Source organism: Pseudophryne corroboree, chromosome 3 (assembly GCF_028390025.1).
Source record: "Pseudophryne corroboree isolate aPseCor3 chromosome 3, aPseCor3.hap2, whole genome shotgun sequence".
NCBI classification, from domain to species: domain Eukaryota; kingdom Metazoa; phylum Chordata; class Amphibia; order Anura; family Myobatrachidae; genus Pseudophryne; species Pseudophryne corroboree.
Window position 1 is genome coordinate 221,629,383 of NC_086446.1, and position 288,358 is coordinate 221,917,740.

General features: G+C 45.2%; 4 protein-coding genes across 7 annotated transcripts; all 4 read left to right on the plus strand.

Moving 5' to 3' along the window:
* The first annotated feature begins 65,374 nt into the window (after positions 1–65,374).
* LOC135057623 (sperm-specific protein Don juan-like) lies at positions 65,375–72,247 on the plus strand. The gene is made up of 3 exons (XM_063963443.1): positions 65,375–65,682; positions 68,404–68,451; positions 72,056–72,247. The coding sequence occupies exons 1-3, from the start codon at positions 65,544–65,546 to the stop codon at positions 72,109–72,111; spliced, it is 243 nt and encodes an 80-aa protein (XP_063819513.1). The 5' UTR covers positions 65,375–65,543; the 3' UTR covers positions 72,112–72,247.
* Positions 72,248–75,514: 3,267 nt separating this feature from the next.
* Positions 75,515–192,958, plus strand: LOC135057624 (uncharacterized). 4 transcript variants are annotated; one of them, XM_063963444.1, is made up of 4 exons: positions 75,515–75,857; positions 189,682–189,771; positions 190,284–190,520; positions 192,440–192,958. In XM_063963444.1, exons 3-4 carry the CDS (start codon positions 190,397–190,399, stop codon positions 192,838–192,840), a joined length of 525 nt encoding a protein of 174 aa, XP_063819514.1. In that variant the 5' UTR covers positions 75,515–75,857; positions 189,682–189,771; positions 190,284–190,396; the 3' UTR covers positions 192,841–192,958. The 4 variants fall into 4 exon arrangements, with proteins under 4 accessions (XP_063819514.1, XP_063819516.1, XP_063819515.1 ...); XM_063963446.1 differs by having other exon boundaries at positions 190,367–190,520; XM_063963445.1 differs by having other exon boundaries at positions 189,682–189,767.
* Positions 192,959–236,641: 43,683 nt separating this feature from the next.
* Positions 236,642–239,099, plus strand: LOC135057625 (uncharacterized). Its single transcript, XM_063963448.1, has 2 exons — positions 236,642–236,814; positions 238,684–239,099. Exons 1-2 carry the CDS (start codon positions 236,694–236,696, stop codon positions 239,052–239,054), a joined length of 492 nt encoding a protein of 163 aa, XP_063819518.1. The 5' UTR covers positions 236,642–236,693; the 3' UTR covers positions 239,055–239,099.
* A 23,487-nt stretch (positions 239,100–262,586) lies between these two features.
* Positions 262,587–265,016, plus strand: LOC135057626 (uncharacterized). The gene is made up of 2 exons (XM_063963450.1): positions 262,587–262,753; positions 264,350–265,016. Exons 1-2 carry the CDS (start codon positions 262,744–262,746, stop codon positions 264,838–264,840), a joined length of 501 nt encoding a protein of 166 aa, XP_063819520.1. The 5' UTR covers positions 262,587–262,743; the 3' UTR covers positions 264,841–265,016.
* The last annotated feature ends 23,342 nt before the right edge of the window (positions 265,017–288,358 follow it).

A 288,358-nucleotide genomic window follows, 5' to 3' on the forward strand; every position in this document is an offset into this window, starting at 1 on the left:
TCTTATTTACCACACAGGACCCAAGCAGGAGATAGTCCCAACACAAAAAGCTTGTATGAGCTGGTATGAAGCTAACGAGGTGCACAGGTAAAGAAATGGAACAAACACCTGGGGAGAGTCTCTTACTGCTGATGAGCTGTGGCTGGCTATGGCTGAAGTCTGTAGCTGAATGATGGAAGTGCAGGAAGGTGAGATGAAACGATGAAAGGAATCACAGGGAACCTCTGGAGACAGGAACATGAGAACCAGGAGAGCTGGAGACACCAATGTGACTCGTTGTCCGAGGTGATGTGACTGAGCCACGGACTGGAACTTATACCTCTTGCTCTGCGGTGATTGGTGGTTCAACCTCTGGGGGCAAGCACAGCGTTGGATTGGTTGCCTGGGTCAGCTGAGTTCAGGTGTCATGGCGGCGCCCATGCAAGCCGGACGCCGGCACACAGCAAGGATCCGACGATCCGCGGCTCGGGGGTACACAGCGACACTGGAGATGATGCTCGTGGTCAGCACATCCACACAGCCGCGACTGGGGCCATGACCTCCGGAGGCACGCACACCAGCGTGCTGGTGAGACGCTGCTGAACGCAGATTCCTGACGAAAGCTAACCGTAATAGGAAGAAATTAATAGTAACATTGTATCTAAGGTTGAAAAAAGACAATTTGTCCATAGAGTTCAACCTATTTGTGGTCTCCTATGCAGGATTATTTGGTATAAAATTTTGACTGATGCTGATGTCTGCCGTTACGTTTTATCCCTCTTTTTTATAATAACTATAGTGCGTGACTATGCACCATAACCCTGGATGTCCTTATCCATTAGGAATTTATCTAATGTATTCTTAAAGGTGTTGACTGAGTCCGCCATCACAACTCCCTCATGCTGGGAATTCCAAACACGTATCGTCCTTACCGTGAAAAAGCCTTTACACCGTATTGTGCGGAATATCCTCTCCTCTTTGCTGAGCGAGTGTCCATGAGTTTTCTGTGTTGATCTAACCAAAAATAGGTCCTGCGCAAGATCTGTGTATTGTCCCCTTTTATATTTGTAGATGTTGATCTTGTCCCCTCTTAGTCTCCTCTTTTCCAATGTAAACATGCCTAGCCTTGCAAGCCTTTCCTCGTATTCCAGCGTCTCCATGCCCTTAATTAGTTTGGTCGCCCACCTCTGAACCTTTTCTAGCTCCAGGATATCCTTTTTGTAGTATGGTGCCCAGAATTGTACACAGTATTCAAGGTGTGGCCTCACTAGTGATTTATACAACTGGAGTATAACACTCTCGTCCCTAGCATCAATTCCCCATTTTATGCATGCTAATATCTTATTAGCCTTCTTTGCTGCAATCCTACTTTGGGTACTACTGCTTAGTTTGCTATCTATGAGGACACCTAAGTCCTTTTCCAGTACAGAATCCCCTAATTTTACTCATTTAGTATGTAGGTGTTATTTTTGTTCTTGTTACCACAGTGCATTACCTTACACTTGTCTGTATTGAAGCGCATTCTCCATTTCGCTGCCCATGCTACTAATTTAACTAAGTCATTCTGAAGCGACTCAGCATCCCCCTCCGTATTTATAACTTTACACAATTTGGTATCATCTGCAAAAATTGACACCATGCTCTCTAGGCCTTCTGTTAGGTTGTTAATGAAAATATTGAACAATAGCGGTCCTAATACTGAGCCTTGTGGCACACCACTTAACACTTCAGTCCAATTTGAAAAGGATCCATTAACCACAACGCGCTGCTCCCTATTATCTAATCAATTTTTGATCCAAGTGCATATTGTGCTTCCTAGCCCTATTTCTTGTAGCTTGTAGATAAGTCTCATGTGTGGAATAGTGTCGAAAGCTTTCGCAAAGTCTAAAAAGATTACATCCACCTCTTTACCCTGATCTAAGTTTGCACTTACTGTTTCACAGGATCTGTCCTTCACAAATCCATGTTGATTCCTTTTAATGACCTTATTGACTTCAAGGAACTTCTGAATACTATCTCTTAGAATACCTTCCAATACTTTCCCCACTACAGATGTAAGACTAACTGGTCTATAATCACCTGGTTCAGCTTTACTTCCCTTTTTGAATATAGGCACTACTTCTGCTATACGCCATAGAAAACATTCCTATTGGCTTTACTATAAAATATGCTGAATGTACCTTTTTAGAGTAGTCATTTTTGGCGAAATTTGAAATAAAATTGTGATTTTATTGAAAAAAATACATTACTAAGTGTGCGGGGAAGCTTTAGATCAGCCATTTTTTTTATGTATGTTGCACACGTTACCTCCCTTGCTACAGAGATCCTTTTTGGAAACACCAGTTGCTTCTAGTGGATTGACTGTACTGAACCATTAAAGTAATGCAACACCAAGAACAAGATCTTTGTGAATGCAGATAGGGACATGGGGGGGTCAATCCGACCTGATCACACACTAGCTATTTTTTGCAGCGCTGCGATCAGGTCAAAACTCAGCAAAAGTGCGCATGCACCACTATGCGCAGGCGCGTCGTACGGGTACAATGCAGATTGGTACTGGGCGATGGATTTTTTTTTCTTAAACACATTTTTATTGGGTGGATCACAGAGTTACAACAGAAAATAAGACATACCAAGCAAATTAGGTAGGCAGAGTACAGACATAACAGTAATGGAGTGTGACAACAAGTTGGATCCAATTTTCGAAATTTAAGGTAACTTAAAGGGTTACTCTCGGCAACGGAGTAGCCGTCCGTCAAAGAGAGCAGGTAGTTGAGATTAGAAGAAAGAATAGCAGTAGAAGAAAGAAAAGAAATAATCACGAAAACAGATGAGAAAGAACAAGTCAAGTCAGAGGAATAGGAAAGAGAGAGAGAGAAGAGGAGGGGTGGCCTCCAGATATGGAGGGGTATCAATGTAGGGTATCAGGTTACAAATAGGGAGGAAGCCTGTTGGGAGGTTAGCCAGGGAAACCATACTTTATCAAATTGTTTAGAGGAATTACGAATAACAGCACTCATGTATTCCATTTTGTGTACGTACCAAATTCGGGAGATTATCACCGTCATGGGGGAGGGGGTCGGGCTTTTCCAGTCCAATGCTATTTGGCACTTCATAGCCGAAACTATATGCCGGAACAACTTATTTTGGTGTCGATTAAGAATAGGGAGAGTCATGGGAAGCAGAAAGTATTGGGGGTCCGGAGTAACAGAGGTTTCGAATAGGTGCAAGAGCAGGACAATAAGCTCACTCCAGATTAAAAAAAATTTGGGCAGGTCCACCAGATATGCATAAACGAGCCTACATCTGCACAACCCCTCCAGCACCTATCCGAGGTTTCAGGGAACATAGTACGTAAGCGGGAAGGGAGTACCAGCGGTAGAGCAATTTATAAATATTTTCTTTGATTTTAACACAGATGGAACTGTAAGTTGCATTATCCCATATGTCAACCCATTCCTCATTGTCTATTGAAAATCCTAGACCCTTTTCCCATGCCAGTTCGTGAGGAGCCCAGGAAGGGGTAGCGTTGTCGCTAAGTAAAGCATAAATATCTGAAGTGAGGCCCTTAGTGTTGGTGCATTTCCAGCTAATGTGTTCGAAGGGGTAAAGTTTTCTATTGAGAAGAGTGGTGGTGATTGTGGAGTGGAAGTGTCTAATTTGCAGATAGCGAAAGAAGTCCAAAGCAGGAATTACTGTTCCATCACGAATATCTGCAAATTGAGGGAAGGAAGCATTAAGAGTAATATCATTAATATATAATGTTACCCAAGCGCCAGGTTGCGTAAGAGGATCTACACGTACCTGGGGAGAAGGCTGGATTATGGAACAGTGGAATCAGAGGAGATGGGTGTGGGGCCAAAGTAAACCTTCTATTTGCCAAGTCCCACGTATCTAGTGAACGGCATACTACAGGGTGTGAAAGAACCGCACAAGGACGCTGGCTCCTATGGAGCCACAGTAGGGAGGACAACGTGGCCAAACCCATCTCCTCCGTCTCGATCCTCACCCAGACCTTCCCCTTTTCATCCTCATTACACCAATGTGCACACTGAGAGAGCTGTGCAGCGTAGAAGTATTTTCTAAAGTCTGGGGTGTCACAACTGAGGGCCTAAGCTGACGGGAGGCAGCCTCAGTTGTAGGGGCTGAGATGTACCGAAACCTGGGAGGTTGTATCAGACCCCTGGACATGTAAGTAACATGAAGAATAACTGCCCGAAGGCGTGACCACGACAACTTGGATAAAAGTCAATGATGTTTATTATGACAACTCCGCAACACAGCAGCAGTAAAAGAAAACATAAAAGTCAGCAGAGGATAAATACAGTTCCTGGGTACTACAGGGTGGCAAGAGCCACAGGGCTCTGGTAGTGTGAGATAGTTCTTATAATCTTCTAGATGGAAAGTCCTTACCAGGCCCGACTGTAGCAATAGAGATAGCCCAGGATTGTACCAGCTGGTGTTCCAGGAAAAGCTGGGCTGCTGTAGATAAAACGGCTGCTGTGGATACTGGCTGGAACCAGACTGTTGTTGGCACGGAGTGGAAACTGGCTGGAACCAGTTAAATAATAAATGAACTTGAGAGCGATGAAATATGAGCTGAAGTTTGGAGTTTGAGAGCGGTGAAATTATAATACCGGTGGAGAGTGGTAAACTGTAGAAAGGACACCGGCCCTTTAAGAGAAGCTGTACTCTGCTGGAAGCTGGGCTGGAAGCAGGTAATGTTGTAGCTGGAAACAGATGAATCCACAATGGATCGGAGAGTCAGGCTACACCGCAGGTGGAATGCTGGTGCGGGTCTCTATGGTGGAAGTCTTGAGACAGGAGCTGGAACCTGGAAGACAATCACAGGAGAGAGACAAACAGGAACTAGGTTTGACAACCAAAGCACTGACGCCTTCCTTGCTCAGGCACAGTGTATTTATACCTGCAGCAAGGAAGGGATTGGCTAGGCAATTATGCAGATTATCAATACTGAGAACAGATTGGTGGAAATGATCAGCTGACAGAATCCAAGATGGCTGCGCCCATGCAGACACTTGGAGGGAAGTTTGGTTTGTAATCCATGTGGTAATGAAAACAGTAATGGCGGCGCCGGCCACCGGAGACAGGAAGCGCCAAGCTGACAGGTGCACATCCAACCACGCGGACACAGCGGAGGCCGCGGCTGACATAATCGCCACTCAGACACTCTGCATGCAGAAGCTCAGGGACGGCGGCAAAGGCCGCGGGAGACGCCATGCCAGGTGTAATATGGCGTTTACTGTGACAGCGTCTCAGAGTGACAGGAGAGGATACAGGAATGTAAACATCAGGATAACAGATGGGATCCGGTCCTGGAGCGCTGAGCCAGCCTTAGGAGGCATCTGATGGGTAAGAAATGGCGTCCAGATACCCGGATCGTGACAGCACCCCCCCCCCCCTTTAGGAGTGGCCCCAGGACACTTCTTTGGCTTTTGAGGAAACTTGGAATGGAATCTCCGGACCAAGGCAGGAGCATGGACATCAGAAGCATTGGTCCATGAACGTTCCTCAGGGCAATAACCCTTCCAGTCAATAAGATATTGTAGTTGACCGTAACGGTGACGTGAGTCCAGGATCTTGGCTACTTCATACTCAACGCCTCGTTGAGTTTGGACTTTCGGAGTTGGAGGAAGTGAGGAATGAAACCGATTCAAGATCAGCGGTTTCAACAGGGAAACATGGAATGTCCTGGGTATTTTTAAGAAGGGAGGCAACTGAAGTCTGTAAGCAACAGGATTGATGACTTGTTCAATCTTGAAAGGACCGATATAGCGAGGTGCAAACTTCATACTGGGAACTCTTAATCTCAAATTCTTCGTGGATAACCATACCCGATCACCCACCTTGAGAGCAGGAACTGCTCGACGCTTCTTATCCGCAAACTTCTTGTACCTGAACGATGCCTTGAGCAGAGCTGATCGTACGCTCTTCCAGATATTGGCAAACTGATGCAAGGTGATATCCACTGCGGGAACAGAAGTTGCTGGAAGCGGTTGGAACTCAGGGACTTTAGGGTGGAATCCAAAGTTAGTGAAGAATGGTGTTGAAGCAGATGAAGAATGATACTGGTTGTTATGACAGAACTCGGCCCAGGGAAGTAATTGAACCCAGTCATCTTGAGAGGAGGACACATAGATGCGGAGGAAGGCCTCCAAGTCCTGATTCACCCTCTCGGTTTGACCATTGGTCTGAGGATGGTAAGCCGTGGAAAACTTTAGCTTGACTTGGAGGACTTGACATAAACTTCGCCAGAATTTGGCTGTGAATTGAACTCCTCGATCTGAGATAATTTCTTCAGGAAGACCGTGGAGTCGGAAGATCTCTTGTATGAATACTTGAGCCAACTTGGAAGCTGACGGAAGACCGGTGAGAGGAATGAAGTGTGCCATCTTGGTGAACCGGTCAACTACCACCCAGATGGTATTGAACTTGTTGCACATGGGTAAATCTGTAATAAAATCCATCGACAAATGGGTCCAAGGTCGACGGGGAACAGATAGTGGAACCAGTTGCCCCGCAGGCGACTGGCGGGATACCTTATGTTGAGCACACTTTGGGCAAGATGCAATAAACTCCAAGATGTCCTTTTTCAGAGTTGGCCACCAATAGGACCTAGAGATAAACTCCAGGGTTTTTTGGATACCTGTATGTCCGGCAAAACGGGAAGCATGGGCCCAATGCATGAGCTTCTTCCTTAGCATCGGTTTCACAAAACTTTTCCCTGATGGGGGCGTAGAGTCCATCCCTACCGTGGAGAATGCCAACGGATTTATAATAGGATGCTTGTCTGAAGACTCTGACTCATTTTCTTGCTCCCATGAGCGGGAAAGGGCATCGGCCTTGCGATTCTGAGAGCCCGGACAGAACTGGAGTTTAAAGTCGAACCTGGAAAAGAAAAGTGCCCATCTGGCCTGACGAGGGTTGAGACATTGTGCGCCTTTCAGATATAAAAGGTTCTTGTGGTCTGTAAGTATGGTGATTGAATGAGAAGCTCCCTCCAACAGATACCTCCACTCTTCTAGAGCGAGCTTGATGGCTAGCAACTCCTGGTCGCCAATGGCATAGTTGCGCTCAGCTGGGGAGAACTTCCGGGAGAAGAAACTGCAAGGGTGTAAATGGCCATCTTTAGCCCTCTGAGATAACACCGCTCCTACTCCAACGGAGGAGGCATCCACCTCTAAGATGAAAGGAGAGTCGATGTCAGGCTGTTTCAGAACAGGCGCAGAGATGAACCTTTGTTTTAAAAGATGAAATGCTTGCATGGCTTCTTCAGACCACTTGGACGGGTTAGCACCCTTCTTAGTGAAAGCAGTAATAGGCGCCACAATGGTGGAAAAGTCTCGTATAAACTTTCGGTAATAGTTGGCGAACCCTAAGAACCTCTGGACCCCTTTGAGGGTTAAGGGTACCGGCCAATTTTGGATTGCTTGTAGTTTCTCAGGATCCATCTCTAGTCCGGAACCGGACACAATGTACCCTAGAAACGGAATGGACTTGACTTCAAAGACGCATTTCTCTAATTTGCAATAGAGATGATTGACACAGAGACGGGACAGAACCTCTTTAACCCAAAAACGATGTTCCTCTAAATCGTTGGCAAAAATGAGGATATCGTCTAGATAGACCACGACATGACGGTATAGAATGTCTCTGAAGATCTCATGGACAAAATGCTGGAAGACAGCTGGAGCATTGCTCAATCCGAAGGGCATGACGAGGTACTCATAATGTCCGTCACGGGTGTTAAAGGCGGTCTTCCACTCGTCACCCTTACGGATCCGGATGAGATTGTATGCACCTCTCAAGTCCAGCTTTGTAAAGATGGTAGCTCCGCTAACTCTGTCAAAGAGCTCAGTAATCAGGGGCAAAGGATAACGGTTCTTGATGGTAATGTCGTTCAAACCTCTGTAGTCGATGCACGGCCGCAGACCACCATCTTTCTTTTTTACAAAAAAGAAGCCTGCGCCGGCTGGGGAAGAAGAAGGTCGAATGAACCCCTTTGCTAGGTTCTCTTTAATGTATTCCTCCATAGAATGCGTCTCAGGCAGAGACAACGGATAAGTTCGGCCTCGAGGTGGAACCTTCCCTGGAACGAGATCAATCGGGCAGTCCCATTCTCTATGAGGAGGAAGGATATCAGCAGAAGCTTTACTGAACACATCCGTGAAATCTTGATATGGAGGAGGTGGAACATCAGACGACCTGGGGGAGGAAGAACAGACAGGCAATACTTTAAACAAACATGTCTCAGCACAGGAGGAACCCCATGCCAGGATTTGCGTAGTCGTCCAATCAATTGTAGGATTGTGAAGACGGAGCCATGGAAGGCCCAGGACCACAGGATGTGTGGCTCTTGGAATCACTAAAAAAGAAATAAGTTCGGAATGAAGAACTCCCACTCTCAGACGAACTGGTAGAGTCCTTAAAGAAATAACTGCATCAAAAATTTTGCTGCCATCCACGGCAGTTAAAGAAATGGACGAAGGAAGTCTCTCGGTGGGTAGGGACCACCGTTTAACATAGGCTTCGGTAATAAAGTTCCCAGCTGCTCCGGAATCAAGGAGGGCAATGACGTTCCGATAACGTTGAGCAACTTGAAGCGAGACTGGGAGATTACAATCTTGAGGAGATGGAGAGGAGATCATTACTCCTAGCCGGCCCTCTCCTTGGCGAGCTAGGATTTGGAGTTTCCCGGACGTTTGGGACAGGCATTAATGGTGTGAGACGGAGCTGCACAATAAAGACAGAGAGACTCGGAGAGACGTCTTCGGCGCTCAGCAGGAGTTAAACGGGAACGGCCAATTTGCATGGGCTCATCTTTAGTTGGTGACAGTTGGCGAGGAGGAGGAGCAGAAGATTTTGGAGCAGATGATCTTCCACGCTCAGTTGCTCTCTCTCTGAAACGTAAATCAACTTTCGTGCAGAGTGAGATTAGCTCATCTAACTTAGAGGGTAAGTCTCTGGTAGCTAACTCATCTTTAATACGCTCAGATAAGCCATGCCAGAATGCAGCATACAGGGCCTCGTCGTTCCATGCCAGTTCGGATGCCAGGATCTGGAACTGTATCAGATATTGTCCTACAGTACGTGACCCCTGGCGTAAACGGAGAATCTCGGATGAAGCTGAGGTTACCCGGCCTGGCTCGTCGAAGATGCGCCTGAATGTTGACACGAATGCAGTGTAAGAAGATAGCAGGGTGTCGGACCTCTCCCATAACGGTGATGCCCAATCAAGGGCTGAGCCACTGAGAAGAGAAATAATGTAGGCAATTTTTGTACGGTCACTGGGAAAATTGCCAGGTTGTAGCTCAAACTGAATCTCACACTGGTTGAGAAATCCCCTGCAGAATCTTGGAGATCCGTCAAATTTTGCTGGCGTTGGAAGATGAAGACGTGGAGCAGAAATGGGTAAGGTGGGTGGGGTTATAGCTGGAGTCACTGTGGTTGACGCACCAGACGCGCCTGATCCACGGAGAGTTGTCTGAATCCCATCCAGCCGAGTAGAGAGATCCTGGAGATAGCGGATGATGTGGCCCTGTGCAGCCTCCTGATGTTCTAGTCGGGCTGCCAGTTCTTGCATCGGCCTGGCCGCTTGATCCTGGTCTCCGGCTGGATTCATATGGTCAGTGCTTACTGTCACAACTGAGGGCCTAAGCTGACGGGAGGCAGCCTCAGTTGTAGGGGCTGAGATGTACCGAAACCTGGGAGGTTGTATCAGACCCCTGGACATGTAAGTAACATGAAGAATAACTGCCCGAAGGCGTGACCACGACAACTTGGATAAAAGTCAATGATGTTTATTATGACAACTCCGCAACACAGCAGCAGTAAAAGAAAACATAAAAGTTAGCAGAGGATAAATACAGTTCCTGGGTACTACAGGGTGGCAAGAGCCACAGGGCTCTGGTAGTGTGAGATAGTTCTTATAATCTTCTAGATGGAAAGTCCTTACCAGGCCCGACTGTAGCAATAGAGATAGCCCAGGATTGTACCAGCTGGTGTTCCAGGAAAAGCTGGGCTGCTGTAGATAAAACGGCTGCTGTGGATACTGGCTGGAACCAGACTGTTGTTGGCACGGAGTGGAAACTGGCTGGAACCAGTTAAATAATAAATGAACTTGAGAGCGATGAAATATGAGCTGAAGTTTGGAGTTTGAGAGCGGTGAAATTATAATACCGGTGGAGAGTGGTAAACTGTAGAAAGGACACCGGCCCTTTAAGAGAAGCTGTACTCTGCTGGAAGCTGGGCTGGAAGCAGGTAATGTTGTAGCTGGAAACAGATGAATCCACAATGGATCGGAGAGTCAGGCTACACCGCAGGTGGAATGCTGGTGCGGGTCTCTATGGTGGAAGTCTTGAGACAGGAGCTGGAACCTGGAAGACAATCACAGGAGAGAGACAAACAGGAACTAGGTTTGACAACCAAAGCACTGACGCCTTCCTTGCTCAGGCACAGTGTATTTATACCTGCAGCAAGGAAGGGATTGGCTAGGCAATTATGCAGATTATCAATACTGAGAACAGATTGGTGGAAATGATCAGCTGACAGAATCCAAGATGGCTGCGCCCATGCAGACACTTGGAGGGAAGTTTGGTTTGTAATCCATGTGGTAATGAAAACAGTAATGGCGGCGCCGGCCACCGGAGACAGGAAGCGCCAAGCTGACAGGTGCACATCCAACCACGCGGACACAGCGGAGGCCACGGCTGACGTAATCGCCACTCAGACACTCTGCATGCAGAAGCTCAGGGACGGCGGCGGAGGCCGCGGGAGACGCCATGCCAGGTGTAATATGGCGTTTACTGTGACAGTGTCTCAGAGTAACAGGAGAGGATACAGGAATGTAAACATCAGGATAACAGATGGGATCCGGTCCTGGAGCGCTGAGCCAGCCTTAGGAGGCATCTGATGGGTAAGAAATGGCGTCCAGATACCCGGATCGTGACATGGGGTACCCAGTCCACCCCATCTGGGGGGGGGGCGCGCTGGAGTAGTTTAAGTCTGATGCGAGGGCGTTTACAATTCCAGATAAATAAGTACGTTTGGCATTGCAAGGTTTTTTTAAAAAAAAGGGGGAATATAAATCAGGAGAATCTGAAACAAATATAAAAGTCGAGGGAGCACACTCATCTTGACAGAATTTATTCTGCCTATCCAGGAGATAAAGTAATTGGACCATTCCAATAAATCATCTTTGATTTTCTTCAATAAGCGGGGATAGTTTGCCTGGAACAGTTGGTGGTAATGGTGAGTCAAGTACGTACCGAGGTATTTGATTTTCTTTTTATGCCAGCTACAGGGCAGCATAGTTTCCAAATCATGTTTGAGCGCTGCCGGGATATGAAAATCAAGAACCTCCGTTTTGTCAACATTAATTTTATAACCGGAGATTTGAGAATACGAACGGATCTCAGATAAGAGAGAGGGAAGGGATTGGGCTGGATCCGTAAGAGAAATCAGGACATCATCAGAGTATAACGCAATCTTGTGCTCGGATAAGCCTGTAGACACCCTGTGAATAGCTGTGTTACTGCGTATCTTTGCCGCCAGGGGCTCCATGACTAGTGCAAATATGAGAGGAGAAAGTGGACAACCCTGCTTGGTGCCGTTAGCAATCCCAAAGCTAGCAGACAAAACACCGTTAACCATAACCTGGGCTGACAGGGAGCGGTAAAGTGCTTTGATCCCAACTAAAAATTTACCAGAGAATCCCATTTTACCAAGGACTACAAAGGCAAATGACCACAAAATGCGGTCAAAGGCCTTCTCCGCGTCGAGAGCCAGGATAAGGGAAGAAGACTTGCGCTTTTGGATGGAGTAAATTAGGTCTATGGTCCTCCTAGTGTTATCTGATGCCTGGCGTCCAGGGATAAACCCGACCTGATCTGGGTGGATCAGACCAGGCATTAGAGGAGCCAGTATTTTCACATATATCTTCAGATCTACGTTCAGTAGCGAAATTGGTCTATAATTAGAGCATCTAGTCAGGTCTTTATCAGGCTTTGGGATTACCACGATGTCAGTCCGGGTCGTCTCCGGCAGAAAGGAGGCTCCCTCAAGAATGTCATTGAATAAAGATGAGAGATGTGGGGCCAGTTCTTTCGCAAACAATTTATAGTATTGGACTGTGAAACCATCAGGTCCCAGGGCGGCAGACGTACGCATAGAGTGTATCGCAGCTATTGTCTCCTCATCCAAGATCCGACTATTAAGGGAGCTGGGCGATTGATTTAACGAAGAATCCATTCGCACAGCCGATTGCATGAAGATTGACAGGAAGAAGACGTTTATGAGTGTCAACTAACCGTTTTCAGGGAGTGGTTGGAAAAACGCAGGCTTGTCCAAGCGTTTGCAGGGCGGGTGTCTGACGTCAATTCCGGTACCGGACAGGCTGAAGTGATTGCAGCGGCTAAGTTCAGACCTACTCAGAAACTGCACAAACTGTTTTTGTAACGCTCGGCTGCACAAGCGTTCGTACACAATGCGAAAATACACTCCCCCATAGGAGGCGACTATCTGATCGCAGCGCTGCAAAAAATAGCTAGCGAGCGATCAACTCGGAATGACCCCCATGGTGACATCAAGTCTAGCAGGGCATACCTAACAATTAGCTCTTTACATACAACCTGACAGGCAGTTAGCTATACATATAAACTACTTGAATGTAAGCTAAAAATGTAATCCTCAATGCTAGACATACCTGATGTTGCCGCAGTAAGTTATAAGGGTATTTATCTATGAAACATTTTTTGTAGGGCAGCAAAATGCTCAGATATGTCGGACATCATACAAATATCATTAAAGGATTTTAAAAAGCCTAGAATTCAACAGATTGTGTGTCATCAAAATGCTTCAGAAGCTCCAATCATAGCCTTCCATACTATTATTTATCTAATGACTTCTTTGTGTTACTCACCCAAAACTATTGCATCCCTATTTTATCACATTATTTGACAGATGCTTTTACGAAACAACATTTCAGGCTATAAGTGGCATGAGCTGTATTCCAGGGAACACCCAAGTTTCAGGAAATAATTAAAAGGAACTAAATTTTTCATGATCTATGAATGTATGACTTGCAGATATATCTATAATAAAAGAAGCCTGTGATAAGAATCTCTACAAAACCATCAGGACTCTATTAATCTTGTTTTGATCCATAAAGTAGAGACCAAATAGCAAGTTACAACCATGTCTGGAGTTAAAGGAGGACACTGCCAACACAAGTCCCAAAGTAAGGATTACTGAGAGAAGCAGCCTGGTATCAGGTAGCACACCCCCATATATACCCATATTTTTTCTTGGGTTAATATTTTTGAATGGGAGGTATTTGTCGAATTGAACCTGTCCGGGAACATCCACGTTTTTGCTCTAAGAAGCAGCCTGTGTGCCAGGACCCTTGCCATAAGCAATGAAAAAAATATAATATAATAATTGATACTATTTTAATTTAACACACAAATTTCACAGTACAATCTCCATACAATACTTTCTTGAACAAAATAAAATCAAGTTAGTAATATGTGTAATATGTGGCTCTTACTATGATCACTATAATATTTACCAAAATACACACAATTATCTCACTAGAGACTCCATACAACACATGCTAGAACAATGTGGGATATTGAACAAAGTTAGTAAGGATATATATATATATATATATATATGTTTTAAATGCTGTATGCTCGGCACTCACACTGATGGGATGGTATATGCTGCGGTACCCTCCTGGAGGCGAAGACCTCTATGCATAGATAGTAGAAGAAGGCGGCACTCAAGCAGACGTATATTGCAGTGTAAAAATGGTCAGTTTAATCCGACATGTTTCGGGGTAATCACCCCGTCCTCAGGGTCATCATAGCCCAAACTGAACCAAACAACATACATAAATACACATGACAATTAACATCAAGTCTCTAATCCTACTCACCTGCTTCCCCACGCCGTTCTGAGCCGCCGGACACTCAGCCACGCTCCCGCGTCGCTCCTTGGTGACGTGATCGAGTCGCGCCTGGATCCGGTTGCTATGGAGACCACCAAGCCGGCTCTCGGTACACTCAGGATGCGAGTGCAGACTTCACGCCGCCAGTCCGTTACGGCATCAGACTGCGCTGGTGCAGGAAGATGTCTAAAGCAACAAAAACAAACTTTATTCAATCAAAAACATTAACACATACAGTGCCACTAAAACCAATAAAATCCCCACCCCCACCTGACCAGAGTCATATACCTTGCTAGTGACAATGATATAAACTAATGTGCAATAATATGCTGCACGATAATAGGATGCACAATAATATGGTGCTAACCTAATCGCTTGCTAACTAATACTGTTAATAGCTATGGAAGGTTTACATAAAGCAATGTAGCCCCAAGTTTTCATTAAGACCCCTAGGTGATAGAGTTCCCAACTTAAAGATCCATCTGGATTCTTTCTGCAGAAGAACTCTATCACGGTCCCCCCCTCTCAGACTCTTGGGGACATGGTCAATTAATATAGCCCTTATGCTAGGAACTCCATGTTTCAACAATAAACAATGTCGTGCAAAAGGTTGGTCACTACTACCCTTTTCAAGCGCCTTTTTTATGGCACTTCTATGTAGTGCCATGCGCTCACGAAACTGACGAACTGTTTTGCCCACATAGGCTAATCCACATGGGCAAGTCAGTAAATACACTACATGAGTGGATGTACAAGTTAATCGATGCCGGATGGGCAATTTCTTGCCCGTATGAGGATGGTTGAAAGTATTCCCTGTCATAAGAGTGTTACACGTGGCACACCCCAGGCATCTAAAGCACCCCAGTTTGGTACGTAAGAAATGGGTTTCTTGTGTGGCTGTCATGCTAGAGACATCTAATTTAACAATGTGATCACCAATATTACGTCCCCTAGTATGGCTGGGGAGAAGGGATGTATTAGCTAAAGATGATAATGCCCCTTCAGTCTGAATAATGGGCCATAATGCTTTTGCCCGACGTACCCTCCTGGTACTGGCTACATTATATCTGTTGACCCAAGGGAGTTTAGGGCCACTATTGGTGTGTCTACGGGTTAAAGGGTCAAGTGCCTCAGCTCTTGAGATACTGAGGGCCTTGGCCCTGGCCTGATGTAACGCACCTAGTGGATAGCCCCGTTCAGCAAATTTAGCCTGCATGGCATCCAACGCCACCTCAGTTTCCTTAGGGTCCGACGTTATGCGCCTAACCCTCATAAACTGGGAAAAGGGTAAGCCCCTTCACAGTGGGGCCGGATGAAAACTAGAGTGGTCAAGCAGCATATTCTTATCAGTGTTTTTGATATGTATAGAAGTGGACAATTGTCCCTCCAGAACAGTGATCTTAACATCCAAATAATTGATGGAAAAACTATCCAAAGAATAATGAACTGCACTGGGTGTTTGGTGGCATTGTGATCCTCCCACAAGGCTATCAGGTCATCTCGAGTTCCTGTCCACAGGACTAGTAAATCGTCTATATACCTTCTATAGTAAAGTACCCTTGGCATGATTGCAGGATCAAGGTAGAACATGTGCTTCTCTAACTGATACATGAAGGCGTTGGCATACGACGGGGCCACAGCGGACCCCATCGCACACCCCGCCAATTGGAGCATAAAGCAACCATTAAAAACAAAATAATTGCGAGTGAGCACTTTTTCCAATAGCCTCAAAAAAATCGAGATCTCAGGCCCTTGGTAGGAATCATTACCCTCAAGCAAGCATCTGACCGCTTCAATGCCTGCCACATGAGGAATACACGTGTACAAACTGGTGACATCAGAACTACACAGTAACGTGCCCACCGGTATATTACCTAAGAGTTGAAGCTGTTGTAGCAAGGAAGTGGTGTCCTTAAGGTAAGAGGGAAGGGATTGAATGCAAGGATTCAAGAAAGCGTCGAGGTACACTGACACTGGATGGTACAGTGACCCCCTGGCAGACACAATGGGCCTGCCAGGAGGGTCCACCAGTGTCTTGTGGACCTTAGGGACTGTATAAAATAGTGGGGCCCTAGGGTGTTCAATAGTAAGTGCTCGAACCACTTCACTGGATATAGTGCCTGCTGTATTAGCCTCTTGTAACATCTTATCAAGCTCGATCTTATATTCTTTGTTGGGGTCCCTAGTGAGTTTTTTTATAAACCTGAATATCATTTAACTGCCTTTCGCATTCTCTGACATAATCAGTTAAATTCAAAACCACAATGGCCCCACCCTTATCAGCCTTGCGTATGATAATATCAGTGCGAGCCGACAATGCTTTTAAAGTGGCTAATTCAACTTTAGATAAGTTAGGGTGTATACAGTCCGACCTGGCGATGTGATCTTCTGCCTCCAGCATGCGTAGAAAAGTCCATATGGATGGATTAAGGCTTGGGGGATCAAACTGGGACCGCGGGGCTATGCGCCGCAGCTGTGCAGAACCATCTGTGGTTGAACTGTCAAGCGTAGAGCTGTTAAAGTGTTCCTGCCGTCTTAATGATCGTCCCAAGCGGTGTACCTCAACTTTCCACTCCAAGGGGTCTGCCGGGACTGTGGGGACGAAAGAAAGGCCCCTCGCCAACAGTCGATACTCTTGATCCGTAAGGGGAACTGAAGACAGATTAAACACCAATTCTCTCAGGCTCTGGGCGGTTTTGGTGCGGGCAATTCTTTGGTTTTGCCGCGACCTCCGCGTCCTCTCCCTCGTCTTGCATGGGGGGTGCGGTTGGAGCGAGTGCGAACGCCCGATGGGCCTTGGCCTAAAGGGAAGTTACCATCTGATTGTGATAGAGACCCAGATACTCCTTCAGAATCACTTGCTGAGGTACTGGCCCCTGACTGAGGTTCTCGTCTTCTCCGGGATTTAGAACACCAATTGGGTTGTTGATGGTCCCTGGGTGTCCTTGTGCCTCCTAACCAGGGGTACACCTCACGTTGTTGATAGTCTCTTTGCACTGTGGCCAGTTTCTCTTTCTTAAACCGTACCAGGTCTTGGCGATATTGCTCAATCTGAGTGGTGAGCTTAGTTGCCCATTCATTCTGGGTATCCTGCTGTAACGTGGGTTTATGTATTGCCTCAAACTGTTGAATTTGCTCCCGCACCAAATTAAGCTCCCGTGTCGACTCCTCCACCACCAGAAGCAATAAGTCCATGGAGCATTTGTTGAGAATTGCTACCCAACGTCGACAGAAAGTGGTATTGAATCGACCTATAGTTGGCGAATTCCGAATCCTAAATCCCCTAGGGATTAGGTTAGTCCGCTAATTATCAGATAGAGAGATGCCATGGTAGAGGAAATCTACCTCCCTTTGTTTCATTCTCAACCACTTTCTGTAAAGTTCCTCATTGGAATTAACTATAGGATCGTCATCTAGTCGTTGTCCCACAAGTATGGCATTGGCTTCAAGATCAGAGAAACTGAGGCGTTCGCTGGCATCACGCTGGATCAGATCCAAGGTTACCTCACTGGCATTCATCGCTTCCATAGCAGAAAGACTCTAGAGCCTCATATAATGGGGCAAGGTAATCAAACTACCAGTCAAAGGTGGAGATGGGGCGTGCTCAAAACACCATATACATAAGGCTGACAGTAAGTGCAGCTGCCGCCCTTAGAATGAGTCCTTGGTGATGTAATAAACAGCCGGTGCCTTAGCGTGGAAAGACCGTGTAGTGCAGTGGTGCTAACTAGGAGCCACCGACTGACAGTCTGTCCAAGATACGTTTTAAATGCTGTATGCTCGGCACTCACACTGATGGGATGGTATATGCTGCGGTGCCCTCCTGGAGGCGAAGACCTCTATGCATAGATAGTAGAAGAAGGCGGCACTCAAGCAGATGTATATTGCAGTGTAAAAATGGTCAGTTTAATCCGACATGTTTCGGGGTAATCACCCCATCCTCAGGGTCATCATAGCCCAAACTGAACCAAACAACATACATAAATACACATGACAATTAACATCAAGTCTCTAATCCTACTCACCTGCTTCCCCACGCCGTTCTGAGCCGCCGGACACTCAGCCACGCTTCCGCGTCGCTCCTTGGTGACGTCATCGAGTCGCGCCTGGATCCGGTTGCTATGGAGACCACCAAGCCGGCTCTCGGTACACTCAGGATGCGAGTGCAGACTTCACGCTGCCAGTCCGTTACGGCATCAGACTGCGCTGGTGCAGGAAGATGTCTAAAGCAACAAAAACAAACTTTATTCAATCAAAAACATTAACACATACAGTGCCACTAAAACCAATAAAATCCTCACCCCCACCTGACCAGAGTCATATACCTTGCTAGTGACAATGATATAAACTAATGTGCAATAATATGCTGCACGATAATAATAATAATTGTCATGTGTATTTATGTTTGTTGTTTGGTTCAGTTTGGGCTATGATGACCCTGAGGACGGGGTGATTACCCAGAAACATGTCGGATTAAACTGACCATTTTTACACTGCAATATACATCTGATTGAGTGCCGCCTTCTTCTACTATCTATGCATAGAGGTCTTCGCCTCCAGGAGGGCACCGCAGCATATACCATCCCATCAGTGTGAGTGCCGAGCATACAGCATTTAAAACGTATCTTGGACAGACTGTCAGTCGGTGGCTCCTAGTTAGCACCACTGCACTACACGGTCTTTCCACGCTAAGGCACCGGCTGTTTATTACATCACCAAGGACTCATTCTAAGGGCGGCAGCTGCACTTACTGTCAGCCTTATGTATATGGTGTTTTGAGCACGCCCCATCTCCACCTTTGACTGGTAGTTTGATTACCTTGCCCCATTATATGAGGCTCTAGAGTCTTTCTGCTATGGAAGCGATGAATGCCAGTGAGGTAACCTTGGATATGATCCAGCGTGATGCCAGCGAACGCCTCAGTTTCTCTGATCTTGAAGCCAATGCCATACTTGTGGGACAACGACTAGATGACGATCCTATAGTTAATTCCAATGAGGAACTTTACAGAAAGTGGTTGAGAATGAAACAAAGGGAGGTAGATTTCCTCTACCATGGCATCTCTCTATCTGATTATTACCGGACTAACCTAATCCCTAGGGGATTTAGGATTCGGAATTCGCCAACTATAGGTCGATTCAATACCACTTTCTGTCGACGTTGGGTAGCAATTCTCAACAAATGCTCCATGGACCTATTGCTTCTGGTGGTGGAGGAGTCGACACGGGAGCTTAATTTGGTGCGGGAGCAAATTCAACAGTTTGAGGCAATACATAAACCCACGTTACGGCAGGATACCCAGAATGAATGGGCAACTAAGCTCACCACTCAGATTGAGCAATATCGCCAAGACCTGGTACGGTTTAAGAAAGAGAAACTGGCCACAGTGCAAAGAGACTATCAACAACGTGAGGTGTACCCCTGGTTAGGAGGCACAAGGACACCCAGGGACCATCAACAACCCAATTGGCGTTCTAAATCCCGGAGAAGACGAGAACCTCAGTCAGGGGCCAGTACCTCAGCAAGTGATTCTGAAGGAGTATCAGGGTCTCTATCACAATCAGATGGTAACTTCCCTTTAGGCCAAGGCCCATCGGGCATTCGCACTCGCTCCAACCGCACCCCCCATGCAAGACGAGGGAGAGGACGCGGAGGTCGCGGCAGAACCAAAGAATTGCCCGCACCAAAACCGCCCAGAGCCTGAGATAATTGGTGTATAATCTGTCTTCAGTTCCCCTTACGGATCAAGAGTATCGACTGTTGGCGAGGGGCCTTTCTTTCGTCCCCACAGTCCCGGCAGACCCCTTGGAGTGGAAAGTTGAGGTACACCGCTTGGGACGATCATTAAGACGGCAGGAACACTTTAACAGCTCTACGCTTGACAGTTCAACCACAGATGTTCCTGCACAGCTGCGGCGCATAGCCCCGCGGTCCCAGTTTGATCCCCCAAGCCTTAATCCATCCATACGGACTTTTCTACGCATGCTGGAGGCAGAAGATCACATCGCCAGGTCGGACTGTATACACCCTAACTTATCTAAAGTTGAATTAGCCACTTTAAAAGCATTGTCGGCTCGCACTGATATTATCATACGCAAGGCTGATAAGGGTGGGGCCATTGTGGTTTTGAATTTAACTGATTATGTCAGAGAATGCGAAAGGCAGTTAAATGATATTCAGGTTTATAAAAAAACTCACTAGGGACCCCACCAAAGAATATAAGATCGAGCTTGATAAGATGTTACAAGAGGCTAATACAGCAGGCACTATATCCAGTGAAGTGGTTCGAGCACTTACTATTGAACACCCTAGGGCCCCACTATTTTATACAGTCCCTAAGGTCCACAAGACACTGGTGGACCCTCCTGGCAGGCCCATTGTGTCTGCCAGGGGGTCACTGTACCATCCAGTGTCAGTGTACCTCGACGCTTTCTTGAATCCTTGCATTCAATCCCTTCCCTCTTACCTTAAGGACACCACTTCCTTGTTACAACAGCTTCAACTCTTAGGTAATATACCGGTGGGCACGTTACTGTGTAGTTCAGATGTCACCAGTTTGTACACGTGTATTCCTCATGTGGCAGGCATTGAAGCGGTCAGATGCTTGCTTGAGGGTAATGATTCCTACCAAGGGCCTGAGATCTTGATTTTTTTGAGGCTATTGGAAAAGGTGCTCACTCGCAATTATTTTGTTTTTAATGGTTGCTTTATGCTCCAATTGGCGGGGTGTGCGATGGGGTCCGCTGTGGCCCCGTCGTATGCCAACGCCTTCATGTATCAGTTAGAGAAGCACATGTTCTACCTTGATCCTGCAATCATGCCAAGGGTACTTTACTATAGAAGGTATATAGACGATTTACTAGTCCTGTGGACAGGAACTCGAAATGACCTGATAGCCTTGTGGGAGGATCACAATGCCACCCAACACCCAGTGCAGTTCACTTATTCTGTGGATAGTTTTTCCATCAATTATTTGGATGTTAAGATCACTGTTCTGGAGGGACAATTGTCCACTTCTATACATATCAAAAACACCGATAGGAATATGCTGCTTGACCACTCTAGTTTTCATCCGGCCCCACTGCGAAGGGGCTTACCCTTTTCCCAGTTTATGCGGGTTAGGCGCATAACGTCGGACCCTAAGGAAACTGAGGTGGCGTTGGATGCCATGCAGGCTAAATTTGCTGAACGGGGCTATCCACTAGGTGCGTTACATCAGGCCAGGGCCAAGGCCCTCAGTATCTCAAGAGCTGAGGCACTTGACCCTTTAACCCGTAGACACACCAATAGTGGCCCTAAACTCCCTTGGGTCAACAGATATAATGTAGCCAGTACCAGGAGGGTATGTCGGGCAAAAGCATTATGGCCCATTATTCAGACTGAGGGGGCATTATCATCTTTAGCTAATACATCCCTTCTCCCCAGCCATACTAGGGGACGTAATATTGGTGATCACATTGTTAAATTAGATGTCTCTAGCATGACAGCCACACAAGAAACCCATTTCTTACGTACCAAACTGGGGTGCTTTAGATGCCTGGGGTGTGCCACGTGTAACACTCTTATGACAGGGAATACTTTCAACCATCCTCATACGGGCAAGAAATTGCCCATCCGGCATCGATTAACTTGTACATCCACTCATGTAGTGTATTTACTGACTTGCCCATGTGGATTAGCCTATGTGGGCAAAACAGTTTGTCAGTTTCGTGAGCGCATGGCTCTACATAGAAGTGCCATAAAAAAGGCGCTTGAAAAGGGTAGTAGTGACCAACCTTTTGCACGACATTGTTTATTGTTGAAACATGGAGTTCCTAGCATAAGGGCTATATGAATTGACCATGTCCTCAAGAGTCTGAGAGGGGGGGACCGTGATAGAGTTCTTCTGCAGAAAGAATCCAGATGGATCTTTAAGTTGGGAACTCTATCACCTAGGGGTCTTAATGTAAACTTGGGGCTACATTGCTTTATGTAAACCTTCCATAGCTATTAACAGTATTAGTTAGCAAGCGATTAGGTTAGCACCATATTATTATGCATCCTATTATCGTGCAGCATATTATTGCACATTAGTTTATATCATTGTCACTAGCAAGGTATATGACTCTGGTCAGGTGGGGGTGGGGATTTTATTGGTTTTAGTGGCACTGTATGTGTTAATGTTTTTGATTGAATAAAGTTTGTTTTTGTTGCTTTAGACATCTTCCTGCACCAGCGCAGTCTGATGCCGTAACGGACTGGCGGCGTGAAGTCTGCACTCGCATCCTGAGTGTACCGAGAGCCGGCTTGGTGGTCTCCATAGCAACCGGATCCAGGCGCAACTCGATGACGTCACCAAGGAGCGACGCGGAAGCGTGGCTGAGTGTCCGGCGGCTCAGAACGGCGTGGGGAAGCAGGTGAGTAGGATTAGAGACTTGATGTTAATTGTCATGTGTATTTATGTATGTTGTTTGGTTCAGTTTGGGCTATGATGACCCTGAGGACGGGGTGATTACCCCGAAACATGTCGGATTAAACTGACCATTTTTACACTGCAATATACGTCTGCTTGAGTGCCGCCTTCTTCTACTATCTATCTATATATATATATATATATATATATAAAATAGATGCAGATATGACCGGCACTCCAACAACAAAAAAGGTACATGGGTGCCTTCCCGAGGCACTACAAGACCCAGCAAACAACAGCAGATGATGGGCGGCACTCCAAGGATTTAGAAAAAGACAGACAGCTCACCAAGCTTTGTAGATCATTATTGGTGCTCTTTATTGGCACCTTTCGTCAGGATGCCGCCCATCATCATCTGTGTGTATATATATATATATTAGTGATGTGCACCGGAAATGTTTCGCGTTTTGTGTTTTGGTTTTGGGTTCGGTTCCGCGGCCGTGTTTTGGATTCGGACGCGTTTTGGCAAAACCTCACCGAAAATTTTTTGTCGGATTCGGGTGTGTTTTGGATTCGGGTGTTTTTTTCAAAAAACCCTAAAAACAGCTTAAATCATAGAATTTGGGGGTCATTTTATTTTATTAGTATTATTAACCTCAATAACCATAATTTCCACTCATTTCCAGTCTATTCTGAACACCTCACATCTCACAATATTATTTTTAGTCCTAAAATTTGCACCGAGGTCGCTGGATGGCTAAGCTAAGCGACACAAGTGGCCGACACAAACACCTTGCCCATCTAGGAGTGGCACTGCAGTGTCAATCAAGACAGGATGGCCCTTCCAAAAAATTGTCCCCAAACAGCACATGATGCAAAGAAAAAAAGAGGCACACCAAGGTGGCTGTGTGACTAAGCTAAGCGACACAAGTGGCCGACACAAACACCTGGCCCATCTAGGAGTGGCACTGCAGTGTCAATCAAGACAGGATGGCCCTTCCAAAAAATTGTCCCCAAACAGCACATGATGCAAAGAAAAAAAGAGGCGCACCAAGGTGGCTGTGTGACTAAGCTAAGCGACACAAGTGGCCGACACAAACACCTGGCCCATCTAGGAGTGGCACTGCAGTGTCAATCAAGACAGGATGGCCCTTCCAAAAAATTGTCCCCAAACAGCACATGATGCAAAGAAAAAAAGAGGCGCACCAAGGTGGCTGTGTGACTAAGCTAAGCGACACAAGTGGCCGACACAAACACCTGGCCCATCTAGGAGTGGCACTGCAGTGTCAATCAAGACAGGATGGCCCTTCCAAAAAATTGTCCCCAAACAGCACATGATGCAAAGAAAAAAAGAGGCGCACCAAGGTGGCTGTGTGACTAAGCTAAGCGACACAAGTGGCCGACACAAACACCTGGCCCATCTAGGAGTGGCACTGCAGTGTCAGGCAGGATGGCCCTTCCAAAAAATTATCCCCAAACAGCACATGATGCAAAGAAAAATGAAAGAAAAAAGAGGTGCAAGATGGAATTGTCCTTGGGCCCTCCCACCCACCCTTATGTTGTATAAACAGGACATGCACACTTTAACGAACCCATCATTTCAGTGACAGGGTCTGCCACACGACTGTGACTGAAATGACTGGTTGGTATGGGCCCCCACCAAAAAAGAAGCAATCAATCTCTCCTTGCACAAACTGGCTCTACAGAGGCAAGATGTCCACCTCATCATCATCCTCCGATTCCTCACCCCTTTCACTGTGTACATCCCCCTCCTCACAGATTATTAATTCGTCCCCACTGGAATCCACCATCTCAGGTCCCCGTGTACTTTCTGGAGGCAATGCTGCTGGTGAATGTCTCCACGGAGGAATTGATTATAATTCATTTTAATGAACATCCTCTTCTCCACATTTTCTGGAAGTAACCTCGTACGCCGATTGCTGACAAGGTGAGCGGCTGCACTAAACACTCTTTCGGAGTACACACTGGAGGGAGGGCAACTTAGGTAGAATAAAGCCAGTTTCTGCAAGGGCCTCCAAATTGCCTCTTTTTCCTGCCAGTATATGTACGGACTGTCTGACGTGCCTACTTGGATGCGGTCACTCATATAATCCTCCACCATTCTTTCAATGGTGAGAGAATTATATGCAGTGACAGTAGACGACATGTCAGTAATCGTTGCCAGGTCCTTCAGTCCGGACCAGATGTCAGCACTCGCTCCAGACTGCCCTGCATCACCGCCAGCGGGTGGGCTCGGAATTCTTAGCCTTTTCCTCACACCCCCAGTTGCGGGAGAATGTGGAGGAGATGGTGACGGGTCACGTTCCGCTTGACTTGACAATTTTCTCAGCAGCAGGTCTTTGAACCTCTGCAGACTTGTGTCTGCCGGAAAGAGAGATACAACGTAGGTTTAAAATCTAGGATCGAGCACGGTGGCCAAAATGTAGTGCTCTGATTTCAACAGATTGACCACCCTGGTTAAGCTAATTAAGGGCTCCATCCACAAGTCCCAAATGCCTAGCGGAATTGCTCTGTTTTAGCTCCTCCTTCAATGTCTCCAGCTTCTTCTGCAAAAGCCTGATGAGGGGAATGACCTGACTCAGGCTGGCAGTGTCTGAACTGACTTCACGTGTGGCAAGTTCAAAGGGTTGCAGAACCTTGCACAACGTTGAAATCATTCTCCACTGCGCTTGAGTCAGGTGCATTCCACCTTCTTTGCCTATATCGTGGCCAGATGTATAGGCTTGAATGGCCTTTTGCTGCTCCTCCATCCTCTGAAGCATATATAGGGTTGAATTCCACCTCTTTACCACCTCTTGCTTCAGATGATGGCAGGGCAGGTTCAGGAATGTTTGGTGGTGCTCCAGTCTTCTGTACGCGGTGCCTGAATGCCGAAAGTGGCCCGCAATTCTTCGGGCCACCGACAGCATCTCTTGCACGCCCCTGTCGTTTTTTAAATAATTCTGCACCACCAAATTCAAGGTATGTGCAAAACATGGGACGTGCTGGAATTTGCCCAGATGTAATGCACGCACAATATTGCTGGCGTTGTCCGATGTCACAAATCCCCAGGAGACTCCAATTGGGGTAAGCCATTCTGCGATGATCTTCCTCAGTTGCCGTAAGAGGTTTTCAGCTGTGTGCCTATTCTGGAAAGCGGTGATACAAAGCGTAGCCTGCCTAGGAACGAGTTGGCGTTTGCGAGATGCTGCTATTGAAGCTGCCGCTGCTGTTCTTGCTGCGGGAGGCAATACATCTACCCAGTGGGCTGTCACAGTCATATAGTCCTGAGTCTGCCCTGCTCCACTTGTCCACATGTCCGTGGTTAAGTGGACATTGGGTACAACTGCATTTTTTAGGACACTGGTGAGTCTTTTTCTGAGGTCTGTGTACATTTTCGGTATCGCCTGCCTAGAGAAATGGAACCTAGATGGTATTTGGTACCGGGGACACAGTACCTCAATCAAGTCTCTAGTTGGCTCTGAATTAACGATGGATACCGGAACCACGTTTCTCACCGCCCAGGCTGCCAAGGCCTCAGTTATCCGCTTTGCAGCAGGATGACTGCTGTGATATTTCATCTTCCTCGCAAAGGACTGTTGGACAGTCAATTACTTACTGGAAGTAGTACAAGTGGTCTTCCGATTTCCCCTCTGGGATGACGATCGACTCCCAGCAGCAACAACAGCAGCGCCAGCAGCAGTAGGCGTTACACTCAAGGATGCATCGGAGGAATCCCAGACAGGAGAGGACTCGTCAGACTTGACAGTGACATGGCCTGCAGGACTATTGGCATTCCTGGGTAAGGAGGAAATTGACACTGAGAGAGTTGGTGGTGTGGTTTGCAGGAGCTTGGTTACAAGAGGAAGGGATTTAGTGGTCAGTGGACTGCTTCCGCTGTCACCCAAAGTTTTTGAACTTGTCACTGACTTATGATGAATGCGCTGCAGGTGACGTATAAGGGAGGATGTTCCGAGGTGGTTAACATCCTTACCCCTACTTATTACAGCTTGACAAAGGCAACACACGGCTTGACACCTGTTGTCCGCATTTGTGTGGAAATAATTCCACACCGAAGAGGTGATTTTTTTTGTATTTTCACCAGGCATGTCAAGGGCCATATTCCTCCCACGGACAACAGGTGTCTCCCCGGGTGCCTGACTTAAACAAACCACCTCACCATCAGAATCCTCCTTGTCAATTTCCTCTCCAGCGCCAGCAACACCCATATCCTCATCCTGGTGTACTTCAACAGTGACATCTTCAATTTGACTATCAGGAACTGGACTGCGGGTGCTCCTTCCAGCACTTGCAGGGGGCATGCAAATGGTAGAAGGTGCAAGCTCTTCCCGTCCAGTGTTGGGAAGGTCAGGCATCGCAACCGACACAATTGGACTCTCCTTGGGGATTTGTGATTTTGAAGAACACACAGTTCTTTGCTGTGCTTTTGCCAGCTTAAGTCTTTTCTTTTTTCTAGCGAGAGGATGAGTGCTTCCATCCTCATTTGAAGCTGAACCACTAGCCATGAACATAGGCCAGGGCCTCAGCCGTTCCTTACCACTCCGTGTCGTAAATGGCATATTGGCAAGTTTACGCTTCTCCTCAGACACTTTTAATTTTGATTTTTGGGTCATTTTACTGAACTTTTGTGTTTTGGATTTTACATGCTCTCTACTATGACATTGGGCATCAGCCTTGGCAGACGACGTTGATGGCATTTCATCGTCTCGGCCATGACTAGTGGCAGCAGCTTCAGCACGAGGTGGAAATGGATCTTGATCTTTCCCTTTAACTTCCACATTTTTGTTCTCCATTTTTTAATGTGTGGAATTATATGCCAGTATCAATAGCAATGGCCTACTACTATATTTACTGCGCAAAACTAAAATGCACCACAGGTATAGAATGTAGATGGATAGTATACTTAATGGATGACGAGTGATGACACAGAGGTAGGTACACAGCAGTGGCCTACCGTACTGCTATATATAGTATACTGGTGGACACTGTCAGCAAACTGCTAAACTAGTCTAAAATGCACCACAGGTATACAATGCAGATGGATAGTATACTTAATGGATGACGAGTGACGACACAGAGGTAGGTACACAGCAGTGGCCTACCGTACAGCTATATATAGTATACTGGTGGACACTGTCAGCAAACTGCAAAACTGTCTAAAATGCACCACAGGTATAGAATGTAGATGGATAGTATACTTAATGGATGACGAGTGACGACACAGAGGTAGGTACACAGCAGTGGCCTACCATACTGCTATATATAGTATACTGGTGGACTCTGTCAGCAAACTGCAAAACTGTCTAAAATGCACCACAGGTATAGAATGTAGATGGATAGTATACTTAATGGATGACGAGTGACGACACAGAGGTAGGTACACAGCAGTGGCCTACCGTACTGCTATATATAGTATACTGGTGGACACTGTCAGCAAACTGCAAAACTGTCTAAAATGCACCACAGGTATAGAATGTAGATGGATAGTATACTTAATGGATGACGAGTGACGACACAGAGGTAGGTACACAGCAGTGGCCTACCGTACTGCTATATATAGTATACTGGTGGACACTGTCAGCAAACTGCAAAACTGTCTAAAATGCACCACAGGTATAGAATGTAGATGGATAGTATACTTAATGGATGACGAGTGACGACACAGAGGTAGGTACACAGCAGTGGCCTACCGTACTGCTATATATAGTATACTGGTGGACACTGTCAGCAAACTGCAAAACTGTCTAAAATGCACCACAGGTATAGAATGTAGATGGATAGTATACTTAATGGATGACGAGTGATGACACAGAGGTAGGTACACAGCAGTGGCCTACCGTACTGCTATATATAGTATACTGGTGGACACTGTCAGCAAACTGCAAAACTGTCTAAAAATAAATGCACCACAGGTATAGAATGTAGATGGATAGTATACTTAATTGATGACGAGTGACGACACAGAGGTAGGTACAGCAGTGCACTCTGCACTGTACTACTCCTGTATAATATTAATTATACTGGTGGTCCCCAGTCCCCACAATAAAGCAGCACACTGTGAGCACAGATATGGAGTGTTTTTCAGGCAGACAACGTATACTGGTGGTCACTGTCAGCAAAACTCTGCACTGTACTCCTGCTATAGCTGCTCCCCAGTCCCCACAATTAAGCAGTGTGAGCACTCAGCACAGATATATCATGCAGCACACTGAGCACAGATATGGTATGGAGCGTTTTTTTCAGGCAGAGAACGGATAAAAACTGGTGGTCACTTATCAGCAAAACTCTGCACTGTACTCCTCCTAACAGCTGCTCCCCAATCCTCCCCACAAATAAGAAATAAAGTAAACCAATCAACTTCTACAATAAACGGAGAGGACGCCAGCCACGTCCTCTCCCTATCATCTCCAATGCACGAGTGAAAATGGCGGCGACGCGCGGCTGCTTATACAGAATCCGAATCTCGCGAGAATCCGACAGCGGGATGATGACGTTCGGGCGCGCTCGGGTTAGCCGAGCAAGGCGGGCAGGTTCGAACCTGCCTTGGACCCGTGTGAAAAAGGTGAAGTTTGGGGGGGTTCGGTTTCGGAGAAACCGAACCCGCTCATCACTAATATATATATATAACACCGTTTTGGGTCTGGCACTCCTCGTTCCCACAGGGTATCAGCTCCGGTGCCCTCCTTAAGCAGCAATAGCTCAATGTACAGTCTATGGAAGGTAGCACTCGGAGACTTTCACAAATTCAGAAATGTGCTTTAATGTGCGTCAACGTTTTGGGAGTCGCACTCCCTTCCTCAGGACACAGCAAACAAGTGAAAATACAGTGCAAATACAACATTTAAATAGCTTACCTTCCCCTAGCCCGCCAACCTCCGTCGTAGCCAGCGGCGTCCCGTTCCACGGAGCCCGCACTTCCGGATTCGGCTGTTCCCGCCCCTCCGGGGTGACGTCATTCCGTAGCCGGGCGACGCGGCCGCAGGGAGGGTGCACACAGGAAGTGAACACATGTTGCTATGGGGATGTAGCGCTATGGAAACAAAACACAACAAATTGGTGTACATGTTACGACCACAGACGTGGAAAAAAGTGAGACAAATGATCAATTGCTAAAACCCATAGTGCACCGGACACACATTGCCTCCACAATGTGTGTAATATGCAATAAGATAAACCTATTCTGTGCAATAAAAAAGACAATTAAAAAACACATGTTAAAAACATTGCGTCACACATTGCTGTCTTCTGTGTTAAACATCTATAAACGACCCCCTTCTGGGCACTCACCTTTTGGACAGGTGCAAAAGCTATCTAGCCCACGTCGCTGGTCCCTACCCTGGCTTAGTATCTAGCTCTCAAGGATGCAGAAGACCCTGGACAGTGTGACCGGAGGCTCTACGTGAAATATACGCAATAAATGAACTCCCTTAAGGACACTGTTTTAATGGCCCTGGGACAATGGTGGTGTTCAGACTAGGGAAGTTGTTCCGTTAACTCAATCCTGATTAACCTACGGCACACCTAACTGCTAACTCATAAAAAGCTGCATAAACTCAAGTATTCATTTAAGCCCCGGGGGTGGATCGTGTCTAACTTGTGGATCCATCTCGCCTCTAGTTGCAGCAGTTTTTTTGCTCTATTGCCCCCTCGCAGTGAATTGGGAACTTGGTCCACTATTTTGTAGCGGACGGAGGCATGACTGTGGCGCATTTGTGCAAAATGTCGCGCCACCGGTTGCTCACTATTGCCAGATACCAATGCCGACCTGATCGCGGACCTATGTTGGGCCATCCTTTCTTTAAACAAACACTGAGTCTTGCCCACGCAATACAAACTGCAAGGGCAGATCAGTACGTATATCACAAAGGTTGAGCTACATGTTAGTGGTTTTAGGATCCTCATCTTTTTCCCAGTATGGGGATGTAAGATTGAGTCCCCTATCATCATGTAGCTACACGTAGTGCAGCCCAAGCACTTATAGCAACCTGCTCTACGTGTCAAAAAGTGTGCCGTAGGCTGTACCATTTTATACCCCGTGACATCATTTTTAACCACCAGATCTTTAATGTTTGCGCTACGGGTGTAGCATGGCATAATTCTACTGTTTTTTAAACTTTGTAAATTAGGATCAGTGGTTATCATGGGCCACATCTGTTTGACTTTTTTATTGGCCTTCTTCTGGTAGTATTAAATTGGTTTACCCAGGCAATCTTAGGGGATGAAGCCACAGGCTCCTTGATCTGTAGCAGCTCTTGTCTATTCTTGGATTTTGCCCTGGCGCATGCCTGTTTCAATAACCCTGGTGGATAACCCCTTTGTAAAAATTTCTTAGTCATGGCTTCTAGTTGGACCTCCAGGTCCTCAGGGGCACTGGTAATTCTACACACCCTGAGGAACTGGGAATATGGTAGACCATGTATTAAGGCTGAGAGGTGGAAGCTGACATATCTTCAGAGTGTGTTATGGTCCGTGGGTTTAGAGTAAACTGTTGTGAGTAACTCTCCTCCTCGCACCAAAATCTTGATGTCTAAAAAGCACATTTCAGACATATGCGTGGACAGGGTGAATTTAACTGGACTAGGAGACTTATTGTGTCCCTCTACTATCTTGACCAAGGATCCCTCGTCCCCGGTCCAAAATAGCAAAATATGATCTATATACCACGTATATAGTTTGATCGATTTAGCAATCTCTATATCCTCAAAGAACACTTGTCTCTCCACCTCCCACATGTACGCATTGGCTAGCGAAGGGGCCACCACTGACCCCATCGCACAGCCAGTCTTTTGTAAAAAGTACCTGCCATTAAACAAAAAATAGTTATGGCTTAAGGTATATTCCAACATGCTAATAAATAGATTCAAGTCGGGGCCCTCATACAAAGAATTGTTGGTAATGAGATGTCTCACAGCTGCTAGCCCCGCTCTATGTGGTATGCAGGTATATAAGCTAGCCACATCGAGCATTGCCAGAACCGTGCCTGTCTGCATTTTCCCACTATTGTGCAAACTGTCTCAACAGTGAGCTGGAATCTTTCAGATGTGAGAAAGTGGCCTGAATGCATGGTTGCAGGAAAAAATCCAAGTATATGGCAATAGGCTCACACAATGAACCTCTGGCTGAGATGATCGGCCGTTCAGGCGGATGCTGTGCATCCTTGTGGATCTTGGGAATTGAATAAAAGACAGGCACCACCGGATATGGGCCCACCAATTTGTGGTTAATTTCATTAGTGATAAACCCCTCTAATCTAGCCCGTCCTATTATGTGGTCAAGTTCCACCTTGAATTTAGCGGTTGCCATCTAACAAACCATACGTGTAGCTGTCAGATAGCAACCGATCGCACTCGGCTATATAGTCACCGGTATCCAATAAATGATAAATAAAATAATATATAAATTAAATAAATTTAATTTAATAGAACTTTGAAACTCAAAGAACACTTCAGTAAAGACTCTGAACAGGCCCAGAAGGGGGCGTCTTTTCCTCAAATAAAACGATTGACCTCTGGCTCGAATTTTGATCCGGTTTCGCAAAATGCGGCCATTAGAACAATCACACGGATGCTGGGATACCAGCAGGACGACACCCCCCCCCCCCTCATGTATACAGGAACATGTCCAAAGAGGAACACTGTGCCCTCAAGGATTTGAGTGCCAGGCAGGACATCATTATCAGGGGCGCTGATAAAGGGGGTGCCATCGTGATATTGGATACCGGTGACTATATAGCCGAGTGCGATCGGTTGCTATCTGACAGCCACACGTATGGTTTGTTAGATGGCAACCCGACCGCTAAATTCAAGGTGGAACTTGACCACATACTAGCACGGGCTAGATTAGAGGGGTTAATCACTAATGAAATTTACCACAAATTGGTGTGCCCATATCCGGTGGTGCCTGTCTTTTATTCAATTCCCAAGATCCACAAGGATGCGCAGCATCCGCCTGGACGGCCAATCATCTCAGCCAGAGGTTCATTGTGTGAGCCTATTGCCATATACTTGGATTTTTTCCTGCAACCATGCATTCAGGCCACTTTCTCACATCTGAAAGATTCCAGCTCGCTGTTGAGACAGTTTGCACAATTAGGGCCAATACAGACAGGCACGGTTCTGGCAACGCTCGATGTGGCTAGCTTATATACCTGCATACCACATAGAGCGGGGCTAGCAGCCGTGAGACAACTCATTACCAACAATTCTTTGTATGAGGGCCCCGACATGGATCTATTTATTAGCTTGTTGGAATATACCTTAAGCCATAACTATTTTTTGTTTAATGGCAGGTACTTTTTACAAAAGACCGGCTGTGCGATGGGGTCAGCGGTGGCCTCTTCGCACAGCCAATGCGTACATGTGGGAGGTGGAGAGACAAGTGTTCTTTGAGGATATAGAGATTGCTAAATCGATCAAACTATATACGCGGTATATAGATGATCTCCAGCTATTTTGGACTGGGGACGAGGGATCCTTGGTCAAGATAGTAGAGAGACACAATAAGTCTCCTAGTCCAGTTAAATTCACCCTGTCCACGCATATGTCTGAAATGTGCTTTTTAGACATCAAGATCTTGGTGCGAGGAGGAGAGTTACTCACAACAGTTTACTCTAAACCCACGGACCGTAACACACTCCTTAGATATGACAGCTTCCACCCCCCAGCCTTAATACATGGTCTACCATATTCCCAGTACCTCAGGGTGTGTAGAATTACCAGCGCCCCTGAGGACCTGGAGGTCCAACTAGAAGCCATGACTAAGAAATTTTTACAAAGGGGTTATCCACCAGGATTATTGAAACAGGCATCCGCCAGGGCAAAATCCAAGCATAGACAAGAGCTGCTACAGATCAAGGAGCCTGTGGCTTCATCCACTGAGATTGCCTGGGTAAACCAATTTAATACTACCAGTAGAAGGACCAATAAAAAAGTCAAACCGATGTGGCCCATGATTACCACTGATCCTAATTTACAAAGTTTAAAAATAGTAGAATTATGCCATGCTACACCCGTAGCGCAAACATTAAAGATCTGGTGGTTAAAAATGATGTCACGGGGTTTAAAATGGTACAGCCTACGGCACACTTTTTGACACGTAGAGCAGGTTGCTATAAGTGCTTGGGCTGCACTACGTGTAGCTACATGATGACAGGTGACTCCATCTCACATCCCCATACTGGGAAAAAGATGAGGATCCTAAAACCACTAACATGTAGCTCAACCTTTGTGATATACGTACTGATCTGCCCTTGCAGTTTGTACTACGTGGGCAAGACTCAGTGTTTGTTTTAAAGAAAGGATGGCCCAACATAGGTCCGCGATCAGGTCGGCATTGGTATCTGGCAATAGCGAGCAACCGGTGGTGCGACATTTTGCGCAAATGCGCCACAGTCTTGCCTCCGTCCGCTACAAAATAGTGGACCAAGTTCCTAATTCACTGCGAGGGGGCAATAGAGCAAAAAAACTGCTGCAACTAGAGGTGAGATGGATCCACAAGTTAGACACGATCCACCCCTGGGGCTTAAATGAATATTTGAGTTTAAGCAGCTTTTATGAGTCAGCAGTTAGGTGTGCCGTAGGTTAATCAGGATTGAGTTAACGGAACAACTTCCCTAGTCTGAACACCACCATTGTCCCAGGGCCATTAAAACAGTGTCCTTAAGGGAGTTCATTTATTGCGTATATTTCACGTAGAGCCTCCGGTCACACTGTCCAGGGTCTTCTGCATCCTTGAGAGCTAGATACTAAGCCAGGGTAGGGACCAGCGACGTGGGCTAGATAGCTTTTGCTCCTGTCCAAAAGGCGAGTGCCCAGGAGGGGGTCATTTATAGATGTTTAACACAGAAGACAGCAATGTGTGACGCAATGTTTTTAACATGTGTTTTTTGATTGTCTTTTTTATTGCACAGAATAGGTTTATCTTATTGCATATTACACACATTGTGGAGGCAATGTGTGTCCGGTGCACTATGGGTTTTAGCAATTCATCATTTGTCTCACTTTTTTCCACGTCTGTGGTCGTAACATGTACATCACGTACACCAGTTTGTTGTGTTTTGTTTCCATAGCGCTACATCCCCATAGCAACATGTGTTCACTTCCTGTGTGCACCCTCCCTGCGGCCGCGTCGCCCGGCTACGGAATGACATCACCCCGGACGGGCAAGTACAGCCGTATCCGGAAGTGCGGGCTCCGTGGAACGGGACGCCGCACAGGGTGCACCGCACCCCAAACCCAGGCCAATGCGCTACCCGCTCAGCAGAGAGATGCAAAGCAGGAAGGCGCCAGGCAGGAGGGATGCTCTCCCCACTCTGCATCCCTGCTGCACCACCACCCTGTTTCCCCTGCTGCTGCTGGCTGCTGCACCTGTCACATTTACAGGCAGCAGTGTCGGCAGCTTGCTGTACCAACAGTGCGCATGCTCACTCCTCCGTCCTGCTCACTGGGCATGCAAGAGATCTTGCTAATATTGCGAGATCTCACAAGGAGCCCGGAGCTGGCAGCTGCTGCAGGGGGCATTATGTATAAGCGGTGCCACTACTGGGGGCATCATGTATATTAGCAGCACTACTACTGAGGGCATTATGTGTATAAGCGGCACTACTACTGGGGCATTATGTGGATAAGCAGCACTAGTATGTGCAATGTAATGAGATTGTGCTACTATGTGACGTAATTTGTGTGTACTGTGTGGCCACGGCCCTTCCTTGAGAGCCCACACCATTTTTTCAGTGCACGCTGTCCCCTTGTAAAGTATGGGAGGGCGCAAATTTGTAGTTTGTAGGAGGGCGCCAAACACAATAGCACAGGCCCTGCCCAAACCCACCCCATAAATAATTACAAATATGTCTGGGTCAAATAGCCCAGTGTAAGGTCACATTATAATGGCTCCTACAGCATCCGAGAGCCAGCTCACCTGGAGACAACCCTAGTTTCTCCAATGGCACTCTGGAGTCAGCATTCCCTCCTAATGCTGACCCATCCATGCCTCTCTAAACTACAATGCACATTTATTGGCAAGATGCTCAATCAGGTTGTGATTTCACGCAGGTGCTAAAAGACAGATACTGAGTAAGAAAAAACATTTTGCTATCCCTAATACACACTACATGATGGCGGTGATTCCGAGTTGTTCGCTTGCTAGCAGATTTTAGCAGCATTGCACACGCTAGGCCGCCGCCCTCTGGGAGTGTATCTTAGCTTAGCAGAATTGCGAACGAAAGATTAGCAGAATTGTGAATAGAAAATTCTTAGCAGTTTCTGAGTAGCTCGAGACTTACTCCTACACTGTGATCAGCTCAGCCCGTTTCGTTCCTGGTTTGACGTCACAAACACGCCCTGCGTTCGGCCAGCCACTCTCCCATTTCTCCAGACATTCCCGCGTTTTATCCTGGCACGCCTGCGTTTTTCCGCACACTCCCAGAAAACGGACAGTTTCTTCCCAGAAACACCAACTTCTTGTCAATCACAGTCCGAACACTTCAATGATGAAAATTCTTTGTTCGGACGTGAGTAAATCTACTAAGTTTTTAGCTAAAATACTTAGCGCATGCGCCCTGCATACCATGTGCATGCACAGTTAGCGGCTAATCGCAGTATAGCGAAAATCGGCAACGAGCGAACAACTCGGAATGACCCCCAATATCAGATTATACAGAGAACTTGGTTGCATACATCTGCAGATATAGGGCCACCAGGCCAAACGACAAGGCGTCTCCGTCACTTTCTCAACATTTTCTGATAAAAAAGGTGAACTTAGCCTGTACTTACAAGCAAATTTATCTTTAAAGAACCCATATGTATACAAAGAGAAAACATTTTCGGTGGCATGGTGCATTAGGTGTGGTGGAATCTTACATATCAGCCCTATGTAGCCTCAAATGTGACTCTCTGTAATGGAATAAAGTTTAGAATGCCTTGAATATTGTTATTTGCCTTGTTAGAAAAACCTCTGTTGAAAACAATGGTTGATTATAGTGGATACTGAAGTATTGTTAATTATAAAATCAGACACGGACTTGGTGATATCACATTAGGTAATACATGACTTATGTGACATCTCCAATAATTAGCTGTATAAATCAACTCTGGGAATTAGCTGGAAATATGTGTACAAGCAGAGCCGGCCCTAACCAATATGATGCCCTAGGCAAGATTTTGGCTGGTGCCCCCTAGCACCGCCGCTAGTTCCACCTCTGACCCTGCACCTCTTTCCCAGCACCATCACCCCTCACCCATAACAGTCCTTATTTTGGTGTTTGCACCCCCTATATTTTAAATAGGAACAGTTCGCTTATTTGGCGCACAGCCCAAACAGGGGTGTGTTTTTGCTGGCAAGGGGCATGGCCACTCAATAGTAACCCCAATTCAAATTACGCCACACAGTACTGCAACTTTATTCACATTTGATCATGCGATAGTGTCCATAATTCACATTACATCCCACAGTAGTATTAACATTATTAATGCACTTATACACATAATGACACACATAGTGCCCCTTACACATATGCCGCACATTATTAATGCCCTTATACACATACACACATAGTGCCCCCTACACATTTTCTGCACATTATTAGTGTCCCTATACACATAATGACACACATACAGTAGTACCCTGTTACACATATGCCGCACATTATTAATGCCCTTATACACATAATGATACACATTGTGGCCCTTTACACATATGTTGCATATTATTAAATCATTTTTACATGACACACATAATGCTCCTTACACATATTCCAAACAATACTGCACAACCAACCCACTCACATGCACACAGCACTCACACTGCCAAATAACACTGTGACCTCTGCCTCTGCTTGGATACAGATGTATCCTCATAAATCTTGCCTCAATGCTAATGTCTGGCACCTTTTTTTATGAAAATGCAGCTTATTTGCATTGCTATGTGGCTAGGATGCACAAGCAGCTCCTGCTGATTAAAATGATATGCTGCATGCCTATATACTGCGTGAGACTGTGGCTGTATCTGCATATGAAATGCTACACACAGAATATAGGCATGCCGCATATCATTTTAATCAGCAGAAGCTGCTGATGCCCCTAGGCATATCAAATGCCCAAGGCAATTGCCTAGTTTGCCTATGCCTATGGCCGGCTCTGTGTACAAGTGTCACAGGATGGACATTATTTCTAATGTGTGAAACTGTAACATTAATATAGTACTGTGCAGTACATTACAGAATATGCTTGTATAATTAGAGGTAACAAAGTTTTTCATTTACACTTAGCATTAGTGTTCAGAGTAGATTAATGCAACACAGTCAGCCCCATGACTACTTATACTGGGAAGTGATGGTCAACTGGCACCTATTGCAGGTCATTCAGATCTGATCGCTGGGCAGTGTTTTTTGCTGTCCTGCATTTAGATTGTCGCTGACTTCAGTGGGAGTGTATTTTTGCAAGTGTGCAATGCGATGTGTACGCCGAGCTGCTAAAATTCACTTTGTGCAGTCTCTGCGCAACCCAGGACTTACTCTTCCAGTGCGATAGATTCAGGCTGATCGGGACCAGAGCTCACGTCAGACACCCTCCCTAAAAATGCTTGGGCACACCTGCGTTTTCCCGAACACTCCCAGCAAATGGTCAGTTACCATCCACAAACGGCTTGCTCCTGTCAATCACCTTGCGAACGCCCATGCAAACGGATTTTTTGCACCATCCCGTCGCTGACTGGCGATCCCCATTGTTGTTGTCCAATGTGCTTGTACATTGCGGTGCATACGCATGCGCTGTTATGACCTGATCACCCGCTGTGCAAAAACGCACAGCTGCGATCAGATCTGAATGACCCCCAGGGCCGGTGCAAGGTTTCTCGGCACCCTAGGCAAATCTTAAACCTACCCCCCCCCCCCTAATTCAGGTTATGTCACACAGTGCCCCTTATTCACAGTAGAGACCACTTACGCTAAACCACACAATAGAGCCCATTCACATTCTGGTAGAGCCCATTCATGTCTTGACAGTGCACACAGTAGGACTGCCCCTTATAACATTATATGTCGTACAGTAATGTCCTTATAACATTTTGCCACACAATAGTAATGCCCTTACACATTATGCCACATCAAAATTTGCTGCCGGTCCGTGAGCTCCGATTGGCCCGCGGATGACTCCAGATTCAAAATGAAGGAGTCACTGTCTCTCACATGGCTGAGAGGCCGTCTGCCAGCTGTAATAATCTCTACAGAAGTCCGCAATGGACAAACAGCAGTAGATCAGCACACCACCTCTTAGAGAAGTAGAAAAAAATAAGAATTTACTCACCGGTAATTCTATTTCTCGTAGTCTGTAGTGGATGCTGGGAACTCCGTAAGGACCATGGGGAATAGACGGGCTCCGCAGGAGACTGGGCACTCTAAAGAAAAGATTAGGTACTATCTGGTGTGCACTGGCTCCTCCCTCTATGCCCCTCCTCCAGACCTCAGTTAGGGAAACTGTGCCTGGAAGAGCTGACATTACAAGGAAAGGATTTTTGGAATCCAGGGTAAGACTCATACCAGCCACACCAATCACACCGTACAACTTGTGATAACCTTACCCAGTTAACAGTATGAACAACAACTGAGCCTCACTCAACAGATGGCAAAGACAAACCTAATGGCGGAGCTAACACAAAAATACACAAAAATCAAAAAACAAATAAAAATAGAGTGTCATAGACATAAAGGACATTGTTAATGTATTATATCTGAACATATATCCCGGCTGTATTTTGCAGTACCAACTCTTGATGCTGTAAACTAGTTCCTATATTAGGGATTATCTGAACCTTATATGATGACAAAAATACCCATATTATTTATGAAGAAGAGACCATAATAAGAGATCGAATTATATGTAGTATATACAGGGGGACTTTTATAAAAACTGTCATTTATAGGTCCATACCAATTGATCAAATATAAAATAACATAAAAAGTTGACATAATGATAATATCAGACACCATGTCAACATTATCCGAACATATATAAAAATATATCTTGTATAAAATTATATAAAAAATTCAAATAAAAACATATATTCTGCTAAAATCATATGGAATATTGAATTATCCATTATGAAATAGTATTTTTATATTACTATTAATAAACATATGTATTTTATATTTTCTTATTATCATTACTATTTATTCCTTGGCTGATATTGAACCTGTGATATTTTGGTATGTGATTCTCATGAGCGCCTCTATTTTCAATTTATAATCTGCCCAAGCAGAGCCCACTTTCCTTGTGGAATGGGCTTTTACTGATTTTAGATGCGGCAATCCAGCCGCAGAATGAGCCAGCTGAATCGTGCTACAGATCCAGCAAGCAATAGTTTGCTTTGAAGCAGGAGCACCCAGCTTGTTGGGTGCATGCAGGATAAACAGCGAGTCAGTCTTCCTGACTCCAGCCGTTCTGGAAACATATATTTTCAAAGCCCTGACTACGTCCAGCAACTTGGAGTCCTCCAAGTCCCGAGTAGCCGCAGGCACCACAATAGGTTGGTTCAAATGAAACGATGATACCACCTTTGGGAGAAATTGGGGATGAGTCCTCAATTCTGCCCTGTCCATATGGTAGATCAGATATGGGCTATTACATGACAAAGCCGCCAATTCCGACACACGCCTAGCCGATGCTAAGGCCAACAGCATGACCACTTTCCACGTGAGATACTTTAGTTCCACGGTCTTAAGTGGCTCAAACCAGTGGGATTTCAGGAAATCCAACACAACGTTAAGATCCCAGGGTGCCACTGGTGGCACAAAAGGGGGCTGAATATGCAGCACTCCCTTAACAAATGTCTGAACCTCAGGCAGTGAAGCCAGTTCTTTTTAAAAGAAAATGGATAGGGCCGAAATCTGGACCTTTATGGACCCCAATTTTAGGCCCATAGTCACCCCTGACTGTAGGAAGTGCAGGAATCGACCCAGCTGGAATTCCTCTGTAGGGGCCGTCCTGGCCTCACACCAAGCAACATATTATACGGTGATAATGCTTTGCTGTCACGTCCTTCCTAGCCTTTATCAGCGTAGGAATAACTTCATCCGGAATGCCTTTTTCCGCTAGGATCCGGCGTTCAACCGCCATGCCGTCAAACGCAGCCGCGGTAAGTCTTGGAACAGACAGGGCCCTTGTTGCAGCAGGTCCTGTCTGAGAGGCAGAGGCCATGGGTCCTCTGTGCGCATTTCTTGCAGTTCCGGGTACCAAGTCCTTCTTGGCCAATCCGGAACAATGAGTATTGTTCTTATTCCTCACTTTCTTACTATTCTCAGTACCTTGGGTATGAGAGGAAGAGGAGGAAACACATATACCGACTGGTACACCCACGGTGTCACTAGGGCATCCACAGCTATCGCCTGAGGGTCCCGTGACCTGGCGCAATATCTTTTTAGCTTTTTGTTGAGGCGGGACATCATGATGTCCACCTGTGGCAGTTCCCATCGCTTTGCAATCTGTGTGAAGACTTCTTGATGAAGTCCCCACTCTCCCGGGTGGAGGTCATGTCTGCTGAGGAAGTCTGCTTCCCAGTTGTCCACTCCCGGAATGAACACTGCTGACAGTGCTTGCACGTGATTCTCCGCCCACCGAAGAATCTTTGTGGCTTCCGCCATTGCCATCCTGCTTCTTGTGCCGCCCTGGCGGTTTACATGTGCGACCGCCTTGATGTTGTCTGACTGAATCAGCACTGGCCGGTTTCAAAGCAGGGGCTCTGCTTGACTCAGGGCATTGTAAATGGCCCTTAGTTCCAATATATTTATGTGTAGAGAAGTCTCCAGACTTGACCACAGCCCTTGGAAGTTTCTTCCCTGAGTGACTGCCCCCCATCCTCGGAGGCTTGCATCCATGGTCACCAGGACCCAGTCCTGTATGCCGAACCTGCGGCTCTCGAGAAGGTGAGCACTCTGCAGCCACCACAGAAGAGACACCCTGGCCCTTGGGGACAGGGTGATCAGCCGATGCATCTGGATATGCGATCCGGACCACTTGTCCAACAGATCCCACTGAAAGATCCTTGCATGGAACCTGCCGAAGGGAATGGCTTTGTATGAAGCCACCATCTTTCCCAGGACTCGCGTGCAGTGATGCACCGATACCTGTTTTGGTTTCAGGAGGTCCCTGACCAGAGATGCTAATTCCTGGGCCTTCTCCACCGGGGGAAACACCTTCTTCTGTTCTGTGTCCAGAATCATGCCCAGGAAAAGCAGACGCGTCGTAGGAATCAGCTGCGACTTTGGAACATTCAGAATCCAGCCGTGCTGTTGCAACACTTCCTGAGAGAGTGCTACGCTGATCAACAAATGCTCTCTGGACCTCGCCTTTATGAGGAGATCGTCCAAGTACGGGATAACTATAACTCCCTTCTTCCGAAGGAGTATCATCATTTCGGCCATTACCTTGGTAAATATCCTCGTTGCCGTGGACAGGCCAAACGGCAACGTCTGGAACTGGTAATGACAGTCCTGTACCACAAACCTGAGGTACTCCTGGTGAAGTGGGTAAATGGGGACATGCAAGTAAGCATCCTTGATGTCCAGCGACACCATAAAATCCCCCTCTTCCAGGCTTGCAATAACCGCTCTGAGCGATTCCATTTTGAACTTGAATTTCTTTATATAAGTGTTCAAGGATTTTAAATTCAGAATGGGTCTCACCGAACCGTTCGGTTTCGGTACCACAAACATTGTGGAATAGTAACCCCTTTCCTGTTGAAGGAGGGGGACCCTGATAATCACTTGCTGGAAGTACAGCTTGTAAATTGCCGCCAGTACTACCTCCCTTTCCATGGGGGAAGCTGGCAAGGCTGATTTGAGGTAACGGCGGGGGGGAGTCGCTTCGAATTCCAGCTTGTATCCCTGAGATACAATTTGTACAGCCCAGAGATCCACCTGTGAGCGAACCCACTGGTTGCTGAAGTTTCGGAGATGCGCCCCCACCGCACCTGGCTCCGCCTGTGGAGCCCCAACGTCATGCGGTGGACTTAGTGGAAGCAGGGGAGGACTTTTGTTCCTGGGAACTGGCTGCATGGTGCAGCTTCTTACCTCTACCCCTGCCTCTGGCAAGAAAGGATGCGCCCCTGACCCTCTTGCCTTTCTGAGAACGAAAGGACTGCATTTGATAATATGGTGCTTTCTTAGGCTGTGAGGAAACCTGAGGCAAGAAAGTCGACTTTCCAGCTGTCGCTGTGGACACGAGGTCCGATAGACCGTCCCCAAACAATTCCTCACCCTTATAAGGCAAAACCTCCATGTGTTTTTTAGAATCAGCATCTCCTGTCCATTGCCGAGTCCATAAGACTCTCCTGGCAGAAATGGACATAGCATTAATTCTAGAGCCCAGCAGGCAAATGTCCCTCTGAGCATCCCGCATATATAAGACGATGTCTTTTATATGGCCCAGGGTTAGCAAAACAGTATCCCTGTTGAGAGAATCTATGTCGTCTGACAGAGTATCTGTCCATGCTGCTACAGCACTACACATCCAGGCTGAAGCAATAGCAGGTCTCAGTAGAGTACCAGAGTGTGTATACACTGACTTCAGGATAGCTTCCTGCTTTCTATCCGCAGGCTCCTTTAGGGCGGCCGTATCCTGAGACGGCAGGGCCACCTTTTTAGATAAGCGTGTCAGCGCCTTGTCCACCCTAGGGGATGTTACCCAACGTAACCTGTCCGTTGGCGGGAAAGGGTACGCCATCAGTAACCTCTTAGAAATCACTAGTTTCTTATCAGGGGAACTCCAAGCTTCTTCACATAATTCATTTAATTCATCAGATGGGGGAAAAGTCACTGGCTGCTTTTTCTCCCCAAACATATAAACCCTCTTGGTATTAACAGGGTTAATCTCAGAAATGTGTAATACATCTTTCATTGCAATAATCATGTATCGGATGGCCTTGGTCATTTTAGACTGTAAATTAGAGATGAGCGCCGGAAATTTTTCGGGTTTTGTGTTTTGGTTTTGGGTTCGGTTCCGCGGCCGTGTTTTGTGTTCGACCGCGTTTTGGCAAAACCTAACCGAATTTTTTTTTTCGGATTTGGGTGTGTTTTGGATTCGGGTGTTTTTTTCCAAAAAACCTAAAAAACAGCTTAAATCATAGAATTTGGGGGTCATTTTGATCCCAAAGTATTATTAACCTCAAAAACCATCATTTCCACTCATTTTCAGTCTATTCTGAATACCTCACACCTCACAATATTATTTTTAGTCCTAAAATTTGCACCGAGGTCGCTGGATGACTAAGCTAAGCGACCCTAATGGCCGACACAAACACCTGGCCCATCTAGGAGTGGCACTGCAGTGTCACGCAGGATGTCCCTTCCAAAAAACCCTCCCCAAACAGCACATGACGCAAAGAAAAAAAGAGGCGCAATGAGGTAGCTGTGTGAGTAAGATAAGCGACCCTAGTGGCCGACACAAACACCTGGCCCATCTAGGAGTGGCACTGCAGTGTCACGCAGGATGTCCCTTCCAAAAAACCCTCCCCAAACAGCACATGACGCAAAGAAAAAAAGAGGCGCAATGAGGTAGCTGTGTGAGTAAGATAAGCGACCCTAGTGGCCGACACAAACACCGGGCCCATCTAGGAGTGGCACTGCAGTGTCACGCAGGATGTCCCTTCCAAAAAACCCTCCCCAAACAGCACATGACGCAAAGAAAAAAAGAGGCGCAATGAGGTAGCTGTGTGAGTAAGATAAGCGACCCTAGTGGCCGACACAAACACCGGGCCCATCTAGGAGTGGCACTGCAGTGTCACGCAGGATGTCCCTTCCAAAAAACCCTCCCCAAACAGCACATGACGCAAAGAAAAAAAGAGGCGCAATGAGGTAGCTGTGTGAGTAAGATAAGCGACCCTAGTGGCCGACACAAACACCGGGCCCATCTAGGAGTGGCACTGCAGTGTCACGCAGGATGGCCCTTCCAAAAAACCCTCCCCAAACAGCACATGACGCAAAGAAAAAAAGAGGCGCAATGAGGTAGCTGTGTGAGTAAGATATGCGACCCTAGTGGCCGACACATACACCGGGCCCATCTAGGAGTGGCACTGCAGTGTCACGCAGGATGGCCCTTCCAAAAAACCCTCCCCAAACAGCACATGACGCAAAGAAAAAAAGAGGCGCAATGAGGTAGCTGTGTGAGTAAGATAAGCGACCCTAGTGGCCGACACAAACACCGGGCCCATCTAGGAGTGTCACTGCAGTGTCACGCAGGATGTCCCTTCCAAAAAACCCTCCCCAAACAGCACATGACGCAAAGAAAAAAAGAGGCGCAATGAGGTAGCTGTGTGAGTAAGATAAGCGACCCTAGTGGCCGACACAAACACCGGGCCCATCTAGGAGTGTCACTGCAGTGTCACGCAGGATGGCCCTTCCAAAAAACCCTCCCCAAACAGCACATGACGCAAAGAAAAAAAGAGGCGCAATGAGGTAGCTGTGTGAGTAAGATAAGCGACCCTAGTGGCCGACACAAACACCGGGCCCATCTAGGAGTGGCACTGCAGTGTCACGCAGGATGGCCCTTCCAAAAAACCCTCCCCAAACAGCACATGACGCAAAGAAAAAAAGAGGCGCAATGAGGTAGCTGTGTGAGTAAGATAAGCGACCCTAGTGGCCGACACAAACACCGGGCCCATCTAGGAGTGGCACTGCAGTGTCACGCAGGATGGCCCTTCCAAAAAACCCTCCCCAAACAGCACATGACGCAAAGAAAAAAAGAGGCGCAATGAGGTAGCTGTGTGAGTAAGATAAGCGACCCTAGTGGCCGACACAAACACCGGGCCCATCTAGGAGTGTCACTGCAGTGTCACGCAGGATGTCCCTTCCAAAAAACCCTCCCCAAACAGCACATGACGCAAAGAAAAAAAGAGGCGCAATGAGGTAGCTGTGTGAGTAAGATAAGCGACCCTAGTGGCCGACACAAACACCGGGCCCATCTAGGAGTGGCACTGCAGTGTCACGCAGGATGGCCCTTCCAAAAAACCCTCCCCAAACAGCACATGACGCAAAGAAAAAAAGAGGCGCAATGAGGTAGCTGTGTGAGTAAGATAAGCGACCCTAGTGGCCGACACAAACACCGGGCCCATCTAGGAGTGTCACTGCAGTGTCACGCAGGATGGCCCTTCCAAAAAACCCTCCCCAAACAGCACATGACGCAAAGAAAAAAAGAGGCGCAATGAGGTAGCTGTGTGAGTAAGATAAGCGACCCTAGTGGCCGACACAAACACCGGGCCCATCTAGGAGTGGCACTGCAGTGTCACGCACGATGGCCCTTCCAAAAAACCCTCCCCAAACAGCACATGACGCAAAGAAAAAAAGAGGCGCAATGAGGTAGCTGTGTGAGTAAGATAAGCGACCCTAGTGGCCGACACAAACACCGGGCCCATCTAGGAGTGGCACTGCAGTGTCACGCAGGATGGCCCTTCCAAAAAACCCTCCCCAAACAGCACATGACGCAAAGAAAAATTAAAGAAAAAAGAGGTGCAAGATGGAATTGTCCTTGGGCCCTCCCACCCTTATGTTGTATAAACTGGACATGCACACTTTAACCAACCCATCATTTCAGTGACAGGGTCTGCCACACGACTGTGACTGATATGACGGGTTGGTTTGGACCCCCACCAAAAAAGAAGCAATTAATCTCTCCTTGCACAAACTGGCTCTACAGAGGCAAGATGTCCACCTCATCATCATCCTCCGATATATCACCGTGTACATCCCCCTCCTCACAGATTATCAATTCGTCCCCACTGGAATCCACCATCTCAGCTCCCTGTGTACTTTGTGGAGGCAATTGCTGCTGGTCAATGTCTCCGCGGAGGAATTGATTATAATTCATTTTAATGAACATCATCTTCTCCACATTTTCTGGATGTAACCTCGTACGCCGATTGCTGACAAGGTGAGCGGCGGCACTAAACACTCTTTCGGAGTACACACTTGTGGGAGGGCAACTTAGGTAGAATAAAGCCAGTTTGTGCAAGGGCCTCCAAATTGCCTCTTTTTCCTGCCAGTATAAGTACGGACTGTGTGACGTGCCTACTTGGATGCGGTCACTCATATAATCCTCCACCATTCTTTCAATGTTGAGAGAATCATATGCAGTGACAGTAGACGACATGTCCGTAATCGTTGTCAGGTCCTTCAGTCCGGACCAGATGTCAGCATCAGCAGTCGCTCCAGACTGCCCTGCATCACCGCCAGCGGGTGGGCTCGGAATTCTGAGCCTTTTCCTCGCACCCCCAGTTGCGGGAGAATGTGAAGGAGGAGATGTTGACAGGTCGCGTTCCGCTTGACTTGACAATTTTCTCACCAGCAGGTCTTTCAACCCCAGCAGACTTGTGTCTGCCGGAAAGAGAGATCCAAGGTAGGCTCTAAATCTAGGATCGAGCACGGTGGCCAAAATGTAGTGCTCTGATTTCAACAGATTGACCACCCGTGAATCCTTGTTAAGCGAATTAAGGGCTCCATCCACAAGTCCCACATGCCTAGCGGAATCGCTCCGTGTTAGCTCCTCCTTCAATGTCTCCAGCTTCTTCTGCAAAAGCCTGATGAGGGGAATGACCTGACTCAGGCTGGCAGTGTCTGAACTGACTTCACGTGTGGCAAGGTCAAAGGGCATCAGAACCTTGCACAACGTTGAAATCATTCTCCACTGCGCTTGAGACAGGTGCATTCCACCTCCTATATCGTGCTCAATTGTATAGGCTTGAATGGCCTTTTGCTGCTCCTCCAACCTCTGAAGCATATAGAGGGTTGAATTCCACCTCGTTACCACTTCTTGCTTCAGATGATGGCAGGGCAGGTTCAGTAGTTTTTGGTGGTGCTCCAGTCTTCTGTACGTGGTGCCTGTACGCCGAAAGTGTCCCACAATTCTTCTGGCCACCGACAGCATCTCTTGCACGCCCCTGTCGTTTTTTTAAAAATTCTGCACCACCAAATTCAAGGTATGTGCAAAACATGGGACGTGCTGGAATTTGCCCATATTTAATGCACACACAATATTGCTGGCGTTGTCCGATGCCACAAATCCACAGGAGAGTCCAATTGGGGTAAGCCATTCCGCGATGATCTTCCTCAGTTGCCGTAAGAGGTTTTCAGCTGTGTGCGTATTCTGGAAACCGGTGATACAAAGCGTAGCCTGCCTAGGAAAGAGTTGGCGTTTGCGAGATGCTGCTACTGGTGCCGCCGCTGCTGTTCTTGCGGCGGGAGTCCATACATCTACCCAGTGGGCTGTCACAGTCATATAGTCCTGACCCTGCCCTGCTCCACTTGTCCACATGTCCGTGGTTAAGTGGACATTGGGTACAACTGCATTTTTTAGGACACTGGTGAGTCTTTTTCTGACGTCCGTGTACATTCTCGGTATCGCCTGCCTAGAGAAGTGGAACCTAGATGGTATTTGGTAACGGGGGCACACTGCCTCAATAAATTGTCTAGTTCCCTGTGAACTAACGGCGGATACCGGACGCACGTCTAACACCAACATAGTTGTCAAGGCCTCAGTTATCCGCTTTGCAGCAGGATGACTGCTGTGATATTTCATCTTCCTCGCAAAGGACTGTTGAACAGTCAATTGCTTACTGGAAGTAGTACAAGTGGGCTTACGACTTCCCCTCTGGGATGACCATCGACTCCCAGCAGCAACAACAGCAGCGCCAGCAGCAGTAGGCGTTACACGCAAGGATGCATCGGAGGAATCCCAGGCAGGAGAGGAATCATCAGAATTGCCAGTGATATGGCCTGCAGGACTATTGGCATTCCTGGGGAAGGAGGAAATTGACACTGAGGGAGTTGGTGGGGTGGTTTGCGTGAGCTTGGTTACAAGAGGAAGGGATTTACTGGTCAGTGGACTGCTTCCGCTGTCGCCCAAAGTTTTTGAACTTGTCACTGACTTATTATGAATGCGCTGCAGGTGACGTATAAGGGAGGATGTTCCGAGGTGGTTAACGTCCTTACCCCTACTTATTACAGCTTGACAAAGGCAACACACGGCTTGACACCTGTTGTCCGCATTTCTGTTGAAATACTTCCACACCGAAGAGCTGATTTTTTTGGTATTTTCACCAGGCATGTCAGTGGCCATATTCCTCCCACGGACAACAGGTGTCTCCCCGGGTGCCTGACTTAAACAAACCACCTCACCATCAGAATCCTCCTGGTCAATTTCCTCCCCAGCGCCAGCAACACCCATATCCTCCTCATCCTGGTGTACTTCAACACTGACATCTTCAATCTGACTATCAGGAACTGGACTGCGGGTGCTCCTTCCAGCACTTGCAGGGGGCGTGCAAATGGTGGAAGGCGCATGCTCTTCACGTCCAGTTTTGGGAAGGTCAGGCATCGCAACCGACACAATTGGACTCTCCTTGTGGATTTGGGATTTCGAAGAACGCACAGTTCTTTGCGGTGCTACTGCTTTTGCCAGCTTGAGTCTTTTTATTTTTCTAGCGAGAGGCTGAGTGCTTCCATCCTCATGTGAAGCTGAACCACTAGCCATGAACATAGGCCAGGGCCTCAGCCGTTCCTTGCCACTCCGTGTGGTAAATGGCATATTGGCAAGTTTACGCTTCTCCTCCGACAATTTTATTTTAGGTTTTGGAGTCCTTTTTTTACTGATATTTGGTGTTTTGGATTTGACATGCTCTGTACTATGCCTTTGGGCATCGGCCTTGGCAGACGACGTTGCTGGCATTTCATCATCTCGGCCATGACTAGTGGCAGCAGCTTCAGCACGAGGTGGAAGTGGATCTTGATCTTTCCCTAATTTTGGAACCTCAACATTTTTGTTCTCCATATTTTAATAGGCACAACTAAAAGGCACCTCAGGTAAACAATGGAGATGGATGGATACTAGTATACAATTATGGATGGACTGCCGAGTGCCGACACAGAGGTAGCTACAGCCGTGGACTACCGTACTGTACTGTGTCTGCTGCTAATATAGACTGGATGATAATGAGATGTAGTATGTATAAAGAAGAAAGAAAAAAAAAACCACGGGTAGGTGGTATACAATTATGGATGGACTGCCGAGTGCCGACACAGAGGTAGCTACAGCCGTGGACTACCGTACTGTACTGTGTCTGCTGCTAATATAGACTGGATGATAATGAGATGTAGTATGTATAAAGAAGAAAGAAAAGAAAAACCACGGGTAGGTGGTATACAATTATGGATGGACTGCCGAGTGCCGACACAGAGGTAGCTACAGCCGTGGACTACCGTACTGTGTCTGCTGCTAATATAGACTGGATGATAATGAGATGTAGTATGTAATGTATAAAGAAGAAAGAAAAAAAAACCACGGGTAGGTGGTATACAATTATGGATGGACTGCCGAGTGCCGACACAGAGGTAGCTACAGCCGTGGACTACCGTACTGTGTCTGCTGCTAATATAGACTGGATGATAATGAGATGTAGTATGTATAAAGAAGAAAGAAAAAAAAAACCACGGGTAGGTGGTATACAATTATGGATGGACTGCCGAGTGCCGACACAGAGGTAGCTACAGCCGTGGACTACCGTACTGTACTGTGTCTGCTGCTAATATAGACTGGATGATAATGAGATGTAGTATGTATAAAGAAGAAAGAAAAAAAAAAACACGGGTAGGTGGTATACAATTATGGATGGACTGCCGAGTGCCGACACAGAGGTAGCTACAGCCGTGAACTACCGTACTGTGTCTGCTGCTAGTATAGACTGGATGATAAATAATGATATAAAAAATATATATATATATCACTACTGCAGCCGGACAGGTATATATTATATAATGACGGACCTGCTGGACACTGTCTGTCAGCAGAATGAGTTTTTTAATTTTTATAGAATAAAAAAACACCACACAAGTCACACGACGAGTGTACTTTTTCAGGCAGACAATCACAATATACTATACTGGTGGTCAGTGTGGTCAGGTCACTGGTCACAGTGGTCAGTGGTCAGTCACACTGGCAGTGGCACTCTGGCAGCAAAAGTGTGCACTGCTTAATATGTACTCCTGGCTCCTGCTATAACCTATAACTGCTCCCCAGTCTCCCCCACAATTAAGCTGTGTGAGCACAGTCAGATATTATACATAGATGATGCAGCACACTGGGCTGAGCACAGATATGGTATGTGAGTGTGACTGAGTCACTGTGTATCGTTTTTTTCAGGCAGAGAACAAGAACAGAACGGATTATTAAATAATAATAAATTATAAAACTGCACTGGTGGTCAGGTCACTGGTCATCAGTCACTAGTATAACTCCTCCTAAGCTCCAGTAAGTAAATGAAGTGTCTCACTCTCACTCTCCTATCTATTTTAATTTCTAAACGGAGAGGACGCCAGCCACGTCCTCTCCCTATCAATCTCAATGCACGTGTGAAAATGGCCGCGACGCGCGGCTCCTTATATAGAATCCGAGTCTCGCGATAGAATCCGAGCCTCGCGAGAATCCGACAGCGTGATGATGACGTTCGGGCGCGCTCGGGTTAACCGAGCAAGGCGGGAAGATCCGAGTCGCTCGGACCCGTGTAAAAAAACATGAAGTTCGGGCGGGTTCGGATTCAGAGAAACCGAACCCGCTCATCTCTACTGTAAATGTGCCTCATCATCGTCGACACTTGAGTCGGACTCCGTGTCGACATCTGTGTCAACCATCTGAGATAGAGGGCGTTTATGAGCCCCTGACGGTTTTTGAGTCGCCTGGGCAGGCACGGGCTGAGACCTAGGCTGTCCCAAGGCTGCAGCGTCATCAAACCTTTTATGTAAGGAGCTTACATTGTCGTTTAAGACCTTCCACATATCCATCCAATCAGGTGTCGGCCCCGACGGGGCGACACCACACTTATCTGCCCTTGCTCCACCTCCACGTAACCCTCCTCATCAAACATGTCGACACAGCCGTACCGACACACCGCACACACACAGGGAATGCTCAGACTGAGGAAAGGACCCCACAAAGTCCTTTGGGGAGACAGAGTATGCCAGCACACACCACAGCGCTATATAACGCAGGGATTTTCACTTATAATAAGTGATTACCCAATAGCTGCCTTATATGTTTTATTTGCGCCTAAATTTATGTGCCCCCCCTCTCTTTTTTACCCTTCTTGTACCTGGATACTGCAGGGGAGAGTCTGGGGAGCTGCTTCCAGCGGAGCTGTGAAGTGAAAATGGCGCTGGTGTGCTTCTGTCCCGCTTTCTGTGTAAAAAAATGGCGGGGTTTTTTACATATATACAGTGCCAGACTGTATATATGTATTTTTATTGCCAAAATGTACTTCAATTGCTGCCCAGGGCGCCCCCCAGCGCCCTGCACCCTACAGTGACCGGAGTGTGTAAGTGTGCTGGGAGCAATGGTGCTGTGCGCTGCGGTGCTGTGCGCTACCTTAAATGAAGACAGGAGTCTTCTGCCGCCGATTTCGTCGTCTTCCAGCTTCTGTTCTTCTGGCTCTGCGAGGGGGACGGCGGCGCGGCTCCGGGAACGCACGATCGAGGACAGGTGCCTGTGTTCGAACCCTCTGGAGCTAATGGTGTCCAGTAGCCTAAGAAGCACAAGCTAGCTGCAAGCAGGTAGGTTTGCTTCTCTCCCCTTAGTCCCACGTAGCTGTGAGTCTGTTGCCAGTAGAAGCTCACTGAAAATAAAAAACCTAATAAATACTTTCTTTACTAGTAAGCGCAGGAGAGCCCACTAGGAGCACCCAGCTCTGGCCGGGCACAGATTCTAACTGAGGTCTGGAGGAGGGGCATAGAGGGAGGAGCCAGTGCACACCAGATAGTACCTAATCTTTTCTTTAGAGTGCCCAGTCTCCTGCGGAGCCCGTCTATTCCCCATGGAGCCGAAATTCACATTGTAGCACACTGAATGAGCCGAAATTCACTTTGTAGCACACTGAAAGAGCTGAAATTGTGACAGCAGGGACAGCCAGAGTGACGACAGGGGGAGAGAGAGTGACGACAGGGAGAGAGAGTGATGACGGGGAGAGAGAGTGACGATGGGGAGAGAGAGTGACGATGGGGAGAGAGAGTGACGACGGGGACGACAGGGAGAGAGAGTGTGACGACAGGGACAGAGAGTGATGACAGGGACAAACAGTGACGACAGGGACAGACAGTGACGACAGGGAGAGAGAGTGACAACAGGGAGAGAGAGTGACGACAGGGACAGACAGTGACGACAGGGAGAGAGAGTGACGACAGGGAGAGAGAGTGACGACAGTGACGACAGGGAGAGAGAGTGACGACAGGGAGAGTGACGACAGGGAGAGTGACGACAGTGACGACTGAGAGAGAGTGACGACAGGGAGAGAGAGTGACGACAGTGACGACAGGGAGAGAGTGACGACAGGGAAAGTGCCGACAGGGAGAGAGAGGAGACGACAGTGACGACAGGGAGAGAGAGTGACGACAGGGAGAGAGAGTGACTAGAGAGAGAGAGTATTTTAGGTCAAGAGGTCAAGTTGCTTCCGGGAAAATTGTGTCCCAAAAGAGACTCCCCTCACAGTGCAGGGCTGCTTTTAAGGGTTAAAGTAGCTGGTATGTAAGGCTGTAAATCTCTTGGTGCAGCGCCTCATACCTTCCAATGTGATTAATGTTCTCTTCAGCAGTCTCCTATCCACACGTGTGCAGGCTCCCTCCCTCGTATTGTGCTATCATTCCGGAGGCCCGTCAGCTGTCCTGTGGTGATGAGATGCACTCCCTCACTGCAGCCTGTCTGGCTGAGCTATTGCCCGTGTAGCTGCAGAGGTGAATGGGGAGCCGCAGCTGTTTTTGTTTACTGCTGGCCCGGGCGGTTGTTTCCGGGAGCGGTCAGCAAGGGGGAGGGGAGGGGGCGCAGCAAACCCTTCACATAGGCTGCCCTGGCTGGGGGTGAAGATGACTGATAATGGTGGTTGCGGCTGGCCAGACCTGCGCCGCGACCACCGCTAGGCTAGCATAAATAAATGTTTTAAGTACATCTTATTCAGCAGGAGTGTACCGCCCTCTAGTGGCTGCCGCCCATAGGCAGCTGACTAAAGCTGCCTAATGGTAGCGCCGGCCCTGATGACCCCCTCTGTTTTAATGTGAGAGGAGCAATAGCTTTATCTGACATGTCTTTCATGTCATTTCTGAGCTTTGCACTCAAGTTAACAGCTGAAGCTGGGGCTTTGTCCATCTTACTTCCCTTTTATAAACCCAGCAACCAATACCCTATAACTGTAACTAATTCAAATTGATGTGTAGCAGTGTCCCCATGATGTGCACATCTTGAGCAGTTTCAATAAATAGAAACCCACATTCATTGTTCCTTGAAACCACACATGCTTTTGTAGTCACATAAAGTATCTGTTGAAATTACCTGTGAAAACCATCTCATCAACCCTCTCCTTACACATATACTGTACATTGCATTACAAATTCTAGTGTTACTAGATCAGACAATAAGAAACTCACACATATCACTGAACAATTGCCCGAGCTTTCAGAGCAAAAGTCCAAATTATACTAGTTGCTCTGTTTATTAAGAGTTACATTTTGCAAGAATTACTACTAAAACATTGGCAGCTGAACTCCCCAAGATCTGTTTACAAGCGTGAATATAAGCAATTGTACAGCACAACTCCAATTAAGAGGCATGCAAAAAATATAATTATTACTCCAAGAAGAAACAAGATAACCAGTCATAACTCCTTGTTTAAGTAGTGGTTGGTAAATACTGACCAATTGCCTGTTCAGGGTGTTGTCTGTCATTCAATACTCTTTCTGTCATAACTATTTCAGAGCTTGGTTCCTCCCACAGAGATTCTGAGTTAAAAAAAAATTCTACCACAGGGTTTCAGAATACTATGAAACTATGAAAACGTCTGTACGATCATATTATGGTTTGGTTAAGCTCATTTATGACTGTTTCCCTTTCCATTCTATGTGGGGGGGGGGGGGGAGTACAGAGCAATGGTTGTTCTAGACCATTGTGAGGCCACAAGATGCCCTGTGGGAATACCTCATATACAAGCAATTGTTCATCTACTGTACATGTCTTAGTACTGTATAAAATAAGGTTTTGGACTCCACCTAAGTAGCAGTTTTCTCTTCCATTACTCAGGAATAATAGTCAATGACCAGGACTTGTTTTTGTTCGGTATTCCGACCACCGAGATCCCGTCCGGCAGGATCTTGACCGCATCCCATTTTTGTTGTATCTCTCGAATCCAAAGCACACAGGTTCCACTTAATTGCTATTTGTATTCAGCCACCCAGGTATTTAGCGTCCACTGTCCATATGTCTCAGAGTGTTCTTGAATTAGTCCAGTTGGGGATGCCTAATTTTTCAGAACATGATGTAAAAGAGTTTATATCTGATGGTACTGTGCACAGTGTTGGTAAGGGCTTATTTGTTTCAGATGCTCTTATAGAGTTCTTCAGTCACCTTAGCTTCTGAATTGGATCTCTAGCTTAGTTGGATTTTTCAAAGACAGCCATACACTTGAATGAAATGGAGCCACAGCATACCAACTGTTACCCATACACAACTGTGGGTGAATTCTCTGATGATCACTGCATACTTATTTGTGTCCAGTGACTCATGGATCATAAGATAGTCCATTACTACCAACTCAAGGAGTTCTATGGTTACAATAGTGTAATGTATGAGGAAGAGAATTTCCAACTAACAGACAAGTGAGAAATGGTTTTCACAACTATCACCAGTATGGCGGCACTTAAAAGTAATAATATTAGTAAAAAATCTTTGACTTTTTAAGAAGCCTCCTTGTTTTTCATGGCATAAAGCAAAATAATCAGGTTAAGTTGTATTTGGTCCAGTGGAGTCTTGAGTCAGTGCTTTCTTTTATTTTTATATATGCTTACCATACTATCCCTTTAAACCTGGACAGTCATGGATTACACAAATTCTGTGGCTGATTAAAACCAACTGATATGCAGGCTTGAAGTCAGCCAGCCACAGAACATGTGGAATTCATGAATGTCCCGGTCTAAAGGGAAAGTATGGTAAACCTATTTTTAGAGCTTTTGGAAATACCTACTATTGTTGTAGATTAAGGTAACCATACCAATATTGCAATATGTATTTTACCTCATTACTGGCCATAAGAAGTCATCACGTATCCAGCGGCTGCTTTGGGCACTGCCTAGTGATACGGCACACCTTGCTGTTTTACCTGCATACTGGACTCTCTTCCTCTCTGCATATAGGGGGTCATTCCGAGTTGTTTGCTCGCTAGCTGCTTTTAGCAGCATTGCACACGCTAAGCCGCTGCCCTCTGGGAGTGTATCTTAGCATAGCAGAATTGCGAATAGAAATTTCTTAGCAGTTTCTGACTAGCTCCAGACCTACTCACAGATTGCGATCAGCTCAGGCCGTTTCGTTCCTGGTTTGACATCACACACACGCCCTGCGTTTGGCCAGCCACTCCCCCGTTTCTCCAGACACTCCCGCGTTTTTGCCTGACACGCCTGCGTTTTTCCACACACTCCCTGAAAACGGGCAGTTTACGCCCAGAAACACCCACTTCCTGTCAATCACACTCCGATCACTTCAACGATGAAAAGTCTTCGTTTGGACGTGAGTAAATCTACTAAGTTTTGTGCTAAAATACTTAGTGCATGCGCACTGCGTATCATGTGCATGCGCATTTTTGCCTTAATCGCTCCGTTGCGAAAATCGGCAACGAGCGATCAACTCGCAATGACCCCCATAATGTCTTTGCCAGCAATATTTTATTTCATTCGCAGTAACTGCTGCCATTCCTGCTGCATATTAATGTAAGATAGCACAGGACCCTGGGAGAATCGCAAAACTAATATATTGGGGTATATTTACTAAACTCCCGATTTTGACCAATTTGGTGTTTTTTCTTCAAAGTGTCATCTCGGTAATTTACTAAACTCAAATCTCGGCCGTGATGAGGGTATTCGTATTTTTGGGACGGCCCAAGTTCAGAAATACGAATGAATACACCATCGGTCAAACACAGCTGTTTAGGTATAGAACTCGTCATTTACTATTCATTCGTATTTGAAATTTCCACCGTGAAAGTGCATTTGCGGTCATAAAAATATAGAATTCGTAAAAAAACAGGAAAAAAAAGTAGACCTGCTTTTGAGAAGCGTGTTTACATGTGTTCCGACTTCATCATTAATCACACCTGCATTTTTGGCCCTTTAAAAGGTGGGCCAGCACATTTGTCAAATCAATCACTCTGAAATGGCTGCTGCCGTGTGTAGCAGTGAATTTGGTTTTGCTGTGGGATTCCTGAGACTGCTCCATGAGGCTACAAGAAACCAGGGCCAGGAAACTGAACATGGTCAGCAGGTTGTACAGGTGCCGCGGAGGCTGCGCAGGCCTCTTTTTTTAGGGGGCGTTTGAACTTAAACGCATTGGCCGATGACCAGGTCATACAGATGTTCTGGCTAAATAGGAGCAACATTTTCCGTCTGTATGACCTAGTCAAACTGGACCTAGACCCTGAGACAGCACGCTCTCGTTCTGTCTCAGGCCTGCACAAAGTCCTGGCTGTGTTGCACTTTATGGCTACTGGCAGCTTTCAGGCTGTGACAGGTGATGTAATAGGAATCTCACAGCCCACCTTTTCAAAATATTTAAATCAGGTGAGGCAAACCATACATACTCCTCTATGCCCCATTTTTGTATTGTGTAATGTGAATTTATACAGTATATTTAAACAAAGTGCTTAAGACACTCACCTTATATTTTTGAATGTACACTCAGGTTTTGGATGCCTTGGAACCCCACATAGATGCCTCTATCTGCTTCCCTACCCAGGAGTCTCAGTGGCATGCAGTCAGGGTAACTTTCTATGAGCTTGCTGGCATGCCAAATGTGCTGGGTGCCATAGATTGCACACACGTTGAGCTGAGACCACCTAGGGGCAGGCAATATATTTATATAAATAGACATCTTGGCCAATCAACTAATGTCCAGGTGGTTTGTGATACAAATCTCAAAATTATGAGTGTTGTTGCGGGTTACCCTGGTGGCTGCTATGACTCCTTCATCCTCAGTCAGTCATCCCTCTTTGATAAATTTGAGGCTGGAGAAATGCCGGATGGCTGGCTGCTGGGTATGAACCAAGTATTTGTGTTAAATTTTGTGTTTACCTCAGCCTGCACATTATGTTAGCACTGTGTTTGTGCATCAATATTTTTCAATGTTGTTAATCTCTGTTTTTAAGATGATGGGGGGTTATGGCTGCTATTCTTGGCTTCTGACTCCATTGTCCATCCCTGATTCCCCTGCTGAACACAATTACAATCATGCACATAAGTCTACGCGGAATGTGATAGAACGATGTTTTGGTGTACTGAAATCAAGGTTTCGGTGTCTGGATAAGTCTACCTAGCTTTTGTTGTATAGTCCCTTAAAGGTGACTAGGATTGTGTTCTGCTGCTGTTTTCTTCATAACATGTGTTTGCAGCAACATCTGCCACATGATGATGATGAAGCAAACAGTCAGCAAGCAGAGGAGTTCGAAACATCTGGCGACACTGTGAGTACAGATATAGGGAGGCAGGTAAGGCAAGACCTGATTTTGGCACATTTTAGCGGTAAGTAAATTTGCCTGTGTGCTTTGTATATGAACAATTAAGGCACACCAATGTATTTTCTGTAGTAATGTGGCTCTTGCTCCCTCTTGAGCTAGTCAGCTGAGTGTTGTTATTTTGCTTTATATGTGTTTATGTCTAACTGTTGGGTATCAGTTACTTAGCTATTTGTATATCGTTTTTTGTTAGTAATTATGTGTTTATAATGTAAAAAGTTTGTTTTTCCAATTCAAAGGTAATGTTTGCCACAATACTACATAATAATTTAGTATGCCCTAACAACCATTTTTGTTTAGCCTATTGTTTGTGTTTGTTGTGTGTAGACTTTCTTCTGAAGCTGTGTTTGAAATATGTAACCTCATTACCACAACATAATGGACATTGAGTAATGTGTGCCAATTAGCCAAACATACATTGCCTAACACCAACCTTACAAAATTGTTTACACATAATTATGGCTGTGATGTGGTAAACGTTCATGTTAGTAATGATGCTAGAATAGTCCCAACACATGTGAGTGATAACTCAAAGAATTATCCTGTTACACTGACCGTTTTTTTCACATAACACATTGCACATAAATCATTTTTCACATTTATTACTGTACAACATGTGTTTTCAGTTCAAATAACTGCTATTTTGCAGGCCTAGGATTGTGAACAATGTGTCTCCAGCTGCAGGGTTGGTTATTTCTTAGGCTGTTCTTTGGTGGCTGACGTGGGTTTGGTTTGGACAGTAGAGCGGGTTCAGCTTGATCTTCGAACTGGTGATGAAATTGGGGTCTGTGTAGGTGTGTTGGTCCCTGAGCTGGAACCTTGTTGGTGTTGTGCCAACAAATTAATATTTTGACTGAGGTTAGCCAGGGTTGCGGTAAGTTGTGTTGTGGCTGTTGTGTTGTTGTCTATGATGCGGGACATGGTTTCTGATATAATTTGATTATTTTGAATTAACTGAATGAAGGCTTGTTGATGGCGGTGTTGCTCATTCATTATGTGCTGAAAGGTAATAATAAGTTGGCTGTTATCTGCTCTCATCTGCTCCATATTGTTTGTGACTCTGCATAGCTGGACATTGATCCTGCTTGTGTTTCTACACAGTCTCGGTAGATGATGGGGCAGACTGGCTAGGTATTGGGTGTGTGTGCGTAGGCAGTCAATATTCTGTGCCTGTTGTTGGTTCCATGTTACCCAAAATGATGGGTCAGGTTGTTGCGGGGGGGTTGTTTGTCTCAATTGTGGGTGTGGTGACATTTGAGGTGGCGGGGTACTTTCCTGAGGCGTGGTAGGTTGGTTAACGTCTATTGCTTGCAGATGGAGGGTGTATGTTTCCTGTTGTTCAGATTCCTGCTGGGCTTCCGGGGGCATGATGTCTGGTTCTGTATGGGGTTTAAGGGGACAACATTTGAGATTCTTTTTTAATTATGTTGTTTTTCTTATTTAGTTCAACTTTCTAGACTTGTATGTCAAACATTTTTCTAAAGCTAATTAGGATGTTCACCAAGACTCGTATACACAATCCAAAAGGCCAATTATGTTGGTTTGTATGAAGAAAAAATTTACATCAAAACAAAAGTGGACACATTTTTGACAAAGACCACACTTACGAAACAAACACACAGAGGTACAAAGTTTACCCCATGAAAAAAAGTGATTTGTCACCCGCCATATCGTACTTGCATTAAAATATCAAACAGTAAATGACAATATGAATTCTATCACCATTGTGAAAGGGTGTGAATCTACCTGAAGCACAATTTTGTACTATTCCAATAAATAATGACAATACAATACTACTGTAAGGCGCAAGAGAACACTCTAAATTTGCGCAACTTTTATAGTGTAGATTGGGTCATTTTTATTTTGCAAGCCATGTGCTTGCTGCTGTGGATAAGTACTAGGATTTGTTCATTTTTTGGCTGATGTGTAATTTGTGTGCAAAAACAGTGTGTAAGTATGTTATTTGTAATTTTTGTTTTGTGTTTACTCACCAGACAGCTGAGGGGAATGTGGTTCCAGTGATTGAGTACTCTCCAAAATGTGTTCTGCTGGCTGAGGCAACACAGTTGAAATACGACGTGGGGGTGGGCTTAAGGCTGGTGTTGGTGCGACATCAGGACGACGTCTCTTGGTAGGCCAGCTCGTGTGGCTGTCAGACCTCTGTGAAGGACGTCTTTGTGGACTGTGATGCGATGTTGAAGTTCCTATGAATTAATGCAAACATTAGATTGTTTGTAAATTTTGTGGTGGGCACATTAACTGGTGTCAATTTTGCGTTAACTGTATCGCTAGCATCCACAGCTCTTAACAGTGTTGCTTGTGTTCTGGCAGTGGTGGCTTGCTTTCGTACTGTAAAAATGATAAGTTGGTGTTTATGACCTTTAATTACAGTGTGTACTTTTGTAAGCAGCACCATTTAGTGATGTGGCCATATGATTACCATTATGGGTACACTTTCTACCAATAAATTATTTAAAAATGGGTTGCTGCATTTTTTTTAAACAGGCTAATGAGGTACCATTTCCAAAGACAAAAACATAGCCAAGTAGTCTAATTTTCCATGGCCAACAGCTGAATATACACCCATGTATTACCATATATTTTTAATTATTACATTAATGTGAAAATATGACATTTAAATGTAAAATACCAAAAAAATTGCAAAGTGAATATAAAGTCAAAATACAATACTTAGCCATCTACACTAACATATTGCCCACAAAGACAAGTAAAATACAACAGACATTAAACAAATAAAAAAAAAAAAAAAATTACATTATAAACAACACGTGACTCACTCGTAACTAATGTCCCTTTACAAATGAAGCCATGTATGCAATAATTTACAACTTACAAATGGACCAAGCAAAATAATAATATACACAAAACCATTACTACCTAACACCTCCCTATACAAACACAAAATCATTAAAAAACAAACACAAATAGCTAATCAATTTATAACATAAAAATATATTAACAATACAATATCATTTTAGAAATACTAATTAGGCATAAACACATATGCAAATATAACATATTTAAAAAAAAATAACTCACCATCATGCCTAAGACGATCCGAATCCCGCACATTAGTCGCACCAACAACTTAATGCGGAATAAGGGTCCGCACAGGTTCCTCCCACTCCCGATAAGATGCTATAAAGGGATGGCCACCCCCTGTTTGCCTGGATGACTTAGCCTCCTTTGCCATCTTGGCCTTGACACGGCGCTTGATGTCGTAGAATCTCTTCCGACACGTGTCCTCGGTCCTCTTCATCACACCCTCACTGTTTACTGCCGCTACTACCTTCCCCCACAGAACAGTTTTCCTGCGCGAAGGCACCTTGGCCGCATCACGCCCAAACAGTTGGCGATGATGGCGCATCAACTCATGCACCAAAGCCATATTTTCCGCAAAGCTAAATTTAACTTTTCTGCCCGTCTTGGTAGTGGTGCGTGGCTGCGGAGCAACACCACCATCACTGTCACTATCACTCGAGGCCACAGCAGCAACCTCACCCTCCTCCACCTCACTCACCTCCTCCACCTCACTCACCTCCTCCCTCTCACTCACCTCTGACTGGGACATAATAATGACAAACAACAAATAGCACTAATAAAAATAAAAAAAACACACTCCTCCACTACCACTACACACAACACACCAACCACACACACACACACACACACACACACACACACACTCACAAACAATGACAATAGACTGAAACTAAAATGCACAATCACTAAAAATGACACAAGCTTTAAAGAGACTACACAACAATTACCACAAGACTACTTACACACACAATACAGCACTCAACAATCGCAAGAAACCTCCAAAACCGACCAACAAATCACCAACTCCAAAACACCAACTTTCTCTCACCTCTCCACTAGCTAAACCCACGAGGTGCGGCTGGTTGGGGGTGTTTTTATACTAATGAGCACAGACACTCCTCCGTGACAAACACAGCCAATCACGGACGAATGACGAAAACGAAAGTTAAAAAATAACGCGGCCGGGGAGGGACAAAAACACTGCCGTGGAAATGTAATTTACGAATCCGTAAAAATCCACCAAAATACGACCGCAAATACAAGATTCGGCCGCGTTCACATAAAAAAATATACGAATGACATCGACAACGGAAAATATGAAAACACAAAATATGAAAGCTTAGTAAATGAGTCGTAAAAAAAAAAAAGTTGCAAATTAACACTACCGATGTCAGTCGTGTTTAAACTTCAACCAAATTCAGAACATTACGAATCTTAGTAAATATACCCCATTCTGTGCAAGTGTTGCCATCTGATCAACACTACCAACAAACAGAGCACTCCAGCCACTCTTGCTTTTGCTCTGTCTCAGCCTTGGTTAATTGGCATGATTGCTGATAGAGCACAATCATTGCTGGTCACTCTAGGTAAAATTGAAATAGGCCACACAACCCATGCTCAAATAACCCCACAAACTATGCTGGTGCTAGATATTCAGCATACTATTCAATTATTGCCCATCATTGATTTTTGAGTGTTAAAAGACATAATAACCTCTCAGTCATCTTGCTTTTTTTTTTTACCCCATCCACATGGTGCTTTTTTTTTACCCCATCCACATGGGAAACCAATTTGTTTGGGATTCCTTCGCACATAAAATAAAACCAAGGAAAGTCCATCAGGTGCTCTACTATAATCAGTATACAATAAAAAATTTAGTTATACATAAATATAATATAAGCTGTAGTTCCAGTCTTATTGGATAAACCAGAGCAAACAGACAAATAAAAAAATTCAGACTGCGCTTCCTATTAATAAGAAAAGTGGAAACCAGCCAGAAAGATAATTAACTTTAATAGTATCTCATGCAGATAAATTGTTACATTTAATACATAAACATCATGAATTTCACCAATAAAATTTATTAATGGTGCACCAAAATAATAATACCTCTGCTCTATATTTAATTGGTGTCGCTGGTAAACAACTTAACTTATATAACTTATTTGAATTGTATAAGACCAAAAACAGTATAGACCCTAATTGTCCTCTTGTATGTAGAATAGTTACACAATGTCATAGTGTGGAATAACCTAATATAAGTTTATGTCTACACATAATTGTATTTAATGCCAATTTATGATACTTTTGCCTGTTCTTTGAAACAATATATTTGACTTCCTCTTTTATGTTCATCTGTAAGACAAATAAAAGTTAAGATTTCCAAGCGATGACGCATCTAGCCCTTAATCATTTACAAAAGAGTGAACTGTCCAAGGAGCTTTCAGTTCTTAGGTTAGGGCCCAATGGCCAGAACCCTGACACATACCGGTATTTTCAACCTACCCATAACCCTAACCCACCCCACAGCCTAATCCTAACCACCCCCACCCGCACCCTAACCCTAATAACCTCCCCCACAGCCTAAACCCAACTCACAATGTAGTGCCTAACTTCAACCCCTGTACTTACCTATGGTCATCGGTCTCCCTCTGTTGGTCTCCTGACTGCCGGGAATCACGACTGCCGGTATTTTGACTATATCCCATTTGCCAGTATTTTATGCTCAATGAGCAAAAGCTTCAAAAGAAAAAATAAATGTTTCTGGATTTTCTTGAATTTGATCCAGTGTTACATCTAGCCTTTGTTCTATTTCTGTATATAATAGACAGCAACCTATATGTGGCATAAGACAGGACTGGTGCAGACAATATTTTTTCTTCATTAATTAAAGCTTACTGATACAATCCCGATAAAAGTCCAGATCCACCTGCTGTTTTGGTGACGATAGCTGTAGGATATGGCTCTTTTTGGCAACCCCTGAATGAATTTTATTACTACCCCACAAGCCTTAGAAATGTATAAAGCTCTGTAACCATCTATGGGGTAGATATCCTAGCTTTAGGGGGAATATTTTCTAAAGTGCGGGTTTGCAAAACTTGAGATGTTGCCCATAGCAACCGATCAGATTTTACTTATTTATTTAGCATCTTCTAGACTATAATAGTTAGAATCTGATTGATAGCTATGGGCAACATCTCCACTTTTGTAAACCTGCACTTTAGTAAATATGCCAACTGGAATCTTGGAAGGGTCAGGGGCCACACCTGATGCATATATGACATAGACTGGAAATCTCACTATAGAGTGAGTGATATTGATTTGGGTTTTCATTAAATCCATACTGACCTAGATTCTGAATGACAAATTCCAGATTACATACAGTAGGTCTTGGCAATGAGGCTGTTATCATCTAGCTATATCAAGGTGGTTTAATGTACTGTAACTCTATTCAGGCATTTACTTACTTCCACCCAAATGGGGGCCAAATATTGTATAGTGGTGCTTTCTGGTCCTACTTTCATTTTCTTGTATAAGCTTCTTAAAATTGACTAAGATCACTTAGACTTATGGCCATGTATTTTGAACAACAATACATTTATTTCTTGTTGCACATTATTACCATAACAATCAATATAGCCTTCAGAGAATGGCTTTCCATAGTTTTGTCCAAATGTTCCTCTACTGTATACTTCTCCAGAGACAGGAGTAAGCATTAGCTTCTTTATCTGTTATTTTACAGAATAGTTTTTCAATATAAGGCACATCACAGTTTAAATTCCTCAAATAAATATGCTTGGACATAACGCTGATGTGAACGCATGTGTCCACTAACTAAATTGCCTTTTTTACATGCCAAAATCAGAAGCCATTACCCCATTTAAATCGGCTACTGCTCTCTGTAGACTACACCGCTTTCTCTTGTAGCCATTTAATCACTTTAATCTTAAACTATCTTTCAGAGCTTGATATAGTATAAATAAACTGATTCAAATTAGTCTTGCATGAAACAATCCTCTTCACCTAGTCCTTGTGTATCTTTCTGCTTCAATATAGCCATTATTTCTTGTAAGGCCAGGTTGTAATATTATAATGTTTCACCTTCCAGCTAGGTGTAGATAAAGAATTGTGTCATTGGGGGAGATTCGTCAACAGATAATGTACCAACCAATCAGCTACTTACTGTCATTTTTCAACACAGCCTGTAATATGACAGAAGCTGACTGGTTGGTAGTTTATCTACAGTATCTCCATGTTATCTCTTTCCAATGTGTGATACATATCCCTTTACTGAGGTAATGGTACCATACAATTCTCCTAGGAATGTCATATTATGGACTGTCGCTGAAGCATAATACAGATCACTTTGGGTGTCTACAAAATACTTCAGAAGTTCCACTCTAATATTAATCCTATTATTTATATTTTCTATGTTACTCATCTGAAAAAAATTGTATCCTTATTTAATAACACTAAATGACAGGTGCTTTCAAAGAAATTGGCCATAAAAGTGTAGTATTTTAATATATAAGTGTCATGAGTTGTTCTCTAGGAAACGCCTGACTTTGAGGAAATAATTAAAATGAAATAAATCATTCAGTCAGGAATATTTTGCTCTTTTGGTCTTGTAAAAACTGGATTGTTTTGTACATGCCCTAGGAATTTGTGACAAGCAGACCTGATGGTATAAAAGGAACTTCTGTTAAGTGTTTTTACAAACCATCAGGACTCTCACAATATTGGTTTGACCCATAAACCAGCGATCAAAACCGAATCATGTCTGGAGTTAAAGGACACTGCCAACAGAAGCCCCAATGCAAGGATCCCTGCCAGAAGCAGCCTGTGTGCCAGGACCCTTGCCAGAAGCAACCGGTGTGCCAGGACCCTTGCCAGAAGCAAAGTATCTGCAAAGACCGTAAGTACTATGTGAACACTGTAATAAGTGATACTGTTTTATTTTCACACACAAATTACACACTCCATGCAGTCTCCATGCAACACATTGTTGAGGAAGGTAATATAAAGTTAGTTAGAAAGTTTACGTATATATGACATAGCCTATGCACATGTTTAAAATGGATATTATTTTTTCTGTGTGCATAACATTTTCTACAATTATGCTAACTTCCCATATGAATAAAAAAAATACTACTCTTTTAACAGCAGCTGAAACTACAGTATGTAATCCCTGGATTAGATAGACAACAGGTCTTAGTAAATACCTACATGTGCTGCAGGATGATAGTCTTTGTGTAAAAGCAGCTCCGCATATCTGCATTAATGCTATATCTGCTTCTTCCTATAGCCAGAACCTCTATTCTAGTAATTGCAGCATCCACTGGGAAGCTCAATGATTATCTGCTACCCGGCAGAGTACAGCAATACACCCCTTAGTACTGTTCATTTATTCTTTAAAACTACTTTGCTAACCAAAAAATCTCTAAACGAAAATTGGTTTCAAATAAGAATTAATTGAAATAAAATTAATTTATCCCCAAGGTACTGAAAACTGTACAAAAATGCAGTAATAAGTGTGTTCTTTCCACATCATATCTAAGTGCATCCTCTTCATCTCCACTTCCCAAAACTGCCAGCATTTACATCCACTGCTCTCATGCCATAAACTCTCTCTCTCTGCGGCTTAGGTCTAAAACTGTGGTGGTGCAGACAGTGCTTAGCCCACAGAACATTTGCCTATCTGCATCCACCCCGATTGACCTACTACTGTATGTATGTGCCGCCACTGCTGCCAGCTGCAACACTCCCGCTACAATGTATAATAGTTGCGCTGTTAATATACATTACAGCAGGCATTGCTGGGCCATCTGAGTCTCTCCCCATTGTGCTCCGCCCCCTCTTCATCTCCTGCAGTGTCTGAGGAGGAGGGACTTCCATCGGGTAAAGGAGCACAGGAGCCGATCCCTGAGCAGCACAGACACACTGCTCAGTGACAGTTAAACCAGCTCAAACACACTGCTCTCTGACACTACACCCTGCAGGGGGAGGAATGATATAGATGGAGGAATGAGGAGGAGGAGGAGGAATGAGGTATTGGAGCTTTAAGGCATAATGTGCATAAGTAGCATTACCTGGCATAATGTGTATAAGGAGCTCTACCTGATATAATGTGTATAAGGAACTCTACCTGATATAATGTGTATAAGGAACTCTACTGTGGTGTAACATGTATAAGTGGCTCTACTTTGTGGCATAATGTGTATAATGTATCTCTGTGCAGCATAATGTGTATAAGGAGTACTACTGCGTGGTTTATTGTGACACTATGGACACTCTGTTTGGTGTAATGTAAATTGCTACTATTCTGTAGCAGTGCCACTTCCCCATGAAGCTCTGTCCCTAGATTTTTGGCACACATTGTCTCTATTTTAAATATGGAGGGGCACCATACCTCCCAACATGACCCTCTCCAGGAGGGACACAATGCTCTGCTCCTGGGCTATCATCTTAATTTGTGATTGCCAGCACCTGTGTTGAACACGTTAATGAGCAAGAAAGGTGTTTCAGCACAGGTGATGGCAATCATAAATTAAGAGAAAAGTCCAGGAGCAGAGCATTCTGTCCCTCCTGGAGAAGGTCATGTTGGGAGGTATGGGGCACCAATTATCTTTCTGGCACAGATCACCAAAATGTCTAGTTACAGCTCTGCTCTGGCTGCTTCATGTAAGATTTCTAACATGTCCTCACATCTATAATAAAATCCTGCTCTAGTAGTACAATAGTCTGCATAACCAGCTACAAACAAAAGGAGCTTGACATCATTTTATTTCAAGTGCAAAGCAAGTACATATACAAAAAGAGTTTAAGATTGAATTGAGAAAGCTCTACTCCAGTGATTCCCAAATGAGGTCCTCAAGGCACCCCAATAGTCAAGGTTTTAAGGCTATCCAAGTTTAGGTATAGGTGATTTAGTTATTACCTCAGTCAATTTGATTATACAATCTGTGCACAAGCAAGGAAATCCCTAAAACATGGACTATTGGGATGCCTTGAGGACCACATTTGAAAACCCCTGCTCTAATCGAAGAAACATAAACCATTATTGTATATGGTAGTTATGGAGTTTACAAAATCCAGTCCTCAGGGTCGGGACACAATCCCTAACAGTGCATGTTTTACAGATTTCTTCATTATCACATGTGAAATAATTAGCTCCACCTGTGGATCAATTAAACTGTGTCAGCCAGTAATGAATACACCTGTGCACCTGCTAGGAGATCTGTAAAAAATGCACGGTTAGGAGTTCCTGGGGACTGGAGATGGGGAACACTAGTGTATGAAGTTACTCACATTGCTACCTGAGCACTGTAAGCTGCTACATTGCTTGTGCCATTATTTCCTGCATGCCTAAAATGTGTTAAAAATAAACCCTATTTACTCGCCAAACATTCATTAAATGTGTGAACAACTCATACTAGGTACAAAGTGAAATAAATGAATATTGTTTCTTTCAGCTCTTACATCATTTCTCCATCATATTATTTTTTGTTAAATATATAATAATTTATACTGAATATATTATAAATCTCAGTATTGTGTTTTTGAATTTGTGAGTAACTCATATTACTGTATGTACTAATTAAAATACTATACATGCATTTCTTTTTTGTTTTTTCAGCTTGCAAGCCTGTGCAACATTGCCAGAGCTCTGGAGGACATCAGAAAGGTACATTTGTCTGAATAAAATAGGTCATGTGTTCACCTTATGAAAGATATACTACAGAGTGCCCCAAGTTAAAATTTTGCTAAAATGCTTTCAGATTGTAAATCAATTTAGCCATCATCATTTGTTCCTATTGAAAAGATTTCCATAGTTGACACTGTTTTTTGAAATATAAAATATAAATATAAAATATTGATTAAAAAATGGAATCAATGATTATATAAAATGAGTGGTCAGATAACTACTCACGTCACCTCCCAACATGACCCTCTCCAGGAGGGACACAATGCTCTTTTTCTGGATTTCCCTCTTAATTTATGATTGCCATCACCTGTGTAGAACTAGTTTATTGAGGAGAAAGATGTTTCAGCACAGGTGATGACAATCTTAAATTAAGGGGAAGTCCAGGAGCAGAGCATTCTGTCCCTCCTGGAGAGGGTCATGTTGGAAGGTATGGGTTTACAACTTTTTGTTGGCAGTATATCTCTGATTCCTGGTATATTCATATTAGCACTTAATAGCATAACTTAATTGTTGCCATTTGCAGCAGAAAGGTCCAGTGAGTCTGATTTTCAGCAAAATCTTATAAAGTGTGTGCTGAATGTGAAAATGTAGGTAAGACAGACCCTCCAACATGACCCGCCCCAGTAGGTACAAAATGCTCTGTTCCTGGACTTCCCTCTTAATTTATGATTTCCATCACCTGTGTTGAACTAGTTAAATGATAAGAAAGCTGTTTCTTCACAGGTGATGGCAATAATAAATTAAGAGGGAAGTCCAGAAACAGAGCATTTTGTACCTAGTGGGGCGGGTCATGTTGGAGGGTATGGGTAAGATACAAAGAGGTAAAAGCATTCCAGAAACAAAGTTTCTCTGTGTACATCTCGTTTAATGCACAATACTGTAAATACCACAGCTCACAGAAAAGGGGTTCACTACGATATGCCGGCGGTCGGGCTCCTGGTGACCAGCATACCAGCGCCGGGAGCCCGACCGCCGGCTTATCGACAGTGTGGCGAGCGCAAATGAGCCCCTTGTGGGCTCGCTGCACTCGCCACGCTACGGGCACGGTGGACCCCCACGAGGGAGAATAAGTGTCGGTATGCCGGCTTTCGGGCTCCCGGCGCCGGTATGCTGGTCGCCGGGAGCCCGACCGCCGGCATACTGAAGACCACCCCAGAAAAGGGGCCACAAACATTCTACATATTAAATAAATGATGTGACCTTGTGATATCATTGTACCAATGTTGTTAAATCTGGAGGGCGCTACTGTGCAGTCTCCATATTAGCTTCTGCTACTCTTCACAAGCATAATAGGGTTTATTAATAGCTGTCCTTTGCAATAATAGGGCATGTGTGTGCTGACGTGCACGCCGCGGGCGGGGATGGGGGGGTGTTGGGAGGAATCCCATTGGATCCCTCAATGGGGAAACACGATAGAAGCCCATATGCTTTTCTAGGGTAATGCGGCTTGCCATCTACAGATGCTATCAGATTGTAAATAAATTTAGCCATCATCATTTGATTCTATTGATGGCATTGCTGACTGCATGTAACGCATTCCGTGGCTTGGTGAATTGCGATAAGCGGCCAAGCCTCCCAAAATGGCATTTTTGGAGTTTTGGTCGCATTTTTAAACTTGGTGAATCCTGCCCTTAGGGAGGCTTCAATCCCTAACCAAGACAGCCACTGTCTGTACTTTTATCATGCACGGCACCATTTTGTCACTGCGTTATAATGCCACAGTGGCCCATGGACGTGTTCCACTTAGCTCCAGAGAGAAACTGCAATTACCACTTGTTGCACTATGCTGCTACCAATGGTCCTGCTTGCATACTGCACCACTACGCACATCACTGGTTGGTGATCTGCATGCCCTGCTCAAGGTCTGCTCCACGTTGAGAGTCTGTTTCACGCATAACTGTGAGTGTGGCTGTACATCATACTTGCTACTTTTGAAAAAGCATTTCAGGGAGCTTGTGAAAGTAACACCTATAAGTGCGGGTGCGTACTGCTACGTCGGAGAGACGTGTAATGAAAATGACTTACATCCAAATGTAAATGAGCCCAGCGGCATTTCTAGAGAGGAGGGGACCCGTGTGCAGACTCCGTGTGTGGGCCCCCTCCTCTCCTGTAGCCGTCACCGCTGCTGCTAGTGCTCTCAGCACTGAGACTCTCGCACAGTGCCAGAGTCTACAGCGCATGTGCAGGACTCCGAAAAATGGCCACCGCACCATTTTTCCAGAGTCCTGCACATGCGCTGTAGACTCTGGCACTGTGTCAGAGTCTCTAGCGCTCAGTGCGCTAGTAGTGGCGGTGACGGCTACGGGAGAGGAGGGGGCCCAGACACAGTCGCCGATGGACACCGGAAAGGTAAGTATAGAACAAATGGGTGCAGTGTGTGCGGTGTGGGCCCCCCTCTGGACCCAGGGGCCCATGTGCACCACACACACTGCACCCATTATAGATACGCCAGTGAATGAGCCCCAAAGTTAGTAAGATCTATTTGTTGAAGAAAAGACACTGACATTTTGCAGGACTTGTTTGTGTAGTGTGTTCCACAAGAGGTTCCATATACTGTAAGTGGCCACAAGAAACCTTATTTAAAATGCATGTAGCCATAGGGATCATTGTGCCTTTTAACCAATGCAGGGAAATGGCACTGACGTGCCCATTTGAATGTATGCATCTCTGATTTCTTTTTTCCCCCAAGAATGTAATAGCTACTACATAATGGGGGTCAGGTGCAATCAGGGAGATTGCTGGACTATTCAGGGAGTGAGGGAGATTGCTGCTATTTCAGGGAGTCTCCTGTAGAATGAGGGACGGTAGGCAACTATGCTGTACATCCAGAATTCTGCTAAATTAACCACTTCTATGGTTAAGTACTGGGCTGTTCACTGTCTTCAGGGCATCCGCTGGTGTGTACCATCACTCGCCATATCACTGCCAATAGTACACACATACTGTATTCCAAGGACAGCTACAGTTTAGAGTTAATGCCTAGTGTTACAATAAGGAAAACTGTTTAATGTACAAAGGGCTCCTACCTGTAACTATTCAAACATCCTGAAACATGGCAGTTAGGAGCTCATTGGTGGGTACTTTATCTCCATCCACTTTATCTCTCTCAAAGGCTTAGTAAGTAGACCCCTTAATGTTTAAAATGGAGCCAGTGATAAATTAACAGTATTTGTTTATAAAGTTAAGTTATGCAGTTCAAACATTAAAAAATTCAAAAATTAAACAGGCAAAAATAAAACCAATGTCAATCAATATTTCAAAAGATACCTAAAATTGTGTTAGAAATTGTATTACAATAGATGCGCCAAAAGTGTTCCAGAATAACAATGCTCTATTGTATAGTCTGATATTAATTTTTCACAATTTTGCAGAAAGCTATGATATTGCACCATCACTTGTTTACAAACGCATCCAGTAAATGTTGTGTTCTACAATGCAAACTAGCAACAGGGACAGGCCACTATGCTGCAAACAGACAGGGTTGTACTATGCAGCCCTGATCATCAGAAATTGGTTTATTATTCATGTTTCCATCCTGAATTATAACAAACATCACTGATAATTTAATTTTTTTCTTTGACAGATCCTTGTGACCCCTGTGCTCCTGACCCCTGCCAGGCCCAGGCAAAACATCACTGAAGGACAAAATGTATCTCTGAAGCTGACAGAGGGAGCAAAATTGGCTGTGATCCTAATTATATAACACAGACATCTTAACATATTGTATACATAGTTACAATACTGTATCTTAATGAATATTGTAGACTTAAATAAAAATGAGCAGATGAATATTTGTCTGTCATTTTATATACTCCAGACAGTCAACTTTAAGAAATGAGAACTGCTATGTCCTATACAGGATGTCGATGTCACACAAGTTATGTACCTACATGATTGCTAGCATCCTGTCCTCTGCGGATACGTTCTTTCTCAATTAGTGGTCTCCTTTCTGCTTATACGCTCACAGTTCAGCAATATATTTGTCCTTAGCGCTAATTTATGCCACTCCTCTTGTGTGTGAATCTCAGATAGTACAGGGCCCTAGAAAGGTTGAGCAACTAGGATATTTTGTACAGTCTGACCCATCTCCATCAAACAGCTATACCACTACCAGCCACTTCTGGTTCTTATCTGTCTCTCCCTTGAGGAAATCACAACAGATTCTACAGGCAGGGCAGTAGAGAGCCTGGCTGGGCCCAGATACTTTTCAGGGGGTGTGGCCATGCAGCCTTAGAAAAAAAATACAGGGGAAAATTGTATTTTAATCACCTCCCTGGCTACACTGCAGCCCAGCACACAGTAGCGCATGCTGGGTTGAAGAGAAAAACTGCAACTGCTGCTGCCAGGTAAGGAGCCCCGCCCCACACACTGGACCTGGGCCAGGGTACATCAGACCTGGGCTTGGGTAATTAGTACCACCCCCTTCCCCCTCTGCACCATTGTCTACAGGGCATCTACATTCAGTTCTGTTGACCCCTAGCTGGTACTTGATAGAAAGTTTGAAATGAGTCAGCCATCTCTATTTAAGGCAGGGGTGATGAACCTTTTTTCTACCAAGGGCCATTTGGATATTTATAAAATTCTTCGGGGGCCATACAATAATTATCAACTTAAAAATTACCCTGCCCCCCAATAGTTCTGCCCCTTAAAGGAACTGAGTGCGCGCACCAAAGGCGCACGTGAAAAAAAATGGATGCCTCCAATTAAAATGGGACATGATGCACATATGCCCCCAATAGTGCAGTGCCAGATACACATATGCCAGTGCAGTGCCAGATACACAAATGCCACCACAGTGCCAGATACACAAATGCCCCCACAGTGCCAAATATACAAATGCCCCCACAGTGCCAGCTATACAAATGCCCCCACAGTGCCAGATAGACAAATGCCCCCACAGCGCCAGATCCACAAATGCCCCCACAGTGCCAGATCCACAAATGCCCCCAAAGCGCCAGATCCACAAATGCCCCCACAGTGCCAGATATACAAATTCCCCCACAGCGCCAGAGTCACAAATGCCCCACAGTGGCCCCCCACCCCACTGTGCTGCTCACTGCTGCTGCTGCTGCTTCGTCCGGCGGCGTGTTTCAGCTGTCGGGTCAGGGCAGGGAGGAGAGCGCAGCTATGTCGGCCGGCGGAGTGTAGGATCTCAAACCAGCAGCCGGTTCACGAGCCAGCAGCGGCTGTTCCTGATTGGCTGCTGGTCCGCAAGCTCTGATTGGCTCATGGTTTGAGATCCTACCCGCCGCCGGACATGTAGCTGCGCTCTCCTCCCTGCCCTGACAACTGTCCAGCGGCGGCATATCTCGCTGACACAAATGGGTGGGCCGGAACAAACGGCTTTGCGGGCCTTATACGGCCCGTGGGCCGGAGGTTCCCCACCCTTGACTTAAAGGAATCCAGTTTGGAGGAATTCAAATAAACTTGGCAGCCATATACTCAAAACAGCACTTATCAAAGCCAGGAATTTGAATGCACTGTAATTATCATTCTTAAGCTTAATAAGTCAAAGATTCTGAAAAAGAACATTTTGTTTTCTTGTATTTGAATTAGTGTCACTCCTAGCCATGTATGATTTTGTATAGATAATATAGCTTTGCTTAACTTTTGTTCTGGTCTAGTAACCCACAAATAATGATATGATAGATTTATGATATATCCAAAATATGTGCTAATCCCAAACAACTATTGTAATTTAATGGTAATTCTAATAAACAAAGTTTAAAAATAGGAAATCCACTAATTACTCCTTTTCATGAGACATCAAATAATAAAGAGATTGTCCCAATATCTTAATTAAAGTGATAATAACTGAATGTCCACACCAACAAGTTGAAGTAGAAAAGGTTGACTTATAATATTCCTAAAACAAAATTAATATAATAGCATGCAAGCCACAGCATGGACAACGCGTTCCTAGAGATTCCAATTCAGAAATCTAACCTCTCCTATTACACTTTTGATATTTATTTATTCATTTCATACTAAGCTAATGCATATTCTTAGCACGTCACTTTACATTCAGAGAAAATAACAGATATCAGTCCTTAAACGAGCCAGCTTCATATGAACTCATTAAGTAAAACAGCCTTTCTGTGATTTTGTCTTTGACCAACTTTTTCTTAGAAACAATCCAGTCATCATCATCATCTTTAGCTCATCACATTATTTTGTAAAATGGTCCCCTGCCCTCAAACAGCAATCATGCTGCAGCTTGGGGAACAGCGTGCAATGATGCAGGCTCACCAACAATCGTAGTTGTACATAAATCATCAGGTTTTGCGTACCACTGTGAATCAGTCACATGAGGCACTACTCCTCAGATATTGCTGGAAATGTATACTAAACGGTTTAGCCAGGGCCATATTAATAATTGGGCGGATAGAGCTACAGCTCCAAGCCACAAATAGAAATAGGCCCATCACTATGCTAACATGATGATGATGATTACCTGCCCAGCTGGTCACATAGTTGCCATAAATAATAAAAAATGTATACTATATTTCTAATTTCCATATTTTGGGAGACGTTGGGGCTTATAGTGTAGCTCACTGGCCACATCCACACAGCATCAGGGTCGGCAACAGAAATCTTGGGGCCCCTATATAGTGATATCTCTGTGGCCTCCTCAGATGAGATATATATATATATATACATACAGTGTATACCATAATCCAACTGATAGCACTCATCGGACTTTGCAAAATAAATCACGTAAAGACCAGTTTCCTCTGCAAACTTTCGGGCTTTAATGCCCTTCATCAGGCAACGTTTGTAGATGTTGCCTGACGAAGGGCATTAAAGCCCGAAAGCTTGCAGAAGAAACTGGTCTTTACGTGATTTATTTTGCAAAGTCCGATGAGTGCTATTGTAATACCCCACTATGTGAGTAATCCTTTCTGAAATTGTTCCTCACGCTACAGCACATAAATTATATACAGTATGTAATTGTGGAGACTGATAGCAATTCCCAGCAGCCTCTGCAGCTGCTCAGAGGGTCAGATGTATATCACATGACCAGTGTCAGGTGGTACAGCAAGGGACAGTTGAAAAGTGAGTGGCAGTTGGGCAGAGGGGCCCTGAGGTAAACGCTGTGGGAGACTGACTTGCTGTGAGGGGACAGCTGGCAGGACAAGTGAGTGAGAGCAGAGTTTGAGCTGTGACCCTCTCAGGAGTCCTGGTGACGTCGGGCGTAAGGGGTCACTGATCCGCCCCAGAGGGCAAGTAGATGTAGAGCCCATCGACCGAGGACCAGTACAGAGGAATGGCCTGCTCCAATTTGATAGCTGCAGGCTGAGAAACTGAGAGAGGCAGATTGTGAGGCGGAGCCACTCGCCATATAAGGCTGCAGGAGGTCAGTTACTGCCCAGACAACTGGAGAGGTATATTGAAAGCAGCGTTAACGCTATACCGCAGTGTAAAAACACTATTTTCCCTAGCAAGTCACCTTCAAACACCAGAGTATAAATAAGTGCACTTATTATATTGACTGTAAATCAGCTACAGTTAACACTGCAGTGTATAAAATGCTATAGCAAACCTATCTCATATAACAGCGCAGGGAAAGCGCAGGGAAAAACAGGCAGACAGACTTCATAGTGAGCCTATGACATACTCTCAGTCTACAGCGTTCTGCATTTCTGTCAGGAACCATTTGCCTGTGATAATTCAGCTATAACAGCAGTGATTTGATAAATCAGTGTACTATGCCATAATCTCTTGGATAATTTATTTGGTACCAACAGTAGGCAAGAGAAAGGGAGAAGAGAGTCTGACATTAAGACTACCCATCTCAGTTAAAGTCAGCATTAGCAATACAGACTAACTTTGTCCCGTGGAAGCATCTTGGATAGCCACAGCCTCAGCGTACCATTATCTACATTTGTCAATCCTATCCTAGTCTGTCTGGAATAAGAAATTATCCTATTGTATATTACAATGACTTAAAAGGAAGGAACTGAAGTGTTAATAAGCAATACCTTAAACTGGATTTATTTGGAAAAGCCCCAACAGTTTCTTCATTTATCACACGGGTATTCTAAATGACACTGGCAAAGTAGTACCCAACCGAACTGTATTGTGTGGACAGTCTTGGGGTAATCGTAGACACTAATAGAATCGTATCGATGTAAAGTTAAAGTATATGCATAAAGTAATACTGTTTCATATATCCTCAAGGGGGTTACGTAAGATTGCATTTATGGTCACATATAGCCTACTGTATATGCTTAAATTCAGGTATTCGCTCATTGAGAATCTGGAAGCAGTTTAGTAAATGACCTTAGTGTGAAATACATTGTTACAATTTAAAAATTGATGTATGGTACTGTAACTGTTCTTTTACAAGTTAGTGTTTATTCAACTTTCACATAGTTCACTATTGCAATATGTATGCTAAATAAACTGGTATTTAGAGCTATATAAGTAGTTAATTATGTGGAAGCTCCTGTACTCACCTCTCAGTTAAGAATCAAGAACCGGAGAGTCCTAAGGGAAAAGAGATGTCATAAGCACTTACCTGAATACTTACCTAGTTATTACACTATCAGTTGGATTATGGTATTTATTTATGTGCACCATGGCTGTTGTTGATATAGAAGGAGGGTGCCAGCTACTTGGAATATATATATATATATATATATATATAAAAAATAAATACTCTCCCTCTGCGCTAATTAAATTAATTAATGAGGGTATAAATGAAAATTTAGAATAGGCTGCCTGATTCCACTAAGTTCCCTGTTAGGAGGGACTAAATGTAGGAAAATGTGTAACAACAGAAGAATTGGCGCCCTGGGGTCATATCAACCCCCAATGATCAATTGGACCCTTATAGGATTTCACAGATTTAACTGATCAAAACTTTAAGACATAAAAATCATAATAACATGTTCCTTAATAAATTTTATTATAAAAACATAATAACAGATTCAATGTCCGCAATTATACAAGAATAATGTGGTAACCTTCTCCCACAATTGACACAGATCAGTTGTTGTACAAAGGAAATGTAGATGTGTCTTTACAAACTCCTCCTTCTCCTTTTTAAAGACTCAGAGTTGGCGTTATAAACATAAATAACCCGTGTGACTCCATGCTGCATTCCCAGTTCCCCCAGCCCACCCCAAAGCCCTGTATCTCCTCACCAAGCCACTCTTACTCCGCGGAAAGACTCACCTGTGCTGCACTCCCCAGACCAGAACACCGCACAGCAGACCATACTAGAAGAGAACAGTTGTCCCCTTTGTACCCCCCTGTCGCCGGCCCTGCACAGCATTAGCCATATCTTCTCAACTTTTAACAATAGGCCCTTGATCGTTTTCAGATCCAGACCCATCTGGACCTTCATCTGGCACTGGGTGTAGCCGGGATCCAGTCAGGATCCCGGCTGTCAAAAGACTGGCGCCGGAATCTCGACACTGATCAAAATGCCGGCCCGACATCCTGAATTGGTTCACAATGCAGACACTGGCATCCCGACAGTGATTGCCGAGACATTGGAGAGGTTAGCCAAGGTGGTAATTAGGTTTAGGCGGCGGAGGGAGGGTTAGGATTAGGCTGCAGGAAGGGGGGTTAGGATTAGGCACTACCTGGGAGGGTGCGGGGGGGGGGGGGTTGGGTGGAGAGTTAGGGTTAGGCTGCAGTCAGTGAGGGTTAGGGGGTAAGGGGGTGAGAGGTAGCTTGCTTCCTGACCCCTGTCAGGAATCTAAACAGCGGTATGCCACGGTTGGTATTCTGACCGCTGGCATCCCGCCCGCCGATGTAGCCACTGCAAAATCAGCAAAGTGATTTGGTGTAGTCCATAGGTATTAATGTTCAAAATATGTAAAAAAGTAAATAAATATATTTTAAAATATTCTGTGCATGTAAGTTTTATAATAACACCTGCCCTGATGTTTAAAACAGGTGAACAAGAGTCACATGTTTGTACAAAGATCATAATTGGGGAGCAGAGGTGGATTTACACCTAGTGGGGCCTAAGCAAGACACCGATTTGGGGCCCTCCTTCCTCAAACAATCCTCAGTGTGCCCCCCCACCCATCAATTGTAGAAGACAGGTCCCCACTCATTATGCCACCCCCCCAGTCAGTGTATGCTCCCCAATCTGCCCCCAGTCAATTATAGCATGCGGATAGTAGTTGTACTAGTGTATTGATTATGTATTACCAGTTATTTATATAGCTCACACCAGTGCCGTAACTAGACATTTTAGCGCTGTGTGCAAGATAGGGCATTGGCGCCCCGCTCTATAGGGGTGAATTTTTTTTAGAGGTGTGGCTTCATGGGGAAGGGGTGTAAACAAAAAACAAAAAAATACCAATTCACATTACATTTCTCTAACGTCCTAGTGGGACCATGGGGATAGCGGCTCCGCAGGAGACAGGGCACAAAAGCAAGCTTTTAGGATCACATGGTGTGTACTGGCTCCTCCCCCTATGACCCTCCTCCAAGCCTCAGTTAGGTTTTTGTGCCCGGCCGAGAAGGGTGCAATCTAGGTGGCTCTCTTAAAGAGTTACTTAGAAAAAGTTTTTAGGTTCTTTATTTTCAGTGAGTCCTGCTGGCAACAGGCTCACTGCATCGAGGGACTTAGGGGAGAGATTTTCAACTCACCTGCGTGCAGGATGGATTGGATTCTTAGGCTACTGGACATAGCTCCAGAGGGAGTCGGAACACAGGGCTCGCCCTGGGGTTCGTCCCGGAACCGCGCCGCCGACCCCCCTTGCAGACGCTGAAGATGAAGAGGTCCGGAACCAGGCGGCAGAAGACTCTCAGTCTTCATCAGGTAGCGCACAGCACTGCAGCTGTGCGCCATTGTTGTCAGCACACTTCACACAGCGGTCACGGAGGGTGCAGGGCGCTGGGGGGGGGGCGCCCTGGGCAGCAATGTATAATACCTGTATGGCGAAAAATACATCACATATAGCCCTTGAGGCTATATGGATGTATTTAACCCCTGCCAGATATCTAAAACTCCGGAGAAGAAGCCCGCCGAAAAGGGGGCGGGGCCTATTCTCCTCAGCACACAGCGCCATTTTCCCTCACAGAAAGGCTGGTGGGAAGGCTCCCATGCTCTCCCCTGCACTGCACTACAGAAACAGGGTTAAAACAGAGAGGGGGGGCACTGATTTGGCGATATGTATATATATTAAAATGCTATAAGGGAGGAACACTTATATGAAGGTTGTCCCTGGATAATTATAGCGTTTTGGTGTGTGCTGGCAAACTCTCCCTCTGTCTCCCCAAAGGGCTAGTGGGTCCTGTCCTCTATCAGAGCATTCCCTATGTGTGTGCTGTATGTCGGTACGTGTGTGTCGACATGTATGAGGAAAATATTGGTGAGGAGGCGGAGCAAATTGCCTGTAATGGTGATGTCACTCTCTAGGGAGTCGACACCGGAATGGATGGCTTATTTATGGAAATTACGTGACAATGTCAACACGCTGCAAGCCGGTTGACGACATGAGAGGGCCGGCGAACAAATTAGTATCTGTCCAGGCGTCTCAAACACCGTCAGGGGCTGTAAAATGCCCATTTACCTCAGTCGGTCGACACAGACCCAGACACGGACACTGATTTCAGTGTCGACGGTGAAGAAACAAACGTATTTTCTTTTAGGGCCACACGTTAAGGGCAATGAAGGAGGTGTTACATATTTCTGATACTCCAAGTACCACAAAAAAGGGTATTATGTGTGAGGTGAAAAAACTACCTGTAGTTTTTCCTGAATCAGATAAATTAAATGAAGTGTGTGATGATGCGTGGGTTTCCCCCGATAGAAAATTATTGGCGGTATACCTTTTCCCGCCAGAAGTTAAGGCGCGGTGGGAAACACCCCTCAGGGTGGATAAGGCGCTCACACGCTTATCAGAACAAGTGGCGGTACCATCTACGGATAGGGCCGTACTTAAGGAGCCAGCTGATAGGAGGCTGAAAAATATCCTAAAAAGTATACACACACATGCTGGTGTTATACTGCGACCAGCGATCGCCTCAGCCTGGATGTGCAGAGCTGAGGTGGCTTGGTCGGATTCCCTGACTAAAAATATTGATACCTTTGACAGGGACAGTATTTTATTGACTATAGAGCATTTAAAGGATGCATTTCTATATATGCGAGATGCGCAGAGGGATATTTGCACTCTGGCATCAAGAGTAAATGCGATGTCCATATCTGCAAGAAGATGTTTATGGACACGACAGTGGTCAGGTGATGCAGATTCCAAACGGCACAAAGATGTATTGCCGTATAAAGGGGAGGAGTTATTTGGGGTCGGTCCATGGGACCTGGTGGCCAGGGCAACTGCTGGAAAATCCACAGTTTTTTACCCTAAGTCACATCTCTGCAGAAAAAGACACCGTCTTTTCAGCCTCAGTCCTTTCGTCCCTATAAGAGTCATATCTGCCCAGGGATAGAGGAAAGGGAAGAAGACTGCAGCAGGCAGCCCATTCCCAGGAACAGAAGCCCTCCACCGCTTCTACCAAGTTCTCAGCATGACGCTGGGACCGTACAGGACCCCTGGATCCTACAAGTAGTATCCAAGGGGTACAGATTGGAATGTCGAGAGGTTTCCCCCCTCGCAGGTTCCTGTAGTCTGCTGTACCAATGTCTCCCTCCGACAGGGAGGCAGTATTGAAAACAATTCACAAGCTGTATTCCCAGCAGGTGATAATAAATTTACCCCTCCGACAACAAGGAAAGGGGTATTACTCCACACTATATGGTGGTACTGAAGGCTAGGTGAGACCTATTCTAAATCTGAAAAATTTGAACACTTACAAGGGTTCAAATCCAGATGGAGTCACTCAGAGCAGTGATAGCAAAGAACAAGGGGACTATATGGTGTCCCGGGACATCAGGGATGCTTACCTCCATGTCCCAAAATTTTCCTTTTCTTACCAAGGGTACCTCAGGTTCGTGGTACAGAACTGTCACTATCAGTTTCAAGACGATGCCTTTGGATTGTCCAAGGCACCCCGGGTCCTTACCAAGGTAATGACCGAAAGGAGGATTCGTCTTCAAAGAAAATGGACGACCTCCTGATAAGAACAAGGTCCAGAGAACAGTTGGAGGTCGGAGTAGCACTATCTCAAGTAGTTCTACGACAGCACGGGTGGATTCTAAATATTCCAAAACCGCAGTTGTTCCGACGACACGTCTGCTGGTCCTAGGGATGATTCTGGACACAGTCCAGAAAAAGGTGTTTCTCCCAGAGGAGAAAGCCAGGGAGTTATCCGAGCTAATCGGGATCCTCCTAAAACCAGGAAAAGTGTCAGTGCATCATTGCACAAGAGTCCTGGTAAAAATGGTGGCTTATTACGAAGCGCTTCCATTCGGCAGATTTCACGCAAGAACTCTTCAGTGGGATCTGCTGGACAAATGGTCCGGATCGCATCTTCAGATGCATCAGCGGATAACCCTATATCCAAGTACAAGGGTGTCTCTCCTGTGGTGATTACAGAGTGCTCATCTTCTAGAGGGCCGCAGATTCGGCATTCAGGATTGGATGCTCGTGACCACGGAGGCCAGCCTGAGAGGCTGGGGAGCAGTCACACAAGGAGTGTGATCAAGTCTGGAGAATTCTCTCCACATAAATATACTGGAGCTAAGAGCAAATTTATAATGCTCTAAGCTTAGCAAGACCTCTGCTTCAAGGTCAGCCGGTATTGATCCAGTGGGATAACATCACGGCAGTCGCCCACGTAAACAGAAAGGGCGGCACAAGAAGCAGGAGGGCAGTGGCAAAACTGCAAGGATTTTTTGCTAGGCGGAAAATCATGTGATAGCACTGTCAGCAGTGTTCATTCCGGGAGTGGACGACTGGGAAGCAGACTTCCTCAGCAGGCACGACCTCCACCCGGGAGAGTGGGAACTTCATCGGGAAGTTTTCCGCATGATTGTGAACCGTTGGGAAAGACCAAAGGTGGACATGATGGCGTCCCGCCCGAACAAAAAAATGGGACAGGTATTGCGCCAGGTCACGAGACCTTCAGGCGATAGCTGTGGACGTCCTGGTAACACATTGGGTGTAACAGTCGGTGTATGTGTTCCCTTCTCTGCTTCTCATAACCAAGGTATTGAGAATTATAAGACATAGAGGAGTAAGAACTATACTCGTGGCTCCGGATTGGCCAAGAGGGACTTGGTAACCGGAACTTCAAGAGATGCTCACAGAGGACTAATGGCCTCGGGAGCTAAGAAGGGATTTGCTTTCAGCAAGTACCATGTCTGTTCCAAGAGGAACCGTGGCATCGGCCTTTAAGAAAGGACCTGCTCCAGCAGGGATCTTGTCTGTTCCAAGACTTACCGCGACTGCGTTTGACGGCATGGCGGTTTGAACGCCGGATCCAAAGGGAAAAGGCATTCCGGAAGAGGTCATACCTACCCTGGTCAAAGCCAGGAAGGAGGTGACCGCACAACGTTATCACCACATGTGGTAAAAATATGTTGCGTGGGTGAGGCCAGGAAGGCCCCACGAAAAAATTTCAACTAGGTCGATTTCTGCACTTCCTGCAAACAGGAGTGTCTATGAGCCTCAAATTGGGGTCCATTAAGGTTCAAGTTTCGGCCCTATAGATTTTCTTCCAGAAAGAATTGGCTTCAGTTCCTGAAGTCCAGACGTTTGTCAAGGGAGTATTGCATATACAGCCCTTGTGTGCCTCCAGTGGCACCGTGGGATCTCAACGTAGTGTTGGGATTCCTCAAATCATATTGGTTTGAACCACTCAAATCTGTGGATTTGAAATATCTCACATGGAAAGTGACCATGCTGTTGGCCCTGGCCTCGGCCAGGCGATTGTCAAAATTGGCGGCTTTGTCTTACAAAAGCCCATATTTGATTTTCCATTCAGACAGGGCAGAAATGCGGACTCGTCCCCAGTTTCTTCCTAAGGTGGTGTCAGCGTTTCACCTGAAACAACCTATTGTGGTGCCTGCGGCTACTAGGGACTTGGAGGACTCCAAGTTGCTAGACGTTGTCAGGGCCCTGAAAATATATATATATATATATAATTCCAGGACGGCTGGAGTCAGAAAGTCTGACTTGCTGTTTATATTGTAGGCACCCAAAAAGCTGGGTGCTCCTGCTTCTAAGCAGACTATTGCTCGTTGGATTTGTAGTACAATTCAGCTTGCACATTCTGTGGCAGGCCTGCCACAGCCAAAATCTGTAAATGCCCATTCCACAAGGAAGGTGGGCTCATCTTGGGCGGCTGCCCGAGGGGTCTCGGCTTTACAACTTTGCCGAGCAGCTACTTGGTCAGGGGCAAACACGTTTGCTAAATTCTACAAATTTGATACCCTGGCTGAGGAGGACCTGGAGTTCTCTCATTCGGTGCTGCAGAGTCATCCGCACTCTCCCGCCCGTTTGGGAGCTTTGGTATAATCCCCATGGTCCTGACGGAGTCCCCAGCATCCACTAGGACGTTAGAGAAAATAAGATTTTACTTACCGATAAATCTATTTCTCATAGTCCGTAGTGGATGCTGGGCGCCCATCCCAAGTGCGGATTGTCTGCATTACTTGTTCATAGTTATTGTTACAAAAAAATCGGGTTATTATTGTTGTGAGCCATCTTTTTTAGAGGCTACTTCATTGTTATCATACTGTTAACTGGGTTAAAATCACAAGTTGTACGGTGTGATTGGTGTGGCTGGTATGAGTCTTACCCGGGATTCAAGATCCTTCCTTATTGTGTACGCTCGTCCGGGCACAGTACCTAACCGAGGCTTGGAGGAGGGTCATAGGGGGAGGAGCCAGTACACACCATGTGATCCTAAAAGCTTGCTTTTGTGCCCTGTCTCCTGCGGAGCCGCTATCCCCATGGTCCTGACGGAGTCCCCAGCATCCACTACGGACTATGAGAAATAGATTTATCGGTAAGTAAAATCTTATTATTATAGTAGTCTCCATTATTCAAATCACGCCACACAGCAGCACCACTACACCAGGTACAGCCCCTCTTACACATTATGGCGGACAGATTTCCCTTTTACACATTACGGCAGACCGCACCCCCTTTTTAAACATTACGGCAGCCAGCGTCCCCTTTTACACATTACGGCAGCCAGTCCCCCTTTTACACATTACGGCAGACAGCTTCCCCTTTTTACACATTACGGCAGACAGCGTCCACTTTTTACACATTACGGCAGACTGCGTCCCCCTTTTTACACATTATGGCAGACTGCATCCCCTTATTACACATTATGGCAGATAGTCCCCCTTTTTACTCATTACGGCAGATAGTCCCACTTTTTACACATTATGGCAGATAGTCCCCCTTTTTACACATTACAGCAGACAGCATCCCCTTTTTACACATTACGGCAGACAGCGTCCCCTTTTCACACATTACGGCAGACTGCGTCCCCTTTTTACACATTATGGCAGATAGTCCCCCTTTTTACTCATTACGGCAGATAGTCCCCCTTTTTACACATTACGGCAGATAGTCCCCCTTTTTACACATTACGGCAGACAGCATCCCCTATTTACACATTACAGCAGCCAGTCCCCCTTTTTACACATTACGGCAGATAGTCCCCTTTTTACACATTATGGCAGACCGCGTCCCTTTTTTGGAACTTTGCAACCTAAATTTTTTAATGTTTTCTAAAATTCTCAATAAGAAACTTTTGGCCTAGGGGTGCCGTGAAAAAATTCTGATATTCTAGGGTGCCATGATTCAAAAAAGTTTGGGAACCACTGCTCTATTTTAAGTCCTACAGTATATGGGCGATGCCTTCTACAATCAGTGGGGCAGTGAAATATAGTCAATACAGCGATACTGACTGAGGGGTGCAGTATGGTATAGGTGCCTGCATTATATATCAGTGCCCCCCCCCCCCCACACACACACACACACACGCACTGATTGTACCACGTCACCCATCCCCTATTAGCAGGTCACCCATCCCTTATAATATTCATTATTGCACCCCTCAGTTAGTGACTGTATTGATTATATATCGGTGCTTTTAATGTTACCCGATTATACAAGGTCTGACAATTAAGTTAGCGAACTTGCAACCGTGCAGTACCGGATTTACCACAAGGCAACCAAAGCAGTTGCAAGGGTCTGGAAGCTCGCCGACAGAACATGGAGTCAGGAGGGCATTTCTGATTTCTGCCAAAAATGTCCGAATGCTGGCTGGCTAAATACTCCTGGCAGGCTGTCAGTGACTAGATAGCTGCCAGGTATGGTTATAAGGGCAGCATGGATGGTATAATGATTAGCATTACTGCTTCAAAGCACTCAGGTCATGGGTTCAATTCCCACCATGGCCCTAACTGCGTGGGGTTTGTATAGTCTCCTCGTACTTGCGTGGGTTTCCTCCAGGTACTTCGGATTCCTCCCACAATCCAAAAATATACTCATAGGTTAATTGGCTCCCAACAAAATTAAGTACATGTGGTAGGGGATATAGGTTGTAAGCACCACTGGGGAAGGGACTGATGTGAATGACCAAATATTCTCTATAAAGCGCTGCAGAATATGTGTGAGCCAGTGCCGTAACTACGCGTGTGCCAGGTGTGCCAGGCACACAGCGCAGTCGCACTGAGGGCGCAACGGCCAGCTGCTTGTAATGAGTCTATCTATCTATCTATCTATCTATCTATCTATCTATCTATCTATCTATCTATCTAATGGTCTGTCTACCTAATGTGAAAAAGGGGGACTCTGTCTGCTGTAATGTGTAAAAAAAGGGGACGCAGTCTGCCGTAACGTGTAAAAAGGGGGACAATCTGCTGTAATGTGTAAAAAAGGGGACACAGTCTGCCGTAATGTGTAAAAAGGGGACACAGTCTGCCGTAATGTGTAAAAAGGGGACGCAGTCTGCCGTAAAGTGTACAAAAGGGGACGCAGTCTGCCGTAACATGTAAAAAGAGGGACAATCTGCTGTAATGTGTAAAAAAGGGGACACAGTCTGCTGTAATGTGTAAAAGGGGACGCTGTCTGCCGTAATGTGTAAAAAAGGGGACGCTGTCTGCCGTAATGTGTAAAAAGGGGCACTATCTGCTGTAATGTGTAAAAAAGGGGATGCAGTCTGCCGTAATGTGTAAAAATGGGGTACACTGTCTGCCGTAATGTGTAAAAAAGGGGACGCTGTCTGCTGTAATGTGTAAAAAGGGGACGCTGTCTGCCGTAATGTGTAAAATGGAGAGATTCAATTCCCACCACCTCTGGAGAATAACCTGCACCAGTTGTAAGTTGATCTGAGTGGTTACACAGGTCTACTTACAACTATCAGCACATTACACACATCAGTAAGCACACAGAAAGGTTTCTACATGTGCCATGAGTGATACAGTTAATGCGGTTACCGTGCACTGATAATCAATTGCTACTAGTGTGTCTTACTATATAACACATGTCAGTATCCACAGAGCGCTGACAGCGTGTGGGTATCTCACACTGACAATCTGACATTCCTGAAGATATAATGCAGTACAATGCATGATAATATTCCTATAAGGTTTAACCTTGATTAATGTACGGCGCACATTAATGTTCCTGAGATATCAAGGGAACAGTAATAATTTCACTACATACGTAACCCTTTATGACTCACATCACCAGTGTACCAATATCATATGTACAGGACAGGTGATAAAGTGACTAAGGTGTATCACTTACAATTATGTTGGTGCATTATGAAACATCTTAATAAATGCACTGATGTGTGACTGACAATTTTTTTATTATATCAGTATAAGCTACAATAACGTTTGTGATCATATAATACACTCACACCAATTAATCCAGAACATATTAATTTCTATATTTCCTCGCTGATCCACTACCAAAATTATATATATATATATATATATATATATATGTATATATATATACAAACAGAGAACCCAGCACTCACCAAAGTAAACTCACTTATCCTCAACAATTCAATAAATAAATGATGGGGGTTTAGTTGGTGGATTGGCCAATGCACGGAAGCCCGCATACCGATTTTCAAGGTACCCCACCTTCATGCAGGTCCTACACTATCACAGAGTCTTAAAACCTGACTACCACACTGCTGCATCATCTGCCTGCTAGATGTAATGTGTACCTGCCACAGACTTTATGGCTTTTAAAGGCACACTAGTCACCTATTGCACTGGCTCAAAGATGATTGCTAAAAAACAGCTGAGACAGGTTCAGGATAATAAAGTCCACACAGGGGTGCATGAGAAAGCTAGTGGCCACGGTTAATAAGAGCTAACCATAGATTAACCCCTTCATATACATACAGAGGAAAAACCACAGCACTCACCGCACCAGATCTACCGTGGTAGTCAGGTTTTAAGACTCTGTGATAGTGTAGGACCTGCATGAAGGTGGGGTACCTTGAAAATCGGTATGCGGGCTTCCGTGCATTGGCCAATCCACCAACTAAACCCCCATCATTTATTTATTGAATTGTTGAGGATAAGTGAGTTTACTTTGGTGAGTGCTGGGTTCTCTGTTTGTATTTATTAGAGCGATGTGGCACCCCACATCGCTCTACCACCCCGCCCTGTGAGTGGTAAGTACAGCTGTGTACCCCGCTTCTGTGGTGGAGAGTGCAGTGTTACATGCACCCCACCCTGTGAGTGGTAAGTGCATAGCTGTGCCCCGCTTCTGGTGCGGTGAGTGCTGTGGTTTTTCCTCTGTATGTATATATATATATATATATATATATATATTATATACACATAGTGGAGTCAGAACAGGTAAATGTTCAGCACGGACACGGCACTCCAGGACTAAATATCAATGAATTTTTAATATCCAAGATAAATCAACAGCCTGCATACATACAGATCCTGGGTAAATACATCCACGGATACCAGTGATGCAGTGTAAATAGATCAAAGCACAAGCATGCTTAACAATGTGTTAAGCATGCTTGTGCCTTGATCTACTTACACTGCATCACTGGTATCTGTGGATGTATTTACCCAGGATCTGTATGTATGCAGGCTGTTGATTTATCTTGGATATTAAAAATTCATTGATATTTAGTCCTGGAGTGCCGTGTCCGTGCTGAACATTTACCTGTTCTGACTTCACTATGGGGGTAATTCCAAGTTGATCGCAGCAGGAAATTTTGTAGCAGTTGGGCAAAACCATGTGCACTGCAGGGGGGCAGATACAACATTTGCAGAGAGAGTTAGATTTGGGTGTGGTGAGTTCAATCTGCAGTCTAATTTGCAGTGTAAAAATAAAGCAGCCAGTATTTACCCTGCACAGAAACAAAATAACCCACCCATAACTAACTCTCTCTGCAAATGTTATATCTGCCCCCCCTGCAGTGCACATGGTTTTGCCCAACTGCTAAAAAATTTCCTGCTGCGATCAACTTGGAATTACCCTTTATGTGTATATTCTTGGACAAGGGTATACAAGCTGTTGGACATTATTAGGTGTGCCGGATTATCCAGATATTGTGTGTGTGTGTGTGTGTGTGTGTGTGTGTGTGTGTGTGTGTGTGTGTGTGTGTGTGTGTGTGTGTGTGTGTGTATATAAAAATAAATATATATATACATGTGCACTGTCTGATCTCAATGCGCAGCTGCACTGTTATTGGAATTATACCATATTCACTGTTGTAAATACCTGCCTTTGTCTGCCTTGCAGTGGCAGTAAAATCAGTGTCATTTTACATACATATATATACTAGCACCATCCATGTTTAACTTGTATGTATCCATCTTTAGTTGCCAAATAGTGGCAGTGTATCTATATTGTAGCATTTCAACATAGCTAGACAGACTGTCAGTGGCACTGTATTAGCATTGCAACATTTAGACACATGTGTTGCTAATACTGTGTATCATCACCTTAAGTACTGGATTGCAGCATCCTCTTACTGTGAGAAATCAGCTCTATTATTTCACAAATTCATCTGATCAATGGGGCAATTACAAATTAGATCTACTGAGTTAGTGCTGGTACAGCACTTTATTAAGCCTCATTTTTGGGGTTTATGAATGTGAGGAAAAGGAAGCAAATATCATAATCAAAGGAATGGACACACCTGCTAATAGTTTTTAATCTGTATTCACTATATTTGTCTTTTCATTCTTTCTCACATTTACCTGATTTTAATACTTCGCTCGTCAAACAATAAAGGACGGTTAAGTCCCTATATGACAAATAATACCTTTTTAAATTATACTACTAGGTGTATGTGGGCATTTAAGCTTTCATTGGATATCAATACAGGGGAGCTTCAATGAACGTATAAAGCATCATTTTAGTTATTAGTTGGGTTGTGTGCACCCCAGTTATAACTGGTCTCTCTCTCTTGTCCCCTCACTGTGGGGATTTGATAAAATAAGTAATCTATGTTTATGTGTCATCCTTAGTTTCTTTAGTGTGGTGTGGGACAAGCAGGGCTGCCACCAGAAATTGTGGGGCCTGGGACTGACAAAATAGGTAGCCTCCCCCCCCCACACACACACAACATCAATAAATAAATGATGAGGGTTTAGTTAGTGAATTGGCCAATGCACGGAAGCCTGCAAACCGCTCGCCAAGGTACCCCACCTTCATGCTATGGTGAGTGCTGAATTTTCTATTTGTATGTATTTGGGTAGGTGGCCATGGGCTGCATGCACCCCACCCTATGAGTGGTGAGTGCAGACACTGCACTCCGCTCCTGGGGTGGCGAGTGCTGTGGTTTTCTATATTTTTTTGTATATTTTGGGGTTAATCTTTGGTTAACTCTTATTAACCGTGGTCACAGGCCTTTTCATGCACCCCTGTGTAATCTCAATTGTTCTAAACCTGTGTCAGCTGCTCCTTAGTAATTTATCAGCCAGTGTCAGATGACTAGTAGACCTTTAAAAGCCATAAGATTTGTGGCAGGTATACATTAAACCTAGTGGGCATATTTGCAGTTATATTATGTGTGATACAGTTGCCAGGTTTTAATTTTTAAGGCATTGTGATAGTGTAGGACCTACATGAAGGTGGGGTACCTTGGCGAGCGGTTTGCAGGCTTCCGTGCATTGGCCAATTCACTAACTATCTTTTTAGTATTCTTTAAGTAAATTTTTATTAGTAGACAAAATATGAAAATTAAAAACATGTATTAAAAGGTTTATCATACAGATATGAACGTAGAAAATGTATTAACAATGGGGGTCATTCTGACACAATTGCACGCTGCATTTTTTCGCAGCCATGTGATCGGGTCGGAACTGCGCATGCGCTGTGGCCACAATGCACAGGTGCGTCATTGCCCAGCGTGTCGAGGCGTTTGGTGGGCAGATGACTGCTGTCAATTCTGGGACCTGAGACGCTGAAGTGATCGCACCAGGTAAGTCCAGACCTACTCCTTTTGTGCACAAAACTTTTTTTGCATAGCACAGCTGCACAAGCGATCGCAACCTTGCTATGCAAAAATCCACTCCCCCATAGGCAGCGTCTACCTGATCGCATGGGCAGCAAAAAGTTGCTGCGTGCGATCAGGTCAGAATGAGGGCAAATGGCAACTAAAATAGGAACAAAAAAAAAAAGAACATAAAATACTTTTGTTCCCGCCATGTTCTGGTGACTAATCACTGCTGCACATGTGTAGTGGCCATTTTCCCAGTGATTTGTGCCCCAGCTGTAATGGCAACGTGGGATTCCGAAAAGGTAAGTGATTAAACATGGGTCTAGTGCAGGGCCGGATTAAGGGGGCCATTCCGTCATGATCGCACACTGCGCTTCATCGCAGCAGTGCGATCAGGTCGGAACTGCGCATGCGCTGCGGCCACATTGCGCAGGAGCGTTGTTACCCGGCGTCGGCCATCGCCGGGCAGCGACACTGTTAGCAAAGAAAGCGGTCGCAGCGGCGACCGCAAGAAGATTGACAGGAGGAATACTCACCTAAGGAACGGAATAAATTAGCAGGCCTTTTATCCCATCGGTTAATTTCTATGGACATGGTATATTTACAAAGCACCTTCTATGGAAGATAATTCATATATTGGGGGGTATTCTGAGGTGGATACTATTTAGCAAAAATTACAAACGACCGTGTTTTGGCCATCTGCAGACTTTCACTATGCCTCTCTACATATGGATGGCTGAATTCTTGGTGTTAAATGATTTTGGTTGGTTATCACCCAATGGTCAGAAAATTTAGCCATTAATGATTTCGGGGGAACGTTGCTCATATTTCTACATCTAGCCTCTAGCTACTAAATGTGAGGCAGCATAAGTATGATTTTGCTCATACTTTTTAGCAATTCATAATTTAATGGAGAATAAGTTATAACTTTGTCTGCTGCAAGGTATACATTTTTCGAGACCCATTTCATCTAGAGACTTGAAAATCTGGGGCATAATGTATCCTTTCCTGAGATTCTTAGCTTAACTGAAGACAGGTTATAATATCTTGCTTATATTTAATAAACTGATATCTTGTTTGCTTTACCATAGCTGTTAAAGGAGCAGAACTATTTTAAAAGTTATTCTCTGTCAGTCAACCCATAAAGGAATTTGACATTGTCAAAGACCCTTCAGAACCTAGGGACAGATGTACTAAGCCTTGGTGAGTGATAAAGTGGAGAGAGTAAAACTGCAAACCAATCAGAACTTTACTAGGGCTGCCAAGAGAAATTATGGGCCCCGTTATAGCAACTTCCTGGGCCCCACTCATCCTCCCTGGAGGGGCTGCGACCTCAGCATGCTGGGGTCATGGCCACACCTCTTTCGGGGCATGTCTAGCACATCAGAAACACCCACTCTAAGGAACATGCCCTGGCTGGGCCCAGGTACTTTTCAGGGGGCAGAGCCTAATCACAGGAGGTCTGGCCAAGCACCCTTAGAAAAAAAAATACAGAAAAAAATTGTATTTTAAGTGCCTCCCTGGCCACACTGCTGGGCTCAGAAGAAAAGCTGCAGCTGCTGCTTCTAGGTAAGGAAGGGGGGGGGGGGAACCTGGGCCCCCACTGGGCCCCTTCATCAGACCTGGGCCCAGTTAATTTGTACCCCCTTCTCTCCTCTCGGCACCACTGCTCCTAACTGTCATTTTTGAAACACAGCCTGTTACATGGCAGTTAGGAGCTGATTGGCTGGTCCGTATTGCTCTCTATGTTATAATTATTCATAAAATTTAACCTTTATTAAGTATACATTAGAATATATTAAGTTTAGTCGACCCAAACTACAGTGAAACATAAGAGTTAAAATCAAACAAACATGTATGTGAATCCTAAAAGCTTGAGAATGTGAATAAAGAATTAAAAGGCGTGTCCGCATGTGTTTCTTGTGTATTAAGCATTTATAGGGTTACTGTATCTATCCCAGTGCTATCCAAAAGTAATCACTATTGATCTTCACAATTAGTTAGATATCATCTATCACTGTTGGTATAATAATTCACTGTTATCACTGTGGTTCCCTTAGATGTATAATCTTAAATAGAATCACCTGGGAAACACACTTCTATATAACACAAATATCTCGCATCCACTATCCATGTTGATACCCACAGTGGAAACTTTAATCATGCATGTGGGGAAAAATTATCCAGGGAACATATACATTCCAGTACTAATGTGGGACTTTAAAGGATATAGCAATCCTAATTTTATCTATCAGCCCACATATATTGGACCTTTTGTTGGTCCTATTGTAACAGTCTAAAGTATAGAGAATATAATTTCCCTTAGGGGTGTCGCAACCCCACTGGTAGTGTGGTATTCGTCTGTATAGATCAAAGTCACGTTCTAACTAGAATGCACACTTCAATATATCAGAACAGATTCATCTTACTGTCTGATGTTAAATTCATTAGAAAATATAAAGAGTTTGGGGGTATAGCGATCCCACTATAAGTGTAAATTGACCCCCATGCAACCTAATCTTTCAGGATATGAAATTACCACTGTGTAATTCAACAGATGGTATAGGTTGGTACTGTGCGTTAGTGTTAGAAGTATCTCATATATCTTCTATCATAATATATATGTGAATAAATTCACAGTGATATGTTGAATCCAACAGGCTATAGTGTCTGTGTCTCCCACCGATTAGTATCTTCTTTTACATCAGGAAGAATTAATATGTAATTCCCACACTATAAGTATTGCTATCTGTCCTGATCCCCATAGACATTGACAATAATAGCAATCTTTATGTCTGAATATATTCTTACAGATAAGGCTGTCTCTACATCCTATTGTGTCATGCAGCTGCTAATTTGCTCATTACTATTGCCACTTGATGCTGTAGTATGCTTTATTAGATGTTATTCCTGTCAAGGCTGTTTAGACTCTAAAGAAAATTACACTGTGTCAATATTATGTAGACATTGGGGTAAATTTACTAAGATTCGTAATTCTCCCGATTTGGTGGGAGAATAATCACGAATGACATCGAAAGTGTAAAACTGCAACTTTTTGAATTTGTTACGATGGATTTACTAAGCTGTCGTATTCGTATTTTTAGTGTTGACCGATGTCGATGTCATTCGTGGTTTTCTGGTGTATAATGCGGCCGATTTGGTTGCTTTGCGGCCGTGTTTCAAGGGTTTTTTTACGACTGCGTCACATGTCTGTTACGGCAGTGTTTTTTCTTTACTGCCGCGTTTTTTTCCTAAGTTTCGTTTTTGTCACTCGTCCGTGATTGGTTGTATTCGTGGTGGAGGAGTGTCTGTGCACATGACTATAAATACGCCCCAAACCGACCGCACCTCGTGGGTTTAGCTAGTGGTGAGGAGAGAGGAAGGTGTTGTTGGTGTTGGAGAGTTCTGTGGAGTTTGTAGAGGTTTGGAGGCGGAGTTTTGTGATTGGTGAGTGCTGTACTGTGTGTGTAAGTAGTCTTGTCATACTTGTTGTTCAGTTATTTAAAAGTCTGTCTATTTTTTTGTATTTTGTCTTTTAGTTACGTCTATAGTCCTTGTTTGTGAGTGAGTGTTTGTTTGTGTGTGTGTGGTGTGTAGTGGTAGTGGAGGAGTGTTTTATTTGTTTTTTTTTCTCTGTGTTTTTTGTGTTGTCTTAAGATTATGTCACAGTCAGAGGTGAGTGTGGTGGAGGAGGTGAGTGTGGTGGAGGAGGTGAGTGAGAGGGAGGAGGTGAGTGAGGTGGAGGAGGTGAGTGAGAGGGAGGACGTGAGTGAGGTGGAGGAGGTGAGTGAGAGGGAGGAGGTTAGTGAGGAGGAGGGTGAGGTTGCGGCTGCGTTTTCTAGTGATACTGATAGTGATGGTGTTGTGGCTCCGCAGCCACGCACCACTACAAGGACGGGCCGCAATGTGAAGTTTAGTTACGCAGAAAACACGGCTCTGGTGCGGGAGCTGATGAAGCATCAGCGCCAATTGTTTGGTTCTGATGCAGCAAAGGTGTCGACCCGCAGGAAGAGTGTCCTGTGGGGGAAGGTTATTGCTGCTGTGAACAGTGAGGGTGTGGTGAGGCGGACCGAGGACACCTGTAGGAAACGCTTCTATGACATCAAGCGCCGTGTGAAGGCCAAGATGGCTAAGGAGGCAAAATCTGCACGTCAAACCGGGGGAGGACACCCCTTCCGAGCGTCTTATAAAGATTGGGAGGAGCCAATACGTACGCTGATTCCGCCCGAGGTGGTTTCTGCACTTCATGTCCGTGATTCGGACCGGCCAAGTGCGGATGGTGAGTTTATATATTTTTTTATATTTTTACATCTGTGCTTTGTACTTTTTGTAATAAATTTTGCCTGTGTGTTGCTCCACAAATGGGTTGGTGATGTAGTGCAGGCTAGGCCACCCTGTGTTTTTCCAGCTGTTGTCCAACTACAATTCCCATCATGCCTGACCCAATTTTTGTACTTAGTGAATGTCAAACGTGTTGGTGGACATGCTGGGAAGTGTAGTTGCACTACATCTGGAGAGACACAGGTTGTGGTGGCTTGGTGTATTGTGTGTGTTAGTTATGTTTTTTTAGGCATTAGGTACAATTTTTTAATAATGTTCTGTTTGTAATTTTCAGTTGTGTGCTTTACCAGGTTAATGTTTTTTGGATTTTCGTCATGAAGTGTTTTTTTTTTGTTGTTGACATTATTAATGTTAATTTAATTATTTCCTTTTATTTTTTTTTATTTTTTATTTTTTGGGTTGTTTTGTTGTGTTTTTGCATGCATTAGTATGTTTAAATATTAATTTGATTAAACCAGCTATTTGTGTTTGTTATTCATTTTTATTAAAATTCTTCATTTTTAAATATCATGCAATATTGTGTCTTGGTAAAGCTACGACATATGTGTTTTAAGTAGTATAATTATGTTCATATCGCCATTCTTCTTCTTTGTACAGTACGCCCGAGAAGCAGCACATCCATGCCACAGCCAACCCTGCCTAGAGCTGATGATGGTGGGAATGATGGTAAGTTATTTCTGTAACCACATCTTATCCATTAACATTTAACACATGAAATGTAATGACAATACTATCACACAGGTTCTTCGTCTGCTCCGCGCACACAAAGGCGCCAATCACAGGCCAGCCTTACTGTGGCTACAAGGCCACCCAAGAGGCCCCGTGTACAGGCTCCTGCTGCTGCTGCTGCTCCTGCACCAGCATCACCCCCCCAAAGGCGCATCTTGGCAGTGGCTTCTGTGCCACCACTGGCACTTTTGGCAAGCCCCCAAAGTGTAGATCCACAATCCCCACAGGTGTCTGGTGAGTAATGTTTTTAATGATTTAATGTATTTTGCTAAAAACCAGGGGAAGGCATAAGGAAGTGACAAAACACTGTTATGTAGAAGATGATAAAGGCAGCAGTACAAAAATAAATTATAATTTGTGAAGCCACATTTTGGACATGCTTGCCTTGTGCCATTATCACCTTGCACATATCACTGCTTTCTCACTGACTTATGCCTTCTCCAGGTTTTGACATCGGCACCACTGTTAGTCTTGAAAAAACAGTAAAAAAAAGTAACACTCAAACTTGATTTAATAATCTACTGCAATCAGATGCTGTTAGCGTAATGTTATGATGTTATTTGCTAAATTACAGTGTCCAGATACACACATTTATATAAAAATAAATGCTCTACAACACTAAAAACATCCCTAAAAAGTAAACACTATAACAAATAACAATCTTGCCCATAAATTCCAAATCAATACATAGGGCACAATACAACATTAAATAACCTGGATAAGTTGTACATTTTAGGCCACAATCTTAGTGTACTTCTTTACTAAATCCACTGACTGACATGCCCAATGTGTGATTGTATTGTGGAAAACATTGATAGAATTTTGTGTGTTGGGCCAAAGGAACCTTCAGAATGGCAAACAAACTAACATTTTATAAATTTGTAAGAGTACATGGAGTGTATACAATAATTAAGAATCTGAAACCTACAATTGTCACAAGAAAATCACTAATGAGTATTATCCGTTTTGAGCCACATCAATTCACTAAGAGGTAACCAACATAGTTACGTTTAAGAAATAAACCATTTAACTATTAAATTTATATTATGAAGTAATGCATGTTGCCGAAAAAATATTGTAAGACCAATGCTACATATGTCTTAAATATTGCCTGTGTTCCACCCCATACAGATCCAGCCATCATGAGTGACGATGGCCAGCAGTCCCATGGCCAGGAGACGTATACACTACACCTGCAGCCCATCGACCCAACACAGGCAAACATGACTGAGGACATTCCAGTACAACCGCAAGCTTCTCAGACTCAACAAATGACCTCAACACCAGGGACAAGGCAAATTGAGCCAGAGTTTTGGTCAGGTTGGGCAGCACAACAGGCACACCACTCTGCGTGTCTCAACACCCAAACACAACACCTGTCTAGTCTGCCCCATCATTTGCCCAAAGTTAGTCGCAACTCTGCCAGACTCATCGTGCAGGTGGGGCGGATAGCAAACACAATGGAGCAGATGAGGGCAGACAATTCACAAATGCAGGCAACCCATCAGCGCATCATGGATGAGCAACAGCGCCAACACCAAACACTGATCCAGATTATACAGCATAATCAAGTTATAAATGACAATCTGTCTAGAACCATTGCCAACAATACTGCCGCTTATACACAGCTAACGGCCAGTTTAAATATTTTGAGCCAAAATTTTAGTGCAATGGCACAACAACATGTGCCCTCAAGCTCAAGCACAACAACCCCTAGCCAAACACCAGTACAATCACCAGTTCGACGATCAAGTCGAACCCGCACCCACGAGCACCCACAAGCCTCTGCACCCAGCACCCAAAAAAAGAAAAAATAATATGTAGTGCACATCATAAGGTGGCCAGTTCAAATTAAAACATATGTGTTATGAATACATTGTTCTGTAGTTTACAATAAATTTTCTACCCAAAATATGTGTATTGCTTAATTAGCAACAACCAAACCAAAAAAACATTAATGTATAGGGCAAGATGAATATTGAGACAGGGCGAGAGCGTGCTGTGTCAGGGTCTAGGGTCAGTTTGACCAAATCATACCGTGGAAAATCACGTAGAACATTTAGTGTGACCATCTGTATAACATGGTCATCATCAAGTTTTTTACAGTTTCAACGGACAATATAAACTAAAAAGCATGGCCAGCCTACTCGGAACATATACAACCTGCAGACCCTGTTGTTTTTCCTGCCTTGGTTTTATTGTAGCATCAGGAAGCAGTGACAAGTATCCCACAGCAAACAATACAGCAGTACGACACACAGTAGCAGCCATTTCAGATTGAGAGTGTGGAGAAATGTGTTGTCTCCCCTTTTAAATGTCCAAAACGTCAGGTGTGAGTAATGAACAATTGACAACACATGTAAACATGCTTCTCAAAAGCAGGTCTGTTTTTTTTTAGCACTTTTTTACGATTGGTAATTTTTCACGACCGCAAATGCATTTTCACGGCAGACATTACAATTACGATTGGTTAGTAAATGACCGAGATTCATACTTAAACAGGCGTATTTTGACCGATGGTGTATTCATTCGTATTTTTTTACAACTACTTCCAAAAAAATACGAATGCCCTCATCTCTGCCGTGATTTGAGTTTAGTAAATTACCGAGATGACACTTTGAAGAAAAAACGGCATCTCGGTCAAAATCGGGACCTTAGTAAATTTACCCCATTGTGAGCTAAAACCCCTTGTAACAATTTACCGAAGTAGCTACTTCAATACCCTGCTAGATCCTGCAGCTGCCCTTATGACTCATGGATGTTGACATTTTATCTGTTACAATGTAACTAAACTCACGCTGCTCCTATCTGAGCCACTTATTTTGCTATGAGAATCACAGTCTATCAATAGACATGGTGAAATAGAGACAGCCTTCTTGGTGGCTATGGTAGTTGATGCAATGTATCAAATTATGTGGATACAATTAAATTGCACAGCTCTATTTGTATCTATACCAATTGCTAAGATGTAACAATCTCGTGTAGGCACAATAACCCACACCCAGTGCTGTCAATATCTATGATAGTTCCCAGGGTCTAATTTTCAAATGGAGCTCTGGTTATAGTTGTTAATGTAAACTCAGACAGGCAGAAAATATATATATGCTTCAATTATATCATACAGGGTGATTCCCAGACACTAATGTAAATATCTCATTAGTAGTTATGTAAGTTGGATTCACTAAGACCCAGTGTGATATCTCTATCAATGGGAGCTGACAGTTATCGTCACACAATATTCTAAAATTTATATTTCTAAGCATTAAGCATTATCCATCAGATATGTGTGAATGATGTTCTGCGGCTTAAGATTTTTTGTCTCCCTCAAAAGGAACTAACAGCTGACATTAAGGTTGCTCCCTGACGAAGCTGCCATAGCGCAGTGAAACACGCGTGTAGGGCACAGCGTGTCCGCGTGTGTTTAGTATAATATTGTTATAATGCAAAGGCATTTACAATGTTTGTCAGCTGTTCCTTTTGAGGGAGACAAAAAATCTTAAGCCGCAGAACATCATTCAAACATATCTGATGGATAATGCTTAATGCTTAGAAATATAAATTTTAGAATATTGTGTAACGATAACTGTCAGCTCCCATTGATAGAGATATCACACTGGGTCTTAGTGAATCCAACTTACATAACTACTAATGAGATATTTACATTAGTGTCTGGGAATCACCCTGTATGATATAATTGAAGCATATATATATTTTCTGCCTGTCTGAGTTTACATTAACAACTATAACCAGAGCTCCATTTGAAAATTAGACCCTGGGGAACTATCATAGATATTGACAGCACTGGGTGTGGGTTATTGTGCCTACACGAGATTGTTACATCTTAGCAATTGGTATAGATACAAATAGAGCTGTGCAATTTAATTGTATCCACATAATTCGATACATTGCATCAACTACCATAGCCACCAAGAAGGCTGTCTCTATTTCACCATGTCTAGCATGTCTATTGATAGACTGTGATTCTCATAGCAAAATAAGTGGCTCAGATAGGAGCAGCGTGAGTTTAGTTACATTGTAACAGATAAAATGTCAACATCCATGAGTCATAAGGGCAGCTGCAGGATCTAGCAGGGTATTGAAGTAGCTACTTCGGTAAATTGTTACAAGGCGTTTTAGCTCACAATGTCTACATAATATTGACACAGTGTAATTTTCTTTAGAGTCTAAACAGCCTTGACAGGAATAACATCTAATAAAGCATACTACAGCATCAAGTGGCAATAGTAATGAGCAAATTAGCAGCTGCATGACACAATAGGATGTAGAGACAGCCTTATCTGTAAGAATATATTCAGACATAAAGATTGCTATTATTGTCAATGTCTATGGGGATCAGGACAGATAGCAATACTTATAGTGTGGGAATTACATATTAATTCTTCCTGATGTAAAAGAAGATACTAATCGGTGGGAGACACAGACACTATAGCCTGTTGGATTCAACATATCACTGTGAATTTATTCACATATATATTATGATAGAAGATATATGAGATACTTCTAACACTAACGCACAGCACCAACTTATACCATCTGTTGAATTACACAGTGGTAATTTCATATCCTGAAAGATTAGGTTGCATGGGGGTCAATTTACACTTATAGTGGGATCGCTATATCCCCAAACTCTTTATATTTTCTAATGAATTTAACATCAGACAGTAAGATGAATCTGTTCTGATATATTGAAGTGGGCATTCTAGTAAGAACGTGACTTTGATCTATACAGACGAATACCACACTACCAGTGGGGTTGCGACACCCCTAAGGGAAATTATATTCTCTATACTTTAGTCTGTTACAATAGGACCAACAAAAGGTCCAATATATGTGGGCTGATAGATAAAATTAGGATTGCTATATCCTTTAAAGTCCCACATTAGTACTGGAATGTATATGTTCCCTGGATAATTTTTCCCCACATGCATGATTAAAGTTTCCACTGTGGGTATCAACGTGGATAGTGGATGCGAGATATTTGTGTTATATAGAAGTGTGTTTCCCAGGTGATTCTATTTAAGATTATACATCTAAGGTAACCACGGTGATAACAGTGAATTATTATACCAACAGTGATAGCTGATATTTAACTAATTGTGAAGATCAATAGTGATTACTTTTGGATAGCACTGGGATAGATACAGTAACCCTATAAGTGCTTAATACACAAGAAACACACGCGGACACGCCTTTTAATTCTTTATTCACATTCTCAATCTTTTAGGATTCACATACATGTTAGTTTGTTTGATTTTAACTCTTATGTTTCACTGTAGTTTGGGTCGACTAAACTTAATATATTCTAATGTATACTTAATAAAGGTTACATTTTATGAATAATCAATTTTTCTTTAGAGCGTCAATTATACAGTTTCCTTCTCTCTTTTCCTCCCAACTTTGATGTACATATACTGTAATTGACAGACCCCCTAAATATAATTAGTATTGTCTGAGACATAAGATAGGGGACCACTCATGGGGTTGTAGGGTAATGATTCCCCTACACCCGCAGTATTAGAATATTACATACATTGAGTGTGCAGATATTCAACCCTTGTCTCTATGTTATCACTTTCCAGGGCTTAGTACATGTCCCTCAAATCTCTGATCTGCATCATTTACAGATGTGTCCTCATACAGCTATCCTTTTTGTGTCATATGGCCTAAGATACCTAGCGTGACTTATATGCTCCGCTATGGACACTGGGCTGTGATCCCCTGCTTCAGTACTTTTCTTGAATTTTGTATCATAATTTGCTAATAGTGTACTAAGGCCTAATTCATATTTGTACACTAATGCAAATGCAATTGCGATTTTCTAGGCTAAGGAACTGCTAACGTTAGCAATGAGATGCCCGCTGGAGCCATTGCAAACTCATTCGCAATTGCGTACACATTCGTGACCTATACACAAAAATAAGAAGCATTGGGGCTAAGGGTTGGTCTATGGCTACGCAGAATGGACACAGCAGTAGCAACTCAGAAGCCATGCTTTTGCATGTACGAGGTCGCAGCGGACAGCAGATACACGCCCCAAACGGCCATGACGCACCTGCATTTTTCCCACCACTCCCTATAAACTCCCCATTAACACCTCCAAATTGTCATTTGCTGTCAATCACTTCTTCATGAAATCCTCATTGCAAGCATGCTCATTGTGGCTGCAGCACATGCGCAGTCTGATGATAATCGGCCATTGCGTACAAACATAAATTACTCCCTAAGTACGGAACTTAGAACTAGTGCATACTTCTGTCTGTAAAAGTTAAGAAAGAGTTAAAAGAAAATGGCGCGGGGTCCCCCGCAAAAGCATAACCAGCCCCGGACTCTTGGACACCAGTCCTGATTCTAAAAATATGGGGGAGGGGGGGGGGGGGGGGGGACACGTAGCACAGCACTGTGCTCCACTAGCCGGGGAGATAATGCCACAGCCAGGGACACGTTTATATTGGACCCTTGCCCATAACATTAACACCCTGAACCATTGCCGTCTTAACAGCAGTGTAGGCCCTTGGGCACAGCAATACACTAGTCCCCCTACCCATCCTCCAGCGGTAGGGGTGGGGGGTGCTATCAGCAGCAGCTTTGATGTCCCGTAGGCGGAAGGGGGTGTTCTATCTTCCACTCAGCATGTAGGACCTGGAGGGAAGGAGAACACTAAAGTGTAGAAGAGGCATTGGATTTGAATGAAGGGGCCCCAGTACAGGACTTCCAGGGTGGTAGGGGGTGTGTTATACATAGGGAAGGGGTGGATAGTGGAGTGGGCTTAATATTCATCATTTTCCAGTGGGAGGGCAGCTTGCTTGACTGCAGATATCTCCAGTTCCTGGAAATAGATTTCTTAGCTTTGTATGTGATAAAAAAAAAACTAGATAGTCCCACCTTTCAGGAGGTACAGGGGACTTGTGGATCAGAGTTCAGGAGCCAGAGCAATCCACAGGCGAAAATATAATACTGCATACCAGGCATGTGGAGCTGGAGCAGGGACCAGCTGCTTGAAGGCTGAGATCTCAGGTTCTGTCCACTGAAAGGGGGGAGTCCCATCTTTTGAAGAATACCCTCATGAAAGCTCTAAGTCAGACAGAACCCGAGATATCTGGCTGGGAAGAGCAATTAACAGCCTTGGGTGGGAACCACTGCTTCAAAGTCAGTTATCTCCAGTTCCCCAGAGTCGATTTTCAAAAATCTGGAACCCCTGGAAAGAGGGGACCCTCAGCTATCAGCCTAGGCCCTTATAGCCCATATGAAAAGACGGCCCTGTCCTTAACTAGTCATCCCTGTCCGAGGTTAAATAAAGGGGTCCCCCACTCCAGGCATCCATGCCAGGGATGAAGCCTGGGGCTAACCTGGCACCCCTGGACTGTGGGTGCCAAGTTGATAGTCCATTAGGTAGTTTATATACTGTCTTTTACAGGAGGGACTAAATGTCCCAGCAAGCCTCCCTGCATGCTGGTTCTTGGAGAACCACAAGTACTAGCATGCAGGGCATTAAGGGCCCGCTGTTACTTTTAGTCCTGTCCCTCCCTAAAGCAAGACACACACATACAGTGAAAGCAAAACTTTAATAATCACTCATGCACACTCAAACACACAATCACATATACTCACCTACAATCCTTGTAGCCAATTGGTCCTCTTCACCAGTAGCATCCATAAAAGCTGTAAAAAAAATCCATACTTACCTATCCCTAGTGTAAATCAGGTCCTCCTCAGTCCATGTAGGCATTCAAGGGCATAAAAAATAAGCAACAAGTCTAAACACCAAACCACATGTACATGTGAAGGGGGTGTGACCACATACACTTCAGCGACTGAGCAGGACTTGGGTGACTTCTGTCATTAGAAGAGCCATCAGCCAATCATGTGGGGTTAATGTTACGGCCAGGGTACCAAGATAAGCATGTCCCCTGGCTGTGGCTAGAGGAACCTGGTGCTGGTTCTTAAAAAACAGGGGAACCCTACACATTTTTCCCCTGTATTTTTTTGAACCAGGACTGGCTCAAATATTATGATTTTGGGGGAGGACCCAACGTCATTTTTTTTTTTTTTTAACTCTTTCTTAATCTTACCAGACAGAAGCATGTACAGATCTCACTATTCTGTGCATGCTTTTGTCAGACTTGTCTTTCTGAACTTGGTCTATTTTTTGGGTGAAGGTTTTTTTGGTAAGGTTTTGGGTGTGAGTTTACAGTCGACATTGGCCAAGTTGTGTATTTTCCATAGAAAATCATCTGGATGGAAGTTTGCACTTTGTGAGTTTTGGTAAAAGCATAAACATGCGAGATTGCATGTTCCTGCACCCAGTGGCGTCATGAGGGGGGTGCGGACCGCACCCGGGTGTCACCCTTCAATGGGGTGACACCAAATAGAGCCGCGCACCCGCTTCCCATTCCCATCCACACATGTCTGCGGCGCCGTCCACTTCCACTTCTCACCGCTGTCACTGTCAGTCAGTACAGACCCAGTCGCGGCGGCGTGTTGCAGGCGGAGATGTGTAACTTTATCAGCAGGGGTACGATCTTAACTGCGGTGCTTGGATCCAGTCCCCGAGAGGCTCAGAGCTGGAGCGAAGCCGGGAAGCCCCGCCTCCTGTCCGCACAGCTCAGTCTCATTAATGTTGGATTCCTGACGCTGGGGCTGGGCACTACACTGTCTATTCTCCTCCCACCGGGCCGCGCCGCACCGCCAGCATGAGGCAGTGATCCCTGGCAGCCACCGCACAAACACCAGGCTGCCAGATCCCAGCACTGCCAGAGCAGAGGGACTGCTCAGCAGGCTGCTGTGTATTAGTGCAGTACTGCCGCCAGTGTGCGGGGTCAAGCTTTGACAGGAGCAGCAACCCAAGATCAGTGCTCCCTGCCCAGTGTCCTCCACAATTACTGTCCCTCGTTCCAGTGTCTCCCACCCTGCCCAGTGTCCCCCACTATTACTGCCCCTCATCCCAGTGTCTCCCACCCTGCCCAGTGTCCCCCACTATTTCTGCCCCCCCATCCCAGTGTCTCCTACCCTGCCCAGTGTCCCCCACTATTACTGCCCCTCATCCCAGTGTCTCCCACCCTGCCCAGTGTCCCCCACTATTACTGCCCCCCATCCCAGTGTCTCCTACCCTGCCCAGTGTCCCCCACCAGTACGGCCCCCAATCCCAGTGTCCCCCACCATTACTGACCCCCATCCCAGTATCTCTCACCCTGCCATGTCCCCCACCATTACTCCCCCCATCCCAGTGTCTCCCACCCTGCCCAGTGTCCCCCACCATTACTGCCCCCCATCCCAGTGTCTCCCACCTTGCCCAGTGTACCCCACCATTACTGCCCCCCATCCCAGTGTCTCCCACCCTGCCGGGTCAGTGTCTCCTCCTTTCCCTCCCCAACCAGCCCACTGAACTCCTCTCACTGCTTCTGCACCTAGAAAGTCCCCTGCCAGTATAGTCACAGTGTTCCCTTCTCATGCACATAAGTGTCCCCCCTCTCACCACCATCTCACTCCCCCTCCTTCCCATAGAGCCTAATTTCCCCCCTACCCTTCCCAACCTGCCAACTGCCCGTCTTAACTGCTTACCTGCTAGAACCCCCAGCCACTCCAATCACAGTGCCTCCCTCATTCAGCATAGTGTACCCCTGCCATCACCATTTCACTGCCCACCTTCCCATCCAGCCGTGTCCCCACATCGCACTGTCCACCAATCCAGCCAAGTGTCCCCACATCGCACTGTCCACCCATCCAGCCCAGTGTCCCCACATCGCACTGTCCACCCATCCAGCCCAGTGTCCCCACATCGCACTGTCCACCCATCCAGCCCAGTGTCCCCACATCACACTGTCCACCCATCCAGCCCAGTGTCCCCACATCGCATTGTCCACCCATCCAGCCCAGTGTCCCCACATCGCACTGTCCACCCATCCAGCCCAGTGTCCCCACATAGCACTGTCCACCTATCCAGCCCAGTGTCCCCACATTGCACTGTCCACCCATCCAGCCCAGTGTCCCCACATCGCACTGTCCACCCATCCAGCCCAGTGTCCCCACATAGCACTGTCCACCCATCCAGCCCAGTGTCCCCACATCGCACTGTCCACCCATCCAGCCCAGTGTCCCCACATCGCACTGCCTCTCCCCATCCAGCCCATTATCCACCTATATTGTATTGTATTGTATTCTCCCTGTCATATACAGTATATCAGTGTATGTATTGGGATTGGAGCTGATATGCCGGCGGTCAGGATCCCAGAAGTCATCACATCAACCCGAGATCCCGGCCACCAGAATGCCGGCAGGGGAGGGGGGACGAGTGCACTCACGGGCTTGGGGGCTCTCTGCGCTTGCCACAGGTTCTATTCCACTCTATTCCCACTCTATGGGTGTTGTGGACACCCACAAGTAGGAATAGGGCCTATTATCCAGCATTCTGGCTGGTGGCATTGTCAGCGGTCGGGATTCCAGCATCGGTATCCAGACCGCCGGGATCCTGACCACTGGCATATCAACTGCATCCTTATGTATTGCTGTGTTGTGTGGGCCTTCTCACTGCCGCCGCCCTCCTCTGCACCACCATTGCCCGGGGCCTTCTCTTCACCACCGCCGACTACAGCACCCTCTGCTGCTTAGTAGGTACTGTTACTCTGCTTCTCTATGTCGCTGTTGTTACTCTCCCTGTCCCTGCTGTCACTTTCCCTGTCCATATGTCCCTGCTGTCACTCTCATAGTCTCTATGTCCCTGCTGTCACTCTCCCTGTCCCTGCTGTCACTTTCTCTGTCACTCTCCCTGTCCCTGAATTTTGGCTCATACTGTGTGGCGTAATGTGAATTTTGGCTCATATTGTGTGGCATAATGTGAATTTTGGCTCATACTGTGTGGCGTAATGTGAATTTTGGCTCATACTGTGTGGTATAATGTGAATTTTGGCTCATACTGTGTGGGGTAATGTGAATTTTGACTCATACTGTGTGGCATAATGTGAATTTTGGCTCATTATGTGTGGGGTAATGTGAATTTTGACTCATACTGTGGGGCATAATGTGAATTTTGGCTCATTCTGCGGGAATTTTGGCATAATGTGTAAGGGGCACCAGTACCAGATAGTATAAGGGGTCCTACTATTGTGGTGCATAATATTTATAAGGGCTATATGATGTGGTACACTATACTTAAGGACACGCCACCTTTTGAGTGGCCACACCCTCTTTTCCGCATCGCGCAAGCCTTTGGCGCGTGCATAATTACAAGTTTTACTTCTCCAAACCCCCACTTCAAAATTTCCACTTTGACCACTGTGTATATATATATATATATTTCTCTAACGTCCTAGTGGATGCTGGGAACTCCGTAAGGACCATGGGGAATAGCGGGCTCCGAAGGAGGCTGGGCACTCTAGAAAGATCTTAGACTACCTGGTGTGCACTGGCTCCTCCCACTATGACCCTCCTCCAAGCCCCAGTTAGATTTCGTGCCCGGCCGAGGTTGGATGCACACTAGGGGCTCTCCTGAGCTCTTAGAAAGTTATAGTCTTAGAATTTGTTATTTTCAGTGAGACCTGCTGGCAACAGGCTCACTGCAGCGTGGGACTAAGGGGAGAAGAAGCGAACTCGCCTGCTTGCAGCCGGATTGGGCTTCTTAGGCTACTGGACACCATTAGCTCCAGAGGGATCGACCGCAGGCCCAGCCTTGATGTTCGGTCCCGGAGCCGCGCCGCCGTCCCCCTTACAGAGCCAGAAGCAAGAAGATGGTCCGGAAAATCGGCGGCATGAAGACTCTGTCTTCACCAAGGTAGCGCACAGCACTGCAGCTGTGCGCCATTGCTCCTCTCACACACTTCACACTCCGGTCACTGAGGGTGCAGGGCGCTGGGGGGGCGCCCTGAGGCAGCAATAAAAACACCTTGGCTGGCTAAAATACCTCAATATATGGCCCCAGGGGCTATATATGAGGTAAATACCCCTGCCAGAATTCCATAAAAAACGGGAGAATAGGCCGCAAAAAAGGGGCGGAGCCTATCTCCTCAGCACACTGGCGCCATTTTTCCCTCACAGCTTGGCTGGAGGGAAGCTCCCTGGCTCTTCCCTGCACAGTAAGAGGGAAAAGAGAGGGGGGGGCATTAAAATTGGCACTGTATACAGTATATTATATAAAAGCTATTAGGGACATAACTCAGTTAGTCCCTGTATATATATAGCGCTCTGGTGTGTGCTGGCATACTCTTACTCTGTCCCCCCAAAGGGCTTTTGTGGGTCCTGTCCTCGTTTAGAGCATTCCCTGTGTATCTGCGGTGTGTCGGTACGGCTGTGTCGACATGTTGAATGAGGAGGCTTATATGGTGACAGAACAGAGGCCGATATATGTGATGTCGCCCCCTGTGGGGCCGACACCAGAGTGGATGGATAGGTGAAAGGTATTAACCGACAGTGTCAACTCCTTACATAAAAGGGTGGATGACGTAACAGCTGTGGGACAGCCGGCTTCGCAGCCCGCGCCTGCCCAGGCGTCTCAAAGGCCATCAGGGGCTCAAAAACGCCCGCTCTCTCAGATGGCAGACACAGATGTCGACACGGAGTCTGACTCCAGTGTCGACAAGGTGGAGACATATACACAATCCACTAGGAACATCCGTGACGTGATCCCGGCAATAAAAAATGTGTTATACATTTCTGACTTTAACCCAAGCACCTCTAAAAATGGGTTTTAGGTTTGGGGAGAAAAAACAGGCAGTGTTTTGTTCCCCCATCAGATGAATAAATGAAGTGTGTGAAAGCGTGGATTCCCCCGTTAAGAAACTGGTAATTTATAAAAAGTTACTGATGGCGTACCCTTTCCCGCCAGGTGGATAAGTTACGCTGGGAGATATCCCCTAGGGTGGATAAGGCGCTCACACGTTTGTCAAAAAAGGTGGCACTGCCGTCTTAGGATACGGCCACTTTAATAGGTACCTGTTGATAAAAAACAGGAGGCTATCCTGAAGTCTGTATTTACACACTCAGGTACTAGACTGAGACCTGCAGATAGTGCTGCTGCAGCGTGGTCGGTGACCCTGTCAAACAGGGATACTAGTTGGCAAACATAAAAACATATTAAAGACGTCGTCTTATATATGGGGGATGCACAGAGGGATATTTTGCCGGCTGGCATCCAAAATAAATGTAATGTCCATTCTGTCAGGAGGGTATTAGAGACCTGTCACTGGACAGGTGATGCTGACTTAAAAAGCGCATAGAGAGCCTTATAAGGGTGAGGAATTATTTGGGGATGGTCTCTGGGACCTCGTATCCACAGCAACTGCTGGGAAGAAATAATTTTACCTCAGGTTTCCTCACAGACAAAGGTACAGTCCTTTCGGCTTCAGAAAAGCAAGCGGGTCAAATGGCGCTTCCTTTCTGTACAGAGACAAGGGTAGAGGAAAAAAAAAGCTGCACCAGTCAGCCTGTTCCCAGAATCAAGATTCTTCCCCCGCCTCCTGTGAGGCCACACCATGACGCGGGTGCTCCACAGGTGTAGCCAGGTACGGTGGGGGGCCGTCTCAAAAATTTCAGCAATTAGTGGGCTCGCTCACAGGTGGATCCCTGTTTCTTTCAAGTAGTATTTCAGGGGCACAAGCTGGAATTCGAGATGTCTCCCCCCAGCCGTTTCCTAAAATATGCCTTGCTGACAACTCCCTCAGGCAGGGAGGCTGTGCTAGAGGCAATTAATAAGCGGTATTCCCAGCAGGTAATACTCAAGGTGCCCCTACTTCAACAAGGACGGGGTTACTATTCCACACGGGTTGGGGTACCGAAACCGCATGGTTCGGTGTGACCCATTTTATATTTAAAATCCTTGAACACAAAAATTCAAGTTCAAGATGGAATCGCTCAGGGCGATTATTCCAAGCCTGGACGAGGGGGATTACATGGTATCCTGGGACATCAAGGATGCTTACCTGCATGTCCCCATTTACCATCCTCGCCAGGAGTACCTCAGATTTGTGGTACAGGATTACCATTACCAAGTCCAGACACTGCCGTTTGGACTGTACATGGCACCGAGGGTGTTTTATCAAGGTAATGGCCGAAATGTTGATACTCCTTCAAAAAAAGGGAGTTGTAATTATCCCGTACTTGGACAATCTCGTTATAAGGGCGAAGTCCAAGGAGCAGTTGGTAGTCGGGGTAGCACTTTTTTGGAAAGTGCTACAACAGCATGGTTGGATTCTAAACAGTCCAAAGTCACAGCTGGTTCCTATGACACGTCTACTGTTCCTGGGGATGGTTCTGGACATAAACCAGAAATAGTGTTTCTCCCGGAGGAGAAAGCCAAGGAGTTGTCATCTCTAGTCAGAGACCTCCTGAAGCCAAAATAGGTAGCGGTGCATCATTGCACGCGAGTCCTGGGAAAAATGGTAGCTTCCTACGAAGCAATCCCATTAGGCAGGTTCCATACAAGAACTTTTCAGAGGGACCTGTTGGACAAGTGGTCCGGATCGCATCTTCCGATGCATAGGCTGATAACCCTGTCTCCAAGGACCAGGGTATCTCTACTGTGGTGGCTGCAGAGTGCCCATCTTCAAGAGGGCCGCAGGTTCGGCATACAGGACTAGGTCCTAGTGACCATGGATTCCAGCCTTTGAGGCTGGGAGGCAGTCACACAGGGAAGAAATTTCCAGGGACTTTGGTCAAGTCAGGTTATTTCCCTACACATAAATATTCTGGACCTGAGGGCCATTTACAATGCCCTGAGGCCGGCAAGGCCTCTGCTTCAAAACCAGCCGGTACTGATCCAATCAGACAACATCACGGCAGTCGCCCATGTAAACCAACAGGGCGGCACAAGAAGCAGGATGGCGATGGCAGAAGCCACAAGGATTCTCCGATAGGCGGAAAATCATGTGTTAGCACTGTCAGCAGTGTTCATTCCCGGAGTGGACAACTGGGAAGCAGATCTTCTCAACAGACACGACCTCCACCCGGGAGAATGGGGACTTCCTCCAGAAGTCTTCCAATAGGATTGTACACCATTGGGAAAGGCCACAGGTGGACATGATGGCGTCCCGCCTCAACAAAAAGCTATAAAAGATATTGCACCGGGTCAAGGGACCCTCAGGCGATAGCTATGGACGCTCTGGTAACACCGTGGGTGTACCAGTCGGTTTATGTGTTCTCCCCTCTGCCTCTCATACCAAAGGTACTGAGAATAATAAGAAGGCGAGGAGTAAGAACGATACTCGTGGATGGCCAAGAAGAGCTTGGTACCCAGAACTTCAAGAATTTATATCAGAGGACCCATGGCCTCTGCCACTCAGACAGGACCTGCAGCAGCAGGGGCCCTGTCTGTTCCAAGACTTACCGCAGCTGCGTTTGTCGGCATGGCGGTTGAACGCCGGATCCTGAAGGAAAAGGGCATTCCGGAGGAAGTCATTCCTACGCTTACTAAAGCCAGGAAAGAGGTTACAGCAACTCATTATCACCGCATATGGCGAAAATATGTTGCATGGTGTGAGGCCGAAAGGGCCCCAACAGAGGAATTTCAACTAGGTCGATTTCTGCAGGAGTGACTATGGGCCTTAAATTGGGTTCCATTAAGGTACAGATCTCGGCTCTGTCGATTTTCTTTCAAAAAGAACTAGCTTCAGTACCTGAAGTTCAGACATTTATAAAAGGAGTGCTGCAGAGTCAGCCCCCGTTTGTGCCTCCTGTGGCACCTTGGGATCTCAACGTGGTGTTGAGTTTCTTAAAATCACATTGGTTTGAACCACTAAAAACCGTGGATCTGAAATATCTCACGTGGAAGGTGGTTATGTTATTGGCCTTGGCTTCTGCCAGGCGAGTATCAAAGTTGGCGGCTTTGTCTTGTAAAAGCCCTTATTTGATTTTCCATATGGATAGGGCAGAATTGAGGACTCGTCCCCAGTTTCTCCCAAAGGTGGTGTCAGCGTTTCACCTGAACCAGCCTATTGTGGTGCCTAGGCTACTAGGGACTTGGAGGACTCCAAGTTGCTAGACGTTGTCAGGGCACTGAAAATATATGTTTCCAGAACGGCTAGAGTCAGAAAATCTGACTCGCTGTTTATCCTATATGCACCTAACAAGCTGGGTGCTCCTGCTTCTAAGCAGACTATTGCTCGTTGGATTTGTAGTACAATTCAGCTTGCACATACTGTGGCAGGCCTGCCACAGCCAAAATCTGTCAATGCCCATTCCACAAGGAAGGTGGGCTCATCTTGGGCGGCTGCCCGAGAGGTCTCGGCTTTACAACTTTGCCGAGCAGCTACTTGGTCAGGGGCAAACACGTTTGCAAAAATTCTACAAATTTGATACCCTGGCTGAGGAGGACCTGGAGTTCTCTCATTCAGTGCTGCAGAGTCATCCGCACTCTCCCGCCCGTTTGGGAGCTTTGGTATAATCCCCATGGTCCTTACGGAGTTCCCAGCATCCACTAGGACGTTAGAGAAAATAAGAATTTACTCACCGGTAATTCTATTTCTCGTAGTCCGTAGTGGATGCTGGGCGCCCATCCCAAGTGCGGTTTATCTGCAATACTTGTACATAGTTATGGTTAACTAAATCGGGTTATTGTTGAGCCATCTGTTGAGAGGCTCTATTGTTTCATACTGTTAACTGTGTTTCATATCACGAGTTGTACGGTGTGATTGGTGTGGCTGGTATGAGTCTTACCCGGGATTCAAAAGCCTTCCTTATTGTGTACGCTCGTCCGGGCACAGTACCTAACTGAGGCTTGGAGGAGGGTCATAGTGGGAGGAGCCAGTGCACACCAGGTAGTCTAAGATCTTTCTAGAGTGCCCAGCCTCCTTCGGAGCCCGCTATTCCCCATGGTCCTTACGGAGTTCCCAGCATCCACTACGGACTACGAGAAATAGAATTACCGGTGAGTAAATTCTTATTATATATATATGCCAAGAAAATTGAAAAAAGCAGGGAGCGCCAATAGTGCATTAAAAGTGTAGACAATTTATTTAAAAAACATCCAAGACGGTGATCAAGTAAAACCCGTACCGTAAAAGGCGGTTAAACCACCGCTTGTATAACCAGCATGAAATTATCCCACAGTACAAATCAGCATTCGTGATTCAGTATCTGTACTACCCCTAGGTGGCGTCTACCTGATTGCACGGGCAGCAAAAAGTTGCTGCATGCCATCAGGTCAGAATGAGGGCCAATGGCAACTAAAATAGGAACAAAAAAAAAAGAACATAAAATACTTTGATTACTAAAAATGATGGGATTGTGTATCGCTGTAGACTCTGGCATTGTTCCCACCATGTTCTGGTGACTAATCACTGCTGCGCATGTGTAGTGGCCATTTTTCCAGTGATTTGTGCCCCAGCTGTAATGCCAACATGGGACTCCGGAAAAGTAAGTAATTAAACATGGGTCTAGTGCAAGGCCGGATTAAGGGGGACATTCTGACACAATCGCATGCTGCGCTTAGTCGCAGCCATGCAATTGGGTCGGAACTGCGCATGCACTGTGGCCACATTGCGCAGGTGCGTCGTTGCCTGGCAACGCCCGTCGTTGGGCAGCGACACTGCTAGCGAAGAAAGCGGTCCCAGCAGCGACCGCAAGAAGATTGACAGGAGGAAGGCGTTCCGGGGCATCAACTCACCGTTTTCTGGAAGTGGTGCGGTGAATGCAGGCATGTCCAGGCGTTTGGAGGGCGGATGTCTGATGTCAATTCCGGGACCATCAACGCACAGGGTAAGTAACTCATACCCTGGTCTTATTCTGCACAAAACTTTTTTTGCATAGCAGGGCTGCACAAGCGAGAGAGGGACAGAGAGAGAGTAAGGGAGAGAGAGAGAGAGAGAGGGGGATGAAGAGAGGGGGAGAGAGAGATGAGCAAGAGAGAAAGAGGGGGTGTCAGGGAGACAGAGAGAGGATTGAGAGAGATAGAGAGCATTACAAAGGAGAAAGACAGCGAGGGAGAGGGTAGAGCAAGAGAGAGAGAGAGAGTCAGGTGAACAAACCCCTTTGGCGAAACGTACATCCAGTCCCGCCCCTATTGACAGTCAGGCAGTGGCTTGGGAGGTTTGAAGCTGTTCCCTGGTCCGGACACTTAGCGCACCTCAACACTGACCATGATTGCGACATATAGGATCCATTAGCAGTGGGACAAGTGGCTAAAAACAGGTTGTTTTTAATAATAACAATCATGACACATAGGATTATGTCAGCGGCAGTATCCGTAGCTATGAGCAGCATGTACGTGCGGTGCGGTAAATTTCTCAGGAGGCACTGGCTAGTACCAGTGCCAGATTTATACACAACATATGAGCCAAAGGGTACTTCTGGGCATTATACACAGGTGCAGCAGTATAAACTCATGGAGATTTAGTGAGTTTTGATCAGAGATCTGCTGAAAAGATAGACAGAGGAGGCACTGCCTCACCTGCCATAGACTTTTTATTCCAGAGTTTTGACTATAAAAAGAATTAGAATAATACAAAGAAGATATTTCTAACATATTCTTTGTATTGTTCATCTACGTTATACAGTCAAACCTCTGGCACAAATGTTAGTATGACAGGAAAGGCTCTGCCTCACCCCACCACACGTCACTGATGAGCAGGTTGTGTCAGTTCATTTAACATCATAATTGGCTCCTTAATTGAACACAAGCTACTGTCTCTTATATAGAGTAACATTGTATTACATTCAAAACATTGTATCCTTTTAACAGGTATATACACAGTGTATATACACGGTGTTTATGATATGCAAAAGCTATTTTCATCTGAATGAATACTGTTTTAGCAACAGATACTTTGTATATTTTCATTGCACGCAATTTATCTAATACTATTAAACTCATGCTACAGTGACGTAAACAGCACATCAAAGGAGAATTTTGGCAGATGGCTGATGCAGTGATTAATCAAATTTAAATGTTCAGTACATGCCACAGTTATTATATATGTGAATACACTCAGTCTGTGATTATAAGTGAGTCCACTTAACTGGGAATATATACTGTATTTATCTGTCACTGTTCTTTTTCTGATACTCTCTCATTTGCTAAACACGTTGCTGGTTTCAGTAACAGGGATGACTAACTGCATGGTGCAAAAAGCAGAAGTCTCTTTCTAATCTTCCTTCATCCAGGATAATGCACTAACCACCCCCTCATCAGTGACTGCAATGCTCAGCAAAGCCTATGACAATAGAAGTGGTACTGAGCAATATTTATCTGGGTACTAATCCTCAATCTATTCCGTTCTTTGTGGCAATTTGATAATGTATCGCAAAATAGCTTTGAGACCAAGGGGGTCATTCAGATCTGATCGCTGCTGTGCGTTTTCGGACAGTGGGCAATCAGGTACTAAATGCTATGCACCGCAATGCACACGTGTGTCGGACAACAACAAAGGACATCGCCGGTCAGCAATGGGATGGTGCGAAAATTCCATTCGCATGGGCGTTTGCAAGGTGATTGACAGGAGGGAGCCATTTGTGGGTGGTAACTGACCGTTTACTGGGAGTGTTCGGAAAAATGAAGGCGCACCCAGTGGCATAACTATTCCATTTTTCTCCCCCAAGCCAAAAAATTATCTGCCCCCCCCCCCCATAATTGGCACTAGTGAAGCGATTAATCTGCGCGCGCTGCAAGAAAGGGGCATGGCCTTGCTGAAATGGGCATGGCTTTGCATAAAGGGGTGTGGCATTGCAGGAAAAGACTACCTTATACCCCAGTTTTGCTACCTGCACGCCCAGGCCACCACAGGAAAAAAAAATAATCCTGATTCATGCCCCTTACATTATTTGTCATTTTTCCTCCTTATAGTAATGCCCAGTATACATTATGCCACATACTGCAATGGCCCTTAGACATTATGCCACACACAATAATGCACATGACACAATATGCCACACATCATTATGCCCCCGACACATTATGCCACACACCGTAATATCTGTGACACATTATGACAGGAATCGCAATGCTCGTTATACATTATGCTACACACTGCAATGCCCCTGATACATTTTAGCACATACAATGCCTGTGACACATTATGCCACACACCGCAATGTCCGTGATACATTATGGCACACACTGCAATGTCCGTGATACATTATGCCACACACTGCAATGACCCTGAGACATTATATCACATACCACAATGCCCGTGATATAGTATACCACACACCGTAATGCCTGTGACACATACCGCAATGCCCATTATACCCTATTGCACACATCACAATGCCCGTTATACATTATGCCACACACTGTAATGCCCCTGAGACATTATACCACATACCACAATGTCTGTGAAATAGTATACCACGCACCGTAATGCCTGTGACACACACCGCAATGCCCGTTATATATTATGCCACAGACTGCAATGCAATGCCCATGGTATAGTATGCCACACACTGTTGTAATGCCTGTGACACATTATGACACACACCGCAATGTCCGTTATACATTATGCCACACCGCAATGCCCATTACACATTAAGTCCTACAGTAAGGCTTCTAATTACTTTTAAATTACCTGCTCATTGCCAGGGGTTTCATGCTCTTGGTTCCATGCACGGTGCCAGGGGTTTTCATGCTCAGGGTGTCATGCTCGTTGCCAGGGGTTTCATGCGGTAGGTGTTTTGCTAGTAGCCAGAGGTATCATGTGCTGGGTTTCAAGCTTGTTGCCCGGGGGTAATATTCGTTGCCAGGGGTTTCATGCACTGGGTGTCATGCTCGTTGCTAGGGGGTAATGCTTGTTGACAGGGATTTCATGAGCTGGGTGTTGTGCTTGTAACCAGGGGGTAATGCTTGTTGCTAGGGCTGTGCTCCCAGTGCCACATATGCCCCCAGTGCCAGATATTCCCCCCCAGTGCCAGGTACACATATGCCCCCAGTGCCAAATATGCCCCCCCAGTGCCAGGTACACATATACCCCCAGTGCCAAATATGCATCCCCCCAGTGCCAGGTACACATATACCCCCCAGTGCCAAATATGCCCCCACCAGTGCCAAATATACTCCCCCAGTGCCAAATATGCTCCCCCAGTGCCAAAAATGCCCCCACAAGTGCCAAATATGCTCCCCCAGTGCTAAATATGCTCACCCAGTGCTAAATATGCCCCCCCCCAGTGCCAAATATGCTCCCCCAGTGCCAAATATGCTCCCAGTGCCAAATATGCTCCCCCAGGGCCAAATATGCCCCTCCCAGTGACAAATATGCTCACCCAGTGCCAAATATGCTCCCCAGTGGCAAATATGCCCCCCAAGTGCCAAATATGCTCCCCCCAGTGCCAAATATGCCCCCTCCCAGTGCCAAATATGCTCCCCAGTGCCAAATATGCCCCCCGTGCCAAATATGCTCCTCCAGTGCCAAATATGCCCCCCCAGTGCCAAATATGCTCCCCCAGAGCCAGGTACCCCTTCCCCCCCGGCTCCCCCGCTGCTGTGCGTTTTTTGTGTCTGTTAAATGAAGTGCCTGTTCATCAGCTCACGAACGGGCACTTCATTTAACAGACACGCCGCTGCCGCCGAAGACCCAGGAGGGACACACAGGAGAGGCGCGCGCTGTGCCCTCCATGTCCTTCCCAGCAGAAATCAGTGGCGACGGCTAGGGCGCCCCGCAGCACTGCGTGACTCCAAGCGACCGCAATGGCTGCGGACCCCTAGTTACGCCACTGGGCGCACCCAAGCCTTTCCAGGGAGTGTGTCTGATGTCAGCTCCAGCCCCAATTAGCCTGATGTGATTGCACTGGAAGAGTAAGATCTGGGCTGCGCAGAGACTGCACAAAGTGGATTTTAGCAGCTCGGCGTACACATGCGATTGCACACTTGCACAGCGAATATACACTCCCCCGGTGGGCGGCGCTTATCTAAACGCAGGACAGTAAATTAGCAGCCCAGCGATCAGATCTGAGTGACCCACTAAATGTGGCATTATGAATACAGGTTATATACTACATTATATTATTGGAACTGCTGTACCATCAGCTGATTATAATTACTGTCAATACTTAACAGTTTCACTTACCAGTTACAGATGCATTTGTGCAATTACTAATAGAGAATTCATCGCTCCTACAAATTAAGGAGCATCCTTTCATTATTCAGAGTTTTTTGTGCCTGCCACAAATGTTGGTATTCTGACTATGGGGGTCATTCCGAGTTGATCGCTAGCTGCTTTCGGTCGCTGCGCAGCGATCAGGCAAAAAAAACAGCACTTCTGCGCATGCGTATGCGGCACAATGCGCACACGCGACGTACTTTAACAATGGCCGATGTAGTTTCACACAGGGTCTAGAGAAGCTTTTCAGTCGCACTGCTGATCGCAGAGTGATTGACGTGAAGGGGGCATTTGTGGGTGTCAACTGACCGTTTTCAGGGAGTGTTCATTAAAACGCAGGCGTGCCAGGAAAAATGCAGGCGTGGCTGGGCGAACGCAGCGCGTGTTTATGACGTCAAACCAGGAACTGAACAGTCTGAAGTGATCGCAAGCGCTGAGTAGGTCTGAAGCTACTCTGAAACTGCACAAATTTATTTTGTAGCTGCTCTGCGATCCTTTCGTTCGCACTTCTGCTAAGCTAAAATACACTCCCAGTGGGAGTCGGCATAGCGTTTGCACGGCTGCTAAAAGCTGCTAGCGAGTGAACAACTCGGAATAACCACCTATGTCGGCATTTTTTTTTTTCTTCAATAATGATTTTTATTATTAGTTTCCAAATATAGAGGGGGAAAAAACAGATAAATGTACACGAATATACATCATATAGAGAGTGCTACATTGAGCTAACATATAAAACCCGATCATAGACAACAAGTCTGAATTCAAAGTCTCGGTTCACTAATAGTGTACATAGTTCCTTTTAACTATCAATCATAACTATAACCATATAAGTAATAGGATGGAGAGCTCAGTATAGAGGAAAAGAGAGAAAGACATAACAAGACAGCGACACACGAGGGGAGGGAAAAAAAAAAACCCCATATATGTCAGGGAGATACCTTACTCAAATATTGTAGCATAGATATATGTAGATAAATAGAGAGATAGGGGGCATCTATTACGAATGGGTGTTATCAGATTGTGGAGAATTTAGAGTTGCCATATCAATGGGATCACTAAAAATTACGGAGTGACCCTGTCTCTCCCGGTATTCGCTCCATTCAAACCATCTCATATAGACAGAAGAAGGAGAGGCAGAGTACACACATCCCGCTGTTTCAAAAAGAAAGTGCTTATGGGTATTATTAATAACCGTCTGGATGTGTGGTATGGACTGTGATTTCCACAGTTGGCCTATCGCCGCCTTAGTTGATATTAGAATGTGACCTACAATATAATTGTCGCAGCTGAGAAGAGCGAGAGGAGAATAGTGGAATAAGGCAAGTAGTGGATCTAGTGGCACCGTCGTTCCCACCACTTCCCCCAAAAGAGAGAACACCTCCGTCCACAGAGGCCTCAAAACTGGGCAATCCCAGAAAATATGTAGGATGGTACCGACATCTCCACACTTTCGCCAACATAACCGGGAGGTCGAGGGCCATATACGGTGAAGCCTCTGCGGAGTGAAGTACGCCCTATTGCAAAGTTTATAGAACATTTCTGAGTGCTGCAAACATTTAGAGATCTTAAAGCACTGTGAGGAAATTGTATCCCACTTTTCTTCTTGAAGTACGATAGAAAGATCCCTCTCCCACCTAGTCTGCGCAGGGAGTTTACCAGTTTTATTCAGAAGAACAATATATTGATACCATCTGGATACCCCACCCCTATGACCTGCGGTAGACAGTCTAGAGAGCATATTAGCAGGTAGAGGAAGGGGAAAGGGGCCACCAGCCCTGTCAACATTAGTCTGAAGCCAATGGCGTAGTTGTAAGTATTTGAAAAAATCATGCTTTGATATCCCAAACTGAGTCTGAAGCTGAGAGAAGGGAATCAAACCATCATTCAAGAAAAGATCCTTCAATCTCACAACTCCAGCGTCAATCCAGGCATCTAATACAAGATCAGGGATAGTACAAGCAACGGTTCTGATAGAAAGACCCGCTGCCGGTAATGGAATAGATGGGTCAGATATTGCCACTGAGTGCCATGACTTCAAGGTACATCTAATCGCGTCCCCAGGGCCAGTCCATTTCGGAACGTTGTTTATCGGCAGTAGAAATAGATCTGTAATGTCAATCGACCCTAGAAAGGATTTCTCAATGACTACCCACGGTTTGGGGGAATGGGTGGCATACCAGTCGCGGGCCTGACTGAGGAGGCAGGCGGAGTGGTATGTATCTAAGTTGGAGTGGGCAACCCCGCCAAGGCCCTTGGGCAATGACAGAACCTGCCTAGAGATACGCGGTCTAGATCCCTTCCAAATGAAGTGTGATAGAATCTTATTAGCCCTAACGCTAAGCGGTTTAGGGAAGCTGCGGGGAATGGCTCGAAATAGGTAAAGGAGTTTAGGAAGCAGTACCATCTTAGTTGCAGAAATACGCCCTAGCCAAGAGATTTCATGTAAGGACCATTCTTTAATCAATTTTTCAAAGGCACTAAACAGAGGTGAGTAGTTACATTCATACAGATCTCTGTCAAGCGATAGATGTATACCTAAATATTTAATAGTTTTCGCTTGCCAAGCATACCTGTATTTATCCTTAAGCAAAGCCAGGATATGCGGTGGGATGTGGAGCGGTAGTGCCTCCGTTTTGGATGTATTCAGTTTGTAGTATGATATTTTAGAGTACCCATCTAATATGGCGTGGAGACCGATAAGGGAGGATCCAGGGTTGGTCAAACACAGTAGAATATCATCTGCGAAAAGGTTGACCTTATGGCTCAATCCTCCTATCTCGGGTCCCGAGACCTCTACATCAGACCTAATAGTCTTGGCCAGGGGTTCAATAGCCAGGGCAAAAATAAGGGGGGACAAAGGGCACCCCTGTCTGGTGCCGTTGAAAATATCAAAGCCCCTGGATAGACACCCATTTACATACACATTAGCAGAGGGGGCAGAATATAAAGCCAAAATGGAATCCAGAAACCTTCCCTGGAAGCCAAACTTACCCAGGACCGATCTCAGGTATCCCCAGTGTAGCCTATCAAACGCCTTCTCAGCGTCCAACGATAGGACGAGAAGGGGCGTTCTATTAGCATCACAATATTCCATGACATTGTAAACTCTCCGAGTGTTGTCCGGGGCCTGCCTGCCCGGGACAAAGCCAACCTGATCAGCAGCTATAAGGGAGGGTAATAGAGGGCAAAGTCGGTTAGCGATAATCTTAGCAAAGAGCTTTACGTCTGTGTTCAACAGAGCTATCGGCCGGTAGTTTTGAACGGACGTGGGAGTTTTACCCGGCTTAGGGATAGCAACTATCCGTGCTTCAAGCATCTCCTTCGGGAACCTCCCAGAGTCCGACGCCTCGTTGAAGACTGCTAATAACACTGGTGCCAAATCTGCTTTATAAGTTTTGTAGAAATTAGATGGAAATCCATCTGGCCCTGGTGCTTTATCACGAGGAAGGCTGTCAATAGCTGTCTCAAGTTCGGGAATAGTCCAGGGAGAGCTGAGGGACAGGCAGGCCTCGGAGTTCAGTGTCGGAAGGGACAGGTCTTTTAAAAAGGACTGAATTTCAGCTTCAATGGGTTGGGGAGTATTAGTATCTGCCTGTAGGTTGTAGAGTCGGGAGTAATACTCTGCAAAGGTGTCTGCTATACTATAAGGGTCAGAGATTCTAGAGCCCGTAGCGGAATAGACAAAGTGAAGTCTGGCCTTAGCTCGCTGACCTCGCAGTTTCCGTGCCAAGAGACGCCCTGCTTTATTTCCAAATACATAAAATCTCTGATTTAATCGGGCAAGATTGCGTTGTACTTCCCGAAGAGAAAAATCGTTCACTCTTTCCCTTGCGGCAAGCAAAAGCTTAAAGGCAGTTCTATTCTGCGGGTCAGCTTTATGAACTAATTCTAGTTTTGCAACTTCGCTTTCAGCCAAAAGACGCTCAGCATTTTGAGAATGTTTTAATCGTGAAGCGGCCTGAATGGCAGCCCCCCGCATTACAGCCTTACAAGAGCACCAATTATTAAAGACCGAAGTCTCCTCGGGTTTGTTAGTTTCTAGATATAACTTTAAGGTTTGCTGCATGGCAAGTGAAGCCTCCTGATGGCATAACAGGAAATTTCATAGTCTCCAGGGGCCCGGTGCGACTTTACGGTCCCCAAGTCTCCACACCACCTTCAGTGGAGAATGGTCAGACCATGTCATTGGTAATATATAAATTTTTGTGATGGCTGGTAGTGACATTCTGTCAGTCAAAACTAGATCAATTCTAGAATATGAGGAGTGGACATGTGAATAAAAGGAATAATCCCTACTTGTAGGATGTTTAGTTCTCCACGCATCGTAGAGATCGTACTCTCCTAGCAATTGGCGAAGCCCAAGGGTATAAACAGGGGAGGTTCTGGGTTTAGCTAAGGGGATTCTCGTGGGGAGAGATCTATCAACAGAAGGGTCTACAACTAAGTTGAAGTCCCCCAATAGCATGACGGCACCTTTAGCGTGCTTCTGTATCAGGGAGAATAGTTTCCTACAAAAGGAGAGTTGACCAGAGTTAGGTGCGTAGCAAGATGCTAAAGTAACGGTGGTGTCCTCGAGCTGTCCAATTAATATTAAATACCTGCCTTCGTGGTCTACGAGTTGGAATTCGAGAGAGAATGGGCAGTCACGCGAGATTAGTATAGCCACTCCGGCCTTTTTTACGGGACCATTAGCCATGTAGCAGGTAGGGAAATGATTATCGCAGAGTCTAGGGGGATCTAACCTCCTAAAATGAGTTTCCTGGATAGCGACCACATTCGCCTTCAGTTTGTAGAAAGAAGATAGGGCCATTCTACGCTTCTGTGGGGAATTCAGCCCCTTTACATTCAATGATACCAAATTAACCATGATAACCTAACCAGGAGGAGGAGCATCCGCTGAAACCAGTACATACCATTAAAGAAGTACCGTATCCTGACCACAGGGTGAAAGAAGAAAAAAAAAGCATGGGGGGAACGAGACACAAAGGGAGACACACAGGGGAGGATAGAAAGAGAGAGGAGAGAAATACAATACACAGAACAAAGAAAACCGACTCCGTGTAGAGACGAAGTCATAGTAAGACGCCAAAACATACAGCGCCTCACCTAGCAAGGTTGGGAGGTTAGTGGCCAACCTCCCCGCAATCAAATAACCCCCAAAAAAATTTTTTTAAACATTATAAACACACAATCGCACATGGCATATCAAAGGAATGTCGGTAAGAATGGAATGATAGGCTAATTTGTAATGAGTCACAGGGTCCCGGAACCGGCAAAGAGTAATACCATAATTACAGTAACAAGACGGCCCGAAGAGGGGCATACAAACCAGACCAGAACCCTGTGACACAACAACCATCGTTAAAGAAAAAAAGCCCCGTCTTACGATGATATCAGAAGTATGAAACATGAAGTAATAAGGCAATTGACTTATAATTAACACTAAAACTAGTACTATCTTATAGAACACTGCAGGTCCTATAATGGCCATTCTTAGCAGGGAAAGTACAGCAGTGGGAAGGGCCTACTTCCCAACCGTCGACCAGTCCGGCTGAAGTCGGCGGTCAGGAGAGCCGGCTCCCTGATCTCCAGCTATATTCCATTTATGAAGAAGTCTCATACCGTCCTCGACCGAAGACACCACAATAGTTGAACCTTCTCTAGAAATCAATAGACGTGTGGGGAAACCCCATCTATAGATGACTCCAGCTTTCCGAAGGGCTGCGGTGATGGGCTGAAAGGAGCGCCTCCTGATTAGGGTGTGTTGTGATAGGTCTCCAAAAAGTTGAAGCTGGCCCAAAGCTTTCACTGTGTCAGAGGAAGGTCTAGCCGCTTTAAGCAGGGAGTCTTTAATGTGGGAAAAATGGACCCTCATTAGGACATCCCTTGACGCACCTTCAGGAGCACTGCGGGCCTTCAGAACTCTATGAATACGGTCCAATAACAAGTCCGCAGATGTAGCTAGGGGTAGCAGCTTCTTGAATATTTCGATTGTATAGTCATGTAGGCTGCTATTAGATACGGATTCAGGAACCCCTCTTAGCTTGAGATTATTTCTGCGTGAGCGGTCCTCCAAGTCTGCTACTTTATCCCGCAAAGCCGCCACTTCCCCCTCAAGAGCGTCATGAGAGTCGATAAGGGTATTGTGAGAGCTCACCACCTCACCCATCTTTGTTTCCAAATGTCCGGTCCTCACGCCCAGGTCCTCAACGGAGCGCTGACAGGATTGCAGCATAGTACGGAATTCTGACGCCACCTCATCTTTAAACTGGTGTAACAAAAGCTTCATGGCGCCCACCATTAAGGCTTCACTGTCCTCCAGGCGTGGAGAGGAGGGGGAATCCTGAGATGGGGGTAAGGTCATCAGAAGTGAGGAAGTCGTAGGTGGGGGATCCGATCCGGTGGCAGAAGCCCCAGTCCCTTGAGATTTATTACGATAAGGAGAGGGCTTGAAAAAGGCAACTTGGGAAATTGACTTGGAGGCTTTATTCTTTTTTGGAGCCATCTTGTATCACCGTGAGAAGATAGAAGAACCCCAGTAAAGAGGAGGTTTTCGTCTAAGGCCCAGAACGGCGGATATCCTCTTCGCCACGTGCGTGATTGTGTCAGCTACAATGATTGCAGGGGGTTTCAGGGGAGACACATTGGGAAGGTGCCTACATCTTATAGGCACAGCAGGGTGCCCAGCTCCTGTGGGTAGATGTCATCCAATACACAACAGGGAGGGCCCAGTGGACCTAATAGTGAATGTGGAATCAGTTGTAGGATCAAAGGGCTGGATTCTCCTTATGCACTGAGCTGTTCCACCACTAAGCCACGCCCCCTACTTTTAATTTATTTTATAAGAGCAGCTGGAGCGGCCCCATAGATTGCCCGGGGGATAGAGGCACCAATAATTTCCCCCCAAGTAGCAGCAGAAGGAGATCCGAGCCGCCTCCGCAGTACACGCTGCAAGGGGTTCAGGTGTGGGCGCAATGCCAATAAGTAAGATGGCGCCGCCAGATCTCCACTAAAACCTCCGGCCGTCTAGGTCCCCGGAGGCCCCCAGCTGAGCAGCCAGGAATGGGAGCGGGTGCAGCGGCGGGTACTGTGCGCAGGCCGGGGTCCCCCAGTCTGGGCGCTGGTGAGTGGGAAGAGCAACCGCGGCGGGAGAGAGCGGCAGGGTCCGCTCGCCTTCGGCTCTCCTCAGCGCGACCGCGGTGACCGCCGGGTCTCCGTCCGAGGTAAGGGGGCTGCGGGCAGCACTCACCTCTCCACAGAGCAATACACGGAGAGGCGTCGGGCAGGAAAGCAGAGTCCCGATGTGGGGGGGGGGCACCCTCCGCGGCCAATTCCAGCTACACCAGTCTTCCTCCTCCGGGGCAGCAGTAAAATCGAGGTCCCGGCTTCTCCTGGGTCAGAAGGCCGCAACCCGCACAGGTGCAGGGGACACACGCCGGCTCCGCGGACCTCTCTGCCCTACACAGGAAGACCCCAGCTGATGAAGGGGGGTCCCTAAGATTACCAGGGAGCAGCAGAGTGTCGTTTATTAACGGTATATGTGGACGTAAGGCAGGAGCTCCTGTGAAACACGTCTGCACAGGTCTGCAGCTAGGCCACGCCCCCTATGTCGGCATTTTTAACATGTCGTCATAATGAATGTCATTATTTTGACCGTGCCGGTATTCTGACTGTCGGTCAATAGGTGTTGGGATTATGACTGTCAGTATTGTGTTAGTCAGTAAATCAACTGCTACCTATTAATAGGGTGTTCTCATTTTATTATATATTTTCACCAGGTGCGATTGCATCTTTATCTTGTGGTGATCACATTTAATGGAATTTTCAACTAAATCATGGGTATTTGCATATCATGACTATTTTTAAAGATATTGAATAAAAGTTACATTTTAAATTGATCATATATTCATCAACTCAATAAAAAAAAAAAGAGTGCCCCGGCCCAGTAAGACATTGGAGGTAATTCAGACCTGATCACTAGTGTGCGGTTTTTTGCTGCCCTGCGATCAGGTAGTCGCCACCTACAGGGGTGTGTGCAGGTGTGCATCAGTTTGTGCAGTTTCTGCTCAGCCCAGGACTTACTCAGCTGCTGCAATGATTGGAACCGGAGCTGACGTCAGAATACCTGCCTCCAAACCCCTGGTCCCTCCTGCGTTCTCCTGGACACTCCTTGAAAACGGTCAGTTGCCACCCACAAACGCCCTCTTCCTGTCAATCTCTTTGCGACCGCTGGTGCAATCAGAAATTTTGCACCATCCCTTCGATGACGGACGATCCCTGATGCTTCGGTCCAGATCTGAACGGTGCATGCGCATGTACAGTTCAGATCTGATCATAGGCTGTAAGAAAATGTAACCTAGCGATCAGGTCTGAATTACCCCCATTATTTTGTCTTTCTCTTTGAATCACTACAAAATATCTGAGAGCACCAATCAAGTACAGTTAGAACATAATACAAGAGACAGGCCTACATATTGGTTTACTTGATTATTTTTTACACAAACTAAAGTCTGTGCGGATCTACTTTCCCATTTTTTGTATATAGAGAGTGAAGGGGGAAAAAGGCAGAGAGAGAGGAGCAAGAGAGAAAGAGAGGGTGAGAGAGAGAGAGAGAGAGAGAGAGAGAAAGAGGGTGTCAGAGAGGGAATAAGATACATAGAGAGAGAGGGAGAGCAAGAGAGAAAGGGAGAGAGAGAGAGTCAGGGAAAGACAGGGAGGAAAGAGACAGAGAGAGGAGAAAAAGAGACAGAGTGGGAGTCAGAGAGAAAGAGAGAGGCAGAAGGAGGGAGAGAGAGATGATGTCAGAGAGAGTCTTCACGGCATAAATTTCCTTCATATGAGTATTGGCATAGGTGTGCAATGGAAGGTCGACAGTAGCTAGGTCGACCACTATTGGTCGACACTAACTAGGTCGACAGTGACTCTAGGTCGACATGGTCTAGGTCGACAGGTAAAAAGGTCGACATGAGTTTTTAATTTTGTTTTCTCCGTACAGTGACCGGGAACCCCAATCAGTGCACTGTGTCCCCTCACATGGCTCGCTTCGCTTGCCATACTTCAGGCAAGGTACTCACTCTGCTACCACTGCATTTGGCACAGGTTACTATTCCCAATCGTAGTCCGTGTGGATCGTTAAGTATGAAAAAGATTTGGGGGAAAATTTTGAAAAACTCATGTCGACCTTTTTACCTGTCAACCTAAAACATGTCGACATAGAGACCCCGTCGACCTAGTTAATGTCGACCAATAGTGGTTGACCTAGACACTGTCGACCTAGTTACTGTTGACCTAGAGACCGAATCCCATACAAAATAGTGTACAGTATTTCCACCCATGTGCAAAGCTTCAGAATTGGCAGCACACGCATCTAGTCTATAATAAGTCATCATCATTGTTCAGTATTTGCAGCTTCCCTTTACAAGGGACAAAAGATACAGCTCCTAACAGGTGTATTGGGGTCATTCAGGTGCGACGCAAAGCAGTCGTTTGTACACATATCGATTGATGTTTTTGCACTGCCCATGCGTATATGCCGCAGTGCGCACGCACAGTGAGTGTTTCACGAGTACGTTCACAGCTAAATTTTAGTTGCACAGTGAGTGACAGGAAGTCAGCGTTTGGGGATGGTAACGGGGAGTGGTCATGCGGATGCAGGCATGTCATGGACGTACAGACAGCGTTTTATGGGCATGCATATATAAGCAGCACTTGCTACTGGAGAGGGCTGTACTTCCCGGAAGAGCAGCTCAGCCTGCACTTTTTCAGAGGCACTCAGGCTGTGCATGGCAACCAGATGTGTGACAATGTTTCTGCAATCATGTAGAGTCATATGCAAAGATGCAAACGCAGTGGGCGTCCTTTTGCTTGGGTTACCTTCTGTCCATATTAGCATATAATCACAATTGCATATGGCAAATCATTGCAACAGGAGTACGAAGAACAACCACTCCTGAATGACTCCCTATATACGCAGAACTGATAGTCTGCAATCACTCATATCTGTGCATTTGCTTTCTGAGCATGTGCAGAGCAAAATAAAACAAAGAATGCTATGCAAATTGGCTTAGAACACACTCTGCAGTTGCCTCTCTGTGTGCACACTGACAGTGGCTGTAAGTGGGGGGAGCAAACTCAACATTGGGCCATGGGGGTCATTCCAAATTGATCGCACGCTGCAGATTTTCGCATCAGGTTACTACTGTGCATGCGTATGCACCGCAATGCGCACGTGCATCATACGGGTACAAACAGCATTATTGTTGTGCAATGCTTCTAGCGACTAATCCATTCGCACAACCGATCGCAAAGAGATTGACAGGAAGAGGGCATTTATGGGTGTCAACTGACAGTTTTCTGGGAGTGGTAGGAAAAATGCAGGCGTGTCCAAGCGTTTGCAGGGCGGGTGTCTGACATCAATTCCGGGACCGGATAGGCTGAAGTGATCGCAAGGGCTGAGTAAGTTCAGACCTACTCAGAAACTGCTAAAAACTTTTTCGTACCGCTCGGCTGCACAAGCGTTCGCACGCTTGCAAAGCGAAAATACACTCCCCTAGAGGTGGCGACTGCCTGATCGCTGCTCTGCTAAACATAGCTAGCGAGCAATCAACTTGGAATGAGGGCCCATGTGTCTGCTTTCTGGGTCAGAGAGGTGAAGATTTGGGTTTCCTGCTCTTCTTTCATTGAGATATTTTGGGCTCTTTAAAGCAGTGCAGGCATAGTGTCTAACATTGGGGCTTTAACTCTATTCTGATGAGGCCACTATCTGTAAGGGGTTTGCTTATTTGCCTCATACAAAATTATACTTGTAGGACTATGTACACAAAGCATGCTTGCCTACTTTCCTGGTATGGCCAGGAGGCTCCCGCAAATTTAGTGGCACTCCCGATCCCCCGGCGGAGTGAACAAGTCTTCCAGACAGCCGCCACCTGCCTGTACACCCCATTGCAGCGGTACACAACCTCCCACAGCCTGTGGGACCAATAATGTGATTCATGGCTACGCCCCCTGCCTCATAATGCGGGGCCACAATGACGCAATTTTGTGGACACACCTCACCGCTCCACCCCCACCTATCACCAACCCCTCTGCTACGCCCCCAAAATGCCACACCACACCCCTCCTCACCATACCGAGCAGGGGTAACCAGAAATCAGCAAATATGACCCAAAGAAGGAGGTATGGAAGAGCGATGACATATACACATTATAACCAGATGAACCATTACTATGTGCTCTGTTTTGCTACTCCAGGGGTCAGGGAACTTTTTTACCTTTTACAGCAAAATATATTTAGATACGCCGACGTTACCCCGTTGATTTGAAAGAAAGGAAATCATATATTATTGAGCATATATACTGGTTATCACTGTTTATATGGCATTTCTGAGATAGTGTGTGTGTGTGTGTGTGTGTGTGTGTGTGTGTGTGTGTGTGTGTGTGTGTGTGTGTATCAGTGATGAGCGGGTTCGGATTCCGAGAAACCGAACCCCCCCGAACTTCACCCTTTTTAGACGGGTCCGAGCCATACTCGGATTCTCCCGTATGGCTCGGTTAACCCGAGCGCGCCCGAACGTCATCATCCCGCTGTCGGATTCTCGCGAGATTCGGATTCTATATAAGCAGCCGCGCGTCGCCGCCATTTTCACACGTGCATTGAGATTGATAGGGAGAGGACGTGGCTGGCGTCCTCTCCGTTGATATAGTTATATACTACACAGTTGATCTGATTGCTTAGCTTATTGTGGGGAGGATTGGGGAGCAGCTGTTATGAGGAGTACAGTGCAGAGTTTTGCTAATAGTGACCACCAGTTTTTTTATCCGTTCTCTGCCTGAAAAAAACGCTCCATACCATATCTGTGCTCAGTGTGCTGCATGATATATCTGTGCTGAGTGCTCACACTGCTTAATTGTGGGGACTGGGGAGCAGCTATAGCAGGAGTACAGTGCACAGTTTTGCTGACAGTGACCACCAGTATACGTTTGTCTGCCTGAAAAACACTCCTGTGGTGTCTTTTTTTTAATACTATAAACGCAGTCTGCTGACAGTGTCCACCAGGTCCATTATACTGTATATAGCAGTACGGTAGGCCACTGCTGTACCTACCTCTGTGTCGTCACTCGTCGTCCATAAGTATACTATCCATCCATCTACATTGTATACCTGTGGTGTCTTTTTTTTTATACTATAAACACAGTCTGCTGACAGTGTCCACCAGGTCCATTTTACTGTATATAGCAGTACGGTAGGCCACTGCTGTACCTACCTCTGTGTCGTCACTCGTCGTCCATAAGTATACTATCCATCCATCTACATTGTATACCTGTGGTGTCTTTTTTTCTTTATACTATAAACGCAGTCTGCTGACAGTGTCCACCAGGTCCATTATACTGTATATAGCAGTACGGTAGGCCACTGCTGTACCTACCTCTGTGTCGTCACTTGTCATCCATAAGTATACTATCCATCCATCTACATTGTATACCTGTGGTGTCTTTTTTTTTATACTATAAACGCAGTCTGCTGACAGTGTCCACCAGGTCCATTATACTGTATATAGCAGTACGGTAGGCCACTGCTGTACCTACCTCTGTGTCGTCACTCATCGTCCATAAGTATACTATCCATCCATCTACATTGTATACCTGTGATGTCTTTTTTTTATACTATAAACGCAGTCTGCTGACAGTGTCCACCAGGTCCATTATACTGTATATAGCAGTACGGTAGGCCACTGCTGTACCTACCTCTGTGTCGTCACTCATCGTCCATAAGTATACTATCCATCCATCTACATTGTATACCTGTGGTGTCTTTTTTTTTATACTATAAACGCAGTCTGCTGACAGTGTCCACCAGGTCCATTATACTGTATATAGCAGTACGGTAGGCCACTGCTGTACCTACCTCTGTGTCGTCACTCGTCGTCCATAAGTATACTATCCATCCATCTACATTGTATACCTGTGGTGTCTTTTTTTTATACTATAAACGCAGTCTGCTGACAGTGTCCACCAGGTCCATTATACTGTATATAGCAGTACGGTAGGCCACTGCTGTACCTACCTCTGTGTCGTCACTCGTCGTCCATAAGTATACTATCCATCCATCTACATTGTATACCTGTGGTGTCTTTTTTTTTTATACTATAAACGCAGTCTGCTGACAGTGTCCACCAGGTCCATTATACTGTATATAGCAGTACGGTAGGCCACTGCTGTACCTACCTCTGTGTCGTCACTCGTCATCCATAAGTATACTATCCATCCATCTACATTGTATACCTGTGGTGTCTTTTTTTCTTTATACTATAAACGCAGTCTGCTGACAGTGTCCACCAGGTCCATTATACTGTATATAGCAGTACGGTAGGCCACTGCTGTACCTACCTCTGTGTCGTCACTCGTCGTCCATAAGTATACTATCCATCCATCTACATTGTAAACCTGTGGTGTCTTTTTTTCTTTATACTATAAACGCAGTCTGCTGACAGTGTCCACCAGGTCCATTATACTGTATATAGCAGTACGGTAGGCCACTGCTGTACTTACCTCTGTGTCGTCACTCGTCGTCCATAAGTATACTATCCATCCATCTACATTGTATACCTGTGGTGTCTTTTTTTATACTATAAACGCAGTCTGCTGACAGTGTCCACCAGGTCCATTATACTGTATATAGCAGTACGGTAGGCCACTGCTGTACCTACCTCTGTGTCGTCACTCGTTGTCCATAAGTATACTATCCATCCATCTACATTGTATACCTGTGGTGTCTTTTTTTTATACTATAAACGCAGTCTGCTGACAGTGTCCACCAGGTCCATTATACTGTATATAGCAGTACGGTAGGCCACTGCTGTACCTACCTCTGTGTCGTCACTCGTCGTCCATAAGTATACTATCCATCCATCTACATTGTATACCTGTGGTGTCTTTTTTTTTATACTATAAATGCAGTCTGCTGACAGTGTCCACCAGGTCCATTATAATGTATATAGCAGTACGGTAGGCCACTGCTGTACCTACCTCTGTGTCGTCACTCGTCGTCCATAAGTATACTATCCATCCATCTACATTGTATACCTGTGTTGTCTTTTTTTCTTTATACTATAAACGCAGTCTGCTGACAGTGTCCACCAGGTCCATTATACTGTATATAGCAGTACGGTAGGCCACTGCTGTACCTACCTCTGTGTCGTCACTTGTCGTCCATAAGTATACTATCCATCCATCTACATTGTATACCTGTGGTGTCTTTTTTTTTTATACTATAAACGCAGTCTGCTGACAGTGTCCACCAGGTCCATTATACTGTATATAGCAGTACGGTAGGCCACTGCTGTACCAATCTCTGTTTCATCACTCGTCGTCCATAAGTATACTATCCATCCATCTATATTGTATACCTGTGGTGTCTTTTTTTCTTTATACTATAAACGCAGTCTGCTGACAGTGTCCACCAGGTCCATTATACTGTATATAGCAGTACGGTAGGCCACTGCTGTACCTACCTCTGTGTCGTCACTTGTCGTCCATAAGTATACTATCCATCCATCTACATTGTATACCTGTGGTGTCTTTTTTTCTTTATACTATAAACGCAGTCTGCTGACAGTGTCCACCAGGTCCATTACACTGTATATAGCAGTACGGTAGGCCACTGCTGTACCTACCTCTGTGTCGTCACTCGTCGTCCATAAGTATACTATCCATCCATCTACATTGTATACCTGTGGTGTCTTTTTTTTATACTATAAACGCAGTCTGCTGACAGTGTCCACCAGGTCCATTATACTGTATATAGCAGTACGGTAGGCCACTGCTGTACCTACCTCTGTGTCGTCACTCGTCATCCATAAGTATACTATCCATCCATCTACATTGTATACCTGTGGTGTCTTTTTTTCTTTATACTATAAACGCAGTCTGCTGACAGTGTCCACCAGGTCCATTATACTGTATATAGCAGTATGGTAGGCCACTGCTGTACCTACCTCTGTGTCGTCACTCGTCGTCCATAAGTATACTATCCATCCATCTATATTGTATACCTGTGGTGTCTTTTTTTTATACTATGAACGCAGTCTGCTGACAGTGTCCACCAGGTCCATTATACTGTATATAGCAGTACGGTAGGCCACTGCTGTACCTACCTCTGTGTCATCACTCGTCGTCCATAAGTATACTATCCATCCATCTACATTGTATACCTGTGGTGTCTTTTTTTCTTTATACTATAAACGCAGTCTGCTGACAGTGTCCACCAGGTCCATTATACTGTATATAGCAGTACGGTAGGCCACTGCTGTACCTACCTCTGTGTCGTCACTTGTCGTCCATAAGTATACTATCCATCCATCTACAGTGTATACCTGTGGTGTCTTTTTTTTTTATACTATAAACGCAGTCTGCTGACAGTGTCCACCAGGTCCATTATACTGTATATAGCAGTACGGTAGGCCACTGCTGTACCTACCTCTGTTTCATCACTCGTCGTCCATAAGTATACTATCCATCCATCTACATTGTATACCTGTGGTGTCTTTTTTCTTTATACTATAAACGCAGTCTGCTGACAGTGTCCACCAGGTCCATTATACTGTATATAGCAGTACGGTAGGCCACTGCTGTACCTACCTCTGTGTCGTCACTTGTCGTCCATAAGTATACTATCCATCCATCTACATTGTATACCTGTGGTGTCTTTTTTTCTTTATACTATAAACGCAGTCTGCTGACAGTGTCCACCAGGTCCATTACACTGTATATAGCAGTACGGTAGGCCACTGCTGTACCTACCTCTGTGTCGTCACTCGTCGTCCATAAGTATACTATCCATCCATCTACATTGTATACCTGTGGTGTCTTTTTTTTATACTATAAACGCAGTCTGCTGACAGTGTCCACCAGGTCCATTATACTGTATATAGCAGTACGGTAGGCCACTGCTGTACCTACCTCTGTGTCGTCACTCGTCGTCCATAAGTATACTATCCAATCATCTACATTGTATACCTGTGGTGTCTTTTTTTTTATACTATAAACGCAGTCTGCTGACAGTGTCCACCAGGTCCATTATACTGTATATAGCAGTACGGTAGGCCACTGCTGTACCTACCTCTGTGTCGTCACTCGTCATCCATAAGTATACTATCCATCCATCTACATTGTATACCTGTGGTGTCTTTTTTTCTTTATACTATAAACGCAGTCTGCTGACAGTGTCCACCAGGTCCATTATACTGTATATAGCAGTATGGTAGGCCACTGCTGTACCTACCTCTGTGTCGTCACTCGTCGTCCATAAGTATACTATCCATCCATCTACATTGTATACCTGTGGTGTCTTTTTTTTATACTATAAACACAGTCTGCTGACAGTGTCCACCAGGTCCATTATACTGTATATAGCAGTACAGTAGGCCACTGCTGTACCTACCTCTGTGTCGTCACTCGTCATCCATAAGTATACTATCCATCCATCTACATTGTATATCTGTGGTGTCTTTTTTTTATACTATAAACGCAGTCTGCTGACAGTGTCCACCAGGTCCATTATACTGTATATAGCAGTACGGTAGGCCACTGCTGTACCTACCTCTGTGTCGTCACTCGTCGTCCATAAGTATACTATCCATCCATTTACATTGTATACCTGTGGTGTCTTTTTTTTATACTATAAATGCAGTCTGCTGACAGTGTCCACCAGGTCCATTATACTGTATATAGCAGTACGGTAGGCCACTGCTGTACCTACCTCTGTGTCGTCACTCATCGTCCATAAGTATACTATCCATCCATCTACATTCTATACCTGTGGTGTCTTTTTTTTATACTATAAACGCAGTCTGCTGACAGTGTCCACCAGGTCCATTATACTGTATATAGCAGTACGGTAGGCCACTGCTGTACCTACCTCTGTGTCGTCACTCGTCGTCCATAAGTATACTATCCATCCATCTACATTCTATACCTGTGGTGAATTTTTTTTTATACTATAAACGCAGTCTGCTGACAGTGTCCACCAGGTCCATTATACTGTATATAGCAGTACGGTAGGCCACTGCTGTACCTACCTCTGTGTCGTCACTCGTCGTCCATAAGAATACTATCCATCCATCTACATTGTATACCTGTGGTGTCTTTTTTTCTTTATACTATAAACGCAGTCTGCTGACAGTGTCCACCAGGTCCATTATACTGTATATAGCAGTACGGTAGGCCACTGCTGTACCTACCTCTGTGTCGTCACTTGTCGTCCATAAGTATACTATCCATCCATCTACATTGTATACCTGTGGTGTCTTTTTTTCTTTATACTATAAACGCAGTCTGCTGACAGTGTCCACCAGGTCCATTACACTGTATATAGCAGTACGGTAGGCCACTGCTGTACCTACCTCTGTGTCGTCACTCGTCGTCCATAAGTATACTATCCATCCATCTACATTGTATACCTGTGGTGTCTTTTTTTTATACTATAAACGCAGTCTGCTGACAGTGTCCACCAGGTCCATTATACTGTATATAGCAGTACGGTAGGCCACTGCTGTACCTACCTCTGTGTCGTCACTCGTCGTCCATAAGTATACTATCCAATCATCTACATTGTATACCTGTGGTGTCTTTTTTTTTATACTATAAACGCAGTCTGCTGACAGTGTCCACCAGGTCCATTATACTGTATATAGCAGTACGGTAGGCCACTGCTGTACCTACCTCTGTGTCGTCACTCGTCATCCATAAGTATACTATCCATCCATCTACATTGTATACCTGTGGTGTCTTTTTTTCTTTATACTATAAACGCAGTCTGCTGACAGTGTCCACCAGGTCCATTATACTGTATATAGCAGTATGGTAGGCCACTGCTGTACCTACCTCTGTGTCGTCACTCGTCGTCCATAAGTATACTATCCATCCATCTACATTGTATACCTGTGGTGTCTTTTTTTTATACTATAAACGCAGTCTGCTGACAGTGTCCACCAGGTACATTATACTGTATATAGCAGTACGGTAGGCCACTGCTGTACCTACCTCTGTGTCGTCACTCGTCATCCATAAGTATACTATCCATCCATCTACATTGTATATCTGTGGTGTCTTTTTTTTATACTATAAACGCAGTCTGCTGACAGTGTCCACCAGGTCCATTATACTGTATATAGCAGTACGGTAGGCCACTGCTGTACCTACCTCTGTGTCGTCACTCGTCGTCCATAAGTATACTATCCATCCATTTACATTGTATACCTGTGGTGTCTTTTTTTTATACTATAAATGCAGTCTGCTGACAGTGTCCACCAGGTCCATTATACTGTATATAGCAGTACGGTAGGCCACTGCTGTACCTACCTCTGTGTCGTCACTCGTCGTCCATAAGTATACTATCCATCCATCTACATTCTATACCTGTGGTGTCTTTTTTTTTATACTATAAACGCAGTCTGCTGACAGTGTCCACCAGGTCCATTATACTGTATATAGCAGTACGGTAGGCCACTGCTGTACCTACCTCTGTGTCATCACTCGTCGTCCATAAGTATACTATCCATCCATCTACATTGTATACCTGTTGTGTCTTTTTTTATACTATAAACACAGTCTGCTGACAGTGTCCACCAGGTCCATTATACTGTATATAGCAGTACGGTAGGCCACTGCTGTACCTACCTCTGTGTCGTCACTCGTCGTCCATAAGTATACTATCCATCCATCTACATTGTATACCTGTGGTGTCTTTTTTTTTATACTATAAATGCAGTCTGCTGACAGTGTCCACCAGGTCCATTATAATGTATATAGCAGTACGGTAGGCCACTGCTGTACCTACCTCTGTGTCGTCACTCGTCATCCATAAGTATACTATCCATCCATCTACATTGTATACCTGTGTTGTCTTTTTTTCTTTATACTATAAACGCAGTCTGCTGACAGTGTCCACCAGGTCCATTATACTGTATATAGCAGTACGGTAGGCCACTGCTGTACCTACCTCTGTGTCGTCACTTGTCGTCCATAAGTATACTATCCATCCATCTACATTGTATACCTGTGGTGTCTTTTTTTTATACTATAAACGCAGTCTGCTGACAGTGTCCACCAGGTCCATTATACTGTATATAGCAGTACGGTAGGCCACTGCTGTACCTACCTCTGTTTCATCACTCGTCGTCCATAAGTATACTATCCATCCATCTACATTGTATACCTGTGGTGTCTTTTTTTCTTTATACTATAAACGCAGTCTGCTGACAGTGTCCACCAGGTCCATTATACTGTATATAGCAGTACGGTAGGCCACTGCTGTACCTACCTCTGTGTCGTCACTTGTCGTCCATAAGTATACTATCCATCCATCTACATTGTATACCTGTGGTGTCTTTTTTTCTTTATACTATAAACGCAGTCTGCTGACAGTGTCTACCAGGTCCATTACACTGTATATAGCAGTACGGTAGGCCACTGCTGTACCTACCTCTGTGTCGTCACTCGTCGTCCATAAGTATACTATCCATCCATCTACATTGTATACCTGTGGTGTCTTTTTTTTATACTATAAACGCAGTCTGCTGACAGTGTCCACCAGGTCCATTATACTGTATATAGCAGTACGGTAGGCCTCTGCTGTACCTACCTCTGTGTCGTCACTCGTCATCCATAAGTATACTATCCATCCATCTACATTGTATACCTGTGGTGTCTTTTTTTCTTTATACTATAAACGCAGTCTGCTGACAGTGTCCACCAGGTCCATTATACTGTATATAGCAGTATGGTAGGCCACTGCTGTACCTACCTCTGTGTCGTCACTCGTCGTCCATAAGTATACTATCCATCCATCTATATTGTATACCTGTGGTGTGTTTTTTTTATACTATAAACGCAGTCTGCTGACAGTGTCCACCAGGTCCATTATACTGTATATAGCAGTACGGTAGGCCACTGCTGTACCTACCTCTGTGTCATCACTCGTCATCCATAAGTATACTATCCATCCATCTACATTGTATACCTGTGGTGTCTTTTTTTCTTTATACTATAAACGCAGTCTGCTGACAGTGTCCACCAGGTCCATTATACTGTATATAGCAGTACGGTAGGCCACTGCTGTACCTACCTCTGTGTCGTCACTTGTCGTCCATAAGTATACTATCCATCCATCTACAGTGTATACCTGTGGTGTCTTTTTTTTTTATACTATAAACGCAGTCTGCTGACAGTGTCCACCAGGTCCATTATACTGTATATAGCAGTACGGTAGGCCACTGCTGTACCTACCTCTGTTTCATCACTCGTCGTCCATAAGTATACTATCCATCCATCTACATTGTATACCTGTGGTGTCTTTTTTTCTTTATACTATAAACGCAGTCTGCTGACAGTGTCCACCAGGTCCATTATACTGTATATAGCAGTACGGTAGGCCACTGCTGTACCTACCTCTGTGTCGTCACTTGTCGTCCATAAGTATACTATCCATCCATCTACATTGTATACCTGTGGTGTCTTGTTTTCTTTATACTACAAACGCAGTCTGCTGACAGTGTCCACCAGGTCCATTACACTGTATATAGCAGTACGGTAGGCCACTGCTGTACCTACCTCTGTGTCGTCACTCGTCGTCCATAAGTATACTATCCATCCATCTACATTGTATACCTGTGGTGTCTTTTTTTATACTATAAACGCAGTCTGCTGACAGTGTCCACCAGGTCCATTATACTGTATATAGCAGTACGGTAGGCCACTGCTGTACCTACCTCTGTGTCGTCACTCGTCGTCCATAAGTATACTATCCAATCATCTACATTGTATACCTGTGGTGTCTTTTTTTTTATACTATAAACGCAGTCTGCTGACAGTGTCCACCAGGTCCATTATACTGTATATAGCAGTACGGTAGGCCACTGCTGTACCTACCTCTGTGTCGTCACTCGTCATCCATAAGTATACTATCCATCCATCTACATTGTGTACCTGTGGTGTCTTTTTTTCTTTATACTATAAACGCAGTCTGCTGACAGTGTCCACCAGGTCCATTATACTGTATATAGCAGTATGGTAGGCCACTGCTGTACCTACCTCTGTGTCGTCACTCGTCGTCCATAAGTATACTATCCATCCATCTATATTGTATACCTGTGGTGTGTTTTTTTTATACTATAAACGCAGTCTGCTGACAGTGTCCACCAGGTCCATTATACTGTATATAGCAGTACGGTAGGCCACTGCTGTACCTACCTCTGTGTCGTCACTCGTCGTCCATAAGTATACTATCCAATCATCTACATTGTATACCTGTGGTGTCTTTTTTTTTATACTATAAACGCAGTCTGCTGACAGTGTCCACCAGGTCCATTATACTGTATATAGCAGTACGGTAGGCCACTGCTGTACCTACCTCTGTGTCGTCACTCGTCATCCATAAGTATACTATCCATCCATCTACATTGTGTACCTGTGGTGTCTTTTTTTCTTTATACTATAAACGCAGTCTGCTGACAGTGTCCACCAGGTCCATTATACTGTATATAGCAGTATGGTAGGCCACTGCTGTACCTACCTCTGTGTCGTCACTCGTCGTCCATAAGTATACTATCCATCCATCTATATTGTATACCTGTGGTGTGTTTTTTTTATACTATAAACGCAGTCTGCTGACAGTGTCCACCAGGTCCATTATACTGTATATAGCAGTACGGTAGGCCACTGCTGTACCTACCTCTGTGTCGTCACTCGTCGTCCATAAGTATACTATCCAATCATCTACATTGTATACCTGTGGTGTCTTTTTTTTTATACTATAAACGCAGTCTGCTGACAGTGTCCACCAGGTCCATTATACTGTATATAGCAGTACGGTAGGCCACTGCTGTACCTACCTCTGTGTCGTCACTCGTCGTCCATAAGTATACTATCCAATCATCTACATTGTATACCTGTGGTGTCTTTTTTTTTATACTATAAACGCAGTCTGCTGACAGTGTCCACCAGGTCCATTATACTGTATATAGCAGTATGGTAGGCCACTGCTGTACCTACCTCTGTGTCGTCACTCGTCGTCCATAAGTATACTATCCATCCATCTATATTGTATACCTGTGGTGTGTTTTTTTTATACTATAAACGCAGTCTGCTGACAGTGTCCACCAGGTCCATTATACTGTATATAGCAGTACGGTAGGCCACTGCTGTACCTACCTCTGTGTCATCACTCGTCGTCCATAAGTATACTATCCATCCATCTACATTGTATACCTGTGGTGTCTTTTTTTCTTTATACTATAAACGCAGTCTGCTGACAGTGTCCACCAGGTCCATTATACTGTATATAGCAGTACGGTAGGCCACTGCTGTACCTACCTCTGTGTCGTCACTTGTCGTCCATAAGTATACTATCCATCCATCTACAGTGTATACCTGTGGTGTCTTTTTTTTTTATACTATAAACGCAGTCTGCTGACAGTGTCCACCAGGTCCATTATACTGTATATAGCAGTACGGTAGGCCACTGCTGTACCTACCTCTGTTTCATCACTCGTCATCCATAAGTATACTATCCATCCATCTACATTGTATACCTGTGGTGTCTTTTTTTCTTTATACTATAAACGCAGTCTGCTGACAGTGTCCACCAGGTCCATTATACTGTATATAGCAGTACGGTAGGCCACTGCTGTACCTACCTCTGTGTCGTCACTTGTCGTCCATAAGTATACTATCCATCCATCTACATTGTATACCTGTGGTGTCTTGTTTTCTTTATACTATAAACGCAGTCTGCTGACAGTGTCCACCAGGTCCATTACACTGTATATAGCAGTACGGTAGGCCACTGCTGTACCTACCTCTGTGTCGTCACTCGTCGTCCATAAGTATACTATCCATCCATCTACATTGTATACCTGTGGTGTCTTTTTTTTATACTATAAACGCAGTCTGCTGACAGTGTCCACCAGGTCCATTATACTGTATATAGCAGTACGGTAGGCCACTGCTGTACCTACCTCTGTGTCGTCACTCGTCATCCATAAGTATACTATCCATCCATCTACATTGTATACCTGTGGTGTCTTTTTTTCTTTATACTATAAACGCAGTCTGCTGACAGTGTCCACCAGGTCCATTATACTGTATATAGCAGTATGGTAGGCCACTGCTGTACCTACCTCTGTGTCGTCACTCGTCGTCCATAAGTATACTATCCATCCATCTATATTGTATACCTGTGGTGTGTGTTTTTTATACTATAAACGCAGTCTGCTGACAGTGTCCACCAGGTCCATTATACTGTATATAGCAGTACGGTAGGCCACTGCTGTACCTACCTCTGTGTCATCACTCGTCGTCCATAAGTATACTATCCATCCATCTACATTGTATACCTGTGGTGTCTTTTTTTCTTTATACTATAAACGCAGTCTGCTGACAGTGTCCACCAGGTCCATTATACTGTATATAGCAGTACGGTAGGCCACTGCTGTACCTACCTCTGTGTCGTCACTTGTCGTCCATAAGTATACTATCCATCCATCTACAGTGTATACCTGTGGTGTCTTTTTTTTTATACTATAAACGCACTCTGCTGACAGTGTCCACCAGGTCCATTATACTGTATATAGCAGTACGGTAGGCCACTGCTGTACCTACCTCTGTTTCATCACTCGTCGTCCATAAGTATACTATCCATCCATCTACATTGTATACCTGTGGTGTCTTTTTTTCTTTATACTATAAACGCAGTCTGCTGACAGTGTCCACCAGGTCCATTATACTGTATATAGCAGTACGGTAGGCCACTGCTGTACCTACCTCTGTGTCGTCACTTGTCGTCCATAAGTATACTATCCATCCATCTACATTGTATACCTGTGGTGTCTTGTTTTCTTTATACTATAAACGCAGTCTGCTGACAGTGTCCACCAGGTCCATTACACTGTATATAGCAGTACGGTAGGCCACTGCTGTACCTACCTCTGTGTCGTCACTCGTCATCCATAAGTATACTATCCATCCATCTACATTGTGTACCTGTGGTGTCTTTTTTTCTTTATACTATAAACGCAGTCTGCTGACAGTGTCCACCAGGTCCATTATACTGTATATAGCAGTATGGTAGGCCACTGCTGTACCTACCTCTGTGTCGTCACTCGTCGTCCATAAGTATACTATCCATCCATCTACATTGTATACCTGTGGTGTCTTTTTTTTATACTATAAACGCAGTCTGCTGACAGTGTCCACCAGGTCCATTATACTGTATATAGCAGTACGGTAGGCCACTGCTGTACCTACCTCTGTGTCGTCACTCGTCATCCATAAGTATACTATCCATCCATCTACATTGTATATCTGTGGTGTCTTTTTTTTATACTATAAACGCAGTCTGCTGACAGTGTCCACCAGGTCCATTATACTGTATATAGCAGTACGGTAGGCCACTGCTGTACCTACCTCTGTGTCGTCACTCGTCGTCCATAAGTATACTATCCATCCATTTACATTGTATACCTGTGGTGTCTTTTTTTTATACTATAAATGCAGTCTGCTGACAGTGTCCACCAGGTCCATTATACTGTATATAGCAGTACGGTAGGCCACTGCTGTACCTACCTCTGTGTCGTCACTCGTCGTCCATAAGTATACTATCCATCCATCTACATTCTATACCTGTGGTGTCTTTTTTTTTATACTATAAACGCAGTCTGCTGACAGTGTCCACCAGGTCCATTATACTGTATATAGCAGTACGGTAGGCCACTGCTGTACCTACCTCTGTGTCGTCACTCGTCGTCCATAAGTATACTATCCATCCATCTACATTGTATACCTGTGGTGTCTTTTTTTCTTTATACTATAAACGCAGTCTGCTGACAGTGTCCACCAGGTCCATTATACTGTATATAGCAGTATGGTAGGCCACTGCTGTACCTACCTCTGTGTCGTCACTCGTCGTCCATAAGTATACTATCCATCCATCTACATTGTATACCTGTGGTGTCTTTTTTTCTTTATGCTATAAACGCAGTCTGCTGACAGTGTCCACCAGGTCCATTATACTGTATATAGCAGTACGGTAGGCCACTGCTGTACCTACCTCTGTGTCGTCACTCGTCGTCCATAAGTATACTATCCATCCATCTACATTGTATACCTGTGGTGTCTTTTTTTCTTTATACTATAAACGCAGTCTGCTGACAGTGTCCACCAGGTCCATTATACTGTATATAGCAGTACGGTAGGCCACTGCTGTACCTACCTCTGTGTCGTCACTCGTCGTCCATAAGTATACTATCCATCCATCCATCTACATTGTATACCTGTGGTGTCTTTTTTTCTTTATACTATAAACGCAGTCTGCTGACAGTGTCCACCAGGTCCATTATACTGTATATAGCAGTATGGTAGGCCACTGCTGTACCTACCTCTGTGTCGTCACTCGTCGTCCATAAGTATACTATCCATCCATCTACATTGTATACCTGTGGTGTCTTTTTTTTATACTATAAACGCAGTCTGCTGACAGTGTCCACCAGGTCCATTATACTGTATATAGCAGTACGGTAGGCCACTGCTGTACCTACCTCTGTGTCGTCACTCGTCATCCATAAGTATACTATCCATCCATCTACATTGTATACCTGTGGTGTCTTTTTTTTATACTATAAACGCAGTCTGCTGACAGTGTCCACCAGGTCCATTATACTGTATATAGCAGTACGGTAGGCCACTGCTGTACCTACCTCTGTGTCGTCACTCGTCGTCCATAAGTATACTATCCATCCATCTACATTGTATACCTGTGGTGTCTTTTTTTATACTATAAATGCAGTCTGCTGACAGTGTCCACCAGGTCCATTATACTGTATATAGCAGTACGGTAGGCCACTGCTGTACCTACCTCTGTGTCGTCACTCGTCGTCCATAAGTATACTATCCATCCATCTACATTGTATACCTGTGGTGTCTTTTTTTTTTATACTATAAACGCAGTCTGCTGACAGTGTCCACCAGGTCCATTATACTGTATATAGCAGTACGGTAGGCCACTGCTGTACCTACCTCTGTGTCGTCACTCGTCGTCCATAAGTATACTATCCATCCATCTACATTGTATACCTGTGGTGTCTTTTTTTCTTTATGCTATAAACGCAGTCTGCTGACAGTGTCCACCAGGTCCATTATACTGTATATAGCAGTACGGTAGGCCACTGCTGTACCTACCTCTGTGTCGTCACTCGTCGTCCATAAGTATACTATCCATCCATCTACATTGTATACCTGTGGTGTCTTTTTTTCTTTATACTATAAACGCAGTCTGCTGACAGTGTCCACCAGGTCCATTATACTGTATATAGCAGTATGGTAGGCCACTGCTGTACCTACCTCTGTGTCGTCACTCGTCGTCCATAAGTATACTATCCATCCATCTACATTGTATACCTGTGGTGTCTTTTTTTTATACTATAAACGCAGTCTGCTGACAGTGTCCACCAGGTCCATTATACTGTATATAGCAGTGACGTGCGGTGAGGTCATTGGCTGGGGAGGCACTGCTATTTTTATATATATATATATATATATATATATAGTGTTTGAAGTGGAAATTTTGAAGTGGGGGTATGCAACAGTTAAGGATGCAAGTATGTGAGCGCCGAAGGCGCGCACGCTCCAGAAAAGGGGGCGTGGTCACCCAATAGGTGGCGTGTCCAGTGTAGTAGAACCCCTTATACTATCTAGTACTGGTGCCCCTTTTACCTTGTAGCACACGGTAGGAGCCGAAATTCACATTATAGCACATGGTACGAGCCGAAATTCACATTGTAGCACACTGAATGAGCCGACATTCACATTGTAGCACACTGAATGAGCCGAAATTCACATTGTAGCACACTGAATGAGCCGAAATTCACATTGTAGCACACTGAATGAGCCGAAAGTCACATTGTAGCACACTGAATGAGCCGAAAGTCACATTGTAGCACACTGAATGAGCCGAAAGTCACATTGTAGCACACTGAATGAGCCGACATTCACATTGTAGCACACTGAATGAGCCGAAATTCACATTGTAGCACACTGAATGAGCCGAAAGTCACATTGTAGCACACTGAATGAGCCGAAAGTCACATTGTAGCACACTGAATGAGCCGAAATTCACATTGTAGCACACTAAATGAGCCAAAATTCACATTGTAGCACACTGAATGAGCCAAAATTCACATTGTAGCACACTGAATGAGCCGAAATTCACATTGTAGCACACTGAATGAGCCCAAATTCACACTGTAGCACACCGAATGAGCCGACATTCACATTATAGCACACTGAATGAGCCGAAATTCACATTGTAACACACTGAATGAGCCGACATTCACACTGTAGCACACTGAATGAGCCCAAATTCACACTGTAGCACACTGAATGAGCCGACATTCACATTATAGCACACTGAATGAGCCGAAATTCACATTGTAACACACTGAATGAGCCGACATTCACACTGTAGCACACTGAATGAGCCGAAAGTCACATTGTAGCACACTGAATGAGCCGACATTCACACTGTAGCACACTGAATGAGCCGAAATTCACATTGTAGCACACTGAATGAGCCGACATTCACATTGTAGCACACTGAATGAGCCGAAATTCACATTGTAGCACACTGAATGAGCCGAAATTCACATTGTAGCACACTGAATGAGCCGAAAGTCACATTGTAGCACACTGAATGAGCCGAAAGTCACATTGTAGCACACTGAATGAGCCGAAATTCACATTGTAGCACACTGAATGAGCCAAAATTCACATTGTAGCACACTGAATGAGCCGAAATTCACATTGTAGCACACTGAATGAGCCCAAATTCACACTGTAGCACACTGAATGAGCCGACATTCACATTATAGCACACTGAATGAGCCGAAATTCACATTGTAGCACACTGAATGAGCCGAAAGTCACATTGTAGCACACTGAATGAGCCGAAAGTCACATTGTAGCACACTGAATGAGCCGAAAGTCACATTGTAGCACACTGAATGAGCCGAAATTCACATTGTAGCACACTGAATGTGCCAAAATTCACATTGTAGCACACTGAATGAGCCAAAATTCACATTGTAGCACATTGAATGAGCTGAAATTGTGATAGCAGGGAGAGCCAGAGTGACGACAGGGAGAGAGAGTGACGACAGTGACAGCAGGTAGAGAGAGTGACAGCAGGGAGAGAGAGTGACGATAGTGACAGCAGGGAGAGAGAGTGACGACAGTGACAGCAGGGAGAGAGAGTGACAGCAGGGAGAGAGAGAGTGACGATAGTGACAGCAGGGAGAGAGACGACAGTGACAGCAGGGAGAGAGAGAGAGTGACAATAGTGACAGCAGGGAGAGAGATTGACGACAGGGAGAGAAAGTGTGACAGTAGGGACAGGGACAGAAACGACAGGGAAAGAGGGTGACAGCAGGTGAACATTACCTGACTCATTTGTTGCGGCTGGTGGCGGTGAGTGGCTGGCGGCGGTGGGCGGCTAGCGACGGTGAACGGCTGTGCGCTCTACACAGCCGCCGGCCGTCAAGCAGGGGCTTCTGTCTGAGAGAGGGCGGAGGAGGAGAGCACCGGGCGCCGCTCAATTCACGCTGGGTCTGTGGCTTCCCGCCGCTGTCGCCGTGCACATTAGCCAGCGTTTGGGCCAGCGGTGGACATGGAACACTCTTTAGCTAGTAGGGGGAGGGGGGTACATGGCACACACACATTAGCTAGTAGGGGGGGACATGGAACACACACATTAGCTAGTAGGGGGAGGGGGGACATGGAACACACACATTAGCTAGTAGGGGGAGGGGGACATGGCACACACACATTAGCTAGTAGGGGGAGGGGGGGGACATGCCACACAGACATTAGCTAGTAGGGGGAGGGGGGGGACATGCCACACACACATTAGCTAGTAGGGGGAGGGGGGGACATGGAACACACACATTAGCTAGTAGGGGGAGGGGAGACATGGCACACACACATTAGCTAGTAGGGGGAGGGGGGGACATGGAACACACACATTAGCTAGTAGGGGGAGGGGGGACATGGCACACACACATTAGCTAGTAGGGGGAGGGGGGACATGGCACACACACATTAGCTAGTAGGGGGAGGGGGGGGACACATGCCACACACACATTAGCTAGTAGGGGGAGGGGGGGACATGGAACACACACATTAGCTAGTAGGGGGAGAGGGGACATGGCACACACACATTAGCTAGTAGGGGGAGGGGGGGACATGGAACACACACATTAGCTAGTAGGGGGAGAGGGGACATGGCACACACACATTAGCTAGTAGGGGGAGGGGGGGACATGGAACACACACATTAGCTTGTAGGGGGAGGGGGGGACACGGAAAACACTTTACCTAGATTACAGTAGGAAGATATTCCGTTCCGCTCTCCCCCTCCTCCCTGTACCGCTGCTGCTGCACTCACTGCCTTCAGGCTCTGCCTGTGTGTGACAGGCGCCGGACCAGCAGCGGCAGCAACAGCACGGACACTGTGAGTAAGGGCTGTAACACACTACCCGGTTTTTTGCCGGCCGGCTGAGCCTTTCACATGCAACAGCTTCTAGCCGGATTTAATGCTGTGTTTCTAAATTGGGATGAAGTAGGCATGTGCAGCAGCAGCAGCAGCAGCATTTCACAGTGTGTGTGTGACTGAGCAGCATTATCACATGGATCGCAAACGTGTTATTGCGTTGTGGTTGTTATATCGTCGCCGACGAGCACAGAGGCATAAGCGTCTTTATTGGGTTCACCCAATAAACTTAAGAAGAGATGAACTGAATACATTCAACTCACTATTTGAAGACCTAAGAGCAGATGAGAATAAATTCTTCAATTATTTCCGCATGTCCTTGTCATCTTTTGACGAATTACATATGCGGCTGAGAGCCCATATTCAACATGAGAACACTACAATGCGAAATTGTATTCCACCTGTTCAAATGTTAGCAGTTACACTGAGGTAAGTAAATCAAAGACATTTGAAAGTACAATGTTTTTATTTCACACTGAAAATGGACATATTTAAAGTATGAGCAATATTTGCAATTAACTTATATCCAAAACATTAGGTAACAAATGTAACAAACAGCCAACGGTGGAAATTAAATTGCATGTGTTATGCACCATGTGTGTGATTTGTAACAAATTTGGTTGAATCAGGGCTAGATTGGTATTTATAATGGGTGCAGTGATGAAAAGTCCACGGAACTGTATGAACCAGAAAACGGTGCAGGGGATGGAGTTTGAGAGGGACAACTTTGAGGGCTATTTATTGGAGGCATGTTTCCAAAATGTGGGTACAATTGAGATGTTAGCGGAGGTTGGGCTTGTTGCATAGGATTTTGGCCATAAGGTTGTTGTAGAGGCATTGCTTGCAATAGTGTTTGGTGCATTGGCATAGACTGATAAGGCAGGGGCGAAGGCTGCAAGGATCTCCGCTTCTGCTGATTTATATTAGAAATCAGTTGAAGAACCCCCATTTGGAACTGTAATATTTCATCTTCGTCTAATTTCTCTAAAGCAGGCATGATCCCCTGAAAGAAAGATATATGACGATTTGGCTTTTCAGGTTCCAAAGCCTTTAGCAGTTTTAATTCTACTTCATCTGGCTTACGGCGGCGTGTTTGTGGTCGAAAACCACCATGTGTGGCACTGGCTGCTGGTGTTGGTGGAGTCTCTGTTGTATTTTTGGGCTCATTTTCAGGAACTGAGTTTTCCCTCACAGCATCTTCAACTGGGTTATCTGGTATGACATCCTCCAGAGTGAAATTTTCTTCAGTATCCCGACACACATACAATTTTTTTAAGAATTGCATCTGGTCATGAAACACATATTTCCTATGCTTCACTGCCCCAGCTCCAGATCTCTTGCTTTCTTCTATTTTTTTGAAAGACTTTGCAAAGGAGTCTCGAATATTGCTCCATCTTCTCATTACTTCTTTACCTAAAACAATATCATTCAATAACAATATAAATGTTTTTCATTTTGTAATGTTTACCAAAGACCTACTGACCAATTACTCATAGTTTGCATTTGTTCTTTTCAGATATCTGGCAAGTGGGTGCACTTTTACTGATCTACACTATAGTTATCGAATTGGAGTTTCAACTGCAAATCAGATAATTAAAGAAGTTTGCCGAGCCATTTGGTCAGTCATGCAATCAGAATGCCTACCTACACCTACAAAAGAACACTGGCAATCGATAGCAGCTGATTTTGAGAAAAACGCAAACTTCCCACATTGCATAGGGGCATTAGATGGCAAACATATCCGACTAATTTGTCCATCCCGCAGCGGCTCAATGTACTTCAATTACAAAGATTACTATTCTGTAGTGTTAATGGCCATTGCAGACTCCAAATACCGCTTTGTCTACGTGAATATAGGAAGTTTTGGTAAAGACTGCGACTCTGCTATCTGGAAAAGATCTAGTCTGTGGAGGTCAATTATAACAAACACACACCAACTTCCAGACGAGAAATGTCTACCAGGAACAGAAAGTCCTAAAGTGCCATATGTGTTTGTGGGTGACGAAGCATTTGCACTTCATAAGCATCTACTTCGACCTTATGGTGGGCCAAACCTGACGCAAGACAAAAGAATTTTTAACTACCGCCTGAGTCGAGCCCGTAGATATGTGGAATGCTCATTTGGCATTCTAACTAATAAGTGGAGAATTTTCCATAGACCAATTAATGTCAATCCCGATTTTGCCGTTGACATTGTCAAGGCTTGTATAATTCTCCATAATTTTGTTAGGGCTAGAGATGGGTTTCAGATTGAGGACACTACATCAATAACAGGCTTGGAAGATTGGCAACCTGAACCCACAGCACGAGGAGGCATGACCGCAAACAACGTCAGACAAATATTTGCCAAATACTTTGTAACAGACATTGGAGCTGTGTCCTGGCAAATGTCAAAAATATGACTGTAGTCATTTTCATTAAACTGTGTTAAAAATGTAAACACAACTGAAGATTAACGGTCAGCTGGGCCCCAGTTGTGTTTCGCACAGTCCTCCCGCACCTTGTTTGATGACGTTCACCTGTCTCATCAATGACCCGTGGTGCTCCCCAGTTTTGGTTTTGGTTATGCACAATGTCAGCAACAAGTGATATGTGTGCAAACGGAGTATTGCATATATACCTTATATACCCGCAAAGTCACTGTTCTACATGTGCTTTTTTTTAGGCACAATTTGTGCGCACCTTAAAATTGTTTAAGTTGCCATACTAATGTCGCTCATCTGTGTTTTTTATATGTTGTGCTTTTGTTTAATAAATCACGAAGATGTTGCGTTGTGCACCTAAACGTATATGTGCTGCCTCATGTTACTTTGTGAATAAATTCCTTTGTGTTCCCAAAAGCCTCTGAGTGCCATCACTTCTACAATTGTTCACTTTTCAAGCCTAGTACATGCTGGACCAGGCCAGGATATCAGGGTAACTTGCGTGCATCTGAGTACCAAACTACCTGTAAGTGTGTGTATGTATGTATATATATATATATATATATATATATATACACACACACAACGAAGTCTGGTGCCACTCAAGGGTCTGCACAGTTAGTCCGACAGACAGTAGATCTTGTAGATCAACGTTTCCATTTCATGTCTAAATCGGCCTCAGTTTCACATCCTGATGACGATTTAGTCATTAAATCAAAACGTTGATTTACAAGATCCACTGTCTGTTGTACTAACTGCAGAGACCCTTGAGTGGCAGCCGAGTTCGTAGTGTATTTGTGAGGTATCTTACCTGGGTGAGCACCTGGCCGGTACGGACTTTAGTGGGAGTAACGGTGGTTGTACATTGTGTGTGTGTGTGTGTATGTGTGTGTCAGTGCTGTAACTAGGCATTTTAGCGCTGTGTGCAAGAAACGATAGTGGCACCCCCCCCCCCAATGTAAGATAGGGGCAGTGCGCGCCGTAGGGGGTGCACATTTTTTTATAGGGGCGTGGCTTAATGGGGAAGAGGCCTGTCCACAAAATAATAGCAAATCATACTACGGTGCACAGTAGTCTACATTATTCCAATTACGCTGCACAGTAGCGCCCCTTTTATACATTACAATAGACAGCGTCCCCCTTTTTACACATTACAGCAGCCAGTCCCCCTTTTTACACATTGCGGCAGCCACTCCCCCTTTTTACACATTGCGGCATCCAGGCCCACTTTTTACACATTGCGGCAGCCAGTCCCCATTTTTACACATTGCGGCAGACGGGACCCCATTTTACACATTGCGGCAGACGGGACCCCTTTTTACACATTGCGGAAGACGGTGTCCGAGAGAGAGAGAGAGAGAGAGAGAGAGAATATACTTACCTTCTCCCCGCTGACAGGCTCCTCGTGCAGCTTCCTCTCGGTGTAGGCTGTGTGAGATGAGAAGGAGGAGGAAGGAGGGGGAGCAGGGAGCCGCAGCAGCGCTATTTGATTGGTAGTAAGCGCTGCTGCAGCATCCCCCTCTCCTCCTATATTGGTTGCCTGGCGCTGCTGTGGATGCTGGGGAACCGCATCCCAGCATCCTTAGCAGCGACGGGCAGCCAATACAGGAGGAGAGGGGGATGCTGCAGCGGCGCTTACTACCAATCAAATAGTGCTGCTGCGGCTCACTGCTCCCCCTCCTTCCTCCTCCTTCTCTCCGCTGCCCGGCGCTGGTCCTCTTCTCCCTACACAGCGGGGCGCACGGCGCAGACTTCGGCGGCATGTAATGAGTCAATTTGACTCATTACATGCCGCTGGCCATTGCGCCCTCAGGGCAACTGCGCTGTGTGCCAAGCCCCCTTGGCACACACGTAGTTACGACCCTGGTGTGTGTGTATATATATATATATATATATATATATATGTGGGATGCGGTCAAGATACCGCCGACGGAATCCCAACTGCCACAATCCCAACATATTCTCCCTCCGTGGGTGTCCACGACACCCATAGAGGGAGAATATAATAGTGTGCCGAGCGTAGCGAGGCACCGTGCCCGCAGTGTGGCGAGCGAAGCTAGCCCGCAAGGGGCTGCGTTCCGCTCGCCACCCCTGTCGGCATTGTGTTGTTGGGATTCCGGCGTCGGTAAGTCATCAGCGGCATTGTAATGAGTCACTACAAGCCGCCTGTGTGCGTGTGCTGCCGCCGGAGAGGAGCAGCTCCGGGGGCAAGGGAGGAGTAGGGGGACTCTGGAGCTGCAGCAGCGCAGTGTAATTGTTGGTGGCGCTGCTGCAGTTGTCCCTCTCCTTCTGCATTGTCTGGACGCCGCCGCTGTGAATGCTGGGATGCGCCTCCCTCATCCCAGCATTCACAGCGGCGGCGGCCAGCCAATGCGGAAGGAGAGGGACAGCTGCATGTGACGCTGCCACCAATTACATTGCGCTGCTATTTGTCTGTCTGTCTATCTATCTATCTATCTATCTATCTATCTATCTATCTATCTATCTATCTATCTATCTATCTATCTATCTATCTCTCCTGTTTACCTAATGTATGAAAGGTGGACTGGCTGCCGTAATGTGGAAAAAGTGAAATCCTGAGTGCCAGAATGTGTGAAAAGGGGGACTGGCTGCCGTAATGTGCTAAAACAGGGCTTGCCTTCCGTAATGTGTAAAAGGGGGGACTCTGGGGGTCATTACAAGTTGTTCGATCGCTAGGAAATTTTTGCAGCGCTGTGATCATGTTAAAACTTGGCCAAACTGTGCATGCATATGCACTGCAATGCGCAGGCGCGTCCTACGGGTACAAAGAGGATCGGTGCTGGCCGATAGATTTAACGAAGAATCCATTCGCACAGTCGATTGCAAGGTGATTGCCAGGAAGAGGGTGTTTATGGTTGGCAACTGTCCGTTTTCTGGGAGTGTTTGCAAAAACGCAGGCGTGTCCAAGCGTTTGCAGGGCGGGTGTCTGACGTCAATTCCACGACCAAAAAGACTAAAGTGATCGCAGTGGCTGAGTAAGTCCAGAGCTACTCAGAAACTGCAAAAACTGTTTTGTGGCCACTCAGCTGCAAAGGCGTTCCCACACTTGCCAAGTGAAAATACACTCCCCCATAGGCGGCGACTCTATGATCGCAGCGCACCCAAGTTGCTAGCGAGCGATCAAATCCAAATGACCCCCCTCTGTCTGCCGTAATGTGTAAAAAGGGGAATCTATCAGCCGTACTGTGTAAAAGGGGCTCTACCTGGTGTAGTGGCGCTACTCTGCGGTGTAATTTAAATAATGGAGACTACTGTGCACCGTAGTACGAATTGGGATTCTTTTGTGGCCACACACCTTCCCCATGAAGCCATGACCCTATATTTTTTGGAACGGCTGCGGCGCACACTGCCCTTATATTACATAAGCGTGGGGGCCGCTGATGCTGTTTTTTGCACACAGCGCTAAAATGTCTAGTTACGGCACTGGTGCACAGTTGCTTGACACAGAAAACTACAACAAAAAAGTATTCCCAGCTTGGCCCAATAGAAAGTTGATTAGAAAAATGTACGAAAAGAACACAAACACACACATATACATAGATATATAGACATATATATATATATATATATATATATATATATATAAATGACACAACGGTATTATAAATCGAAACAATAAATTAAATACTAACCAAACAGTTCTTTATCATTCTCAGCAAGCTCATTGAAATCAGCTTTCAAATCACAGCAAAGCTCGTGCCAAGCCTTTCTGGTGGCATTTCTGTCTTTATAAACTTCAAGAGTTTTATCCCACAAAACTGGTCTGATTTCTACCAAGGAAATCAGTCTCTCAGTGTCAATATCTAGCTCTGCCATTTTCTCCAAACTACGCCTGCAGTGAGTGCACTGATGTGGGCGGGTTGTAGTGTTTTTTATCAATAGACCATGTGATGTATGGGCGGGGAAACACATCGTTCCCGGCGAATAGCTGTTGTGTGTGTAAGCACTCATTGACAGTGCTTATACACTGAATCAGACGGACGGCAGGAGCACGGGCCGGCAGCCGGACTATTCAGTGGTGAGTCCCGGCTGTTACCCGGCAGCCGGGCCGGCACCGTGCCGTGTGTAAGGACACATTGCGCTGCATGTGTCTTTACATCACGGCAGCGGTTAAAAGCCGGCCGTGTGTTTGCCGGGCGGCGACAGCCGCCTCGTGTGTTTCAGCACTAAGGAGGCAGGGAGGGGGAGCTGCTCTTAATGAAGTCAGCCCCGCATGGACTCCTGAGCATCCCGGCGCCGCCGCAGCTGGAGCAGTATGAATGGTCCCGGCGCCGCTTCTCCCGGCCGCGTCTATGTGATTGGACCAGCGGATCCAGCACTGGATCCGCTGTCCAATCACAGGTGCCTCGCTAGCAGGGGCGTGCTTTCCCTGCCAGCGAGGCACTTGTATAAGTGCCGCATTCTAGACTTTTTGTAATGGGCTTTTCCAGCCCAGCGCATGGCCCCGCCCCCCCGCCTTGTCCCGTTATCACTAGCTACGGGAGGCACTAGCTGTCAGTGCCTCCCAAACGTATTAGATGGGCTAAAATGATTAAATTAATATAAAGAGGGTACAATACATATGACACAGAATATGTGTCTTATGTATCTTCTTTCTATTATTTTAATCATAATGACAGGGGAGGCACTGCCTCCCCTGCCTCCCCTGACTGCACGTCCCTGGTATATAGCAGTACGGTAGGCCACTGCTGTACCTACCTCTGTGTCGTCACTCGTCATCCATAAGTATACTATCCATCCATATACATTGTATACCTGTGGTGTCTTTTTTTTTATACTATAAACGCAGTCTGCTGACAGTGTCCACCAGGTCCATTATACTGTATATAGCAGTACGGTAGGCCACTGCTGTACCTACCTCTGTGTCGTCACTCGTCGTCCATAAGTATACTATCCATCCATCTACATTGTATACCTGTGGTGTCTTTTTTTTATACTATAAATGCAGTCTGCTGACAGTGTCCACCAGGTCCATTATACTGTATATAGCAGTACGGTAGGCCACTGCTGTACCTACCTCTGTGTCGTCACTCGTCGTCCATAAGTATACTATCCATCCATCTACATTGTATACCTGTGGTGTCTTTTTTTTATATACTATAAACGCAGTCTGCTGACAGTGTCCACCAGGTCCATTATACTGTATATAGCAGTATGGTAGGCCACTGCTGTACCTACCTCTGTGTCGTCACTCGTCGTCCATAAGTATAATATCCATCCATCTACATTGTATACCTGTGGTGTCTTTTTTTCTTTATGCTATAAACGCAGTCTGCTGACAGTGTCCACCAGGTCCATTATACTGTATATAGCAGTACGGTAGGCCACTGCTGTACCTACCTCTGTGTCGTCACTCGTCGTCCATAAGTATACTATCCATCCATCTACATTGTATACCTGTGGTGTCTTTTTTTCTTTATACTATAAACGCAGTCTGCTGACAGTGTCCACCAGGTCCATTATACTGTATATAGCAATATGGTAGGCCACTGCTGTACCTACCTCTGTGTCGTCACTCGTCGTCCATAAGTATACTATCCATCCATCTACATTGTATACCTGTGGTGTCTTTTTTTTATACTATAAACGCAGTCTGCTGACAGTGTCCACCAGGTCCATTATACTGTATATAGCAGTACGGTAGGCCACTGCTGTACCTACCTCTGTGTCGTCACTCATCATCCATAAGTATACTATCCATCCATATACATTGTATACCTGTGGTGTCTTTTTTTTTATACTATAAACGCAGTCTGCTGACAGTGTCCACCAGGTCCATTATACTGTATATAGCAGTACGGTAGGCCACTGCTGTACCTACCTCTGTGTCGTCACTCGTCGTCCATAAGTATACTATCCATCCATCTACATTGTATACCTGTGGTGTCTTTTTTTTATACTATAAATGCAGTCTGCTGACAGTGTCCACCAGGTCCATTATACTGTATATAGCAGTACGGTAGGCCACTGCTGTACCTACCTCTGTGTCGTCACTTGTCGTCCATAAGTATACTATCCATCCATCTACATTGTATACCTGTGGTGTCTTTTTTTTAATACTATAAACGCAGTCTGCTGACAGTGTCCACCAGGTCCATTATACTGTATATAGCAGTACGGTAGGCCACTGCTGTACCTACCTCTGTGTCGTCACTCGTCGTCCATAAGTATACTATCCATCCATCTACATTGTATACCTGTGGTGTCTTTTTTTCTTTATGCTATAAACGCAGTCTGCTGACAGTGTCCACCAGGTCCATTATACTGTATATAGCAGTACGGTAGGCCACTGCTGTACCTACCTCTGTGTCGTCACTCGTCGTCCATAAGTATACTATCCATCCATCTACATTGTATACCTGTGGTGTCTTTTTTTCTTTATACTATAAACGCAGTCTGCTGACAGTGTCCACCAGGTCCATTATACTGTATATAGCAGTACGGTAGGCCACTGCTGTACCTACCTCTGTGTCGTCACTCGTCATCCATAAGTATACTATCCATCCATCTACATTGTGTACCTGTGGTGTCTTTTTTTTATACTATAAACGCAGTCTGCTGACAGTGTCCACCAGGTCCATTATACTGTATATAGCAGTACGGTAGGCCACTGCTGTACCTACCTCTGTGTCGTCACTCGTCGTCCATAAGTATACTATCCATCCATCTACATTGTACACCTGTGGTGTCTTTTTTTCTTTATACTATAAACGCAGTCTGCTGACAGTGTCCACCAGGTCCATTATACTGTATATAGCAGTACGGTAGGCCACTGCTGTACCTACCTCTGTGTCGTCACTTGTCGTCCATAAGTATACTATCCATCCATCTACATTGTATACCTGTGGTGTCTTTTTTTTATACTATAAACGCAGTCTGCTGACAGTGTCCACCAGGTCCATTATACTGTATATAGCAGTACGGTAGGCCACTGCTGTACCTACCTCTGTGTCATCACTCGTCGTCCATAAGTATACTATCCATCCATCTACATTGTATACCTGTGGTGTCTTTTTTTTATACTATAAATGCAGTCTGCTAACAGTGTCCACCAGGTCCATTATACTGTATATAGCAGTACGGTAGGCCACTGCTGTACCTACCTCTGTGTCGTCACTCATCGTCCATAAGTATACTATCCATCCATCTACATTGTATACCTGTGGTGTCTTTTTTTTTTATACTATAAACGCAGTCTGCTGACAGTGTCCACCAGGTCCATTATACTGTATATAGCAGTACGGTAGGCCACTGCTGTACCTACCTCTGTGTCGTCACTCGTCGTCCATAAGTATACTATCCATCCATCTACATTGTATACCTGTGGTGTCTTTTTTTTATACTATAAATGCAGTCTGCTGACAGTGTCCACCAGGTCCATTATACTGTATATAGCAGTACGGTAGGCCACTGCTGTACCTACCTCTGTGTCGTCACTCGTCGTCCATAAGTATACTATCCATCCATCTACATTGTATACCTGTGGTGTCTTTTTTTTTTATACTATAAACGCAGTCTGCTGACAGTGTCCACCAGGTCCATTATACTGTATATAGCAGTACGGTAGGCCACTGCTGTACCTACCTCTGTGTCGTCACTCGTCGTCCATAAGTATACTATCCATCCATCTACATTGTATACCTGTGGTGTCTTTTTTTCTTTATGCTATAAACGCAGTCTGCTGACAGTGTCCACCAGGTCCATTATACTGTATATAGCAGTACGGTAGGCCACTGCTGTACCTACCTCTGTGTTGTCACTCGTCGTCCATAAGTATACTATCCATCCATCTACATTGTATACCTGTGGTGTCTTTTTTTCTTTATACTATAAACGCAGTCTGCTGACAGTTTCCACCAGGTCCATTATACTGTATATAGCAGTATGGTAGGCCACTGCTGTACCTACCTCTGTGTCGTCACTCGTCGTCCATAAGTATACTATCCATCCATCTACATTGTATACCTGTGGTGTCTTTTTTTTATACTATAAGCGCAGTCTGCTGACAGTGTCCACCAGGTCCATTATACTGTATATAGCAGTACGGTAGGCCACTGCTGTACCTACCTCTGTGTCGTCACTCGTCATCCATAAGTATACTATCCATCCATATACATTGTATACCTGTGGTGTCTTTTTTTTATACTATAAACGCAGTCTGCTGACAGTGTCCACCAGGTCCATTATACTGTATATAGCAGTACGGTAGGCCACTGCTGTACCTACCTCTGTGTCATCACTCGTCGTCCATAAGTATACTATCCATCCATCTACATTGTATACCTGTGGTGTCTTTTTTTTATACTATAAATGCAGTCTGCTAACAGTGTCCACCAGGTCCATTATACTGTATATAGCAGTACGGTAGGCCACTGCTGTACCTACCTCTGTGTCGTCACTCATCGTCCATAAGTATACTATCCATCCATCTACATTGTATACCTGTGGTGTCTTTTTTTTTTATACTATAAACGCAGTCTGCTGACAGTGTCCACCAGGTCCATTATACTGTATATAGCAGTACGGTAGGCCACTGCTGTACCTACCTCTGTGTCGTCACTCGTCGTCCATAAGTATACTATCCATCCATCTACATTGTATACCTGTGGTGTCTTTTTTTTATACTATAAATGCAGTCTGCTGACAGTGTCCACCAGGTCCATTATACTGTATATAGCAGTACGGTAGGCCACTGCTGTACCTACCTCTGTGTCGTCACTCGTCGTCCATAAGTATACTATCCATCCATCTACATTGTATACCTGTGGTGTCTTTTTTTTTTATACTATAAACGCAGTCTGCTGACAGTGTCCACCAGGTCCATTATACTGTATATAGCAGTACGGTAGGCCACTGCTGTACCTACCTCTGTGTCGTCACTCGTCGTCCATAAGTATACTATCCATCCATCTACATTGTATACCTGTGGTGTCTTTTTTTCTTTATGCTATAAACGCAGTCTGCTGACAGTGTCCACCAGGTCCATTATACTGTATATAGCAGTACGGTAGGCCACTGCTGTACCTACCTCTGTGTTGTCACTCGTCGTCCATAAGTATACTATCCATCCATCTACATTGTATACCTGTGGTGTCTTTTTTTCTTTATACTATAAACGCAGTCTGCTGACAGTTTCCACCAGGTCCATTATACTGTATATAGCAGTATGGTAGGCCACTGCTGTACCTACCTCTGTGTCGTCACTCGTCGTCCATAAGTATACTATCCATCCATCTACATTGTATACCTGTGGTGTCTTTTTTTTATACTATAAGCGCAGTCTGCTGACAGTGTCCACCAGGTCCATTATACTGTATATAGCAGTACGGTAGGCCACTGCTGTACCTACCTCTGTGTCGTCACTCGTCATCCATAAGTATACTATCCATCCATATACATTGTATACCTGTGGTGTCTTTTTTTTATACTATAAACGCAGTCTGCTGACAGTGTCCACCAGGTCCATTATACTGTATATAGCAGTACGGTAGGCCACTGCTGTACCTACCTCTGTGTCGTCACTCGTCGTCCATAAGTATACTATCCATCCATCTACATTGTATACCTGTGGTGTCTTTTTTTCTTTATGCTATAAACGCAGTCTGCTGACAGTGTCCACCAGGTCCATTTTACTGTATATAGCAGTACGGTAGGCCACTGCTGTACCTACCTCTGTGTCGTCACTCGTCGTCCATAAGTATACTATCCATCCATCTACATTGTATACCTGTGGTGTCTTTTTTTCTTTATACTATAAACGCAGTCTGCTGACAGTGTCCACCAGGTCCATTATACTGTATATAGCAGTACGGTAGGCCACTGCTGTACCTACCTCTGTGTCGTCACTCGTCATCCATAAGTATACTATCCATCCATCTACATTGTATACCTGTGGTGTCTTTTTTTTATACTATAAACGCAGTCTGCTGACAGTGTCCACCAGGTCCATTATACTGTATATAGCAGTACGGTAGGCCACTGCTGTACCTACCTCTGTGTCGTCACTCGTCGTCCATAAGTATACTATCCATCCATCTACATTGTATACCTGTGGTGTCTTTTTTTTTATACTATAAACGCAGTCTGCTGACAGTGTCCACCAGGTCCATTATACTGTATATAGCAGTACGGTAGGCCACTGCTGTACCTACCTCTGTGTCGTCACTCGTCGTCCATAAGTATACTATCCATCCATCTACATTGTATACCTGTGGTGTCTTTTTTTCTTTGTACTATAAACGCAGTCTGCTGACAGTGTCCACCAGGTCCATTATACTGTATATAGCAGTACGGTAGGCCACTGCTGTACCTACCTCTGTGTCGTCACTTGTCGTCCATAAGTATACTATCCATCCATCTACATTGTATACCTGTGGTGTCTTTTTTTATATACTATAAACGCAGTCTGCTGACAGTGTCCACCAGGTCCATTATACTGTATATAGCAGTACGGTAGGCCACTGCTGTACCTACCTCTGTGTCATCACTCGTCGTCCATAAGTATACTATCCATCCATCTACATTGTATACCTGTGGTGTCTTTTTTTCTTTTATACTATAAACGCAGTCTGCTGACAGTGTCTACCAGGTCCATTATACTGTATATAGCAGTACGGTAGGCCACTGCTGTACCTACCTCTGTGTCGTCACTCGTCGTCCATAAGTATACTATCCATCCATCTACATTGTATACCTGTGGTCTTTTTTTTTATACTATAAACGCAGTCTGCTGACAGTGTCCACCAGGTCCATTATACTGTATATAGCAGTACGGTAGGCCACTGCTGTACCTAACTCTGTGTCGTCACTCGTTGTCCATAAGTATACTATCCATCCATCTACATTGTATACCTGTGGTATCGTTTTTTCTGTATACTATAAACGCAGTCTGCTGACAGTGTCCACCAGGTCCATTATACTGTATATAGCAGTACGGTAGGCCACTGCTGTACCTACCTCTGTGTCGTCACTCGTCGTCCATAAGTATACTATCCATCCATCTACATTGTATACCTGTGGTGTCTTTTTTTTTTATACTATAAACGCAGTCTGCTGACAGTGTCCACCAGGTCCATTATACTGTATATAGCAGTACGGTAGGCCACTGCTGTACCTACCTCTGTGTCGTCACTCGGCGTCCATAAGTATACTATCCATCCATCTACATTGTATACCTGTGGTGTCTTTTTTTTATACTATAAACGCAGTCTGCTGACAGTGTCCACCAGGTCCATTATACTGTATATAGCAGTACGGTAGGCCACTGCTGTACCTACCTCTGTGTCGTCACTCATCGTCCATAAGTATACTATCCATCCATCTACATTGTATACCTGTGGTGTCTTTTTTTTATACTATAAATGCAGTCTGCTGACAGTGTCCACCAGGTCCATTATACTGTATATAGCAGTACGGTAGGCCACTGCTGTACCTACCTCTGTGTCGTCACTCGTCATCCATAAGTATACTATTCATCCATCTACATTGTATACCTGTGGTGTCTTTTTTTTTATACTATAAACGCAGTCTGCTGACAGTGTCCACCAGGTCCATTATACTGTATATAGCAGTACGGTAGGCCACTGCTGTACCTACCTCTGTGTCGTCACTCGTCGTCCATAAGTATACTATCCATCCATCTACATTGTATACCTGTGGTGTCTTTTTTTCTTTATACTATAAACGCAGTCTGCTGACAGTGTCCACCAGGTCCATTATACTGTATATAGCAGTACGGTAGGCCACTGCTGTACCTACCTCTGTGTCGTCACTTGTCGTCCATAAGTATACTATCCATCCATCTACATTGTATACCTGTGGTGTCTTTTTTTTATACTATAAACGCAGTCTGCTGACAGTGTCCACCAGGTCCATTATACTGTATATAGCAGTACGGTAGGCCACTGCTGTACCTACCTCTGTGTCGTCACTCGTCGTCCATAAGTATACTATCCATCCATCTACATTGTATACCTGTGGTGTCTTTTTTTCTTTTATACTATAAACGCAGTCTGCTGACAGTGTCCACCAGGTCCATTATACTGTATATAGCAGTACGGTAGGCCACTGCTGTACCTACCTCTGTGTCATCACTCGTCGTCCATAAGTATACTATCCATCCATCTACATTGAATACCTGTGGTGTCTTTTTTTTTATACTATAAACGCAGTCTGCAGACAGTGTCCACCAGGTCCATTATACTGTATATAGCAGTACAGTAGGCCACTGCTGTACCTACCTCTGTGTCGTCACTCGTCGTCCATAAGTATACTATCCATCCATCTACATTGTATACCTGTGGTGTCTTTTTTTCTTTGTACTATAAACGCAGTCTGCTGACAGTGTCCACCAGGTCCATTATACTGTATATAGCAGTACGGTAGGCCACTGCTGTACCTACCTCTGTGTCGTCACTTGTCGTCCATAAGTATACTATCCATCCATCTACATTGTATACCTGTGGTGTCTTTTTTTATATACTATAAACGCAGTCTGCTGACAGTGTCCACCAGGTCCATTATACTGTATATAGCAGTACGGTAGGCCACTGCTGTACCTACCTCTGTGTCATCACTCGTCGTCCATAAGTATACTATCCATCCATCTACATTGTATACCTGTGGTGTCTTTTTTTCTTTTATACTATAAACGCAGTCTGCTGACAGTGTCTACCAGGTCCATTATACTGTATATAGCAGTACGGTAGGCCACTGCTGTACCTACCTCTGTGTCGTCACTCGTCGTCCATAAGTATACTATCCATCCATCTACATTGTATACCTGTGGTCTTTTTTTTTATACTATAAACGCAGTCTGCTGACAGTGTCCACCAGGTCCATTATACTGTATATAGCAGTACGGTAGGCCACTGCTGTACCTAACTCTGTGTCGTCACTCGTTGTCCATAAGTATACTATCCATCCATCTACATTGTATACCTGTGGTGTCGTTTTTTCTGTATACTATAAACGCAGTCTGCTGACAGTGTCCACCAGGTCCATTATACTGTATATAGCAGTACGGTAGGCCACTGCTGTACCTACCTCTGTGTCGTCACTCGTCGTCCATAAGTATACTATCCATCCATCTACATTGTATACCTGTGGTGTCTTTTTTTTTTATACTATAAACGCAGTCTGCTGACAGTGTCCACCAGGTCCATTATACTGTATATAGCAGTACGGTAGGCCACTGCTGTACCTACCTCTGTGTCGTCACTCGGCGTCCATAAGTATACTATCCATCCATCTACATTGTATACCTGTGGTGTCTTTTTTTTATACTATAAACGCAGTCTGCTGACAGTGTCCACCAGGTCCATTATACTGTATATAGCAGTACGGTAGGCCACTGCTGTACCTACCTCTGTGTCGTCACTCATCGTCCATAAGTATACTATCCATCCATCTACATTGTATACCTGTGGTGTCTTTTTTTTATACTATAAATGCAGTCTGCTGACAGTGTCCACCAGGTCCATTATACTGTATATAGCAGTACGGTAGGCCACTGCTGTACCTACCTCTGTGTCGTCACTCGTCATCCATAAGTATACTATTCATCCATCTACATTGTATACCTGTGGTGTCTTTTTTTTTATACTATAAACGCAGTCTGCTGACAGTGTCCACCAGGTCCATTATACTCTATATAGCAGTACGGTAGGCCACTGCTGTACCTACCTCTGTGTCGTCACTCGTCGTCCATAAGTATACTATCCATCCATCTACATTGTATACCTGTGGTGTCTTTTTTTCTTTATACTATAAACGCAGTCTGCTGACAGTGTCCACCAGGTCCATTATACTGTATATAGCAGTACGGTAGGCCACTGCTGTACCTACCTCTGTGTCGTCACTTGTCGTCCATAAGTATACTATCCATCCATCTACATTGTATACCTGTGGTGTCTTTTTTTTATACTATAAACGCAGTCTGCTGACAGTGTCCACCAGGTCCATTATACTGTATATAGCAGTACGGTAGGCCACTGCTGTACCTACCTCTGTGTCGTCACTCGTCGTCCATAAGTATACTATCCATCCATCTACATTGTATACCTGTGGTGTCTTTTTTTCTTTTATACTATAAACGCAGTCTACTGACAGTGTCCACCAGGTCCATTATACTGTATATAGCAGTACGGTAGGCCACTGCTGTACCTACCTCTGTGTCATCACTCGTCGTCCATAAGTATACTATCCATCCATCTACATTGTATACCTGTGGTGTCTTTTTTTTATACTATAAACGCAGTCTGCAGACAGTGTCCACCAGGTCCATTATACTGTATATAGCAGTACAGTAGGCCACTGCTGTACCTACCTCTGTGTCGTCACTCGTCGTCCTTAAGTATACTATCCATCCATCTACATTGTATACCTGTGGTGTCTTTTTTTCTGTATACTATAAACGCAGTCTGCTGACAGTATCCACCAGGTCCATTATACTGTATATAGCAGTACGGTAGGCCACTGCTGTACCTACCTCTGTGTCATCACTCGTCGTCCATAAGTATACTATCCATCCATCTACATCAGTGGTGGCCAACCTGTGGCTCTTGAGCCGCATGTGGCTCTTTCTTTATTCAAATGTGGCTCCCAACACTCTAAATCATGTGACCACAACAGATACAGAAACCGCTGCACTCCAGCCAGACACGCAGCAGCACTACAGGAACTGAAAACTGAAGGAGCCAGATACTAGAGGTGAGACACCCACAAGCAAACAGAGGACACATTAGGGACTGCTGCAATGGCATGAGTTGATGGGGGGGCTGTAGTGAATCATGAGGGTTGGCTGGAGTGACACATGGGAGACCGGGCTGGAGTGACACAGCAGGGTCTTGGCAGTAGTGACACATGGGAGAGATGGCTGGAGTGACATAGGAGGGTGCTAGCAGGAGTGACACATGGAAGAGCTGGCTGGAGTGACACATGGGGGAGCTGGCTGGAGTGACACAGCAGGATCTTGGCAGTAGTGACACATGGTAGACCTGGCTGGAGTGACGCAGCAGGGTCTTGGCAGTAGTGACACATGGGAGAGCTGGCTGAAGTGGCACATGGGGGAGCTGAAGTTTATTATGTGAAAGTGGCTTTTTCAAGGGATTTGGCTTTGAAAAAATTATTTGTTGTCGTTGTGGCTTTTTCAATGAATTTTATACTAGGGGTGTGGTCTATCAGGCACAATGTCGGCTCTTTGACATACCTAACAACAGGTTTTTTGGCTCTTTGTCACTGACTGGTTGGCCACCCCTGATCTACATTGTATACCTGTGGTGTCTTTTTTTTTTATACTATAAACGCAGTCTGCTGACAGTGTCCACCAGGTCCATTATACTGTATATAGCAGTACGGTAGGCCACTGCTGTACCTACCTCTGTGTCGTCACTCATCGTCCATAAGTATACTATCCATCCATCTACATTGTATACCTGTGGTGTCTTTTTTTTATACTATAAACGCAGTCTGCTGACAGTGTCCACCAGGTCCATTATACTGTATATAGCAGTACGGTAGGCTACTGCTGTACCTACCTCTGTGTCGTCACTCGTCGTCCATAAGTATACTATCCATCCATCTACATTGTATACCTGTGGTGTCTTTTTTTTTATACTATAAACGCAGTCTGCTGACAGTGTCCACCAGGTCCATTATACTGTATATAGCAGTACGGAAGGCCACTGCTGTACCAACCTCTGTGTCGTCACTCATCGTCCATAAGTATACTATCCATCCATCTACATTGTATACCTGTGGTGTCTTTTTTTTTATACTATAAATGCAGTCTGCTGACAGTGTCCACCAGGTCCATTATACTGTATATAGCAGTACGGTAGGCCACCGCTGTACCTACCTCTGTGTCATCACTCGTCGTCCATAAGTATACTATCCATCCATCTACATTGTATACCTGTGGTGTCTTTTTTTTTTATACTATAAACGCAGTCTGCTGACAGTGTCCACCAGGTCCATTATACTGTATATAGCAGTACGGTAGGCCACTGCTGTACCTACCTCTGTGTCGTCACTCGTCGTCCATAAGTATACTATCCATCCATCTACATTGTATACCTGTGGTGTCTTTTTTTTTTATACTATAAACGCAGTCTGCTGACAGTGTCCACCAGGTCCATTATACTGTATATAGCAGTACGGTAGGCCACTGCTGTACCTACCTCTGTGTCGTCACTCGTCGTCCATAAGTATACTATCCATCCATCTACATTGTATACCTGTGGTGTCTTTTTTTTTATACTATAAACGCAGTCTGCTGACAGTGTCCACCAGGTCCATTATACTGTATATAGCAGTACGGTAGGCCACTGCTGTACCTACCTCTGTGTCGTCACTTGTCGTCCATAAGTATACTATCCATCCATCTACATTGTATACCTGTGGTGTCTTTTTTTTTAATACTATAAACGCAGTCTGCTGACAGTGTCCACCAGGTCCATTATACTGTATATAGCAGTACGGTAGGCCACTGCTGTACCTACCTCTGTGTCGTCACTCGTCGTCCATAAGTATACTATCCATCCATCTACATTGTATACCTGTGGTATCTTTTTTTTATACTATAAACGCAGTCTGCTGACAGTGTCCACCAGGTCCATTATACTGTATATAGCAGTACGGTAGGCCACAGCTGTACCTACCTCTGTGTCGTCACTTGTCGTCCATAAGTATACTATCCATCCATCTACATTGTATACCTGTGGTGTCTTTTTTATACTATAAACGCAGTCTGCTGACAGTGTCCACCAGGTCCATTATACTGTATATAGCAGTACGGTAGGCCACTGCTGTACCTACCTCTGTGTCATCACTCGTCGTCCATAAGTATACTATCCATCCATCTACATTGTATACCTGTGGTGTCTTTTTTTCTTTTATACTATAAACGCAGTCTGCTGACAGTGTCCACCAGGTCCATTATACTGTATATAGCAGTACGGTAGGCCACTGCTGTACCTACCTCTGTGTCATCACTTGTCGTCCATAAGTATACTATCCATCCATCTACATTGTATACCTGTGGTGTCTTTTTTTTTTATACTATAAACGCAGTCTGCAGACAGTGTCCACCAGGTCCATTATACTGTATATAGCAGTACGGTAGGCCACTGCGGTACCTACCTCTGTGTCGTCACTCGTCGTCCATAAGTATACTATCCATCCATCTACATTGTATACCTGTGGTGTCTTTTTTTCTGTATACTATAAACGCAGTCTGCTGACAGTATCCACCAGGTCCATTATACTGTATATAGCAGTACGGTAAGCCACTGCTGTACCTACCTCTGTGTCATCACTCGTCGTCCATAAGTATACTATCCATCCATCTACACATTGTATACCTGTGGTGTCTTTTTTTTTTATACTATAAACGCAGTCTGCTGACAGTGTCCACCAGGTCCATTATACTGTATATAGCAGTACGGTAGGCCACTGCTGTACCTACCTCTGTGTCGTCACTCATCGTCCGTAAGTATACTATCCATCCATCTACATTGTATACCTGTGGTGTCTTTTTTTTATACTATAAACGCAGTCTGCTGACAGTGTCCACCAGGTCCATTATACTGTATATAGCAGTTCGGTAGGCTACTGCTGTACCTACCTCTGTGTCGTCACTCGTCGTCCATAAGTATACTATCCATCCATCTACATTGTATACCTGTGGTGTCTTTTTTTTATACTATAAACGCAGTCTGCTGACAGTGTCCACCAGGTCCATTATACTGTATATAGCAGTACGGAAGGCCACTGCTGTACCTACCTCTGTGTCGTCACTCATCGTCCATAAGTATACTATCCATCCATCTACATTGTATACCTGTGGTGTCTTTTTTTTTATACTATAAATGCAGTCTGCTGACAGTGTCCACCAGGTCCATTATACTGTATATAGCAGTACGGTAGGCCACTGCTGTACCTACCTCTGTGTCATCACTCGTCGTCCATAAGTATACTATCCATCCATCTACATTGTATACCTGTGGTGTCTTTTTTTATTTATACTATAAACGCAGTCTGCTGACAGTGTCCACCAGGTCCATTATACTGTATATAGCAGTACGGTAGGCCACTGCTGTACCTACCTCTGTGTCGTCACTCATCGTCCATAAGTATACTATCCATCCATCTACATTGTATACCTGTGGTGTCTTTTTTTTATATACTATAAACGCAGTCTGCTGACAGTGTCCACCAGGTCCATTATACTGCATATAGCAGTACGGTAGGCCACTGCTGTACCTACCTCTGTGTCGTCACTCGTCGTCCATAAGTATACTATCCATCCATCTACATTGTATACCTGTGGTGTCTTTTTTTTATACTATAAACGCAGTCTGCTGACAGTGTCCACCAGGTCCATTATACTGTATATAGCAGTATGGTAGGCCACTGCTGTACCTACCTCTGTGTCGTCACTTGTCGTCCATAAGTATACTATCCATCCATCTACATTGTATACCTGTGGTGTCTTTTTTTTTAATACTATAAACGCAGTCTGCTGACAGTGTCCACCAGGTCCATTATACTGTATATAGCAGTACGGTAGGCCACTGCTGTACCTACCTCTGTGTCGTCACTCGTCATCCATAAGTATACTATCCATCCATCTACATTGTATACCTGTGGTATCTTTTTTTTATACTATAAACGCAGTCTGCTGACAGTGTCCACCAGGTCCATTATACTGTATATAGCAGTACGGTAGGCCACAGCTGTACCTACCTCTGTGTCGTCACTTGTCGTCCATAAGTATACTATCCATCCATCTACATTGTATACCTGTGGTGTCTTTTTTTATACTATAAACGCAGTCTGCTGACAGTGTCCACCAGGTCCATTATACTGTATATAGCAGTACGGTAGGCCACTGCTGTACCTACCTCTGTGTCATCACTCGTCGTCCATAAGTATACTATCCATCCATCTACATTGTATACCTGTGGTGTCTTTTTTTCTTTTATACTATAAACGCAGTCTGCTGACAGTGTCCACCAGGTCCATTATACTGTATATAGCAGTACGGTAGGCCACTGCTGTACCTACCTCTGTGTCGTCACTCGTCGTCCATAAGTATACTTTCCATCCATCTACATTGTATACCTGTGGTGTCTTTTTTTCTTTTATACTATAAACGCAGTCTGCTGACAGTGTCCACCAGGTCCATTATACTGTATATAGCAGTACGGTAGGCCACAGCTGTACCTACCTCTGTGTCGTCACTCATCGTCCATAAGTATACTATCCATCCATCTACATTGTATACCTGTGGTGTCTTTTTTTTTTATACTATAAACGCAGTCTGCTGACAGTGTCCACCAGGTCCATTATACTGTATATAGCAGTACGGTAGGCCACTGCTGTACCTACCTCTGTGTCGTCACTCGTCGTCCATAAGTATACTATCCATCCATCTACATTGTATACCTGTGGTGTCTTTTTTTTTATACTATAAACGCAGTCTGCTGACAGTGTCCACCAGGTCCATTATACTGTATATAGCAGTACGGTAGGCCACTGCTGTACCTACCTCTGTGTCGTCACTTGTCGTCCATAAGTATACTATCCATCCATCTACATTGTATACCTGTGGTGTCTTTTTTTTTAATACTATAAACGCAGTCTGCTGACAGTGTCCACCAGGTCCATTATACTGTATATAGCAGTACGGTAGGCCACTGCTGTACCTACCTCTGTGTCGTCACTCGTCGTCCATAAGTATACTATCCATCCATCTACATTGTATACCTGTGGTATCTTTTTTTTATACTATAAACGCAGTCTGCTGACAGTGTCCACCAGGTCCATTATACTGTATATAGCAGTACGGTAGGCCACAGCTGTACCTACCTCTGTGTCGTCACTTGTCGTCCATAAGTATACTATCCATCCATCTACATTGTATACCTGTGGTGTCTTTTTTTATACTATAAACGCAGTCTGCTGACAGTGTCCACCAGGTCCATTATACTGTATATAGCAGTACGGTAGGCCACTGCTGTACCTACCTCTGTGTCATCACTCGTCGTCCATAAGTATACTATCCATCCATCTACATTGTATACCTGTGGTGTCTTTTTTTCTTTTATACTATAAACGCAGTCTGCTGACCTGTGGTGTCTTTTTTTTTTATACTATAAACGCAGTCTGCTGACAGTGTCCACCAGGTCCATTATACTGTATATAGCAGTACGGTAGGCCACTGCTGTACCTACCTCTGTGTCGTCACTCATCGTCCATAAGTATACTATCCATCCATCTACATTGTATACCTGTGGTGTCTTTTTTTTATACTATAAACGCAGTCTGCTGACAGTGTCCACCAGGTCCATTATACTGTATACAGCAGTACTACAGCTACTGCTGTACCTACCTCTGTGTCGTCACTCGTCGTCCATAAGTATACTATCCATCCATCTACATTGTATACCTGTGGTGTCTTTTTTTTATACTATAAACGCAGTCTGCTGACAGTGTCCACCAGGTCCATTATACTGTATATAGCAGTACGGAAGGCCACTGCTGTACCTACCTCTGTGTCGTCACTCATCGTCCATAAGTATACTATCCATCCATCTACATTGTATACCTGTGGTGTCTTTTTTTTTATACTATAAATGCAGTCTGCTGACAGTGTCCACCAGGTCCATTATACTGTATATAGCAGTACGGTAGGCCACTGCTGTACCTACCTCTGTGTCATCACTCGTCGTCCATAAGTATACTATCCATCCATCTACATTGTATACCTGTGGTGTCTTTTTTTATTTATACTATAAACGCAGTCTGCTGACAGTGTCCACCAGGTCCATTATACTGTATATAGCAGTACGGTAGGCCACTGCTGTACCTACCTCTGTGTCGTCACTCGTCGTCCATAAGTATACTATCCATCCATCTACATTGTATACCTGTGGTGTCTTTTTTTTTTATACTATAAACGCAGTCTGCTGACAGTGTCCACCAGGTCCATTATACTGTATATAGCAGTACGGTCGGCCACTGCTGTACCTACCTCTGTGTCGTCACTCGTCGTCCATAAGTATACTATCCATCCATCTACATTGTATACCTGTGGTGTCTTTTTTTTATACTATAAACGCAGTCTGCTGACAGTGTCCACCAGGTCCATTATACTGTATATAGCAGTATGGTAGGCCACTGCTGTACCTACCTCTGTGTCGTCACTTGTCGTCCATAAGTATACTATCCATCCATCTACATTGTATACCTGTGGTGTCTTTTTTTTTAATACTATAAACGCAGTCTGCTGACAGTGTCCACCAGGTCCATTATACTGTATATAGCAGTACGGTAGGCCACTGCTGTACCTACCTCTGTGTCGTCACTCGTCGTCCATAAGTATACTATCCATCCATCTACATTGTATACCTGTGGTATCTTTTTTTTATACTATAAACGCAGTCTGCTGACAGTGTCCACCAGGTCCATTATACTGTATATAGCAGTACGGTAGGCCACTGCTGTACCTACCTCTGTGTCGTCACTTGTCGTCCATAAGTATACTATCCATCCATCTACATTGTATACCTGTGGTGTCTTTTTTTATACTATAAACGCAGTCTGCTGACAGTGTCCACCAGGTCCATTATACTGTATATAGCAGTACGGTAGGCCACTGCTGTACCTACCTCTGTGTCATCACTCGTCGTCCATAAGTATACTATCCATCCATCTACATTGTATACCTGTGGTGTCTTTTTTTCTTTTATACTATAAACGCAGTCTGCTGACAGTGTCCACCAGGTCCATTATACTGTATATAGCAGTACGGTAGGCCACTGCTGTACCTACCTCTGTGTCGTCACTCGTCGTCCATAAGTATACTATCCATCCATCTACATTGTATACCTGTGGTGTCTTTTTTTATACTATAAACGCAGTCTGCTGACAGTGTCCACCAGGTCCATTATACTGTATATAGCAGTACGGTAGGCCACTGCTGTACCTACCTCTGTGTCGTCACTCGTCGTCCATAAGTATACTTTCCATCCATCTACATTGTATACCTGTGGTGTCTTTTTTTCTTTTATACTATAAACGCAGTCTGCTGACAGTGTCCACCAGGTCCATTATACTGTATATAGCAGTACGGTAGGCCACTGCTGTACCTACCTCTGTGTCGTCACTCGTCGTCCATAAGTATACTATCCATCCATCTACATTGTATACCTGTGGTGTCTTTTTTTTTTATACTATAAACGCAGTCTGCTGACAGTGTCCACCAGGTCCATTATACTGTATATAGCAGTACGGTAGGCCACTGCTGTACCTACCTCTGTGTCGTCACTCGTCGTCCATAAGTATACTATCCATCCATCTACATTGTATACCTGTGGTGTCTTTTTTTTTTATACTATAAACGCAGTCTGCTGACAGTGTCCACCAGGTCCATTATACTGTATATAGCAGTACGGTAGGCCACTGCTGTACCTACCTCTGTGTCGTCACTCATCGTCCATAAGTATACTATCCATCCATCTACATTGTATACCTGTGGTGTCTTTTTTTATACTATAAACGCAGTCTGCTGACAGTGTCCACCAGGTCCATTATACTGTATATAGCAGTACGGTAGGCCACTGCTGTACCTACCTCTGTGTCGTCACTCGTCGTCCATAAGTATACTATCCATCCATCTACATTGTATACCTGTGGTGTCTTTTTTTCTTTTATACTATAAACGCAGTCTGCTGACCTGTGGTGTCTTTTTTTTTTATACTATAAACGCAGTCTGCTGACAGTGTCCACCAGGTCCATTATACTGTATATAGCAGTACGGTAGGCCACTGCTGTACCTACCTCTGTGTCGTCACTCATCGTCCATAAGTATACTATCCATCCATCTACATTGTATACCTGTGGTGTCTTTTTTTTATACTATAAACGCAGTCTGCTGACAGTGTCCACCAGGTCCATTATACTGTATACAGCAGTACTACAGCTACTGCTGTACCTACCTCTGTGTCGTCACTCGTCGTCCATAAGTATACTATCCATCCATCTACATTGTATACCTGTGGTGTCTTTTTTTTATACTATAAACGCAGTCTGCTGACAGTGTCCACCAGGTCCATTATACTGTATATAGCAGTACGGAAGGCCACTGCTGTACCTACCTCTGTGTCGTCACTCATCGTCCATAAGTATACTATCCATCCATCTACATTGTATACCTGTGGTGTCTTTTTTTTTATACTATAAATGCAGTCTGCTGACAGTGTCCACCAGGTCCATTATACTGTATATAGCAGTACGGTAGGCCACTGCTGTACCTACCTCTGTGTCATCACTCGTCGTCCATAAGTATACTATCCATCCATCTACATTGTATACCTGTGGTGTCTTTTTTTATTTATACTATAAACGCAGTCTGCTGACAGTGTCCACCAGGTCCATTATACTGTATATAGCAGTACGGTAGGCCACTGCTGTACCTACCTCTGTGTCGTCACTCGTCGTCCATAAGTATACTATCCATCCATCTACATTGTATACCTGTGGTGTCTTTTTTTTTTATACTATAAACGCAGTCTGCTGACAGTGTCCACCAGGTCCATTATACTGTATATAGCAGTACGGTAGGCCACTGCTGTACCTACCTCTGTGTCGTCACTCGTCGTCCATAAGTATACTATCCATCCATCTACATTGTATACCTGTGGTGTCTTTTTTTTTATACTATAAACGCAGTCTGCTGACAGTGTCCACCAGGTCCATTATACTGTATATAGCAGTATGGTAGGCCACTGCTGTACCTACCTCTGTGTCGTCACTTGTCGTCCATAAGTATACTATCCATCCATCTACATTGTATACCTGTGGTGTCTTTTTTTTTAATACTATAAACGCAGTCTGCTGACAGTGTCCACCAGGTCCATTATACTGTATATAGCAGTACGGTAGGCCACTGCTGTACCTACCTCTGTGTCGTCACTCGTCGTCCATAAGTATACTATCCATCCATCTACATTGTATACCTGTGGTATCTTTTTTTTATACTATAAACGCAGTCTGCTGACAGTGTCCACCAGGTCCATTATACTGTATATAGCAGTACGGTAGGCCACAGCTGTACCTACCTCTGTGTCGTCACTTGTCGTCCATAAGTATACTATCCATCCATCTACATTGTATACCTGTGGTGTCTTTTTTTATACTATAAACGCAGTCTGCTGACAGTGTCCACCAGGTCCATTATACTGTATATAGCAGTACGGTAGGCCACTGCTGTACCTACCTCTGTGTCATCACTCATCGTCCATAAGTATACTATCCATCCATCTACATTGTATACCTGTGGTGTCTTTTTTTCTTTTATACTATAAACGCAGTCTGCTGACAGTGTCCACCAGGTCCATTATACTGTATATAGCAGTACGGTAGGCCACTGCTGTACCTACCTCTGTGTCGTCACTCGTCGTCCATAAGTATACTATCCATCCATCTACATTGTATACCTGTGGTGTCTTTTTTTATACTATAAACGCAGTCTGCTGACAGTGTCCACCAGGTCCATTATACTGTATATAGCAGTACGGTAGGCCACTGCTGTACCTACCTCTGTGTCGTCACTCGTCGTCCATAAGTATACTTTCCATCCATCTACATTGTATACCTGTGGTGTCTTTTTTTCTTTTATACTATAAACGCAGTCTGCTGACAGTGTCCACCAGGTCCATTATACTGTATATAGCAGTACGGTAGGCCACTGCTGTACCTACCTCTGTGTCGTCACTCGTCGTCCATAAGTATACTATCCATCCATCTACATTGTATACCTGTGGTGTCTTTTTTTTTTATACTATAAACGCAGTCTGCTGACAGTGTCCACCAGGTCCATTATACTGTATATAGCAGTACGGTAGGCCACTGCTGTACCTACCTCTGTGTCGTCACTCGTCGTCCATAAGTATACTATCCATCCATCTACATTGTATACCTGTGGTGTCTTTTTTTTTTATACTATAAACGCAGTCTGCTGACAGTGTCCACCAGGTCCATTATACTGTATATAGCAGTACGGTAGGCCACTGCTGTACCTACCTCTGTGTCGTCACTCATCGTCCATAAGTATACTATCCATCCATCTACATTGTATACCTGTGGTGTCTTTTTTTATACTATAAACGCAGTCTGCTGACAGTGTCCACCAGGTCCATTATACTGTATATAGCAGTACGGTAGGCCACTGCTGTACCTACCTCTGTGTCGTCACTCGTCGTCCATAAGTATACTATCCATCCATCTACATTGTATACCTGTGGTGTCTTTTTTTTATACTATAAACGCAGTCTGCTGACAGTGTCCACCAGGTCCATTATACTGTATATATCATTACGGTAGGCCACTGCTGTACCTACCTCTGTGTCGTCACTCGTCGTCCATAAGTATACTATCCATCCATCTACATTGTATACCTGTGGTGTCTTTTTTTTTATACTATAAACGCAGTCTGCTGACAGTGTCCACCAGGTCCATTATACTGTATATAGCAGTACGGTAGGCCACTGCTGTACCTACCTCTGTGTCGTCACTCGTCGTCCATAAGTATACTATCCATCCATCTACATTGTATACCTGTGGTGTCTTTTTTTTATACTATAAACGCAGTCTGCTGACAGTGTCCACCAGGTCCATTATACTGTATATAGCAGTACGGTAGGCCACTGCTCTACCTACCTCTGTGTCGTCACTTGTCGTCCATAAATATACTATCCATCCATCTACATTGTATAGCTGTGATGTCTTTTTTTTTTACTATAAACGCAGTCTGCTGACAGTGTCCACCAGGTCCATTATACTGTATATAGCAGTACGGTAGGCCACTGCTGTACCTACCTCTGTGTCATCACTCGTCATCCATAAGTATACTATCCATCCATCTACATTCTATACCTGTGGTGTCTTTTTTTCTTTATATTATAAACGCAGTCTGCTGACAGTGTCCACCAGGTCCATTATACTGTATATAGCAGTACGGTAGGCCACTGCTGTACCTACCTCTGTGTCGTCACTCGTCGTCCATAAGTATACTATCCATCCATCTACATTGTATACCTGTGGTGTCTTTTTTTTATACTATAAACGCAGTCTGCTGACAGTGTCCACCAGGTCCATTATACTGTATATAGCAGTACGGTAGGCCACTGCTGTACCTACCTCTGTGTCATCACTCGTCGTCCATAAGTATACTATCCATCCATCTACATTGTATACCTGTGGTGTCTTTTTTTCTTTATACTATAAACGCAGTCTGCTGACAGTGTCCACCAGGTCCATTATACTGTATATAGCAGTACGGTAGGCCACTGCTGTACCTACCTCTGTGTCGTCACTCGTCATCCATAAGTATACTATCCATCCATCTACATTGTATACCTGTGGTGTCTTTTTTTCTTTATACTATAAACGCAGTCTGCTGACAGTGTCCACCAGGTCCATTATACTGTATATAGCAGTACGGTAGGACACTGCTGTACCTACCTCTGTGTCGTCACTCGTCGTCCATAAGTATACTATCCATCCATCTACATTGTATACCTGTGGTGTCTTTTTTTTTATACTATAAACGCAGTCTGCTGACAGTGTCCACAAGGTCCATTATACTATATATAGCAGTACGGTAGGCCACTGTTGTACCTACCTCTGTGTCATCACTCATCATCCATAAGTATACTATCCATCCATCTACATTCTATAATTGTGGTGTCTTTTTTTCTTTATACTATAAACACAGTCTGCTGACAGTGTCCACCAGGTCCATTATACTGTATATAGCAGTACGGTAGGCCACTGCTGTACCTACCTCTGTGTCGTCACTCGTCGTCCATAAGTATACTATCCATCCATCTACATTGTATACCTGTGGTGTCTTTTTTTCTTTATACTATAAACGCAGTCTGCTGACAGTGTCCACCAGGTCCATTATACTGTATATAGCAGTACGGTAGGCCACTGCTCTACCTACCTCTGTGTCGTCACTCGTCGTCCATAAGTATACTATCCATCCATCTACATTGTATACCTGTGGTGTCTTTTTTTCTTTATACTATAAACGCAGTCTGCTGACAGTGTCCACCAGGTCCATTATACTGTATATAGCAGTACGGTAGGCCACTGCTCTACCTACCTCTGTGTCGTCACTCGTCGTCCATAAGTATACTATCCATCCATCTTCATTGTATACCTGTGGTGTCTTTTTTTTTATACTATAAACGCAGTCTGCTGACAGTGTCCACCAGGTCCATTATACTGTATATAGCAGTACGGTAGGCCACTGCTGTACCTACCTCTGTGTCGTCACTTGTCGTCCATAAGTATACTATCCATCCATCTACATTGTATACCTGTGGTGTCTTTTTTTCTTTATACTATAAACGCAGTCTGCTGACAGTGTCCACCAGGTCCATTATACTGTATATAGCAGTACGGTAGGCCACTGCTGTACCTACCTCTGTGTCGTCACTCGTCGTCCATAAGTATACTATCCATCCATCTACATTGTATACCTGTGGTGTCTTTTTTTCTTTATACTATAAACGCAGTCTGCTGACAGTGTCCACCAGGTCCATTATACTGTATATAGCAGTACGGTAGGCCACTGCTGTACCTACCTCTGTGTCGTCACTCATCGTCCATAAGTATACTATCCATCCATCTACATTGTATACCTGTGGTGTCTTTTTTTTTTATACTATAAACGCAGTCTGCTGACAGTGTCCACCAGGTCCATTATACTGTATATAGCAGTACGGTAGGCCACTGCTGTACCTACCTCTGTGTCGTCACTCGTCGTCCATAAGTATACTATCCATCCATCTACATTGTATACCTGTGGTGTCTTTTTTTCTTTATACTATAAACGCAGTCTGCTGACAGTGTCCACCAGGTCCATTATACTGTATATAGCAGTGCGGTAGGCCACTGCTGTACCTACCTCTGTGTCGTCACTCGTCATCCATAAGTATACTATCCATCCATCTACATTGTATACCTGTGGTGTCTTTTTTTTTTATACTATAAACGCAGTCTGCTGACTGTGTCCACCAGGTCCATTATACTGTATATAGCAGTACGGTAGGCCACTGCTGTACCTACCTCTGTGTCGTCACTCGTCGTCCATAAGTATACTATCCATCCATCTACATTGTATACCTGTGGTGTCATTTTTTTATACTATAAACGCAGTCTGCTGACAGTGTCCACCAGGTCCATTATACTGTATATAGCAGTACGGTAGGCCACTGCTGTACCTACCTCTGTGTCGTCACTCGTCGTCCATAAGTATACTATCCATCCATCTACATTGTATACCTGTGGTGTCTTTTTTTCTTTATACTATAAACGCAGTCTGCTGACAGTGTCCACCAGGTCCATTATACTGTATATAGCAGTACGGTAGGCCACTGCTGTACCTACCTCTGTGTCGTCACTCGTCGTCCATAAGTATACTATCCATCCATCTACATTGTATACCTGTGGTGTCTTTTTTTTATACTATAAACGCAGTCTGCTGACAGTGTCCACCAGGTCCATTATACTGTATATAGCAGTACGGTAGGCCACTGCTGTACCTACCTCTGTGTCGTCACTCGTCGTCCATAAGTATACTATCCATCCATCTACATTGTATACCTGTGGTGTCTTTTTTTTTATACTATAAACGCAGTCTGCTGACAGTGTCCACCAGGTCCATTATACTGTATATAGCAGTACGGTAGGCCACTGCTCTACCTACCTCTGTGTCGTCACTCGTAGTCCATAAGTATACTATCCATCCATCTACATTGTATACCTGTGGTGTCTTTTTTTCTTTTATACTATAAACGCAGTCTGCTGACAGTGTCCACCAGGTCCATTATACTGTATATAGCAGTACGGTAGGCCACTGCTGTACCTACCTCTGTGTCATCACTCATCGTCCATAAGTATACTATCCATCCATCTACATTGTATACCTGTGGTGTCTTTTTTTTTTATACTATAAACGCAGTCTGCTGACAGTGTCCACCAGGTCCATTATACTGTATATAGCAGTACGGTAGGCCACTGCTGTACCTACCTCTGTGTCGTCACTCGTCGTCCATAAGTATACTATCCATCCATCTACATTGTATACCTGTGGTGTCTTTTTTTCTTTATACTATAAAAGCAGTCTGCTGACAGTGTCCACCAGGTCCATTATACTGTATATAGCAGTACGGTAGGCCACTGCTGTACCTACCTCTGTGTCGTCACTCGTCATCCATAAGTATACTATCCATCCATCTACATTGTATACCTGTGGTGTCTTTTTTTTTATACTATAAACGCAGTCTGCTGACAGTGTCCACAAGGTCCATTATACTGTATATAGCAGTACGGTAGGCCACTGCTGTACCTACCTCTGTGTCGTCACTCGTCGTCCATAAGTATACTATCCATCCATCTACATTGTATACCTGTGGTGTCTTTTTTTTAATACTATAAACGCAGTCTGCTGAAAGTGTCCACCAGGTCCATTATACTGTATATAGCAGTACGGTAGGCCACTGCTGTACCTACCTCTGTGTCGTCACTCGTCGTCCATAAGTATACTATCCATCCATCTACATTGTATACCTGTGGTGTCTTTTTTTTTATACTATAAACGCAGTCTGCTGACAGTGTCCACCAGGTCCATTATACTGTATATAGCAGTACGGTAGGCCACTGCTGTACCTACCTCTGTGTCGTCACTCGTCATCCATAAGTATACTATCCATCCATCTACATTGTATACCTGTGGTGCCTTTTAGTTGTGCGCATTAAAATATGGAGAACAAAAATGTGGAGCTTAAAAAAATAGGGAAAGATCAAGATCCACTTCCACCTCGTGCTGAAGCTGCTGCCACTAGTCATGGCCGAGACGATGAAATGTCATCAACGTCGTCTGCCAAGGCCGATGCCCAATGTCATAGTACAGAGCATGTAAAATCCAAAACACAAAAGATCAGTAAAATGACCCAAAAATCAAAATTAAAAGCGTCTGAGGAGAAGCGTAAACTTACCAATATGCCATTTACGACACGGAGTGGCAAGGAACGGCTGAGGCCCTGGCCTATGTTCATGGCTAGTGGTTCAGCTTCACATGAGGATGGAAGCACTCATCCTCTCGCTAGAAAAAAGAAAAGACTTAAGCTGGCAAAAGCACAGCAAAGAACTGTGCGTTCTTCGAAATCACAAATCCCCAAGGAGAGTCCAATTGTGTCGGTTGCGATGCCTGACCTTCCCAACACTGGACGGGAAGAGCTTGTGCCTTCCACCATTTGCACGCCCCCTGCACGTGCTGGAAGGAGCACCCGCAGTCCAGTTCCTGATAGTCAAATTGAAGATGTCAGTGTTGAAGTACACCAGGATGAGGATATGGGTGTTGCTGGCGCTGGGGAGGAAATTGACAAGGAGGATTCTGATGGTGAGGTGGTTTGTTTAAGTCAGGCACCCGGGGAGACACCTGTTGTCTGTGGGACGAATATGGCCATTGACATGCCTGGTCAAAATACAAAAAAAATCAGCTCTTCGGTGTGGAATTATTTCAACACAAATGCGGACAACAGGTGTCAAGCTGTGTGTTGCCTTTGTCAAGCTGTAATAAGTAGGGGTAAGGACGTTAACCACCTCGGAACATCCTCACTTATACGTCACCTGCAGCGCATTCATCATAAGTCAGTGACAAGTTCAAAAACTTTGGGCGACAGCGGAAGCAGTCCACTGACCACTAAATCCCTTCCTCTTGTAACCAAGCTCCCGCAAACCACACCACCGACTCCCTCAGTGTCAATTTCCTCCTTACCCAGGAAAGCCAATAGTCCTGCAGGCCATGTCACTGGCAAGTCTGACGAGTCCTCTCCTGCCTGGGATTCCTCCGATGCATCCTTGAGTGTAACACCTACTGCTGCTGGCGCTGCTGTTGTTGCTGCTGGGAGTCGATCGGCATCCCAGAGGGGAAGTCGGAAGACCACTTGCACTACTTCCAGTAAGCAATTGACTGTCCAACAGTCCTTTGCGAGGAAGATGAAATATCACAGCAGTCATCCTGCTGCAAAGCGGATAACTGAGGCCTTGGCAGCCTGGGCGGTGAGAAACGTGGTTCCGGTATCCATCGTTACTTCAGAGCATACTATAGACTTGATTGAGGTACTGTGTCCCCGGTACCAAATACCATCTAGGTTCAATTTCTCTAGGCAGGCGATACCGAAAATGTACACAGACCTCACCAGTGTCCTAAAAAATGCAGTTGTACCAAATGTCCACTTAACCACGGACATGTGGACAAGTGGAGCAGGGCAGACTCAGGACTATATGACTGTGACAGCCCACTGGGTAGATGTATTGCCTCCCGCTGCAAGAACAGCAGCGGCGGCACCAGTAGCAGCATCTCGCAAACGCCAACTCGTTCCTAGGCAGGCTACGCTTTGTATCACCGCTTTCCAGAATACGCACACAGCTGAAAACCTCTTACGGCAACTGAGGAAGATCATCACAGAATGGCTTACCCCAATTGGACTCTCCTGGGGATTTGTGACATCGGACAACGCCAGCAATATTGTGCGTGCATTACATCTGGGCAAATTCCAGCACGTCCCATGTTTTGCACATACCTTGAATTTGGTGGGGCAGAATTATTTTTAAAAACGACAGGGGCGTGCAAGAGATGCTGTCGGTGGCCCGAAGAATTGCGGGCCACTTTCGGCGTTCAGGCACCGCGTACAGAAGACTGGAGCACCACCAAACACACCTGAACCTGCCCTGCCATCATCTGAAGCAGGAGGTGGTAACGAGGTGGAATTCAACCCTCTATATGCTTCAGAGGATGGAGGAGCAGCAAAAGGCCATTCAAGCCTATACATCTGGCCACGATATAGGCAAAGGAGGTGGAATGCACCTGTCTCAAGCGCAGTGGAGAATGATTTCAACGTTGTGCAAGGTTCTGCAACCCTTTGAACTTGCCACACGTGAAGTCAGTTCAGACACTGCCAGCCTGAGTCAGGTCATTCCCCTCATCAGGCTTTTGCAGAAGAAGCTGGAGACATTGCAGGAGGAGCTAAAACAGAGCGATTCCGCTAGGCATGTGGGACTTGTGGATGGAGCCCTTCATTCGCTTAACCAGGATTCACGGGTGGTCAATCTGTTGAAATCAGAGCACTACATTTTGGTCACCGTGCTCGATCCTAGATTTAAAACCTACGTTGTATCTCTCTTTCCGGCAGACACAAGTCTGCAGGGGTTCAAAGACCTGCTGGTGAGAAAATTGTCAAGTCAAGCGGAACGTGACCCGTCAACAGCTCCTCCTTCACATTCTCCCGCAACTGGGGTGCGAGGAAAAGGCTAAGAATTCCGAGCCCACCCGCTGGCGGTGATGCAGGGCAGTCTGGAGCGAGTGCTGACATCTGGTCCGGACTGAAGGACCTGCCAACGATTACTGACATGTCGTCTACTGTCACTGCATATGATTCTCTCACCATTGAAAGAATGGTGGAGGATTATATGAGTGACCGCATCCAAGTAGGCACGTCAGACAGTCCGTACGTATACTGGCAGGAAAAAGAGGCAATTTGGAGGCCCTTGCAGAAACTGGCTTTATTCTACCTAAGTTTCCCTCCCTCCAGTGTGTACTCCGAAAGAGTGTTTAGTGCCGCCGCTCACTTTGTCAGCAATCGGCGTACGAGGTTACTTCCAGATAATGTGGAGAAGATGATGTTCATTAAAATGAATTATAATCAATTCCTCCGTGGAGACATTCACCAGCAGCAATTGCCTCCAGAAAGTGCACGGGGACCTGAGATGGTGGATTTCAGTGGGGATGAATTAATAATCTGTGAGGAGGGGGATGTACACAGTGAAAGGGGTGATGAATCGGACGATGATGATGAGGTGGACATCTTGCCTCTGTAGAGCCAGTTTGTGCAAGGAGAGATTGATTGCTTCTTTTTTGGTGGGGGCCCAAACCAACCAGTCATTTCAGTCACAGTCGTGTGGCAGACCCTGTCGCTGAAATGATGGGTTCGTTAAAGTGTGCATGTCCTGTTTATACAACATAAGGGTGGGTGGGAGGGCCCAAGGACAATTCCATCTTGCACCTCTTTTTTCTTTCATTTTTCTTTGCATCATGTGCTGTTTGGGGACAATTTTTTTGAAGTGCCATCCTGTCTGACACTGCAGTGCCACTCCTAGATGGGCCAGGTGTTTGTGTCGGCCACTTGGGTCGCTTATCTTAGTCACACAGCTACCTCATTGCGCCTCTTTTTTTCTTTGCGTCATGTGCTGTTTGGGGAGTATTTTTTTGAAGGGCCATCCTGCGTGACACTGCAGTGCCACTCCTAGATGAGCCAGGTGTTTGTGTCGGCCACTAGGGTCGCTTAGCTTAGTCACACAGCTACCTCATTGTGCCTCTTTTTTCTTTGCATCATGTGCTGTTTGGGGAGTATTTTTTTGAAGGGCCATCCTGCGTGACACTGCAGTGCCACTCCTAGATGGGCCAGGTGTTTGTGTCGGCCACTTGTGTCACTTAGCTTAGTCACACAGCGACCTTGGTGCGCCTCTTTTTTTCTTTGCATCATGTGCTGTTTGGGGAGTATTTTTTTCAAGTGCCATCCTGTCTGACACTGCAGTGCCACTCCTAGATGGGCCAGGTGTTTGTGTCGGCCATTTGTGTCGCTTAGCTTAGCCATCCAGCGACCTCGGGGCAAATTTTAGGACTAAAAATAATATTGTGAGGTGTGAGGTGTTCAAAATAGACTGGAAATGAGTGGAAATTATGGTTATTGAGGTTAATAATACTATGGGATCAAAATGACCCCCAAATTCTATGATTTAAGCTGTTTTTTAGGGTTTTTTTAAAAAAAAACACCCGAATCCAAAACACACCCGAATCCGACAAAAAAATTTCGGTGAGGTTTTGCCAAAACGCGTCCGAATCCAAAACACGGCCGCGGAACCGAACCCAAAACCAAAACACAAAACCCGAAAAATTTCCGGTGCACATCATTAGTATCTATATATATATTTCCCTGCCAAAATAAATACTTTCTTCCCAAAACACCAGCATGAATGCAAGAAAGATGGATGAGGGGGAAAGGAAGTGGGGGAACACGACTTTAGGAGACAGATGGTCACGTCCTCACCTCAGTAATGTCAGAGGGAATTTCCCACTGTTATGTGGGCCACTGTCTGATCCTGTGGAACTCCGTCCGCAGACAGCCACAGAACACTTCAAGTTCTGTGTGTGGGTTGGCGGGCCGTGGGCGGGAGGACAGGACAGCGCAGGATGGGCGGGCATGAGAGAGCGCGGTGTGGCATCAGCACGTCACACCACGGCCAGGAACACAGCACATGGCGGCCAGGAGCACAGCACAGGGCGGGCAGAATGGAGCGTGGTGTGAGGTCAGCACATCACATCGAGAGCCGGCCGGTGCTGGACGGGGCTGTGTCTCGGCAGCGCGACCGTCCATTACCCCCAGGAATTAAATTTTTACCCCATTTGGGGTCATTTACCCCTGTTCCCTGACCACTGTGCTACTCTATAGCTTCTTCCTTGAGCCAAAACCCTCCACCAATTTACATGGACTAAATAATATACCCTATGGTGCTAATCTACTCCAAAAAGATCACTGGGGCTCTTTGCGCATGATGTTTCATGCATTGCATATTTCATGTGATACATCCCACCACTTATCACATGCATAGCAGCATTTATTAATGCTGTATACATGTATAATTCTGAATATCTACGCAAAGGACATCTCTTCTGATAAGAACTGTCCTTTGCATTGCGAGTCCTTCCTGGTTATGACCCTGGAGTGCTGTTGCGCATGTAAAGCTGATGTCCAATAAACAGGCCCCCATCAAGGGTGGATGGTGGGTACTCCAGGCCTGGGCCTGGACTGAGATGGGGCCTGGGTGCTTGTAGTCAGGTTCAAGGACGCAGGTCAGCTGCCTGCCTGCGCATCGGCAGGCAGCCTCGGAGGGAGAGGCAGAGCCGTGGTCCATAGCCATATTCTCAATATCCGCAAGCTCTGATTGGCTCCAATTTGCTCATGGTCGGCTCTGTATTAAGAATATGGCTGAGGGTCACGGCACTGCGTCTGTCCCTCCATGGTGGCCCCTCCGATGCGCTCTGTTCATCCGTGACTGCCTGCACCCTGATCCTGACTACAACCATCGGGGCCCACTCAAATGGTAAAGTTTGGGGAATGCAGGGAAGGGGGCGGGAGCGGACAGTCTGTGTGGTGGGTGGTGGTTGTGGGGGGGAGGCCTGCCTTGTGAGGGTCAGTCCCGGGCCCCATCATTTCTGATGGCAGCCCTGCCAATGCATGTATGAACCACAGGGGACACTGGGAGGGATCAGATAGGTTATTTTTGTGTAAAGAAGCCCATAGGCTTCCATAGGCATTACCCTGCATAGATGTTGTTGCCTATCGGATTCTAGCTCAGGAAAGTTTAGCTTTCCAGACCTTGATACATATGGGGAATGTGGTCAAACCTGAAAAACTGCAGTTTTCTGAGTTTTTAAAAGGTCTCCTGTGTCATAACCTAGAAATCCCGACACCACAGAGGGCAGCTCTTATCAGTAGATCTGTCCTTTGCGGCTTTAAATGCAGATTTTCATAGCGCTATGCATACAGCAAGTGGTGGGATGTATTGCCTTTAGAATGAGTTGCTTGAAACATTCTGCCCTTATACAGAATATTAGAGTATATGTTTTTCGTAATTAACATAGAAATTGACGACAGATAATTGGCCCAACAAGTCTGCCACTTTTTTACCTTTTGGTAACCTCAACCCTATCTGATCTTTAGTTCTTTGTAAGGCTATTCTTATGTCTATATCAAGCATGTTTAAATTGCTCTATTGTCTTAGGGGGACAGTAACTAAGCGGAGAAGTGAGCCAGTGGAGAAGTTGCTCCATCAACCAATCAGCAGCTCTGTATCATTTTATAGTATGCAAATTATAGATGTTACTTCAGTGCTGATTGGTTGCCACGGGCAGCTTCTCCACTGGCTTACTTCTCCGCTCTTATCACTGCTTAGTAAATGTCCCCCTCAGTCTCTATCATTTCTGATGGGAAGCTATTCCACCTATCCACTAACCTTTCTCTAAAGTAATGTTTCCTTAAGTTTCCTTTGAACCTACATTCTTCCAGTTTGGTTTATAAACCATCATGCACCTGCTGGATCATGGCTTCACTTTAGACTGTGCATTATTTTTAATTTAAGAAACTAAAGGAAGTGGCCGTGGCGGAGAAGAGGCTGTGCTTATATAAGTTCATACCAGTGATTGCAGGGCAGAAAACAATGGGAGCAAATGGCAGCGCCAGGAGGGGTTACTGTGGAGATATCAAAGGAGCACTGAGAAGGCAAATACCATGGCGGCAGAGCTTAGTACATCCCGCCCTTAGTCTGTGTTCAGTTCCGCAAAAAGGTTAATGGGGTCTATTCATGAAGCAGTGAAAAGTGTGGAGAAGTGAGCCAGTGCAGAAGTTGACCATGGCAACCAATCAGCATTGAAGTAACATTTATAATTTGCATACTATACAATTGAATGGAGCAGCTGATTGGTTGCCATGGGCAACTTCTTCACTGGCTCACTTCACTATTTTCCCTGTTTCATAAATAGAACCCAATGGGGCAGATGTATTAACCTGGAGAAGTCATAAGGAAGTGATAAACCAGTGATATGTGCAAGGTGATAAAGGCACCAGCCAATCAGCTCCAATATGTAAATTAACAGTTAGGATGTGATTGGCTGCTGTCTTTATCATCTTGCACATATCACTGGTTTATCACTTCCTTATGCCTTCTCCAGGTTCATACATCTGCCCCAATATTTGCTGCAAGTTCCTCTTACCTATACAAAATCTACCCTAAAGGAAATGGTTACTTTTTAACGGTACGTGAGTAAATAACTGGTCACCATGCAATATGATAGATCATTGCTTGTAATTGGCATTTAAGCATGAATATTAAGGGATCGGTATGTAAAACAGGTGGCTGGGATAATATTAGATAGTAGTAATTACAGCATTAAACAAGCAATTAACTATGAAACATTTACCACTTGTTTTAACATCAAGTTCTATAATAATTTCCCTTCTATACCTCAGTTATGGCATGCATGCAAACTCTCATAAGTTATTAGTTCACTGAGAGTCCTTTAAAGTTTTTGCACATTTTGATAAATATTAAAGAGAGCTGTTCCTCAATAGTATCCCTTGGTGATACCGCAAAGCTTGTTGGAGTGGTGCTGCTTCTGGCTCCATATGAAACATAATTTGTCTCTGTAAAGCTGAAATGACTCTCTTGGGCTTCTCTAGCAGTGCAGTGGTCAATACTGAAAGTGTCACAGTGCTATCAAACGCCTCACAGTCCTTAACCTGCTAGGCTCTGGCACTACAGGAGTCAGTGATAAATGCAGCATGGAGGGGAGTTAACTGCTGATAGTCTGTCCTCAATGTGTGCTCCCGGGGGTGAGCAGTGACCAGTAACTAATGCACAATAAGGAAGGGTTTCTACTTTCTGTACACTGAGACCGCGTCCCTCTCTCTGGCACATGCAGCCTTTACTTCAGTGCTGTGTAACATGGGCCAGCTTTAATCCACCCACTGTTGTCACTCTCAAGCTGGAAGCCACCTCTGGAGCCGTTCACCTCTGTCTCTCTCAAGATGGGACCGCCTTTATTAGGAGGCAAATCTCTCCTCTGGTCAGGTAATATGGGACTCCCTATCAAACACTGCCACCAGCAGAGCCTAAGCCAGGAAGACATGCAGGACCGCTCTGCCATAACCGAGAAGCTCCTTCACTTGTGGGCACTGGGAGAACATGAAATGTGCGAGTCGGTAGCAGTGTTGCACCTTTCCCCTCTTGCTCCATTCTAACATGACCACCCACCTGCTTTTTAACAGTTCTCTTCATGGACTCACTGTACTTCCTGGAGCTGCCTGTCACACTCTGAATCCAGCACAAGGGTAAAGGTGCCCATACACTAGACCAGGGTTGGGGAACCTTTGGCCCTCCAGCTGTTGTTGAATTATACATACCAGCATGCCTTGCTACAGTTTTGCTATTTGCCCATGCTAAAACTGTTGCAGAGCATGCTGGGATGTGTAGTTCAACAACTGCTGGAGGGCCGAAGGGTCCTCATCCCAGCACCAGACGATATTATAAGCAATTTCGCCATTTCCAACAGATCGGAACTAGAAATCGTTCATAATAGTGCAGATCGTTCAGTGTCTGTGAATGATAACGATCACAATGCACTGTCTTGCTGGTCGTTGGTCAGAGCTCCTGATTTTCCCAGCTGCAGGGAAGATCTGAAGCTATCGTCAATGACAGCATGCTCCTGGATGTAGCCGCTCCTAGATCTTAAGATATATCATGTGTATTGTACTATATTGTTTGCTCAGGACTGCCAGGGAGTTACTGGGGGAGTTCAAGGGAAATCGTTAACGAGAAATCACCATTTACAGGTCATCTAGTCTATGGGCACCTTAAGAGTCCCTGATTACCATGTGCTGGTTTTACGGCTGCTGTCTAACTGTCACCAATGTGATAAAACAAACAGGGACACAACATATTTAAATAATATTACAATTCATGAATGAAAATATACAGGGATGGGTGGCTCACTTAGTGGGGTGCCACACATGTAGTGTTCAAGTTTTATTGCTGATACCTTTGGTGTGCTGGGGGTAAAACCTGATTATTATTATTTTTTGTCTAGAATAACCCCTCCCTTTCACACACCTGTAGTGTATTACAAAATGGATTGAGCAGCTACTTTTTTATATACATCAAGTCACATTATTAAGACCGCCTCCTACATTTGAGGTCAGCAGCGTGTAGCCCATGAAGTATGTCACGTGATATGCGCTGGCTTGGTGGATATATAAGGTGCACGATAGGCTTTCTGCACACATATCACTCATTGCCGTCATAGGTAAAAGGTCGATTTATCCAAGTTACAAAAAAAAAGGGATGATTATCGGCTTTCAGGCCACGGGCAGTATTTCTGAAGCAGCGCGGTCTGTTAACTGTTCGCGTGCTGCTGTGGTGAAGGTATATCGTGACTGGACAAATGGAACTACTGTGAATAACTGATGTGGAAACTATGGAGTGCCACATGCCATTGATGTGAGAGGAGGACGTGGGCCAGGAACGTGCGTGAGGGCCGACTGACACGCTGCAACGGAGCAGCTCATTGTCAAAATGAACCTGAGGGCTACCAGACGTGTGTCTAAAATGACAGTTCAGCCCATCTAGCTGCTGTCTGTGCTGCACATCGTGGTTACTCTGGTTATTAGCTGGTGGTCATAATAATGTGACTCAACCATGTATAACATGAATGGTTTCCAAGTTTTTATTGTACATGGCACAAATGTGAGTACTACAAACCATTAATTCCAATGAATGAAGTACTGCCCAGATCATCATAAAGCATGAATCACTTTTCAAAATAGCAAATTAATTTGTGATGCCCTGAGGAAAACTCATATGTCCATCTTAATTACTCGTCACTCACTATATGACATGCTTTGCTAACATGTCTTTACATACAACAATAGTCATACCTTTAACATGTTTAAGCAGTAAAAAAAAAAAATTACAAACTACAGAAGCTTCTAAGGGGCTGTTTAAATTAGCATTTTTAATTAAAATTCTGCCTCTTTTCTCTTGTGTTTTCCCAGAGCAATGAAAGATGGAGAAAAGGCTCAGACAGAGATATTAGTCTCTATGGCGAGCATGCTTTCTGCTTAGCAGGGCAGATGGCTGTGTAGGTACAGAGCAAACTATATAATGTTCTGCTTTTCTGCTTCCCTGTTTCAGATGGCTGTGTGCTCTACGTAACAATTACATGGAGGAGTGACAGGATGACTTAATACATACATATGCACCTAGCCCAAGATCTGGATGTGTGATAAAAAAACAAATAATGTCTTTTGGACAAACTTGTACTGCTTGCAAAGCAGTTACATACGTTGTCATGACTGTACACACCATTGTATTGGTGCTCCCCACACTACACCTTACTAGTGATTAGGAGTTTGATCATGGTCCACCCTTACATGACAATCCAGGATGTCTGCAGCACTGTAGAGAATAATACAGATATTGAACTGCAGATGAATCATAAAATTCTTATTCAGGTGATGGGGGACCAAATGTGAACACCTACACTTAAGGGAGGAAATTAGTATTAATGATCCTAGTGAAGAATCTGAAATAGCCACATTCCTAATGTGACAAACTAATTCCTGCTGATGTCATGAGTTATGTCTTCCAAATTTAGGTCACTGATATATATATAAGAGGCAGCCTTTGGAAAATCAAACAAAACCTGGAAAGAGAAATCCTTCACTGATATCTGTTTAGGTTCCAGTGGTCCAAAACCAAGCACAAGCCATGTCTGGAGTCAAGGGAGGTCGTGGACAGCGTCAGGAACATCAACATCATCACCATCATCATCATGAACACAGTGAACAGAAACAGGACCAACGTCTTCCAGTAGTTGACCTACCATGTCAAGGTACGAGATTCAGAATCGGTAGCACAGAATATCTCTGCATTTATTTATTTTAGTTATTATTTATTAACATATATTTATGTAACGCCAGATTAACCTACAACACATTGTGAATTGGGATAAAATAGGATAACAAAACAAGACAGGCTGTTGACAGACAAGCTTACAATCTATAGGCTATTATTGTAGGAGTTTGATAAATAAACCACAAATTGCACATTGGTCCACCCAAAAAGCAATGGGAAAAAAGCTATATTATCCAGTCACACAGCAATGTTAGTTTAGAGATCGGAATAATGATTGTTGAGTATACAAAGATAATATATGTATACTGTGACCTAAATGTACAGAGTGGTGGTAATTGGGTAGAACATTTTAGGGAGGATAGGAAGGTGGCTAGGAAGTTTGATAAGCTTGCCTATAGCAGAGAATTTTCAGGAAACACTTGACGGCTTGTTGTACAAGGTGGGGACAATCTACACAGTGATTGCTGCCAAGAGATGGGAGCAGGTAATAGGTGTGGATGAGGAGCGCAGACTCGTGCAGACAGAGCTGAGGAGTCCAGCTTGGAGATACCTGTATATTGAGACAAGTAAAAAATGTATTTTGATGCAGTTATGATAATGGCTTTGTATGTTAATTGAAGTATTGTGACTGATAATGGGATGCGGTCAAGATCCCGCCGGACGGAATCCCGGCGGTCGTAATACCGACACCGGAATCCCGACCGGCACAATCCCGACAAATTCTCCCTCTGTGGGTGTCCACGACACCCATAGAGGGAGAATAAATTAGTGTGGCGATCATAGCGAGGCACCGTGCCCACAGAGTGGCGAGCGCAGCGAGCCCACAAGGGACTGCATTGCGCTCGCCCCCCTGTCAGGATTGTGCCGGTCGGGATTCCGGTGTCGGGATTCCGACCGCCGGGATCCCGTGTAGCGGGATTTCGTACTGATCCTCTGATAATGCTTATATAGAAATGTAATCTGAATAAAATATGGAAAGGCTTAATCTAGTGTGACAGAAGTACATTGTTTTCATTAGGAAAGTAACACTGACATTAGGGATAAGACCATCTTAATGCTGACAATTATCAGTGACAATGCATTGTATAAACTAGTGAGATGCCAGTGCAAATAATGATGCTTTATATTCCGTTGTCTAGAAGATCAGAAACAGCGAGGCTGCATCGTAAAGCTTGCTTCAATTGCCTAATTGCCCAAGCAGTGGTGAATTTCCCATTAGGCACATGAAACACGTGTCTAAAGATGACAACATTGATAACTGACAAATAGACATTTACCTACTAGGCATTAATGTAACTAAATCTGAATAAAAAGTGGTGTCCTCCAAAGGAAATAGAAAAGATAGTATACTGTGCACATGCCTTTTCTGGTTTCCCTGCAAAAACCTGGGTACTTGTATAGTCATCTCTGTTAATAACTTTTTAAACCAATTGATAACTTTATCAGCTTATAAGACTGTTACCGTATCTACACGGAAGTTGATTCTGTAAGAAATTACCTGTATATAATCACAAAAATAACTATAAGCAGTAATGCAGAATTATTAATATTAGGAATTAACATTTTGAATCTTTTCTACAAATCCTAAATGTTGCTTTACCTCAGGCCGGCGTGTGTGAAACCAGATATGAGAGCCATGCAAAACCAAATTAGCAATTAGGTGCCAGGAACATGGAGGTCACTTTAAAATTCATTTAAATATTTATATCAGTATTTTATATATTATTACATATATGGGTGAGTTGCAGCTTGCTGATTACTGCGGAATATATTGAACCATGAAAATTCCAGCATTTAAGAACTGATTGATGTAGAGAAACATACTACTTGATCAATTTGTTTACATGATCATAGTTCTGAAGTTTCTTGCCTGATAAAACTTTCTATACTTCACAGACCAAGTAGTCACACCACAACCTGCTCCACAGTGTGTGACACCACAACCTGCTGCTCCTCAGATTGTGACACCACAACCTGCTGCTCCACAGTGTGTGACACCACAACCTGCTCTTCCTCAGATTCTGACACCACAAGCTGCTGCTCCACAGTGTGTAACACCACAACCTGCTCCTCCTCAGATTGTGACACCAGAACCTGCTGCTCCACAGTGTGTAACACCACAACCTGCTCCTCCTCAGATTGTGACCCCACAGTCTGCCGCTCCACAGTGTGTGACACCACAACCTGCTGCTCCTCAGATTGTGACACCACAACCTGCTGCTCCTCAATATGTTACACCACAACCTTTTGTTCCTCAGTCTTACCAGAGCTCCGTGAAGGGAGGACGCAAGAACTAGAGGCACCACCAGTGAAGAAGATTGGCCCTGCCACCATACTGTTACTTGAGCATGTTAAATTATTTGATTCCTATAATCATGTTACCAGTACAATTCAGCTTAAATTGAATGAATCAAAGCATTTTGTGTCTGTATTCTTTTATTCCATACATGCAGCATGAACAAATAGAGCATACGATAATATTAGAAAATTAACACTATGGGGTATATTTACTAAGCTCCCGATTTTGACCGATTTTGTGTTTTTTTTTCAAAGTGTCATCTCGGGAATTTACTAAACACAAAACTCGGCAGTGATGAGGGCATTCATATTTTTTTTGAGGGCAAAGAAAAAGAATACGAATGAATACACCATCGGTCAAACACACCTGTTTGGGTATACACCTCGGTAATTTACTAACAATTCGTATTCACAATCCCTGCCGGCAATAGCCAAACACTGCCGGTAAATGTTACAAATCCAGCCACCCAAGGGCCAGGGGTGAAGCCCGAGGCTGTCCCCCCCCCCCATCCGTGGGCGGTGGATGGGAGGCTGATAGCCATAGTGTAAAAATAAAGAATATTGATTATGTAGAAAAAGTCCCAGCAAGCCTCCCCTGCAAGCTGGTACTTGGAGAACCACAAGTACCAGCATGCAGGAGAATAACGGGCCCACTGGTATCTGTAGTTCTACTACAAAAAATTCCCCCCAAAAAACACAAGACACACACCGTGATAATACAACTTTAATTTACATACATGCACACTTACACACATACATACTTACCTATGTTGACATGGAGCCCTTCGGTCCTCTTCTCCAGTAGAATCCACGGGGTACCTGTAAATAAAAAATATACTTACAAACAATCATGTGTAGATCGGTCCTCTTCTTTAAGTTTGTAATCTAGGGACTTGTTAAATTAAAAAAACGAACAACCCGAACCACGAACTGAAAGGGTTTCCATGTTTGCACATGGAATCCCTTTCCCCGACTTGCGGGATCCCCCGTGACTCCTGTCAGTGAAGGTCCTGCCAGCCAATCAGGGAGCACCACATCATGGCGCTCTCCTGATTGGCTGTGCGCTCCTGCACTGTTAATCAGAGGAGCGCACTGCTTACAATGTAGCGTAGCGGCGCCCCATTGTAACCAATGATGGGAACTTTGCGGTCTGTGGTTAACCGCAAAGTTAATTGGGGTCACTCTTGTGGTTGACTCCAATTAATTTTGCGGTTGGGCCTTGGGTGGCTGGAGGGGGGGATCCCTTGATTTAAGTGGTACCCACTCCTCCAGGGTACCCCGGCCAGGGGTGACTAGCTGGGGGGGGTAATGCCACGGCCGCAGGGACCAGTATAAAAGTGTCCCCCGGCTGTGGCATTATCTCTCTGGCTAGTGGAGCCCGGTGCTGGTTTAAAAAATACGGGGGACGTATTTTTTGAACCAGGACCGGACACAGAGCCCGGTGCTGGTTGATGAAATATGGAGGGACCCCAGTCATTATTTCCCTGTATTTTTTCTACCAGGACCGGCTCAAAGAGCCCGAGGCTGGTTAGACATAGGAGGGGGGACCCCACGCAATTTTTTTTAAAGATTTTTAACACTTTACAGACTTCATATAATGTACACAATAAAGCCCTGCACGGATCTCAATGATCTGGCCGGGATTCATTGTGTTAAGTACGGCAGTGTTTTACTAATCACTCCTGTAAAACACTGCCCGACAATACAAATCCCTTCGACATCGGAAAATACAAATGAAGACAACTCGGCAGCTTAGAAAATTACATGCACTTTATTCAAAAAGTTGCAAATTTATACAAATGATGTCATTCGTGTTTAATCTTCCACCAAATCCCTACAAATACGAATCTTAGTAAATATGCCCCTATGTATCCTCCAGTTAAGCATAATGTAAATTACATCTAGCCGATATAAAAAATGTGCTTTATAAAGCTAGTTTCCATTCATATCTTTGATACTATATCATCGTAGCATTTCAAATATGAATGGAGGAATACTTACAGCTGAGTCCTAATGCACGTAATGTCTATACACTATACGATGCGAGACACCCTGCTGAATTGAGATGCTCCAAAAGGTGGAGCGTACCATCTCTTCCTATAAGTTTTGGGTCTTATTTTGCATTGCAGATGCAGCAAAGCACCACTCACAGTGTACTAGAAATGCTTATGAAATAAATAAAAATTATCTAAATATAAAATATAACTTTTATAAATAAATGCCCTAAAAAAAACCACACACAAAAAAGGCAATAAACAAAATATAAAAATTAAAATGGTTGATGTCAATAATTCAGTAGCTCAAACAAACACTCAACATGAACTGAAAGTCGGGCAATGGAACTGGAATTCCAGAATCCGGTTCCGGTGGTGGCTTTCTGTTGCTGTTCAGGAGCGAGGGACACCAGTGGCTGACTCCTATCCCCCACAATCTACATGCAAAGCAGGCACTTCAACTGAGACATCACTACTCCTGCTTGTAGCAGGTATTTGTTCTGTATCCTGGCCATTAGGAGATACACTCTACAATGCCAAAGGCAACAGAAGATCTCTAACAGCCATAAGGATAGGAGATGCACGCTTTGTTGTTTTCCTGTCAGTGGTGGGCACTGTCACTCTCATCTATCATCTGAGGCAATTGCACAGATGATAGACAGCAGAAGTGGCAGGACCTGATACAGCTGACACTTATTCTTCCCACTTTCTTTTTGCACTAAACATACTGTACACATGCATAATGTACACCTGTATTTTTTTATTAGAATTTATGATACACTAGCTGTTCTACCCGTTCTTCACACAGGAGTTTCTGATTTACACAGATATAAATATAAATGATTGTTAAAAAGTTTCATAAATCTTTAGAGATGTAAATTTGAGACATTTTAATGTAAGTAAATATTAATCCATGGTTCTTAGAGTTACCCGAGGAGCACCCGTAGCCGATATGGTAAAAAGTGACAGGACCATTTTTGTAGTTTATTAAATTCTATACACTGGAGGTGTAATCCAAATCTTCATCTGATTGTCTGTTAGGCATTATAGTTCACGCAATGCAAGCCATGCATCGGTAATGATGTCATTATGTCAACACCCTTTTCATCCCATTAGGGAAGGTTTATTAAAATTCTAATTACGTAGTTTTAGTATTTCCCACCTGCAGAATACCTATGTTACATTTGACCTTCCTAACATATCGGGAAGTAAGAGGATTAGTGATGAGTCAGTCAGTCAGTCAGTGAGGGATTTTGGATAGATAGATAGATAGATAGATAGATAGATAGATAGATAGATAGATAGATAGATAGAGTAGAAGCTACAAGAGATCATGTGATTGTATTGATACTGTGCTCTGGGGGTGATTCCGAGTTGATCGCTATTTTGTTTGTTCGCACAACATATACGCAAAATTGCGAATACCGTACACAATAGCGAATATCCACCCCTAGGTATTTTTGCTATATCGTACACAGTATTACACAAAGTAGGCGTATGCCAAATGACATTGCACTAATGCGAACCCATCGCATTACCACAAACCTCATCGTAAAATTACTAACTTCTCGTAGATTTACACATTCTTCTTAAAATTGCCCACGCTTTTGCTAAAAAACGCACAGCAATGTGTTTTTTTTAAGTTAAATTACACCTTTCAGTTCAAACTCCACAAGCCTTTCTCAATTACGATACCAATTAGTGTAATGAATGATAATGGTCATGACCAATTAAGTCTTCAAAGAATACCTGAATAATACTTTGTAGGCAAACATTTAAATTAATAAATAAAAGATATAGATGTGGTAAATGTGCCTGGTCTAATGTTTTTTTTTTTTTTTTGGTGTAGAGGTGTAGTGTGTGAATAAATGTGTTTACATGTTTTTATAAACAATAAGCTCCTGTCTTTTTTTTTGTTTGTGTAATTTAAATAAAATATTCTTAAATAAGATGTGTGAACTGTTTTAGGTCACCAATTTCTGCACGCAAATCTGCTTTTCCTAAATAGCATTAATAAACACAACACCCGCTTAACTTAAAACACAATTGTTTTATTTATTTTTTTATTTATTTTTAAACTAATGTTAAAAAAAATAAAAATTTTCATCTTAGAATTTTTTTTCTAAGTTTTCAAGGTCCTCAAGCACGGCCCTCAGGTTCCCTTTAAGCCTGGAAACAATAGCAGGCAAACTGGTGGGATCTCCAACTGCCACATCTGAAATGAAGAGGCAAAGAAAACATTAATAACTTACTCACATTACCTATTATACAAGCAAGGCACAAAGCACACTTTAATGCAGGCATGTCCAAACTGTGGCCCTCCAGCTGTTGTGAAACTACATATACCAGCATGCCTTGACACAGTTTTGCTGTCAGAGAATGCTAAAGCTGTTTCAGGGCATGCTGGGATGTGTACTTTCTCAACAGCTGGCGGTCCAAATTTTTGACAGGCCTGCTTTAATGGCAAAGTGACTACATCATGGATGTTTTAATGAGAAAACAGTAGCAGAAAAACACACAAGCCTGCTCAGCAATGTTTTGTATTTTTTATTTATATTTTTAAGAAAGTGTACCACACCATGGGGTACATTTACTAATATGTGAGTTCTATTTAAGATGGGTCGTTGCCCATAGCAACCAATAACATTAAACATATTATCTTGTAGAAGGTGAGAAATAAATGACAAGTAGAATCTGCTTGGTTGCTATGGGCAACATCCCATCTTAAATAGAACTACTATCTTAGTAAATGTAACACCATGCTGGGATTCATTCACATCTGGAGTGAAGCAGACTTATCTTTTTTGGGGTTGGCCCTAAATTAGCACTCTGCATATCAACATCTTCAGAAGGACAACATATCCTAGCATGCCCACACTCCCTGAAAGCCTGCCTTACTACATAAGGTCTAACAGCTTTTAAAATGTTAAAATCCTAAATTGTAGGAGTGTAACTTTCACAACACAAATCACTGTGTCCTTAGCCTGCCTAACAAAGTGAAGCCTGCGCCTTCAATGTGCAAATATTGGAATACCCAGTCACAAGTGTAAAAGTCAAACAACAAACTAAACTCCACTCAGGTCTAACTGTTTTGCAGATAATGTATCACATACAAACCCTGTTGTCCAGGCAACCCTGTCGACATAATGAGTGTCGACCTAGAGTGGGCATCCTCAACATTGCAGACGTAGACACTGTGCATCTAATGTTCCTCACACAAATTTAAAAGCATCATCCATACCATGATGAAGAAGGCAAACATTTAACCTTGGCAAAAGATTGGCCACAGTACAACACTGCATTTATTAGAATGTGACGTTAAATACGTTTCAAAATGAAATGTCAATGTGTGTGAACTTACTCTCCTCTGCCACTTGCCCACCTCCCTCAAGTGGCTCCGGGGCCTCTGCTGCCCATTCTGATGGCGGAGATGGCGGCTGGATGCCGGATGGCGGCTGGATGGGGGATGGCGGCTGGATGGGGGAAGGAGGCAGAGTGGGGGAAGGAGGGTGGATTTGTGAAAGAGGATGGAAGGGGGAGGAGCTTACAGAGGGTGGGTCAGATTGAGAGGGGGAGGGTGGTGGAGAGGTGGGTTGGGCCACAGAGGGGGAAGGGGGCAGAGAGAGGACTTGAGAAAGAGAGGGGGGGGTGGCGGAGAGGTGGTTTGGGCCACAGAGGGGGAGGGGGGCAGAGAGATTGATTGGGATAGAGAGGTGGAGTGGGGCGGAGAGGGGGATTGGGCCACAGAGGGGGAGAGGGGCAGAGAGGGGGAGTGGGCCAGAGAGGGGGAGTGGGTCGGAGAGGGGGATTGGGAAAGAGGGGGAGTGGGCCGGAGAGGGGGATTGGGAAAGAGAGGGGGAGTGGGCCGGAGAGGGGGAGTGGGAAAGAGAGGGGGAGTGGGGCGGAGAGGGGGAGTGGTTCGGAGAGGGGGATTGGGAAAGAGAGGGGGAGGGAGGCTGAGAGGGGGAGTGGGCCGGAGAGGGGGATTGGGAAAGAGGGGGAGTGGGCCGGAGAGGGGGATTGGGAAAGAGAGGGGGAGGGGTGCGGAGAGGGGGAGTGGGCCGGAGAGGGGAAGTGGGCCACAGAAGGGGAGGGGGGCGGAGAAGGGGCTTGGGCTGGCCTTCGAAGTCGGCGCCTTGCAGCTGCTGCTCGCCGTTGTGCTTGCCCTAGAATGACATATGAAATAATTAGGTTGTGGCTTTTACAAAAAAAATCAGCAGTTCATAAATACATTGTTATGTACCATGTTAAATACACAGATCAAGTTATTTTGTTCAGCCGATAGCCTGTGTACCAACTCAGTACAACAACATTAACTTTTTCACAAGCACTTTGCTACACACTCAGTACTGCAAGCCATAACCACACACAATGTTGAAACTTGTGTAAGGTTTGTGCTACAATAGTGTCATTACACAGTCTGCTAATTCTCTAACTATAGCACTTCTTAGTGAAAATGTGCATTTTTAACATTTTAATAATCCTGCAAATAATCTCAGTGTAATATTCATATTTTATGTAAATTGTTTAACTTACTGCATCTACGGCAGATGCTAATTTGTTGGCGCAGCTCCGGCGTGCAACGGCTGAGGTCACTCCACCGCCTTTCCAATTGGATAATGCTGCGCTGTGTCCGGGTGTTTATCCGCAGTATGCGGCGGACCTCCGCCTAGGCCTCGCGCTTAACCCTATTGGGGATAACGGGCCCTGCGCGGCCTACGCGGCGGTCCATGACCGAGATTAGCACGCCCAGCTCCCGGCGTGAAAAGGCAGCTGCGCGCATGGGGCCAATGGCGTTTTCCATACATGGGCATATATTTATAGTGTGTGGTGGCATTTCATTGGTTGTAATTGTATGGTGTCATCTGTATTAAACTTTATTGATATGTGTACATTAATGTGCAGGACAGTGTGTACAGTTCGCATCAGCGGAGATTCGCACCCGCGGAAACACGCACACACACACAAAACACACACACACAAACACACTCACAATCACACTCACACACACACTCACACACACACACTCACATACACACACACACACACTCACATACACACTTATTGTTGCAAATTTGTATTCCAAATAAATGCTTAGAAATAACTAGCATTGTAGGTTTGTAGGATGAAAGAAAAAAATAAACACATGACAATGTTTTGATATATGTCTCTAGATAGTTATATAGATACATACACACACATAATATTTTTCCGGAATTCATAAACATATACGTCTATATATATATATATATATATAGAGAGAGAGAGAGAGAGAGAGAGAGAGAGAGAGAGAGAGAGAGAGAGAGAAGTGAGAGAGAGAGAGAGAGAGAGAGCACAAAAATCTAAAAAAAAAAAAAAAAAGTAAGTGTTACAATCTGTGTACTTACCACATTTTGCTGGAACAATCAGCTACACAAAGTCACAAAGTTTTAGAATTTTAGGATCAGATGTTGTGTCATTTTTATTGTAAACAGATGCACAAGCCAAACATAAAATTTAAAACAAAAAAAATGTTGGTTAATAACACAATTAACCCAAATTTAATTATTGTTTCAAAAAAAAAAAAAAAACATTGTCTACAACAATCTTACACAATAAACATGATAAGGAGAACATTACAGATTAATTATGTACTGAAACAATAATAAAGACTCACAAAACAAAAGCAACACACTCTGAATTTTACCAAGCTACCTAAATGCCATCAGTCCAAAAATAATAAACAAATACAGACAGTTTTGGGAGACAAAACTAAGTTAAAATAAAACACAATACCTGAAATAATCCCGGACAATTCTAGCCCTTACTGCATTCCCCCGGCGGGACACACTCCCCCCACGGAATGTCTGCCCAACCCCTGGCTCCTCATCCGGCAATTCCTCCGTGTGGGGAAGCTCTACGCGACTCCTTACAGCGATGTTATGTAGGATAGCTCACAGGACCACAATTTTACTTACCATCTCCGGCGAATACATGATGTCGCCACCAGTGCGGTGGAGCACACGAAAACGCCCTTTAAGAACACCAATCGTGCGCTCCACCAGCTGTCTAGTGGCAGAAAGCGTGGAGTTAAATGCCGTCTGTGGTCCTGGCCTGGGTTTACTGCAAGGAGTCATGAGCCAGGGTGTGCAAGGATATGCACGGTCTCCTGTTTGATAAGATGAGAATAGAAAAAGGTGAAAAATACATTAAAGAATGTAATTCCAAAAATATGACTGCTCAAATAATGAAAATCACAAAACTCACCCAATAGCCACATGTCTTGGCCTTCCATCTTTCTTAATCTTTGCCATATCCCTGATTGTCTAATGACATGGGCATCATGGAAGTTCCCAGGGAACTTAGCATTCAGGCACAGGATCTGGAGGGATGGGCCACAAACAACCATTACATTCAGAGAATGAAACAGTTTCCTGTTTCTAAATATTTCTTCATTATGTCTTGGCGCAACAATAGCAACATGTGTCCCATCCACAACCCCAATAACGTGTGGGAAGCGACTACCCCCTTCCTGAAATTGCCGCTTCACCACAGCCAGGGCACCAACATCCAAAGGCAATGAGATAAATTGCTTCACTCGGGTTAGGAAAGCTTGGCTGACATGCTGCAGGACCTTACTGAACTGGCCCTGCGACATGCCAACCAGATCTCCTACGACATGCTGGTATGAACCAGTGGCCAAAAAAATTTAACACAGCAAGGAATTGTGTCAATGCTAGTATTGCTGTAGGATACCTAATGGATTGTTCTAGATCACTCTCTATTATGGAGAGAGTGTCTAGGATTAGATGAGGTGGCAGTCTGTATCTGCGCAACACTACATCATCAGGCATCCCAAAAAGGAGGACACGGGTACGGAAAATTGGTGGCCTTGCACGCCTCAGTTGCCTTGGAGTATGAAGAGCCGGTTGGGGTTGGAGGGCTTGCGCCGGTTGGGGTGTGAGTGGTTCCGTGGGTTGTGGAGGGAGGGCTTCAGCTACCACATGAATGGACATCACCAACTTCAAATGAAGGTAAGAATCATTAAAACACAATCAATTAACACCACACATTGTAAAAAATAATATAAGTAAAAGTGTATGGGTGTTCACTTACTGCAGGAGCGTACTCCATATCTTCATGATGAAAATACGAAGAAGAAAAAAAATAGCCACAGTTAGCTAAGTACCTACAACATAGGTTACCATCACAAATAACAAAGTTTTTGAGATAAAAAACAAACCCAAATAATTACTGCAACAATATATGAAAAAAGTACTAAGTATGTTTTTTTTTAACACAAAAACAAATCCAAAAAAGAAAAAAAAGGCAACTTACCTGCTCAGAAAATAAAGGAACACTTGTTTTGAAACAGAAACTGAAAAATGGCCTACTTTGCCACTCCAAATATAATGGGCCAAATAAACAATAGAGACACCTACAAGAGAGAGAAATGGCCAATAAGAAATAAGTTACACACTCTCACCAAACACACACCATGACACCCAGGGACAGGCAACTTACCTGCTCAGAAAATAAAGGAACACTTGTTTTGAAACAGAAACTGAAAAATGGCCTACTTTGCCACTCCAAATATAATGGGCCAAATAAACAATAGAGACACCTACAAGAGAGAGAAATGGCCAATAAGAAATAAGTTACACACTCTCACCAAACACACACCATGACACCCAGGGACAGGCAACTTACCTGCTCAGAAAATAAAGGAACACTTGTTTTGAAACAGAAACTGAAAAATGGCCTACTTTGCCACTTCAAATATAATGGGCCAAATAAACAATAGAGACACCTACAAGAGAGAGAAATGGCCAATAAGAAAATAAAAAAACACTCTCAGCACTAGAATGATCACACTGGAAATTACAGGTAATATAACTATTAGATACTACATGTAAAAAAAATTTTTTTTAAAAAAACATTAAACACCAAACAACAAAAACCCATTTTAAACCACTACAAAGGACCATTGCACACCCATACATACTTGGTTTGGTAATATACTAATTTATTTGAAAATACAATAAAAAATGTTTTAAATACGCCATCCGCAACACAACAGTAACAAATTAGCAAGCTAACAAATGCACATTTTTATGCTATATACTGCAATAAAAACTTACTCTGAAATGTGATAGGCAACACGTCCACCTTGCTTGTGTCTTGATTCACCATTTATCATCATACACCCACTCACACAGGCTGCAGTCAAGGGTTTTAAATAGCCAGTACAACAATTACTGGAAGTATTAGCATAATTGACACCTGTGCGAATTACCGCACTGGAAATCACACGCAGCTATAAATCGCTAGACACCTGTGCAAACACACATGCCACCAGCAACATGGCTACTCGTGAGCAGATGGCAGCAGAGATGGACCAGGTGCAGCAGCAGATGTCCACTTTGACACATAGGCGCCTAGCACTGCGGAGGCAGATGCTGGAAGCTGCCAGTGCGGATGTTGAAAGTGCAGGACCCAGTACTGTTCAAACTCCATCTTCTGATACACAGGAGTTAGGAGTGAATCCCCTGCCAGACATAGATACTGGGGAAACTGAGGGAGATTCAGGCCTACCATCTCAAACACAAAGTACACAAGCAGCTAGCGAAGAGGAAGATGGTGAGGACGGACAGGACGATAGCTCACAGGCTACATCCAAAAATAAATAAGACAGCCCGCCTTCACTAAGAGGGAGTTACGTTTTTTGGTCACACAGGCCATGGAAAAAATTCATCGAGGCAGCAAAAACATGGGTGATGCATCCAAAGATCGAATCTGGAGGGACATCACTGATTCTGTTAATGAAATCGGCTCAATAGTCCACACCCCACAGGAAGTTCGAAGACGGTAAGTGTATATTGACACACCATTTTCTGAGCCAAGTATTATTAAAAACTTAGCTAGATGTGATGTTGCCTATAGCAACCAAATACATAACATGTGTACTATCAATTAAAGCAGGTATTCATAACTTTTATGTCCCTTGCCCCTAATTCTAATCCCATATGTAGTTGGGCCGACTTCAAATCCCGCCTGAAGGGCAAGAGGTCTGCGGAGTGGAATGCCTCGAGGGCAACAGGGGGAGGTCCAGCTGCCACTGTGGAATACACAGATCTTGAGGAGATGGCGATGGACTGTGTGAGCTACGAGGAGGGGGTTGGGGTGTCTCATATGGACACGGACCTGCCTGAAATACTGAATCCACATGACTTGCCAGGTAAGTTTACACACATATTCCTAAAAAACTAATTTAGTGGTTCCAAAAGTCTCATGTTGTTTTTTTCTTCACTTTTTCCCCTCATTCTTCTATTTGCTTTTAACATAACACAGCACAGGTGGGTGAGCAGGTAGAGTCACAGGAGGGTTATGTGGCTGAGGCTGAGGTGGGGGGACCTAGTGTCTCTGCCACTGTGGGACCACAGATTCCATCCATCCAGATTCCAACTGGCCCCCCCACCCAACCCTCTGCTATCCCGGACATCCTGTCTCAAATTGCCAGGTATGGTGAGAGCCTGCAAAAAAGGAAGAATTTACCAATTGGTAATTCTAACCAGGCGCTGATTGGGGAGGTTCAACACAGCAGCTATATAAGAGGTTGGTCAGACCTCACATACAATAGGCATTAAAAATAAATAGCGCTAGTAGGTCATAAATGAGATAAGTATATCAAACAACATATTTAATACATAATAAAACCAATGTAACATCCATATGGAGTAACGATATATGATAAAAAAAACATTAAGAAACCTTAATGAAAAAGGATTTAGGAAAAAACTCTCATGTGCACTGATAAAGCAGTTGTGGAGATAATAGGACCTGTTCCTATAATGTAGTCCCCTTCTAAAAGTCCATAGACCCACTAAATGGTCGAATGTCGACATTGATAATTACCGCAGGTATATCCAAGGATAATTTTAAGCGGCTTGGCAGTCCGCAGTATTGCAGTTCCTCGGTAAGGTAGATGGTTTAGCAATGTCCACAGTTCAATTGATATACCTCTAGTTGGGGTCTTTGGGTCCCAGTGAAATGGGGGGAACTTGGTTCAGGTCGTCCAATCTCCAAACAGTGCAGGTCCAGGGATTGATGCAGAAAGGCAGCTCACACCAACGCGTTTCATTGTGTTTACACAACTGTTTCAAGGTGCCCACTAAGCTCTAGATAGGGGTTAATATACCCAAACAATATGGCTGCTCATTTGCATAGATAATTAGAATTTCAGAATCAGAATCAGCTTTATTGGCCAGGTATACTTACGTATACTAGGAATTTGTCTTCGGTTTGCTATACAACAGCCAAGTAGGTAACAGGTAAGCAGGTGTGTGTGTGTGTGTGTGTGTGTGTGTGTGGGGGTGGGGGGGGGGGGGCAAGTAAAGTTACACAGATAGGTATACCGTAAGGACACAAGAGAGTTACATGTACGTCTAGTCAGTCAATGTTCAGGAGTTCAGCAGGCGGACAGCTTATCTCATAATATGACCCAATTAATGACAGACATTAGTATAAGTATACATTACCAAATATATGAATTAAAAAGGTGACAAAAACTCCAAAATTCTATATTTATTTTTATTTTCGTATGGGATGATCACATGCTTCTTTTTTGAAAATATCTAACATGTGTTGTAATACACAAAACCCGGGGTGGATCAAATGTGTGTGTATTAAACGTACTGCACAAATCCCCGGTATTAGCAATCCTTCCCAAATGTGAAGAGATTCTGTCCACTACTTTATATATTGCCAGGGGGTTTCCTCCCCCTCACTCGTATCGTAGGTGTCAGTAATCAATGGGGATGACGCGAACGGATCCCATCCCGTTGCGTCATCCAACATCGCCCGGCCACGTAGTAATGACGCGGTCCGTATTCTGGCACAGCGTCATTCTCGCAGACCTCGGACGTGAACGTCATGACGTAATGCGCTCAATGAACGTCATGACGTGATGCGCTCGATGCTGTCAGGGTAACGCGTCTATTATCGCATCACTTAGAAACGGCTCCGTGTGGTTCACGGTGGGAGGCGTCCCACATTCCATCAATAGCACTATTATCCATGTATTTCCGCCAACCACCATGCCAGCCACACGGAGAAACATATAATATGTCATACATGATTTATATAGACTACTACCAATGAGTATAGCATACCCATATTATATTCTATATTAATTCATAAGGTTTCGTATACAAAATATATAGCAGGGTTAATGGAGAGATATTTACATTAGGCTATAGATTGTATTTATATCTTAGTAATTGATAAAGTTGGAGAGAAGAGGAGGGGAAAGCATAAATGGATGTCTCTGGCTACTAGGTCTATCTCAAACTTAGACCCCTTTTTAGATATCTAGAGGAGGCATAGGGAACAGAAAAAAACATATATTTATAGAGATCACAGATAGTAATTTCTTACTATAGTTAAAACCCACTCTTGGGGTGTCAGGTTAAGACTACAACCAAAGACGCCCATAATATAATGATGAGCGATTGACATACCGGATGATCTTTCAGCTCATATTTGATCATGTCAATAATATTATTCATGTAGTCATAATGTTAAGAGGGAGTAAATGAAGAAATAAAGTATATATATATTTAAAAAAAATAATAATAAAGATCTAAACCCCTTGGCAAACAGTCATAACACTGAGTTAAGTTCAACTGCTTCATTTAATCCTCTTGGATATATAGTGTTCAGTTTGAACATCCAGTATAATTCCTGTTTGCACAAGGTTTTGTATCGATCACCCCCTCTTTTCGTTACACCCACTTGTTCAATTGCTATAAGATGTAAAGAACTGGGGTCCCCCCCATGGTGATCCCTAAAGTGTCTGGAGACACTGTGTGTGGAGATTTTCTTGACAATATTACGGCGGTGTTCCATAAAACGAATCTTAATGCTTCTTGTTGTCCGCCCCACGTATTTCTGATCACACCCGCAGGAGAGGAGATATATTATGTAAGATGAATCACAGTTCATAAAGTTAGTCAATTCATACTCCTCTCCCTCTTTGATGTGAATATGTGTAGTTTTCCTACACATATGTTTGCAGGTGGTACACCTGGTAACCCCGCATCGGAAAAAACCTTTGGGTCTCGACATCAACCAAGAGTCCCCTTTGGTCTGTTGTGTGGTAGCTTTTTGAATAAAACTAGGAGCAAGAATATTTTTAAGTGACTTATTCTTTTTAAAAATAAATTTCGGTTTGGGTGGTAGGTGGCTTCTCAAGAGGTTATCCTGATTCAAAAGGTTAAAGTTTTTACATACAATCCTTTTGATCTGCATGCTTTCATTATTATATGTAGATATAAAAGCTAGATTATCCAATTTAACATTAGAATCTTCTTCCTTTTTATTTATTTTATTCGGTCTAAGTAGGGCATCCCTATCCAGATCTGATACCTCTCTAACAGCTTTCTTTAACGGGGAATGGGGATACCCTCTTCCACTAAATGCCTCTACCATGGAATCGGCCTGTTCTAGAAATGTGTTTTTTTCTGTGCAGTTGCGCCTCAACCGCATAAGTTGCCCCCTTGGAATATTTTTCTTCCAAGGCGGGTAATGAGCGCTCTGGTAGTGCAGGTAGGAGTGAGTATCCACCTCCTTGTTGTAATTGGAGGTGTATATTCTATTGTCCCTGGCTTCTAGAGTTATATCCAGGAAGTTAGTGGTAAAGGGGTGAAAGGAATGGGTGAATTGAAGATTGAAGTGATTAGAATTTAAACTAGAAACAAATTCTTGTGCCGAAAGAGAATCCCCGTCCCAAATAATAAAAAGGTCGTCAATAAAGCGGCCATAGAGGACGAGGTTCGCGCCAAAGTCACCACCCCACACATGGGTGTCCTCAAAGAGGCCCATGTAGAGGTTGGCGTAACTCGGCGCAAACCTCGTCCCCATGGCCGTCCCCATCACCTGTAAATAAAACGTGTCCATGAATAAAAAATAATTGTGCTGAAGTATAAAGGAAATAGCATCTAACAGGATCACCCCGTGTCTCTCAGATAGGTCACCATCAGCTCTAAGTCTAGTAGCTATTGCATCGCGACCTAGATCGTGAGGGATATTGGTATAAAGACTTTGTACATCCAAAGTCAAAAAAGCATATGTATCCTTCCACACAAAATCCTGTATTAATTGCAAAAAGTGGGTGGTGTCTTTGATGTGTGACCTCAAAGTAGAGACACGGGGTTGAAGAATGGAATCAACATAAAAAGACAGATTAGAGGACAAAGAACCTATACCAGAAATAATGGGACGCCCTGGTGGTGAACTAAGTGATTTGTGTATTTTAGGGAGGTGATAATAGATAGGAACAGTGGGGTGTTTAATAAACAAAAAACTTAATTCCTCCCTGGATATAACTCCATCGGCCATGGCTTCATAAAATAAGTTATGTAATTGTCTTAGGTACAAAGCGGTTGGATCCAAGTCCAACAGTTTGTAGAAATTAGTATTCATTAATTGTCTCTGTGCCTCCATAATATACTCCTCTCTGTCCTGCACCACCAGGCCACCCCCCTTGTCCGCTTCTCTAAAGATCAGGGAAGTGTCTTTGGTAAGATCACGCAGAGCTTTACGCTCCCATTTAGTTAGATTAGTGTTAAATCTCTTGTCCCTATTGTTTGTTGATTTCTTCTGTTGACATAAGTTTCTAAAGTCTTCTAATGTGGTTTTATAAAAGCATTCGACCATGGGACTCTTGTATGTCAGAGGGTAGAACTCAGATTTATGCTAAAAGCCACTCTTTTTAATGTCAAATACTTTTTTGGGGGGATCAATTTCAGAAATGGGGTTATCCTCCAAAAGGGTTTGTAAAGTGCCATATCATCCCCTGAATCAAGGGTAATGGCCATTCCCTCTTCTTTATGTTGTTGTAGATCACGTTGTATGAAATAGCGTTTTCTACATAAGGTACGTACAAATCTGTTTAGTTCAACAAACAGATTGAAAATGTTGGGGGTACTAGTAGGCGCAAATTTGAGTCCTTTAGCTAAAAGGGATTTTTCACTGGGGGTAAATTGTTTACTGGAGAGGTTAAAGACATTGGCAGGGTTGATAGTCTGATTAATCAATCCCACCCTCTTGGTTGTCTTCTTTTTCCCCCCTCTGCACCCTCTATACTTCGGGGTCTTCCTCTTTTGGATGTTTTTCTTCCCCACTCTGTTCTTATTGGGGACCCGTACCGTCTTGTGTGTCTCTGTTCTAAAAAAACCTCAGAATCTTTTTGGGAATCATGGTGGAAATCTGATCTTTGCTCTCTGGGTCTTGCTCCCAGCTCTAACGTGTGGCTATTATGTGTATGTGTCAATTCGTCTGTTCTAGCTCTATCTGATATATCAGGAGAGGTGGCCCTTTTCTCCCCTCTTCCTCGCTCTTGTCTAGAGGGATAAGTTCTTGTGGTCTCTTTCTGTCTCCACCCCCTGTTGATGGAATCCTTCTCTACGGGGTGGGCTCTAGATCTAGTCCTTACTCTAGCATTAGTCCTATAGCTTCTCACCTGTCCTGTATTGTAATCTTCAAGATCCCTCTGAAATTTCTTACATTTATTATCTACAACTGTTTGTTCAAATTTAGTCATCCTCTCCATAACTACCAAATCCCTTTCCTTATATTCCTTTGTATTATTCTGTAATTCTAATTTTTCTTTCAAAGATTCTATCTCCAACTCAATCTCTTTTACTTTTTGGTTCCTATATACAATCACAATTTCCATGAGGCTCAAAGAGCACTTATCTAGTGCTTTTTCCCATTTCTCTTCAAACTCTCTGTCACCATTAAATATAGAGGGCTTGAAGAGCCTCAGGCCCCTAGGTATCATATTCTTATCAATGTATTTCTGTAAGTTAATGCCATCCAGCCAATGTTTTGTCTCTGATCTCAATAAATCTTCAAGTCTATAAAACTCATTTTTCAGCAAATTGGTCTTAGCCTCTATATTCATTTCCATGGGGGTCATCCCATTTTTTGAGAAACCCAATCCTTCTACTTGTCTGTCATTAAAAGTGGAGAAGCTCCCCATTCCTGCAGCCCGGAGTAGGACTATGTGAGAAATGCATTCTTCTATTTGCTTTTAACATAACACAGCACAGGTGGGTGAGCAGGTAGAGTCACAGGAGGGTTATATGGCTGAGGCTGAGGTGGGGGGACCTAGTGTCTCTGCCACTGTGGGACCACTGATTCCATCCGTCCAGATTCCAACTGGCCCCCCCACCCAACCCTCTGCTATCCCGGACATCCTGTCTCAAATTGCCAGGTATGGTGAGAGCCTGAATGCTTTTCAGGACAGGATGATTCGGGAGGTAAGCCAGATACCTGTCCGGCTCACTGAGCACAGAACCAGTGTGGAGCAAGGTGTAGCTCAACTCTGGCAAGGTCTGGCAGAGATCAGGCAGGGCCAAGAGCAACTCGCCTCCTCCTTCCAACAAATTGGCAATTCCATTCTGCAAGGGCTCCAGGACATCACTGTCTGCCTTGCCCACAGTGGCAGAGAGCAAGCCACATCTGCTCCCTCCCCTCCCTCTGCCCAGGAAGGACATCCCACTGGGCAGGGCCCTCGAAGGTCGCTTCGCAGACCGAGCCGGGAAGAACAACATCAGGCGGGGAAAAAGAAGAGAAAGTGATGTCTCTCCAGATGGGCAGCACCCATGTTTGACATGTTGCCTCAATGTTTTTTTATATTTTTGGCTTGTGAGGCCAGAATGTACAACTCCCTCAAAGTGAAAGGGTATTTTTGTGTTTTTAAAAATTGTAGCCTGTGAGTTATTTTCGTCTACACCTGAGCCATCTTCCTCTTCCTAGCATGCTGTGTATGGTTGTGTTTGTGTATTGGTTCCAGAATCGACCTCAGTTCCCCTAAAAGTTTCGTCTGGCTGGGGGTTTACCACATATACTTAGTAAATATTAAACATCATATTTTGTCAGAAGATGGGGTTACCATAGTACTGGGTTCTGCTGTGTCAAATTTGGCACTGGCATCTGCTTGTTGCTATGTCCATCTTTGTATGTGATGCTCATTTGTAGCCATGTTGTGTTGCTGCTTTACTTTATTTTTTGAAGTAAAAAATAGAGATGAGCGCCTGAAATTTTTCGGGTTTTGTGTTTTGGTTTTGGGTTCGGTTCCGCGGCCGTGTTTTGGGTTCGAACGCGTTTTGGCAAAACCTCACCGAATTTTTTTTGTCGGATTCGGGTGTGTTTTGGATTCGGGTGTTTTTTTCAAAAAACACTAAAAAACAGCTTAAATCATAGAATTTGGGGGTCATTTTGATCCCAAAGTATTATTAACCTCAAAAACCATAATTTACACTCATTTTCAGTCTATTCTGAATACCTCACACCTCACAATATTATTTTTAGTCCTAAAATTTGCACCGAGGTCGCTGTGTGAGTAAGATAAGCGACCCTAGTGGCCGACACAAACACCGGGCCCATCTAGGAGTGGCACTGCAGTGTCACGCAGGATGTCCCTTCCAAAAAACCCTCCCCAAACAGCACATGACGCAAAGAAAAAAAGAGGCGCAATGAGGTAGCTGTGTGAGTAAGATTAGCGACCCTAGTGGCCGACACAAACACCGGGCCCATCTAGGAGTGGCACTGCAGTGTCACGCAGGATGTCCCTTCCAAAAAACCCTCCCCAAACAGCACATGACGCAAAGAAAAAAAGAGGCGCAATGAGGTAGCTGTGTGAGTAAGATTAGCGACCCTAGTGGCCGACACAAACACCGGGCCCATCTAGGAGTGGCACTGCAGTGTCACGCAGGATGTCCCTTCCAAAAAACCCTCCCCAAACAGCACATGACGCAAAGAAAAAAAGATGCGCAATGAGGTAGCTGACTGTGTGAGTAAGATTAGCGACCCTAGTGGCCGACACAAACACCGGGCCCATTTAGGAGTGGCACTGCAGTGTCACGCAGGATGTCCCTTCCAAAAAACCCTCCCCAATCAGCACATGATGCAAAGAAAAAGAAAAGAAAAAAGAGGTGCAAGATGGAATTGTCCTTGGGCCCTCCCACCCACCCTTATGTTGTATAAACAAAACAGGACATGCACACTTTAACCAACCCATCATTTCAGTGACAGGGTCTGCCACACGACTGTGACTGATATGACGGGTTGGTTTGGACCCCCCCCAAAAAAGAAGCAATTAATCTCTCCTTGCACAAACTGGCTCTACAGAGGCAAGATGTCCACCTCATCATCACCCTCCGATATATCACCGTGTACATCCCCCTCCTCACAGATTATCAATTCGTCCCCACTGGAATCCACCATCTCAGCTCCCTGTGTACTTTGTGGAGGCAATTGCTGCTGGTCAATGTCTCCGCGGAGGAATTGATTATAATTCATTTTAATGAACATCATCTTCTCCACATTTTCTGGATGTAACCTCGTACGCCGATTGCTGACAAGGTGAGCGGCGGCACTAAACACTCTTTCGGAGTACACACTTGTGGGAGGGCAACTTAGGTAGAATAAAGCCAGTTTGTGCAAGGGCCTCCAAATTGCCTCTTTTTCCTGCCAGTATAAGTACGGACTGTGTGACGTGCCTACTTGGATGCGGTCACTCATATAATCCTCCACCATTCTATCAATGTTGAGAGAATCATATGCAGTGACAGTAGACGACATGTCCGTAATCGTTGTCAGGTCCTTCAGTCCGGACCAGATGTCAGCATCAGCAGTCGCTCCAGACTGCCCTGCATCACCGCCAGCGGGTGGGCTCGGAATTCTGAGCCTTTTCCTCGCACCCCCAGTTGCGGGAGAATGTGAAGGAGGAGATGTTGACAGGTCGCGTTCCGCTTGACTTGACAATTTTGTCACCAGCAGGTCTTTCAACCCCAGCAGACTTGTGTCTGCCGGAAAGAGAGATCCAAGGTAGGCTTTAAATCTAGGATCGAGCACGGTGGCCAAAATGTAGTGATTTCAACAGATTGACCACCCGTGAATCCTTGTTAAGCGAATTAAGGGCTCCATCCACAAGTCCCACATGCCTAGCAGAATCGCTCCGTGTTAGCTCCTCCTTCAATGTCTCCAGCTTCTTCTGCAAAAGCCTGATGAGGGGAATGACCTGACTCAGGCTGGCAGTGTCTGAACTGACTTCACGTGTGGCAAGTTCAAAGGGCATCAGAACCTTGCACAACGTTGAAATCATTCTCCACTGCGCTTGAGACAGGTGCATTCCACCTACTATATCGTGCTCAATTGTATAGGCTTGAATGGCCTTTTGCTGCTCCTCCAACCTCTGAAGCATATAGAGGGTTGAATTCCACCTCGTTACCACTTCTTGCTTCAGATGATGGCAGGGCAGGTTCAGTAGTTTTTGGTGGTGCTCCAGTCTTCTGTACGTGGTGCCTGTACGCCGAAAGTGTCCCGCAATTCTTCTGGCCACCGACAGCATCTCTTGCACGCCCCTGTCGTTTTTTAAAAAATTCTGCACCACCAAATTCAAGGTATGTGCAAAACATGGGACGTGCTGGAATTTGCCCATATTTAATGCACACACAATATTGCTGGCGTTGTCCGATGCCACAAATCCACAGGAGAGTCCAATTGGGGTAAGCCATTCCGCGATGATCTTCCTCAGTTGCCGTAAGAGGTTTTCAGCTGTGTGCGTATTCTGGAAAGCGGTGATACAAAGCGTAGCCTGCCTAGGAAAGAGTTGGCGTTTGCGAGATGCTGCTACTGGTGCCGCCGCTGCTGTTCTTGCGGCGGGAGTCCATACATCTACCCAGTGGGCTGTCACAGTCATATAGTCCTGACCCTGCCCTGCTCCACTTGTCCACATGTCCGTGGTTAAGTGGACATTGGGTACAACTGCATTTTTTAGGACACTGGTGAGTCTTTTTCTGACGTCCGTGTACATTCTCGGTATCGCCTGCCTAGAGAAGTGGAACCTAGATGGTATTTGGTAACGGGGGCACACTGCCTCAATAAATTGTCTAGTTCCCTGTGAACTAACGGCGGATACCGGACGCACGTCTAACACCAACATAGTTGTCAAGGCCTCAGTTATCCGCTTTGCAGCAGGATGACTGCTGTGATATTTCATCTTCCTCGCAAAGGACTGTTGAACAGTCAATTGCTTACTGGAAGTAGTACAAGTGGGTTTACGACTTCCCCTCTGGGATGACCATCGACTCCCAGCAGCAACAACAGCAGCGCCAGCAGCAGTAGGCGTTACACGCAAGGATGCATCGGAGGAATCCCAGGCAGGAGAGGAATCGTCAGAATTGCCAGTGACATGGCCTGCAGGACTATTGGCATTCCTGGGGAAGGAGGAAATTGACACTGAGGGAGTTGGTGGGGTGGTTTGCGTGAGCTTGGTTACAAGAGGAAGGGATTTACTGGTCAGTGGACTGCTTCCGCTGTCACCCAAAGTTTTTGAACTTGTCACTGACTTATTATGAATGCGCTGCAGGTGACGTATAAGGGAGGATGTTCCGAGGTGGTTAACGTCCTTACCCCTACTTATTACAGCTTGACAAAGGGAACACACGGCTTGACACCTGTTGTCCGCATTTCTGTTGAAATACCTCCACACCGAAGAGCTGATTTTTTTGGTATTTTCACCTGGCATGTCAACGGCCATATTCCTCCCACGGACAACAGGTGTCTCCCCGGGTGCCTGACTTAAACAAACCACCTCACCATCAGAATCCTCCTGGTCAATTTCCTCCCCAGCGCCAGCAACACCCATATCCTCCTCATCCTGGTGTACTTCAACACTGACATCTTCAATCTGACTATCAGGAACTGGACTGCGGGTGCTCCTTCCAGCACTTGCAGGGGGCGTGCAAATGGTGGAAGGCGCATGCTCTTCACGTCCAGTGTTGGGAAGGTCAGGCATCGCAACCGACACAATTGGACTCTCCTTGTGGATTTGGGATTTCGAAGAATGCACAGTTCTTTGCTGTGCTGCTTTTGCCAGCTTGAGTCTTTTCATTTTTCTAGCGAGAGGCTGAGTGCTTCCATCCTCATGTGAAGCTGAACCACTAGCCATGAACATAGGCCAGGGCCTCAGCCGTTCCTTGCCACTCCGTGTCGTAAATGGCATATTGGCAAGTTTACGCTTCTCCTCCGACAATTTTATTTTAGGTTTTGGAGTCCTTTTTTTTCTGATATTTGGTGTTTTGGATTTGACATGCTCTGTACTATGACATTGGGCATCGGCCTTGGCAGACGACGTTGCTGGCATTTCATCGTCTCGGCCATGACTAGTGGCAGCAGCTTCAGCACGAGGTGGAAGTGGATCTTGATCTTTCCCTAATTTTGGAACCTCAACATTTTTGTTCTCCATATTTTAATAGGCACAACTAAAAGGCACCTCAGGTAAACAATGGAGATGGATACTAGTATACAATTATGGACTGCCTGCCGAGTGCAGACACAGAGGTAGCCACAGCCGTGAACTACCGTACTGTACTGTGTCTGCTGCTAATATAGACTGGTTGATAAAGAGATGTCTATGTAACTATGTATGTATAAAGAAGAAAGAAAAAAAAACCACGGTTAGGTGGTATACAATTATGGACGGACTGCCTGCCGAGTGCAGACACAGAGGTAGCCACAGCCGTGAACTACCGTACTGTACTGTGTCTTCTGCTAATAATATAGACTGGTTGATAAAGAGATGTCGTAGTAGTATGTATGTATAAAGAAGAAAGAAAAAAAAACCACGGTTAGGTGGTATACAATTATGGATGGACTGCCTGCCGAGTGCAGACACAGAGGTAGCCACAGCCGTGAACTACCGTACTGTACTGTGTCTGCTGCTAATATAGACTGGTTGATAAAGAGATGTCTATGTAACTATGTATGTATAAAGAAGAAAGAAAAAAAAACCACGGTTAGGTGGTATACAATTATGGACGGACTGCCTGCCGAGTGCAGACACAGAGGTAGCCACAGCCGTGAACTACCGTACTGTACTGTGTCTGCTGCTAATATAGACTGGTTGATAAAGAGATGTCTATGTAACTATGTATGTATAAAGAAGAAAGAAAGAAAAACCACGGTTAGGTGGTATACAATTATGGATGGACTGCCTGCCGAGTGCAGACACAGAGGTAGCCACAGCCGTGAACTACCGTACTGTACTGTGTCTGCTGCTAATATAGACTGGTTGATAAAGAGATGTCTATGTAACTATGTATGTATAAAGAAGAAAGAAAAAAAAACCACGGTTAGGTGGTATACAATTATGGACGGACTGCCTGCCGAGTGCAGACACAGAGGTAGCCACAGCCGTGAACTACCGTACTGTACTGTGTCTGCTGCTAATATAGACTGGTTGATAAAGAGATGTCTATGTAACTATGTATGTATAAAGAAGAAAGAAAAAAAAACCACGGTTAGGTGGTATACAATTATGGACGGACTGCCTGCCGAGTGCAGACACAGAGGTAGCCACAGCCGTGAACTACCGTACTGTACTGTGTCTGCTGCTAATATAGACTGGTTGATAAAGAGATGTCGTAGTAGTATGTATGTATAAAGAAGAAAAAAAAACCACGGTTAGGCGGTATACAATTATGGACGGACTGCCTGCCGAGTGCAGACACAGAGGTAGCCACAGCCGTGAACTACCGTACTGTGTCTGCTGCGACTGGATGATAAATGATATAAAAAATATATATATATCACTACTGCAGCCGGACAGGTATATATTATATATTATATAATGACGGACCTGCTGGACACTGTCTGTCAGCAGAATGAGTTTTATTTTTATAGAATAAAAAAAACAACAACACACAAGTGAAGTCACACGACGAGTGTTTAACTTTTTCAGGCAATCACAATATAAGTATACTACTAACTATACTGGTGGTCAGTGTGGTCAGGTCACTGGTCAGTCACACTGGCAGTGGCACTCCTGCAGCAAAAGTGTGCACTGTTTAATTTTAATATAATATTATGTACTCCTGGCTCCTGCTATAACCTATAACTGGCACTGCAGTGCTCCCCAGTCTCCCCCACAATTATAAGCTGTGTGAGCTGAGCAGTCAGACAGATATATAATATATATAGATGATGCAGCACACTGGGCTGAGCCTGAGCAGTGCACACAGATATGGTATGTGACTGAGTCACTGTGTGTATCGCTTTTTTCAGGCAGAGAACGGATATATTAAATAAACTGCACTGTCTGGTGGTCACTCACTATATAATATTATGTACTCCTGGCTCCTGCTATAACCTATAACTGGCACTGCAGTGCTCCCCAGTCTCCTCCACAATTATAAGCTGTGTGAGCTGAGCAGTCAGACAGATATATAATATATATAGATGATGCAGCACACTGGGCTGAGCCTGAGCAGTGCACACAGATATGGTATGTGACTGAGTCACTGTGTGTATCGCTTTTTTCAGGCAGAGAACGGATATATTAAATAAACTGCACTGTCTGGTGGTCACTCACTAGTAAACTCTCTGCACTCTCTACACTTCTACAGTACTCCTCCTAGTCCTAAGCTCCAGTAAATCTCTCTCTCTTATAATCTAAATGGAGAGGACGCCAGCCACGTCCTCTCACTATCAATCTCAATGCACGTGTGAAAATGGCGGCGACGCGCGGCTCCTTATATAGAATCCGAGTCTCGCGAGAATCCGACAGCGTCATGATGACGTTCGGGCGCGCTCGGGTTAACCGAGCAAGGCGGGAGGATCCGAGTCTGCTCGGACCCGTGAAAAAAACCATGAAGTTCGGGCGGGTTCGGATTCAGAGAAACCGAACCCGCTCATCTCTAGTAAAAAACAAACAAACTTGTTTGTGTGTTTTATTAAAGGTTATGCACTGTGGAAAACTGTGCCCTGTAAACTTTAACATGGCATATTGACATTTGTGGAACAAGGGAACAATCAGAATATTCATACAAACATTGAATATTATAATTTAAAACATGTATGCCTTGCACAACACTTAAGTGGCCATATAAAAAAAAAAAAAAAAAAACTTTGGAACTTGGGTTACTAGGGGCAACATGGCATAGTATTAGATATGGACACATATTCCCACAAAAAAAAATGGTATTAAGTAACATTAAGTGTAGGCTGCATTATATTGCTCATGTTATTTGGTATGTACAAAGGAATATGTCTATGTCGAGAACATTTAGCTGATGTAGTTTATAAGTTGGTTTATTCACACTTGATTAAATTTGAAAGTATTCAGAAAATAATTAAAACATGCAGTTAACATCAAAGTATTTAACCAAATAAATAAAATACAGTGCATTATTTGTGAGTGTGTCAGATTTATACGTGGTAAAAAAAAAAAATGTTATGTGGGCATACAATTGCTGTTTGTAGTCTTTTGTAACTGCAGTGTTTGGCAAGTAATAGGTCAACAGGTGAATTAATTGGCCAATTAATTGCTAATTAGGGCAGACACACTTGTAACAGTACTTCGAAAGTGCTGAGTAGCTGCAGACTTACTCCTCGGCTGCGACAAGATAGCGAACATTTGCTGTGTAATTTTTACCATCGGCTACGCATTTCTGCACAAAACACGCCTACTGCCAGTTGCCTACTACCACACTAGCCGCCCACTTTCATGCCCATTTCGTTAGATAGCGAAGCCGAGCCTCTGCCACGCCTCCGTCACTCCCTGTTTTCGGTGATGTAGTACGAGCTGATTTTCAGTTAGTAATTTTGCGTCGTATCGCTCCCTTTGCGCACGTGCATTTCTGCTTTCGCGCATGCGCAGTTTGCGATTTGTTGCCGTTTGCTATGCGATGAACTGCTGCGAACAACTCGGAATGAGGGCCTATATCACTTATACTCGAACTATATTGCTGTTGTGATGCACAAGCTGCATATAAATCATGGGATTTGTCATCTACTGACTCAGGTATGCAGGTATAACATGATATTAACTTGCACTAATACCATCAAGATATACATATTTATGTTGTCTAATGTATTAGGGACATTGCTACATATTCTTTTGCTACTGTTGAATATTTGTTTGAGCTACTAAATTATCGACAGCCATCAACCAGTTGAATTACATTTTTTATATTGTACTTATTGCCTTATGTGTGTGTGTTTTTTAGGGTAATTAATAATTGTTAGTGCCCGCAGCTCGTGGGAGATGCAGGTCTCAGCCATTGCCAGATGACCAAGGCACTACATCTCTTCTGGCCATCGGAGCTGCCGGGTCCAGCCCTGCACCTACTAACGCTGCCGCTATGGTGCCTGAGAGCCGACAGGTGCTTGGCAACGGGGATGCCAGAGGCAGATAGTGTTCCCCGTTGTTGGGCAATCAGCAGGTGCAGTCATTTTGATTTAGTGGATGTGCTGCAGGACAGCTGCACAGTATTAATTCATCAGGACTCCTCAGTTTTGATTGGTACAGCTACCAGTTATATTCCCTTCCTGTGCACTTCTCAAATGCTGGTTACAGTTTATCCTTTCTGTGTGAACTGCCGGTCCTATGTACTTCTGTGCTGGGAACCTCTGCAAGACCCAGTCCAGTCCAGAACTCCATCTGCCTCATCATTAGGTTCAGTGTGGATCTACCCACAGAAAATATTTATATCTTTATCTTGTTGTTAATTCCTCGTCTTCCTAGTTACCCTTGATTGTTTGTTGGTATGCCACAACTGTTCCACAACTATTCCACCTACTACCATATCACCAATCTTATATACCACTGACCCCTATTTCACTACAGTCTTTCTCCATTGCACATCTCTCTTTTGTATTGTTATTTTCCCTGAGTCATAAAGGCCCCCATCCACTAGTGCGATATGGCCTGTTTTTATGCGATTGAGACGAATTGCTGAGACGGATTGCATAAAAGTGTCACATTGCATATCCTTTTCATGCGATTGCGATGCAAGGCGCACTCCAATGTGTCTCCCATTGCAATCGCAGATCACATGTGCTGCGTGTTAGATTTATCTCAATCCCACAGAAATAGGTTTAGATTTCATGAGATAAATTACATGTAAAAAATACACTCAAGTAGCAAATAGCAATTGCAGGGCTCCCGGGAAGCTCCCGGCCAGATTGCAGGAAAAATGGATCCAACTCATTGCTGAGATAAAACTCCCTAGTGTATGGGGGCCTCAGGGGCAGATTGGCCCACCAGGACACCATGACAGATTCCGATGGGCTAGTCCCATACCCTCCTCTGCCAGGCCGATTCACACTCGGGCTGGGCTGGCTCACACTGCTTCCAGTATTTGTGGTTCACTGGAATGCAATCCGGAAGTTAGGCTAGCGGGCACTTCCAGGTGCCGCTAGCCGTGAAAAGTGGTGATGCTGTTCTACCAATGGGGGACCTTGAGAAAGTTAACCAGCCCAGCAGCATCCTCTCCCTGGCACCGGCCAAAGGTCTATTCAATGATCCCGGCCCACGAGCAGCAGCAGAGCGATGTTCAGAGCCGGGTTCACTGCACCCTAGCTCCCGCACTCTTACTGAACTGGCCAGAGTAGCAACTGAGCACTGAAAGGGACCCGGCAGAGATGTTATTTTTAATTACATTATTTGCATTATCATTTTGGTGTAAGGGTTAGGGCATCCCCGGCCACAGTGTATTGTTTGTGGACTGGACAGGAGCAGGAGCCCCCCTTTTTACACATTACGGCAGACAGCGCCCCCCTTTTCACACATTAAGGCAGACAGAAAAGGAAGAAAGAATGAAAGAATTATACTTACTCTCTCCACTGGCTCAGGCTCCTCGGTGCAGCTTGTGCAGAGATCCCAGGCAGGGGAGAAGGAGGCGGAGGAGGGAGTCGCAGCAGCGCTGTGTAATTGGTGTAATGCGCTTCCCAGCATTCACAGCGGTAGAGGGCAGCCTATGGTGAAGCAGAGGGACAGCAGCAGCAGCGCCTCTACCAATTACACAGCGCTGCTGCGGCTCCCTCCTCCACCTCCCTCCTTCTCCGCCGTGCCGCTGCGCTCTTCTCCTCTCCTAAGCGGGTGGCTGTGTGCTGCGGGCGGTGGTTGCCTGCAGCACACAGCAGCATGTAATAAGTCAGTTTGACTCATTACATCTTTTGGGCCCCTGGACAGGGGCGGGCACCAGTGCAAGGCACTGCCTGCACTGACGGTAGTTCCGCCCCTGTGTGGTGGCTATGTATGTAATCAAGGGCGAATTGGCCACTGGGACAGATACGGCTGCGCTTGTCCCCTGTGTCTGTGTTTCACTACATGTGTGTTCTCCCTTCCTGTACTGTGCTTTATGTAGTGTGTGCTCCCTCCCTGTACTGTGCTGTATGTAGTATGTGCCCCCTCCCTGTACTGTGCTGTATGTAGTATGTGCCCCCTCCCTGTACTGTGCTGTATGTAGTGTGTGCTCCCTCCCTGTACTGTATGTAGTGTGTGCTCCCCCTCCCTGTACTGTGCTGTATGTAGTGTGTGCTCCCTCCCTGTACTGTGCTGTATGTAGTGTGTGCTCCCTCCCTGTACTGTGCTTTATGTAGTGTGTGCTCCCTCCCTGTACTTTGCTGTATGTAGTGTGTGCTCCCTACCTGTACTGTGCTGTATGTAGTGTGTGCTCCCTCCCTGTACTGTGCTGTATGTTGTGTGTGCTCCTTCCCTGTACTGGGCTGTATGTAGTGTGTGCTCCCCCTCGCTGTGCTGTATGTAGTGTGTGCTCCCTCTCTGTACTGTGCTGTATGTAATATGTGCTCCCTCCCTGTACTGCATGTAGTGTGTGCTCCCTCCCTGTACGGTGCTGTATGTAGTGTGTGCTCCCCCTCCCTGTACTGTGCTGTATGTAGTGTGTGCTCCCTCCTTGTACTGTGCTGTATGTAGTGTGTGCTCCCTCCCTGTACTGTGCTGTATGTAGTGTGTGCTCCCCCTCCCTGTGCTGTACGTAGTGTGTGCTCCCTTCCTGTACTGTGCTGTATGTAATATGTGCTCCCTCCCTGTACTGCATGTAGTGTGTGCTCCCTCCCTGTACTGTGCTGTATGTAGTGTGTGCTCCCTCCCTGTACTGTGCTGTATGTAGTGTGTGCTCCCTCCCTGTACTGTGCTATATGTAGTGTGTGCTCCCCCTCCCTGTGCTGTGCTGTATGTAGTGTGTGCTCCCTCTCTGTACTGTGCTGTATGTAGTGTGTCCTCCCTCCATGTGCGGTGCTGTATGTAGTCTGTGGCTGTGCTCCCCCTACCTGTGCTGTATGTAGTGTGTGCTCCCTCCCTGTACTGTGCTGTATGTAATTTGCGCTCCCTCCCTGTACTGCATGTAGTGTGTGCTCCCTCCATGTACGGTGCTGTATGTAGTGTGTGCTCCCCCTCCCTGTACTGTGCTGTATGTAGTGTGTGCTCCCTCCCTGTGCTATGCTGTATGGAGTGTGCTCCCTCCCTGTACTGTGCTGTATGTAGTGTGTGTGCTCCCTCCCTGTACTGTGCTGTATGTAGTGTGTGCTCCCTACCTGTACTGTGCTGTATGTAGTGTGTGCTCCCTCCCTGTACTGTGCTGTATGTAGTGTGTGCTCCCTCCCTGTACTGTGCTGTATGTAGTGTGTGCTACCCCTCCCTGTACTGTGCTGTATGTAGTGTTTGCTCCCTCCCTGTACTGTGCTGTATGTAGTGTGTGCTCCCTCCCTGTACTGTATGTAGTGTGTGCTCCCTCCCTGTACTGTGCTGTATGTAGTGTGTGCTCTCTACCTGTACTGTGTTGTATGTAGTGTGTGCTCCCTCCCTGTACTGTGCTGTATGTAGTGTGTGCTCCCTCCCTGTACTGTGCTGTATGTAGTGTGTGCTCCGTCCCTGTACTGTGCTGTATGTAGTGTGTGCTCCCTCCCTGTACTGTGCTGTATGTAGTGTGTGCTCCGTCCCTGTGCTGTGCTGTATGTAGTGTGTCCTCCCTCCATGTACGGTGCTGTATGTAGTGTGTGCTCCCCCTCGCTGTGCTGTATGTAGTGTGTGCTCCCTCCCTGTACTGTGCTGTATGTAATTTGCGCTCCCTCCCTGTACTGCATGTAGTGTGTGCTCCCTCCATGTACGGTGCTGTATGTAGTGTGTGCTCCCCCTCCCTGTACTGTGCTGTATGGAGTGTGCTCCCTCCCTGTACTGTGCTGTATGTAGTGCCCCTTCCCTGTACTGTGCTGTATGTAGTGTGTGCTCCCTACCTGTACTGTGCTGTATGTAGTGTGTGCTCCCTCCCTGTACTGTGCTGTATGTAGTGTGTGCTCCCTCCCTGTACTTTGCTGTATGTAGTGTGTGCTCCCTCCCTGTACTGTGCTGTATGTAGTGTGTGCTCCCCTTCCCTGTACTGTGCTGTATGTAGTGTGTGTGCTCCCTCCCTGTACTGTGCTGTATGTAGTATGTGCCCCCTCCCTGTACTGTGCTGTATGTAGTGTGTGCTCCCTCCCTGTACTGTGCTGTATGTAGTGTGTGCTCCCTCCCTGTACTTTGCTGTATGTAGTGTGTGCTCCCTCCCTGTACTTTGCTGTATGTAGTGTGTGCTCCCTCCCTGTACTGTGCTGTATGTAGTGTGTGCTCCCCTTCCCTGTACTGTGCTGTATGTAGTGTGTGTGCTCCCTCCCTGTACTGTGCTGTATGTAGTATGTGCCCCCTCCCTGTACTGTGCTGTATGTAGTGTGTGCTCCCTCCCTGTACTGTGCTGTATGTAGTGTGTGCTCCCTCCCTGTACTGTGCTTTATGTAGTGTGTGCTCCCTCCCTGTACTTTGCTGTATGTAGTGTGTGCTCCCTACCTGTACTGTGCTGTATGTAGTGTGTGCTCCCTCCCTGTACTGTGCTGTATGTTGTGTGTGCTCCTTCCCTGTACTGGGCTGTATGTAGTGTGTGCTCCCCCTCGCTGTGCTGTATGTAGTGTGTGCTCCCTCCCTGTACTGTGCGGTATGTAATATGTGCTCCCTCCCTGTACTGCATGTAGTGTGTGCTCCCTCCCTGTACGGTGCTGTATGTAGTGTGTGCTCCCCCTCCGTGTACTGTGCTGTATGTAGTGTGTGCTCCCTCCTTGTACTGTGCTGTATGTAGTGTGTGCTCCCTCCCTGTACTGTGCTGTATGTAGTGTGTGCTCCCCCTCCCTGTGCTGTATGTAGTGTGTGCTCCCTACCTGTACTGTGCTGTATGTAATATGTGCTCCCTCCCTGTACTGCATGTAGTGTGTGCTCCCTCCCTGTACTGTGCTGTATGTAGTGTGTGCTCCCTCCCTGTACTGTGCTGTATGTAGTGTGTGCTCCCTCCCTGTACTGTGCTATATGTAGTGTGTGCTCCCCCTCCCTGTGCTGTGCTGTATGTAGTGTGTGCTCCCTCTCTGTACTGTGCTGTATGTAGTGTGTCCTCCCTCCATGTGCGGTGCTGTATGTAGTCTGTGCTCCCCCTCCCTGTGCTGTATGTAGTGTGTGCTCCCTCCCTGTACTGTGCTGTATGTAATTTGCGCTCCCTCCCTGTACTGCATGTAGTGTGTGCTCCCTCCATATACGGTGCTGTATGTAGTGTGTGCTCCCCCTCCCTGTACTGTGCTGTATGTAGTGTGTGCTCCCTCCCTGTGCTATGCTGTATGGAGTGTGCTCCCTCCCTGTACTGTGCTGTATGTAGTGTGTGTGCTCCCTCCCTGTACTGTGCTGTATGTAGTGTGTGCTCCCTACCTGTACTGTGTTGTATGTAGTGTGTGCTCCCTCCCTGTACTGTGCTGTATGTAGTGTGTGCTCCCTCCCTGTACTGTGCTGTATGTAGTGTGTGCTACCCCTCCCTGTACTGTGCTGTATGTAGTGTTTGCTCCCTCCCTGTACTGTGCTGTATGTAGTGTGTGCTCCCTCCCTGTACTGTATGTAGTGTGTGCTCCCTCCCTGTACTGTGCTGTATGTAGTGTGTGCTCTCTACCTGTACTGTGTTGTATGTAGTGTGTGCTCCCTCCCTGTACTGTGCTGTATGTAGTGTGTGCTCCCTCCCTGTACTGTGCTGTATGTAGTGTGTGCTCGGTCCCTGTACTGTGCTGTATGTAGTGTGTGCTCCGTCCCTGTACTGTGCTGTTTGTAGTGTGTCCTCCCTCCATGTACGGTGCTGTATGTAGTGTGTGCTCCCCCTCCCTGTGCTGTATGTAGTGTGTGCTCCCTCCCTGTACTGTGCTGTATGTAATTTGCGCTCCCTCCCTGTACTGCATGTAGTGTGTGCTCCCTCCATGTACGGTGCTGTATGTAGTGTGTGCTCACCCTCCCTGTACTGTGCTGTATGGAGTGTGCTCCCTCCCTGTACTGTGCTGTATGTAGTGTGTGCTCCCCTTCCCTGTACTGTGCTGTATGTAGTGTGTGTGCTCCCTCCCTGTACTGTGCTGTATGTAGTGTGTGCTCCCTACCTGTACTGTGTTGTTTGTAGTGTGTGCTCCCTCCCTGTACTGTGCTGTATGTAGTGTGTGCTCCCTCCCTGTACTGTGCTGTATGTAGTGTGTGCTACCCCTCCCTGTACTGTGCTGTATGTAGTGTTTGCTCCCTCCCTGTACTGTGCTGTATGTATTTTGTGCTCCCTCCCTGTACTGTATGTAGTGTGTGCTCCCTCCCTGTACTGTGCTGTATGTAGTGTGTGCTCCCTACCTGTACTGTGTTGTATGTAGTGTGTGCTCCCTCCCTGTACTGTGCTGTATGTAGTGTGTGCTCCCTCCCTGTACTGTGCTGTATGTAGTGTGTGCTCCCTCCCTGTACTGTGCTGTATGTAGTGTGTGCTCCCTCCCTGTACTGTGCTGTATGTAGTGTGTACTCCCCCTCCCTGTACTGTGCTGTATGTAGTGTGTGCTCCCTCCCTGTACTGTGCTGTATGTAGTGTGTACTCCCCCTCCCTGTACTGTGCTGTATGTAGTGTGTGCTCTCTCCACATACTGTGCTGTATGTAGTGTGTGCTCCCTCCCTGTACTGTGCTGTATGTAGTGTGTGCTCCCTCCCTGTATTGTGCTGCAGTGACATGCGGTGGGGTGAGACAGGTGAGACAGAGCCTTTCCTGTCATACTAACGTTTGTGCAAGAGTTTTGACTGTATAAAATATATGAAAAATACAAAAAATGTGTTTGAAATATCTTCTTTGTATTATTCTAATAATTTTTATAGCCAAATCTCTGGAGTAAAAAGTCTATGGCAGGGGAGGCAGTACCTCACCTGGCTAACTTTTCCGCACATCTCTGATTAAAACTCACCAAATTTCCAGGAGTTAATACTGCTGCACCTATGTATAATGCCCAGATGTACGATTTGGCTCATATATTGCATGTAAATCTGGCTCTGGTGCCAGCCAGTGCCTCCTGAGCTATTTAGCCCACCGCTCGTCCCTGCTGTGCTGTATGTAGTGTGTGCTCCTTCCCTGTACTATGCTGTATGTAGTGTGTGCTCCCTCCCTGTACTGTGCTGTATGTAGTGTGTGCTCCCCTTCCCTGTACTGTGCTGTATGTAGTGTGTGCTCCCTCCCTGTACTGTGGTGTATGCAGTGTGTGCTCCGTCCCTGTACTGTGCTGTATGTAGTGTGTACTCCCCCTCCCTGTACTGTGCTGTATGTAGTGTGTGCTCCCTCCCTGTACTGTGCTGTATGTAGTGTGTGTGCTCCCTCCCTGTACTGTGCTGTATGTAGTGCGTGCTCCCTCCCTGTACTGTGCTGTATGTAGTGTGTGCTCCCCCTCCCTGTACTGTGCTTGTGCTGTATGTAGTGTGTGCTCCCTCCCTGTACTGTGCTGTACGTAGTGTGTGCCCTCTCTCTGTACTGTGCTGTATGTAGTGTGTGCTCCCTCCCTGTACTGTGCTGTATGTAGTGTGTGCTCCCTCCCTGTACTGTGCTGTATGTAGTGTGTGCTCCCTCCCTGTACTGTGCTGTATGTAGTGTGTGCTCCCCCTCCCTGTACTGTGCTGTATGTAGTGTGTGCTCCCTCCCTGTACTGTGCTGTATGTAGTGTGTGCTCCCTCCCTGTACTGTGCTGTATGTAGTGTGTGCTCCCTCCCTGTACTGTGCTGTATGTAGCGTGTGCTCCCCCTCCCTGTACTGTGCTTGTGCTGTATGTAGTGTGTGCTCCCTCCCTGTACTGTGCTGTACGTAGTGTGTGCCCTCTCTCTGTACTGTGCTGTATGTAGTGTGTGCTCCCTCCCTGTACTGTGCTGTATGTAGTGTGTGCTCCCCCCCCCCCTGTACTTTGAAACTTATAAGGTTAAAAAAAGGGGTTTGCAGAATGAAAAATCAATAAAATCAGAAGTAGATTAAAGGCATGACAGCAGTGTCAGTAGACACAGAAAGTAGGCATATCAGACGTACAGATGTACATCAGGGAAGGGCAGTGTAGCAGAATATGCATACAGTCGCAGGTAAACATTAGCATAATGAAAAGCAAAGGAGGTCCCAACTGTGTCTATCTCAGAATCAGAACCTCTGAGGAGTGATATAAATGGTCACGTCCTCACCTCAGTAATGTCAGAGGGAATTTCCCACTGTTGTGTGGGCCACTGTCTGATCCTGCGGAACTCCATCAGCCGTCAGCCACAGAACACTTCAAGTTCTGTGTATTGGTTGGCGGGCTGCGGGCAGGAGGACAGCACAGGACGGGCGGGCATGAGGGAGCGCGATGTGGCATCAGCACATCACACCACGGCCAGGAACACAGCACATGGCGGCCAGGAGCACAGCGCAGGGCGGGCAGAATGGAGCGTGGTGTGACGTCAGCACATCACATCGAGAGCCGGCCGGTGCTGGACGGGGCTGTGTCTCGGCAGCGCGACCGTCCATTACCCCCAGGAATTTCATTTTTACCCCATTTGGGGTCATTTACCCCTGTTCCCTGACCACTGTGCTACTCTATGGGGTATATGCAATTAGCGGCGAATCGCGGCAATTTTTCGCCCGTTTTTTAATTCGACACAATTCGACCGTCGAATTTCGGCAAGTGGGTGCCGAAATTCAACATATTCAATAAAAAACGGATTCGACAGTCCCGCTGTCGAAAAACGGACGATTTGACGGATTTTGATCCGATTTTTTAAAAATGGGAAAAAACGGTAAAAAAGCAGAAAAAAAATTGCGTGGGGTCCCCCCTCCAAAGCATAACCAGCCTCGGGCTCTTCGAGCCGGTCCTGGTTCTAAAAATCCGGGGGAAAAACTGACAGGGGATCCCCCGTATTTTTAAAACCAGCACCGGGCTCTGCGCCTGGTGCTGGTACAAAAAATATGGGGGACAAAATGAGTAGGGGTCCCCCGTATTTTTTACACCAGCATCGGGCTCCACTAGCTGGACAGATAATGCCACAGCCGGGGGTCACTTTTATACAGCGCCCTGCGGCCGTGGCATTAAATATCCAACTAGTCACCCCTGGCCAGGGTACCCTGGGGGAGTGGGGACCACTTCAATCAAGGAGTCCCCCCCCCAGCCACCCAAGGGCCAGGGGTGAAGCCCGAGGCTGTCCCCCCCATCCAAGGGCTGCAGATGTGGGGCTGATAGCCTTGAGAAAAATGAAAGAATATTGTTTTTTCCAGTAGTACTACAAGTCCCAGCAAGCCTCCCCCGCAAGCTGGTACTTGGAGAACCACAAGTACCAGCATGCGGGAGAAAAACGGGCCCGCTGGTACCTGTAGTTCTACTGGGAAAAAAATACCCAAATAAAAACAGGACACGCACACCTTGAAAGTACAACTTTATTTCACACATGTCGACACACACATACTTACCTATGTTCACACGCCGACCTCTGTCCACTTGTCCAAGTAGAATCCACATGTACCTGTGTAATGCAGAGACCCCCCGTGACTGCTGTCACAGAAGGTCCCTTCAGCCAATCAGGAAGCGCTACTTCGTGGCACTCTCCTGATTGGCTGTATGCGCGTCTGCTGTCAGACAGCGCATCGCACAGCTCCCTCCATTAGTTTCAACGGTGGGAACTTTGCGTTCAGCGGACCGCGGGTGACCCCACCGCTGTCCGCAAAGTTCCCACCATTGAATATAATGGAGAGGCTTTGCGATGCGCTTTCTGACAGCTCAGATGCGCATAGCCAATCAGCAGAGTGCCAGGACGTTGCGCTCGCTGATTGGCTGAAGAGACCTTTCTGTGACAGCAGTCACGGGGGGTCTCTGCATTCGTGGAAAGGGGTCCCATGTGTAAAAATTTTTCCAGTAGAACTACAGGTACCAGCGGGCCCGTTTTTCTCCCGCATGCTGGTACTTGTGGTTCTCCAAGTACCAGCTTGCGGGGGAGGCTTGTTGGGACTTGTAGTACTACTGGAAAAAACAATATTCTTTCATTTTTCTCAAGGCTATCAGCCCCCCATCCACAGCCCTTGGATGGGGGGGGACAGCCTCGGGCTTCACCCCTGGCCCTTGGGTGGCTAGGGGGGGAACCCCTTGATTGAAGTGGTCCCCACTCCCCCAGGGTACCCCGGCCAGGGGTGACTAGTTTGATATTTAATGCCACGGCCGCAGGGCGCTGTATAAAATTGACCCCCGGCTGTGGCATTATCTGTCCAGCTAGTGGAGCCCGATGCTGGTGTAAAAAATACGGGGGACCCCTACTCATTTTGTCCCCCTGTATTTTTTGCACCAGCACCAGGCGCAGAGCCCGGTGCTGGTTTTAAAAATACGGGGGATCCCCTGTCATTTCCCCCCCCCCCCCGGATTTTAAGAACCAGGACCGGCTCGAAGAGCCCGAGGCTGGTTATGCTTAGGAGGGGGGACCCCACGCAATTTTTTTTCTGATTTTTACCATTCCATTTAAAAAAAAAAAAATATTTTTAAAAATATATAAATAATACTTGTGCCTCCAAAATAGACAAACCAGGTACCTAATCCCTTCTAATATAAATAGATATGCTATTACCAATAAAAAAAAACACCAAAAAAAACATGTTTTTAAAAAATTTTATTAGATTCCGCCACCAAGGTGTGGCGGATTGAAAATGACAAATTTACTGTCTAAAAGCACTGTTGTCGAATGTCCAAACTTCAATTGAATATACTTTTGGCGAATTGCCGCATTTGTACCATTGCAGAAATGTCGAATTTGACAAATGTCGAATTTCAAAAAGTCGAATTTGGAAAGTCCGTTTTTTTGACGGAAAGTACTGAATTGCATTTTTGGGTTTTTTTGGGGGGGGCGAAAAAGTCCAGTTTTTTGACAATTTCGAGAATTCGACTGCAATTGCATAATCCCCCTATAGCTTCTTCCTTGAGCCAAAACCCTCCACCAATTTACATGGACTAAATAATATACCCTATGGTGCTAATCTACTCCAAAAAGATCACTGGGGCTCTTTGCGCATGATGTGTCATGCATTGCATATTTCATGTGATACATCCCACCACTTATCACATGCATAGCAGCATTTATTAATGCTGTATACATGTATAATTCTGAATATCTACGCAGAGGACATCTCTTCTGATAAGAACTGTCCTTTGCATTGGGAGTCCATCCTGGTTATGACCCTGGATGCTGTTGCGCATGTAAAGCTGATGTCCAATACACAGGCCCCCATCAAGGGTGGATGGTGGGTACTCCAGGCCTGGGCCTGGACTGATATGGGGCCCGGGTGCTTGTAGTCAGGTTCAAGGACGCAGGTCAGCTGCCTGCCTGCGCATCGGCAGGCAGCCTCGGAGGGAGAGGCAGAGCCGTGGTCCACGGCCATATTCTCAATATCCGCAAGCTCCGATTGGCTCCAATTTGCTCATGGACGGCTCTGTATAAAGAATATGGCTGATGGTCACGGCACTGCTTCTGTCCCTCCATGGTGGCCCCTCCGATGCGCTCTGTTCCTCCGTGACTGCCTGCCCCCTGATCCTGACTACAACCACCGGGGTCCACTCAAATGGTAAAGTTTGGGGAATGCAGGGAAGGGGGGCGGGAGCAGACAGTCTGTGTGGTGGTGGTGGTGGTGGGGGGGCCTGCCTTGTGAGGGTCAGTCCCGGGTCCCATCATTTCTGATGGCAGCCCTGCCAATGCATGTATGAACCACAGGGGACACTGGGAGGGATCAGGTTATTTTTGTGTAAAGAAGCCCATAGGCTTCCATAGGCATTACCCTGCATAGATGTTGTTGCCCATCGGATTCTAGCTCAGGAAAGTTTAGCTTTCCAGACCTTGATACATATGGGGAATGGGATCAAACCTCAAAAACTGCAGTTTTCTGAGTTTTTAAAAGGTCTCCTGTGTCATAACCTAGAAATCCTGACACCACAGAGGGCAGCTCTTATCAGTAGATCTGTCCTTTGCAGCTTTAAACGCAGATTTTCATAGCGCTATACATACAGCAAGTGGTGGGATGTATTGCCTTCAGAATGAGTTGCTTGAAACATTCTGCCCTTATACAGAATATTAGAGTATATGTTTTCGTAATTAACATAGAAATTGACGACAGATAATTGGCCCAACAAGTCTGCCACTTTTTTACCTTTTGGTAACCTCAACCCTATCTGATCTTTAGTTCTTTGTAAGGCTATTCTTATGTCTATATCAAGCAAGTTTAAATTGCTCTATTGTCTTAGGGGGACAGTAACTAAGCGGAGAAGTGAGCCAGTGGAGAAGTTGCTCCATCAACCAATCAGCAGCTCTGTATCATTTTATAGTATGCAAATTATAGATGTTACTTCAGTGCTGATTGGTTGCCACGGGCAGCTTCTCCACTGGCTTACTTCTCCGCTGTTATCACTGCTTAGTAAATGTCCCCCTCAGTCTCTATCATTTCTGATGGGAGGCTATTCCACCTATCCACTAACCTTTCTGTAAAGTAATGTTTCCTTAAGTTTCCTTTGAACCTACATTCTTCCAGTTTGGTTTATTAACCATCATGCACCTGCTGGAACATGGCTTCACTTTAGACTTTGCATTGTTTTTAATTTAAGAAACTAAAGGAAGTGGCCGTGGCGGAGAAGAGGCTGTGCTTATATAAGTTCATACCAGTGATTGCAGGGCAGAAAACAATGGGAGCAAATGGCAGCGCCAGGAGGGGTTACTGTGGAGATATCAAAGGAGCACTGAGAAGGCAAATACCATGGCGGCAGAGCTTAGTACATCCCGCCCGTAGTCTGTGTTCAGTTCCGCAAAAAGGTTAATGGGGTCTATTCATGAAGCAGTGAAAAGTGTGGAGAAGTGAGCCAGTGCAGAAGTTGACCATGGCAACCAATCAGCCTTGAAGTAACATTTATAATTTGCATACTATACAATTGAATGGAGCAGCTGATTGGTTGCCATGGGCAACTTCTTCACTGGCTCACTTCACTATTTTCCCTGTTTCATAAATAGAACCCAATATTTGCTGCAAGTTCCTCTTACCTATACAAAATCTACCCTAAAGGAAATGGTTACTTTTTAATGGTACGTGAGTAAATAACTGGTCACCATGCAATATGATAGATCATTGCTTGTAATTGGCATTTAAGCATGAATATTAAGGGATCGGTATGTAAAACAGGTGGCTGGGATAATATTACATAGTAGTAATTACATCATTAAACAAGCAATTAACTATGAAACATTTACCACTTGTTTTAACATCAAGTTCTACAATAATTTCCCTTCTATACCTCAGTTATGGTATGTATGCAAACTCTCATAAGTTATTAGTTCACTGAGAGTCCTTTAAAGCTTTTGCACATTTTGATAAATATTAAAGAGAGCTGTTCCTCAATAGTATCCCTTGGTGATACCGCAAAGCTTGTTGGAGTGGTGCTGCTTCTGGCTCCATATGAAACATAATTTGTCTCTGTAAAGCTGAAATGACTCTCCTGGGCTTCTCTAGCAGTGCAGTGGTCAATACTGAAAGTGTCACAGTGCTATCAAACGCCTCACAGTCCTTAACCTGCTAGGCTCTGGCACTACAGGAGTCAGTGATAAATGCAGCATGGAGGGGAGTTAACTGCTGATAGTCTGTCCTCAATGTGTGCTCCCGGGGGTGAGCAGCAGGGCTTAAAGTGGTCCTGGAGAGGTGGGGGAACTCACCACCTCCACGACTCCTCCCGCTTAGCGCACGCCGAAGACACGCGTGCCGCAAAAATGGGTGTGGCCTCACAAGGAAGGGGCATGGCCACACATAAGTACCACCAATTCAAAATAATGCCTCACAGTAGCACAATCTTTTTCACATTGCCCGCCCCACATACTAGTATGGGATAGATATATATATATATATATATATATATATATATATACAAATATACACACAAATATACACACATAAACACACAGTTAAGCATTATTCAAAGCATCACAAATTAGAACTTTTGTTGTTGTTGTTATTTTATAGTAAATAATTGCCCCACATGACAAAGGTGCTGGTGCTTTAGTGTGTCATTCTAGGCAAACTCAAATGCATTTTTCAGGATTGTTATTACAATGGTCCTGTCCCTCTCCTAGCTAATAGAGGCTACCTTTTTTGAGTCTTTACTTGCTCAGGCGATCCAGTTCCTGCACCTGGACGGTGATCAGTGCACATTGCTTCAGCTCCTCCACTCTTCATGGGCACACAGTCAGTCGTGAGAAAGCGCCGCTGACTGCTGGAAAGCCAGTTGATTTGAGGCAGCCAGCAGGCTGGACGGATGGATGCGGACGAACAGGAGGATGCGAGTGGGCGGGAGCTGAGGTTATTCAAATTTCCTTTATAGCGATTAGGTGATGCGGCCTCATTTTTTATGCACCTGATCCCCCTCTGAAGCATGGGGCCCGATACGGATGTCCCCTTAGACGCCCCCTGTCGCCGGGCCTGGCAGCTGAGGTCGGGAGCTGGGAAGGGGCGGAGCATGTAGCTGTAGCGCTGCCCGGCTCTCTCTATGTAGTGCTGTGTGAAGGAGCAGGTTTAAGTGCTGCACAGGGGCGCCTGGGACACCAGCCTCCACACACAGGGGATGTACTTTGCGAGGCTTACTTTGAATCTGGCGCCTATTATGTGCCATTCCCAGCTCACGGACCGCCAGCTAATGAGAAGCTGCCACTTGGCAGCTTCTCATTGGCTGGCGGTCCGCGAGCCGTGATTGGCTCACGCCAGATTTTGACATAGCCGACCCTACTTCTGATTGGTACTACAGCGGTCCGTGAGCCTGGATTGGCTGGCTGCCGCTGCCACCTTTAAAATGCAGCTGGGAGTCGGGACCTGATGCTGTGGCCGGGCGGAGGCGGAACTGGTTCCGCCTGCAATTAGAGGTGACGGAACGCAGTTCCGCCCCGTTCCGGCCCACTTTAACCACTGGTGAGCAGTGACCAATAACTAATGCACAATAAGGAAGGGTTTCTACTTTCTGTACACTGAGACCGCGTCCCTCTCTCTGGCACATGCAGCCTTTACTTCAGTGCTGTGTAACATGGGCCAGCTTTAATCCACCCACTGTTGTCACTCTCAAGCTGGAAGCCACCTCTGGAGCCGTTCACCTCTGTCTCTCTCAAGATGGGGCCGCCTTTATTAGGAGGCAAATCTCTCCTCTGGTCAGGTAATATGGGACTCCCCATCAAACACTGCCACCAGCAGAGCCTAAGCCAGGAAGACATGCAGGACCGCTCTGCCATAACCGGGAAGCTCCTTCACTTGTGGGCACTGGGAGAACATGAAATGTGCGAGTCGGTAGCAGTGTTGCACCTTTCCCCTCCTGCTCCATTCTAACATGACCACCCACCTGCTTTTTAACAGTTCTCTTCATGGACTCACTGTACTTCCTGGAGCTGCCTGTCACACTCTGAATCCAGCACAAGTGTAAAAGTGCCCATACACTAGACAAGGGGTGGGGAACCTTTGGCCCTCCAGCTGTTGTTGAATTATACATACCAGCATGCCTTGCTACAGTTTTGCTATTTGGCCATGCTAAAACTGTTGCAGGGCATGCTGGGATGTGTAGTTCAACAACTGCTGGAGGGCCGAAGGGTCCCCATCCCAGCTCTAGACGATATTATAAGCAATTTTGCCATTTCCAACAGATCGGAACTAGAAATCGTTCATAATAGTGCAGATCGTTCAGTGTCTGTGAATGATAACGATCACAATGCACTGTCTTGCTGGTCGTTGGTCAGAGCTCCTGATTTTCCCAGCTGCAGGGAAGATCTGAAGCTATCGACAATGACAGCATGCTCCTGGATGTAGCCGCTCCTAGATCTTAAGATATATCATGTGTATTGTACTATATTGTTTGCTCAGGACTGCCAGGGAGTTTCTGGGGGAGTTCAAGGGAAATCGTTAACGAGAAATCATCATTTACAGGTCATCTAGTCTATGGGCACCTTAAGAGTCCCTGATTACCATGTGCTGGTTTTACGGCTGCTGTCTAACTGTCACCAATGTGATAAAACAAACAGGGACACTACATATTCAAATAATATTACAATTCATGAATGAAAATATACAGGGATGGGTGGCTCACTTAGTGGGGTGCCACACATGTAGTGTTCAAGTTTTATTGCTGATACCTTTGGTGTGCTGGGGGTAAAACCTGATTATTATTATTTTTTGTCTAGAATAACCCCTCCCTTTCACACACCTGTAGTGTATTACAAAATGGATTGAGCAGCTACTTTTTTATATACATCAAGTCACATTAGTAAGACCACCTCCTACATTTGAGGTCAGCAGCGTGTAGCCCATGAAGTATGTCACGTGATATGCGCTGGCTTGGTGGATATATAAGGTGCACGATAGGCTTTCTGCACACATATCACTCATTGCCGTCATAGGTAAAAGGTCGATTTATCCAAGTTACAAAAAGGGATGATTATCGGCTTTCAGGCCACGGGCAGTGTTTCTGAAGCAGCGCAGTTTGTTAACTGTTCGCGTGCTGCTGTGGTGAAGGTATATCGTGACTGGACAAATGGAACTACTGTGAATAACTGATGTGGAAACTATGGAGTGCCACATGCCATTGATGTGAGAGGTGGACGTGGGCCAGGAATGTGCGTGAGGGCCGACTGACACGCTGCAATGGAGCAGCTCATTGTCAAAATGAACCTGAGGGCTACCAGACGTGTGTCTAAAATGACAGTTCAGCCCATCTAGCTGCTGTCTGTGCTGCACATCGTGGTTACTCTGGTTATTAGCTGGTGGTCATAATAATGTGACTCAACCATGTATAACATGAATGGTTTCCAAGTTTTAATTGTACATGGCACAAATGTGAGTACTACAAACCATTAATTCCAATGAATGAAGTACTGCCCAGATCATCATAAAGCATGAATCACTTTTCTAAATAGCAAATTAATTTGTGATGCCCTGAGGAAAACTCATATGTCCATCTTAATTACTCGTCACTCACTATATGACATGCTTTGCTAACATGTCTTTACGTACAATAGTCATACCTTTAACATGTTTAAGCAGTAAAAAAAAAAAAAAAATTACAAACTACAGAAGCTTCTAAGGGCCTGTTTAAATTAGCATTTTTAATTAAAATTCTGTCTCTTTTCCCTTGTGTGACAGGATGACTTAATACATACATATGCACCTAGCCCAAGATCTGGATGTGTGATAAAAAAAACAAATAATGTCTTCTGGACAAACTTGTACTGCTTGCAAAGCAGTTACATATGTTGTCATGACTGTACACACCATTGTATTGGTGCTCCCCACACTACACCTTACTAGTGATTAGGAGTTCGATCATGGTCCACCCTTACATGACAATCCAGGATGTCTGCAGCACTGTATAGAATAATACAGATATTGAACTGCAGATGAATCATAAAATTCTTATTCAGGTGATGGGGGACCAAATGTGAACACCTACACTTAAGGGAGGAAATTAGTATTAATGATCCTAGTGAAGAATCTGAAATAGCCACATTCCTAATGTGACAAACTAATTCCTGCTGATGTCATGAGTTATGTCCTCCAAATTTAGGTCACTGATATATATATAAGAGGCAGCCTTTGGAAAATCAAACAAATCCTGGAAAGAGAAATCCTTCACTGATATCTGTTTAGGTTCCAGTGGTCCAAAACCAAGCACAAGCCATGTCTGGAGTCAAGGGAGGTCGTGGACAGCGTCAGGAACATCAACATCATCATCATCATCATGAACACAGTGAACAGAAACAGGACCAAAGTCTTCCAGCAGTTGCCCTACCGTGTCAAGGTACGAGATTCAGAATCAGTAGCACAGAATATCTCTGCATTTATTTATTTTAGTTATTATTTATTAACATATATTTATGTAACGCCAGATTAACCAACAACACATTGTGAATTGGGATAAAATAGGGTAACAAAACAAGACAGGCTGTTGACAGACAATCTTGCAATCTGTAGGATATTATTGTAGGAGTTTGATAAATAAACCACATATTGCGTATTGGTCCACCCAGAAAGCAATGGGAAAAGAAGCTATATTATCCAGTCACACAGCAATGTTAGTTTAGAGATCGGAATAATGATTGTTGAGTATACAAAGATAATATATGTATACTGTGACCTAAATGTACAGAGTGGTGGTCATTGGGTAGAACATTTTAGGGAGGATAGGAAGGTGGCTAGGAAGTGTGATAAGCTTGCCTATAGCAGAGAATTTTCAGGAAACACTTGACAGCTTGTTGTACAAGGTGGGGACAATCTACACAGTGATTGCTGCCAAGAGATGGGAGCAGGTAATAGGTGTGGATGAGGAGTGCAGACAGAGCTGAGGAGTCCAGGTTGGAGATACCTGTATATTGAACAAGTAAAAAATTTATTTTGATGCAGTTTTGATAATGGCTTTGTATGTTAATTGAAGTATTGTGACTGATAATGGGATGCGGTCAAGATCCCACCGGAATCCCGACCGGCACAATCCCGACAAATTCTCCCTCTGTGGGTGTCCACGACACCCATAGAGGGAGAATAAATTAGTGTGGCGAGCATAGCGAGGCACCGTGCCCGCAGCGTGGCGAGCGCAGCGAGCCCACAAGGGACTGCATTGCGCTCGCCCCCCTGCCAGGATTGTGCCGGTCGGGATTCCGGTGTCGGTATTCCAACCGCCGGGATCCCGTGTGGCGGGATTTCGTACTGATCCCCTGATAATGCTTATATAGAAATGTAATCTGAATAAAATATGGAAAGGCGTAATATAGTGTGACAGAAGTACATTGTTTTCATTAGGAAAGTAACACTGACATTAAGGATAAGACCATCTTAATGCTGACAATTATCAGTGACAATGCATTGTATAAACTAGTGAGATGCCAGTGCAAATAATGATGCTTTATATTCCGTTGTCTAGAAGATCAGAAACAGCGAGGCTGCATCGTAAAGCTTGCTTCAATTGCCTAATTGCCCAAGCAGTGGTGAATTTCCCATTAGGCACATGAAACACGTGTCTAAAGATGACAACATTGATAACTGACAAATAGACATTTACCTACTAGACATTAATGTAACTAAATCTGAATAAAGAGTGGTGTCCTCCAAAGGAAATAGAACAAGATAGTATACCGTGCACATGCCTTTTCTGGTTTCCCTGCAAAAACCTGGGTACTTGTATAGTCATCTCTATTAATAACTTTTTAAACCAATTGATAACTTTATCAGCTTATAAGACTGTTACCGTATCTACACGGAAGTTGATTCTGTAAGAAATTACCTGTATATAATCACAAAAATAACTATAAGCAGTAATGCAGAATTATTAATATTAGGAATTAACATTTTGAATCTTTTCTACAAATCCTAAATGTTGCTTTACCTCAGGCCGGCGTGTGTGAAACCAGATATGAGAGCCATGCAAAACCAAATTAGCAATTAGGTGCCAGGAACATGGAGGTCACTTTAAAATTCATTTAAATATCTATTTTATATATTATTACATATATGGGTGAGTTGCAGCTTGCTGATTACTGCGGAATATATTGCACCATGAAAATTCCTGCATTTAAGAACTGAGGGATTTAGAGAAACATACTGCTTGATCAATTTGTTTACATGATCATAGTTCTGAAGTTTCTTGCCTGATAAAACTCTCTATACTTCACAGACCAAGCAGTCACACCTCAACCTGCTCCACAGTGTGTGACACCAAAACCTGCTGCTCCACAGTGTGTGACACCACAACCTGCTCTTCCTCAGATTCTGACACCACAAGCTGCTGCTCCACAGTGTGTTACACCACAACCTGCTCCTCCTCAGATTGTGACACCAGAACCTGCTGCTCCACAGTGTGTAACACCACAACCTGCTCCTCCACAGATTGTGACACCACAGTCTGCCGCTCCACAGTGTGTAACACCACAACCTGCTGCTCCTCAATGTGTAACACCACAGCCTGATATTCCTCAATATGTTACACCACAACCTTTTGTTCCTCAGTCTTACCAGAGCTCCGTGAAGGGAGGACGCAAGAACTAGAGGCACCACCAGTGAAGAAGATTGGCCCTGCCACCATACAGTTACTTGAGCATGTTAAATTATTTGATTCCTATAATCATGTTACCAATACAATTCAGCTTAAATTAAATGAATCAAAGTATTTTGTGTCTGTATTCTTTTATTCCATACATGCAGCATGAACAAATAGAGCATACGATAATATTAGAAAATTAACACTACGGGGTATATTTACTAAGCTCCCGATTTTGACCGATTTTGTGGGGTTTTTTAAAGTGTCATCTCGGGAATTTACTAAACACAAAACTCGGCAGTGATGAGGGCATTCGTATTTTTTTTGAGGGCAAAGAAAAAAAATAAGAATGAATACACCATCGGTCAAACACACCTGTTTAGGTATACACCCCGGTAATTTACTAACAATTCGTATTCACAATCACTGTTGGCAATAACTAAACACTGTCGGTAAATGTTACAAATCCAGCCACCCAAGGGCCAGGAGTGAAGCCCGAGGCTGTCCCCCCCATCCGTGGGCGGTGGATGGGAGGCTGATAGCCATTGTGTAAAGCATATTGTTTTTTTTGTAGAAGAAGTCCCAGCAAGCCTCCCCCGCAAGCTGGTACTTAGAGAACCACAAGTACCAGCATGCAGGAGAATAACGGGCCCACTGGTATCTGTAGTTCTACTACAAAAAAATACCCCCCAAAAAACACAAGATACACACCGTGATAATACAACTTTAATTTACATACATGCACACTTACACACATACATACTTACCTATGTTGACACGGAGCCCTTCGGTCCTCTTCTCCAGTAGAATCCACGGGGTACCTGTAAATAAAATATATACTTACAAACAATCATGTGTAGATCGGTCCTCTTCTTTAAGTTTGTAATCCAGGGACTTGTTAAAATAAGAAAACTAACAACCCGAACCACGAACTGAAAGGGTTTCCATGTTTGCACATGGAATCCCTTTCCCCGACTGGCGGCATCCCCCCTAGACTCCTGTCAGTGTAGGTCCCGCCAGCCAATCAGGGAGCACCACGTCATGGCGCTCTCCTGATTGGCTGTGCGCTCCTGCACTATCAATCCGAGGAGCGCCCTGGTTACAATGTAGCATAGCGGCGCCCCATTGTAACCAATGATGGGAACTTTGCGGTCTGCTCTTGTGGGTGACTCCAATTGGAGTCACTCTTGCGGGTGACTCCAATTAATTTCGCGGTTGGGCCTTGGGTGGCTGGAGGGGGGGATCCCTTGATTTAAGTGGTACCCACTCCTCCAGGGTACCCCGGCCAGGGGTGACTAGTTGGGGGGTAATGCCACGGCCGCAGGGACCAGTATAAAAGTGTCCCCCAGCTGTGGCATTATCTCTCTGGCTAGTGGAGCCCGGTGCTGATTTAAAAAATACGGGGGACGTATTTTTTTTTGAACCAGGATCGGACGCAGAGCCCGGTGCTGGTTGATGAAATATGGAAGGACCCCAGTCATTTTTTCCCCTGTATTTTTTCTACCAGGACTGGCTCAAAGAGCCCGAGGGTGGTTAGACATAGGAGGGGGGACCCCACGCAATTTTTTTAAAGATTTTTAACACTTTACAGACTTCATATAATGTACACAATGAAGCCCTGAACGAATCTCAATGATCCGGCTGGGATTCATTGTGTTAAGTACGGCAGTGCTTTACTAATCACTCCTGTAAAACACTGCCCGACAATACGAATCACTTCGACATAGGAAAATACAAATGAAGACAACTCGGCGGCTTAGAAAATTACATGCACTTTATTCAAAAAGTTGCAAATTCACACAAATGATGTCATTCGAGTTTAATCTCCCACCAAATCCCTACAAATACGAATTTTAGTAAATATGCCCCTATGTATCCTCCAGTTAAGCAGAATGTAAATTACATCTAGCTGATATTAAAAAAAATGTGTTTTATAAAGCTAGTTTCCATTCATATCTTTGATACTATATCATCGTAGCATTTCAAATATGAATGGAGGAATACTTACTTACAGCTGAGTCCTAATGCACGTAATGTCTATACACTATATGATGCGAGACACCCGGCTGAATTGAGATGCTCCAAAAGGTGGAGCGTACCATCTCTTCCTATAAGTTTTGGGTCTTATTTTGCATTGCAGATGCAGCAAAGCACCACTCACAGTGTACTAGAAATGCTTATGAAATAAATAAAAATTATCTAAATATAAAATATAACTTTTATAATTAAATACCCTAAAAAAAAACACACACAAAAAAGGCAATAAACAAAATATAAAAATTAAAATGGTTGATGTCAATAATTCAGTAGCTCAAACAAACACTCAACATGAACTGAAAGTCAAGCAATGGAACTGGAATTCCAGAATCCGGTTCCGGTGCTGACTTTCTGTTCCTGTTCAGGAGCGAGGGACACCAGTGGCTGACTCCTATCCCCCACAATCTGCATGCAAAGCAGGCACTTCACCTGAGACATCACTACTCCTGCTTGTTGCAGGTATTTGTTCTGTATCCTGGCCATTAGGGGCAGAGGCGTATCTAGGGTAGGGCGAGTGGGGCACGTGCCCTGGGCGCCTTGGCAGGCCCAGGAGAGGGGGGGCGCCGCCGGCGTCCAGGGCTTCATGCCCCACTCGCCCCTGTCAACCCTAAATGTGAGGGGAGGAGACCGCAGCGTCTCTCCCTCCCCTCACCGCCGCTGTCAGCACTAGCAGCGCTGCCAGCAGCGCTGCTGTGTCCGGTCTCCGGCGCTAGCCAATCAGAGCTTGCGGACCTGCTCCTGATTGGCTGCCGGTCCGCGAGCTCCGATTGGCTAGCGAACCGGCACCAGACAGCCGCCGGAGACCTGGAGCGGCGAGGGGAAGGAGAGGCGCTGCGCTATCCTCCCCTCACATAGCAACAAGAAGCCACCGGCCGGTAAGTGACGGGGGGGGGGTCCGGCGGCACGGGGGAGCGGTCCGGCGGCACGGGTGGCATGTATCTGGCACCAAGTGGGGCCTGGCACTGTGGGGCATGTATCTGGCACTGTCTGTGGGGCAATGTAACTGGCACTGTGGGGCATGTAACTGGCACTGTGGGGCAATGTATCTGGCACTGTAGGGCATGTAACTGGCACCAAATGGGGCATGTAACTGGCACTGAGTGGGGCCTGGCACTGTGGGGCATATATCTGGCACTGTGGGGCAATGTATCTGGCACTGTGGGGCATGTAACTGGCACCAAATGGGGCATGTAACTGGCACTGAGTGGGGCCTGGCACTGTGGGGCATATATCTGGCACTGTGGGGCAACGTATCTGGCACTGTGGGGCATGTAACTGGCACCAAATGGGGCATGTAACTGGCACTGAGTGGGGCCTGGCACTGTGGGGCATGTAACTGGCACTGAGTGGGGCCTGGCACTGTGGGGCATTTAACTGGCACTGTGGGGCAATGTATCTGGCACTGTGGGGCATGTATCCGGCACTGTGGGGCATTGTATCCGGCACTGTGGGGCAATGTATCCGGCACTGTGGGGCATGTATCTGGCACTGAGTGGGGCATGTATCTGGCACTGTGGGGCATGTATCTGGCACTGTGGGGCAATGTATCTGGCACTGTGGGGCATGTAACTGGCACTGTGGGGCAATGTAACTGGCACTGTGGGGCAATGTAACTGGCACTGAGTGGGGCAATGTATCCGGCACTGTGGGGCAATGTATCCGGCACTGTGGGGCAATGTATCCGGCACTGTGGGGCAATGTATCTGGCACTGTGGGGCAATGTATCCGGCACTGTGGGGCAATGTAACTGGCACTGTGGGGCAATGTAACTGGCACTGTGGGGCAATGTAACTGGCACTGAGTGGGGCAATGTATCCGGCACTGTGGGGCAATGTATCCGGCACTGTGGGGCAATGTATCCGGCACTGTGGGGCAATGTATCCAGCACTGTGGGGCAATGTAACTGGCACTGAGTGGGGCAATGTAACTGGCACTGAGTGGGGCAATGTAACTGGCACTGAGTGGGGCACTGTATACGGCACTGTGGGGCAATGTATCCGGCACTGTGGGGCAATGTAACTGGCACTGTGGGGCAATGTAACTGGCACTGTGGAGCAATATAACTGGCACTGTGGAACATTTTCAGTGGCCACACCCCTTCTGAAGCGTGGCCACACCCCTTCTGGAGTGTGGCCGAGCCCATTTTTTTCGCCTTTTTGTATGTTTTTTTTTTCTGGGGGGCGGGGGGCGCCATTTTCCATCTTGCCCTGGGCTCCGAAAACCCTCTGATTAGGGGATACACTCTGCAATGCCAAAGGCAACAGAAGATCTCTAACAGCCATAAGGATAGGAGAGGCACGCTTTGCTGTTTTCCTGTCAGTGGTGGGCACTGTCACTCTCATCTATCATCTGAGGCAATTGCCCAGATGATAGACAGCAGAAGTGGCAGGACCTGATACAGCTGACACTTATTCTTCCCACTTTCTTTTTGCACTAAACATACTGTACACATGCATAATGTACACCTGTATTTTTGGATAAGAATTTATGATACACTAGCTGTTCTACCCGTTCTTCACACAGGAGTTTCTGATTTTTACAGATATAAATATAAATGATTGTTAAAAAGTTTCATAAATCTTTTGAGATGTAAATTTGAGATATTTTAATGTAAGTAAATATTAATCCGTGATTCTTAGAGTTACCCGAGGAGCACCCGTAGCAGACACGGTAAAAAGTGACAGGACCATTTTTGTAGTTTATTAAATTCTACACACTGGAGGTACAATCCAAATCTTGATCTGATTGTCTGTTTGGGCATTATAGTTCATGCAGTTCAAGCCATGCATCAGTAATGATGTCATTATGTCAACACCCTTTTCATCCCATTAGGGGAGGTGTATTAAAATTCTGATTACGTAATTTTAGAATTTCCCACCTGCAGAATACCTATGTTACATTTGACCTTCCTAACATATTGGGAAGTAAGAGTATTAGTGATGAGTCAGTGAGTCAGTCAGCCAGCCAGTCAGTGAGAGATTTTGTAGATAGATAGATAGATAGATAGATAGATAGATAGATAGATAGATAGATAGATAGATAGATAGATAGATAGATAGATAGATAGATAATGGTGCTTATTACAGAGTAGAAGCTACAAGAGATCATGTGACTGTATTGATACTGTGCTATATCACTTATATTCGAGCTATATTGCTGTTGTGATGCACAAGCTGCATATAAATCATGGGATTTCTCATCTACACTCAGGTACGCAGGTATAACATGATATTAACTTGCACTAGTACCATCAAGAGATACATATTTATGTTGTCTGATGTATTAGGGACATTGCTACATGTTCTTTTGCTACTGTTGAAAGTTTGTTTGAGCTACTAAATTATTGACAGCCATCAACCAGTTCAATTAAAATTTTTATATTTTACTTATTGCCTTATGTGTGTGTGTTTTTTAGGGTAATTAATAATTGTTAGTGCCCGCGGCTCGTGGGAAATGCAGGTCTCAGCCATTGCCAGTCGACCAAGGCACTACATCTCTTCTGGCCGTCAGAGCTGCCGGGTCCAGCCCTGCACCTACTAACGCTGCCGCTATGGTGCCTGGGAGCTGCCAGGTGCATGGCAACGGGGGTGCCAGAGGCAGACAGCGTTCCCCGTTGTTGGGCCATCAGCGAGTGCAGTCATTTTGATTTAGTGGTATTAATTCATCAGGACTCCTCAGTTTTGATTGGTACAGCTACCAGTTATATTCCCTTCATGTGCACTTCTCAAACGCTGGTTATAGTTTATTTCTCTAACGTCCTAGTGGATGCTGGGGACTCCGTCAGGACCATGGGGAATAGCGGGCTCCGCAGGAGACAGGGCACATCTAAAAAAGCTTTTAGGTCACATGGTGTGTACTGGCTCCTCCCCCTATGACCCTCCTCCAAGCCTCAGTTAGGTTTTTGTGCCCGTCCGAGAGGGTGCAATCTAGGTGGCTCTCTTAAAGAGCTGTTTAGAAAAGTTTTTTTTTAGGTTTCTAATCAGTGATTCCTGCTGGCGACAGGATCACTGCAACGAGGGACTTAGGGGAGAGACTTGCAACTCACCTGCGTGCAGGAGGATTGAAGTCTTAGGCTACTGGACACTGAGCTCCAGAGGGAGTCGGAACACAGGTCAGCCTGGGGTTCGTCCCGGAGCCGCGCCGCCGATCCCCCTTACAGACGCTGAAGAACGGCAGAACGGAGGTCCGGAAACAGGCGGCAGAAGACTCCTCAGTCTTCATGAAGGTAGCGCACAGCACTGCAGCTGTGCGCCATTGTTGCTACACGGCTCACTGATCTCGGTCACGGAGGGTGCAGGGCGCTGCTGGGGGCGCCCTGGGCAGCAATATAGATTACCTTAGAGGCAAATAAATACATCACATATAGCCATTAAGGCTATATGTATGTATTTAACCCAGGCCAGTTTTCCTAATAACCGGGAGAAAAGCCCGCCGTGAAAGGGGCGGAGCTTATTCTCCTCAGCACTCAGCGCCATTTTCCTGACCAGCTCCGCTGGTGAGGAAGGCTCCCACTCTCCCCTGCACTACAGAAACAGGGTTAAAGAGAAGGGGGGCATAAATTGGCGATATAATTATATATTAAGAGCCCATATATAGAAACAACACCTTCTAGGGTTGTTATATACATTATGGCGCTTTTGGTGTGTGCTGGCAAACTCTCTCTCTGTCTCCCCAAAGGGCTAGTGGGTCCTGTCCTCTATCAGAGCATTCCCTGTATGTGTGTGCTGTAGGTCGGTACGTGTGTGTCGACATGTATGAGGAAAATGTTGGTGAGGAGACGGAGAAAATTGCCTGTAATGGTGATGTCACTCTCTAGGGAGTCGACACCAGAATGGATGGCTTACTTATGGAATTACGTGATAATGTCAACACGCTGCAAGCCGGTTGACGACATGAGACAGCCGGCGGACAAATTAGTATCGGTCCAGGCGTCTCAGACACCGTCAGGGGCTTGTAAAAACGCCCATTTACCTCAGTCGGTCGACAGACACTGACACGGACACTGACCCCAGTGTCGACGGTGAAGAAACAAACGTATTTTTCCTTTAGGGCCACAAGTTACATGTTAAGGGCAATGAAGGAGGTGTTACGTATTTCTGATACCACAAGTACCACAAATAAGGGTATTTTGTAGGGTGGGAATAAACTACTTGTAGTTTTGCCTGAATCAGATAAATTAAATGAAGTGTGTGATGATACGTGGGGTTCCTCCGACAGAAAGTTATGGGTGGTATACCCTTTTTCCCGCCAGTAGTAAGGGCGAGTTGGAAAACACACCTTAGGGTGGACAAGGCGCTCACACGCTTATAAAAAAACATGGCGTTACCGTTTCCAGATACGGCCGCCCTCAAGGAGCCAGCTGATAGGAAGCTGGAAAATATCATAACAGTATATACACACATACTGGTGTTATACTACGACCAGCAATCGCCTCAGCCTGGATGTGCAGCGCTGAGGGGGCTTGGTCGGATTTCCTGACTGAAAATTTTGATACCCTTGACAGGGACAGGATTTTATTGTCTATAGAGCATTTTAAGGATGCATTTCTATATATGTGTGATGCGCAGAGGCATATTTGCATTCTGGCATCAAGAGTAAATGGGATGTACATATCTGCCAGACGAAGACACGACAGTGGTCAGGTGAGGCAGATTCCAGACGGCATATGGAAGTATTGCCGTATAAAGGGGCGGTCCATTGGACCTGGTGGCCATGGCAACAGCTGAAAAATCCACCTTTTGTTACCCCGAGTCACATATTGGCAGAAAAGGACACGGTCTTTTCAGTCTCAGTCCTTTCGTCCCCATACGGGCAGGCGGGCGAAGGCCAGTCATATCTGCCCAGGGGGAGAGGAAAGGGAAGAAGACTGCAGCAAGCAGCTCATTCCCAGGAACAGAAGCTCCTCACGGCTTCTGCCAAGTCCGCAGCATAACGCTGGGGCCGTACAAGCGGACTCAGGTGCGGTAGGGGGTCATCTCAAGAGTTTCAGCAACACTCGCAAGGGAACTCCGGGATCCTACATGTAATATCCCAGGTGTACATTGGAAATTCGAGACGTCTCCCCCTCACACAATTCACAGGCTGTAATCCCAGCAGGTGATAATCAAAGTACCCTTCTTACAACAAGGAAGGGGGTAGTATTCCACACTATATTGTGGTACTGAAGCCAACCGGCTCGGTGAGATCTGAAATATTTGAACACTTACATACAAGCGTTCAAATCAAGATGGAGTCACTCGGAGCAGTGATAGCGAACCAGGAAGAAGGGGACGATATGATGTCACTGGATATCAGGGACGTTTACCTACAGGTCCAAATTTGCCCTTCTCACCAAGGGTACTTCAGGTTCCTGGTACAGAACTGTCACTATCAGTTCAGACGCTGCCGTTTGGATTGTCCACGGCGCCCCGGGTCTTTACCAAGGTAATGGCCGGAATGATGATTTTTCTTAAAAGAAACATGGACGCTTTCCTGATAAGGGCAAGGTCCAGAGAACAGTTGGAGGTCGGAGTAGCACTATCTTAAGTAGTTCTACGACAGCACGAGTGGATTCTAAATATTCCAAAATCGCAGCTTTTTCCGACGACACGTCTACTGTTCCTAGGGAAGATTCTGGACACAGTCCAGAAAAACGTGTTTCTCCCAGTGGAGAAAACCAGGGAGTTATCCGAGCTAATCGGGATCCTCCTAAAACCAGGAAAAGTGTCAGTGCATCATTGCACAAGAGTCCTGGTAAAAATGGTGGCTTATTACGAAGCAATTCCATTCGGCAGATTTCCCGCAAGAACTCTTCAGTGGGATCTGCTGGACAAATGGTCCGGATCGCATCCTCAGATGCATCAGCGGATAACCCTATATCCAAGGAAAAGGGTGTCTCTCCTGTGGTGATTACAGAGTGCTCATCTTCTAGAGGGCCGCAGATTCGGCATTCAGGATTGGATGCCGGTGACCACGGAGGCCAGCCTGAGAGGCTGGGGAACAGTCACACAAGGAAAAAAAAAAAAAATTTCCAGGGAAGTGTGATTAAGTCTGGAGAATTCTCTCCGCATAAATAAGCTTAGAGCAATTTTATAATGCTCTAAACTTAGCTAGACCTCTGCTTCAAGGTCAGCCGGTATTGATCCAGTGGGATAACATCACGGCAGTCGCCCACGTAAACAGAAGGGCAGCACAAGAAGCAGGAGGGCAGTGAAAACTGCAAGGATTTTTCGCTAGGCGGAAAATCATGTGATAGCACTGTCAGCAGTGTTCTTTCCGGGAGTGGACGACTGGGAAGCAGACTTCCTCAGCAGGCATGACCTCCACCCGGGAGAGTGGAAACTTCATAGGGAAGTTTTTCAACATGATTGTGGACCGTTGGCAAAGACCAAAGGTGGACATGATGGCGTCCCGCCCGAACAAAAAACGGGACAGGTATTCCGCCAGGTCATGAGACCTTCAGGCGATAGCTGTGGATGTTCTGGTAACACCGTGGGTGTACCAGTCTGTGTATGTGTTCCCTCCTCTGTTTCTCATAACCAGGGTATTGAGAATTATAAGACATAGAGGAGTATGAACTATACTAGTGGCTCCGGATTGGCCAAGAGGGACTTGGTACCCGGAACTTCAAGAAATGCTCACAGAGGACTAAGGGCCTGGGGAGCTAAGAAGGGACTTGATTCAGCAAGTACCATGTCTATTCCAAGACTTACCGCGGCTGCGTTTGACGGCATGGCGGTTGAATGCCGGATCCTGAGGGGAAAAGGCATTCCATAAGAGGTCATACCTACCCTGGTCAAAGCCAGGAAGGAGGTGACCGCACAACGTCATCACCACATGTGGTGAAAATATGTTGCGTGGGTGAGGCCAGGAAGGCTCCACGACGGAAATTCAACTAGGTCGATTTCTACACTTCCTGAAAACAGGAGTGTTTTGGACCTCAAATTGGGGTTCATTAACATTTAAATTTCGGCCCTGTAGATTTTCTTCCAGAAAGAATTGACTTCAGCTCCTGAAATCCAGATTGTAAAGGATGTATTGCATATACAGCTTTTTTGTGCCCCTAGGGGCACCGTGAGATCTCAACATAGTGTTGGGATTTCTTAAAATCATATTGGTTTGAACCGCTCAAATCTGTGGATTTAAAATATCTCACATGGAAAGTGACCATGCTGTTGACAAATATCTCACATGGGAAGTGACCATGTTGTTAGCCCTGGCCTCGGCCAGGCGATTGTCAGAATGGGCGGCTTTGTCTTACAAAAGCCCATATTAAAATTTTCCATTTGAACAGGACAGAACTGGGACTCGTCTCCAGTTTCTTCATAAAGGGGTGTCAGCGTTTTCACCTGAAACAACCTCTTGTGGTGCCTGCGGCTACTAGGGACTTGGAGGACTCCAAGTTACTAGACGTGGTCAGGGCCCTAAAAATATATATATATATATATATATATATATATAGTTAGGACGGCTGGAGTCAGAAAGTCTGACTTGCTGTTTATACTGTATACACCCAACAAGCTGGGTGCTCATGCTTCTAAGCAGTCTATTGCACGCTGGATTTGTAGTACAATTCAGCTTGCACATTCTGTGGCAGGCCTGCCACAGACGAAATATGTAGATGCCCATTCCACAAGGAAGGTGGGCTCATCCTGGGCGGCTGCCCGAGGAGTCTCGGCAATACAACTTTGCCGAGCAGCTACGTGGTCAGGGGAGAACACGTTTGTAAAATTTTACAAATTTTGATACTCTGGCTAAGGAGGACCTGGAGTTCTCTCATTCGGTGCTGCAGAGTCATCCGCACTCTCCCGCCCGTTTGGGAGCTTTGGTATAATCCCCATGGTCCTGACGGAGTCCCCAGCATCCACTAGGACGTTAGAGAAAATAAGAATTTACTTACCGATAATTCTATTTCTCGTAGTCCGTAGTGGATGCTGGGCGCCCATCCCAAGTGCGGATTGTCTGCAATGCTTGTACATAGTTATTGTTACAAAAATCGGGTTATTACTATTGTTGTGAGCCATCTTTTCGGAGGCTACTTCGTTTTGTTATCATACTGTTAACTGGGTTCAGATCACAAGTTGTACGGTGTGATTGGTGTGGCTGGTATGAGTCTTACCCGGGATTCAAGATCCTTCCTTATTGTGTACGCTCGTCCGGGCACAGTACCTAACTGAGGCTTGGAGGAGGGTCATAGGGGGAGGAGCCAGTACACACCATGTGACCTAAAAGCTTTTTTAGATGTGCCCTGTCTCCTGCGGAGCCCGCTATTCCCCATGGTCCTGACGGAGTCCCCAGCATCCACTACGGACTACGAGAAATAGAATTATCGGTAAGTAAATTCTTATTATTTTCTGTGTGAACTGCCGGTCCTGTGTACTTGTGTGCTGGGAATCTCTGCAAGACCCAGTCCAGTACAGAATTCCATCTGCCTCATCATCAGGTACAGTGTAGATCTACCCACCGAAAATATTTATACAGTATCTTTATCTTGTTGTTAATTCCTTGTCTTCCTAGTTACCCTTGATTGTTTGTTGGTATACCACTAATAACTGTTCCACCTACTGCCATATCACCAATCTTATATCCCACTGACCCCTATTTCACTACAGTCTTTCTCCATCGCACATCTCTCTTTTGTATTGTTGTTGCACCACTGCTCAGTTCCCTGACCTATTACAGGTCCTTAGTCTTTCTATTCCTGTCTTTTCTACTGACAGGTAACTCTGGTCATCCTGGGGGTAAGCTCGTACTGTCGCCAGTGGTGTAAGTCTTGGAGGCATTCTAGTACCGGTAGGCATGTTATAGGTTGGAAGACCTGCTGGCATACTCTATGAGTCTTACTGCCAGGTTTCCAGGGTTACTTCCAGAAGATCGTCATCATTCCAAGTCTATCCAACTGATCATCATGCGCCTACCCAGGTCTCCACGTCAGTCAGCCCGGGTATTTTTCCTGAGTCATAAAGGCCCCTATCCACTAGTGCGATATGGCCTGCTTTTATTCGACTGAGACGAATTGCTGAGATGGATTGCATAAAAGTGTCACATTGCATGTCCTTTTCGTGTGATTGCGATGCAAGGCACGCTCCCGTGTGTCTCCCATCGCAATCGCAGATCACACATACTGCACGTTATATTTATCTCAATCACACAGAAATAGATTTAATAACGTTAGATTGCATGAGATAAATCACATGTAAAAGAATATACTCAAGTAGCAAATCGCAATTGCAGGGCTCCCGGGAAGCTCCCAGACAGATTGCAGGAAAAATGGATCCAAATCATTGCTGAGATAAAACTCCCTAGTGTATGGGGGCCGGGGCCTTAACCGTATAACCAGCCCTAAACTGTAGCTCAGAGGTTTTTCTTACCAGGATGGATCCATCACAGCAAAACACTGCCCAGATTCTGGCTATTCAGATCAGCAGCTACAGGATCTTTCCCTGCGCGTGGCTTTCCAGGAAGAAAGCCGAAGGTCTCATTCCTCCTCACAGACAACACTGAGTGAGCCTAAACTCAATCTTCCTGACAGGTTCACTGGGTATCACAAGCAGTTCCTGGAATTCCATGAGAGCTGCAAGCGCTATTTTTGACTCAGACCTCACTCATCGTGGTCAGAGACCCAGTGGGTGGATATTGTCATTTGCCTCCTGCAGGGGGATCCTCAATTCTGGGATTTTGGTATCCCATCAGATCATCCTAATCGGTGTTCGGTGGATGCCTTGTTCAAGGCCCTGGGGGTGCTGTATGATGAACCAGATCAGGCGGCATCCGCAGAGGCACAACTTTGTTCTTAAAGAAACTTAAACTAGGTTAATAGTAAACTGAGCCCTTTAAAGTTTTTGCACATTTCAATAAATATTAAAGAGAGCTTTTTTACAATGTGTTGTCCGTGTTAAATAGATAGAAACTACAGATGGAGCCACGGTAATTTGTCCCTCAGTAGTGTCCTTCGGTGATACCGGGTACTGTAGCTTGTAGGACTGGCACTGCTTCTGGCTCCATATGAAACTAATCTGTCTCTGTAAAGCTGAAATGGCTCTCCTTGGGCCTCTCTAGCAGTGCGGTGGTCAATACTGATGTGTGTCAGTGGCACGGTATATATATATACAGTATATCTATATCTATAGATGAACGGGTTCGGTTCCCTGAGAACTACCCGAGCCCAAATCCGAGCCCGGCTCGGGTTTTCCCACCTGGCTCAGAAACCAGAATGAGGCAAAACATCATCATCCCGCTGTCGGATTCTCACGGGTTTTGTATTCCATATAAGGAGCCGCGCATTGCCGCCATTTTCATTCCAGCATTGGAGAGTGTAGAAAGAGGAAGTGTCTTCGTCCTCAGTGTTTGTGCAGGATGGAAAGTGTGGTGGCATTCCAGTGCTATCTTGTGCTGCTCAGTCCAGTGTAGTGTCTTATGCTGCATCAGTCCAGTCACAGTGGTGGTGTCCTCTGCTGCCATATGTCCAGTGCTGCTGTATAAGTCCAGTCCATTGCAGTGGTGCTGTGTTGTGCTGCATCAGTCCAATGGTGGTGTCCCTGTGCCGCTGTATTAGTCCAGTGATACTGCCGTATATGTGCAGTGGTACTACCGTATAAATCCAGTGGTACTGGCATATACATCCAGTCCAGTGGTACTGCCGTATTGTCAGGGACGAATGTTTTTGTGAATCCGTTAACCCTGGACCAACCGAAGGTGTGGATACTGGAGTATGGTGAAAACAGGGAGGACGAAGAAAGTTCTGTTTCATAAATTTAATAAATGACAACGATTCCAATAATGAGTTAAATGACAATCATTAGTCACCGTATGTAAACTGACGTACTGCAATGAATGGCATAATGATAAACAGGAACGGTTTTATAGATGCATTGAATAAATATTCATACAACTGAGTTTAAAAAGGTTTGAGAATGAATGAAGAATTGTCCAAATGAAGCAATGATTGGTGCCAAACTGTAAGGAGTGTAAACTGGATATTGTAGACATAAATTAATAACTGTAGAGACTTGTACTGAAGCTTAAAGGTTAAACTGGAATGCTGAGAAGAATTGTCCTTGAATAAAGCAACAATTAAGATACAATACTGAAAAGAATACTTACAGGCTGTAAGGATAATACTTGAAGCACTGTGAAGCTGCAGCAGATGACAATGGTGAAAAATGAGTTAAACTGGATGTTGAGAGAACGAGGATCAGGATTATGTAGAAACTTCCACAGACTGTGTGATTATGGCAGGCAGTCACTGAACAGGGTAACCTCTCACAGAACTCTGGGAATCCACTTGTTGCCACTTGGAGAGCAATTGACTGACAGCACAGCAGGGAGCTGGTGGATTTCTTGCGGGGAAGGCTGCAGGCAGACCCCTGTGAGTGGAGGCGATATCAGGACCACTGGAACCACACAGGATATCACGGAGAGAGCACAGAGCTAGGGCATAGAATAGATACAACAAAGCACTGGCTCAGAGTAACATAATCCCAGCCTACTTAGAGGCAGCACAAGCACGGGATTGGCTAACACTTACCCACAGGTGTTTCACAAGTGCTCTCAGGTGCTCATTTGGTCTCCGACATGGCCGCCTCCTATACTGCAGACACACGGCGGTGCCTTTGGCCATTCGGTCCCGCACTCCTGACTCTCAGAACCTACATCACCACGTTGTGGCACCCTCCTGATCGGCTGTGTGCTCCTGTACTGTATGACAGGCGGCACACGGCAGTGTTACAATGTAGCGCCTATGCGCTCCATTGTAACCAATGGTGGGAACTTTCAGGTCAGCGGTGAGGTCACTTTCGGTCAACCGCTGACCTGAAAGTTCCCACCATTGGTTACAATGGAGCGCATAGGCGCTACATTGTAACACTGCCGTGTGCCGCCTGATTTACAGTACTGGAGCACACAGCCGATCAGGAGGGTGCCACAACGTGGCGCTCCCTGATTGGCTGAAGAAACCCACTTAGACATCAGTCAGAGTGGGTTTCTGGCATTCGGGGAAAGGGGGCCCATGTGAAAACATGGGTCCCCTTTCAGTTCGTGGTCGGGTGTCCGTTTTTTTATTTTTTCAAGTACGTGGATTACAAAAGGATTACAAGCAGAGGAGCCTTCAACCATGGATTATGTGAGTATAATTTTTTTTACAGGTACACCATGGATTCTACTGGAGAAGAGGACCGACCTGCGTGGGAACATAAGGTAAGTATGTGTATATGGAGGTGTGGATGGATGTATTAAAGTTATACTTTCAAGGTGTGTGTGTGTTGTCTTTATTGGGGTATTTTTTTAGTAGTAGTACTACAGGTACCAGCGGGCCAATTTTTCCGCCGCATGCTGGTACTTGTGGTTCTCCAAGTACCAGCTTGCGGGGGAGGCTTGCTGGGCCTTGTAGTACTGCTACTAAAAACAATATCAATCACTTTTCACAAAGGCTATCAGCCCCCCATCCGCAGCCCATTGGATGGGGGGGACAGCCTCGGGCTTCACCCCTGGCCCTTGGGTGGCTGGGGGGGGACCCCTTGATTGAAGGGGTCCCCACACCCCCAGGGTACCCCGGCCAGGGGTGACTAGTTGGATATTTGATGCCACGGCCGCAAGGCACTGTATAAAAGTGACCCCCGGCTGTGGCATTATCTGTCCAGCTAGTGGAGCCCGGTGCTGGTTTCAAAAATACGGGGGACCCCTACTCTTATTGTTCCCCGTATTTTTGGAACCAGGACCAGGCGCAGAGCCCGATGCTGGTTGCTTAAATATGGGGGAACCCCTGTCCATTTTTTCACCATATTTCTGCAACCAGGATCGGCTCAAAGAGCCCGAGGCTGGTTTGGTTTAGGAGGGGGGATCCCATGCATTTTTTTTCCGAAAATTTATAACATTTCCCCCCCCCTTCCCACTGAAAAACATGCACGGATCTCATGGATCCGTGCATGCCTATACAAACACGGGATAAAAAAGCAGGTCTGGTTTTTTTAGCACTTTTTCACGATTTGTATTTCATCACGGCAGTGTTTGGCTATTCTCGGCAGTGTTTGTGTTTTGCACTTTTTAGTAAATTCCCGATTTCTACCAAATTGCAGGCGTATTTGACCGATGGTGTATTGATTCGTGATTTTTTCCTAGGACTTCCAAAATATTACGAATGCCCTCATCACTGCCGTGATTTTTGCTTCGTAAATTACCGAGATGACACTTTGAAGAAAAAACGGCATCTCGATCAAAATCGGGACCTTAGTAAATATACCCCGATGTATCTGATCCTGTCCTGAAGCCTCAGGACCTTCTCTGGAGACAGAAACAGCCTCTGGCAGTGCGTATCCAGTAGGGCCCCCAGGTGCACCATGCGCCGTGCAGGGACCAGGGAGGACTTTTTCCAATTGATCAGCCATCCGTGGGCTGTGGGGAATTGCACCGTCAGCTGGAGATGACTCAGGAGGACATCTTGGGAGGTCGCCAGGATCAGCAGGTCATCCAGGAACGGCAGGATCCTGATTCCCTGTTGACGGAGATGAGCTGTCATCACGGCCATGACCTTGGTGAAAATCCGAGGGGCTTTAGTCAGTCCAAACGGCAGAGCCCTGAATTGATAATGAAGGTTGCCAATAGCAAACCGCAGATATTGCTGATGCAAAATGGCAATAGGTATATGCAGGTAAGCATCCTGTATATGCAGGGATACCCTGTAGTCCCTAGGTTCCATGGCCAGTAAAATGGAGCGCAGTGTTTCCATACGGAACTTGGAAACTCTCACAAACTTGTTCAGTGACTTGAGGTTGAGAATTGGCCCGAAAGACCCATTGGGTTTCGGTACTAGAAACAGGGTCGAGAAGTAGCCCCTCCCTCTTTGAGAGATAGGCACCGGCACCACTACTCCTGTCTCCAGGAGGGATTGGACAACCAACTTTTAGCTTTCGGAGCAGAAGGAGCAGTGTTAGGAAGGCAAGCAGTTTTAGCAGAGGTGAAGTCAGTCACAATCTAATTAAGATCTTCTCCAAATAGGATGTCTCCCTTAAAAAGGAGTACCTCCAGAGTCTTCTTAGAATCTAGGTCCACCTTCCAGGACTGCAACCATAGAATACAGGTTTTGAATAAATCCTAGGTTAAACAGAAGTCTACACCTCAGGCCTCCTCTTAATCCACTCATGTTTCAGGTACTTCTGATGAAGATGGGGCCTATACTGATCTGACTGATTCTGACTCAGCGACCTCTGATGAGGAGCATGTACCTCATGTTGATGTCCCTGAATTAGTTGAAGCCATCAATATGGTTCTCCAGATTGATGATGAAGCTGATCCCGCTACTGCATCAAAAAAGCCTGATAAATTCAAGCATCAGAAGGTGGCAAAGGTCGTTTTTCCTCACTCTGACCTTTTAATTGACATACGTCAAGAGGCTTGGATTTCCCCAGGAAAGAAGTTTGCCCTGTCCAAGAAGATGTTGGCTCGTTTTCCTATCCCTGTGGAGTTGACTAACAAGTGGGAAACTCCACCGCAGGTGGGCTCTCATGTCGCCCGGCTTGTGGTTTCCTCTTCTCTGCCTGTCACCACTGTCACCTCCATGAAGGAGCTGACAGATAAGCTTGTGGAGGGATGCCTGAAGTGTATTTATTCCCTAACTGAGGCAATTCACAAGCCCACTATTGCGGCCTCCTGGACTAGCTACAGGGACAATCTGTGGCTGCAATGGCACCGGCAGTCCCACAGGGGGCATAAGATCTGTTACCAAAGTATTTAATATACAAGAGAAGGCAGTCCATGGTGGCTCTTGGTTGGCAACGGGGGCCACAGGTGCAGTGGGAGATGTAAGTGACCCAGTACCCACATCCACAGCAGCAGGTTCCCCTCCCAGTAAATCCTTGGGAGCAGCACTGCCTGATGCAGGAGCATCCACGAAATTCCCGCCCTGTGTGGCAGATATTTATGATGAATGTAGCCGCGGGGCACATAGTACAATATAGCCAAAGAGTAGTAATATACTGTAGTCCCCTGATTTATGTGCTAATAAAAGCAGGACACAAACTGAGAAATTAATCGGTATGGGGTGACTGAAATACTCAGAAACAATACACTGAGATGTATAGACTGTAGCACTATATGTATATATATATATATATATATATATATATATATATATATAGACAAATAAATGTGGACCCTGACGCACTTATCTTCACAGGGTTCAGAATATAGTGATAGCAAGGGTGTGATACACTTAACAGGGTGGGCACACACAACAGCTATATGGCACCCTCAGTCAAACACAATGCAGGAGTAATGTACACAACAATAATAATACTGCACTGGTCATGCAGTTTACATATAATAGCAGATATGTATATGCAGATATGTATATGCAGTACTGGAGGTATATCACAGAATAATTGTACCACCTATTCTGTCAGTAACACACTTATTTCTTAACTAACACAGTCAATTGACAGGTAGAATACTCAAGTGTCTGTACAAGCACGGCGCTGGAACAGGCGGCTGGCTATACAGAGGAGACAGCACCCAGCAATCACATAGAGAGCAGCCCTTCAGCTAAAAATGGCGCCAGGTCTCAGCAGGGAGTGAAGGCAAAGTGAAAGCAGCTCCAGGGCGGGACCATCTGCAGGAGATGGCGCCCGGAGCTGGGGGGAGGGGCTACAGGCAGCGTTCTATCCCCACAATGCTGGACTTTACCACCGGTACTGTAAGGAGCCTAAAATAAATGCCTGTGCTCCCAAATCACCCTGGTGGATATAGTGGGGACCCTGAGCAGTACAGTGTCCAAGCCAGCCGTGCAGTCCGTCTTCCATGGGCTGCGCGTGAATCGCGATTTTACCCAACGGCTCCCCCTGGGGGACCCCCTACCTCCTCCCCAAGTCCAGCAGCCACGCGATCCAGGAGATGAGCTGTGGCGGTGTGCCAAATTACCGGTGCGTCTCCGCTGTGAGTACCCGGGAACCAGGCCGCGGGAGTATACAGCGCCGCAAAGGGGAGGTGATGGAGCCACAGCACGGCATGTCTCCCAGACATAGAAGTGCTGCGGCTCAGCATAATAGTAAAAGCTTTTCTTAATTTTCTTCAAATTTCTTCAGGGCTGCTTAAAGCATCCCCCACCTGTTAGTGACCTGCACTGCAGGCACCAACTTTAAAACTGAGCTCCTGTGTACGGAGGAGGGGGTATGTAGAGGAGGCGGTGTGGTGCATCCTGGGAACAGTCAAAGTTTTTAGCCTGTTAGTGCCTCGGACAAGATCCAACTCTACACCCTGATGTTATTCCCTGTGGAATACCAGTGTACCCTGCTGCAGAAAAAGGCAATTTGGAGGCATTTGCACAAACTGCCTTTGTTTTACCTAAGTTGCCCTCCCTCCAGTATGTACTCCGAAAGAGTGTTTAGTGCAGCCAGTAACCTTGTCAGCGATCGGCGTAGGAGGTTACTTCCACAAAATGTGGAGAAGATGATGTTCATCAAAATGAATAAAAATTCCTCCAGGAAGACCTTTACCAGCAATTGCCTCCAGAAAGTACACAGGGACCTGTGATGGTGGATTCCAGCAGGGATGAATTAATACTCTGTGAGGAGGAGGATGTACACAGTGAAAGGGGCGAGGAATTGGAGGATGAGGATGAGGACGACATCTTGCCTCTGTAGAGCCAGTTTGTGCAAGGAGAAATTAATTACTTGTTTTTTAGTGGGGGCCCAAACAAACCATTCATTTCAGCCACAGTCGTGTGGCAGACCCTGTCACTGAAATGATTGGTTTGTTAAGGTGTGCATGTCCTGTATATACAACATAAAGGTGGGTGGGAGGGCCCAAGGACAATTCCATCTTGCACCTCTTGTTTTTCTTTGCATTATGTGCTCTTTGAGACCTAGGTTTTAAAAGTACCATCCTGTCTGCCACTGCAGTGCCACTCCTAGATGGGCCACGTGATTGCGCCGCCCACTTGTGTTGCTTAGCTTAGTCATCCGGCTACCTCGGTGCAACCTTTTGGCCTAAAAACAATATTGTGAGGTGTTCAGAATAGACTGGAAATTAGTGGAAATTAATGTTATTGAGGTTAATAATACTGTAGGAACAAAAACAGAAAAACTAGAATTCTGTGATTTTAGCTGTTTTTATGTTTTTTTCAAAAAACATCCAGATCCAAAACCCAAAATGGTGGTTTTGGAAAAATCAATCCTGATCCAAAACACGAATGGACATCCAGATCCAAAACCAAAACCCAAAACTCAAAAAGTGTCCGGTGCACATCTCTACAAATAACCGACGTGAAACTGTGGAGCATCACATGCCACTGATGTGAGAGGTGAATGTCGGCTATGAAGGTGTGTGAGGGCTGACCAACACGCAACAGTGGAGCAGCACACTGTCAAAATGAACCTGGGGGCTACCAGACATGTGTCTAAAACAAGGATGGGGAACCTCCGGCCCACGGGCCGTATAAGGCCTGCAAAGCCGTTTGTTCCGGCCCACCCGCTTGTGTCAGTGAGACATGCCGCCGGACAGCTGTCAGGGCAGGGAGGAGAGCGTAGCTACATGTCCGGCGGCAGCAGCAGATAAGATCTCAAACCAGCCGCCGGTTCGTGAGCCAATCAGAGCTTGCGGACCGACAGCCAATCAGGAGCAGCCGCTGCTGGCTCATGAACCGGAGGCTGGTTTGAGATCATACACGCCGCCGTCCAACATAGCTGCGCTCTCCTCCCTGTCCTGACCCGACAGCTGAGACACGCCGCCGGACGTAGCAGCAGCAGTGAGCAGCACAGTGGGGTGGGAGGGCACTGTGGGGGCATTTGTGGATCTGGCGCTGTGGGGGCATTTGTGGATCTGGCGCTTTGGGGGCATTTGTGGATCTGGCGCTGTGGGGGCATTTGTGGATCTGGTGCTGCGGGGGCATTTGTGGATCTGGTGCTGTGGGGGCATTTGTGTATCTGGCACTGTGGGGGCATTTGTATATCTGCCACTGTGGGGGTATTTGTACATCTGGCACTGTAGGGGCATTTGTGTATCTGGCACTGTGGCGGCATTTGTGTATCTGGCACTGCACTGGCATATGTGTATCTGGCACTGCACTATTGGGGGTATATGTGTATCACATCCCATTTTATTTGGCGGCACCCTTTTTTTGCACGCGCGCCTTAGGCACGCGCACTCAGTACCTTTAAGGGGCAGAACTACTGGGGGGCAGGGTAATTTTGTAAGTTGAAAATTTTTGTATGGCCCCCAAAGGATTTTTATAAATATCCAAATGGCCCTTGGTAGAAAAAAGGTTCCCCACCACTGGTCTAAAATGATAGTTTAGCCCATCTAGCGGCTGTCCGTGCTGCACACGGCGGTTGCCCTGGCTATTAGCTGGTGGTCATAATAATGTGACTCGACCATGTATTACATGAATGGTTTCCCAAGTTTTAATTGTACATGGCACCACAGGTGTGTGCAGAGACTGACTGGCGGGTGCCGCTCCGGACTTCCCCCCCTCCACGGCATTATAGTGTTCTCTCACCTCCCCTGTCCTGGATATAGACTGCTCACCTGGGTGGCCCAGGTGAGCGGACCAGGTGAGCAGTCTATATGCAGGACAGGGGAGGTGAGAGAACACTATAATGCCGTGGAGGGGGGGAAGTCCGGAGCGGCACCCACCAGTCGACCTCTGCGCACGCCTGTGCATGGCACGAATGTTAGTACTACAATCCATTCATTCCAATGAATGAAGTACTGCGCAGATCATAATAAAGCATGAATCACTTTTCCCTGAGGAAAACTCATATGTCCATCTTAATTACTCGTCACTCACTATATGACATGCTTTGCTAACATGTCTTTACATACAACAATAGTCATACCTTTAACATGTTTAAGCAGTAAAAAAAAAATGACAAACTATAGAAGCTCCTAAAGGCCTGTTTAAATTAGCATTTTTAATAAAAAAAAAGTCTGTCTCTCTTCCCTTGTGTTTTCCAGAGCAATGAAAGATGGAGAATAGGCTCAGACAGAGATCATTAGTCTCTATGGAGAGCATGCTCTCTGCTCAGGGACAGAGCAATGTCCTGCTTTTCTGCTTCCCTGTTTCAGATGGCTGCGTGCTCTACGTAACAATTACATGGAGGAGTGACAGGGTGACTTAATACATACATATGCACCTAGCCCAAGATCTGGATGTGTGATAAAAAAACAAAGCAAATTACGTCTTCTGGACAAACTTGTACTGGTTGCAAAGCAGTTACATACGTTGTCATGACTGTACACACCATTGTATTGGTGCTCCCCACACTACACCTTACTAGTGATTAGGAGTTTGATCATGGTCCACCCTTACATGACAATCCAGGATGTCAGCAGCACTGTAGAGAATAATACAGATATTGAACTGCAGATGAATCATAAAATTCTTATTCAGGTGATGGGGGACCAAATGTGAACACCTACACTTAAGGGAGGAAATTAGTATTAATGATCCTAGTGAAGAATCTGAAATAGCCACATTCCTAATGTGACAAACTAATTCCTGCTGATGTCATGAGTTATGTCCTCCAAATTTAGGTCACTGATATATATATATAAGAGGCAGCCTTTGGAAAATCAAACAAAATCTGGAAAGAGAAATCCTTCACTGATATCTGTTTAGGTTCCAGTGGTCCAAAACCAAGCACAAGCCATGTCTGGAGTCAAGGGAGGTCGTGGACAGCGTCAGGAACATCAACATCATCATCATCATGAACACAGTGAACAGAAACAGGACCAAAGTGTTCCAGCAGTTGCCCTACCGTGTCAAGGTACGAGATTCAGAATCAGTAGCACAGAATATCTCTGCATTTATTTATTTTAGTTATTATTTATTAACATATATTTATGTAACGCCAGATTAACCTACAACACATTGTGAATTGGGATAAAATAGGGTAACAAAACAAGACAGGCTGTTGACAGACAAGCTTACAATCTATAGGATATTATTGTAGGAGTTTGATAAATAAACCACATATTTCACTGGTCCACCCAGAAAGCAATAGGAAAATAAGCTATATTATCCAGTCACACAGCAATGTTAGTTTAGAGCATACTTGCCTACCTGACACTCTCCATGAGGGAGAAAATGCTCTGTTCCTGGACTTTCCTGGTAATGTATGATTGTCATCACCTGTGGTGAGCTAGTTAATTGATAAAAAAGGTGTTTCACCACAGGTGATGGTAATCATACATTATCAGGAAAGTTCAGGAACAGAGCATTTTCTCCCTCATGGAAAGAGTCAGGTAGGCAAGTATGGTTTAGAGATCGGAATAATGATTGTTGAGTATACCAATATAATAAATGTACACTGTGACCTAAATCATACTTGCCTACCTGACCCTCTCCATGAGGGAGAAAATACTCTGTTCCTGGACTTTCCTGGTAATGTATGATTGCCATCACCTGTGGTGAGCTAGGTAATTGATAAGAAAGGTGTTTCACCACAGGTGATGGCAATCATACATTACCAGGAAAGTCCAGGAACAGAGCATTTTCTCCCTCATGGAGAAGGTCAGGTAGGCAAGTATGACCTAAATGTACAGAGTGGTGGTAATTGGGTAGAACATTTTAGGGAGGATAGGAAGGTGGCTAGGAAGTTTGATAAGCTTGCCTATAGCAGAGAATTTTCAGGAAACACTTGAAGGCTTGTTGTACAAGGTGGGAACAATCTACACAGTGATTGCAGCCCAGAAATGAGAGCAGGTAACAGGTGTGGATGAGGAGTGCAGACAGAGTTGAGGAGTCCAGGTTGGAGATATATTGAGACATGTAAAAGATGTATTTTGATGCAGTTTTTTTAATGGCTTTGTATGTTAGTAGAAGTATTGTAACTGATAATGCTTATATAGAAATGTAATCTGAATAAAATATGGAAAGGCTTAATCTAGTGTGACAGAATTATATCATATCTCCCAACATGACCCTCTCTATGAGGGACAAAATGCTCTGTTCCTGGATTTTTCTCTTAATTTATGATTGCCGGCACCTGTTTTGAACAGATTACTGGCTAAGAAAGGTGTTTCAGCACAGGTGATGGCAATCATAAAAAAAGAGAGAAGTCCAGGAGCAGAGCTTTGTGTCCCTCCTGGAAAGGGTCATGTTGGGAGGTATGCTATATTGTTTTCATTAGGAAAGTAACACTGACATTAAGGATAAGACCACCTTAATGCTGACAATTATCAGTGATAATGCATTGTATACAGTAGTGAGATGCCAGTGCAAATAATGATGCTTTATATTCCGTTGTCTAGAAGATCAGAAACATCGAGGCTGCATCGCATACTTGCCTACCTGACCCTCTCCATGAGGGAGAAAATGCTCTGTTCCTGGACTTTCCTGGTAATTGCCATCACCTGTGGTGAGCTAGTTAATTGATAAGAAAGGTGTTTCACCACAGGTGATGGCAATCATACATTACCAGGAAAGTCCAGGAACAGAGCATTTTCTCCCTCATGGAGAGGGTCAGGTAGGCAAGTATGCTGCATCGTAAAGCTTGCTTCAATTGCCCAAGCAGTGGTGAATTTCCCATTAGGCACATGAAACACGTGTCTAAAGATGACAACATTGATAACTGACAAATAGACATTTACCTACTAGACATTAATGTAACTAAATCTGAATAAAGAGTGGTGTCCTCCAAAGGAAATAGAACAAGATAGTATACTGTGCACATGCATTTTCTGGTTTCCCTGCAAAAACCTGGGTACTTGTATAACGCACGTCCCTGTTGTATAGTCATTTCTATTAATAACTTTTTCAACCAACTGATAACTGCTTTATCAGCTTATAAGACTGTTACCATATCTACACAGAAGTTGTTTCTGTAGGAAATTACCTGTATATAATCACCAAAATAACAATAAACTGTAATGCAGAATTATTAATATTAGGAATTAACATTTTTAATCTTTTCTACGGATCCTAAGTTTTGCTTTACCTCAGGCCGGCGTGTGTGAAACCAGAATTGATGGGACTAGAACAATAAGCCATCTAAAAGCAAATTAGCAGTTAGGTGCCAGGAACATGGAGGTCACTTGGATACATTACAGTTCAAGTTGTTTGATGGCAACATCATGTACATGGACCAAGCTTTCCATTTAAATATCTATATCAGTATTGTATATATTATTACATATATGGGTGAGTTGCAGCTTGCTGATTACTATGGAATATATTGTACCATGAAAATTCATGCATTTAAGTACAAATGGATGTAGAGAAACATACTGCTTGATAAATTTGTTTAGATGATCATAGTTCTGAAGTTTCTTGCCTGATAAAACATTCTATACTTCACAGACCAAGTAGTCACACCACAACCTGCTCCACAGTGTGTGACACCACAACCTGCTGCTCCTCAAATTTTGACACCACAAGCTGCTGCTCCACAGTGTGTGACACCACAACCTGCTCCTCCTCAGATTGTGACACCACAAGCTGCTGTTCCACAGTGTGTGACACCACAACCTGCTCCTCCTCAGATTGTGACACCACAAGCTGCTGTTCCACAGTGTGTGACACCACAACCTGCTCCTCCTCAGATTGTGACACCACAAGCTGCTGTTCCACAGTGTGTGACACAACAACCTGCTCCTCCTCAGATTGTGACACCACAACCTGCTGCTCCACAGTGTGTGACACCCCAACCTGCTCCTCCTCAGATTGTGACACCACAACCTGCTGCTCCTCAATGTGTAACACCACAGCCTGACATTCCTCAATATGTTACACCACAACCTTTTGTCCCTCAGTCTTACCAGAGCTCTGTGAAGGGAGGACGCAAGAACTAGAGGCACCACCAGTGAGGAAGATTGGCCCTGCCACCATACAGTTACTTGAGCAAATTGAATGCATGTTACATGATTTGATTCCTATAATCATGTTACCAATACAATTCAGCTTAAATTAAATGAATCAAAGCATTTTGTGTCTGTATTCTGTTATACTATACATGCAGCATGAACAAATAGAGCATATGATAATATTAGAAAATTAACACAATGTATCCTCCAGTTAAGCAGAATGTAAATTTATTATATCTAGCTGATATTTTATAAAGTGTGTTTTATAAAGCTAGTTTCCATTCATATCTTTGATACTGTATCATCGCAGTATTTCAAATATGAATGGAGGAATACTTACTTACAGATGAGTCCTAATGCACCTAATGTCTATACACTATATGATGCGAGACCCCCGGCTCAATTGAGATGCTCCAAAAGGTGGAGCGTACCATCTCTTCCTATAAGTTTTGTGTATTATTCGCACTGCAGATGCAGCAAAGCACCACTCACAGCGTACTAGAGATGCTTGTGAAATAAAAAAAATCTAAATATAAAATATAACTTTTATTATTAAATGTCCTAAAAAAAACACACAAATAAGGCAATAAACACAATAAAATGGTTGATGGATGTCAATAATTCATTAGCTCCAACAAACACTCCACATGAACTGAAAGTCAGGCAATGGAACTGGAATTCCAGAATCCGGTTCCGTTGCCTGACTTTCTGTTCATGTCCAGGAGTGAGGGATAGCAGTGGCTGACTCCTATCCCCCACAACATGGCCCGCAACTGGGGGAGGGCTAGGGGTCATGTGACCAGGGCGTCGGACTGGAGAGGGCGCAGAGACTGTCACTTAAATCCCCCTAATGCCCCCTCCATGGTGGTCATTCCGAGTTGTTCGCTTGTTGCCGTTTTTCGCAACGGAGCAATTAGGTAGAAAATACGCATGCGTATGGTACGCAGCGCGCATGCGCTTAGTTATTTAACACAAAACTTAGTAGATATACACAAGCTCGAGCGACGTTTTTTCAACGCTCGAGTGATCATAGTGTGATTGACAGGAAGTGGGTGTTTCTGGGCGGCAACATGGCGTTTTCAGGGAGTGTGCTAAAAAACGCAGGCGTGCCAGGTAAAAACGCAGGAGTGGCTGAAGAAACGGGGGAGTGGCTGGCCGAACGCAGGGCGTGTTTGTGACGTCAAACTAGGGACTAAACGGACCGAGCTGATCGCAATCTAGGAGTAGGTCTGGAGCTACTCAGAAACTGCAAGGAATTATTCAGTAGCAGTTCTGCTAACCTTTCATTCGCTATTCTACTAAGCTAAGACACTCCCAGAGGGCGGCGGCCTATCGTTTGCAATGCTGCTAAAAGCAGCTAGCGAGCAATCAACTCAGAATGAGGGCCCATATGCGTTAGTATTCGCTTAGAGGTGGCGGAGCTCAAGCTCCAGACTCTGATAGCTGCAGCCTATGAAGTAACCGGGCACACCGCATCGCTGAGATTAAACTGAAAATATACTACAACTTCCAGCAGCCCTTGCTGCTGGGAGTTGTAATTTACTTTCAGTTTCATCTTTGCAGCGTACTGTGATTGGCAGAGCCGGATTAAGAGGAGGCACAGGGGACAAGTTACTACACCCTCTTCCCCCCACTGCCAGTGCCTTTAATCATTACAGCTACTGCTGCACTGGAAAAAAAGCTTCCTGAGGTTCGAAAAGGGGGCAGGGCTAAACTGTGCCATGCCAGCCAGCAGCAGAATGGGAGAGAGGAGGCGAGGAGAGCAGCAGCATAGCCTAAATAGTGAGTACGACTCAGGGAAGGGGTACTGTATGCGTGTGTGACTGCTATATGTGTGTGTATGAACAAGGCAGTCGAGAGCCGGGCTGGGCCCAGGTACTTTTCAAGGGGCGTGGCCTGATCATAGGAGGTGTGGTCATGTACCCTTAGAAAAAAATACTGAAAAAATTGTATTTTAAGTACCTCCATGGCCACACTGCAGCCCAGTACACAGCACATTGTACTGGGCTGAGGAGATGAGGTGCAGCTGCTGCTGCCAGGTAAGGGGGAGGGGGCCTGGGCCCCTACTGGAACCTCACTGGACCCCTCCATCAGACCTGGGCCCGGGTAATTTGTACTCTCCCCCCCCCCCTCTCTCGACACCACTGTGTATGAATGTGTGCATGTGTGTGACTGTATGTGAATAGGTGTGTGACTACATATCTGTATGGGTGTAGTAGGTGTGACTGGTCAGCATACAGACACCAGTTTCCTGGCAATGGAATGCAGTCGGGGGGGGGGGGGGGGGGGCGGACACAAGCAGCCCCTTGCGGGTTTGGTGGCGTCCTGTGGTCGCCACGGGTGGTATTCCCACTCTATAGGTGTCGTGGACACTCTTGAGTGGGAATAGTCCCTGCTGGTCGGCATGCCGACCGTAGGGATTGTGAGGGGGGCAGGATGTACAGGGAGGTATTGTGACTGGAGGTCTCCTGACCACCAGTCACATAACTACATCCCATCTGTATGTTTGCTTTTGTGTCACTGTATGTATATGTGTCACTATATACTGTATGGATTTATACAGGTGTGTGATTATATGTATGTACTGTATGTATGTGTGCATGTATGTGTTTAGGTGTGTGACAGTATCAGTGGCGTAAGTTCGTCCCAGTTGCCCGGAGGCAAGATAAATATTGGTGCCCCCCTATTTACTATATTAAGATAAATATATGTATGTAGATGTGCATGTATGTATGTGTATATATATATATATATATATACAGGTTGAGTACCCCTTATCCAAAATGCTTGGGACCAGAGGTATTTTGGATATCGGATTTTTCCGTATTTTGGAATAATTGCATACCATAATGAGATATCATGGCAATGGGACCTAAATCTAAGCACAGAATACATTTATGTTTTATATGCACCTTATACACACAGCCTGACGGTCATTTTAGCCAATATTTTTTATAACTTTGTGCATTAAACAAAGTGTCTCCACATTCACACAATTCATTTATGTTTCATATACACCTTATATACACAGTCTGAAGGTCATTTAATACAATATTTTTAATAACTGTGTGTATTAAACAAAGTTTGTGTACATTGAGCCATCAGAAAACAAAAGTTTCACTATCTCACTCTCTGTCAAAAAAAGTCTGTATTTCGGAATATTCCGTATTTCGGATATTTGGATATGGGATACTCAACCTGTATATATATGTATATATACACACGTGTGTGTGTGTGTGTGTGTGTGTGTGTGTGTGTGTGTGTGTGTGTGTGTGTGTGTGTGTGTATATGGAGTGTTCTGAAGAAAATTATGTACTGTATTTATACATTTAATTGTCTTTTATTTTTAATCACACATTTCTAAGCAGTCATACCCAGGATTAGAACCCATGACCTGTTACACTAACAGCAGACACTTTACTGATGGAGTTATTTGCTCCTGTAGAGGAAGCATGAGAAATATAACTATATGAAGTTACGTGTAATTGTCAGAGAAGTATCTTTATATAGTTAGAATTCTCATATTTCCTATACAGGAGCAAACAGCTTCATCAGTAAGGTGTCTGCTTCCAGTGTAATAGGTTGTGGTTTCTAATACTGGGTATGACACTTGTAAAATGTGTATATTATTCAGTATAATAAAGAGGGTGTGATTTGTAAGGTGCAGGGACCAGTGAGGAAGTCGGCCACTGAAAAGACAGTGGCAGCTATCAATTAACTTAATTCAATGCAGGGGCGGAACTGAGGGAGGCAGTGGAGTCGGCTGCCGCCGGGCTCCTGACCTCAAGGGGGCACTTCTCCAGCTGACGATCGCTCGCTGCTACTTTTTTTTTTCATGATTCTTACAGACGGAGGAGCTGTGTCAGTGACACGGAAGCTGCCTCCTGTATATACAGAGAGCTGGCACTGGCTGCAGCTAGGGGGAGCTCCAGAGCGCAGCTCCTCCAGGGCTCTTCCAGTTAAGCAAGCCAGCTGAGTGAAGCTCTCTGTTCCTCCATCAGGCTGATGATAGCCAAAGGTAGGCACTGGCCTCAAGCTGCACTGTGGTGGGGAAGGTGTAGTTGGGGGTGCTGGGGGGGCTTTGATAAATGTTGGAAGCACTGTGGTTTGTGTCTGCATGTTTTACGTGAGGTGTGTGTGTGTGTGTGTGTGTGTGTGTGTGTGTGTTTTTAAGGAAAGTTGTGTGTTCAAGTAAAAGAGGTATGTGTGTGTGTGAGGCATGTGTGAGAGGCATGTGTGTGTGTAAGTGAGAGGCATGTGTGTGTGTGTGTGTGTGTGTGTGTGTGTGTGTGTGTGTGTGTGTGTGAAAGGCATGTGTGTGTGTGTGTGTGTGTGTGTGTGTGTGTGAGGCATGTGTGAGGGGCATGTGTGTGTGTGTGTGTGTGTGTGTGTGTAAGTGAGAGGTGTGTGTGTGTGTGTGTGTGTTTGTGTAAGTGAGAGCATGTGTGTGTGTAAGTGAGAGGCATGTGTGTGAGAGGCATGTGTAAGTGAGAGGCATGTGTGTGTGTGTGTGTGTGTGTGTGTGTGTGTGTGTGTGTGTGTGTGTGTGTGTGTGTGTGAGTGAGAGGCATATGTGTGTGAGAGGCGTGTGTGTGTGTAAGTGAGAGGCATATGTGTATGTGTTTGTGTAAGTGAGAGGCATGTGTGTGAGAGGCATTTATGTGTAAGTGAGGCGTGTGTGTGTGTGTAAGTGGGAGGCATGTGTGTGAGAGGCATGTGTGTATGTGTGTGAGAGGCGTGTGTGTAAGTGAGGTGTGTGTGTATAAGTGAGAGGCGTGTGTGTGAGAGGCATGCGTGTGTGTGTGAGGCATGTGTGTGTGAGGCATGTGTGTGTAAGTGAGAGGCACGTGTGTGAGAGGCAAGGATTAAAGGAGGCATTTGAGCATTTCTACAGGACTATGGGGGTCATTCCGACCCGTTCGCACGCAATGGTTTCTCACTGCGGTGCGAACGGGTTTGGAATGCGCATGTACGGAGGACGCTGTGCGCAACGTTGCCCGGCGACTGAGGTCGCCAGGTTACGTCACGCCTGCCGACGGAAGCGAACGCAGAGGCGACTGCTAAGAAGATTGACAGGAAGGAGGCATGGCAGGGCGGATTCGGACCGTTAGAGACCGTTTTCGGTGAGTGGTGAGTAAAACGCAGGCGTGTCCAGGAGAACGAAGGGCGGAGGTGTGACGTCAAAGCCGGGCCTATCATCACAGAGATCGTCGCATAGGGTAAGTATGTCCAGGGCTGGTCTATTTCTGCTTGAATTTTTTTTAGCTTAGCAGGGCTGTACAAGTGATCGCAGCCCTGCTAAGCTAAAATACACTCCCCCATAGGCGGGGACTATTGATCGCTGCAGCAGCTAAAAGTTGCTAGCTGTGATCAACTCGGAATGACCACCTATGTACAGAGCACACACCTGGTCTGGGTACACGCTACCTTACAAATATATGGAGGGGTGTGTGTGTGAGGCACGTGTGTGTGTGTGTGTGTGTGTGTGTGTGTGTGTGTGTGTGTGAGAGGTGTGTGTGTGTGAGGCATGTGTGTGTGTGTGTGTGAGTGAGAGGCATGTGTGTGTTTAAGTGAAAGCGGCGTGTGTGTTTTAACGTGAAGGAGGCATGTGTGTGAGTGAAAGAGGCATGTGTGAGAGGCATGTGTGTTTTTTTAAGAGAAAGAGGCATGTGTGTGTTTAAGTGAAAGGCGTTTGTGTGTTAAAGTGAAAGCGGCGTGTGTGTATGTTTAAGTGAAAGAGGCGTGTGTGTGCTTTTAAGTGAATGAGGTGTTTGTGTGTTTTTTATATATATCGGCACACCGCTGCGCCAAAGCGTCTCCATCAAGAACCGCTGGCGGGTGAGGGAGCACAGTAGGTGTACTATAAATGTATGCTGGTATCTGTTTTTATTGTAATGACTGACTTGGAGTGCATCTACTTTATATGTATATCTATATTACTATTGGGAAAGATACCTGAGCACGCGACTACTGTTCACCCTGAGTGCCGGATAGTTACATATGGTATGTGTGTGTATATGTAGGGGGGCACAAACATTTATCATGCCTCCGGGCGACTGGGACAAACTTACGCCACTGATTCAATGGTGTCACAGAATGGGAGGAGAGGTGCCCCCCTTCAGAGCAGGAGCCCGGCGGCAGATGACTCCGTTGCCTCACAGAGTTCTGCCTCTGGACAGTATGTATTTGTATAGCTGTGTGAGTTTATGAATGTATCAATGTATGGGTTATTATTTTATTTTCTCTTCATCTGTAGCCCAAAAAAATAAAAAAATAAAAACAAAAAGTATGAAAATGCCTAGCTATCCCCTTTGCCCTTATGGAGAATAGTATATATATATATATATATATATATATATATATATATATATATATATATATATATAAAGATGCAAGTCGCACTCTCCAATCCTATAGCACAGTGTTCAAAGTTGCTTAATTTCACTTCTCCAAATGAGGAGGATCCATTCATTAGGTCATTATTTTTTCAAAGGTTCAGAAAACATACATATCAGATATATGCATCAATGTATTCAAATATAGCCTTAATGTCAACAACCAGGCACAATCCGTGCCTAAATCGGAACTTATTATTGTCCATATCATTATTTGTTGTTGTCCATCTGAAATAGCATAAATCTTCTGCTTCCGAACCATAAAACATTTGTTCCATGAGGTCAATGATCATCAAATGGTGTCTTTAACATGATCACCAGGCGGTGTTAATGACGGTCGACTTCAGCTGCCTGTTGCGCCATTCAAGACTAATACCTGTCCAGCCTGACCTCTGGCTTGCGTTCCACACCAATGCGCATATACCTACAGTATATGCACCTGTGATGTTCTATTACAACTACTTTTCAACCTCAAAGTCCCAGAGTACTGCTATTTATTTTCTACTCATAGTGTGTGTATGTATATATATATATACACACACATATATTATATGTTTTATTTAGGTAAATATTTACGCTAGCTGATATGTGATCAACATCTAAGCATCATTTAAGGAGTAATTTGAATGTATTACATGGCACGTAGTGTAAACTTGATGTTTTTAATCATGCTTGTTGCTTTTAGTAATTGTTTATTCACTTGTCTATGTTATCTTGTTTACACAGGTTGTCAAGACAACGCGAGGGTTGCCCGACCTGTCCCATAGCAGCTTGATGACATCATTAAATGGCACACTGGCTTCACACCGAGATGCGATGGGATGCGATGGCGGCATGGGACAGGTGAGTGCAATCACCGCTGCTGGGGGGAGGTATGTGTATGTATATAAATTTGTGTCAGTGTGTTGTAAATGTTGATCCCTGAGGACGGGCGGCTGCCCGAAACATGTTGGATACCCAATAAAGAAATACTTTGCAGTACAAGTCTCGTGAGTGCCGCCTAACAACGCTACATATATATATATATATATAAACACACACACACAAACACACACACATATACATATACATACACACACACACACACACACACACACAGTTGAATGCGGGGGGGATGGCTAAGTTAATGGCTCGCCCCAGGTGACAAAACGCCTAGTTTCGGCCCTGCCCACAATATGCATGCAAAGCAGGCACTTCAACTGAGACATCACTACTCCTGCTTGTAGCAGGTATTTGTTCTGTACCCTGGCCATTAGGGGATACACTCTGCAATGCCAAAGGCAACAGGAGATCTCTAACAGCCATATAAGGATAGGAGAGGCACGCTTTGCTGTTTTCCTGTCAGTGGTGGGCTCTGTCACTCTCTCATCTATAATCCGAGACAATTGCCCAGATGATAGACAGCAGAAGTGGCAGGACCTGATACAGCTGACACTTATTCTTCCTACTTTCTTTTTGCACTAAACATACACATGTATATACACTGTATTTTGGGATAAGAATTTATGATGCACTAGCTGTTCTACCCGTTCCTCACACAGAAGTTTCTGATTTTTATGGATGTAAATATAAATGAGTGTTAAAAAATTTATAAATCTATAGAGATTTAAATAGGAGACATTTTAATGTAAGTAAATATTAATCCATGGTTCTTGGCATTACCCGAGAAGCAACTGTAGCAGATACAGTAAAAAAATGACAGGACCATTTTGTAATTTATTAAATTCTGCTCACTGGAGGTGCATTCCAAATTTTGACCTGTTGTCCGTTTGGGCATTATCGTTCATGCAACGCAAGCCATTCTTCGGTAATGATGTCATCATGTCAACTCCTTGTCCATTCCCTTAGGGGAGGTTTATTACAATTCTAATTACATAGTTTTAGTATTTCCCACCTGCAGAATACCTATGTTACATTTCAGCTTCCTAACATATCAGGAAGTAAGAGTATTAGTGATGAGTCAGTCAGTCAGTGAGTGAGGGATTTTGCATTTACAGTATATATATAGATAATGGTGCTTATTACAGAGTAGAAACTACAAGAGATCATGTGATTGTATTGATACTGTGCTATATGACTTATATTCGAACTACTGTATATTGATGTTGTGATGCACAAGCTGCATATAAATCATTGGATTTGTCATGTACTGACTCAGGTACGTAGGTATAACATGATATTAACTTGCCCTAGGTGCTTTGCAGGATGATTTAAGTTAATATTAGAAAGACTAAGGACCCGTAATAGTGGTCAACAACAATACTAAAGAAGAGATATGCAATGGAGAAAGACTGTAGTGAAATAGGGGTCAGTGGTATATAAGATTGGTGATATGGCAGTAGGTGGAACAGTTGTTAGTTGTATACCAACAAACAATCAAGGGTAACTAGTAAGACGAGGAATTAACAACAAGATAAAGATATAAATATTTTCCATGGGTAGATCCACACTGAACCTGATGATGAAGCAGATGGAACTTTGGACAGAACTGTGTCTTGCAGAGATTCCCAGCATAGAAGTACAGAGGACCGGCAGTTCACACAGAGGAATATAACTGGTAGCTGTACCAATCAAAACTGAGGAGTCCTGCTGAATTAATACCGTACAGCTGTCCTGCTGCACATCCACTAAATCAAAATGAATGCACCTGCTGATTGCCCATTAATGGGGAACACCGTCTGCCTCTGGCGTCCCCATTGCCAAGCACCTGGCAGCTCCCAGGCACCATAGCGGCAGCGTTGCTAGGTGCAGGGTAGGACCCAGTACCTTCGACTGCCAGAAGAGATGCAGCGTCCCAGTCACCTGGCAACGGCCGAGACCTGCATCTCCCACGAGCTGCACCGCAAGCACTAACAATTATTAAATACCCTTAAAAACACACGCACACATAAGGCAATGAGTACAGTATAAAAATCTGAATTCAAATGGTCAGTATATTATAAAGCAGATCAGCACATAGTACCATCAAGAGACACATATATATTGTCTGATGTATTAGGGACATTGCTACATATTCTTTCACTACTGTTGAATGTTTGTTTGAGCTACTAAATTATTGACGGCTGTCAACCATTTGAATTCAGATTTTTATATTGTACTTATTGCCTTATGTGTGTGTGTTTTTAAGGGTATTTAATTACTTCCAGAAGATCGTCATCATTCCAAGTCTGTCCAACATCATCATCAGCCTACCCAGGTCTCCCCGTCAGTCAGCCCGGGTATTTTCCCTGAGTCATAAAGGCCCCCATCCACTAGTGCCAGCCCTAAACTGTAGCTCAGAGGTTTTTCTTGCCCTGATGGATCCGTCAGAGCAAAACATTGCTGAGATTCTGGCTTTTCAGATCCAGGGTCTGACCCAGCAGCTACAGGATCTTTCCCTGCGTGTGGATTTCCAGGAAAAAAGCCAAAGGTCTCATTCCTCCTCACAGACAACACAGAGGGAGCCTAAACTCGTTCTTCCTGACAGGTTCACTGGGAATCACAAGCAGTTCCTGAATATCCGTGAGAGCTGCAGGCCTCACTCATTGGGGTCAAAGACCCAGCAGGTGGATTTCCCTCCTGCAGGTCGATACTCAATTCCGGCCTTTTGGTATCCCGTCAGATCATCATAATCTGCATTCGGTGTATGTCTTCTTCAAGGCCCTGGGGGTACTGTATGATGATGACCCAAATCGGGCGGCATCCGCAAAGGCACATCTTCATTCCTTAAAGCAACTTAAACGTAAACTAAGTTAATAGTTCACTGAATCCTTTAAAGTTTTTGCATATTTTAATAAATATTAAAGAGAGCTTTTTTTACAATGTGTTGCCTGGTTAAATAGATAGAAACTATCTGTTCCTCAATAGTATCCTTCAGCGACCCCGAGTAATGTAGCTTGTAGGACTGGCACTGCTTCTGGCTCCATATGAAACTAATCTGTGTCTGTAAAGCTGAAATGGCTCTCCTTGGGCCTCTCTAGCAGTGCGGTGGTCAATACTGAATGTGTCACAGTGGCACTGTAAGATATATATACACAAATACACACACACACACACACACACACACATACTTACATACACAGCATATGCTACCAAACACCACACAGTCCCTAACCTGCTAGGCTGTGATACTGCAAGAGTCAATGATAAATGCAGCATGGAGGGGGGTTAACTGCTGATAGTTTGCCCTCAATGTGTGCTCCTGGGGGTGAGTAGCAACCAGTAACTACAGCTCTTCTGCACAATAAGGAAGGGTTTCTGTTAGAGGCGCCACCAGGATGGTACTAGGTGGCGCTGTTGCTCTTGACCAGCTGTCCTTTAGCCTCCTGCAGCCAAAGACTTTGACTATAGCAGCCGTCCTTCCCGGGAGGATTAGGTCCGCCCAGTACTCAGATGCCCCCAGGTTTTTATGATACACAAGGCTGCTGCGGGAGGCTTGGCAAGGCAAGTACGGAACTGGAGTCAGACTGGGACACAGGAGGAAGAACCATCACACAGGACAAATGAGACACTAAAGCATACTGGTAGTGTGCGACTAGCATGGAAGCACTGTGGCAGATGGTACACACTAGCGCCACAGCACTGGAGATTAAGTTACCTAGCACTGGGTACTGAATTGCAATGGCCGTGATGTCAGTGGTGCAGTCCCTGGTAGCGTCTAAATACAATACGGGTAGACAAGGGACAGGACCAGAATGCTAGCAAAGCTGATACCAACGAAAGAACTACTGGACCGGACTGCGGAGCAGAACCGGCACTGGTGGACAGAGAAACAGGCAGGCAGGGCTGGTATATGGAAGCTATCGCCAATAGCGACACAGCACCGGTAAACAGTTGGACAGACTGGCTCCGGTAGCAGAGTAGCCGCTAGTAGCGACACAGACAACACATATGTAACACAGCGGAATAGACCATCCTAGTGACACAAACAGACATACTGTGGGAAAAGACTGACAGGATACGGGTAATAACACAGGATACAAACAGAAGCTCCAGTTGAGCAAATACAGGCTATAGTACACCGGATTGTGCACAGTATCAGGTACATAAAGAGAAGCTCTTAACAGAGACAGTATAGACTGGAACACCCAGGATCAGGCACTTGCTGGGAAACAACAGGCTCAGAGTATGACAGGATTACACAAACTGTTCAGGGTTCATCAGGGTTTGTCAGGATAGACTGAGTATAAATAGGCCCCAGGTCCTAGGCAGGCTGTGTAATAAAATTAGTGATGTGCACCGGAAATTTTTCTGGTTTTGTGTTTTGGTTTTGGATTCGGTTCCGCGGCCGTGTTTTGGATTCGGACGCGTTTTGGCAAAACCTCCCTGAAAATTTTTTGTCGGATTCGGGTGTGTTTTGGATTCAAGTGTTTTTTTTACAAAAAAGCCTCAAAAAGAGCTTAAATCATAGAATTTGGGGGTCATTTTGATCCCATAGTATTATTAACCTCAATAACCACAATTTACACTCATTTTCAGTCTATTCTGAACACCTCACACCTCACAATATTATTTTTAGTCCTAAAATTTGCACCGAGGTCGCTGGATGGCTAAGCTAAGCGACACAAGTGGCCGACACAAACACCTGGCCCATCTAGGAGTGGCACTGCAGTGTCAGACAGGATGGCCGATTTAAAAAATTCTCCCCAAACAGCACATGATGCAAAGAAAAATGAAAGAAAAAAGAGGTGCAAGATGGAATTGTCCTTGGGCCCTCCCACCCACCCTTATGTTGTATAAACAGGACATGCACACTTTAACGAACCCATCATTTCAGCGACAGGGTCTGCCACACAACTGTGACTGAAATGACTGGTTGGTTTGGGCCCCCACCAAAAAAGAAGCAATCAATCTCTCCTTGCACAAACTGGCCCTACAGAGGCAAGATGTCCACCTCCTCCTCATCGTCCGATTCCTCACCCCTTTCACTGTGTACATCCCCCTCCTCACAGATTATTAATTCGTCCCCACTGGAATCCACCATCTCAGGTCCCTGTGTACTTTCTGGAGGCAATTGCTGGTGAATGTCTCCACGGAGGAATTGATTATAATTCATTTTGATGAACATCATCTTCTCCACATTTTCTGGAAGTAACCTCGTACGCCGATTGCTGACAAGGTGAGCGGCTGCACTAAACACTCTTTCGGAGTACACACTGGAGGGAGGGCAACTTAAGTAGAATAAAGCTAGTTTGTGCAAGGGCCTCCAAATTGCCTCTTTTTCCTGCCAGTATACGTACGGACTGTCTGACGTGCCTACTTGGATGCGGTCACTCATATAATCCTCCACCATTCTTTCAATAGTGACAGAATCAAATGCAGTGACAGTAGACGACATGTCAGTAATCGTTGGCAGGTCCTTCAGTCCGGACCAGATGTCAGCACTCGCTCCAGACTGCCCTGCATCACCGCCAGCGGGTGGGCTCGGAATTCTTAGCCTTTTCCTCGCACCCCCAGTTGCGGGAGAATGTGAAGGAGGAGCTGTTGATGGGTAACGTTCCGCTTGACTTGACAATTTTCTCACCAGCAGGTCTTTCAACCTCTGCAGACTTGTGTCTGCTGGAAAGAGAGATACAACGTAGGTTTTAAATCTAGGATCGAGCACGGTGGCCAAAATATAGTGCTCTGATTTCAACAGATTGACCACCCGTGAATCCTGGTTAAGTGAATTAAGGGCTCCATCCACAAGTCCCACATGCCTAGCGGAATCGCTCTGTTTTAGCTCCTCCTTCAATGTCTCCAGCTTCTTCTGCAAAAGCCTGATGAGGGGAATGACCTGACTCAGGTTGGCAGTGTCTGAACTGACTTCACGTGTGGCAAGTTCAAAGGGTTGCAGAACCTTGCACAACGTTGAAATCATTCTCCACTGCGCTTGAGTCAGGTGCATTCCCCCTCCTTTGCCTATATCGTAGGCAGATGTATAGGCTTCAATGGCCTTTTGCTGCTCCTCCATCCTCTGAAGCATATAGAGGGTTGAATTCCACCTCGTTACCACTTCTTGCTTCAGATAATGGCAGGGCAGGTTCAGGACTGTTTGTTGGTGCTCCAGTCTTCGGCACGCGGTGGCTGAATGCCGAAAGTCGCCCGCAATTCTTCGGGCCACCGACAGCATCTCTTGCACGCCCCTGTCGTTTTTTAAATAATTCTGCACCACCAAATTCAATGTATGTGCAAAACATGGGACGTGCTGGAATTTGCCCAGATGTAATGCACGCACAATATTGGTGGTGTTGTCCGATGTCACAAATCTCTAGGAGAGTCCAATTGGGGTAAGTCATTCTGCGATGATGTTCCTCAGTTTCCGTAAGAGGTTGTCAGCTGTGTGCCTCTTATGGAAAGCGGTGATACAAAGCGTAGCCTGCCTAGTGACAATGCTAAATTCCTTTGTCGTATAAACAACCCTTTATGAAGCTAAGAACACTGTACGCTGTTTACTTAAGAAGTACCGTAATGGTACGCTAGTTGCGTAACGATCGCTCAGCCGTAGGCGAGACGCTCAAGCGTCACGTTCGCTCACGGCCCAGGGATCACAGGACACGTTATTGGTTATGTCTAGGGTAATGATTCGCTATGGCGTAGCTTACGCTCGAGACCACGAGGAGGTCACCAGCGATGCAGACGCTCACAACACTATACCTTTATGATAAAACCTTATACCAATGAAATACACTGAATACCTTAATGTGAGTACAGGGTGTAAGTGCAACCTTGTGTAACCTGACTAACTACAAAGCTGCTTGAGCGTCACCGACGCTCATGTGAACACTTAACACTATAGAAAATACACAGATACTGGTTTAGGTTCCAAGGCCTATTAACTGTATTATATCTAATATACTTGTAAAAGGGGATAACAGTACAAATGATACACTACAATATAACAGAGACTTCCTAACCACAGAACTAAACAATAAATACAAAAGGACAATACTACTCTGACCTAAATGAAATACAATACAATACTATCTAATACAATACAATACTAGCCTAGTCTAGGGGAGATATGAGAGAACAGAACAGAGAGAGAGAGAGAGAGAGAGAGAGAGAGAGAGATTGGCTCACAGAAAGACAATGATAACGGAGAGAAACTTACGCACAAAGGGTATGATCGCCTGCGCCTCGATATCCAGCTCCCGGCTATCAGCAGATAACCGTTGATGAGAGAGTGAGAGCTGGATATGGTCGGCCTGCCTATTTATGCCCCACACACAATGCAATCTCCTGGTCCTACAATCCCATTGTCCATTGGCCGAAGGAATTCGGCCCTGCATCATAACAAAAGGTCATAGGGTGATTCATACAGGTGGGCTGTGACGATTTCCAACAGCTCAGGTGGGTGGGAAACTGGGTTTCCCGCCGCATACCTGAGTATGTGTAAATAATAGAAATGGACATAAACTTCTTATGTCCATAACTATTCGCACGAGCGATTAATACGCTCCAAACCAACACCGGAATATTGCTAATTAAATACTCTTCCGATGGGTACCAAACACTGCTGTATGATTCCTGTTAGACCCTTTGTACGATATAAAGAGGGATTCCTCAGCTCTGGGACATTGTATTTTAACCAAACTTTCAGAATCTATCAAAGGGACCGTGATCTATAAACTACATTAATTGTGAACATTTGTAACGAATGAGTCGCACGCTACGACTACATAAACTCTACCGTAAATACGCATACCGCGCCTGCGAGTGCACGTTATTGCGGGTATGCGCATCCACGGGAGAGCGTACGCACGCGCAGCGCGGACCAGTGTGCGGTGCAAATATGGCAACGTGCATTGAGACATTTTTCTGACTTTGACAGTCCACCCTTTGGCAGTCAATAATAACTGCCACAAAACATTTAAGGAGAAAAATGTAAGTCAGGGGTTAATTGATTTCCATGGTGGGGTAAGGAAGAAGAGAGGAGTAGGTGTGAAAAGGGTATGACCTAGTGAGAAAGTAGAAGCATGTGTGTATGAATCCATGTTTGGGGGGTCATGTATCATCGTGCCGTACGTGTGGTAAATCAAGCTTCGAGGTATTGCGAAGTATACATTTGAATTCCTTCTTATCCTGTGGTACAGGTCTGTGGATGGGCTGTCAAACTCTACCGAGCTCATTTCGGCTGTGGTTGTAACAAAATGGGGATGCACATTTTAGTTGATGATACATGAATGGGGGAGGTATGTGGTTGCTGATATCTGTGCCTGTATTCCCTATCGTCTATGTGTGTCGTTACCTGAGGGTTGTAGAGATGAAGATAAAGAACACTTACGAAAAATGCAATGATATTCTATGTCAGGGAAATGTACATCTGTCGTTGAAGTTGTGTTCGGTATCTGTTGAGAGTCGTCTTCTTTGCGCTGTTTTGCTCCTTAGGCATGAGCAAATAGCTTTGTCTGAGCCATCAGATTTACAAAAATGTTGGGCTAGCGTGAGTTTAAAGATACTAGGGAAACTGGGGATCCATGGCAAAGTTCATCAAGTGTCCATATTTAAAGTTGTCAAATCTTCTTCTTCGGTGCTTGTCTGTTGTCTGTATACATCTCGTCTCGTCAGCTTCCTCGTCCAAGGGGGTCTTTGTATCTTGGAGAAAAGCAGAAAAACAGGTGAAAGAAACGGACCGTATAATCGCATTTTCATCACATTCTGGTTTCTATCATTGGGTCATAAATCAAATCCAGGTTAATTACAGTTTCCTCACTCCTCAAGCTCATCACTTTTGTACTTTGTTTGCACCTCATTAAAGCCTGCCCGCATCTAAATATCAATCCAATCGATATAACGACACCCAAGATACATAGTAGAAACTTTCCAACATCCATTATGACTCCTTGAGCCCAGTCTCCTAAACCGGAGAACCAATTTCGCGGGTTCAACCATGACACCCAACCAGTCAGCTCATTACCTACAGCAGCAAGGGTGAGATTGTGTTTTCGACGAAATTCCCACTTCAATTGGAGAATATCGTCCATCTTTTGGTCTATGACCTCTACCGGATCCTCGGTGCTATTTGTGATATACGTGCAACACTTTATGCCGTACTGTGTTGCCAATGTAACACAATATCCGCCTGTTACTGCTGTAAGATAATTAAGAACCATCCTATGCTGAACTAGTTCTGTTTTATAAGCTTGAAGTTCTCTTCCAGTGTATCTAAACGTGTCATCATACATTTCAGTGATATTATCTAACAAATTGGCGAGTGCGGAAATGTATCTATAATTCATCACTCCCCGAGCGGTACGAGTGAAATCTAACGCTACCAGAACCTGAATCCCGGTGGATTCATGGATAAGATCAGAGGCCGGATGCTCTAACCTTTCTGACAGTTGTCTTTTAACTCGGTGCTCGTAATGAGTGTGAGTATAAGGAGCTTGGGCACCACGGTGTATGTCCTTCATTTTGTCATGTGTAACAGTCATCACTTCAGGCAATACTTTTCCAATATAACACAATCCTTCAGAGTTTGGGGCAAGCCACTTGTACGCCTTTCTCCCGCATATGAAATATGCATCATCGGGGAGAACATATGGGACGGAGAAGGACATGACCATGTTACAAACCTTCCAGGTGAAATCTCCTGACCCTAATTCTTCCATCTGCTTAATGCACGTATCGGTTTGTACGATATGTGCACAGTATCCTGGTGATACCTCTCCAACTCTAGTAATCCTATTTCCTAAGGTATATCGATACCGAAAAGATTTTCCTCTACTGGCTATATGGCGTACGAGCTCTGTATCTGTAGGCATTCTATCTGCTCTGTGTGAAAAGGTCATGGTAAGGTTGCTCCATGACACTTCCCAATTTCCCGGTTTTCTGGGATTGGAGATATTAAAACATAAGAGGGACCTATCCACATGGTATTGGTGGAGCTTCAAACTAGGAGGGCTGGAGATGTTAAACCTCCGGTCCACCGGTCTCCCACCACTTAGCTCAAGTACCTCCCCTAACGTTAAAGGAAATGGTACTAGCCCTGATTTACTGTGACCCTGAGGTACTTGAGAGCATACCCAACAATCGGTCTTGTTTAACACATTACCCACTAGAGAGTGATAGTCACTCAATGGATGCCGGTCCATATGGATATTAAAACTGAATTGGCATTTCTTTGTTACAGAGCCTACAGATACAACTTTCTTTTTGAACTAACATTCCTTCACAGTTGTTTACAAATAACATGGTTGTTAGATCGTGCCCGGTACTCGCCTTTGCTTGGTGATTGGGTTGCTATTGGAAATTTACACCTCCGTCTCAGTCATCAGGACCTTTCTGGATCCTTTCTCGACCTCACTGGTACTCTCACCGAAACAGACTGCTCTGGTCAACATCATGGTTAACGGGAAAAATCCATATCACAGTCTCTTGGGGCAAGTCCATCTTACAGGAGGAGAAAAGAAGAAATTTGTAAATGGGGTATAAGAAAATCAGTTTGAGGGGGAGAGAACTCGTTACGATAATAAGTTCTCTCGTCTTGTTGTTCTTCTTGTTCTGCTGTCCTCTCAAAGGTGTTGTCTCTCAGTCTTCAAAAACGATCATTCTGGTGATGCAATATTCCTTCCTAACCGACGATCTTTCTGTAAGGAGCAAAAATCTGGCATTACCATTGGTCCAACTGAGGGGTGACATAGCATCTTTAAACCATGGAAACATGAGTGAGAAGAGAGAGAAAATAAAAACAAAAGAGATAGAGAACAATTCATGTGCATATATACATTACATAACTCGACAATAACCATCAATAAGAGAAGAGAAACAAAGCATTTTTAAACATTGTCAACATTAAGAAAACATTGTCAGACTATTTGGCTGTCGTATCTACGTGTCTAATGGTTTCCTTGAGCAGTCCCTCCCAACCAGCACTTGCATTATTCCACTGTCTGTATCTGGCAAGAATACATTGTGGTGGATAGGTCATGCTGGGGTTTGGTAGACTTCTGCAAGGACCAAGTGGATATGCAATGTGTGAATTCTTACCAATACTCGTCAGAGATGGGGATAGAGAGAGAGAGGGAAAAAAAAACATTTCACAGATACATTTACAACGTTTCACCTGGTCATTCCTGTGTCTTCAGTGAATGACCTCCCAATTTATTAACCGTTACCTCAGGCTTACCATCAGTCCTAATGATCACCTTTCCTAACTATATATTATGGGTGTGGCCCAAAATTCTTCCTATATGATCCCTGCTTGTAATTTGGTGTGTCATAACTTTTGCTCATTTTCATGTCTAGGGGGTCTGATTTTATGTGGGCTGTTGCAGTTACTGGCATAATGCCCTTCTCTTTTGCACAGATCACAAATCCTTAAGTTCCTCCATGTGCCAATGGCCTGGGGTTTTGGTTGATTTGATGCCTCCTCAAACGCTTGGATGCTCATCACCATCAACCGCTTTCCCTGTACCTACCTGATTCCTTGGATACCATGATTATGTCGTTGTCTAGGGAGTTGATATACCTTCTGTGAATCTTTGATCATACAGTTAGATCTTTCCTAGGATCTGGGTAATCAGACATGATTGATCTCAATTCTGTCCGGGACCAGGGATGGCGCATTGCACTGTCCTTGACGGGAATGGTTCCCTGATCGTCAGTCTTCCCATTGGGGACTGTGATCACCCTGACAGGACTAAACTCAATTACATCACCTTGTTTTGGTCTTATAATATGGGGTACATTTGTTTGTGCGTGATATAAAACATTGTACGTACCTGTGGACACGACCTCACCTGACCCTCCGTTAGGGGGTTTGATTATTGCCTTTACCAATTTGGTCGTGTCCACCTGGATGTCTTGTAGGATGGCTTCTGGAAGAGGTGCCGACATCGTTCTGGGCTCACTTTCTTGTTTGTATTCCTGAGGGAGGTTTGACATGGGGTGCAGCTTGCACAGGTTAATAGTTGTACATTCAACAGTATTACAATAATCATTGTTACATTTATTACACTTATTCTTATAATCTATATTACAGTTGCTAAGAGCGTTTTTATTGTTCCACCTTTGTGCTTTTCTCTCCGCAATCAACTCCTCTCCTGCTGCCATATCTCTCCTCTCAAGATAAGAGTCAGAAAAGTCAATAGACTCTTTTTGTAATTCACTTTCCTGTTGCCATAACTGTAAATATTCATAATGTTTATTTTGTCTCTTCGTTGGTTCAATGAGACTTATCCTCCTCCTTAAATTTTGTAACACTACTGGACTGAAGCTACCTATTCTTGGGAATTTGTCCCTGTCTTGTACAGTCATTCTCTCCTATTCATCACATAAAACTTCAGCGTGATTTCCATATTTCACATATCGTGCCGACCCGATGGATCGGTTCTCTGAATCAACCCGAACCGAGGTTGATCGCCCCCTACCTGAACAAATGGCCCCCATAATCTGCAGGCGTTGCCTATTCCTCCTTGAATATCAAGGCTTTCAGCGAACCCTTACAAACAAACCAAGATGTCCTTGGGCAGGCCGGCGGTGGTGGTTTATCAAGTACCCCACTTACTTCTCGCCCACGTTGGCCTGTGCTGCAATCACTGTAGCCAGAGCTGCTGTACCCAACCTAGGGCCCCTGTGAACCTTTATTTACTGGAACATATGAGGGTTACCCGCAGGACACTTACTCTTTCCAGTAAAGTTGGGGTTGTTAGATAGTTCCTGAGTGACCAGCGAACTTCCCTTCCAAAAATAAAAAATTACACAAATCACGTCAGAATGTACAGATAGCGTTTGTGACCACTTTACTCTAATGGTATTAGGTCAGATTACTAACTACTGCACACAATAACGTGCGGTCCAATCGTTCAGTATACGAGCACTACTTGTCATGTACTGAAAGATCAATGGAATCTATGTTTCCGGCTGCGATTCCTTCAGCCAGAGCTTGTATGGCCTATATGGGTTCTGCACCAACACCCCAGGCGTTGTGCCACTGTACTTTTATAGCGGACCTCTTTGTTACCTTATGACCTCCTGGTCTGTTACCTTTACCTTATGACCTCCTGGTCTTGTTACCTTATGACCTCCTGGTCTTGTTACCTTATGGTCCGCTATACTCTAATGCTCAAATATTATTTAACCAGGGATGCCTCCCTAGCCACCGTATATGTCACTTACACGTATGTCCCTCGACGAGTACCCGGCTTTCCTTTTGGTTCCACCTTAAAGTTATAAACTTTTGTATACAAAACACACTCACTCAACACATGTACACTTTTGTTTCTATATCTATTTCTGCGCAGAAATTTGTCTTTAGCCCAACAGTGTTACCAATTAGGAGCAGGATCTGTTAAACTAAATTTCCGATTTTCCAAAAATAGATTTGCGTTATTTACCGCGTCGCGTTATCTACCGCTGTGCGTTAATTATCGCCTTTGCGTTACTTCACTTTATCACAACTTGAGCTACGTGGGCGTAACCGGACGCTACGTTGCGTAATGAACGCTGCGTGCGTCTGCCTTTTGGATTGCGTACGCTAGTCTTTGTTAGCGACACGTGTACGCAATGCAAAGGATCCACCGTAACACAATATATTTTTATCAATGTAAATGATCCCTGATCATCTACCGCAATCCACACTGACTGCCTTGTATCTCAGACAAACCGTGTGTTTGTTCTATACTTTAACTATTACCTCTACTATGAAATAACAGCAAATCTCTTTTTAGCACTTTCTATCAACTATAAAATTGGCAAACAGGAATAGTGATATACGAAAAATGAAACAGAAATGCAGATATATGTATGCGTGCGTGTATACGCAAGACAGAAGAGAAATAAAACAGTTTTAAAAGACACAAGCGTTTTGTTCTTACTTCCGGTTCCCGGATTCCTTCAGCACTCTTTATCTAAGCGAAGCAGACGCTTATCCCGTCAGCACTGTGAGACAACCTCCCACCCTTTGCTGGAGGGATAGTGTCTGCTGATCTACCTAGTGCAGATATGAGAAGGATAGGACGAGCCCGCAATTGACAATGCTAAATTCCTTTGTCGTATAAACAACCCTTTATGAAGCTAAGAACACTGTACGCTGTTTACTTAAGAAGTACCGTAATGGTACGCTAGTTGCGTAACGATCGCTCAGCCGTAGGCGAGACGCTCAAGCGTCACGTTCGCTCACGGCCCAGGGATCACAGGACACGTTATTGGTTATGTCTAGGGTAATGATTCGCTATGGCGTAGCTTACGCTCGAGACCACGAGGAGGTCACCAGCGATGCAGACGCTCACAACACTATACCTTTATGATAAAACCTTATACCAATGAAATACACTGAATACCTTAATGTGAGTACAGGGTGTAAGTGCAACCTTGTGTAACCTGACTAACTACAAAGCTGCTTGAGCGTCACCGACGCTCATGTGAACACTTAACACTATAGAAAATACACAGATACTGGTTTAGGTTCCAAGGCCTATTAACTGTATTATATCTAATATACTTGTAAAAGGGGATAACAGTACAAATGATACACTACAATATAACAGAGACTTCCTAACCACAGAACTAAACAATAAATACAAAAGGACAATACTACTCTGACCTAAATGAAATACAATACAATACTATCTAATACAATACAATACTAGCCTAGTCTAGGGGAGATATGAGAGAACAGAACAGAGAGAGAGAGAGAGAGAGAGAGAGAGAGAGAGATATTGGCTCACAGAAAGACAATGATAACGGAGAGAAACTTACGCACAAAGGGTATGATCGCCTGCGCCTCGATATCCAGCTCCCGGCTATCAGCAGATAACCGTTGATGAGAGAGTGAGAGCTGGATGTGGTCGGCCTGCCTATTTATGCCCCACACACAATGCAATCTCCTGGTCCTACAATCCCATTGTCCATTGGCCGAAGGAATTCGGCCCTGCATCATAACAAAAGGTCATAGGGTGATTCATACAGGTGGGCTGTGACGATTTCCAACAGCTCAGGTGGGTGGGAAACTGGGTTTCCCGCCGCATACCTGAGTATGTGTAAATAATAGAAATGGACATAAACTTCTTATGTCCATAACTATTCGCACGAGCGATTAATACGCTCCAAACCAACACCGGAATATTGCTAATTAAATACTCTTCCGATGGGTACCAAACACTGCTGTATGATTCCTGTTAGACCCTTTGTACGATATAAAGAGGGATTCCTCAGCTCTGGGACATTGTATTTTAACCAAACTTTCAGAATCTATCAAAGGGACCGTGATCTATAAACTACATTAATTGTGAACATTTGTAACGAATGAGTCGCACGCTACGACTACATAAACTCTACCGTAAATACGCATACCGCGCCTGCGAGTGCACGTTATTGCGGGTATGCGCATCCACGGGAGAGCGTACGCACGCGCAGCGCGGACCAGTGTGCGGTGCAAATATGGCAACGTGCATTGAGACATTTTTCTGACTTTGACACTAGGAACGAGTTGGCGTTTGCGAGATGCTGCTACTGGTGCCGCCGCTGCTGTTCTTGCTGCGGGAGGCAATACATCTACCCAGTGGGCTGTCACAGTCATATAGTCCTGAGTCTGCCCTGGTCCACTTGTCCACATGTCCGTGGTTAAGTGAACATTGGGTACAACTGCATTTTTTAGGAGACTGGTGACTCTTTTTCTGACGCCTGTGTACATTTTCGGTATCGCCTGCCTAGAGAAATGGAACCTAGATGGTATTTGGTACCCGGGACACAGTACCTCAAACAAGTCTCTAGTTGCCTCTGAATTAACGGTGGATACCGGAAACACGTTTCTCACCACCCAGGCTGCCAAGGCCTGAGTTATCCGCTTTGCAGCGGGATGACTGCTGTGATATTTCATCTTCCTCGCAAAGGACTGTTGGACAGTCAATTGCTTACTGGAAGTAAGCTGGGAGTCGATGACGATCGACTCCCAGCAGCAACAACAGCAGCGCCAGCAGCAGTAGGCGTTACACTCAAGGATGCATCGGAGGAATCCCAGGCAGGAGAGGACTCGTCAGACTTGACAGTGACATGGCCTGCAGGACTATTGGCTTTCCTGTGTAAGGTGGAAATTGACACTGAGGGAGTTGGTGGTGTGGTTTGCAGGAGCTTGGTTACAAGAGGAAGGGATTTAGTGGTCAGTGGACTGCTTCCGCTGTCATCCAAAGTTTTTGAACTTGTCACTGACT

Bases quoted from the DNA above. Each gene is read 5' to 3' on its own strand.
- LOC135057625 (XM_063963448.1), top strand. From the start codon at position 236,694: ATGTCTGGAGTCAAGGGAGGTCGTGGACAGCGTCAGGAACATCAACAT. The intron at 236,815-238,683 runs GTACGAGATTCA...TATACTTCACAG, and splicing joins AGTTGCCCTACCGTGTCAAG to ACCAAGCAGTCACACCTCAA.
- LOC135057623 (XM_063963443.1), top strand. From the start codon at position 65,544: ATGTCTGGAGTTAAAGGACACTGCCAACAGAAGCCCCAATGCAAGGAT. The intron at 65,683-68,403 runs GTAAGTACTATG...TTGTTTTTTCAG, and splicing joins GCAAAGTATCTGCAAAGACC to CTTGCAAGCCTGTGCAACAT. The intron at 68,452-72,055 runs GTACATTTGTCT...TTTCTTTGACAG, and splicing joins CTCTGGAGGACATCAGAAAG to ATCCTTGTGACCCCTGTGCT.
- LOC135057624 (XM_063963444.1), top strand. From the start codon at position 190,397: ATGTCTGGAGTCAAGGGAGGTCGTGGACAGCGTCAGGAACATCAACAT. The intron at 190,521-192,439 runs GTACGAGATTCA...TATACTTCACAG, and splicing joins AGTTGACCTACCATGTCAAG to ACCAAGTAGTCACACCACAA.